At 40.2% G+C, this 288,358-nt stretch overlaps 1 protein-coding gene and 1 long non-coding RNA gene across 10 annotated transcripts in view; one reads left to right on the top strand and one right to left on the bottom strand.

Annotated features, from left to right (window-relative positions):
* LOC128087812 (uncharacterized) overlaps positions 1-5,840 on the top strand; it is an 11,268-nt gene extending 5,428 nt beyond the window's left edge. Inside the window, exons 2-3 of the long non-coding RNA XR_008210024.1 lie at positions 3,078-3,196; positions 5,085-5,840. This is a non-coding gene — a long non-coding RNA (uncharacterized LOC128087812). The remainder of the gene's footprint in view (positions 1-3,077; positions 3,197-5,084) is intronic.
* A 59,885-nt stretch (positions 5,841-65,725) lies between these two features.
* Positions 65,726-276,138, bottom strand: TNS3 (tensin 3). Of its 9 annotated transcripts, none has more exons than XM_052697646.1 (32): positions 275,784-276,138; positions 218,113-218,224; positions 199,776-199,813; positions 183,111-183,149; positions 178,020-178,061; positions 170,142-170,191; positions 165,876-166,056; positions 158,714-158,764; positions 155,609-155,731; positions 153,679-153,743; positions 151,689-151,772; positions 150,084-150,196; positions 149,154-149,214; positions 148,968-149,043; positions 144,478-144,607; positions 143,255-143,320; positions 139,441-139,545; positions 123,842-125,101; positions 114,187-114,359; positions 113,725-113,842; positions 113,542-113,625; positions 85,891-86,062; positions 83,629-84,272; positions 82,944-83,030; positions 79,700-79,831; positions 77,291-77,386; positions 74,216-74,293; positions 73,716-73,793; positions 71,082-71,250; positions 70,205-70,273; positions 70,048-70,074; positions 65,726-69,000 (listed from the first exon to the last, which is right to left on the bottom strand). In XM_052697646.1, exons 1-32 carry the CDS (start codon positions 275,877-275,879, stop codon positions 68,856-68,858), a joined length of 4,764 nt encoding a protein of 1,587 aa, XP_052553606.1. In that variant the 5' UTR covers positions 275,880-276,138; the 3' UTR covers positions 65,726-68,855. The 9 variants fall into 9 exon arrangements, with proteins under 9 accessions (XP_052553606.1, XP_052553607.1, XP_052553611.1 ...); XM_052697647.1 differs by having other exon boundaries at positions 148,968-149,040; XM_052697651.1 differs by lacking the exon at positions 275,784-276,138 and adding an exon at positions 243,509-243,640.
* Between the last annotated feature and the right edge of the window lie 12,220 nt (positions 276,139-288,358).

The raw sequence follows: 288,358 nt of genomic DNA, 5'->3' as shown, positions 1-288,358 counted from the left end.
AAGATCTTCCCTAGTTTTTATAAGTACCTGGGATGCATCAGATCCTCGAGTATAGAGATATCAGTTCTTTTCATAGGTATGAGTTCTTTGCCTCAGTCTTTGCTGGCAGTCAGGATTGTAATATTTCTCACGTCCTTGAGCCCTGCAGCCCTAAACCTCTAGGTGGGAACTGGGGGAGTAAATCCCTCCTAACTACAAGGGCAGAGCAAGTCTGAGACTGCCTCATGAGACTGAAAGTGCACAAGTCTATGGGGCCGGATGGCGTGCATCCCAGGGTTCTGAAGGAGCTGGCTGAGGTGGTTGTCAAGCCGCTCTCCATCGTATTTGAAAAGTCATGGCTGTCAGGTGAGGTCTCGGATGACTGGAGGAAGGGTCACGTCACTCCCATTTACAAGAAAGGGAGTAAGGAGGACCTCGGGAACTACAGGCCAGTGAGTCTCACCTCTGTGCCTGGGAAGATCATGGAGCAGATCCTTCTGGATGACATGCTTGACCACATGAGGAATGAGCGTGTGATCCGAGACAGCCAGCACAGCTTCACCAGTGGAAGGTCACGCTTAACCAATTTGGTGGCCTTCTATGATGGAGTGATGGCATTGGTGGGAAAGGGGAAGGTGACCAATGCCATTTACCTGGACTTGAGCAAAGCCTTTGACATGGTCCTCCACCATATGCTTGTCTACAAATTGGAAGGATGTGGATTTCATGGGTGGACCACCGAATGGATAAGGAATTGGTTAAAAGGGCTCAGACAGATGGTGGTGATTAATGGTTCTATGTCCAGGTGGAGGTGTAAATGAGCAGTGTCCCCCAGGGGTCTGTCTTAGGACCAGTGCTCTTCATCAAATCTTCATCAATGACGTTGATGATTGACATCGAATCAAGTGCACCCTCAGCAAGTTTGCTGATGACACCAAGCTCAATGGTGCAGTTGACACAGTGGAAGGAAGGGATGCCATTCAGAGGGACCTCAACAGGCTTGAAAAGTGGGCCTGGGTGAACCTAATGAGGTTCAACACGGCAAAGTGCGAGGTTTTGCACTTAGGTCAGAGGAATCCCAGGCATGTATACAGACTGGAAGGAGCAGTCCTTGAGAGCAGCCATGCAGAGAAGAACCCGAGGGTCCTGATGGATGAAAAACTTAACATGAGCCTGAAGTGTGCTCACGCAGCTCTTTCAACTCAGAAAGCAATTGAAGCAAATGGGCTCCATCAGAAGAGGTGTGGCCAGCAGGGACAAGGAGGTGATTGTCCCTCTCTACCCTGCTATTGTGAGGCCCCATCTGGAGTACTGTGTCCAAGTCTGGAGCCAAGAAAGAGAGCTGTTGGAGAGGGTCCACAGGAGAGCCACAAAGGTAGTCAGGAAGCTGGAGCATCTCCCCTGGCTGAGGGAGCTGGGCTTGTTCAGCCTGGAGGAAAAAAGGCTGCAGGCTGACCTCATTGCAGCCTTTCAGTACCTAAAGGGAGCTTACAAACAGGAGGGGAATCAACTCTTTGAAAGGATAGATAATGGCAGGACAAAGGGAAATGGTTTTAAGTTGAGGAAGAGAAGATTTAGGTTGGATGTTGGGGGAAATTCTTTACAGAAAGAGTAGTGAGGTGCTGGAACAGCTGCCCAGAGAGGCTGTGAATGCCCCATCCATCCCTGGAGGTCTTCAGGGTCAGGTTGGATGGGGCCCTGGGCAGCCTGGTCTAATATTAAATGGGGAGGTTTATGACCCAGCATGTGGCAGGCAGTTGGAGATTCATGATCCTTGAGCTCCCTTCCAACCCAGGCAGTTCTGTGATCAGAAGAGCTATCCCTTGGGGCAACAATTTGGCAGTGTGGCCTTTCAGAGTATGTTTGGGGCACACGTATCAACAAAGTGGAAACAGTTTGCAGTGGTTCAAAAATTACCTGTTACCAGAAAATTGTCCCAGCATCCACATTCTGACTTTGGACTCTTCATATGCAGTGATCTAATCACTGTCTTCATGCTTTCCACTTTGTCAGAAGGGATGAAGTGTCCTATGTTGCACTTACCTGCACAAACACCCCTTACAGGAAGGTTCTCTCCACCTACGGGAAGGGAAACACCTATTGGAAACATGGCAAATTAACTATATTGGCACTTTCCGTAAACCTGAAGTAAGCAGTACATTCTGGTAGGTGTGGAAGTAGCCTCTGGCCTGTTACAGGCTGAGCAATGGGGAAAAACACTGTTAAGGCCTTGATGAAATTTAGTGTTCTCCCAAAACCCAATTCAATACAGTCAGGCAATGGCTCCCATTTTACTGCAGTAGTACAAAAATGAGCCAAAGAGGAAGGTGTTTGGTGGGTTTTTCATCCCTCTGTTACGCTCAGGCTAATGGTATGGAACATACCAACATAATGGAACAGTCCAATGGCCTCCTGAATAAATTTTTGAAACTGGAAAATCCTGACTGGTCCGCTCACCTCTCTGATGCTGTTAAGAGTAAGAGATCACTGGGGAATCAATAGTTGTCAATGAGTTAACGCTTTCTGTCCCAAAGCCTCATCACTAAATTGTGAACTGAATGATTCCACCTGCTGTTTGAAGATTGATGACAACGGTAATGTTGTAAAACAGATCACCCCGGGTATATGTAAACAAACCCATGTTACCCAAGTTTTCCCAGACTTGGAAAGGCTTGGACTCTGATTTCTTTTCTTGACTTCCAGGTAATCTATGGCCGAGACACATTTTGTTCTAACTGTTGTGTGCTACTGCAGCATTTATACCTGTACCTTGCTTGATCCTACGCTTTGTTCAGCTCATTCAACATGTGATATTCTCTATGCATCTTGTAACTTCCTCTACCGATGGACAAGCCCAGCAAGTCAGAGCAATGGTTGTAATCAAACCTTATGTAATTGTGTAGGATAGTACATTCTGGGGGCAAGCTTTTATGGGTATTGCTTCTTTGATGTGGATAAGCCTGCTCTGGACTATTGCACCTATGTCATGAGCATGCCATTACTAAGGGCAACCCAAGAAGAACCAGGCAGTATATGAGGATGGACTCTGCAAAATCTAGGTGTGTGTCTTTTCCACTGTTGTGTTTTTCTTCTGCCAGTGATCGACTGAGGGAGAGCGAAAGAGTGAACCCGTACCTCTCCCTCCGTGACTCCCACCACGGACTGGATTCATGGAATATTGTGATGCTGCAGTAGTAACTATCTCTGCATTCCTATAGTAAGCCCTTCCTTTTATTTTCTAAATGAAAAAAAAAAAAAATGCAATTCCTGCTGTTCTGATCTTTCTTTGATTCTTTGTTTCTCTGTTTTTCTCTCTTTCTTTCTCTCTTTTTTCCTTTCCTCCTTTCCATCTCCTTTTTTCTTCATTTCTTTCCTTCTTTTTTTCTTTCCTTTCTTCTTTTTGATTTTCCTTCTTTTTTGTCTCATCTTGTCAGGTTATGAGAGGATATCATTGTGATACTAAATAATAATAATAGCACTAATAAATAATATCTACAACTCTATTCAATCCCCTCTCTTCTCCTTTTAATAATGTATTTGGTGGTCCAGAATCAACTCATTTTCTTCATCAACAATACTCTCCTCAAAGAAAGCAGTAAAGTTTAATTTCCAGAACACAGCAATTTCTATCTATACTCAACCAGAAGCTAAAATTATTATATGTTTAAATAATAACATAGCAAAAAAATGGATTTTTTTTCTCTTTAGTCTTTAATGAATCGTCTCCAGTTTGATTTAGTAGCATCCCCACTTCCTCCCATCCCAAGGGAAAAGCAACAGGGCTTGACATTTCTTTTGTTATTAAAATATTGTCTAATGTAGCTGGCCCAAAAATTTTACCTTATTCTAGCGCTAGTACTTCATGTAGTAGATTCAAGTTTTGCTAACAATTTAATTGTGCTGATAGCTTCACAATATACTGGTCCAATTAACCTTGAATAATGTGTTTTGGTATAGCTAAGCATGTCTTATTTAACCATCCTTAATCGATATTTACGAGAGATGATGGGTAAGCAATATTACTTTGGAATAGAAAAGGCAAGAAGTATTTAATGAGCTTTCCTTGGCAACATAAAAATGTAATTACTTTTTTATATTGATAAATGAGATTTATTCTCTCTGTTCAGGGTAGCACACTATTTACTATTTCACTTGCTATTTATCCATATCCTTTACCCTGTAATTTAAAGGGAGCATCATAACATCTGATTTTCAATGTCATTTTTGGAGCAAGAATCTTATTGCTCAACATTTCCTGTCATTACTAGGGAAACTAGTTCTTGGCACTAAGTACCATACAAACATAAGAGCTTTCCTGTTTTCTCTGCTGTGCTCATTGACCAGTAACATTCCCAAGATTTGCGTACAATACTCTGCATTTTAAGAGGAAGCAACAAACGTCTTATTGAAGCATGTACTCAGAGTACGTAACAATATCTGTATGCTGACAGCTCCATTTCCTTAGCAGTAAAGCTCTCCCAATATTCCCAAAGTTTAATTATATGAATTTGTTGTTGAAATATTAAAGAAGAAAACTGAGAAGAATATGCAGATGTTCAATGTCGACATGTACTACAGTTTCTGAGGTACTGGGATAGTTGTATGGAAAATTAGGACTAAGTGGTGAAGTTCGGATGCAGACAAATATCTCAAAACTCCTACTGTTACCTTCTTTGTAAACAGAGATTCAGAATACTGAAGGAGGAACATTCCTGAAGGATTATCAAGATTTAATGTAACAGCATAGTATTATTTGTTTTCAGTTATAGCTGTTCTTAAAAAAAATATCCCACAATCCCATATGAATTTTTCATGACATCTTGCTAAAAATTTACAACCTTGCCAAGTTGAAGTGGATATCTTAATACAAAAAATAATTGAGGTTGCACAGGTAACATGAACTTGGATTTTTCTAGAATTTGTAGTGTCCGCACACATCATCTAAATGCTTCAATTTTTACTTGTAAGTTTTAGGACCTTATGTATCAGTAATAGATAGTGAAACCTAAAATATTCAGCCATGAAGGACTGCTTAAATTACCCACCCAGACACATTATCTAGTGATGATGGACTTTTTCTGGTCTTTTTTTTTTTTCCCTCACAGACACTTCGCAGCTTGGATGGAGTCTCATTGGATTTTCTCCAGCTTAAAAGAAGCAGGATGAGGCACGGGGAATTTTTCTAGAGAAAAGATCAATTTGGGCTATATGTTGCATTAAAAGAAGAGGCTTTTAAGGGCTCCCATTCAGTGTGGCTAGAAGCTAACTTGGCCAGCTGCCAGGAGTTGTGCTCACTATGCAAGTATCAAAAAGGAAATCAGGATTTAAAACAAAAAAAAATTGTATTCTCACCTCTTGGCCCAACCTGGGTATCAGATCAAAAAGGAGGAGAATCAATATCAGCTTTATATCTGTTAGATACTCAGTGTCACATGGAATGAAAGGGTTCTCAAATAAGAAATAAAAACAGAGCAGACTAAATAGAAAGGCTAAATAGTTAGCAGGTCTTTGTAAATATAATATAAGAGACTGCATCCAAGAGGATCAAATTAGTGTGCTATGCACAGTTTAACATCATCGCCAACTGTTACGATACATTCTTGTGATATACGCTGTTTTTTAAACCTAATTTCTTGAACTCATCCTATTGTGTGAGAATATCAGCTTCTGTTTAAAAACAAGTGCGTTTTGTCATTGTAGCTAAAGAGTAAATGAAAAATATGACATTGAGAAGGTCTACACGGAATAAAAAGGAGGCAAATTAAAGTCAGTATTTTTTAAACGAAATCTCTGTGGTTATGAGGAAAGAAGCTGACTCACTACTTTTCTGTACCTGTTCTGCCACAATGCATTGCACATTTTCAAATACAGTACACAGGGTGAAAAGCTTGAAGGCTTTTTCTATTTCTGCAAGGATTCATCAGAAAACTTTTATTTCTTTCATTTTCACAAAAAATGAAGAAGCGGAAGTATGAGTTTGTTACTTCTCTTTAACCCATTTTCTTCTAGTCCTAGTGGGTTTTAGTTGGAAATACAGGTTTGATTTATGGTTAATATTATACCACTAGAAAGAATTTACATGTCTTTTTAAAACTCATGGCTGAAATACATGCCTGTAGAGTTGGCATACAAAAAAGCTTCTGAATCGCTTGCACAGGACCCAGTGCTGGTGGGTATCCTAAGGAAAATGTTCCAAAGGAAAGCAGTGGTAGAATCATCCTGTGTTTCATGCTATTCAAAACACTCACAGATGTATTTCTAAGTCATATTTGAAGAGGCAGTTGTCAGGAAGGCACTGATGAAAAAAAAAAACAACACAGAAAACATACTACATAGTATAAGGTGAAGTAAATGAGAGAGGCTTGCCATGGCAGAATTTCGGGTCACAGTGCTTCCTCCACTTATGCCAGTGGAAAAGCTTTCCTTGTTACAATAAGGCAATATGAAGCAGGTGGTGCATTTTTCATCTTACGATAGGAGCGGTACACAGAAGCTGTTTCAGAATCGGTATTTCCAGTAATCCATCCTCACTTTATTGAGACCACATCAGTGCTTCTGTTTTTCTTAAGTTCAGCAGTTTCTAAATATAACAATGATCATTAATAGCAACGGTGCTTATCAGAGAGATCGGCAATATTGAGAGAGTTACTGGATTTTGGTTTTGCATCAATATTAAAGGTCCAAGTCTAGAAAGAGGAGTTGGAGACAAGCTGCTGTTCTTTTTATACTAGCTCTTGTAATCCATCAGTTATCCAGTTAAGAAACTGCAATAAAATATGTACTTTATGTATTGCCATTGAACACATGCCAGTTAATGTGGGATGTCTGAGAAATAGTTGTAAGGAGCACATAGAAGAAATCAAGGGACCAAAATGTTGAACTTTAATAATACTTTGAGATCAGAACTGCCTTTGGTCTTACACCACATACTAGATATTTGTTTTGAAAATTTGTCACATTTTCAGTTTAGTGACTAAGTGAACATTAACTTTCCTTAGGGTAGCAGATAAACTTGAACATCCCAAGTGCATGGAGTTATTTCAGTTCCCAGTATATTGCAGTTATATTGCAGTTTCAAGGGTAGGTTTTGAAGGGTTGTTAGAGATAGGTGCTTGAGCACCCTACATGAGAATCCAGAATCCTGTCTGCTCTGTTGCATGTGTAGAATTTGACATCCCAGAATGTGATCTAAAAAATTACTAAGAGACTGCTATGAGCAACGAGCACTTGGAGACACTGATGTTTAGCCAATAAGAAATACTGAAGACAGAATTGGAAAGGTAGCAGATGATCCCAGCCTGTGGTAGTGAAGACACAGCATTTGAGGTTATCATGTCTCACCTGGGAAGAAAGAATCTCAAGTTGTGGTCCTAGGTATATTTTCTATCTTGTATAGGACTTCTCTGGTGGAGTGATGGAAACCTCCAAACCAAATCACTGTGGTTTGCCAAGTATTTCCTGCAGTTCTTCCTCCAGTGGCAAAGAGGACAGATGGTGGCATTGCCCCAAAGAGGCGGCCCAGCATGCAATTATTAGGGCCTGAGCCACCTCTGTCTTAGGATTATGGGCCAGATCTTTCACCCATTCCTGAATAGGCAGTGTTGTTTTCACTATTACCTCTGTTGTCTGTTATTGGTTCTACCACCTGTAATGGAGAATAGGTAACCAATAACTGCTTCTCAATCATATTGTATCTCTCTTCTGCTCCATGCCATGTCTGAGACCAAAAGCTGGTTGGGATCCAAACAGATCCCAGTGCTGCCACAATCCCCAAAGTCTTCCTGAGTCACATATATATCTAGTTTGGTCGGGAGAGTGGGATCAAATATACTAAGCACCTGTGCTTGCTTAACAGCTGTCTTTGCCTTTTGAAAAGCATCCTATTCTGTTCATCCTCAATCCCGCAAGTGGCCTTTCTAAACTAATTGTTATAGAGGTCTTAAAATCTACACAAGGTAGGGTATGAAGTTCTCTAATATCCCAGTATGCCCCGAAATTCTTGTAATTGTTCTGTGGTGGTTGGTACTAGAAATGCTTGAATTTTATCAGTGATATAGTTAGACAAGACTTTAGTCTTACCTGACCAAATAACTCCTAAGAATTTTACTGTCAGTCCAGCCCCTTGGACTTTCTGTGGATTGGTCACCCATCCTTTCTCCTGAAGGTAAGATGACAATTAGCCTACCACTTTCTCCAGTGCTTCCAAAGAGGAAGAGGTTAGCATTAAATCATCAGTATAATAATATAATCTATATCATTATGTTTATCCCATTCTGTCAAATCATGCACCATTAAATTGTGGCAGAAGGTTGGAAAACACATATCCCCTTGTAACAGAACCTGAAAGGTCTACTGCCTACCTCCCATGCAAAAGTAAATTGATCCTGCAATTCCTCAGCAATTGGGATGCTGAAGAACACATTGGCTGTCTCCAGAACACAATGGTAGGTCTCCAACTCCCTGCTCAACATGTCCGGGAGGCTGGCAGTACTGGGTCCTGTGCCAAAAATCTTGTAATAGTCCAAGGCACACAGAAGAATACAAGACGGCCCATTCTTATTACAAGATTTAATTCAGGTCTCTTATCTTCTTCCATAATAAATTCTGGTTACTCATTGTATGCAGTTCTGTTTCCCGAGCTTTCTGATCTGCAACTGAAAGGTTACCCTGTTTGCAGAGGAAGTTTGCCCTGAGACATGGTTGTCCATGGGCCACATATAAAATACATAATAAGCTTAATGTATGTAGGTAACAATTTATTTTACATATTTTTTCTTCTTATTAAAACATTAAAAAAAGCAGCAAAAGCATAAAACCAGTGGAATGTTTGATCTTGTTTTTGTGAAACTAATGCATCAGGTCAGTTGCCATTCCTAGAGAGAACCATGACAAGAGTTCTCAAGGTGATCATCAGAGATTTTTGATGCAATATTACTCTTCCTGTGCTTCATTTTTGACAATAATTTTTCACTAATGTACGTACTGCCAAAAAGTGATGACAGGAATAAGGCATGACTGTGAAGTGAGGGGTATTTTTCTCCAGTAAGGCAGGGCTTATGAGAATCTGGTAAAGAGTTGAATCTCTGATTGCAACTCTATCCATTACTGTCAAATATCCCCATGGAATGTATTTACATTGACTGAAAATGGAGTTGGAAAATCAGAAAAAAAATCTTTTTTTTTTTTTTTTTTTTAAGTCTTGAAACCTATTCTCAAATTCCTTTATAAAAACTGAAAGCATGGCTGCATGTTATTCACTGTTCACAGATTGTGTTTAGCCAATGTACCAGAATGCATGAAGTTATTTGCCGTAGCTTGAGCCTGCCATAGTTTAAGTTTCATTTCAAACAGTGTTGTCGTCTGAAATATAGTACAGATAAGGTGATTGTTCACCATGAAGATGTGTGTTGGACTCATTTAAATGAGCAGTCAAATCCACCAAAAATACTAAATCTGAGAGTCATTCTTAGTTTTCACGTTCTGGAACAAATATCCTTTTTGATTCCTTACAGGACTCGATTTCACTTTGCAGAGTCCATTTAGCATCTTACCCCAACTTAGCCACCTTCCTTTGTAAAAATAAATGATGACCCCCTCCCTCCCCCCTCCTTCCCCCCATAGTCAGCATTCTTACTTTTAAGGAACTCCTAGAAATGGCAGTGCTTCGGTCCCTTAGACTTTATGAAGTTCACAGGTTTGATGGCAGTTTGCATGGGGCACCATCACTATCTATACCAGATACAATGACAAAAGTTAAATGAAATGGCTTTAAAGTATTTTTTACTGCTTCACACAAATCAGGAGATTCAAATAAAGACTCTTTGTTGTGTCTTTCAGTGGCACCAAAGAAGTTGTTTCTTCAGCAACATTATGTTTGTTATCAGTACCTGTAATGAAAATGGCAAGTTGAGCCGTATCTATAGCATCAATACTTTCCTAGGTTGCCAAAGCTTAAAATTTGAAATTAGCAGTTATACCCTACAAATCAGTTCATGTGGCTATAGTCTGGTGGAACAAACTGACTTTAGAAAAGTCCTTTTTTTTTTTTTTTTGTAATCAGGACATGTTATGTCTGTTGTACTTTCCATACATTGCTAAACAAACTCCCCATCAGGAAATGGTTTTGATTTTTTTGCAGCCAGATTTGCTATCATGTAACTGCCTTTTATAACAGAGTCCGTTTAAGTTTTAACTTTTTAAAAACTATTTTATTGAGGTGACTGACTTCTTGCAGTTCTGCTATTTTGCCTTCATGAAGCATTCCCTGATATGCAGAAACAAGCTGTCAAATATGTTTCATATAATGTTGCAGTATCTGAGGCACCAACTCAAATGTGAACAATCTGAATCATTTATTACAGGTTCTAGCATCCTTTATATACATTCACAAGTTTTCTCTTTTAACTTTCCCACCCACCTTTACATGTCAACAAAACATTCCACAAACACTCCTTATCTGTGCATGCAGGCACTTATCCAGCCAGGGTCGTGAGTCATTCCAAACCATGTGCTCTTCCTACAGTCGAGTCATTATCAAACAGCCATGATGAAGCTAGCTTGACTTTGTTTTTCTGTTTTGGGGGAGTCCTTGGTTCTCAGCCTTGCTTTCTGATGCCACTTATCTTTCTCCACAGCTTCTGTTCTGAACAGCCTTTCTTGTATTCCCACATAATGTCTTTTCAAATTGTAATCTTTGAAAACTGACACAGTTTCCTTGCAAATTAAACATAGTGCTGTATTATATGTCAGCACTACTCTGCATTCTCTCCATGTCCTGGGGCTGGGCTGCTCAGTGGGGCAGCCACCATGATGCTATGGCAGCAGTGTTACCATAAAGCAGTCGATCAAAAACTCTGTTAGACTCAAGTTGGATGTTAGAAACCAGGCATTTTTTAGCATCAGCACTGGATGTGTGAGGGATATTCTTCTATCACATTTTGTGCCTTGCACAAAAAGATCTTCAGTTTATATACATTCAGAGGCCTTTCAGGAGGTACATACATATTCAACAGAAAGTCTCATGGAACCTTCCTTATCTACTCAAATACAAAGACACAGACCTTTCATGTTGTCTAAACAAACTTTAAGGATACCCATGAGGGGACTGTCACGGTTCTGGCCCAGTTTGGTCTGGTTCTGTGACTAATGGACTGGAGGATCCCATGGACCAGAAGAGAGAGAGGAGGGGTAAGGAAATGATAGGGAGATGGGCCTAAAAACAAAAGACCAGCAACAAGATAAGGGAGAAAAGCTAATTTACTAAATATAACATCAGAAAGCAAGATGACACAATATAATACAATATAATTGGAATTGAAGCTTATAAATCAAATAAATGAAACAGGGAGTGTCCAAAACCCAAAGGCCTTACTGTGATGCTGAAGTAATACTGAATAATAGGATCCACTGTATTATCCTTTCCATAAAAAAACATTCGTCACTTGTGTCTGGTCTCTGGCACCATCTCAGATGCCCAAAGATCCCACTGATACCCAACTCTGCTCTGGATTGCAGATGTCCTGGAACTGCAGTGATATATCCTCAGCACTTTTGGTGATGGGTTGTATGGTTGGGAATTCTCTAATGAATTCTCAGCAAACAAATAGAGCTGAAAATTGAGCTCCTGTTTCTCCAGTCACATTTTAGTGGACTCTTCAACTGCAGAACATTTCATCTTTCACTAGTGAGAATCATTTAACTACAACTGCCATCTGGATTTCTGATCCAGATAAACTTCGTAGCTATACTATGAAAAAGAATTACTGTGCTGAAACACACAAGTAACAGAGGAATAATCCTTGACATTAAAGAGAAGATTTACACCTGAGATACTTGGTGTTTTTTTTAAGCACAGCACAAGTGTGTTGTGTTATTTCAGGGTCCAGTAGGTTTGAGTAGGTACACAGTTTATTTTCCCCTCCTTTTAGTGAAGTGCAGCTGAGAAAAATGTCAATATCCAAAGATAGACAGATAGACATGCACTTGGCTTTAGCCATAGAGAAAGCATTTTGTTAAGTAAATAGAAATCCCAAGTTTAAAATGACCTTTTTTCCGCTTCCCCTCCATAACAGAAGGTGTTTTAGAAAGCTGTTAGGTTACACTTGGAGTTTACATTATCATTTTAGGTACTTGCTTTCTTGGAAGCCTGAAAAATACTATACATCAAGTTATATTGTGGTAAACTGCTGTACTCTTCAAATGACAACAGTACCTGCCTTCTGTTTTCAATCAGCTTTCCACATTGAAGTCTACTGCCAAATTTCATATGGAATAGATACACAGTATAGCAAAAAAAAAATTTTGTAAATCTGAATCTCAGTAATATGTTAGTGATTAAATTGTTTATCAGTGTATTTTTTCTTAAGGAGCTCGTAATTAATTTAAGACCAAAATGCGTGAGCAAGTCACTTAACTGTTCTGTGCTTCACCTTTTGGGGGCTGAAGTGCTTACCTACAAACAAATAGACACTGAATTTGTCAAGTGCTTAAATACCAAAAGAATGAATTACGCTTGAGTTACACTTAACTTGCCCACTTCAGGGGCAAAGTTTGGAAAATTTTTAGTTGAAATTTAAAAAATATATTACCGTGGTTTTCTGAGATAAAAATACATTTGAGATACCTGAATGTTTTGTATATGTATTTCAAGGTAAAATTTGGACAGTACAATTTCAAAGAAATTTTTGAAAAAGTGTTAAAGAAATTGTTCCCCACTTGAAAGTGCTGACAACTTCTAAATAGTAACCTTTTTATTTTTAATCAATTGAAACTTGACATTTTTGAAAATGGGAGGAATTAAATAGCATGGACTAATATAAAATTTAAGAATTTAGTCTTTTTCCATCTACAACAGGACCTCAAACTTTTTTTTGGTCAGTTACCAAATCACCTTCTTACCTCACATATCTTCACATTTCTTAAAGGGGAATCTGCCCCATTATCTTCCCAAGAACAGGGTAAGGCTCCCTGGTCTGTAGTTCCCTAGGTCTTCCTTTCTCCATTTCTATGAAATCAGAATAATGATTCCCTTCCTCCCTTCATCAGTATTTTACCTGAAAGCCACATCATTTCAGATATTATGGAGAGTGGCTTGGCAACCACATCAGTCAGTTCTTTCAGAATCCTGGGATGCAATTTTCTTTTATGCATTCAGTATCATGAGACATTCTTGGACTTCCTCTGATAGTGAGAAGGATTTTGCTCTCCCGGCCCCCACTTATAGGTTCAGGGCTGTAGTTTCAGGGATGTGAGAGACACAAGCCTGGCTTTCAGTAAAGACTGAGGCAAAGATCTCACTGATTACCCCAGCCATTTATGTTTGTAGCCAGTTTTATTTTCCCATTCTCAGGTGGTGTTTGTGTGTTGCTTTTTTTTTTTTAATTTTCAGATTAGCATTGCAAAAAATAATCTTTTCAGGATTTCAGCAAAGCAAAGCAAAGTATGAAGCAGTCCTACCCCTTCAAGCAAATGAACTGTAAGGCAGCATGGGTTTTTGTTTTTTTTTTTAGTATCTTGCACTGGGAGACAGTGAGTCCTCACAAACAAATCTAGATTAAGTTTTAAAATTAAGACTATTTTACTGCTATTTGCAATAGGAATCCTTCATATAGTTGTGTATGAAGTATTTCCAACCTTAGTGTAATCTTCCTCCTCCTCTTCCTTTTGATGTCATTTTAAAATCAAAATCCAGCCACAAGAGATTTTGGAATCAAGTTCTGCTTTACTTGGCACTAAGGGGATTTATGTAAGGTGTTATGGACAATGCTGGGCATCATGAAGGTCACTGACATTTTCCTTTGATGCATTAAGTGGTACACAGCCCATCAAGTCACAAAGTAAAGGGGTAAGATTTTTTTGCTCCATCATGTTTAGTTTCTGGACAGAAGAAGAGCACTGAGAATGGTTGGTTTACCACAGAGATTTGGCTGGATGATTACTTTAAATAAATCATACAATCAGTTCATTTACTGAGGCATACTGTTAACTCATGTTTAGAAGGGAAGTTAGGAAAAAAATTTACATTTACTGAGGCATACAGACAGTTCATTTACTGAGGCTTACTGTTAACTCATGTTTAGAAGGGAAGTTAGGAAAAAAATGCTTTGTTGTTACTTCAGGCCAGAATCTCCTAAAAATATTATTTTTGAGTGTATTACACAAAGCAAAACAAATGTTAAGAAATCCAGTAAAATTTCCTAAAATCAGCTTCAGACATTAGCCTGACAAAGAATCCAGAATGGTGATCAGAATTATATTTTAACAAAGCTTATTTCAACAAATTGCAGTACATCAGCAATAAACACATACATTAGTTGTGAAGCACTGGTCTACGTATGGTTTTTCTCTCTGGCAAGCTTTCAGATCCATGAGTTACAGTAGAACCGACTTTGGAGAGCTTACTCATTAGTAGCAGAAACAAGAAAACACATTGACTCCTTAGAAGCTATGTGAGAGATTTTCAAACAGCAGAGCCTGAAGTTAGTGCTATGTACGTTATTGAGGTCTTCTGGGTTGTAAAGGAAAAATAATCATAACCAAGCTGCAACATCATTTAGAAGCCAGTATGATTTTGAATACATTTTGTTGCTATTTCCTCTACCATATTCCCGAAAAAATAACACAGTTAATAAAAACATAATGTGTATGCAAATGAAAAAGGAATGATGGAATTTCGAAGTCCCTCACTAGCAATTAATATTTATACGGCATTTCAAAATTAGATTAAAATAAATAAATAAATAAATAAATAAGGAAAAAAAGAGAGAAACAATTTGATCTTAGTTGTTTTTTTTCCTCTGCTCTTCTGAATAAAACATATATCAGAATCATCTGACACATTAGATACCTGGCAGGACACAACTTTCACTTCTTAAAAGGCAAGGAAATTTATAGTTTCAGTTCAGAAGATGCTGCCATTCCACTCAGTGTGTGCAAATACCAGTGAGTCACAGTTCAAGTTACAGGTAAGGCTGTAATCTTCTGCTATAACTAAGATGTATAATTCAGACTAGATAGACATACCAGGACAAGCCTTCCATTAGCTAGGTTGAGAAATACCAGTAAATGTGCAACAACACTGGCATCAAGCATCAAAATTCTGCTTATAGTTAAGTAGGAAGAAAAGTTTGTGTGATATTATACACATATTATAGCTAGTGAGTTCCACACCTGCTCAAATCAACCTGTACACCTGGCAGTCATTTATACTACATACTACAGTATATGTGTTGTAAAAACATTCAAAACTGAATTCTTATTTTTTAGACATTTAAGCGTAATTTTGTGTTAAGCTGTTGTACAGGTAAGAATACTGCAAACTCTGCAATTTTCTTTTCCCAAAAGGAGAACATTTTGGAACATGAGATTTCATACATTCGAATAATACAAAGTAATAACTCATAGGAGAAGACTTGAAGCTCATGATGAAGAATCATTGTGTTTATTTATATTAAACTCATCTCAGTGTAAGCCTCAGATTTTTCCTCACAAATATCAGCATGCTATGGTATGTGATCTTGACATCCTAGCTGTCTACTTTCTACCATTACTACTACACACGTTACTCTTTCTTGACTTTTTCCAGAAATCCATTGGAGTATTATAAGAAAAGCTTCATCAAAATTTTAGCATTATTTTCCTTTCTTCTCATTAATGAAAACTCTCTTCTCTTTTGACCTTACTTTGATAATTCCATGTGTCCAGCTGTGTATTTGGGCACATGTTAGTGGGTATCTAAACTCACTGGGAAATCTTTTTTTTTTTTTAACTTTATTTTATGCATTCCAGATATTAAGAATTTGATTTTATCTTCCTAATTGTCAATTTGTTTGCACCTATTTTGCATAGATCTTTTTTCCCCTCTGCTCTTGGGAGTTTTGTTTTATTTTCATAACTAAATAAATAAATAGATAAATAATAACCAAAAATCAAAAATTAAAATAAATAAATAATAATTAAAAAAAAAACAACCAAAAAACAACCAACAGTTTATCCTCACATCAGTGATTTGGGTCAGGATTGTTAAACATGACTTGTATGTTCTGTATTGTCTTAACATATTGGTACTTAGCTTGGAACATTTACAAGGGGGATTTCATGAACAGAAGAATGTCAATTACCTTTTTCTAAACAAACTGTTCTATTTAAGAAAGCTGAGATTAGATATCCAAACTGGAGATATTCGTAAGCCCCCCTTCTCTTCTCCTGAATTATGATGATGAATTAAATAATTTTCTTTCTTTTGAAATGATACATAATAAACTATTCAGAACATAGATTCCACGAAGCATAATGTTAAGCAGATGGAGATAACATAGGAATATCTGAAAAGAATCCTAGAACAGATATAGCCAAACCAGTTCTTTGCAGTTTGAAATATATCTTCAGCATGCTTGCATTAATGGTGCCCCTGAAAAGGCATTAGAGATGCTGTTGGAAGTAAAATGTTTCTTGACACCTTGCACAGAAAGTAAGATTACAAATATAATTAAGTTTCAATAGATTCTATGTTTATTTAGGCACTATCTGTGATATGCTATGGGTGATTTGTCTTATTGGTAGTAAACAATCCTCCACATATAATACATTTCCACTTTTGTCAAAAACAATGCAAAATATTTTCTTTTTTAACTGAAGTTAATTGGGCAGTGTAACAGATCTGCCAGCGTGTATTTTGTTTTGTTCTCTCAAAACCTTTACTTACAGTGCTGTTCAGATTCAAATTCACCAAAATTCTACTGTTTTTTTCTTTAAAATACTGGAGAGAATATCCAATAGTTTCACTTGGAAACTGTATGAAAAATACTTAGAGTAGCCTTATACTAAGCAACTTAGAATTGATTAAAAATAGGTGACTGAAATTATTTCTCAGTGTAAAAAAAAAAAAGCTTTCAGTTTTTCCTTCCTCTCTGCAGGATTTCATGTTGGAAAAACAGAAATGCAAAATGATTTTTTTCAAAAGTAAGACAATAGAATTCTAAAATATACACTGATATATCTGGAATCAGAATAATAAAAAGAAATCTGTAATTCGAATTAATTATATTTTAATTAGAAAAGCAAAGTGCCGTCATCACTATTTCTGCTGTAATGTAGATCATGCTGAACAACTATGTTCTGTAAGGTAACTGGCTTATTTTGGCTATTTATTAATTATATTGGATGTATCAAAAGTAGAAAGCTCTATTCTCAGATTGTGTAAATATGCAGTATTTCACTCAAATCAGCAGTTCAGTACTAATTTACATCAGCTAGGAACTTACTCCCACAGTAACTAAGTATGCATAATTTTTGGAGCAAGCTTTCCATTTAAAAATCATTGGTATATTTTTACCATATATTCCTTTCCAATATGAATAGAGAAAAACAAAATAATCTTTAAGCATATCTCTATTACAAATAGTACAGCTGAAACTTTTATCGTGATATACTGGGGAGAAAAAAAAAAGAAAAGAAAAGAAAAAAGAGAAAAAAACCACCCACAATAACAGTTTTATGTTGGAAAATTCACCAGCTGATGAAAGATACTTAGTGTAGCCTTATAGTAAGCATGAATGTAAGAATTCAAATGCTTATTTTTGGCAAAGTAATCGCAGCAAACACAGCATGTTCAGGAATAACTCAATACAGTTAAAATTTTAACATAATAGTTAAAATAAGTATCAACAAACCAGAGTAATTTGTATGACTGTAGGATGTTTTTCCCTTCCCCACTGCTGGCTTTGAAGAACAGACTGATTGACTGCAAAGGAACTTTACAGAGAAGGACTCAGAGGTGTTGTGGTGGACATCAGTTGTAACATAAATAAGCAATATGTTGTTGCAGCAATGAAAGCTAACTATGCACATCAAGATGAGTGTAGTCACCAGGTGAAGCGAAGTGATTATTCGCCTTTATTCAGTACCAGGCTCAACTGGAATGCACTGCCCAGTTTAAAACCCTCAGATGGATGAAATTTCCTGAAAAACTGGAGCAGGTTCAACAAGATGGTCAGAGCCTGTAAAGCATGACGTATGAGAAAAGACTGAGGGATCTAGATTTGCTTTTAAGAAAAGACTGCGAAAGAGGTATCTAGTTGGTATGTTTTCAGTTACCCAGGCAGATGTTACCTCTCAGAACAATAGAGACAGAATCTACTCAGATATGCCCAGAAGAAGGACATAGACAAAGGACAAAGACAACAGATATAAATTGCAGCAAGGAATCCTGATACGACACAAGGAAACAAAAATCACTGTGACTGATTAAGCAGAAGAGAACCTACCCAGAGATGCTGTGGAATTGCCACCATTACAAGTTTCCAACGCTCATCTATAGAACACCTTAGGCAAGCTGATACAACTTTGCATAGGGTTTGCTTTGAGTAGGACACTGGACTAAGTGAGTAGTTTCCTTCCAACCTAAGTTATCCCTATCTACAGAAATGAACAAATTCCCTTCTGACTTTCATTAGTAAAAACAAAATATGAAGAGCTTGATAAGCCTCAACCAGTAAGCAAGCATATTTCATCTGTATCACAGCTTTCGTGACTAATCAACTGTTTGTTAAATTGTCACCAACTTTGCATTTCCCATTTTAGCGTGCATTTAACACCGATGAAGCAATCTTATGTCTCAAACAGAGGAAGGATCAGATCTTGAATTGATTTAACCTTAATGCTCGCAATGCCTCAAGCTGAGACTCGCAAGGCTAAGCAATCTTTTTCTTCATTTTAAAACTTACTTCAACATATTTGCATCCTTAATACGTGCAGGAAGATTGTATCATGAATCACTCCCAGATGAATCATTTTTTCTTGATAACTTTTCGATTTCTTTACCATTTACCATCAAGGTGTTTCTTTAGTGATTTGCAGTATTTAAAAGAAATTTGTAGAATTGAGAATTTGTAGTATTTAAAAGAAAGAAATCTCTAAATGATGAGCAATATCATATAATGTCTATCCACAGGCCTGTCTTGCAAAGGGCGCTTCAGAGAGGCTTCAAAGATATTGAAATATGCTGAGTACTGTTACAGAACTGGGGCATTAAACTGTCAGACCATGATTCCATTCCTGCTACTTTTAAATGGAGATGAATTTCTTTGTTGCATCCAGAATCCTGTGTGCTACTTGACAAATAATTTACTTCTTAATTTAGTTTCTTATCCTCTGCAAAGACACTGAAGTGATAAGTTCTACATACTATAATAAGCATGTACAGCTGTCACAAAATCTGTATGAGGTACTGAATTCAAACTGTCTGAATTTTTTTTTTACTATACTTGCAAATGTACCCACATTAATGTTTTCATTTGGATCAGGAGTATTTCTCTGGCTTTTTTTCTTTTTTTTTTTTTTCGCAATATAAAACAGTCTTACAGTACACAAATTTAATTTCTTTGGATGAAACTAATCTAGTAGGGACAACCCAAAAGCTTAGCCATGTGCTCCAGCTACTAAAGGATGCTGAATCCCTGGGACCAACCTGAAGCTGGTCTGAATTATGACTGTCAAAACTCTCAAAAGAGAGTAAGTATTGTGGAAGGGGAGGAAAAAAGGGGAAGGGAAGGAAGAAAAGAAAGGGATGGGAGTTGAAGAGGGAAAAGAGAAAATAGAAGAGGAATACACAATAGAAAGTAAGTGAAGGGAAGGAAAGGGGGAGAGGAGAGGAAGGGAGAGAGGATGAATGGAAGGGAGGAAGTTCACCTTCAGTGACAATAAATATGTTAGAATAAACAACATTTATAACAGAAAAATAGTTCTAACCTTGTAACTTCTTATGTGTGGCAAATTCCCAGACTACTCTTCCCTTCATTCATACCCACAGCTCTTCAGAGAAAAAAATTCCTCACCTCTTTAAGAAGACAGAATTCTTGTCTTCCTCAGAACTGTGTCAGCAGGGTAAACGAGAATATTTTGATCACAGCAGCACATTTCAAAATTTATTTTAAAAGTCCTGCAGTTTAAAATCATAGATTTCTACCTCAGTTCTGCGTTATTTCACACTGTAAAATCTGTAGTATCTGTGTCATGTGACCTCTTTTCCTCTCTTCCATGCACTACAACCACAGGTTGAGATGCATGGTTTACCATGAGGCACTAAAAAATTCAACTTTTGCTTTTGGGAAATATGATATATGATGGATTTCTTCTCTCTTCTCTGCACAAAAGGACATACAACAGCTAAACCGTGTAATTATCTATCATAGTGATCAAATAGTTTTAACAAAATACCTAAGGCAGAATCTACGGACGGGAAAACAACTCTCAGAAAAGACCCTAGATGAAGACGTTTCAGGATAGAGAATATATGTTTTCCTATTAGAAAATCATCTGAACTGAATTCTTGCCATCAAACTTAAACTAAATATATATTCAAACATTTAAACAGTGTACATTCTTTACTGTGAAATATTCAAAGATGGTCCAGTACGTTCTACACCTTCAGAACAAACTCATAAAATGATAAAAGCAAAAGAATAACAGGAAAATTTGCACATGGACTGAAAATGCAATACAAAAATGTCACAGAATCACAAAATTGTAGGGTTTGGAATTGACCACAGGATGTCATTAGACTGCTTTATTTAGTATAAGCATGTCTGACAATATACATGACCTCACAGTACTGCACAGAAATTAGCACAGAAATCTCCTAGAAGCTTCAGGGCACAAACTCTACACGCAAAAATAATTGCTACCCTGTCAAAACCTGACTCAATGACTGCACACTCCTACTATCAGATCAAGCAATAACCTGGAGACAGAACAGTGTAGTAAATACAGTGCTATCCTGAGTCAACTTCAGAAAACAGCTTAACTGACTTAGTTTAATCTTGTGATACATTAATCATTTTCTAAAATGCAAGCTCTTAAAAATTGCAGCACACCTAGACTAACCTGCTTTCAACATATTGATGGAAACAGATTAAGTGCAGCAGAAGCATCTACACGCTGTGCTGTTAATTTAAGCCAAGAGAAGAAGAGTGCTTTTAAATAGCAGTGTGAAAATCACATTGATCGTTCTTTGTGGTGTAAATCTTCATAACAAGATTTCCTGTTGAAGTACATACTGGAAACATTTGTTATGTCTTTATTACACTTGTGCAGTGTCCCAGCACTTGCATAGTGAAGACATATGTGCACAGTTAGATTCATACTATGTTAGGAGATGAAATGGCAGGTTGGTAATACTGGGGCTACTGATTAGATTTAAAATGATTAAAACTGTAGGAAAGAAAACAACAACAGAAAACATTCCTATCTTCACTTTACTAGTATTCAGCCTTGAGATTAATTGCAAAGATGCCAAGAAATCTGGATTGGTATGGCTTGATTTAAAACAACTTAGTATCAACTACTGTTTATCCTATGCTAGAATGCATAGTAGATATTAAGAAAAGATCAGAGAGTAGTAAAAATGGAAGCTAATGCACAGGTACTTATCTTCAGAAAAACATCTGAGATGGCTGAAATAGCAACCTACTTTATGATCCTTGTGAGAAACCAAAGTTCTCTGTGGTACTCAGTTTATGACAGAAGCTTTGAAAACACTGAGAAACCATTTGTGGATCTTTAATCACTGTATGGATTTACCACTTGACATAGCAGGCAGTGTCTGAGAAAAACCTTTACTGACTTGCAGTGAACTCTAGAGCAACCAAACAGGATACAGACAAGACCAGAACAGTATCTGCTGTAGTCTTCAAAAATTGGTAATCAAATATTATGCTACAATAGGCAGAGTTAAAATAGGTCATTATCATAGCCGGGGGGAAAAGAGAGATGTAATCAGTTGAATTCATGTTTGATTAAAAAGTAAACACTTCTGAGACCAAAACTTCTTACTAAAAACAGGTTTACTTCTATAGAAAAACTAAAAAAAAACATGTATTTTGAGCTAGGTGACAGTGGAAAATTTTTGTCAAGTTAAATTGATAAGTGTTTCCAAAGCCTTTTAAGAAAAAACAGTCTTGATCCCTTAAGCCTAGTAAACATGCAGGTAGTCTTTGTGTATGTGCATTGCCAATAGAACTCGACATACTATGCTGTACTTCTACCAAATGAATATTCAAGCCATTTCAAATTGCCTTGTGTAATATTCATACACTATCAAGAGGACTTTCTCATGATCAGCACATATTTCTCCTATTTTTACCTTGTTTACTGCACACTCCTTTACAGTGATTACAAGGACTACTTCTGAGACTGAAAATTTCCACTTTACAGGAAAATGGATGTGAAAGCTAAAGTAATAACAGCGATTTCTACAGCTTCTACCTCCATTTCACATTTCTGTAGGCAGCGAAATCAACAGTCATTGCCTAGGTGTTAAAGTTACACACTTAATTGAATAATTCTACCCACCTAATGGTTTACATTTGTAGTAATGAAGTCATTGACATTCCAGAATTTAAAAAGTTGTTTGCAATCCATTCTATACAATTTTTTCTTACAAAAATAGAAAAAAGTATCCATTAAATATCTATGTTGTAATTTTTTAAAATTTGAAGTAAGGGGTAATCTTAAATATTTCTTCAGCTTTGTTTAAACTACGTTTTTTACCATGAAAGTTCTTCAGAATCAGAAGCTGCTAAACTATAAATATGTCTAGTTCAAGGCAATTACAGTAATATCTTAAAATGAGGAAGGTGAAGTGTAAATATTAAAGATTTAAATAACAATTGTCATAGTTGACAATATTATTTTCAGAGATCTCAAATTACCTCCATAAAATAGGCTTTGCATTGTGATGCAAATTGGCCTTAATATTGGACAATAATACCATAAGGCAAAGGTCCAGATTCTCTACAGATCATCCAGGAAGAGCTGGGACCCAGAGAATAGCATACATAACACTGGGTACACAATGCAGAGTCACCTGAACTAACACACAACCTCCATCGAGCACTGCATATATGCAGAGTACATGCATGGAGCAGGTAGATATTTTCTGAAGGACTGTGCCTGCTGAGAGCAGCACACTGTAGAGCAGGGGAGAAGTGTGAGGGAGGAGTGGAGGAGAAGAACAGTTGTGGACTTCATCTTATTTTTATTCTGTCTTATTGAGAAGGAGGAGAGAGAGAATACCTGGGTGGGCACTAAGAAACGAGCTGTCCAGAGTCAACCCATCAAACCTGGAAATAAATCTTTGACAGAAATTTTGAGAAAAGAAAAAGAATATCCCAGAAACTGATGAGCAAAGTTTGCTTGAGTTCCTTCCTTCTTTAAGCAACTTAAGTTTTTCTAGTTCTTACATCTCTTCTGATTTATACAGCAGGCAGTGGTATTGCTTGTTCTTTTAAATCATACATGTTTCATGGAGGTTTACAAGAAACATGTTCAATAATATCATTGTGGATGATTGTTTGGGTTGAGCTGCAGTTCGGTTGCTGGTGTGACAATATGAAATATGAACTACTGACTGCATGGCAGCATGTGTTTGTATGATTATTTACGTGTTGAGGAACTGAGTTAAAAGTCTTAGAAATTAAAAGTAGACTTTTTCTGTCCTAAGAAGCACTTACTTTTCAGGAGTAAACTATTAACCATCTCCACAGTTTAAACATAACACATTCTTCAATACACTGCAACAAAATCAGTGTCACATAAAAGTCCTTCTGGAACTGCTTCTATTGACAGGTACAACTGGTAGTTCACATCTGAATAAGCATTGCACTGTCATTTACATGTCCTACTTAATGAAACATTCAGACTAATGATTTTACCTGATGTGCCTTCAACTTCTCCATTGTATCTTCTGTTCCACAGCCTAGAGAAGGCAAAGAGAAGATGATAACCTCCAAGCAATGTAGTAGAGCAATGTAACCTCCAAGATAAAGTAGTAATGCTATGTGGAGATCTGGAAACCATATTTCATTAAATTAATATAACTAAGATTATGAGAAAAAAAAATAAATTGGTATTTGCATGGGGTTTCTATTACCTAAAATGCAATGTCAAATGCAGTGTCAATGCTTACCCTTGATTATTTCCTGCGTTTGTCTAGAAATGAATTTTCTTATCTTCATATGAAACAAAAGAAGAAATAGCCTTTAAGAAAAAAAGGAATTCTAAGTGACTGTTATGTGAAAGAGTATACTAAAGTGCCAAACATACATAGAAAAACTGGGGAATAAGAGGCAGAGTTTTTTTACTCATTGCAACAACAGAAAGAGAATTTCAGAGTAGAAAAGAGATTCTTAAAGTTTTTTTAAGCAACTTGTTCATCAAATTGTAATTTTACACATGCTTACATGTATGTGTGAGAACCCAGAGTGATAATGATTGTTCAGAACCTAAAAAGCCTCATAAGGCAAACAAACAAAAAAGAAGTGGTTTTCCTTCATTGTTCTGCTTAAGTCACTTGAATAATCATGTAATGCAAAAACCTGCCACTTGCTCTAGTTATTTTTGGAAGATTCTTGTAATTCATACATTATATCATGCATCATTCATTAAAGGCTTCCCTTGAAGGAAAAGGAAAGTATGGCACTGACAAGAGAATATATTAATCGAGTCTGATGAATCACAATACTATGGGCAAAATTCCTTAGTGCTTGTTAGTTCATGTCTGACAAGGCTGTGAGTTCTGGCATTCCTAGGCCATGTTAAGACATTTTCAGCTAGTTGCAACAGTTCAGTACACACCTTGATCTAGGCTTAGTGTGGGTGAGTAAGAATATTTATGTTTTTTTTATGAACTCATTTATAAAGGTCTTTCTGAATCACTGAAGATGAGCTTTTAATCCAGGCAGGGCCTAAGGGAAGTTATCTTTAAAATCTTACTTAGTTTAGTTATGGGATTGAATCAGCAAAAGACATTGAAAGAAAAGTTTGAAGACAATGCTCATCAGCAAGCTGACATGGCAGCCAACCAAAATTCTGCAGCAAATAAGGATGAATGTTAATTTTCTAGAGAGGATAAAAAGCAATTTTTTTCCTGTTCATGTATTAGTTAATATAATAACTGGCTGTTATTTTCAATTATTCTTCATTATATTTACCTCTTGTAACCCAAGACAAACCAAAAGCCCAAGAAAGAAAGGACACACCCACACACTTCAGTGATGGATAAAATAATGGAAGCTATGTCAAAATGTCAGATACAACCTGGTAATACAGCACCAGGATATCAGTACATTGAGAAGAAAGGTTAAATTATCCTCTTATAATGATTGTCCTGATGGAGCTACATTATACTCAGGATTAATAACTTTTCATGGCACTTGGACAATGAAGAACGACCTACTCAAAAGTACTCAAGACTGAACTTGCACTAAGAGGACTGGTCTGTGGCCCACCTGTTTTCTTCCCTGTGACTTTTCCACAGTCCAAACAATTGAGCCTGGGCTATCATACTACTAGTAGATTCTTCCTCTTTAAGATGGCAGCTAAACGTCACAGGGGTTTTCCCTTTCCTGCCTTCCTTTGCTTTTTTTAAATTAATATTACTTTATTATTATTATTACTATTATTTTCTTGCTCCTGAAACTTACATAGGAATTCAGCCACTAACTAAAACAGTGGATTTACTTGCTTCCAAATCTTGCACTACCTAGAATTAATTTATCTGTTAAATGGATGTTTGCAAAATCTCTACTTACTATATAAATCCAAATCTTTTTTAGACTTTATAGAAACTCTTTTTATCTGGTCACTTGTCCCTCTGTTTCAGATGGGAAAAAAAAAAAAAAAAAAAGCTCATGATTAGTTTTATCTGGAGCTCGCTCTCAGTCAAAGAAGTCACTCACCTGCCAACCCTTTCAAGTACTGGTGAAAGTAGTAAAGAGCTAAGCAATTTCATTTGATTACATTGCTTGACAATGTGAAAGGGGAGGAAGAAATAAGGGAAACCAGTCGCTGTGTTTATTTTTCAAAGTGAAAAGAATTCTAAAGAGTTACAGACTGGAAAAAAGGATAACTGCCAGAGTCTCAATGAGCAGAAAAGTGTTTATGTTGGTCATCAGTTCACATTCTGTTTGTTTGGAGGGACTACTTATTATAGGGAATAAAAAGTATTTAAGCAATGCCTTACTGTTAAAAATGATGTGCTTGTTTACATCGCTTTATTGACCTATACTTAAAATGTCTTAAATTACCAAATACTTCTGCAAATCTCAACTATCACAAATAAACACACACTTTATTTGTGTGCGTACACGTGTGTACCAGGTTTAATAGTATTACATTTCCTAGCATATCTATGCTATTATTTGTATAAACATTGCTTTATATCTATCTTGGGGCCTTTTACCTTGTTCCAGGATATGATTTTCAAAAATACAAGAAAGATTACCATGTAATCATCTCTAGTAATTTTTAAGAATGATATACTCAAAAGTGACTGAGACAAGTTAGAAATATACGTAATTAGTATTGTTATTTTATCTGTAATACACAGGTGAAGGCAATTCAGCTGTGTGACCAGAAGGGGTGGTGGACCCTGGCTGCACCTCTTCTAGACCCCAGTAAGGGGCTGACTGCCACTAGGGAAGGACCTCCGATTGGAGATCCCTTCTTTGTGGAGTCTTTCATCACAAGCCTGAATCTTTAAATATGAGTGAGCATTCCTTCTCTGTTTGTTTCTTTCCATTTCTCCATGATTTTCTTTCCAACCATAACAACATTTGAGTCCTGCATTTGGCTGACTAATAAAGGGATTAAAGAGAACATGCTCTAAAATGGAACCTAACTAGTCACTGTTTTCTCGAGTTCAACCCATCAGCCCATTCATTGTCTTATATTCTTGTCTGCTGAACATACTGTCCAGAAGGCTACTATGTCCTATACAGTATTGAAAGCTTTGTTGAAATTCAAAAATATTATATCAACTGCTTCCTTTTAGCAAAATGGGTGGGTAGACTTGCCATAAACGGAGGCTAAGTTTTTTTAAACAGGATTTTAACCCTATGAACCCATGTTGGCTATTGCTAATGGCTACATTGTCTTTCAGGTGTTTTTCAAAAACTCTCAGAATACTCTTCTTCAGAATACTATGTAACTTTGTAAGGCACTTAGTTGCATCTGACAGGCCTGTATTTACCAGGGTCTTCTTTCTTGCCCTTCTTGAATACTGGGACACTGAACAGGCGAAGCTTGGGATACTGAAGAGACAAGGTAGACTCGTGTCAAGCTCACTACTGGACTTCAGTAGAGCAAACTTTGATCTTTTTGAGGATGTGCTCAGTAGAGCAATGCAGGGTGAAGACCTGAAGGGAAGAAGGCACCAAGAACAGCAATGCATCCTAATAAAGTTCATTTACGTCAGTCTTCTTCCCCTACAGCTTGCCTTTCAGGAACAACCTGTTCTTGTGCCTTTAAGACTTCCACTTTGAGGAGCATCCAGGCTTCCTGGACCCTTTTACCCTTAAGGAGTGACTCCCAAGGGACCTTTGCAACAAGCATCCTGAACAAGTCAAAGTCTGCCCCCTGTAAGTTCAAGATAGCAGTTTTGTTAGTCACCCTTCTGACCCCTCCAAGAACAACTCTACAATTTCATGGTTGCTCTGCCCAAGACAGTCCTCAGCCTTCACTTCTCCCACCAGTCTTTCTCTGTTAGTGAAGAGCAGGTCTAGCAGGGCAATACCCCTGGTAGGCTCTTGTACCAGCCGTGTAAGGAAGTTATCTTCTCTGCACTCTAGAAACCTCTTGGGCTGCTTTCTCTGCACTGTATTGTATTTCTAACATATATCAGGGAAGTTGAAGTCTCCCGTGAGAACTAGTGTTGGTGAATGTGCAACTTCTGCAAGCTGCTCATAGAATGCCTCGTCCATCTCTTCATCCTGATGCAGTCTATAACAGACTCCCAGCAAGATGATGCCCCTACAGGCCTTCCCCCAATCCTTACCCATAGACACTCAACTTTATCATTATCAGTGTTCCTAAAATACAAATTCATTTTTATTACAAACACTCAAAGAAGCCTGATTGAATTCTTGCTAAAATCTGAAGTTGATTTCATCAGGAAAAAAACTATTGAAGCTATTGAAAAAAAGCTATTGAAAACCTCAGTTGTAGTCACAAATTGTAGTGGAAATGCTAAGTCACAGCCTAAAACAGTGATTGACACCTGGCAGGAGCTCAGATGTGTGTAATGCACCTGAGTAACCAGAATGGGTGGAGTCAGGATCCATCCCTTCTCAGACCTCATTTAAGGGTTGGCAGTGCAGGTGAGGGTATCTCTCTGAAGGTCCTTGCATACTTGAGGCCTTTGGAAGGTAAGCAGCATCTTTTCCTTATTTCTCTGCTTCCTGCTGTTGTCTTTGAGTGAATACATGCTTGCTGAAGCCTGAGATCTTGCTACTCTGCTATCTCTGCTGTGCTTCCCAACACTAGTTAAATATAATTTTATCCTGTACCAACAAGTGCTAATGGTAGTTTGCCTATAGATAGTAGAACAGGCTCACAGAGAACAGAAGCAGGCTTTTAGTTGTTTTGTAACAAGAGGAACAGAAAAATATCTGAAGATCTATGAGCAAATAGTCTGTTATTCTGGTCTCAGTGGGGGACAATACCCTTGCTGCCAGCAATCCAGCCAAAGTCTCACATTAAAAGCCAGCCTCATACGTAAGCAGTTAGAAAAATACTTGCGTGGTTGATGCTACCACAATTTCATCCTGAAAGTCCTGTTCTCTTAATGAGCTTTATTTATTCTATAATGTGTGTAAGGAAAATGTAAGTAAATGAGTGACTCCAGACATAAGGATACAAATGCAAATCATCTAATGAGTCAAGAATTTTGATAAAGCTCAAATTTTAGCAGGCATATGACTGGAGGGGGGGGGAACCCACACATTTCTAGAATGTCTTCTCAGGAAACTTTGGAAGTGTCTACATGGCATGTATAGTGAAAGTGTGAGAGACTTTGAGCAAGTCAGTCTAGGTTCAAAAAATGAATGCTGTTACATCACTTAATATAATGCCCTGTTTTTACAGTCTTCTCTCCTGAGAAGGCAGGGTTCCAGACTAAGAGGCTTTGAAGCTTCTTTTTTTTTTTTTATGTAATGCTACCTGACTTGCATACAGATTAGATGTCTGTGCTGAGAACTGTGTCCTTTATTACAAAAGAAAAATACAACTGTTTCTAAGCAGGAAACATTACACAATATGGCTCTAGTGAGATAAATAGAAAAATGTCTCCTCAAATATTCCTGAAGGAAGAGAAATTTCCCTATTGCTTCTACCAAATATTTCATAAAGACTTTCATGTTGTTTAAGTGTGGTAAAAACTGTTTTACAGAATTAGTGCATACTTTGCTCAAAATTTTCTCTGTGTTTCTCAGATTTATGTTATACTGGCACTTGGGCATTAATTTTATCTGATTCTGAAGTATATTTTGGGGATCTGCCTCTGTCACAGATATAATGCTAGCATGAATAGCATAAGTGCAAGTTCTATCAAGAAAAATATTATAGAACAAGAAAAATGGACTTTAAGGAAGAAATACTATGTAAATATAAATGTCTAACTTGCTAGGGTAAACAGTGAAATATTGGTAGCTTCCATTATATACCATTCATATGCACTGTTCATTCAAACTATACTTCAAACTGCTAAGATTTCTCATCTATTACAATACTGTATCCAAATCAGATGAGCAATTGTGTTTAAAATAAAATATTCAAGTTGGCACTGAGATCTACGATAGAATTAGTTTCTATTGAGTATGGGTTAATGTGAATGTTGCATAGCAGCTGGAAGTACAGCAGAGAATATTGCATTTCTCACTAGTTTTGTTTTTCCTTTAAAAATACAAATTCTCAGCCTCTGCGAGGGGAAGTCTTGTGCCCTAAACACACATTCTTCAGTCTTTGCAAGTCTGAAGATTAACCACAGGATCTCTCCTGCTCATTCTTTAAACAGCTGGGATTCTATCCTGAAATTCAGCATCCCGACTTTGTTCTTCACCATGCCTACTTATCTTGAGATCATGAACGCAAACAGGACTTGGTCATTACAACCCAGCCTTGTAAATTTAAAATAGTGTTGGTTTTTTTTCCCCACTCTTAGTTACAATCAAAGAAAAGCCACAGTCCATCATAACTGTCAAAGATAAAATGTAAAATCTCTTTAAATTCCATACAAGTGAATAGAACTATACACACCGGCTGGAGACCTTGCTCAAGTACACTGCTATTCAGCTAAGAATAGCCAGCTTCTGTCCTTAGCCTCTGTTATAAGGTCATCTCAAAGGAAGGTAATAAGTTTCTTTTTATATAAATGCATGCTTAAATGGGGGGAGGGGGAGGGGAGAAGGGGAGGAAAGAAGTTTTTTTTTTTTTTTTCTTTTTTTTTTCCTGAAAAGTATTTCAGTAAGAGAACAATGAAAATGAGAGTTCAATTACAGAATAATTTTTTTTTTTTTTTTCACACTAAAAATTAGAAAGCATAAGCAAAAAAGCTACCAGTTTATCAGCAAAGATGTTTTGGCTGTGCAGAAATTCAACATTGGGTGTTGGCAGCTAAGTAAGTTTCCATTCTCACCAATTTAAAAAGTTGTTGGGAAAATAGGATCAAAGAATCCTTGGAACTGGGAGGGACCTTTGAAGGTCACCTAGTCCAAGTCCCCAAACAGGAACATACACAGCTAGATCAGATTGCCCAGAGCCTGATCATCTTGCCTTAACAGTCTCCAGGGATGGGGCATTTACAGTATCTCTGGGCAGCCTGTACTAGTACCTCACGACCCACACTCTAAAAGACTTTTTCCTTATATCTATCCTTAATCTACCCTCTTTAAGTTTGAAACCATTCCCCTTGTTACTTCACAACAGTCTGCTAATGAGTCTGACATCTTCCTTCCTGTAGCTTCCCTTTAGATATTGAAAGGCCCTACTAGGTTACCTCACAGTCTTCTTTTCTCCAGGCTGAAAAGCCCCAGTTCTTTCACTCTGTCATTATAGGAGAGGTGTTTTGTCCCTTCGATCATTTTTGTGTCCCTCCTCTGGAAGCACTCCAACAAGCAGGTCTATGTCTCTCCTGTACTGAGGACTCTACGTCTGGACACAGTACTCCAGGTGAGACCTTATCAGCACAGAGTAAAGGGGCAGGATCTCCTCCCTCAATCTGCTGGCCATGCTTCTTTTGGTGCAGCCCAGGCTTTGGATGGGTTTCAGGGCTGTGAGAGCACTGTTAGCTCATCCAGCTTCCCATCCACTTGCACCCCTAGGTCTTCTTCGGCAGGACTGTGCTCAACCCTTTCATCCCCCAGCTTGCATTGGTAAAGGGCGTTGCCTTGACCCAGGTGCAAGACTTTGCACTTGTATTTGTTGAACCTCATGAAATTCACCTGGTCTCATTACTCAAGCCAGTCTAGGTCCATCTGGATGGCATCCTGCCCCTCTGGTGCGTGAACTGCACCTCTCAGCTTGGTGTCATGTCACTGATGAAGATATTAAAGAGTGTCAGTCCCAGCACTGACCATTCATCACCAATCTCAATCTGGACATTAATCTACTGACCACCACTCTCTGGACTCAACTCTGCAGCCATTTTTTTCATCTACTGAACAGTTTACCCATCAAGTTAATGTCTTTGCAATTTGAAGAGAAGGACATTCTGGAGTACTCTGTCAAAGGCACTGTAGTCTGAAGTCCAGAAGGCCACTGAGTTGCTAAAACAGGACTTGTCCTGTTCTCCCATATCACCTCCCTGTCTTCTGCTTCCAGGAGGATCTGCTCAATTCACTTCCTCAGCACAGAAGTGAGACTGACAGGTCACACAAACTAACAGGTGTAGATAAGTTTCCATAACCGGTGAAGCTAAATAGATCAGGATACTCAGACAGGAAAAGAAATAGTGGAGAGAAGTTGTGTAGAGGTCAATAAAATAACAGATGTGTTATTTTACAATGTGAGAGTTAGAATAAATCTCTACTTCCCCAAGTAGCTTACAAAAAAACTGAATACAAAAAAAGTAGGCTTTATCTGTAGAACTTAATGTGAACTTAGTGGAAATCAAAAGTAAGAGGGAGAATCAAAAGGAAAGAATAAAATCAGATACTTGATTCAGGTCCCGAAGAATGTAGAAAAGAATAAGAAATTATGTATGTATAGTTGATGGTCAGATTTTCATGGCATCTTTTTCCTCCACTTCCAAAAAACCCCACAAGATCAATTTGAACTATATTTCTTCTACTCAGTTTATTTGTGGTAATTTCTAATATAGGAGTCCCAATACTCTATCTCAGCCGAAGCCTGGACAACAGCTGATAGTCTCTTCATTTGATTAGTTAACATTAGATCTCATGAGTTGTAGAGTGGGGGAAAAAAAAAATAAATCAAATTAGTGGATGTAAAGAGAAGCATACAGTTTTAATTTCTAAGATCAGCTGCAGTGAAATACTTTATGGAAGGAAACCTGTCAAGTACTTCAACATCCTAGTCAAAACAGACCTAATAAGATCAGGTTGCCCAGGTCCAGTCAAGATGTGAACTGGGTTTGGAGACCCTATATTCTCTCTGGATAATCTGTGCAGGATCCAACCACTCTCATGAGTTTGGTTTTTTTTCTAATATCTTGTCAAAATTTCTGATGTTCCAACACAGGTGGAAAACCATCTACAGGCCTGTCAGCCTGAACTCAGTATCAGGGAAGGCATGGAGCAGATGGTCTTGAGAGCAATCACACAGCATGTGCAGGACAACTAGGTGATCAGGCCTAGCCAGCATGGGATCATGAAAGGCAGGTCCTGCTTGACCAACTTGATCTACTTCTATGATAGAGTGACCCACCTAGTAAATGATGGAAAGACAGTAGATGCAGTTGATATAGACTTTAGTAAACCCTTTGACTCTGTCTCCTGCAGCATCCTCCTGCAGGAGCTGGCATCCCATGGCTTGGACAGGTATATCCTCTGCTTTGTAAAATCTGGCTGGATGGCCAAGATAGTAGAGTTGTAGTGAATGGACTTAAATCTAGATGGCAACCAGTGACAACTGTTACTTCCCAGGGGTCAATAATGGGGCCAGCCTTGTGTAATGTATTCTTGTCCAACGTGGTAGGTTTTGAGGGAGGTGAATCTTTTTCTTTCTCTTGAGTTGAGCCTCCCTTAGTCAGAAGGAGTCGTTACTGTGATGGAGTCATCCAAGACTCAGAGGAGTAATACACATCGATTTGAGATGTGTAAGAGCTTTCCTAAGAACAAATAATACTCTATTTAAAGGTAAAACTGGCTATTTGCTAATTACAATTAATAACCATTACAAAAAAGACAATGGTAGGCACTGGCTATTACAAAGAATAAAAGAAGGTAAAGCAATAAGATAGAAAATGGGAGGAGAAAGGTAGATATACGAGCAAAGTGGCTCACCATTCCTCAATCCAGCAATGTCTTGGTGTGAGTTGCTGATTTTCTGTAGTGGTGGGTTGGTCAGTTGACAATTCCTAATGATGACAGTACAAATTCTTACTTATAGATCAAAGTGGTCAAGCTTAAGCTTTTGGAGTGACGGCTTCTGACTTTGGAATCTCAGCAGTGACTCCTTTGTTCCTGCCTTCCAGGCCTTGTGAATTTAAGGCAGTAGGTTAGAGGAAGCAGAGAGACTCCAGCTTGTATCTTGCCTTCAAAGGCATCATCTCCCATTCTCCTGTACCAAGCTGATTTAATTTGCTCCCAGGCCAAGTCTTCAGCCAATAAACACTTCTGGGCCCTCCTATTTAAAGGCAAACAACTCTAAAGAAACACTTTAAAGTGTAAAACTGTCTACAAAGTGATGTTGATTACCTCATGTTGGTTTGAAACTCTGTGCCAGCCTCAGACAAATGTCTTTACTGATGATCTGGACAAGGGAATTGAGTGCACCATCGGTAAGTTTGTTGATGATGCCAAGTTGGGAGGAAGTGTCTGTCTTCCTGAGGGTGAGAAGGCCCTACAGAGGAATCTGGACAAACTGGATTGATGGGCAGAGGTCAACTGTATGAGGTTTCACAAGGCTAAGTCTGACATTTTGGTCACAGCAACCTAGTGCATCACTACAGGCTTGGGGCGGATTGACAGGAAAGCTGTAGGGAGGAAAAAGACCTGGAGTGTTAGTCAACAGCCATCTGAAGGTGAGCCAGCACTGCACCCAGGTGGCTAAGGAGGCCAACAGCATCCTGGTTTTATCAGAAATAGCTTAGTCAGTAGGCCTAGGGAAGTGATCATCCCTCTCTACTCAGCACTGGTGAGGTTGCGCCTGGAGTAATGCATTTGGTTTTGAGTCTCTCACTAAAAGAAAGACCTCAGGGCTTTGGAATGTGCCCAAAGGGCAGTGAAGCTGGTGAATGGTCTGAAGTGCAAGTCTAATGAGAAGCTGCTGAAGGAAGTGAGGCTGAGGCCTGAGAAACTGTGTGGGAACAGAATTAGGACAGCTGTCTTAAACTGGTCAAAGGGCTATTTTATACCATATGACATCACGCTAAAAGAGAGTTTTGAAGGGGTTGGGAGTTCATCTGTCTCTCTTCTGCATGCCTGGGGGCTAGTTGGGCATCTGCTAGGGGGTGGTGAGCAATTGCTTGTGCATCTGTGTAGTCATAACTGCTATTCTTCTCCTTTTTTTCAATCTTATTAAATAGCTTTTATCTCAAACCATGAGTTCTACTTTTTTTTCCCCCCAGTTTTCTCCACCTTTCCAATGATATGCAGGGAAGTGAGTGAATGAATATGTGGTGCTTAGCCACCTGCTGGGTTAAACTACATCAGCTCTGTTTTCGCAATTCAAATCCTGAAGGAAACAGAGAAGCTCAGCTACTGCTCAGGGCAGCATAAAATCACTTTATATAAAAGATATGAAAATCTTATTTTATTGAAAATCCCCATTTAAAAATAATGGCAGACAAAGCATAGCTGATTTAAACAGCAGCTCTTGAAGAAGCTGTATAACCTATCGTATACCTGCAAATAAACTCTAGCAAGCTAGTGAACTCTATCAGTGATAGACATTCGGATATTTGTCAAAAGTTGGCTCCAGAGATTGAAGTTAAAATGTCCATAGAAATGATGGCATCACCATTGTGACAGGCTTTAAATGGAGCAACAAAAGGAGCTATTATGTTTCCTATAGCTCAGCAGGTGTGTAGCAGTACAAATGGCATTCTCAGAGGAATTCCCTTACATGAAATTTAATCAAACTCAGAATGAGTGTTGAGTCTACTATTTCACTGCCTGAGAAATGAAAAGTGAATGAATGCTCATTCAATTTATTTTGCGAATGATCTGAAAGAAAAATAATTTTGAAAATCTACCAATTACTAATATTAGTTCATCTCAATTTCATTGTCACTTTTCTTTTTTCTCCTGCTTGATTTGTGTCTTATACGTTTATCCTTCAGCAAAGTTCTGAAGCCCAATTAATTTGAAAATATTTAAATCTAAATGCTTGTGTATTTTGTTTTATTTTACTGTAGCCAACTTTAAAAACAGAAAATTCAGAGAAGATTGCACAGATCCAAAGCCAAAATCCCAGCTATATATTTACCAGATACCTCATATCCTGACATTGTCAGAATTTGTTTGTCAGTCTTAATTTCACAACAAGTTAAAGTATAACTAACTATTGAAAACAATTAGAGTGATTGTTTAGTAAAAACAGTAGTTATGCAAGTTTCCCTTTTCTTGCTCTCTAATGGAGAGAAAGAAAAGGAAATGCATCACAAAACTTGTATGCCCTATCAGCTTACTCTTTACAAAGCTTTGATTCATGTTGGTGTTTATCAGTACAGTTCCTATCCTGGAATCTCCTGCCTTGACCGTGAGACATTTCACAGTCACATTTCACACTGCATGTGTGATGAGGATGATTCATAATTCTGTAATCCCACAGTATCTAATCCAAACAAAGTGTGTCCCTGTATCTGTTCGTGATTCTCAGCAGGTCAAGATACGCAGGATACATTTCCTGTAAGCGTCTATTGAAGTGTTCTTCCTTTCTATACAAGTGGAAGTATAAAGCATATTTTAGCTCCCACAACCTAAAACAAAGACTGGATATTAGTCATCATGCAAATAGGCTCTAGTTTCTTTCTTTCTTTTTTTTTTTTTTCCCAAGTCCTGTGTCACTAGAATAACTGAGTCCTCTCAATTCCCAGAAATGTGGTAAAAATTAGGCTGGAAGGAGGAGATAGATGAAAGAGTGAGGAAAAAGTAAAAACAGACTAAATAGCTATGACTAATAAAATAAGCAGAAAGAGGAATAACTGATATATATTTTGTTTTAGTACATAATGAAAATGTGGTGGTGTTAGAACAGCTTGTTAATTCTGCACATCTAAAGTGTGATGGCAAATTCATGAAACAGTCCTGGATTAGATTCAGTATTACTGGAAATTTTGAAAATGATGTGGTGAAATTATACTAGCAGTAGCATATCATACCAAAAATCCAAACCATCACATAATGAAAAAATGTTTCCTTGTTTGAAACACACACACAAAAAAAAAACCTCATCAAATGTACATGGAAAAATTTAAGTGCTATATGAATTGAGCATCATAGAATCTTTTAGTTTTACACTGAATAACAGTATTGTTATTACAGATAAACACAGCACACAGCCACGTATTTAAGAGAGTATGCCCAAACCAAAGAGAATTGCAAACAAGTCTCAGAGCAAATGAGCCTAACTGAGACCCTGTGTTTGTTAGTAAATCTCTGTGGTAAGTTCTGGTATCTATCTGTTTTCAGTTTTGTGCCCTCATGGCAAGAAACACATGGAGACTCTGGAACATGCCCAGAGAAGGGCAACAAAGTTGGTGAAGGGTCAGGAATACAAGTATTACGAGGAGCAGCTCAAGAAAGTGGGATTGTTTAGTGCAGAGAAGAAGAGGCCCAGGTGAGACCTTATCAGTGGCTACAACTACCTGAAGTGTTGCAGTGAGGTAGAGGTCTGCCTCTTTTTCCAGGTAGCTAGCAGTAGGATGGGAGGGAATGGCTTTAAGTTGTGCCAGGGGAGGTTCAGGTTGGATATTAGAAAAATTTCTCAGAAAGAGTGGTAAGGTACTGGAACAGGCTTCCCAGGAAAGTGGTGGCTAACCATTCCTGGATGCTGAAGAAAATGATGCGTGTGGTACTAAGGAATATGGTTTAGTGAGCATCATTGGTGGTAGGTGGACAGCTGGGCTAGATGATCTTAGATGTTTTTTTCAGTCCTAATGATTTTATTGTTCTGTGATTCTAATTAGTCATTTTTCTTCCTGTTTCACTAACTTGAATTACTCTGGAACCTGAAAATATATTACAGATGAATCTAAAAGTGTTATGTTTTTCTTGGATACATTTTTGAATGTGAACTAGAAAAGATGTTCTTATTGCTCTATTTCTCTTAGATCAGAATGTGTTTATTTTTTAGTGCCAAGGTCATCTACAAAATAATTAAACAAAACTGTTTACAAAAACCTTCCTCCAGGTTCACTATAAACTCATTCCAGACATTTCCAAGATTTGACTGTTACCTTCTTCCAGTATGGTATCTTTCTTACAATTTTATTTCCTCACATACTCAATGATGGCTTTGTATGTGGCACTTAATGCTAATAGCATTACAAAACACAAGAGTGAAGTCTAATTCTGACCTAGAGGTGTTTAAACACTTTAAATAAAAGAATTTTGCTCTCAATGAATATAGTGGTTTGTAACTGGTGAAGTTGTGCTGTAATTTTTCTTATTTTCCATGTTTCTAATTACTGTCCCATTCAAAACTCTCATAATTGTTCTGAAAATTTAGTCCTATTGAATTTAGACAAATGTTGCTGTATTTTCTGGCTCAAGATGTGAAGCTGCTGAAGCAGGTCTACAAAGATGATTGGAGGGCTAGAGTACCTCTTCCACCAAGAAAGGCTGAGGAAGCTGGGCTTGTTCAATCTGTAAAAAAGAAGGCTTTGGAGAGATCTCACTGAAGTCTTTCAGTAGTTAAAGGGATTTTGTTAAAAAGATGGAGACCAACTTTTTACATTGGCAGATAGTGATAGGACAATGGGAAAAAGTTTTAAACTGAAAGAGGGAAAATTTAGATTAGCTATAGGAAATTCTTTACTCAGAATGCAGTGAGGCATTGGAACGGGTTTACCAAAGAAATTGTGGATGCCTCACCTTCGGAGTTGTTCAAGACCAGGTTGGATGTGGTCCTGGGTGACCTGATACAGTGGGTGGCAATCCCACCCACCGCAGGAGGGTTGGAGTTAGATGATCTTTAATGTTCCTTCTAACCCAAAATATTCCATGGTTCTATCATTCTGTAATATTATTTTTCCCTCTTTCTCCATCTACACTGCAGGTAGTGGTTTTGTAACATTCTAAACAACTACATTCAAAGTAATTAGTTATAGTGCTACTACAACTGCCATGCATTCAGTCGAAATATTATTTACAATTACTATTTGGTAAAATTCCATTTTGACGTGGTTTATATCTCTTAAAGCTTAAGTCACTGAAGTACTGAAGGTATTTTACTGTGTATGAAAATGCTTCCTATTTTTAAGGTTAATTTTCCTAGAAACTAAATGCTTCTTATCAACACTTGTCCTCACTTGTGCACAACATTTCGAAGATGTAATATGCAAAAAGCAACCACCATTCCAGCTGTAAATCAGGTATTCCCTTTAAGTCACTTTCAAAAATGTAGAGCCAAAAGAAGTAGCAAATAGGGGAATTCATATAAGATGTTTTCTCATAGCTAGTGTGCTGATGGATGGCTTGTCTTACAAGTGTTAACCTGCTTAGAGAAAATTTAGAGACCTTACATTTTTTCCAATTAGTCAAATATATTAATTAGTTAATTAATCAAGACCTATATTATCCAAGTCCTCCTCTTTACTGTATGTGCACTACGTCTTACTATGATAAACACCAAATGAAGAAAGCTCCTGCTGAGGTTGAATAGGTTTCAGCATAGCAGGAAAAGAAAAAGCAATCTTTTCCTTTCCAGAAATGTTCTGTCACTATTCAGTTCTTTAGCTCTATTAAATTATTTCTGAAAACCTTTTCTTCCAATTATCACTTTAATAAAACTTCTCCAATACGTAACTGATAGCCAAAATAAAATTCTGGGTATCAGCTAGCTCCAGAACAATATAACCATGTCCAAATCACAGCCCATGCAGCAGCCTGCTCTTTGCCCTTGGCCGTCATGGCATCAGCTCTTCCACTCCAAACAGCCTGGCCTGGCCCTGGGTGCACACTCATCGCTCAGCATAGATCTAAACATCGATGTCCTATTGTTTTTTTGTTTTCTGCTACCAGTGTTCCACCTCATAACATCATGTGGAGCGCTGGGAGTTAAAAAGTTAATGCTCCAAGATCTGTGGATTGTTGTTTTGCAGGTACCTGGTTCTCAGAAGAGTAGAACTACATATCCCAGAAGACTTTCAGTGTTCCACTTCTATTCTCTGTTTGGAGGGAAAGATAAAAGTGCTCACAAATTGCAAGACTGTCTCTACTGTTACTGCTCATCACTGTGGTGTGTGCTCCCTATCTGTCTTGCCTTTAGCATTAGAGTAAGGCCTTTGGTTTCAGACAGTATCTTTCATTTCACTTGATTTATTAGCTTCAATTCCAATTATATTGTATTATATTTTGTTATCTTGCATTCCACTATCATATATAGTAGATCAGTTTTTCTCTCTTGGCTTGTTGCTGCTGTTTTGTTTTTAGACCCATTTTTTCCACCTTTTCCCCCCTCTTCCAGACCATGGTCCTGGGGGTCCCTCCACTCTATTTAGTCATGGAACTGGGCCATACCGACCCAAATCCGTGTCACCTATTAAGCAGGTTTTTTATGCATTTTGATATGCTGCCTAAACATAGTCCTATGAACAGCAAAGTTTGCAGTCACGCTTTCCATTCCGATAAAGGAAATTGAGAATAGCTTTCAAGATTGCTGAAAATAACTTTTTTTTTCTTTTTTTCTTTTTTTTTTAATATTTCCAATTCTATTTTCAATTGACATAAATAATAAATAACTTGGAAATTTTCAAATGAGATATATAGAGCTGTGGTCAAATATTCAACTCAAAGAAAAAATTGATCATGTCTTTTTACTAGACTTCAATAAGAGCTCTCTTACCAGAGAAAAATATCTCTTGCTTCACAATCATGCCTTATTCATATCACTGCTTTTTAGCAGTACATACATTTGTGAACAACTGTTTCTAAGGATGAATAAAATTTCATGAAAAATCTCTGAGAGGATCCTCGAGAACTCACTAACAACTGCAGTATTAAAATAAGTTTTGTTGCTTCTATACATTAACTATGTTATATTTTTAATGAGAGCTGCTTTAGAAGTAATGCCTCCTGTTTTATTTTGTCAGCCCTCAATGTCACAGGCAGATGGTAGTGGCATAGTGGTTGAGGCTGAACCTTTCCACCAATATTCCATTACATTTTGTTGCTGTGTGACCAATTATAGTAGAGTATCAGTTTGACAGAATGGCGTATGAAGTGTGTGTGAAGCAAAGATCAGTAACTGAACTCCTCCACATGGAAAAAAATAAAAATAAAAAATTGTACCCACTGATATTCACCAATGTTTACTGAACTTCTTTGGAGACCAAACAGTGGATGTGAGCACAGTGAGATGATGATTGATGTGTTTCTGCAGTGGCGATGGTGATGGGTGTCCTCAGCTGTGCAGATTCTGTGGGGCATAGCATCCAGTCTCTTGTTCATCACTGACGAAAATGCATAGGTAATGGTGGTGACTATGTTGAAAAATACTGTTCACACCTTAGGCAATGCTTGGTCCTGATGAAGTCAAAATTTCTAACACCTTTTTTGTGAAGTTCAAAGTAGCGAATACACCACACTTCCTATGATGTTTTAACATTTCTTCTGTAGTATCTAAAAATGTGAGGATGCAGAAAAAAACTACAACTCCTGGTGGAAAAACATGACTAGAATACATTGTTGGGTAAGTTCTATGTGAACCTATCATAAGAAAAAGTAATTTTTACACATTTCATGTAACGTAAATATTTCAGAAGTATCAACAAATTAGGTACTGAGTCCAGTTAGATTTAAAATTATATTACCAGTTGTAGGTATTTCATTTGTGACATTGGAGCTATTTTGATTAAACCCAAAGAGTATTCATGGAATGAACTAAAAAAAGGAGAAATTTATTAATAAATACACACAGTTTCAGCTTAATTCCTATGTTTTCCCCTCTATCTTCTGCCAAGACATTTCACCTTGCCTCTCACCAAATGTGGTCTTCTATTTATGTCCACTGCGTTTCTTTAATTTTGATCAATTTTTAAACCTGCCAATCACAATTTGACAAACTCTGGATTTTTTCAGGATTAACGTGGATAGCTGTACTGAATTTAATTTTCGTTTGTGAGAGATGATTATGTAAGTCACAACTAAATCTGAGTTTATGAAAGAAACATTACATTTGTTTTCTACATTGAACTGTCATTTCCAAGACACGTTGACCTCAAATATAGCAAATTATGCATTTTATACCTTCCAAGACAGCAGCTAAATATTCACAGATAAACATATGCTTTATGGCTCATGGTTTTATTCCTTGAGTACGCTGTTCTTAGCATTATTGTTTGTTCTTAGTTTTGTTGCAATTTGTGGTTCTCCTTTTGATTAGTCTAAAATCTTGAAATGGCTAGCTATAGCACGTTTGATGGAGACAGGAAGTAAGTGAAGCTCCTTAATTCTTTGCTGCCATCGTGTGGCTGAAGAGATAAATAAAATGGGGAGGAAAATAAGCTGTTGAAGCTAACAGGCTTCAACGACCTGTTTGGAAGACAGAAGGGCTTGGATAAAAAATGAAGATGAGCAATAATTTGCCAATAAGCTGAATAACTAGAGAGCAATACTGAGCTATTTTTTGGTCACTGCTCTTTCTTGATAACTCTCTAAGACACCAGTGATTAAATAGCTTCATCTCCAGGTAGCATTTATTTGCCCTTCTACTAGCAGAAGTGTGGATTTCATTCAATACCTTTCATCATAAAGCTCTAAATAAAAAGTTCTACAACTCCACTGCAGTTTGCTCTTGCAGAAGCAAAGAAAAAACAGAAATACCAGATTTTAGTGTCACAGCAGCATTTATCTTGACAAACTTGAAGCTGCTGAACAGCCAATTAAAATTTGATAATGGACAATGAACTATGGCAGCATTACAGTGTTAATACTGGCCATAGCCCTCTACAAAATAGAGCTGAAGAAAATAAAAGTCATCTAATTTTCAGTGCCTGCAACCATCATGGCCAGAATTCTCTCTGTAAGACTGATGAGTAATCTTACTTTCCTTATGAAGTTCATTTTTATGTCACTGATGCCAAATGAGTCCATAGAACTTTCAGTGAACTCACAGGGAGATGTCCAAAATCTCGAGGAAAGATTGGTTAGACAGAAGGAAAAATTGTCTGAAGGGGGTATCGAAAAAAGAATAGATTCTAAGAAAATATCTTAGCTCTTAACTGCAATTAATACATGTTATTTTCTTAAGAAAGAGTTCATTTAGTCCTCAGATGCCTTTTCAAAAATTGTTACTTGTAATCTATAACATAGTGTTGTCAGTACATATTTAATAATTCACAATGCTATGGTACAATGGACTTTTACTCTTTTGCCTTCTTTTAATTAGAAAATAAAAAATTACAAATGTCAATATGTCTATAAAGTGTTTCTGTGTAGCTTTATGATAGATATTTTGGGGAGTCGTTCTAGCAGCAGTCATTCTACCAGACTTATGGCTGATGTTGAGCTTGTTTTTTGGTGAGACTCAAGTCAGAACAAAGTAAGACTTTGTTCTTAAACAGTGTTTCAGTCCCAGCATGGAAGTATAGCTATCACTGGATTTTGTCTGGCTTAGATATTCATTTATTGTACATATTCTTACTGTACTCAGATAAGAAGTACACTGACAGATTGAGTACTCTACAAGTATTCTGTTCCACAAAAACAATGGTTTCCAAAGATTGCCAAATTATAGTATGTTTCCTATGTAACATATGATCAAAAGCCATATATCACTTTTAAAAATTTCAGTGGGTTCTCCCCAATGTACAATTTTCTTCCATATTTCTACTTTCATGTTCATGAGCTGTTTCTTTAGCCAATAAAATCCAATGTCTCCAACATTGCTGTTGTATACTATTCTGCTTTCTTTCCCATCCCATTTTCATTTTATTTTTCTTTCCCACATAGGATAAGTTAGAGTAAGATATGTCCACTTCAAAAAATCTTCTACTGCTTCTATAAAAAATCTTCTACTGCTTCATTTCATTTTGTACTTTTAGGGCATGTCAAATCACTCTTACAAATCTGACTTGTGTACCAGCAACAGTCATAACTGTACTCCCTCAGTATTGCTTTTGAAAACGACTAACACTGTATTAGAAGATTCTTCCTCGCTCAAGTCACCTTCTGCTTAGGAACATTGAGTAAAGAAACAGATGTCATTTTTTTGTCATGGTTAATATATCATGTATATGGCAGGATAGTCTCAGTAAATAGCCAAACTTTGATGCAAGCCACCATAAGGCTTGTGCTCCAGAGCCCTCACCAGATTCCTTGCCCATCTGTGAACACATTCCAGGGCCTCAATGTCTTTCTTGTAGTGAGGGGCCCTAAACTAAACATCAAGACTGAGTACAGAGGGATGGTCACTTTTCTGCTCCTGCTGGCAGTGCTATTTCAGGTACAAGCCAGCATGCCACTGGCCTTCTTGGTCTCCTGGGCACACTGCTGGCTTTCATGTTCATGAGCCTCAACTGATACCACCAGGTCCATTTTTTCTGCACAGTCTTCCAGCCACTCTGCCCCAGGCTTGTAGCGTTGCCTGCAGTTATTGCAGCCAAAGTGCAGAACCCAGCACTTGGTCTTGTTGAACTTCATCCCATTGGGCTTAGCCCAACTATCCAGCCTGTCCAGATTCCCAAGCAAATTGACACTTACTGCCATCTTGGTGTCATCTGCAAACTCACAGAGAGTGCACTCAATACCCTCATGCAGGTCATTAATAAAGATACTGAACAAGACAGGTCCCAGTACTGACCCCTGGGGATCACCACTCATGACTGGTCACCAGTAGGGTTTAACTCCATTCACAACCACTCTCTGACCCTAGTCATCCAGCCAGGTTTTTACCCAGCATAGTGGGTACCTGTCCAAGTCATGGACTGACAGTTTCTTCAGAATATTGTTGGAGACAATACTAAAGACTTTGCTGAAGTCTAGGTAGACTAAATTAATAACCTTTCCCTCATTCACCAGGCTGGTCACTCGACCATAGAAGGAGATCAGGTTAGTCTAGGACTTCCCTTTCATGAACCCATGCTTGCTAGGCTTGATCCCCCAGAACGATTTTCCTCACTATGTTGCAAGGTAGCATGTAATCTTTGCCTCAGGGCAGGGTGAGTGGTAATGAGAGCCAGTTTTGAAATTTACAATCCATTCACCACAATGCTTTCTTGCCCCCATGTCCTGTAATTGGAGCACCCATGCTGGCACACTCTCTCTTCATTTTTGTCTAGGCTGCTGTACTAAATCTTCGGTTCAGCTGCTGTATATGGACAAGCCATTACAAATACTGTGATCTGGGAGAGGCACCATTGGTGATGGGGCACCCCACCAGTCTGTCCTGCAGTTTTTGTGTCTTTTGAATTACAATCGGTCAGATCTCCTCCCAAGTGGAACCTCAAGATCTGACCTTTTAGTACCTAGTGTCTGTTTTATGTAGATTTCCTTGTACAGAGTCTCCAGTAATTTCTAGAGATGTTCCTGATCTTCCACAGGGGAACGATTGGATTAGGTTTTTTCCCCATCAATATCTCAACCTGCCTTTCAAGTTTTTCAACACTTGGTTTTTCAACACAATAGTTGATACATCAACTATCAAAATCAACAATAGTTGATTTTGATCAGATTCGAAGCCATCAAGAGTGTCCATACCACAGGAGTAGGATGGGGGATGGGCAAACCATCACATCTCCCACCAGTCCTTCTCTGTTCATGATCAGCAGGTCTAGTGGGGCATCTCCCCAGTAGGCTCTCTTATCAGCTGCATCAGGAAGTTGTCTTCTATACACTCTAGAAACCTCCTAGGCAGCTTGTTCCACACTGTATTGTATTTCTGACATATATCAGAGAAGTTGAAGTCCCCCACATGAACAAGCACTGGCAATCATGCAACTTCTGCCAGCTGTTCACAGAACGCCTGTCTGTCTCTTCATCCTGATTAGGTGTTCTATAAGAGAGTCCCACCAGGATGTCTGCCTTGTTGGCTCTCCCCCTCATCCTTGCTTATAGAGATGCAACATTCTAATTCCTAGCCCAGGGTTCAACAACATCAAAGCTCTCTCTGACACAGAGAGCCACACTACCACCCCTCCTTCCTTGCCTGCCCCTTCTGAAGAGCTTATAGCCATTCATTGCAGCACTCTGGTTGTGGGAGCAATCCCACCATGTTTCTGTAATGTCAACTAAATCATTGTTTGCCTGCTGCACAGTGCCTTTCAGCTCCTCCTGGTTGTTGCCCATGCTGTACACATTGGTGTAGATGCATATCAGCTGAGCCCCTTGCCTCACCCCCCATACCATCATCATTCATTATCATTCACCTAGGCTCAACTCTAGTGGGCTTGGTTTTATGCCCTTCATATCTAAATTAAAGCCCACTCAACAAGTCCTGCCAGCTCCCAGGCTAAGATCTGTTTCCCCTTTCGAGACAAGCGAGACCTCTGAGCAGCCATCAGGCCAGGTGGTGAGTAAGCTACCTCATGGTCAAAAGAAAACAAAATTCCTCCATTTGCACTAGCCTGTCAGCCACTTATTTATGGGATGGGTTTTCCCACTTCTCTCAGTATCCTTCCCTGCCATTGAAGGGATAGAGGAAAACGTGACCTATACTTCCACTCTATCCACTAACCTGAAATCCTTTTTGATAATCCTCAGGCTTTTCTCAGTGACTTCATCACTGCCAGCCTGAACTATCAATTAAGGATAATAATCAGAGGGGCAAATCAGATTGGAAGTTTCCTAGAAATATCCCTCAACTGGGCCAAAAGGGAGACAGCACACTTCCCTGCAGGTAGGGTTGGGCTGTCATATAGGGCCCTCTGTTCCTCTCAGAGAGGAGACACCTGTGACAGTAACCTTTCTGTCTTTCCTGGTGGAGGCATTCTTGAAGTGTGGAGTCAATCACCTCACTCTAGACAACCTCGAGGGTGGACCTCCCACCACATCTTCATTTGCTTCTCCCCCAAAATCCAGAGCCTCTTGCTCTCTAGTAGCAGGTTTTATACACACACGGCTTGATTCTATCTCTGCTCCTGTCTCCATCATCAGAACACTACTGCCACGTGGAGTACAATGGCACCCGGCAGCTGCTCACTGACATGGCTACCCCTCAACAAGCTGAGGCAATTCCCTGCTTCAGCATGGAATGTGTCCAAAAAAACCTCTGTCTAAAACCTCACCAAAAAGCTGAGTACCTTGCCAAGAAATGAGGCACTCACTTTTTTCTTTTTTCATTTTTAAAAAATGTGCATTCTTTTTCCTCTTCTCCAGGCATTGCAAGCTTCACTGCACTGTCACAACTTCTCCAATGTGATGGTTAGTGGCTAAGCAACTTCATCCACCAACTCCCTCAGGACTCAGTCAGTCTGAAGGAGCTGTGAATACTCAGGTTCTTTAGGCACCATACACCTCTGTACTTCTCTGAGTATATATATTGCACAGTACATGCTAGAGTACTTAACAGAAAACATGCAAGTTACAGGAAATTCAAGCAGACAGGAGCATAGTATTTCATGTCTCATTCTTTTTCCTGTTACCCTCAATTATCACAGGACAACAAAGACTCTGTTAACCCATCTCTCTTTCATACTCACAGATTGGTAAGCTCTTTCCTAAAAAGCTAACAGTTTATAGGAATAGGTGATACATATAGGTAAAATGTCTCCATCAATTTTCTCCCTGGGAAGGTTTAGAGTACAATCTAATCCCCTCCTTAGGCCAAACATTGTCCTTGCAGCTAAACAGCATCATTGTTCAAGGCCAAAATATGTTCCAGAAAGTGAGGTAGACTAAGATTTCAAACCTAACTTTTAATAAAAAGAAAGGAGGTCGCATCAGTTAAACAACTTAATTAAGAAACAAGTTTCCTCAACTGATAGCTTACACTGTTTGATTTTTCACTTCATAAATATCCCATTCCTTCTGTTCTTCTCTAGTCCTTGAGTTACAAATAACGTAACTCTGTACATACTTCTACGTATAAAAGTATGAGGAAATTTCTATTCTTGTTACTGTGTAGACATGCAGAGAATTTAGTATATGACTACCCAGACAAGATTGTAAGTATCATTCAAAGAGTATAGAAAACACTGCTCAGCACTGAGAAGATACATGCTCCTTCAGCAACTTTGACAGACTTTCTTCAAGCCAAGCCAACAAGGCTCTTAGTTTTGGCTCTGACCCTGCAGGAGAACTGCATGAATACCATGGATGATTCTTAAGAAGCATCCAAACTGTTATTTATAAAGTAGATTTTATTTAAGAGATCTGCTCCAGAAAATCCTTCCACCTCCATTCTGCTGAGAACATAAGCTTCTCCACTATCAAGCTCATCCTTTCACCACATGCTATAACTACTCTGCCAAGGGATAACACTGATGACATGAAAACTGGAACACATCATAGGAGGCAAATTTCATATAATTCTGGGAAAACTTGTGTGTAAATTCTCCTGCTTACCTATACTTCCTCGTAAGCTCTTCAGTTGCCCTCATTTCATTGTTTGTTTGTTAAAGACAGAAAGGAAATACATCTTTTGAAAAAATGATGTGAATGTAATATATGGTGGGCGCTAGATTCCAATTAGCTGTAAGAAACAGACCATATTTTACAGAATACTAATATTTTCTCCTTTCAATGAGAGAGAGATTTTATCTTCAGAAACCAACACGGGTATTTATGAGAAAAGGAAGAGTAGCCATGCTAACAACAATATAGGATTCTGGAAAGCACAAAAAGCTTGTCTAAGAGGAGAATGTGATTGAATATCTCTGGCTTACTAATACTTCACAATTTAGAACATAAGTTAATCTTCTTGATTCTGAGAAAAGCTCTTCTGACTATATTTCCACGAAAAGAAGATGGAAGAGGTCTCATAAATTTTGACTTTGTTTGTTCTCTTTTCAGCACAGATTTGGATATCTAAGATCTAATTTATCTATATATCTATCTAATTTTGAGTCAGTATATAAAATTTGTGACAGCTCATCCAGACTGAACTTTTGAAATTTATATTTAGCTAATTGTCTCACAAAGTGTTTGATTAATGCATGGGTGTCCAACCTTTTCTCTTGCCTGAGCCACGCTGAGTGAAGAGGAATTGTCTTGGGCTGCTTACGCATAGGTTGCACCAAAACAAAAACCTCCTATTTATTTCCATGGAAAGAACAACTGATACAAAGAGCACAATAACTCTATTTAAGAGAGCAAATTCTCAGATACAAAACATTAATTTTTGTCATAATCACCACCATTACCTATGCATTTTTGTCAGCAATGAACAAGAGCCTGCACGTCACACTCCTACTGCTGAAACACACCACCCACTGCCACACTGTGCTCACATCCTCTGTTTGGTATCCACTAATGTTCAGCAAGAATCAATAAATGTCAGTGGGTGCTATTTTTTCCATCTGAACGAATTCAGTGGCATACTTTTGCTTCTAATGCACTTTCATGTCAGATGCCATTTTGTTAGACTGCCTCTCTGCTGCCATCTGTCACATGGCAGCAAAATGTAAGGGAATGTTGGAGGGAAGGCTCAACCTCTACTGCCATACCATAAACATCTGTCTCTGATGTCTGGACAAACATAATAGATAGTAGATGCTCTTTTGTAGCAGCCCTCATTAAATATATAATATAGTTAATGTATATAAATAATAATATTTATTTAAAAAAAAAAAAAAAGAGGACCAACAAGAAACATAAAATTAATGGGATATTTGACCTTATTTTTGTGAAAATAATGTAGCAGTCTTGTTTAATGGAAGTGCCTGCAATTGTTCTCAAGGTATTTGTCCCAGATTTTTAATGAAATTTTACTCATTCTTGAAAATAGCAGTACATACTGCCAGTAAGCAATGATGTTAATAATGCATGATTGTGAAGTGAGGGATCCTTTTCTCTGGTAAGGGAGGTCTTATTGAAGTCTAGTGAAGAGACTTGATCAAATTTTTCTTTGCATTGAATATCTGACTGTAACTCAGTACATTTCATTTGAAAATTTGCTGGTAATTTATTTGCATCAACTGAAAATAGCATTGCAAATATGCAAACAAACTTGATTATTTTTTCAGCAATCTTGGAACTTGTAAAAGTAATCCTGGATGATGTGTGGGCAAATCGAATACATATTTACAATTAATGTTTCTCAGCTTTTCTGGTAACTTCATCTTATTCCTTTTTTGTACTTCAGTAACTGTAAAATCACACAGATAGAAAAGAAGGCATTTTCAAAACAGAAGAAACAATGCGTAAATGAGGCAGGGCAAGATGGTTTCACAGAGGTTGATTTTGTCCTGTGGAGACTAATCATGTTACATCTTTGGTAAGCTAAATAGCAAAGGCTCCTCCAGTAGGTGAATCAGAATTCATGTCTCACTTGAGACAGCTGGAAAGTTTTATTGCTTTACCAAGGGTCAGCTTCAACCATTAGATCACACATTTCACTGAAAACTCTAGTGTCATGGTTTTATGATTTTTGGTTACCGGTATTCCACATCATAACATCATGTAGTGCACTGGGAGTTAAAGAGTCAACACTCCAGTTCTGGGTACCTGTCCCAGAAGAGAAGAAAAACGACATTCGCTGTTCTGTTTGCATTTCTGCTCAGAGAGAAAGATAAGAGCTGTTTGTAGATCACTTGACCTTCCCTTTCAATTATCTAGTTTGTCTCTGTTGCTATCACCCCAGCTCACTTAGCATAAGGCCTTCAGTTATTTGGACATTCTCATTTTATTTGATTTATTAGCTTCAATTATATTGTAGTGTGCTATCTTGCATTCTAATATCTTATTTAGTAAATTAGTTTGTTTCTCCTCAGATCATTGATGCTGTTTTGTTTTTAGGGCCATCTCTCTACCCTTTTCCCTTTCCCAGGGCATGGATACATGAGAGATATTGCTGAAGAAGTGAACAGGTAAAAGTATGATGTCTGTAACTAGTAAGCCTCCAGAATTTTGCTGCATTCTATTCTTTTGTGTTTTGTGTTCACTTCTGAGCAACTGAATCAGAAAAAATCAAATACAGAGAAATAAATGCTAGCGAGGCTCTTTTCCTGAGTTAAATATACTATTGAAGGAAAAACAAGGAAAAAGTGTCCTTGCAAAATAAATTTTGGGAAGAACAAAAAAAAAAAAAAAAAAATAGGATAGGGGGTCTCTGCAAAACAAGGTTGAAAAGAAGAGTTTCAGTCACAAGAATCTGGTTAAACAAGCTTATTGTGCAGATACATGGCCAGAGATGCTAGCTTAGCACCTGTGTGTAAACCTTGTTTGCTGTAGGCTTTACAGATATAAAGACACTTCTGTTGGGCAAAACAACAAACTCTGAATCTGATTAGAAAGTATGTATACACAGAGGAAACAAAATGGTGTACCGGTGGGATGGCTGATAGTCCAGTCGAGATGAACCCCAAGTACCTCAACCAGTGGGGAAAAGGGAGAAGGGTTCACTAGCATCGGGGTACAGGGATAGAAGAGGGACTGTGTCCCCCAGTATTTTGAGAGACTATACAGAAGTATGTCCCAGTGGACTCTCCTTTATTCAGAAAAAGAAAGCTGAAGGCTCTCCCCGGTCTCTTTTGGGGATAAGGATGATTAAGCAAGCTTTTTGGAGCAGACATTTTCCTAACACTTTGCTATGCTAGATTGGGTAGGTCTCTCTTCCTCATTCTTTCCCTGTTTGCCCCTCTGCCACCACTGCCACTAACATAACTGGAACTTGCATCAATCTGTAAGTGTTTTACTTCTCCCCATTTTCCACAAGCCAAAGCAGGAAAAGAGAATAAGCAAATCCTCCTTGAATAGAGTTAAGCCAATGTCCTTCATATGGTTGGGGTTTTTTTGTTTGTTTGTTTGTTTGTTTGTTTGTTTGTTTTTTGTTGCTATGGGAGTGCTCAAATATTGAGAACATACAGCAAAAAATTTCACATATCTATCAGTCACATAGCAGTGGATCAAATTCCACAGTATTCAATTCATACCTTCTACAGATGCTGAGTGGAGGCAGGTTTTTATGCCAGAGAAATGTTTTCCTTGGCACTTACCCACATATTCCTAACTCAGTCCAGAGCATTTTTCATTTGGGACAGAACAATAACACACTGCACCAGGAAGCAAGCTAGTTAGCCATGAAAACTTAACACTTTCTAGAGAAGTAAAACAGTTTTATCACGTAACACTGCTCACAGATCCAGAACACGACTGGAGGCAGACGATCTTCTAGTTGCACTTTGTATTGTCTAATATTTTCTGCCTACAGAGCTGTTGCCTTTTTTTATCCTAATAATAATCAGTGATCTTTCTTTCCATCAGCACATGAACTCTGCAACATCAATTGAAATAGCAAGAAGTCAAAAGAACTATTCACTGTGGTAAGCCTGCCAAATAGTATCCAGAGACTAGAAAAGATCGAGTGGAGTTCCCACCTACTGCCACGAAATCTTGCTAATAATCTTCAAAGTGGGTTATTAACAGAAGTGGGAGAATTAATGGATTCACCAAAACAGGACTTGACCTCTTGCCAAGTCCATGCAAATTAATCTTATCTGATTTTGTAAGTGGTGTTTTCGCTAAAGCAGGTTGTTAAAAACTCAGCAAGCCTGACTACTTTTATTGCATGTCAGGGACGTTTTGCAGGAGACAGAACAGCATTGTCTAGATTGTGATGGTTTTGGACAGTTTCTGAAAAGAATACCTCAGATTTTGATGATAATTTCTCAGCGACACAATTTTAATTCATAAAAGAAATTAAAATCTAAAGGCCAAAGAACAAATTGCAATGTAGTTTACTACCTGTAATCTCCATGTGAAGTAAAAGTTTGAGATGAGGGAAATGTAAAACACCTGTGGGTCCACCAGCCCCACTAGTCATGGAACAGGGCCAAACCTGCCCATAACCTGCCGGTACCTCCCCAGCAACCTCTCAACCTTTTTTGGGCTGCAGGCCCTGTTACAGACACACGCAGATCTAGAAATAACTCCATAACAGAAATGAAGAGGAGTCTCAAAATTTAAAACAAAACCCAGCAAATTTTTTTTTTCAAATTTAAAAAATGTTAAAAATTAACTTTATGAAATACATAAGATACGTTCACAAATCCTTTTTCTTTCAGCCTGTACCACATATGCTGCATTATGCTTAATGCTAAAATCACAAACTGCACTGATTGCAGTAGTTTTTTCATCCCTACTATATTTCCTGACTCTTCCCAGCTTCTTATTAGAACAAATAAATATTTAAGTTACATTATGCGTGAAAATAATTTCCTATGATAGAAAAATAGTTAAGAAAATGTTTTAAAGATCACATAAAATAGGCTACTCTGAAAGTTATGCCTCCTATTTCATTATGTTGGCCCACAATGTCAGAGGTGAATGTTGGTAGTATGGCAGTAGAGCTTGAACCTTCCCAACAATATTCCTTTACGTGTTGTTGTCATGTGACAAAGGGCAGCAAAGGGGCAGTCTGATGAAATGGTGTCTAAGCATGGAAGGGCACACGAAACAAAGGTATGTCACTGAATTCCTCCATGTAAAAAAAAGATCACACTCACTGACATTCATTGATGCTAGTTGAATGTTTGTGGAGAGCAAATAGTGGATGTGAGCACAAAGGGGAGGTGGGTGATGCGTTTCAGCAGTGGTGACATTAATGTGAAAGACAAGCTGGATTTTGGAAGGTCATGCAGAATGCATAGCTAATGATGACAACTATTTTGAAGAATAGTTGAAAATCTGGTATGGCATCCAAGGAAATAAAGAGGACACATTATTTTCAGAATGACCTACATACATAACCACATAATACATACAAAACATTTGTCTTTTAGCTCCTTCCTGAATGGCTTATTCCTCCTATAACAAGGCACTACTGATTTCACCAAATATTTTCCTGCCATGGTCATTTGGGCAAAGAAAAAATAAATACTTGTATTATGTAGCAAGCTATAATAGTGGACATCCTGTATTCACAGTAAAGGGGACACTTCACAACTGTTTATTCTTTAATAAAAATTTAACACTTTGTTTCTTATAGAACATTAGCCAGTATACACCAGAAAGTACTGTAGTATTCAAAATTTGCACGTGTCAACAGTCACGTTGCACAAAAGCTTGCAAAGGTAATTAATCTATTTCCCAAAATATCTTATCTTGCAGTCACTTGTAGGCCTAAAAAATATAGCTCTAAACAAATGTGAATTACATTTGTGGAGTTTAAACAACATATCAATTTATTTTTGGCTTTTGCAACATAGCCACTGAGTAAAATTTAGCATCTGTAAATGGTTTCTGTGTCCTAGTGAATGGACTCAAATTAAGGAGGGGAGTATTATGGTTGGTTCCTCTCCATAGTTTGAGGCTTCAGGCTACATTCCTGGGATTTGCTGTCCATGGACCCTTTTTGGCTATAACTGGGCAGTTCTCTGTTAGAAGTGATGGCACCGAATCAATGTCCTTTTCATATTACTTGCTCTGCTTTCATAACCTCTTAGAGCTCAAAACCTGGAGAGGTTATACTTCATTCCAGCTATACATCATACTGGTAATTTCCTGCTGATTAACAAATATGCTACCAATGTTTACTAGTGGTTCTACCCTAATCCTTATGTGTACTCACCACTTCCTGCCTGGCAGAGATGGTAGTGTGATCTGCCCAGGGAGTGAAGCAGACATTCTCCTGAGTCAACTAGCTTGGCAACTGTGGAAAATTAATACAAGAAGATAAAAACAATGTAGTGTTGGGAAAACTCTAAGAAAGATGCTCTAATTAACATACCTTCTTAAGGATTTGATGAGAGAATAAAGAATAAAATGACGGAGAAGACTTTTCTTCTCTCCTTCCTTATGTCTGTCTTTGAGCAGAATTTGAGTTATTAATTACAAGGTCGCAGACACAGTGTTGGTACAAGATATACATTTCTTTGTAAGGATACTGTATGATTCCTCAAAAATAAAACATGAATATGTTTCATGGATAAATGATTGAGACATAAATCTGTATTGGTCTTAGCAATGCTGCTTGGTATTTGCATAAGAAACTGCAGATTTTCAGTTATGAAATCATCCTATTAAAAAACCCTCCATGCCTGAATTGCACAGGGGAATGAAGTCTACAATTTGTGTTCAAGAGTCTCCACTCACCCTGAGTAAGTTAGTGATATTTCTCTGGCAGTCCCAACTCCCACCATATACATCCTGCTTAGCACCTGTACACTATCACTTATAAGGAGATACAAAGATTTCTGAAGAACTGGTGTTTCATCCTGCCTAAGGAATCAAGAACTTGAAGTCACAAAGCAACCCTGAAGCCTTTAAAGCTGGCTAAAGGCAGGAATCAATGGCAGAGCACAAAAAAAAAGAAAAAGAAAAGAAAAAGAAACAAGCAGCATGACATCATTGTCCTCTACAACTTACAGGAAACTGAAAATGGAGAGGAAGTTTCTGCTCTCCTCTCCCTGTAGCGGATGACAAAACACACAGGAGTATCACAGAGCTGTGCCAGGAAAGGTTCAGACTAGATAATAAAGACTGTGTTCTGTGTTGTAAGCGTGATCAAGAAGTGGAAGAGGCTTTCTAGTGAAGTGATTGATGCCCCGTGCCTGTCAGTGTACAAGAGGCATTTGGATTATTTTTGGTTAACTCTGAAGCAGTCAGCCAGTTGGGCTCAATGAATTTTGTGGACTCCTTAAAAGTGAACTACACTAATTTTAACATTTAGGTTGTGGTTCAGGAAGTCATCCTAAAAATATGAGGAGATCTTTCTACTTCTTCCTAGTCACTCTATATCAAGACTATGGCTCAGATGATGCATGGGACAAACAATTGCATCTTAATAGAGAATTTGAAAGATCTTAGCACAGTACAACCAACTATTTAAAAAAATCTAAATGTCTGTATCTTCTAACATAAGGTCTTCAAAATTGTCCCAGATGATTCATCTGGGATGAACACCTCTCCAAAGAGGACAGGCTGAGATCTGGGGCTGTTCAGCCTGGAGAAAAGAAGGCTCTGAGGTGACCTGATAGTGGCTTTTGGTATCAAAAGGAGAGATATAGGAAAGAAGGAGGCAGACTCTTTAGCAGGGTTGTGGTGATAGAAAAACAAGAAATGGCTTCAAGCTCAATCAGAGTAGATTTAGGTTAGATTTAAGGAAAATATATTTTACAGTGAGGGTAGTGAGGCACTGGAGCAGATTACCTAGTGATGTGGTTGATGCCCTGTCCCTGGAGACTTTCAAGGCAAGACTGGATAAGGCCCTGGGCAACCTGATCTAGCTGTGGTGTCCCTGATCATTCCAGGGAAATTGGCCTAGATGACTCTCACAGGTCGCTTCTGACTCTAAGGTTTCTATGATTCTATGATAGTCAAAACTTGCACTAATGTGAAAGTGAGAAGACAGGCTCTTCATACAGAGCAAATAATAGACTTTTGATTGTGTTTGTGTGTAAAAATTTAAGAGCCAGAATAATCCAAGAGACGCTCCTTCCTTTGGCTTTTTTTTACTTTGTACCTATAGTCTGAATTTGTAAAGGCTTATGGTAACTCCACAATTCATACTCTATTGAGGAGACTTTGCAATAGTTTTTTCTCTTTCATACTCAAATTTTAAAAGAGCAGGAGCTGAAATGAGATTCTTCCAGTATGGTAACAATGTGATTCAAATACATATATCTATATCTATCTCCCTGAAGTATTCAAATATATCAAACTGAAAGTGAACAATGGGCCCAGGAGAACTTCATGACGTTCAATAAATCCAAGTGCAAGATCTTGCTCATGGGTCAAGGCAACCTCTACACCAATACAAACTGGGGGATGAAAGGATTGAGTGCAGCCCTGCTGAAGAGGACTGGGGGGTACTGGTGGATGGGAAGCTGGACATGAGCCAACAATGTGCCTTCCAAGCCCAGAATGCCAACCGTATCTTGGGCTGCATCAAAAGAAGCATGGCCAGCAGGCCAAGGGAAGTGATCCTGTCTTTCTATTCCGTGCTGATGAGGCCTCACCTGGAGTATTGCATCCAGATGTGGAGTCCTCAGTGCAGGAGAGATGTGGACCTGTTTGTTGGAATGCTTCCAGAGGAGGGACACAAAAATGATCCAAGGGACAAAACACCTCTCCTATGAGGACAAGCTGAAAGAGCTAGGGCTGTTCAGCCTGGAGAAGAGAATGCTCCAAGGTGACCTGGAGGCAGTGTCTAAAGGGAAGTTACAAGAAAGAAGGGGACAGACTCTTTATCAGAGTCTGTTGTGATAGAACAAGGGAAGATGATTTCAAATTAAAAGAGGGCAGATTTAGGTTAGATATAAAGAAAAAGTCTTTTGCAGTGAGGGTGATGAGGCACTAGAACGGGTTGCCCAGAGATGTGGTGGAAGCCCCATCCCAGGAAACATTCAAGGCCAGGCTAGACCAGGCTCTGGGCAATCTGATCTAGCTGTGGATGTCCCTGTTCATTGCAGTGGAGTTAGACTAGATGCCAGTTCCAGAGTAAAAATTGCCTTTCCAGATTGAAGATCTACTTCTTTTGAAGTTTCTTTCTTATTTCAGTAACATACAGTTTAGTAATTTGTGCATTCTTTTATATAAGAAGACATATCTGATGAGACAGGCAACTGTTTCAGAAGGCTCTCTTATCTAAGGGGTGGCATTGAAAAATCTCAGTAAGATTATTTATAAATGAGTGACACCTGCTGGATAAAATTGGCTTGAAAACATATCTCGCTAGAATTGAAGAATTTTACTACTCTAAAAAACTGGATAAGAAAGGGGAAGGAGGAGGTGTAGGGAAAAGGGTTAATTAACCTTAACTATGTCTGTAGGTTGCTCTAAAAGAATGCCTCCCTTTCTTATTTATGGAAATGGGATGAGTTTCAACAAGGCCAAATGCCGGGTCCTGCACTTTGGCCACAACAACCCCAGGCAACGCTACAGGCTTGGGGCGGTGTGGCTGGAGGACTGTGTAGAGGAAATGGACCTGGGGGTATTGACTGATGCTCGGCTCAACATGAGCCGACAGTGTGCCCAGGTGGCCAAGGAGGCCAATGGCATCCTGGCTTGCATCAGAAACAGTGTTGCAAGCAGGAGCAGAGAGGTGATTGTTCCCCTGTACTGGGCACTGGTGAGGCCGCACCTCGAGTGCTGTGTCCAGTTTTGGGCCCCTCACTGCAAGAAGATATTGAGGCCCTGGAACGTGTTCAAAGGAGGGCAACAAAGCTGGTGAGGGGTCTGGAGCACAGGCCATATGAGGAGAGGCTGAAGGAGCTGGGAATGTTCAGCCTGGAGAAGAGGAGGCTCAGGGGAGACCTCATTGCTCTCTATAACTTCCTGAAGGGAGGCTGTAGTGAGCTGGGGGTCGGCTTCTTCTCTCGTGTCATTAGTGATAGGACCAGGGGGAATGGCTTCAAGCTACGGCAGGGGAGATTCAGGCTGGACATGAGGAAGTATTACTTTTCAGAAAGGGTGGTCAGGCACTGGAATGGATGCCCAGGGAGGTGGTGGAGTCACCGACCCTGGGGGTGTTCAAGGAAAGGCTGGATGTTGTGTTGAGGGACATGGTTTAGTAGGAGCTATTGGGAATAGGTGAACGGTTGGACTGGGTGATCTTTTAGGTCTTTTCCAACCTTGGTGATTCTATGATTCTATGAAATTATAACAGATACAAAGAGCAAAATAACACCATTTGATAAAGCACAATCTCAGGTGTGAAATGCTATTTTTCAACATAGTTACTGCCTACGCATTCCACAGGCAATGCATATGAACCTGCATGCCATGCTCATAAAAACCTGCACCAGCAGATCAGACCCACTGTCACTGTTGCCACTGCACCATCCACTGCATCCTCTTTGTGCTCAAATTCATTGTTTGGACTCCATAAACATTCAGCAAGCATCAATGAATGTTAACAGATGCCATTTTGTTCACATGGAGGATTTCAGTGATATGCCTTTGCTTCATATGCCCTTCCAGACACCACTGCTCAGACACCATTTGTCAGACTGCCCCTCTGCTTCCTTTTTTTGCATGGCAATAAAATGTAAATGAATACTGGTGCAATGTTATGCCTCTTCTGCTGTACCACCAACATTCACCTCTGATATTGTGAGCCAATATAATATAATAGGAGGCATTACTTTCAGAGCAGCCCTTGTGTTCAATAAAATTTCTATTCTAGCTGCTGTCTAAAGAAAACAGTTCACATAAAACCTATTGTTAAATAATTTCCCATATGTGTTCACAGTTTATGAAGCAACCTTGTTTACCTAGGTGCAAAGTTACGTCATCCCAGTACAAATAAACTAATGTTGTATTCCAAACCTGCTTTTGCATATGTATCTTCTGTTGTTGAAAACTGCTATTTTGATGAAGTATTCTTTTCCAAAAAAGTTTGAAGTTTTTAAACACCGTTACTACTATCTCTTTGTTAAATTGCATCCTGTTGTTTCAAACAAATATTTCAAAATACTGCATGGATGCAGGTTTTTTTGGTTTGGTTTGGTTTGGTTTTTTTGAGCTAATACCTGACCTTGCTTTCTTAGACAAATGAAACTCCTGCAGTCCTACTGCTTGTGGAATTGATTTTGACCAGACAGTAGAGAGTGAACAGGAGATTCCAAAGCTTCATGGTATTTGATCTCTTGGTTAAAAGGTCATTAGTATCTAAGGACAGGAAGGTGGCAAAAAAGGTTAACTGAAGTTCTGGTGAATGTCTATGTGCCTGAAAGCTTGCATCAGTTGTCTGGACAACAGGGCTAAGGAAAGGATTGTCCCTCTGTACTTGGCATTGACCACACCTCAAGTACTTTGTTCAGTTTTGGGCCCCTCACTACAAGAAGGATGGTTTGTAAAGCTTTGTGCTTATATTTTTTAGCTAAATACTTGTGGAAATTATAAATTATACAGGAAACTTTTCAATTCTGTTAAAGATTACTTATTCTGCAAGAGTACTATCAGGACCCTGAGGGAATTAGTAATCTTCTATGGCTCTGAACAGCCCCCTCAACTATAGCCACTCACTCCCATGGACCTAGGAGTGACATATCAGCTCTGGCTATGGCAGACTTCCCCGCTCTGGTGGAAATCACAAGGTAAGCTGGATTTCAGATCGTGGATGGACTCCTCAGATCTGATGGCCTTGCCTCTGGCCATTCCATTAGCCCTGTTTGTTTTTCCTTCCTGCTGAATCCTGCATCCAGATTCAACCTTGTCTAGGCTTGCTGTTGAAATCCATTACCAGTCCCCTGCTCTGACTGCCTGGCTCAGACCCTGGGGACTTCAGCACATCAGCAAGGGTACAGCCCATACCAAATAATGCACAGTTCCTGGCTTTGCCACTTTGCAAAGTCTTGCTGCTGCTTCCTGACAAGCAAATTAAGCCAATATATAACACAAAATTATCTTTACTTTCTCTTTCCTAGATCCGTGACTTTAAGGCCTTTGACATGATCCTAAGGCCATTGACACAGGCTTCGTCTGTTTTGCTGTTTTGCTTAATCCAAAGGCTATAAGGCCCTGGGATGGTTGATGAAAGACTCTGGAGTGCAAGTTAATTTTTCTTCCTTCCTTCCATTTTCAAGTGTGGTTATGGGACAAAATAGAAGGATCCAGTCCATAAATGCTTGGCTATGAGACTTGTGCTACAGGCAGGGCTTTGGGATCTTTGAAAATGGCTGATTTCATAAGACACCAGGCCTAACAGTAACACGTGGGAAAGGTTTATCTCACAGGGGCAAAAGGTTTCTGGGACAGGAATTAGTGGGGCTCATCTGGAGAGCTTTAAACTAGCTTTGAAGGGGGATGGGGCTGTAACTATTCTTGCACTAGTGGGGCAGAGCTCTAGCACTGATGAAGACCAGGAAGCCTCCCACCACACTATGGTGAAATTGGCATGCTCAGCTCGCTCCCTAAAATGTCTGTACACCAATGCAAGCAGAATGGGGAATAAGCAGGAGGAGTTAGAAATCCGTGTTCAGCCAGGAGATTATGATCTGGTGGCAATTACAGAGACATGGTGGGACAGCTCACGTGACTGGAATGTGGTCATGGATGGCTATGTCCTTCTCAGGAAAGACAGGCCAGTAAGGCAAGGTGCTGGAATTGCTTTTTACGTGGGAGAGAAACTACAGCGTATTGATATTATCCATGGATGTGGATGAGGAGCAGTTGAGAGTTTGTGGGTGAGAATTAAGGGGCAGACTGGCATGGGTGACACTGTTGTAGGTGTCTATTAAAGGCCACCAGATCAGGACGAGGAAGTTGACGGGGCCTTCTTCAGGCAGCTGATAGCAGCCTTGCATCTGGTTATCGTGGGGGATTTTTGCTGAATATTTGCTGGAAAGCATACTCAGCCAGCCAGCCACAGTCCAGGAGGTTCCTGCAGTGCATTGATCATAACTTCTTGATATAAATGGTGGATGAGCCAACTAGGAGAGGAGTGCTGCTGGATCTTATTCTCATTAATAAGGAGGGTCTGGCAGAAGTGGAGAAGGTTGAGGGCAGCCTTGTTTGCAAACAATATGAGGTGGTGGAGTTCAGCATCTCATGTGGCCAGAATAGAATACCAAACAGAATCACAGCCCTGGATTTCAGTAGGGCCAACCTTGGCCTTTTCAAGCAATTGCGAGGGGAAATCCCATGGTACAGGGTACTTGAAGGTAAAGGGGCCCAAGATAGTTGGTTAGCATTCAAGGACTGCTTCTTCCAAGCTCAAGATCAGAGCACACCAACAGGTAGGAAGTCGAGAAAAGGAGGCCTGCATTGTTGAACAGGGAACTGCTTGGCAAGCTCAAGTGGAAGAGGAGAGTTTACAGATCATGGAAGAAGGGGCCTGGACAATTGGGTTTTGAGGTGCATTGTGAACTGGCTGAATGGAAGACACCAGAGAGTTGTAGGGCAAAGAGACCTGGGGGTCCTGGTGGACAGTAGGATAACCACAAGCCAGCACTGTGCCGTTGTGGTCAAGAAGGCCAATGGCACACTGGGATGTATTAGAAGGGGTGTGGTTAATAGGTCGAGAGAGGTTCTCCTCCCCCTCTACTCTGCCCTGGTGAGAACACATCTGGAGTATTGTGCTTGCTTTTGGGCCCCTCATTCAAGAAGGACAGGGAACTGCTTGAGAGAACCCAGCACAGAGCCACAAAGATGATTAAGGGCATGGAGCAGCTCCCTTACGAGGAGAGGCTGAGGGAGCTGGGTCTCTTTAGTTTGGAGAAGACTGAGCGGTGACCTCATTAATGTTTATAAGTATGTAAAGGGTGTCAGGAGGATGGAGCCAGGCTTTTCTCATTGACATCCAATGATAGGACAAAGGGTGCAAGCTGGAAAGCAATAGCTTCAACATAAATATGTGAAAAGACTTCTTCACAGTGAGGGAGACGGGACACTGGACCAGACTGCCCAGAGAGGTTGTGGGGTCTCCTTCTCTGGAGACATTCAAAACCTGCCTGGATGCGTTTCTGTGTGACCTAAGATATGGAGGTTGGTGGCGCTGTCTGTGGCAGGGGAGTTGGAACTTGATGATCCTGGAGGTCCCTTCCAGTCCAAGCCATTCTATGACTCTAAGAACTATTAGCTTTAAATCTGGTGCTGGGAACATACCTACTAAAGCATTAAACAGGAATGCAATTCTCATTAAATAGCAAACAGCATTAATACTGAAGATTGACTGAACTATACTCTAAAAATTCTTCTCTAATTAATTGGAAATACAGCTATAAATATTCTTCTCTATATTTTTCATGATTCTGTAGAAAAACATGCAGGAACTAAAGCAGTTATTTTCTTATAACAGTTGTTCATGAGAACAAGCCACAAAATATTCTTTCTCAGAAAAGAGCTTCTTTATGAGCCAGTACATTTTTCATCTCCTTCTTTCTCCTTCCTCTGCACATAAAAAAGTTTAGTTGATACCCAGCAATTTTGTGCACCATCTTCTGGCCACTCACAAATAAAGGCATTACTTGCCACTCCCTCATATCATCAGCCAGTAGAGAATCCAACAGTCTCTTAACAATTTTAGACCAATATAATGTAATGGTGGAGGAGTATCAGAGAGACAAAGAGTAAAATCAGGATGCTAATTTTTAGGGAAGCCAACTTCCAGATCTTCAGAGAGTTAGTTATAAATGAAACAGAAACATACTGCGGTGGGATTTTTAGTAAAAATATTAAACTTCTTTTAGGAAGTCCATCTTTTAGGAATATAGCTGATTCAAAAGGAATTACCACAGAAGTTATTCCCTCTGTGTACAGGAGTTAAAATCTGCAATGCAGGAGTTATTCATACGGAATATTGCAAATCTTCACTGGTTGTACTACCAAAAAAATCTTGAGGGCATTCATTCATAGTTCATGTTGAAAGCAGGTAAGTAACATTCTTGTATCTTGTATAAAAGATAGTAGCAGAAAAATGCTATGCTGTTTTTTTCCTGCGCCTTGCTACAGCCATCTCTCAGCTGTCAAAAAATATGCCATACTTCTAGAAAGCCCTGTGTGAAGAACTGTCAGCCACACCATGGAGCATTATTCTACTCACCTTGGACACTATGCTTTCCCTAAGTACCCATTGCTGGTCACAACCAGGAGAGTCCTGGGTAAGCCATGAAGTAAAGATAAGTGCACACATACACAAATATATGTTTATATATATGCATGTTTATTAAAGGTGTTCAGATGTCTTTCTATGTTCAAGGCACCAGCTAAGCCAACAAAATGTACTCCTGTGGCTTACAACACAAATGCTCTTTCTAGGGCTACACACTTCCTTCATGCATGGAACCTCTACTTTAAATTGGCAATAGGAGACAGCAAGCATGGCAGTAAAGATGCACGTAGTATGGCTTCAAACAGCCAATAATTAGATGAGTAGAGATAAGCAGATGTAGTTATAGCAAATAAAAGCGAACCATTTCTTCATTTATATATGTCACTTTCTTACTCTACAATTGGAACATTACTGAGATTACTACAAAACTAATATGAAATTTAAGCTCACACCTTCGCCTAGGGCAATTTAATCATCCTATATAAAAAATCTCTAAGAAAGATGAAGCAAACTTTTGCTTTACATAGTATGAACTCTTTTTTAGAGATAACCTTAATACAGGTAAATGATACACCTCTCCCAGAATGGTGTGTGTCACTAGGAAAGTTTTGCCTTCAAACAAGCATTGGAGTATTTAAGATGCAAGGTTATGTTTTGCAGCTGGCTGGCAAGCAGCACACCTCAGCTTGCTCTCAGTCAAATGTTTGCTTCATCCCTGCTGTTATAGGACACAAGTCTGGCTCCCATCACCTAGCCCAAGTCTTATGGGGTCTTTGTATGACAAAAGGGACAGTACAAACACTAGAATGCAAGCTCATAAACCAAAAACAGACAGAACCATCAACATCTTGATGAATAAAGACTGAAGTAATGCCCACAAATATCCTACAGACCAACACAGATGTTACGTTTATGCAAACTATCCAAAACTGCATTTCCTTTCCTTTGAAGATAATGTCTCTTTCGCATAAAGCACAAGGGTTTGCCTTAATTTTAGTGTTTTAATAATATTCATAGAATCACAGAATGAATGGATTGAAAGGGACCTTTGGAAGTCATCTGGTCCAACCACCCTGATCAAGCCTAGAGCAGGCTGCAGAGGACCATGTCCAGACCACATCTGAGTATCTCCAAGGATGGAGACTCTACAACCTCTCTTAGCAACCTGTGCCAGGGCTCAGACATCTACAAATTTAAAAAGAAAAAAGTTCTCTGATGTTCATATGGAGTCTCCCATGTTTCAGATTCTGAAACCTCTCTCAGCGGTACTCTGGGATAGGAGAAAAGAGCCTGGCTCTATCCTCTTTGTTCCCTTTTTTCAGATGCAAGATCCTCTGAAGCCTTCCTTCCTCTAGGCTGAATTGTCCCAGCTTTCTCAGCCCTTCCTCGTAAGAATCAAACAATCACTAAGGTTGGAAAAGACCTCTAAGATTAATCCCAACTACCAACCTATCAACTATGCCCACCAAATCATGTCCCTGAGTGCTATATCTACATATTTCTTGAGAACCTCTGGGGTGGTGACTCCTCTACTTCCCTGGGCAGCCAATGCTTGACCACTCTTTCAGATGAGAAATTTTTCCTCATATCCAACGTGAACCTCCTAGGCACAACCAGAACTCCCACCTTGCTACAACCTCCTTTCAGGTAGCTGTACAGAGGCATAAGGTCTCCCTTAAGCTTCCTCCAGAACAAACAATCTCAGTTCCCACAGCTGCTGCTTCTCATAAAGTTTGTAGATTTTAATGCCATTCACAACCAGTCTCTAAACCTGGTCATCCAGCCAATTTTTTCACCCAGCAAAGAGTACACCCCTCTAAGCAGTGAGCTGCCACTTTCTCCAAGAAAATGCTGAGGGTGATGGTGTTAAAGGCGTTACCAACATCTAGGCAGACCACATCCATAGCCTTTCCCTCATCTCTCATCCACTAGGCAGGTCACCTATGTAGAAGATCAGATTAGTCAAGCAGGATCCTGCCTTTCATGAGCTTATGCTGGCTTGGCCTGATCCCCTGGTTGTCCTGCATGCAGAGTATGACCACTCCCCAGATTATTTGCTCCACAGCCTTCCTTGATATTGAGGTCAGGCTGACAATCTTCCAGATCTTTCTTCTGACAATTTTTGTAGATAGGCATCACATTGGCAGGTCTGTAGTCTTCTGGGACCTTCCTGGTTGATGTGGACTGCTAATAAATGACAGAAAATGGCTTGGAAAGCATTTCCATCAGCTCCCTCAGTACCCTTGAGTGGATCCCATCTGGACCCTTGTAATAGTAATAGTGTAATAATGTAATAGTCCTGGCAGAAAAGTAGGTTGCTGTTTCCTCCTGAACTGTGGGGGACCTATTCTGCTCCCCATCTTCCAGTCAAGCACACAGAATGAGAAATTCCTGTCAGTCTGTGCCTCACAGAAAAGGCATTAGCACTGTATAACTAAGGCTTACTGTTGTCAGAAGTAATCCTAATAAAACATGGATATAATAAAAAAACCTTTAATCTGGGGCCGATGCACAGATTTAGTATACAGAGAGCAACTTCAACTAGGGGTTAGATTTCTAACCTCTCCACCTTTTCTTCTACCCACCTTCTCCATGCTCCTCTGCAAGTTTTTCTAATGTAGTCACAGTGATGGAGCAGTGGCTACAGTTTAGTCATTTAAATGCATACAGATATCTCAGAAGGTGGCATCATAAATTCACTCTCCTTAAACTGAAATATGGAGTGCAGGCAAAAGGCACTTTTATGCTATTTTGAAAGCAAATGCACGAGAAAAATCACATGGTTTGATTACACTTGAATTACTAAGACTCCATAGAAGTTTTTGGTGTCAGATTCTTGAAAGAAATCTTTATAAAGCAAAACTAAACCCTTGCTTCAGCACTCAATCTTTTCCTGCCCCACCAAGATTTCCTTAATTAATTGGTCTTGAATGCAGAAAAATAACTCTTTCAGAAAAGACTACCCTGTAACACTGTGCTGTGAAATTTCACATTCATAATTTTATTATAATCTGAATCAAGGCAATATTTGGAAAGCAGAGAAAATGACTATACAAAGAATTTATAGAACATTAATTTACATACTGGAGACCTTCTGTTGCCTTACGGTTTCAAGAAAAGGCAAACACTTTCACTAGTAGGTAAATAAAAGAACATTACATTTTTAATGATAATGTTGGATACATAGAAACCATTTAATTAAAAACATGATTTTCAGCATTTTTTGTGGTTTAATGCTGTAAAATTTTAATACTATAATTAGTATAATAACTATTATAAGCAGGTTAATAATTGCCTGGCTAAATATGTGTGTCAACTTGCTGGCATTAGTTATGAAACCGCATATACAGATCTACCAAAAACCTTCGAAAGAAAGTGCTGCATAAACTATTTAATCCTGTCTTTGTCACAAACATGAGTTCAGTCAATATCCTTCTACATACAATACACAATGGTACATAATGAACTGTTTTGCTTTGTGCAATGTTTAATTCATTAAAAAGCAAAAGCATGTGACAATGTACCATCCAAAGGAATGAATATAGTAGAAGAACTCCCTTAGAAATGGGGAAATTTCTTTTTCCTACCTACCAAGTAAATCTGAACAACCAGGAAACACCACCAGGAGTAGTAACATTTAATTCCTTATGTTCCTGAACTCAGAAGGCCACAAGAATGCATAAAGAATTAAAAGTGAAGCCTCAAATTGAAATGACAATACATCATTAAAAAAAAGACCGGAGGCCAAGACTTGGTGTCTAAAAAGGCACACTGAAATTCAACTATCACCTAAAAAAAGTGAAAATAATATTTTAAAAATTCCTTCTCATTTAAATGCTCACAGCACATCAGATTTATTGTGTAACATTTTCCTCCCAGAGAACCTGACAATCTAATTGAGATGTCAGCTGAAGAAATTCACTGCACTCCAGCTTTCTGACCAGATTAGGTAACTGCATTCTTGGTACATCAAAAGAATACAAAAAGGAACTTGTGTCCATGTGTTTCGAAAGAATCAAAACTCCTAAAAACAAAAAAATGTATTTCTGAATGGGACATATTCACCATTTAAGCAGTATACCTCTGCATCAGAAGAAGAAAATAATTTAGTAAAAATTAATAGCACCTGCTTTTGTTGCTTCAATGGTAGCTACGATACTTTGGATTGCTTCACCGTTCTATGACAACCAGTGTCTACTGTTACTAATTCACCACTTTCTGGTCCCCATATATTAGATTTCAAATCTAATCTGTTTCTCGCTCCCTCTCCTTCTAAGGGGTTATCTGTAAGGTTACTTACATAGAACTGTTAGTTAACCAAGCAATTTGGTAATATTTTGGGGTATGGTGACTGAATAAGGCTTCCGCGGTCCCAATACTTAAGAAAAATTGGGATCAAAGCTATTAATAAAAATCAGATCGCCAATTATACAGGATAAACACCATTCAGATTGGAGGAACTTTCTGACCACGTAGCTCTATCATACTGTTCCATTTGATTAAGTCACTATTTAGTAAAATAGGATTAAAGGATTAAATCCTCTAGGATATACGTGTTAATCCAGTGCCTCGTGCATCCATTATGCTGAATTCATATTTTATTCCACAGGTTATTAATGAAACATTCCTCATAAAAGGTAACAGAAGCAATAAAAATCTTAGCACTGTCACATTGCGGTTACTTTATTATCCTCAGTTCTAATGTGGAGGTCTAGAACTGTTCTTTTTGTACAGGAATTACACAGTAGACCTTGGATGGCTTACCTTGTGAGTACTACCACTCTAACCTACTGTATCCATTTCCTGTAATATTGCATTGCTATAAAGTTAACTGGTGTTCTGTTATGCATTTAAAATACAGTTGTGTTTAGAAAGATATACAGGGATACTTATAGATGTGACAGCCGTACAGATCATGACAGAAATATCTCAAGAAATTGTACAGAGTAACAAAATAAATTCAATTCCCTTTTGCATTTCTTGTCTCAAGGAATTATTGAAAATTATAAATCATAAAAATCCTTCCTACAGATTAAAAATTTCAAAAATAAATCCCTAGGTGTCCAATAAAAAAGAACCCAATTACATAAGAATTAGACAGAGGAACAAATATTACTGCCAAAGCAGTGTTGCAAAGAGACATGGAAAAGGGAATTAGCTTGTCACTGTAAAGCAGAAGTAAAAATGTGATACTCTGTTGTCTACAGGAAGGTATGCTTTACTTACACAAAATAGTGCTGAGTGGCAAACCTCCACATTCCTTTTTCACAAATACCCATATGAAATATCAAGATCTGAGGTTTACTATAAATAATCTGGCACAGGCGAAAATATAAGTTATAAAAATTTATTTGCTTTTCCCTCATTTTTATCCTGCAATTATTATTAGAACATCTTCCCTTAGTTCTTAGTATTAAAAAAATAATAAAATATACAATTACAGAATGTTTCCATGAAACCATTTTTAGACTGTTCTGCTGTCTCTTCTGTTTCAAATCATTCCCATTAAAACTGCCCACTCTTCTTTACGCTAAATACAGTGCAATCTCCCACAATGCTGCTCTTTTCTTATCAGAAACCAACTTACACAAGCCTTCTTGTCACATACAGCTTCCCCTTTCTCCGTTCAGTTCCCATCACTGATTCCCAGAAAGACGAAGGAAAGAGCAAATGGTCTCCTTAAAAACATGTTTGCAGGACCTATAGCTACCACTGACGCAACTATATCAAGTTTCTTTGTGGAGGTTATATGAATTCTGCATAAAAACAGCACAGTCTAGTAGTGAGGGAGTATTTCTGATCCAAAAGATGAAATAATGAAATAAATGATGAAATGTGAAAACAATATTAGAAATCCTTCAGGAGAAAAGCTTTTCATTTATGCTTCTTTCAGATATGGGCTACAGGTTTGGGTGGTACCCAGTTTCTTTAGCATTGTCCTTTGAAATGAAAAGAAACAAATAATGCTTCGCTAAATCAGAGGCATCTTCAAATAAAAGGCTGATCTCTTTCTTGGGATTAACATTCCTGCTGATTAGGCTTTCTCCATATCACAGTGCTTTTCTTAAACAAAGTCAGTGAAGAGCTCTTGAATCAAGGCTGGAAAACAGTCAGATCTTCTTCTGGGATCCAATCATGACCTTTGACACAAAATTCACAATGGCACTCGCAGGTTGCTCTGGATCGTGCTCTGCAAATAGGTGGCACACGTTGTCTGTGCCACTGCCTTGCTTCCTAGCAACAAAGCCAAATACTCTGCAAGGACAACAACCACATTATGTCAGAGAACAGACAGACAGGCCTGGTCTCATTTCTTAAAACAAAAAAGACACTGTAAAAAACACAAAGTGCCAACAACAAATGCACAAAGCAGATTACATCTGTTGTAAAGGATAAGGTCCTGTGTGACTGTTAAATATACTGCAAATTTACTAGCCAACTCAGGAACTCCCTCTGACTGTCTCAGAATGGCCAGAAAAAGGTTAGCACTTAATTCTACTTAATTACTCACTTAATTCTACTTTCTCTTTTGTGTCCTGCACTGTTTGCTGTCAGAGTACGCTTCTGTCGCTGAGGATATTTAATCTGTTTCAGTACTATTGTTCTCTTAGCTACCTTGGAGGTGGGAGTTCTGAATGTGTTGGGGTAGAGAGAGGTGTGCCAAAAAGTGCATAATGAGAAGTTTTGAGGGCCGTATATCTCAGTCGACAGGGTACTTAAAACAAGATTTGAGCCAGTTATTTCTGTTACTTTTCAGATACCACTGCCTGAGTTCTCTCTCTGTTTTCCCTTTTGTGAAAAGCAGACAGTAATGTTGGTATTCCGTGGAAAACACTAGGCAATCTACCGGTAAATATCTACTTATGCCAGACACTAGTATTACTGGGACTGTTTTCATGTAAATACTGTGCTGGGGACTTTTTTTTTGTTTTTAAAGCTACCTTGTAAGTGAGATACGTAAGCTACTGTTAGTGCTGCTGGATAAGAGGAACAATTTAATCAAGTAGCAAATGGCTCTGTGTTAATTTCTGAAACTTCATGCGAATTGCAGATCTGCAATGTAAACCAAGCCACACTAACTCTGTCTACAGACATCCTATCATCCCACTGAATTAGGCCTTACTTGAAGATGCACAGGTGAAATAAATTAAGTATAATTGCAATAAATGGACTTTTATTCCTGAATGGCTGCTTTCCCTTTAACATCTCTGATAAAGTTAGTAAGAAGACTAACAAACTAACTACTGTAATGGTAGTCCTAAAACATTCAGTTAAAAGAAACAGAGACAGGTGTGAACTTACTTGGCAGAGAGGCCATCTTTCATCCATCTTGATGTCCATAAGAAAGAATTAAGGGGGAAAAAAAAAGGAAATGAAGAAATAAAAATCACACTTTAGTTAGGTTTTTGTAGATCAATAATAAAAATAATGTACTAGTAATAGTGCTTCTCTTGCTTACTTTCTGTCCTGTGGATCCAAAGCACAGAAAATAACAGTGTTGACTGGATAATGTCGCCGAAAAAAGAGTCTGGATAGGAAGAAATGAAATATTTCAGAAAGAGTTAAGATGCTTAGAATTTTGAACAATAAGCAGAACAGACAAAACAACTCTATCAAGATTTAATAATGACAAAATATTGCTTCTGCATCACTGAGTCATATTAAAAAGTTGCATGAACTGCATGAATCACAGAACTATTAGTCAGAAAGGACTTTGAAGAACATACAACTCCAGTGCCCCTGTCATGGGCAGGGACACCTTCCACTAGGTCACATTACTCAAAGACCCATCCAACCTAGCTGTGAACAGTTCCAGGGATGAGGTATTCACAAGCTCTCAGAGCAATGTGTTCTAGAGCCTTACTCTCACAGTGAAATATTTCTCCCTAATATCTTATCTAATATCTAATATTAGATATCAAATATCTAATCCAAATCTTTCAGTTTAAAGTCATTATCCTTACCTATGTCCTATCACTATAAGGAGTCCCACTCCAACCAAATAAATTCATACTGAAGCAGTGACTTTTAAGTTTTGCACTACAAGAGAACTGACCCTAAAGCAAAGCAAAGGAACTAGAAGTGTAATTTTTTTCTAAAAGCTGCACACTTAGATACTGTGTCAGTGGGAAATGCAACTTCAACACATTTTAAAATATACATCCTCCAGTACAAACCACTGACAACCATGAAGGATAGCAGATACTGTCATTCTTTAGACAATCTTGTTATCATCTGAATCAGAGACTGTAGAACGCAACTAAGAAAAACAAGTCAACAGAAACTGACACAGTGCATAAGCACACATATTACCTTCCCACCCCTCCCTTGCTTACTTTCTTTGGTTATCTGTCAGTGTGATTCCCTGTGCAGACACCTTGAAATGGACAATGGTTGAGATGGGAGAAGGATCTTGCATCAGTGTCAGACTCAAGGCTTTCTGTACTGCCTGGTAGCCTGTGAGGGACTCCATTTCCACTGAATTCAGATACCAAACATTACACGCTGCAATGAAAGAGGGAGGTCATTATCCAACAACAAACCAACAGGAATATTCTGAACAAAACCAAACCAAACACACATCTTCCACTGTAATATAGTGAAAAAGGAAAACAACAAACCAGCAAATGTTGTATTTACCTCACCTTTTTCACACTAGTGCTTTGTAGTTTAAGATGGTAAGGAAGTGCATACGAAACAAAGGTGTGTCACTGAATTCCCCACATGGAAAAATGGCACCCACTGACGTTCACTGATGCTTGCTGAATGTTTAGTGGAGACCAAACAGTGGATGTGAACACAGGGAGGCCCTGGGGGTGTGTTTCAGCAGCGGTGACAGCATCACCTCTGCTTGTGCAGAATTTTACAAGTGTGGCATGCAGTTCATCAGTGGTTAAAAAACACATAGCTACTGGCTGAAAAATAGTGTTTTGTAGCTCAGAATTTACTTTATCAGATAGTATTATGCTTTTTGTATCCGTTATAATTTCCATGAAAATACACAGGAAGTGTTACTTTCAGGGGAACCTGTGTACTTCTACAGCAATTTCCCTAATGGGAAAGAAAGGGGATATTTTGCATAAAAACTCAATTCAAACAGCCAATGAGAAAATACTATTTTTTTTCAGTACAAATTGACACAATTGACACTTTTAAATGATGATTAAGCTACCCTCAAAAGAAACCATTTACTCGTTCTTTTCCTGCTAAACATTTTCTCTCACCAAAAAACTGAGGACTGCTGCAGAATTCTTTTGTTATTAATTCTGTAGTGCTTTGTATGTTCTGCAATTTTAAGGCAAACAAAGCAACTTCCATAACTGTATGTGTTTTAGGTTTATAAATGCATGCTGAGGTAAAGAAGCTTAGGAACCCTTATTTTCCACCTACAGACATTAGTACTCCTGATGGATCTCCATAAAGATTTGCTCATTGGTTTCTAAAGCTACCAAACAGCTAATTATTTTTAGCTGGTCTCAAAACAAATCTGCAGTGATCACTTGGACAATGAGAATTAATATTAAATAGCACTGTATGGTAGTACTATAGTACTGTATAGGACTAGGCAGTATTATATGGTATCAGCACCATATAGTATCATATGGTATTAATAATATTTTATAGTATTAGAAGAAGTATTCACTCAATTAAATACTTTCAACTTGTGTTATGAAGTCAAATTAACAAGCAGATTAATGTTTTTGATACTAAGAAGTCACCTTATTCTACAGCAGAAGAAAGCATACTTAAATACTGTTGACAAACACTGCTACCAACTGACTTTGCATTTTGGTGAAAACATTTGTCTAGGTATCCAGGAAAGGATTTCCAACTCTGGCAGCTGGACTATGCAAATTACCATGCTAATATTTGATTTGTTAGCAGTTTAGCCTGGTTTGCAAATCTTACCATGTAAACAAAGATCAAATGTAAAAGCTTATTTTTTTATATGGCTACTCTGTAATGGCAATCTATAATTTGACTAAAGCTTTTTCTTATTACTATCTATATATCTATAGCTAGATATCAGAATTTTAACAACAGCAATCATACTGTTACAAACTAAAGAAGCCTAAGTTTGATTCCAGCACGAATATCATCAGCCTAGTAAATTAAGGTTCTGGGTGCTGCCAGTGAAAGAAGGAATCCAGACATCTTACCTGCATGATTTCCAAGTCAAAGAATTCAGAAATGTGTTCTACGTGTTCTACGTTGGTGTACTATTTTCAATAAGCTTTATTTGGATCAATCACTATAGAATTCATAGCAAGATTTCGCAAATGAACTGTGAGGTTTCTCTCACTGTATTAACAGTCTATTTTGTCCATCCAAAATTGTGAATACATTCCAAATCATAAAGTTTCTTATTCTCATATCGTTACTTTGTAGGTTTTGTACAGATCTAGAGCTCTTCATGAAAGAATGCTTAGATCTTGACTATATTAGTGGAAATAGATATGAAGAACTTGCATTTATTTGGGGCATAATATTTTGCTGCCAAACAGGAAAGTTAATAAAACAAGTTCTGTTTTAGGGAAAAGCCACTTACCTGCATAGTTTCTTGTTATCACTTCCTAGGATATGTTAGTTTATCATCTAGTGACACTGCTTACAAATTACTGTACAATTAACTGTTCATAGAAACACCAAATCCTTAGAGTTGGAAGGGACCTCTGAAGGCCATCTAGTCCAACTCCAATGCAATGAACAGGGACACCACAGCTGGATCAGGCTGCCCAGGACCTTATCCAGCCTCACCTTTAAAGACTCAGGGACAGAGCACCAACCACATCACTGTGCAACCTGTTCCAGTGCTTCATCACCCTCACTGTAAAAGATTTCTTCCTTATATCTAGCCTAAATCTACCCTCTTCAAGCTTGTTCTTCAATCCAGTCTCAGCACCAGTTTTTAACAGCCTGTCAGATATAAAATTTGGAAAGAATCAAATACAAGGAAAAAGTTTACCAACCTGCACCCTGTTTGAGAAGTTCTGTTGCTGAGTTCGCAGCGGTCTGTGGAGAAGTTTCTGCCATCTCTTCCAATGGATCTGCAAATAAATAACATTATCCATGTCTTGTTTGTACTTGAACAGATAAGTCAGTGCATACCATCAAGCATGACTCTATCTTTTTGAGTTGGTAAATCTTGGCAAGAAGCATTTAGCAATCTTGCATCTGCACCTATAATCAGTCATGCCACGTCTTCCTTGTGAGGCATCAATTTTTTTCTGATAGTGCTGCGGGAGGGATATTCAACATTTATTTCCTGATCGCCATAGACATAATTATACAACATATACTGTAAAGACGGCAGTAGGATGCTGGTCTTCAAATCTTCTCCTAAAATTAGTGAAAAAATCATACATGAGTATATTATTTCAGTTATACAGAAGTGTGTAAAATCTCTGTGATGTATTTAGCATGGTGTATACTGTGTTTGAATATTTCTTCTGTACTTTAAGAAGCATACCTCTGTTTGGGATGAGGAGCTTACAGGGCAATGCCAGTGGAGTAATGGAATGCTGGTACACCAGAGCAGTCAAACTCCCTGTGGTCAGAAGAGTAGCAAGACATACACAATTAATATGGTGGACAAAAGTAATGTTTAACAGTTATATTGGTTTCCAAGTATTTTACAGACCAAGCTCCAATACATCTCACACACATTTATACACATATACCCTTGAATAATATTTTCGTGGCACCTAAACCAAGACCTTTTCCACTCAGCTTAAGTGGATTCACAATCCCCCAGCATTATTTTAGGTGGACATACTTGAACTATAGCCATTGATCACAATTATACGGTCCCTTGCTTGCTGAAATACACTGCTTAAATCTTACTCTAAAGGCCTTTGCTTCCAATTTAAAAAGTGCAAAGATGAAACAAACAATAACATATGGAGTTCCTTTCAGTACTCTTAAGAAAGCAAGAGCACAAGGAGTCGATGCTATGCTATGAAGCAGTGAAAGAAAAAGGAGTTCCACTTCTTAGCCACCTAGTTTTTCTGCCTGGTGCTTTGTCTACATGTATCTCAGGCTTTGGTGAGGCTGCATCTTGAGTATTGTGTTCAGTTTTGGGTCCCTCACTACAAGAAAGATGCTAAGGCCCCAGAGCGTGTTCAGAGAAGGGCAGCAAAGCTGGTGAGGGGTCTGGAGCACAGGCTTTATGAGGAACAGCTGAGGGAGCTGGGATTGTTCAGTCTGGAGAAGAGATGCTCAGGGATGAGCTTATCGCTCTCTACAACTACCTGAAGGGAGGTTGTGGTGAGGTGGGAGTTGGCCTCTTCTCCCACGTAACTAGTGATAGAACTAGAGGGAATGAACTCAAGTTGTGCTAGGGGAGATTGAGTTGGATATTATGAAATACTTCTGTGAGAGGATGGTCAGGCTCTGGAATGGGCTGCCCATGGAGGTGGTGGAGTCACCGACCGTGGAGGTGTTCAAGAAACATTTAGATGATGTACTGAGGGATATGGTCTAGTGGGAAATTTTGGTGATATAGAATCATAGAATCATAGAATCACAAGGTTGGAAACGACCTATAAGATCATCCAGTCCAACCATCTCCTCATCACCATTGCCACCACAGGCACTAAACCACATCACGCAGCACGTCATCCAGACACCTCTTGAACACTGCCGGGGACGGCGACTCTACCACCTCCCTGGGCAGCCATTCCAGTGCCTGACCACTCTCTGAGAAAATAAGTTCTTTCTTATGTCCAATCTAAACCTTCTCTGATACAACTTGCGGCCAAGTGGTTGGACTGGATGATGTTAAAAATCTTCTCCAACCTTGGCGATTCTATCATTCTGTGATTCTCTATTGTATGCTCATGAAAGTATAAAAGACAGCCTAGGTAAAACTTCACTCCCTCAGTGCAACACTACTGTAAATAACATTCACCATTACATTATACTTCTCTTAATCACTGCCATAAACACTGATGTTGAGAGCCTCTTTTTACCATTTGTACTTGGCTTCAATTTAAGTAACTGAATGACAGTCATCCTTGAGCATGTGAGACTATATATCATGACAAAATTTAATCCACCTTTACTTGAATTTGTCATTTTACACTTGCTTGTTTCATGGTAGAGGACCATTTCACAAGTATATTGGCTATACGTGGCAAGGTTTGGTAGCAAGCCCCTATGAGGTGAGCTGAAGCTGGTGATACCTCTGGTAAAATACATTTGAGAGCAGAAAAGCTGCACAGAGAAAAAGAATGAGCAAAAAGAGTGCCACATAGCAGGGAAAGGACCAAAGCCAGATAAAGAGAAGGTGCTCCATGTTTTTAATAACATACACCACACTGAAGCTCATGAACGTCCCCACAGCAGAGCAGGTGAACATTTCCTGAAGTGGCTCAATCAGCTTTGCTATTTTTCTGCTCATCTCTGCTGTGTGTGCACCTTAGCCCTCTCACCTACAGCATTAGAGTAAGGACTTCAGTTTTCAGACACCCTCTCTCATGTATTTATTACTTTGAATTCCAATTGTATTATACTGTGTTATCTCACATTCTGCTATCATGGTTAGTAAATCAGTTTTCTCCCTTAGCACACTGCTGCTGTTTTCCTTATCTCGGCCCATCTCCCTACCTTTTCCCTTCTTCCTTTCCCCTTCTTCTGGGGTGTGGGTCCATGGGTCCCTTCGCCTAATTAGTCATGGAACCAGGCCAAACCATGACATTTTTTGGTGCTGAAGGGACTGTAGCCTGTGGAGAACCCATGATTCAGCACATGAGAAGTGGAAGAAGGAAGAAGTCACAGAGTAATTGTTAGGTACTGACCATATTGTCCTCAACCCCTCTTGTAACACCTTGTCTGGGGTGAGAACTGAGAGGTCTGGGATGAAAAAGTGAAGTTGGGCTTAGAAAGAGCAGGAGGAAAAAAAGGTGTTATTTTAATGCCTGTCCTCGTTTCTCACTACCCAGATCTATTTTAATTGGCAGTAAATTAAATGAATTATTCCAAAGTAAATTTGATTTGCCTGAATTACTAACTAGTAAGCAATCATCCTGCATTGATCTTGACACATGAGCTTTGTCATGCTATTTTCTCCTCCTACCCCACTGAAGACAGTGATTATGGGTGGTTATTTTGTTGTTTACCACCATGCACAATTTCACTGCATAATATTATGTAGGCTGATGTGCCATAATGCATGTTTTTTTTTTAAGTGAGTGATACTCTGTTGTCATTTCAGCCATCTTCTACTTTTAATACTGATAGGAAAAAATAAGGCAAAAGTCTTAAGTATATAAGGCCTTCAAAGTTCATCTAGCTAAAACGTCTATAGCAATGCTGTCAGTGGTTAAATATGGCAGCCTGAAGCTTGGTCATTTGCATCTGTGCTAGAGAGCTCTGCACATACACCTTATGTGCACAAGGCTGCTAGGATGGGTTCCTACAGAAACTTAAGGACTTGAGCAGAGCGTTCTCTCAGCTCCACTCCACTCTGTCCAGGTCTATAAAACAGCTCTGGCAAAAGCAAATTATTTTCATTTTCTATGTCCCTGTGACACACAGTACTTACCAAAGCATGGTTCATTTGGGCATCCTTTCAAGTGAACCCCCTTCTGAGAGCACTCAATCAGAAAATGCCTTACAAGTTCATTTGACAGATCTCCAACTGTGTTAGAAAAGAACAAACACATGAAGAGACACAAGGAACAAGCAATAGTCTCACACATTAGCAGGTTTTTATGAAGTTGTTTTCCACATCAACACCGTATGTTCTGTACACAACACACAAACACATTAGAGATGCTCTGCAACAATATTATAAGACATAATGAAAAGGCAATTCTGAAAAAAAAAAAAAGCAACCCAACAACCAGGCAAATAGCTCATTGCAGATATACAGAGAATGAAGTCTTATAATCATAAGTTACTGGCATCCAAATATGCACTGTTGTCTAAGCATGGTTCTAAATACAGAAAGGAAAAGGTGCTTTGAAAATTAATGGCTAGAAATTCTGACATACCAGTGCCAATTAGAAGAAATTGTATCCAGTGTGACAAAGAACTAAAAGTATGATGCCCAGAGTTCTTGGGACGGAATTGCTCACAGAATGTCTCCAGATCAAAACAATAGAAGATTTAGCTGCACAAACGTAAGGGGAATTCTTGTCTCAGAATTTTTAAATCTTCAAATGCTTTCAGTTTTACACTAACCTTTTACTCCTGAAGCAATTAAACAAATTGAAGGCAATTACATGAAACACTCAGGTTTCTGTAGCTCACTAAATTTTTAAATACAGTTTTTATCTCCCAGGGCTACAAGACAAATTTAAAACTGTAAGTGGGATGTAATGAAGAGATTCAAAGAATAAAAATCCATTGAGATTGAGCATCCTTTTAAATATATATATTTGTATGCACATATGTAATTTAGATAATTTCATTAATTTTTGAGCAACTGATTCACAGTATTTCACGTACTTCACACCTGCCTACAAATTGGAGCTCTCTCCAAGCAATGAAAGGATTAGCTCATAACAATACAGAAAATCTGTTAAACCATTCAAACCTCAACAGAAGAGCCATGAACACAAATGTTCCTTTTGATTCTCAATGAATCAGCCACAGTCCAGAGAATACACGACATCAAAGGCTGACTTTCAGGCTAAGATAGATGAATGCATTAATCTGGAGAGCAAAAGGTTCTATTCAAGCAAATACAGCAAAGGTCACCATTTCAGACAGCCTATTGCTTGTCATTATACTGACAGAATATGAAAAATAAATTAATACAGAAGCGTGTAGGAAGGGGAAGTCTAGTACAAGAAACTTTGGAGGAGACTGAACAGATCTGTGCCTTGGATTAAATAGTGGAAGACAAAGCTAAATTTCAGAGAGAAGTAGAAGGATGTGACAGTCTTGGCCATAACTTCTTTTGCTACCACTTGCCTGTGGTACAAGTAATATAAAACTGGCTCTTAAAGGCTAGTAGTGTTTAAACTTTCATGTCTTCCTGGATTTTATTAATGTGATGAGAAGAGATTAACCAGAACACCTACAACCACTCAATTTGCCTCACTGTTGCTGTCACCAGCACACCCCAATTGTCTACCTCAAGTTAGACATTGAAGAGGTTCTGCTGATACTTCCTGACAACACAGAGGATTACGTGACAAATTTTTAGAAGAAAGTGCCTCAATGTATCAGATTAAGCATACAGAATTTAAAAGCATTATTGTATTACAGACAGATTACTTCTCTTGTCCCTAAGCATGAAACCTTAGTAAAAAATGAGAATAAAGTATTACTATAACCACAGCATTAAAATTCACTGCATTCTTGTGATCTTTGTTGCTCTTTTCACCAAGCATTAGCAATGGAAATCACCCCACACCCCATGCAATAGCACATTTGTCAAGAAACACTACAGATAGTACCCCCAATATTCCCACAGATTGATTTATGCTTTCCATATGTTCTTTTCATTTTACATTTCACAACTATCAGGCAGAACTTACGTATAAAGGCAGTGGTGACAGGAGACTGCATTTATTTCACCGTACCTTTTAAACAATTATCATCTTTCCTCAGATTTATATTTAATGTATAACTGTCTCAAAACAAAATACTGGGGTCAAAACCATAAAATCTCCCAGCCAAGTGAAAACTTCACATGGTGGCAATATGGATCAAACACAGACTTCTAATTGCTAAGGAGGGCACATTACTGAGATGGCATTGTTTTGCTATCTGGTTGATAAAATAGGGACTACCACAACGTACAAACATTCACAAACCATGGTGAAACTGTTAAGTACAACGAATATCCAGTTCTGTTCAATTAAATACTGCTGCAAGGAACCAACAGGAGCCTCTAATTCCAGCCTACTGGAAGTGGAAGATTCCTCCAGATAACACACAGTAGTACAGACTTTCTACCACGCATAGTTTGTTTAAAGGACAGAAAGAAGGCAAACAGTACCTTTCTTGTTCATCTGCAGCACAGAAGGAGGTGGTGAAGCAACTTTTATTGCTAGCCCATAGGCTCCCCGGAAAGAATGACTGTCTCGAACAACAAATGACCCAGGCTCCTTGTCCTTGAGAACAGCAATGGCTGTAAGGAATTTCAGAAATGAAAGAAAAAATCATTTCCAGAACAATACACAATACACACAATTACAGTTGTAAACCTATAATTAAGAAGAGTAAGGAAGATATTTTTATGTTCTGTAAAAGAAATTACAATCAAACACATTTGGAGGATCTGAAAGTATCTTGCCTGAATCTCATAGATACTTATTTCAAAAGAAATCTGAAGTACAGATCCCCAGTGATTTTTTTTAACTGCAAAGGGTGTGCAAATCCTACCAGGTCTTATGCAACCAGTATTTCCAGCAGAAAAAGCTGGTTAGTGGTAAACTGCTGATACATAGAGCAGGCAACAGATCTCTACTGCCCACTAGGCTGCAACTGATAATTTGTTATTTTCACACAATAGTGTAAATCTGTACCTCAGGTCAAGTGCCTGCATGCAATTAGTTGGAAACACCTGCATCTGTGAATGACAACTAGAGTAGCTGGAACCTCTGGACAAAGCCAGAGGTCGTCAAATGCTTTTTCATTTGTTGCATGCTTTTTCATTTATCATAGAATCACAGAATCTCCAAGGTTGGAAAAGACCCTCAAGATCACTCAGTCCAACCATCCACCCATCACCAATAGCTCTCACTAAACCATGTCCCTCAACACAACTTCCAAACGTTCCTTGAATACCTCCAGGGTCGGTGACTCCACAGCTCCCTGGGCAGTCCGTTCCAGTGCCTGACCACTCTTTCAGAGAAGTAGTATTTCCTAACATCCAGCCCGAATCGACCCTGGCGCAGTTTGAAACCATTTCCTCTGGTCCTATCACCAGTTATACGAGAGAAGAGGCCGACCCCCAGCTCACTACAACCTCCCTTCAGGAAGTTATAGAGAGCAGTGAGGTCCCCCCTGAGCCTCCTCTCCTCCAGGCTGAACATTCCCAGCTCCTTCAGCCTCTCCTCATAGGGCCTGTGCTCCAGACCCCTCACCAGCTTTGTTGCCCTTCTTTGAACCCGCTCCAGGGCCTTGATACTCTATCAAGAATACTGTGCAAAAAATAGGTAACTCTTGCTGCAGTCATGACCTAGGTTAGTATCTGATATTTGTGTCCATGACTGACACTGATACAAACTTCCTGGCAATGCAGAGACAGCCTCAAGCTGACAGTGCTAATGTAAGCTTCAATCAAAGTTTAGGTTTAAGTTCATGAAAGACTATCCTCCCTTGAGAGAAGTAAACCCAAATCAAATAAAATTCAAACAAATAAAAAAGACTTCCAATGCTTATAATTGGAACATGTGCCAAAAGGTGAAACTGGTAAAAACAGATAATACACGTGATCTTAGCCAAAAGGCAATGCTAATGTAGCTAATGGTAGTGACCACGATGAATAGTGTTTTGTAGCTAAGAATGTGCCCTATTATATAGCATTATAGTCCATTCTGGAATGGATGCCCAGGGAGGTGGTGGAATCACCGACCCTGGGGGTGTTCAAGGAAAGACTGGATGTTGTGTTGAGGGACATGGTTTAGTAGGAGCTATTGGGAATAGGTGAACGGTTGGACTGGGTGATCTTTTAGGTCTTTTCCAACCTTGGTGATTCTATGATTCTATGATTCTATGATTATTGTGCTCCCTGTATCAGTTGTAGTTTCCATGGAAATCAATAGGAGGAATTAGTTTCAGTGTAACCTACATATATGCAGCCCATGACAATTGCTCTTCACTCACTGTGGCTCTGGCAAGAGAAAAGGTGTTCCTTCCTCAGTGAAAGTCTCTTAGAACACTTCTAAAAAGTTATTTTAATTGGTACGGTAGAGAGAAGCATACTAAAATGTTTGGAAAACTTTTTTTTTAATTTGATCAAACAGTGAGGTTTAAACTTTCTTTATGATCTCTTCTGTTTGAATTCACATCCAATAAGGGAACATTTTCTACATGTTTTCTGGAGCAGAAGGGGAGTGAAGTGAAATAACATCATCCAGAAATTAATAAATAATCTATTTTCTATGATCTTCTCCCAGGTTCAAATTTACTCCCACAATATATGGGCCACTCGCACAGTTTGACAGACCATAAACTAGAAAGACACAGTAATTCATTTACCAGTACTGAAGGCTACCTGGTTTCACTTCAAGTTTTATGACGTGAACTTCTTTTCCCATGCAGACCTTATTTGTCATTTTCTTTTTCAACACATTTTAAGAATCTGAGCTGCCATGTGGTGCCAATGTTTAAAATGCTGCCAATGATGGCACTGCCATAACTCAATAAATACTGCAATATAGTTGAATGTTACAGTATAGACACAAAAACTGTCAGACCACCAGCATTTACAAAGTACCCAACATTCTTCATTTACATATATTTTGTCCCTGCAACAAAAAGTTTGCAGGTATACTGCCACATACAACAAAAGTTTTCTCCACCTCGCAATACATCTACATGTAGATGTATCTGTGTTGTACATCACAAAGATGTTATTTCACAGAAGCTACATCATGACTGTCTCAGCTACAGAACACCTGAGGATGCTTTTATGGTGAGCTCTAGATAATGTTACCCTCTGCTACTTAGCATCTCTCAACCTATCAACACTGGGAAACACACATGAAATTATGCCAGAGCAGCACATTTCTACTCAAATAATTTCTGCGAGCAGCAGTTGTTTGGTACTGGATCGTGCGTATGTGCTATTCCAAAACTTGGAGGCCAAAATAGCTCTGTCAGACACATTGATGAAAACCCACCATAACACAAAACTGCATAAGAGAGCACATTCAGCTTTCATTTTCCTTCAGCATACCTTAAAATGACTTCCACTGTTGTGATGAGGCAACAGAAGCCACATTCTCATGAAAGTACTTTTGCAGAGGCTACCAGAGGAAGTTGTGAGTTACTATGTGTTAAGCGAGGATAATAATTGGTATGATTAACTCAGCATTTTCTCAGATATGAATGCCCTTCGCTCTCAAATACAGATTTCAGACAAAATAAATTGAGGTTGTTTTCTGTCCTTCTATATCCTGTAATTTTTCTTACAGTTACCCTATACATCTGGTAGTCAAATAAAAAGTTAATATGCACACACCAGCTAGCCTACTAGTAAACATATACCCCAGAATATACCTCAGCTGATATACCTTGTTCTCTTGAAATATCTGGTTTATACCAAAACTTGGATGTGTCCTGGACAAATTTTACAGTCACTTGTTTCTCTGTTGTGTGTTCTGTGAAATAAAGGCGAAAAAGAAGTCAACAAACTTTCTAAATATTGAAGTATTTTTGCTTTTCTTTCCAACTCCCAATCACATTAATTATTCTAAAATCTAATGAATACAGAAAAAAATCTGAATTGTTTTAGAACCAAAATGTGTAATAACCTACATTAACATTCTGAAAGCTCTCTTAAAGTTTAATTTTGCAAAACCTGTAAGATATGGAAAACTCTCATGTTTATAAAGTTATACCAAAGTTATATTCTCAGTAAGACCCAATGAATAGACATCATTATTTTTAACTATTCTTTGCACAGGTCTAGCAAAGATGCAGAAATAAACCATCATTGAGAGGTTGGACCGGATACTGCTTGTTTGTGATTTCACAACTCCAAAGGTAGGCTGACAGATAAGGATGGAAGTAACACTTCTGCACCGTAGTCTTCAGAACAGTACATGTAAAATAGTGAACTAGTGCCTCTTACTGTAAATCAAGTCCTCCATTTTCCTTCCACTGCTTTTTATCTCCTTTTCATTTTAAATCCCTCCTCATTGAGAGAAAAACCACACAGTTCTGATATGTTATGCATTTCTCTGATGCAGAACCTACCTGGCACCAGGGAAGTGTTTAAAGTGTTCGAGAAATCTGGAAGAACACTTGGGAAGGGGATGCTGATTGTGCTTCCACTGTGGGGGCTTGAGAAGCCACTTGAAGAAGGTGAGATGGAGACGACGGAACGGTCCCCTTCAGAGGACCTCTTTTTCTCTGGAAGAGGTGGTTGAGAATGTAGGTTCCCTCCAAGGCACGGATGGACTGCACTGCTCTGACTAATATGTCCAGAGGTCATCGCAAGAAAGTTTTGAGCCAAAAAGCCATCGTCTTCTGCACTTTCTACAGATGAGCTCATGGTTTTTGGAGAGATGGTAGTGTTGGCTATGAAAGCAGCTTGTTTCTCCTCTTTGGGGGAACTAATGCCCACGCTGGCCCCATTGTAGCTTCGGTAAGCCTGAGCACTGTTACCGACAGCAGGTTCTGGCTGTTGCTCTGTTGGTGATTTCTCCAGGTTGCTCAGGGTGACAACTTGTAGCCCTGGGGTTTGGAAATGAGACAAAAGAGAACCATCTTGCACAGGGTTTGAAAATTCAGAAGGCACATGATAACTTCCTGTTGGTCTGTTGCTTTCTATTGAAAGCTGGAACAATTTGGAAGATTTAGGGCTGTTTTCAGTCCAAGAATGTTCTGTAGCAAGAGAGCTGTCAAAAAGAAAAAAAAGGAAAAGAAAAAGAGACAAAAATTGAACAAAAAAATAAAACAGGCAAATCATTTTCTAAAAATGTCATAACACAGTCTATCCTCTGGTCATTACTGAAAGCACTCACTCATTCAGGATAATAACTGATGTGTTTGATAACATGCAGGACCTGGTGATCAAGTTGGAACCAGGGACTCCAGCCCCATCCTGAATACTCACTTCTTCAGTGTAGTTCATTACTTTGTCTCATCTCAACCCTCAATCCAGCCATGGTGATGACAGAGTTTCTGAGTTTGCACTGTAAGTCAGGCCATCAAATTAATCATTGTTAAAAAAACTCTTCTTTCCTCCTGTTTGAGAGCATTACTTTTAATATGAATAAATTCTATTAGACTGCTCAAAACATTGCTTCACAGAGCTCCTGGAGATCTACAGTGATCCACAGTGCTGGCTGAAAAAAAAGCAGTAGGAGGCAAGAATTTCTTAAGCCAGACCTGTCATCAAAGACAGATTTGTGGAATAAGATTGACACTGCTACAACATTTCTTACATGCAGTGTCCCTTACATTAATTTAATAAAAGGGAGAAGGGAGCTGAGACGTGGAAAAAGGTAGGTAAGGCAGGTGGAGAAGGGAAGTGGAGAAAGGGGAGGGAACATCTGTACTTATCTGCAGATTAAATGAAGAAAATGACAAGAAAGATGTTTAGAAAGAAGGGAACAAAACTTTGAGATAAAGCTTATGGCAGGAATGCAAGCTTGATAATGACCACATTGCCTTATAAGCTCTTAACTCATATCCACTTATAAGGAAATAAGTGATTTGATATTTGATTTTTGACATATTTGACAAATATTTGACATATTTGATTCAGTCTTAATTACAAAAAGAAATTTCTTTCTCAGTTCAAGAAAATGAAACCTATTAGATATGAAGACAGACAGAAATCAACACACTCTAAGCCTTTAATGAGAGTTTGACACTCCAACATTCCAAATGCTTACTGAGAAGAAGGAGCCAATTATTCTGAATATGAATAGTTAGCCACAAAGGAATGCTGTTGTAGAATGACAAAGAAGGAAACTATTACAGACAGACAAGTACTAATTTGTAAATTTGTGTTATTAAAACTCTGATTCAGAGCCCTATACAGTCCAACATAAAATAACGAAAATTCTCACTGTGATGGAGTCAGTTGTTCACCACCAAATACAAATCCTGACATTTTACTGACTATAAACATGGGTACTGCAGTGAGCAGATTGCTGTCTCTCTCTCACATACAACTCATTCCAGTGTAAAGGTTCACAAAATGCTTTTCAGTAAAGCGTTAGAGAAATTGGTTAAAAGCACAGCAAATAAGTGTGAGCTTCTGCTAGAACATAATAAAGTAATTGAGCTATAAAACACTATTCGTTTTTGCATTCCTAATTTATCCTTAAAACTCAGACACACAAGCAACACCTTTGAAAGTGTTAATTTCCAGATGTTGGGCAACAACATCATTCCAGGTTACATATCAAAGTTGGTGGCCAAATGGTCTGCAACAAAGATGTAACACACTGGCTGGAAACTGCAGTAATGAGAACTAAACGTTCAGATCAGACAATCATTTCCTACCTCTCTCCCACTGGCACAGAACTGTTACTTGAGGCTGTACATGAGGACACTAAACAGCGCTGAAAGGAAGGATCCACCTGCGTGTTGGATCTCAGCAAAGCAGGGTTAGTGTCGATGGTTTTGTCAGACATTATTGTAGGATGGTTAAGGGCTTCTGTGTAGCTCTGAGATTCTGCAGCAAATGAAACAAAGTAAAAGATAAATTAAAAAAAACAATCCACATTCTTTATGGGCCTCATACTGGCTGAAAGAAGGGTTTATAGAACAATTTTTCTTTTAATAGGACCATTTTTCACTTGTTTAAGCAGTTTTACATTTTATTTCACAACAGTGCATTGATTGCTAAAAACATCCAGCAGCAAAACAAATAGCAGAGACAAGTTGTTCTGCATTCCACAGTCCACAGTGTTAAGACAGATATTTCTAGTCAACTTTCCTATGTAACTATACACACTGTCAATGTTCACTGACACACCAAAGTGATAGAAAGATGGAGTGTTAATTCAGCTCACTCATTCAGCCTGCTGCTGAACGGGGCAGGGCACCGGTCAAGAAATATTGGTTAGATAAGTGAACAGTGAGGTGGATTGAAATGGACCCTCCTCTAAGCCTGTCAAGATCCTTCAGGATGGTACCCCTTCTCCCCAGCACGTTGAACACAAATCTCAGCTTGGTTTTGTCAGCACACTTGCTGAGGGTGCACCACATTCCCACTCCCTAAGTCACTGACAAAGATGTTACATAGTGCCTGTCCTAATACTGACCCCAGAGGAACACCACTCATCACTGTTTTCCAACTGGATGTTGAGCCTGTGAACACAAATCTTTGAGTGAGACCATCCAGTCAGCTCCTTATCTACTGTGTGGTCCATCTACCAAATCCACGTCTCTCCATTTTAGACTCAAGGATTTTTTTTTTTTGCACAGGACGGTGTCAAATGTCTTGCACAAGTTCAGGTAGGTGATGTCAGCTGCACCTTCTTCATCCACCAATGCTGTAACACCATTCTAGAAGGTACCTCTCAAGCACAATTTGCCCCTGGTGAAGTCATGCTGGTTGCCATCCATCACCTCTGTTTTCCACCTGCTTTAGCACAGTCACGAGGAGAATGTGCTCAGCGATCTGAATGAAAGAGTACAAGTCTATGGGGCCGGATGGCGTGCATCCCAGGGTCCTGAAGGAGCTGGCTGAGGTGGTTGCCGAGCCGCTCTCCATCATATTTGAGAAGTCGTGGCTGTCAGGTGAGGTCCCGGATGACTGGAGGAAGGGTCACGTCACTCCCATATACAAGAAGGGGAGCAGGGAGGACCCGGGGAACTACAGGCCGGTGAGTCTCACCTCCGTGCCTGGGAAGATCATGGAACAGATCCTCCTGGACAACATCTTGATCACATAAAGAAGGAGCATGTGATCCGAGACAGCCAGCACGGCTTCACCAAGGGAAGGTCATGCCTAACTAATCTTGTGGCCTTCTATGATGGAGTGACGGCATTGGTGGACGAAGGGAAGGCGACCGATGTCATTTAGCTGGACCTGAGCAAGGCCTTTGACATGGTCCCCCACCACATCCTCATCTCCAAATTGGAGGGAAGTGGATGTGATGGGTGGACGACCCGATGGATAAGCAATTGGTTGAAAGGCCGCAGACAGAGGGTGGTGGTCAATGGCTCTGTGTCCAGGTGGAGGCCGGTAACAAGTGGTGTTCCCCAAGGGTCTGTCTTGGGACCGGTGCTCTTTAACATCTTTATTAATGACATCGATGAGGGAATTGAGTGCACCCTCAGCAAGTTTGCTGACGACGCCAAGCTGAGTGGTGCGGTTGATGCGGTGGAAGGAAGGGATGCCATTCAGAGGGACCTCGACAGGCTGGAAAGCTGGGCTCGGGTGAACCTAATGAGGTTCAACACGGCTAAGTGCAAGGTTTTGCATTTGGGCCGGAAGAACCCCAGGCACCCGTACAGGCTGGGAGGAGTGGGCCTTGAGAGCAGCTCGGCAGAGAAGGACCTGGGGGTCCTGATGGACGAGAGACTGAACATGAGCCAGCAGTGCGCTCTGGCAGCTCGAAAGGCAAATGGGATCCTGGGCTCCATCAGGAGAGGGGTGGTCAGCAGGGACAGGGAGGTGACTGTCCCTCTCTACTCGGCTCTTGTGAGGCCCCATCTGGAGTCCTGTGTCCAGGTGTGGAGCCCTCAGTACAAGAAAGACATAGAGGGAAAGGGTCCAGAGGAGGGCGACTGAGATGATCAGGGGGCTGGAGCACCTCCCCTATGAGGACAGGCTGAGGGAGTTGGGCTTGTTCAGCCTGGAGAAGAGAAGGCTGCGGGGTGACCTCATTGCAGCCTATCAATACCTGAAGGGAACCTACAGCCAGGAGGGGAGTAAACTCTTCAGAAGGGCTGACAACAGCAGGACTAGGGGAAATGGATCCAAGTTGAGGGAGGGAAGATTTAGGTTGGATGTTAGGGGGAAGTTCTTTACAAGGAGAGTGGTTAGGCCCTGGAACGGGCTGCCCAGGGTGGTTGTGGATGCCCCGTCCTTGAACGTGTTTAAGGCCAGGTGGGATGGGGTCCTGGGCAACCTGATCTGAATGTGGATGTTTGGTGGCCCTGCTAGGCAGGGGGGTTGGAACTACATGATCCTTGAGGTCCCTTCCAACCCGGGTGATTCTGTGATTCTGTGATCTCACTGGACATAGAGGTGAGACTAATTGGCCTACTGCTCCACTTTAACTTCTCAAAAATGGGGGCTATGTTTCCCCTTTTACCAGTCACTGGGAACTTCACCAGACTGCCACAACTTTCCAGATACAATGGATACTGGCTTAGGAACTTCATCTGCTCAGGACTATTTCCTTATAAAAGAACAATTTCTTCTTTGCTTCACGGGATGCTTTGTTATAACTAGACACAATCTAATGAGTTTGATGTTATTCTGGTATGCTCTAAAGCGATTCAAAACCAGTTCACATATGCCCTGGTCCAATGGCACTATTTTCTACCACACATCTGAATAATTACATCTAAATAGCTCTAATCACCTTAAAACTTGCAAGGATGGAGATGAGGAGATCATGATGAAATGAGGAGACCAGAGATGAAGTAGTCCCTAAGTACTATCTCTAGAATACTAGGTATACTAGGAACATTTTTAAAGACTGAGACAGGAAAAACAAGAGCAACAACAACAACAAAACAAAACAAAACAAAATAAAACAAAATAAAACAAAATAAAACACCAAGAAGAAAGATACAGAACAGCTCCACTCTTACTAAGTGTTAAGGTCATAAAGAAGTCTTACTAATAGTGCAAAAAGAAAAAAGTTTCTTCTCATTTCTGTGAACATCGCTGAAATATGTGTAAGGAAATCTTTTCAATACATTTCATGGCACAGTCTGGCTCTGTTCTTATTTGCATACATAGTATGCGAGGTACTTAAAAGAAATACCTGAGATAAGAAAACCTGCCAATCAGTCATCTGAATGAAAACAATTTGAATTCCTCACATAGCACACATACTGTACAGAGCAACCACTTAAATGGATGAGGAAAGCATTAAAAAACTACCAAAATATCTTCTAACGACACCCATTATTTTAACTAGATCCAAGCCAGCCGTTACAGTGAACTTCAAAGGAAATCCATCGGAAATGGGCATGTCGGGGAAGAACTAAGAAAATCTGTATCTGTAACAGTTCAGATATATTGTATATACTGTCTATAAACATTGGATATACTGTGTATGTGCTGTATATTTCATACTGGTGGAAACACAGTCTTAGGTCACATTCCTACTGAAATCAGTGGCCCTTCCATGTATTATATTGATGTTAAGCCATGAACAATTATTTCCATACAAGATACAGTATTACTGCTTTATTATAACTACTATCTGAGGGAAAAAAAAAAAAGTTTAGTTGAATGTGGGTTGGCCAAACTGATTTATATCTGATGACCACCTCAGCTTCTCTAGGAATACAACATTCTGTAGGCTACATGGACAGAACTGCATCTGTAAGAAAAAAACACATCTTAAGTGTAACAGACATCTCCTTTCTGCATATGAACCTCTAGACAGATGCCTCCCAATTATAATACAGGTTGAGATGACTCGGCTACAAAATAGGAGAGGCTAATGCTTCTCCTGCAGACTCGGGAACTACAGTCACAGGCTTAACTCCATTTGCTTACTTTTGTCCGTGTCTCTGTTCCTATTGCTTGGTATCCGACTACGTTGGGGAGTGAGTGGAATTCAGTACCAAAAAAATCTAGAGGGAGGAAGGGGAGAAGAGCTTCTTATGAAATAATATTTGGATCTTCTCCCATTGTTATGCAATCTTAGGTATGTGAACAAGAGCTAACTTAAAGCATTTATACATAGCAAAGCACTCCCACCACTAACAGCACTTGCTTGAAATAATTGAGTAAGACTCGAATCATCCTTGTCTCAGGCCATGGATTGTTGCTATTCTCTTTACAGCGTGGAGGCTGCAAAATGGAAGAACTAACACGGACTTTTTTTTTTTTCCGAAGCCAATTTTTTGTTTTTACACAAGCACAAGAGTGGAAAACCACAAGCAGCCTAGTATGTAATCTGCAAAACAAACAGAAACTCTGTACAACTATTTCCCAGCTAGAAATAAGGGTATCTGAAAGGCACTTCCCATGAAAGCAGCTTTGTTTATATTTCAATTAAAAACAAGCTTGTGAACATTTCAGCTATGCCCTCTTTATTGTCTGATCGAGTCCACAGTCACCAGTCAGCTGTTAACCCTTTACTATGCAATCTTACAATTTCTTTTCTGTACATATGGTATGAACTCCTCCCACACGTTTGCTGCAAATTACTGGTGCTTCTTGCTGCAGATCTTCTGAGTTTACAACAGACATGTACAACCTGCAGCTCAGCACAGCTCAAAATGAGGCCAGGCCGCCACCTCACCACCATCATGGGGACGGCCCAGCACCCTGACCTGACCCCAGCACACAGCCCTTACTCTGCAATGACAAAATAGCAGTGTGCTATTAACTCTACCTGGACTGAAAACAAGGCACAGAACACAGTGCAGTACAAATAATTTTATGGATTTTGATACATTGGCAGCCTTACTTTCTGCTTTGATACAGGAATTTGAGAACAGGTTTCAAGATTGCAAAAAAGTTTTCTACTTTCTCTGTATACCTGAGACTCCATTTTCAGTCAACATACTTACAAATTTACAAATTGAATGCATTGAGTTGCAAGCAGATATTCAAGCTAAAAATCTGACCATGTCTCTCTACTGGACTTTAATAAGCCCTATGTAACAGAGAAATATCCTTCATTTCACAATCGCATCTTATTCATGTCATCATTTTTTGGCACTACGTGCATTTATGAACAACAGTTTTCAAGGATGATGCACAGGAGATGTAAAATTTCACTAAAAATCTCTGACAAACAACACAATTTCTCTTTACCATGTGGAGCACAGTTAAGCCAAAAAAACCTGAACACCCATAGTCCACGCCATTAGTTCTCTTAGCAGACCGATGACATAACAGTACAGCTCCCTGCCTGAAGAAGGGACATAACAAAACCAAGCTCTTGTTCACATCTCTTCAAGCAGTTGGGTCAAACCTGACTTTATTAAATATACCTGCACTTCCTAAAGCTGAACATCGAAGTAATGAACCGGACCGTTTGCAATATATGTCAGTAAAAAGTGACACTCAGGAAGAACAGAACAGCATTGTGCCTGTGTGCATTTGAGAAGAAGATCCAGCTCACTATTCTATCACCTCACTTTGAAGAAAAGGAAAAAAAGCTACTAAAAGCTACAGAATTCTTCTAATTGTAAATAGAAGCTTTTGGAAGCACCTGGGAGACAGACATAAAATCAAGATGTTATAGATTAACTACTATTTGAATTCACTAGATGTCTCGTCTGAAAGTTAAAAAAAAACCACAAGAAAATTTAGAGAAAATTTAAAAAAAAAAAAAAAAGAGAAACCAAAGAAAAGAGGAAAAGAAGAAAGAAGGGGAAAAGCAGGGATAAGAGGAAAAAAGAAAACTTACAGATGTTGAAAAATTAAAAACAAAACAAAACAGAGTGGCTTAGCCCACGAAAACATTCCATATAGAAGATATGTAAAAGCATTCCATTCACTATTTCTTGTAAGCAGCTGAGCTGCACAACCACCCCAAGGCTTTTGAGACAGTGGTCCAACAGCAGCAGCAGCAAAATAAAATGAGCTGTCATTCCCATACACTTTGCATTTTAGCAGGCTCTCATTTAATCCAAAATTTGCATTCCCTTTTGAGAGAAAGCCAACCTGTTTGCATGAGTTTGAAATTTTCGGTCAAAACCCTCAGCTATTTCTTTTGGGAAAAGGAAGTTCAAAGTTACCATTCTGCTATCTGAAGTCTGAAAGGGATGATCCTTCTGAACCTCCTCATACCCAGACAAATCATCAACTGATACTCTACATTGCAACACAGACTAAGTTGATGGCTTGAACTTCCAGAGTCAAGCCAGCGAAAAAAGAGAATCTTTCTCTTGCAACACAATAATGCCAGGTTCCATACCAGTTTGAGGACCAAGGAGCACATTACTAATCTTGGCTGCACTGCTCTACCACGTCCACCAAACAGTCCTGACTTGGTGCTTTTTGACTTCCATCTGTTTGGGATGATGGAAGAGTGATGTGGGCAACATTTTTCTAGCAACTACACTATCAAGGCAGCTATGAAACAGTGGGTCACTTCTGCTGGTATGGATTTTTACAAGTGCAGCACGCGGGCTCTTGTAAATCACTGGCTAAAGTGCACAGCTAATTACACTATGTTGAAAAACAATGTTTTACAGCTGGGAATGTGCTATATGAAGTAGTATTACTGGACTTCTTACATCAGTTGTGATTTCCATGGAAACAAATAGGATGCACTACTTTCAGAGTGACCTACACATTTCATATGTGATGAGACATCTTCCCTCAGTATGACCCAGGCAAGCTAAAAGGATTCCCTGACTAATTCATCTGCAAAGGCAGAATTGAATATAGTGGAAGAACTGGTGTCTGATTTCTTCTCTACTCATTTCGTTTTTGAATGGTAGCACTCCATTAAGAGTAACAAGAACTGGCTTCCCAGGAGAGGTGCCCGTGTTCCATAAACACTATTTACCATTTGCTCAGGATTCACCTTGGATTTGTCCTACCAAACAAACATTCTCAGGTCTGTCTTCCATCTGAAATGCTTCTGAAAAATGCATGCCACATCCACCAGCATTCACAAAACACTCTGTGTCCCTCTGAAACTTGGCTCTAACTGCAATGTCACTACCAGTGCTGAAATGTTCATTCATCCATCCATCATCTAGTGAACTGCAAATTTCTATGACAAAAGTCTCTGCTGATCCAATTTTGTTTTATTCAGGAGACTAAAGGTCAAAAGATCACCACTTTCCTCTTGCAATATTATTAATTTTTATTCTTCGTTACTAAAGTTATCCTGTCATTCACTTGATTTTTATTTTTATTTTTTAGACAGAAGATTTAGACTGAAATTAGAGCAGAGGAGTTTAAACATACAAGGAAAGGTAGGGCAAGGATTCAAGAGAACTCTAGCCTATGGTATTAAGCATTAAAACAACTTGTGCAGATACACAGTGGATGGTCCATGGTTTGAAGTACATTCCGTCTTATCTATACACCGGATGAAGATCTAAAAACATTTTACCTGACGAAACCTCTCTCATTCATTTACAGCATAAAAAGTTGAAAAAGCTTCATCAAGGAAAATAACATTTAAAAAAAGGATGAAATGAAAGAAAGTTCTTATGTGTCAAAGAGAAAAAATCTGATTCTTCTCTTTGTTTCCTGCAGTTTCTCAATCTGCAGGAAGTTCTCTTAAAAATAAAAGGCATAAAGGCAAGGACATAAAAGAGAAACAATGAGTGAATGAAAAATACACCAGTAAGCAAAGTACAGAGTTAATTAACCTCAGTAGATACTTTGCTTATTTTTTCAGCAAGAAAAATGCTAAGGAAAACATTACAAGCAAAATAAAAAAAATCACAGTTCTACATGAAAAAAAAAGAAGAGTATGAAAGAAACTTTTAGCAGAACTAGATACTGATGTGCTAAATCCAGCGACAGCTAGCTGAACTGGATGAAGTGAGAAGGAGTACATAACTCTAATCATACAACCTGGGGTAGCAAAAGCCTATGATACTGTGTAAAGATGGAAATCCTGGAAATAGTCATTATACGAAGAAAGCATTTAGCTTCCCACAACAACTAAGATACTTAGGTTTTTCAAAGCTGTTCTACCTCTCATTCAGGGTTAAATTTCCATAAGCTGTTATTAGCAAATGTTACCATTATTTCTTAAATGTTTCAAACACTAAGAGCAAGTTTTGAACTACAGTGAAGTAATGGCAGGATACATGAGGGGAGAGCCCTAGGTGCTGCCTTGGCCTTAATAAAAACTATTAACAGCACTTCCTTTGGCATTCTTGCTGAGGCATTCTTCCTTTGGCATTCAGAAGCTAAGGAAACAGCCTGAACAAAAGGGCTGACAATTGGCTGAGCTGTCAGGTCCATATATTTGTAACTAAAAGCTTTATGCCCAGTTCATGAACAGTATCAGCATCAATGACTTGGATTATGAAATGCAATGGCCTGTCAACAAATTTGTTGATGGTGCTAAATTAGGAGTGTTTTGTCCAATTAATGGTTAAGAGGGTTCCTAATGAACCTGAGGACAATACGACAGATATCTTACTTAAGCTAATGTGAAAAAAAAAAGAAAAAAAAAAATAGAATCTGTAGGTGAGACAGAACAAGCCCTTGTGATAATACAGGCTTGGACCTAACTAGAAGTTAGCAGATCTGCTGAAAAGTTTGCTCTCATCACAGGCCAAGAATACTGAGCTATATTAGGAAAAACATGGCCACCAGACCAGAGAGTTATTACACCTCTGTATTTGGTACTGGTAAAGCTACTTACTGGCATATTAAACCTAGGCTTCTAGTTCAAAAACATCAGAAACTGGGAGAGATCAAGTGGTCTTAAGAACACATGTGGAGAGGAGGATGGAGATGATGTTGTTTAACCTGTAGCAGAAAAGCACTGAGGTGTGGAATGTAAAAGCAGTTTTCAACTAGAAGACATGTTCATTAGCAGCCAATAGAGCCAAATTCTTTTCAGTAGTTTAGATGATACAGAAAACAGATAAGAGACAAAAATAGAAAATTCGTATAGGAAATTTCCTCATTAGGAAATTCTCAACAGAAATTATTAAAAAGCTTTGTCACTAAGGGTAGCAAAACACTGGAAGAGGGCATGTAGCAACAAGATAAGGGGAAATGGCTTTAAAATGGAAGAGGGTAGACTTAGACCAGATATTAGTAAGAAATTCTTTTCTGTGAGGGTAGTGAGGCACTGGAACAGGTTGCCCAGTGAGGTTATGGATGCCCCTTCCCTGGAAGCATTCAAGGCCAGGCTAGATGGGACTGAGCAACCTGGCATAATGGGAGACATCCCTCCCTGTAGCAGGGGGCCAGATCCTAAGGGTCTGTTCCAACCCAAACCATTCTATGATTCTACACATACACTGCTGAAGTTTTCATACTTCTTCCTATCCCCCAATAATTGTGTTGCCATATCCCTTGGGGTGAATACACCTGTAGGGGAACTGCTATGTCATGGCTTGAACTGGTGACTGAGCACCTGGTGAATGGGTGTCTGGTCCAGGGATCACAGGCAAACTGTTTGCACCTGTACATCCCAGGTGACCAGAAGGGATGAACCCAGGGTGGAGCCTAGGCCAGGTTCCTCATGTAAGGGCCAGCCACTGAAAAGAATTTTCTGTACTGTGCTATTTCCTGAGAAGGTGTTCTGTATAGCTACAGATCTCCTTCAACAGCTGAGTGAGTTCAGCTTTTTTCCTGTATGTGACTATCATCCTACCTGAGAATACTTTACCTGCTACTCCCAAGAGCCTGTCAGAAGCAGCTTCGCTTCTTCGTGATCAGAACAGTACCAAACTTAAGACAACGGTGTTCTAACACAAGGTCAGAAGAAGACGGCACAGCGTAGAAGAATAAAGTAGGTTTTTCTTCTGTTTTATTGTTTCACCTTACATGGTTGAAACAGTGGCTGTGTTGTGGAAATGCTAAGCTGTAGCTTGAACCAGAGACTGAGCACCTGGTAGGAAGGCAGTGCCAACCCAGGAGAGCTCAGGTACATGCAGTGCACCTGAGTGCCTGTAAGAGGTGGAGCCAGGATCCATCCTTCCCAGGCCTCATTTAAAGGTTGAAAGCGGAGGCAAGGGTATCTTCTTTGGAGATCTTTGCCTATCTGAGGACCTTATAGGCTTTCTGAAGGTAAGTGGTTTCCTTTCTTTACCTTTCCCTTAGTTTTGTGCCTACTACTGTTGTGTCTGACTGGATCCTCTCTTGCTGTAGCCTTGCTGCTTTGCTGTCTTGTTGCGCTTTTCCTCGTGTTGTAAGCTATTTCTCTGTTGCCCTGTAATCAGCTGGCTTTTATGCACATCAATGAACCTTTCTTCACAGTTATCTTTATTATGAGTGAAATGCATATGCAATCATGTGGTCAGCTGCTGTTTCTTTCCTCTACTTCTCGGAAATCTATCTCTAACATCCGGTTTATAACTTCTCTAACAGTACAACAAAACCTTTTTTTCCTTTCCATCCTTGTAAAGGAACAGACAAAGTAATTATTGCTTGAAGATTCTGCTAACCTCTGTTTGAATAGGTTCCCTTTCTTTGCTAGTCACCAATTTGGTGATTTAGGTGGGTGGAACGGCAGGATAAGAGAACCCATGGCTCTAGCATCCACATACTACCTGCTGCACTAGCAAGACCAGCTTCATTTAATCTCACTGATAAGAATCTCACTGCAATGCATACGCTTTTCTCTTACAAAAAAGACAACCAAGACAATGATAACCACAGGGGAGCTGACCACCTGGGAAATAATGCAACAAATCTGGTGAGATAATAAATGATTTCAGTGGTGTTTAACAGTTAAAACCCACATTGCTAGTAACTAAGCTATGCTGCTGTACTGAAGGCTGTTAACTTTATGCTATTTATGATGTGCACTTGAAAACCGTTAATTATGTTATGGGGAACTTCCAGATGTATTATAAGACAAAAAAAATCAATTCTTGCCTTATGTATGAAGAAAACTTGTATCATCCATGTTGTCCTTGAGGAAACATCCTTGGCATAGTAACTCTCATCAAGTACTGGGCAAGTAAGGTTGTCTGTATACCACTTCCATGCATTCTGGCCTGATAGCAAGATGCATGACAGAAGTGTGTATGCAGTAGGATATGCCCATGTTCAAGTGACTCTGAGATCCTGCAGTGGCCCCAGGGACTCCTGCAAGTGACAAACCAATACAACTTCTGGAGCTATGCCAGTCATCAACACCTCTCCAGGTAACTCCAGGATCAGAGAATGAATTGCTGTTATCCTCTACCCTTGTATTCACAGAGATAAGCATTATCATAATGATGCTCTACCAGATTCCTGTTTCACAGTCCCTGCCCTGAAAATCTTGCTCTCTTGCATTTCTGAGAAAATAACTGTTCCCAGACAGATATTTACACTATTTGCAAACACTTTATATCACTGACTCAATCAGAAATACCAAAATAAAACTAAGCTGTATTTGTCAAAGAGTTTGCAATGCATCTTTAAAGCAGTGAGATGTGCATCATGGGTTCCTGAAGGAGTTTTTAGATTAATTTCACTCTTATTTCCCCAAATAGTGCTGAGGAAGAAAAAAAAAAAAAAAAAAAAAAGCCTTCTCTTGGGACTGAAGCACGTGACTTCTCATGTATTTTGAAAGATCTTGCAGATGGTCTGTTATTGACTTTAGGCATAACTTTGCTGTCTTGGGAATGCAGATCAGCTGCTGAGGTATCTCTTCAAGTCATCTGGCTCACATGCAGGCATAAAATGTGACAGTTACAATAACACTCTTTAGGAGAGAGCTACTAATGTAGTTGTCATTTCATTATGTGTAAGGAGGAGTACGACTACTCTGCCTTGAAGTTCAGCATATTATTCTGTGATGAACAAAACCAAACAATTAGGAAATAATCATTAATGTGACTATTACTCTTTACAGCAAAATAATTATCTGTCATCAAAGATAGCCAGTTCCATTTTTAGTAGCTTATCTCATCATGGAATTTCAGGTATTCCCATTGCTGAACATGACAGTTTGTCTCAAACCACTGCAGTTTTAGAAGGAAAACATAATCCCTAGGAGTAAGTACACTAACTGGTACCTTGAAAAAACAGTCCTCTTCATTTTTAAGCAGAATGTCCTAGAAGTCTAAGCACCCTTCAAGAAAACAGAGATGAAAAATGTTTGCTCTGTGCTCTGAAGTTAACTGGTTATTAAAGCTGCTTGTGATGTGGGAAATGCAGGCTTGAGTTGCCTCACTTGAACTGAAAAATGTAACTTGCACCTACTGACAGCTCTGATGAAAAAGACAGTTTGGAGGAGGAAGCAGAGTAAATATTAACTAAACAAAATAAGGACTCAGTTTCAGGTTCTAAAAGCAAGCACCAACATCAATCAGTGAAATTTTAAACTTCGTGGTATGATTCTATTTGCTCTTTCTAGGTGGAAAACAGGTTTAGAGAAATTCTGAATTATTGTTTCAACCTAGTCAACAGTCACCAGATGTCCAAGTATGCTGCTTGTGTTGTCTGAGAAATACTTACCTAACAATAGGAATAGAAGTAACAAAGCTGATGTTCAGACCCTATACTGAATGTCTCACTTTGGCCTTGCTCTCCAAAAATTCTGCCAAAATGTGAATATCTTCAGTTTGTTCACCTTTATGGAGTCACTTCCTAATTGGCTAAACAGAGCCATCTCCAGCCTCAATATGAAAAATAAGGGACTGCTTTTTAGCTTTTAAGTAGGATACCTAAATCTTTTTTTTTGTCTTAGAACAACAACAAGCTTGATTTTTTTATTTTTTTTTCTTCAAAGGATTCTTCTAATAGTTCGCAATTAAAACTGATCAGAACAAATTCTGTTCATTTAGTCTTCAGTGTTGCTCCTTATTGTGTAACAAGATTGAGAAGTAAAGCTATTATGTGTTTTCTTGTTCTGTCTGTTAAGTGCTTGGTAGTTTTTCTTATATAAGCATCAGCTAACGGCTGAATGGAAAACCTTTTCATTAAGGCTGTTAGAATCAGGCCTTTAAAGTACCTAGCACCCTGGATGTTATGACATGTTTATCGTATGGAAAACGAAGGAGGAAGAGCATGTGAAATTCCTCATTCAGGAAAGGCTTGTGCTTATGAAGTCTCTTCATTTTTACTTCTTTTGGAAGGAAATTTTAATTCACCATAGCCTTACTAGGAACTTCTCAGCGGATGAAAAGGAATCAGTCTAGATAAAGTTTTTATATGTAGTCAGCAATTACATATGTCCCAGGCAAACACCTTCTCTTCTACTTCAGAAAGGAAAGATATTAAGCTCTTTTCTAACAGAAAACCAGCTTCGCGAGGGTTGCGAGTCCTGCTTTATGCCGGATCATTCCATTAACAGTCACAGAAAAAAAGCTCATAATGGCAAAACTCTGTTTCCGTAATGCTTTGCGATTTTGTGAGCTACAAACGTTGCTACTTAATACACAAAGCCTATTTTCTTTTCCCTTTCTCTTCACTATTTGTTACCAGTATAAAACATGGAAGTCCCTCCTTGTCCTGCAATTACCAAGTGAGCTCAGGAAGCTCACGGAGCATACTGCACTGCAGACAGACCTCTCCGACTGAACCGCCAAAGGGGTTTGTCTTTTTTAACCCCTGCCTTCCCCCCACTTCACATACACAGAACAGGCTGTTTCACTCTGTACTGCGCAGTGACGAGAACTCGGCCAGGAAAATACAGAAGCCCCGGAAAGTGAGTTTTCTTATTGAGGAAAGCAAACAAGAAAGGAGGAGAGCAGGAAACCGAGAACATACCTATGGAGGCCATCATGATAGAAATTCTCTCGTGAAGCACGGCTGTGCAAAAACTTTATTCAGAACAGGAAAAAAAAGAGCTTCCTCTTGTCGAGCTGATTGCACTGCATTCTTTCAGCAGCTTAGAAGAGCACAGCAGCCGGGCGAGCTACTCCACCACAGGGAGGCTTCTGAAAAGCCATTCTTCACATTAAAATACCAATCGCTGTACCCAATGTGCTAAAACTTCATGACAAAGAGGATTCCAGTGTCTGCACTGAAAGAAAGCCAGACTCTCTCTGAACGAAGTCAGTCATTTGAAGACAGACAGAGTTCGCTCCATCCAGACAGAAAATAATATACGGACAGTTTGGGCTAGGCTGCTGCTCAGTGTTCCAGCCAGACTGCCCATTCAGTCTATTTGTGTTCTGGTAACTCCACCTCATTTGAATTAGACTTTTTTTAAACCTCTTTCCCCTCCCCCAGACTGCTCACAGTTTTCTTTAGCATACAGCACTGTTCCTGCAACACTTCCCAATTCATTTTTGTCAGCACACAATGCTCACTGCTCTTTTCTCCAGTGACTCTCTGCACACAAAGCTTGTGGGGTTTGTTTGTTTGTTCTTTTGTTATTAAGCAGAAACCCAATTCTCTGTACCACTTAATTTGACCTCTCAGATTTGTTTCTTTCAGAGAGATACACAACGTGAAGCTGTGAATCTAAACGATTTTTAATGTGGATTATATTTCAGCTGCTGTATAATGCCAAATTAGCTCAACGCTGATGAATTTAGTATCCAAGCTCTGAATAAAGTCTGACTCACTTCCCAATCCTTCTTAGACAAAATACCACATTTAACCCTACAGTACTGCATTGAACGTCACCCCCAACAGCGTTCAGAGCAGGTTTTATTTGCAAGTCAGGAAAATGAGTGGAAACACTGCAGTGCTATGATGGGCAGCACACTTCCTGTTCAGATTGTCTCAGGGCACCCGATTTTCTGAAAGGATGAGTACGGGAAATGACTTGATATGGACAAAAACAAACAGGACAATTTAAAGCTTTCCTGTAACTAATTACTCAATTGCTTTCAAATTTTGAAAAGCAAAGTACTTGCAACACACACACTGCACCATTTTGATAACTTTGAAATATACATATTGGTTTGATTACAGGGATGAATACTAGCAAATTAAATATAACTTTGCTTTCTGTCACAGACCAAAAGGTACACTTAAACTATTTGTTCTAAGAATATTCACTCCTACCAGCTATTTCTATTAAACAATTTCATAATGGTAACACCTAGGACACACAAATAGGGAGGAAGATTGTGACAGACACCAGACTAATAGTGGGAAAAAATGAGGGACAATCTGTCACACAGGCAGAAAGGAGTACTAATATAGCAACCCACAAGTGCCAATAATTACTTTGAGTAATTTATTACACAATTACACTTTGTTTTTCATGGCTCCTGGAAGAGATAAATGCAGATGAACGCACTCTTCAAACTCCTATAAACAATGACTATTAGCAAAAATTGCTTTCAATAGAAAGCATTCTCAGTGATGCATAAAGAGTACTATATTCACAAGCAACATTTGAATGTCCAATTTCCTTTCTGATTTGCAAGTCCTAGAAGCTTTTTATTGTTTGGCTATTTAGCATTTGCTGAAATGGAACAGAACATTGACAGTAACATAAGAATTGTTAGAGACAACATGTGAAGGCTCAGTTAGTGAAAAAACATTCATTTCCAAAGCTGTGTACCATTGTAATATATGCAAAAAAATAGACTTGCAATATATATACAAATATATATGTATATTTGCAATATAGATGCAATACATATGCATATATATGTAATATATGCAAAAAATATAATTGTGAATACATTTGAGGCAGTAAGGAATCAAAAAGGGCTGAGAGAAGAAAGAAGTTTAAATAATACAAGTTATTTTTCTTCCGTAGTCAGATGAGATATTTCAGGAATAAATTCTTAAAAGGCAGGAAAATATATTTCTCTTTTCTGAGAAGACCACGAATAAGTATCACCTTAACTCACGAGCATTTAATTACAGACTATAATAGAACAGTTCCCTTAAAAAGGATCAAGTCCAACTTCCTGACCACCACAGGGACAACCCAAAGTTAAAGCATACAATTAATCCATTGGACCAAATTAAACCAATTTGGACCAAAATCCAAATGCCTCTTCAACACTGACAGGGGCATCAACCACCTTGCCTCAAAGCCTGTTCCAGTATTTGACCACCCTCAAAATAAATAAGTGATTCCTAATATCTGGTCTGAACCTCTACAGCTTTGTGCCATTCCACAGGTCCTTGGTTCCCTTGGTTTTCCTTTTCAGAGAGGACAGAGAGACATCAAAGTCACCTCTTAGCCTCCTTTTCTCCAGACAACCCAAGTGTCCTCAGCCTCTTCTAACAGGACATGCCTTTCATCACTGTTACCAGCTTTACTGCCCTCTTCTGGATGCTTCAAAGGACTTACCTACTTTTTTGAATATTGTATACAGTATTCAAGGTCAGGAAGCACCAATGCTAAACACAAGAGGAGAATCATATACTTTGACTGGCTGGCTATGCTGTGTTTAATGCACACCAAGATGAAGTTTATCCCTTGGCTTCCGGGGCACTCTGCTGGCTCATGTTGAGCCTGCTGTCATCAGCACCACGAGGTCCCTTTCTCTTGAGATGCTTTCCAACCATGTTTCTGCATTTGACATTGCCTCATCCCACGTAAAGAACTTGGCATTTTACTTTGTTGAACTTCATGCCACTGATGATGATCTAATTTATCTAGATCTCCTTCTACAAGGCTTCTTGTCTCTCCGGTGAGTTAACAGTACCTCTCAGTTTAATGTCACCAGCAGGCTTGCTGATGCATTCCAGTCCTGCATCCAGATAATTGATAAAAATATTGAATGGGACTGAATCTAGAACTGAGCCCTGGGGAAAACCTCTAGTGACTGTCTGACAGCCAAATGTAGCCCCACTCATTAGAACTCCTTGAGCTTTACTGCTGAGCCAGGTGACCCAGAGTAGCATGAGCTTGTTTATCTCAGGGGTGGACAATTTCACAGAACTTAAGCTAGATGTAAAAGACTTAAATCCTGTTGGGCTTAAAGGTCATCTAGTCCAATTCCCCTGCAGTGAACAGGGATCTACAGCTAGACCAGATTGCTCAGATCCTGGTGCAGCCTGAACTTGGGTATCGTAGAATCATAGGATCATCAAGATTGGAAAAAACCTACACGATCATCAAGTCCAACCATCCACCAGTCACCAATAGTTCTCACTAATTCATGTCCCTCAACACAACGTTTAAACGTTCCTTGAACACCTCCAGGGTTGTTGACTCCACCTCCCTGAGCAGCCCATTCCAGCATCTGACCACTCTTTCAGAAAAGTAGTATTTCCTAACATCCAAAGAGGAAAGAAAGTGGGAAGAAGCACAACAAGCATAAAAGTAGGAGGACAACATCTTAAAAACAAAGCAACATGGACTGTAAACATCTAAGCAAGACTGAATATGTATTTAAATCCTTATACAACACTAGCAGCTCTGTAATTCTGAAATTGTAAAACACACTGGACTTGTAAATGCAGCAGGCCAGACCTTCACAGGTACCTAGACACTAGATCATTTAAAGATTTCAATCATTCTGAAAAGGTGTGCTCACAGCTGTAGTACTTTAGTAGCTGCCGCTCAGACTACATGGATTACTCTAGCATACCACTGTCACTGAGTGACACAACATAGGAGGTCTCACTCTGGAAAATTCAAAAAAGCTTCATGCATTGCAAGGAAATTCATTCATGCACAGCAAGGGAAGTAGTTGTTCCCAGGGATGTTTCTTAATTTAAGTTTTCCAACTAAGAAGACAAGTACGTCTCAAAAATTATGCTCCCATGTGTGCTGCTAACTATCAGAAACAGGTACATGTATGCAGTAACAACCCACATCAGCTTGCTGCCTGCTCATCTTGTATTTCTGTTAAACATATGATTACTTCCTGCCTATAGTTTACTTCATGCATCATCAGAACAAGCAAAGCCTATTTTTTTAAGGTTCTTCCTTTTTTTTTCTCCCTTACATATGTGTAAGATATTATACAAATATACTTTCAAGAACACACACATACATAGTTACTGGTCATAGTTGCTGACTATATGTATGTGGAGCGTGATTTTTTTCCCACTGAAAGGGAAAAAAAATAAACTAAGCTCTCTAAACCTACGTGTTTCAAAAGCCTTTATTTTGTCCAGTAGTCAGTGAGTTAGTCGCTGGTTATTAGAGAACAAAGAACAAAGAACACACAAAAGCAACAACTACTACAACAGCAGCCACTGAACTCACCAGTGTAACAGGCCCTATTTCAAATTAAAGGCATGAGGTGTACCTGCTTTGAGACTGAGTAGGAATTGCAGTCCTGCAGAGGCTTACATAAATGCATTTTTTTCCTGTGCACTAATCTGATTACATGAACATTTCTTTGACATTTACAACTTCAGATTTACTGCTTTTCTTACCATCTGAAAGTTAGAAGTGATGAGCTCTTAAAGATACAAGTGAAGGCAGAAAACAAACGCCTTTGTTCAGCGCCTTTGGAAATGCTGTAACCTTTTCAGCTCACAGGTGAAGAACTCAAGAATGGACAGTTTTCCTGGACAGCAAATACAAAGAAATGCCAGATAATGCTAGTGTTTTATTAAAAACAAAAACAAAAATGTTTTTGGGTCAGGCCTACAAGAAGGATGAAAGCTGAACAGTGCATGGTTAAACTTCCAGGCATTTTGTTGTTGAATGAAATTGAAAGCCCCAAGGCACAAGCCGGGATTTACCACATAACAGATGCCTAACAATAGTTTTGGAAAAATCATGTTCATTTGGTCAGTGCTGAGCACACTGTGGATGGGAGCTTTTATGCAAGTGTAGAAAGTCAGCTGGCAATTCCAGACCAAAGGAATATTTCTGAAAAAAGCTCTGCGCTTACAGAGCTTTACACACTTTATTACTTAGTCCTCTATTAGATCTCTATTCCATTCATTCAGAAGATCTCTGAATCAGGCCACAAATTTGAATTCAATTTTTCTTCCTTTAAGAAGCCTGCTCTACTGTTCCTATAAATTGTTCTAAATAGCAAATTGTGAGAATTAAGCCAGAGAGAGAAATCTGGCTCCAAAGTGTCAGTTTTCAAACTTGAACAGGAAAGCTTGGTTCAAGACCTGCTTTATAATCATGCTGAAGAGAGAGACATCTCTTGGACCCTTCACATGACATGAGTGCTCACACTGGCCATTTATTTGCATGGGAAAAGCTCCTGCTTTTCTAGATGTTACTTAGAAAAAGGCCAAGATTTAGATCCAGCAGGTGTAAAAATGCAGAATACAATCATATATGTAAATGCAGTGTTTTCAAGAGCATGACAGTGAAAAACCTCAGTGCCCACTGCAACAAAGCTATCACTGCATTCGAGTCACAGTATTTACTTTGCTCGTTGCCATTTTGTTGCCCACTGAATTTACAACCTTCAGCACTAGGCAGACTGGGCACTAAGGTGCCAGAACTGCGACATTCACAGCACTAGGACACTGATACCTGCTATTCTTTTTGCCTATCCATGGAGACCTTCTCTGAACTGCTATTTTTCTCAAATGTAGTTCAACCCGGAATTTCCAGAATACTCCAAGCTTGACCAAACAGTTCTCTGACACACAGGTATGTACAAGCCCTTGTGTGCCTACTTGGTAAGCTGCCTCTGGTGCTTAGCAATGATCCAAGAAACGCTGGTTATATGCTGTGCTCCTTGGAAGAGAACATTTTAGACTAGAATGAAATTTCTAAAACAAATATTGCACATAAAGGACATATTTTGAAAATATTCAACATTTCCTGTTCTGTTTCATAACATTTTCCTAAACTTTGCCTTCTTTTTCAAGCATTCCTCTAAGAAATTAACTGCCAAAATATTTGTGGCAGTTGGACGCAGGCAGGGTATGTTAATCACTAGGCTGCACTTCAGGCATAGAAATAAATAGGAAGAAAAATGAATAAGTCTTAGTACAGCAGGAACTTTTCACTGAAGTTATACTTTGCAGTTCCATGGACGATTTTGAACTCGAACTTGTTATCAGTTCAAGGGAAGTGAGTGCAGGAGAAGGTCCCTCTTAGTTACGCAGATCTGAGGTTTCACTAAAAAGCACAGTTCATGCATGCCCTAATGGTAGGTGGTTTTATTAACTCTGTGAGTGAATCATCTCCCATTTGGGGGTAAAGTCAGTTTACAGAAACGTTTAACTAGCGGGCACCCTTCAAAAACATAGAATGAAGGGTATTAATTGTACACTCTTATGAGCAGATATGAAAAAGAAGCAAAATAACAACACTGGGGAAAAAAAAAAAGCCACAACTGATGTATAATCTCAAACTATCTTTAAAGCATCCCCAGCATTTTTGCAGAATTCAAAATATTTTTGTCACTTTTGGATAATCTTTTGATGTAACTAAGTATGGAATAAATCCATCACCTCAGGCATCCCATCTTAGGAAACCAGAGCTACAACTATTCACTGCACTCTGCACAGACAGTTCCTGGAAAAACTTCTTAGTGCCATCATTTATTCAGCTTTATTTGTGCCACATTCAGAGTTTCTGCTTTTCTTGAGGGAGAGAAAAAGTTTACTCGGCTTATTGAAATTGCTTTTTTTAACATACCTTCACCACATTCCTCAGCATCAGCTACCCGACTTTACTCCTTCTTACCTTCCAGCAAGCTATTTCTCCTCCAACACACGTATGTAACTTGTGCATATTATCTGTATGCACTACCAAAAAGCAATGATGTGCATAAGGCGTAACTGTGAAGTCAGGCATATTTTTTTCTAGTAGGATAGGTGAAAGTCTAGTAAAGAGATGTGATGAATTTTTTCTTTGCATTGAATACCAAATTGCAACTCAATACACTCCATTTCAAAATTTACATGTAACTTAATTATGTCAATTAAAAGCAGAATTGCAAATAAACCAAAAAATGATGCCGTTTTTGGCAATCGCCAACCTAATCCTCAAATTCCTGAAACAAAACAGAAAGCAGAGCTGAATATTTTTCACTGTCAAGGACTGTGTTTAGGTGATGTATTAATGTGCATAAAATAATTTGCCATAACTAGAGATTACCATAATTTAAGTTGCATTTTGAATTCTGTAGTTGTTTGAAACATGGCACAGATAAGTTGATTTTTCTCCTTGAAGAGATGCACGTCTAAATGGCTTAAATGAACATTCAAATTCACCAAAAATGCTAAAGCCGTGAGCCATTTTTTAATCTCCAAGCTCTGTCACAAGTTTCCTTTTGATTCCATAAGGGGACTTGATTTTATTTCGCAAATCCTAAAATCATCTTTGCATTTTACACCAACTAAAGCCACCTTACTAAAGAGAAGTAAATGATGTCCCCAAAATTGACACCCTTACTTCTGAGGAACTCCTGGAACTGGCAAGGATTCAGTACCTCAGGCCATATGGAATCCACAGCTTTGTGATGATATGCACGACACCATCCATTTTTAAAGCACATTCATTTTCATGGTGTATGATGCAGTGATATTATATCAAACATAAGTTGATCATTTTCTATAAATGTCTGAGCACCTCTTTTTTTACCAGCCCTCACCAGGGCACCATCAGTAGCTGTGCAGGTATGCTGACGAAGAGAACTGCTTTCTTGTAATTTCTGCTGCTTTGTGCAAACCAAGGGATTTAGTTGTGCCTTTTAATGGCACCAAAGAAATTATTTCTTCAGTGATGTTACATTTATTATCAGTACCTCTAATAGAAATGGCAAGTTAGAATCCCAAGGTTGGAAAGGACTTACAAGATCATCTAGTCCAACTGTCCTATCACCATCACTACCCCCTAAGCTACTAAACCATATCTTGTAGCTCCTCATCCAGACACCTCTTGAACACCACTAGAGATGGTGACTCCACCACCTCCTTGGGCAGGCCATTACAGTGCCTGACCACTCTTTGAAAGAAAAATTTGGCAGTGCCTTTTGCATATAAAGTCTCTTCAGATTGTAACTGTTGAGAACTGTTGAGAACTGATTTCCTTACAAATTAAGCACAGTGCCATATTATCTGTCTCAACAGAAAAGTACTCATCTGTCCATTTTTCACTGAACACTTTTCCTTCGCCCATGATTTTTTTGTTGCTTTTTGAGTCCTGTTTTCTTTTGAGACATTAGGTGGGTTAGAAAATCAGTAATCACTGAGTTTCACTCAACAAGTGGCAGAAGCACCTATAATGTAATACACGTGGGTTTCATTGGGACTGAGTGCGTGCAGCAGGTGCGAGAGGTGGAGTCAGAAGTGCACTGTGCCCTCCCCTTGCTCTGGTTTCATCTGAGACAGTGCCAATTGCACACCAATGGTTTGGTGCTGAGTGATGGGAGTGTGCCTGCGGCCAGGCTAGGCTGCTTGGCAGAGAAGAGCTGCTGCCATGATGACACTGCAGCAGGGAGTGAGGCCACATGATGAGCAGTTCCAGACCACATGCTACCTGGACAGGCCCACATTATAGTATTCCTTGTGGTTTTTCTGAAAGATCTGATTGAATTCATGTCAGTAGCATCCAAACAGGATAATTGAGTCCTATCTTACTTGGACCTTTAAGCTAGTAAAGGACAAGTAAATGATTAGAAAATTATTATGATTAGTAAATTAGTAAACGATAAGATTTTACAGTATCTAAGAAACACTACCATTTCATTATAAAAATATTGTGGAGATGAGATAAGCAGTGTAGTTAACCATGAGGTAAACATGTCAATGTCATTTGCAGGACAATGAAAAACATTGCAGACCTTGTCTCTGTGCCTTGCAGTATGCATCATTAGCTTCTTATCTGTATTTTTAATTTTTATTGCTTGTAAATAACATTAATATTAAAAAACCGGAAAAAATAAAGGAAAAGAAGGAAAACAAACAGAAGCAAAAACCAAAATTCTCCTCTGTGTGCAGGAGGACAGATGTTGCACCAAGGCATTCACTGAAGCAGATGCACTGATGTTCCAACCAAAGAAACACACGTATGAAAAAGTTCCATGCCTGTCTCAGTGTGGACTTCATTTTGTTTTGACTGTATACCTAATCTAAACAGTGGAACAGAAGAAAGGAAGATAGAATAAATAAATATTACTTCAAAACTTTTTTATATTGTGGAGAAAGTTTTTGCACATCACAACCTGTGATTTTTCCCTCGTTCTTGTTCCTTCCTATGCCATTAGCCCTGGTAACACTCAGCAGAAGTTTTCAATTCAGAACTCTTAACTTTTCTGTCAAATAATTAAAGAGCATGTTTCATTTCCCTTGCAACTTACTGACTGGAAGAAATGATAATCATGGAATAACAGTATAAAATTACACTCAACCTAAGACTCCTACAGTAATAGGGATAGCTTAATTAGCTTGCTGTTTTACCTTCCATAAGGTTCATGAGTAAACATCACACTGGGTGGTGTAACAGAATAAGCTTACGTTAGTCAGCAGGGCGGAATTTAGAGTATCAGTGTGTCTACTAGACAAAAATGTGACCTGTGTTAGGAAAACAGTGGATACACATCAGTGCCTGGTCTTGAAAAACTCTGTGACAGAATGAGGAGAAAATAAGACCATCTGACAACTTTTAGCAAAGATGCAGTTCATGTGAGTAGTATCAGCTTCACGTATGGTATCTGAGCTAAGCTCCACGACAGGTATGAAAAGGCAGAGCCTTACACAAACTTGAAGGCTTTGAGATTCCTCATACAAGCAACAGTGCTGTCATTGCACCATATGTACTGCTTCAACAATACCAATATATTTAGGCTTTTCAGATAATATGGAAAAACATGATGTCATATCTGCTCTTTATGAGTATATGGGTAAAGAATTACAGATAATCTTCCTTTGTTCTACGGATTTATGAATTCTGCTGTAAGGTGGTGCCTCGTGTGAGTGCAAAAATTTCTGCAAAAGAATTTTCTGCAAAGCTCTGTTTAAGCTTCGGCCAAGACTAAGAAAGAGGCAGCCTCTCATATTCAGTCTGAGGGGTGGAAGGCAGAAAGACTCTGAAAATGGGAGAGATGGTTAGCCAGAGTTCAGTACTCTGTCAAGCAGCTTGCTATGGTTTTGTTTGTTGCTTCTATATACAAAGGAACTTCAATTAGCTGTATCCTGCCTGAGACAAGAGAGCCTTTATAAGCTTTAAAATGTGCTTTTGTTCCTTCACTGATGTGTAGGATTCTTCCATGAGATATACAAGGGCTGCTGTGTTACCCTAAGAGCTGTATCTGGGCATTATAAAGCAAGCCAATTTGTAGACTGTTCGAGTTTGTCTCAAGACAAAGTATCTTTCAGAAGATATCTCAGAATAAACACAAGTGCTGTATTACTTGCATGCTATGTAAAGAAAGGAAATACAAAATTGAACTACAGCAAGCAACCCACTGTAACAGCAGCACTTATAAGAAATAACTGCATTCCTGAACACAGACTGAAAAAGACTAAACTCGCTGATTTCTGAAAGAGAACACAGCTTTGAAAAGGAATTCTGCTACCTCCAGCTGACGCAGATGATGATGTCTTAAAGAAGACATGTTTGATATGCATAAGGACTGGATGTCATTTGAGTTCCTGAATATAGTATATAAACACATGTATTATTCTTTTCAATTGTATTGATATAGGTTGGTTTGCTTAGCAATAGGGATTAGTTCATTAGTTTAAGAACCAATATGTTAGTTCAGCAAGAGGAATCCATACATGATAGTTCTAAAAATTTCCATTTCAGCTTCAGTCAGTGAACAGTCTTGGTTTTCCTTAATAATTTTGCACTGGGGACATAACAGAATACTTTTATCTTCTGCCTCAATGATTTTGCCTCACAAGAAATATTTGAGTCACAACAGAATACTTTTATCTTTTATCTCAAAAGAGGATATTTTCCTCGGGTTCCACATACATTGTTTTTAAAAAGTGGTTTACTGTAGCCTAATAAACAATTGAAATCTTCCAAACTGGGAAAAGTGGATGGAAGTGGGTCAATGGCTTCAGTGATGAAGCTGATGGTGAAAAAAGGGGAAGAAGTAGGTGGGCACTCGACCACCCTAAATACCACTGAACATGAGTGCTGTTTCCTGTGAATTGCAGGAAAATGGTCCTGGTCTGTTTTGTTACAGTTAAATCAAAACTTGTCTGTAAAGGAGCGGGTTTGAGGGTTTATCCAGCCACATGTTTGACCGTAAAATTTCTGCATTCAATTCTGATTTAAGAGCCTATCTTGGTTTTAGTTGCGATTGAATTGTTTTCTTCTGAGTGTCTAGTATGATGCCATGTGTTGGTTCAAAGAGAAAATAAATGTTTTTAACACACCAATGTCTATAGCTGCCTGCTAAGCCAAGGCCATTCTCAGCAAAGAGCCCAAGGAGCTAGCAAGGAGCAAAATTAGGACAGCTGACTTAAAATGGCCAATATGATATTCCATTATCTGTGGCATGATGCAGAAGGAGTTTTGAAGGTGGCAAGAGTTCAAGAATTCATTCCCCTCTGCTGTTGGGGGCCTATAGCAGTCATTTGACAAAAGTTGTTTACACAAGGACTACGAGTTTGTCTGTTAAGTGTAATTTTGCATTTTTTTTTTTTATTTTTTTATATTTTGTGATAGTAATATGAGGGCCAAAATTCTTAGTATTACTTTGCATTTCAGGAGTTGTGAAGTTAGAAAATAATTTGGTCCTAGAATTAATGCAAGGATTTGGGAAATTAAAAATCTCACTAGCATTTCTACTGATACCAAAGTCAAGTAACGATCCCATCCAATGAGGAATTTTAACTCCAAAAAGCTTCAGTGCATTAATACATCAGCACAGAGGCTGGACAAAATCCACCCTACACATCGTGGATTGGATGTTAAGAGATAAATGGATCATACAAGAAAGTCCTACGGTATTCTGAATGGAAAGAAAAACCTCAGGACTTGAATAATATCGATCCTTATTAAAAGGAAACTTAGATAAACAAAGCGACAGCAGCTGATAAGTGGAATTGTAAGATAAAATATAATTGTACCAGTTTAGGACAGGAATGGGTTAGAAACCTGACTGGTATATGGCAGGCAATGGCTGTGGGTTGCAGCTGTAGGAAGCTTGATTATATGGGAGGAAATCTTGGAGGGCAATCAAGTGTATATCTTTCACTCTCCCATTACCTGGATTCATCTGGATACACAGTATGTAAATTCACCAAACCACCAGGTTAATACTGGAGCTTTAACTCTTTGCCCACTTTGGAACAAAAGCCCACTGTCCATGACATTTTGGTGGAAAAGAGGATTCAAAAAAATGGCAAGGACTGTCCACTAAAGAATGAGGATTTCAAGCTTTCTTTGCACCAGGAATTCAGGCTTCTCAGAATAGAACACTAGTGTCCAATCTCACTTGGCAAACTGAAAGCCTTGCAAATGCCACTGAGCAAGGTCTTCTGACAATTAACAAACAGGTCCAGGATAACAGTGAAAGGCAAGCTAAATTAGCCTTGGATTTCTTGCTGCTTAAAGAAAAATGATTGTGTGTTATCTTAAATTAGATAAAGAACATTGTTGTGTGCATATTCCCAGTGTAACAGAGAAACTCAATGAACAAGTACTCTGGATCACTAAGACAGCAGGAGGAAAATGATAATAGAGGGAAACTGCTGAGAACTCATGGATAAATAACATTTTACAAAACCTTGGGGGTTGGTCCCTGACAGGATAGCTTGCAAGCCTTGCCAAGTGACTGTTGTGACTGTTTTCCTGATGATGATAATAGTTGCAATTATGACTATTGGGTGTGTAAAAACTTCCCTAATGCAGACAATATACACCCAGGTTCAATTCCAGTGAATCATGATTAATAAGAAATTATATTATAGCTACAGGTTTACAAGAACAATTAAATAACAAAAATGGAAAAAAGTGGGAATTCAAGGAAAAACAAGGAGAAGGTGTCCTTGCAAAATAAAATTCAGGAAGAACAAAGGATGGATAGGGGCTCCCTGCAAAACAAGATAAAGGAGCTGCAGAGAAACTTTTCAGTCTCAAGGATCTGGTTAGATAATCTTATATTGAAGGTATATGCAGGAGATGCTAGCTTAGCACCTGAATCTTGTTTTCTGGGCAGAACAAAGAGAGATAGACTTTACAGGATAAAAACACAGTTGTGCAAAACAACAAACTCTGAATCCAGATTACAATGTATGAACAGATGAAACGAAGAAGGGATGAGCTAATAGGTGAATCAAGAAGAATGTGAATTCTGAGTACCCCTGCAAATGTGGAATGGCAGAAAGGCTCATTAGCATTGGGGTGCAGGAATAAAAGAGGGGCTTTTATGTCCCCCTGTACTTTGAGAGACCCCACAGGGGTATGCTCCAGTAGACTCTCCCTTTATTTGAATAATGAAAGCTGAAGACTTTCCTCTGTTTCTTTCTGGGAGAAAGATGATTGAACAAGCCTATTGGAGCAGAAATTTTCCTAACATAAAGGAATAATCAGTATCATGTTAGTTGCCTTCATACACAGTTCTGTTTAAAATTATTACGTAGTATGAGACCCTTACCAGGACTGGTTTTGTACAGCCCAGGGGGGCTGATGACCTTCTGGCTGGAGGAAATCTGCTGATGGTACAGTGGAGGTGTTCTCACTAAGACAGAAGGAAAAATATAATTTCTTTTCAGTAATAGGTAAAATGTTAATTGTATTATTAAAATAAAGAAAGAAATAGAAGAAAGCACTTCCTTACCATATGGTGTCTCTGGTGGCAGTGGAAAAGCTGGTGTGGATGGGGCATCTTCATTTCCATTTCTGGCTAGGGAGAGGATTCCTCCGTATATTTCATCTTGATAACATGCCACAGACATCTATAAAGGGCAGAAAAAAATGCAAAAAAAAACCAGTGTTAAATTTTTAGCTTAGTCCTATAACATAATGGGACATTTTTCATCAGACTACAGAAGGTTTCATATAATCTCATCTATTGCTCCAGCAAAGAACTCTTGAAATGTTCAAACCACGCAAACAAATAACAGAAGACAAGAGATGGTCAACTTAAACACTGAACTGCATTTCATGATAACTCTTCTTACTGCCACAGTGCAACTGGCAAATTGCTTCACAGTGATTTTAGACACCAAACATGAACAGAGGACTCCCTGCTGGCCATTCATTTCAATGAACATTTCTTGCAGAATTCGACATTGTTTACCTCTTTGGTCTCCCCCACGGGGATCAGTAATCCTGGATTTACAGCCTGGTCAGGAACAGGAGACTTCATCCATCCACCCCCGCTATAAAGTGACTGCCCAGGGAAATCATTGTCATACTGTCCAACACTTAACTTTCTGTTTCTTCCCACCACTGCTTCATTATCTTTTGATCCTGTTGTTGAAAAACAAATACGTAAACCGATTAATAATGTGTTTTTTCAGTTGTAATTGTTAACATAAATGCCTCTCATTATGCCTTCAGCAATTCTGTTCCAAACACTCATGAAATAACTGGTTGCATAGCTGCTTTAGAAAGCCACGTAGGTGTGAAAAACAAAAACAAAACAAAAAGCCATTGACATTTAGTTTTGCTCTCAGAAGTCGGAATGTATCTACAGTACACTCAGTTCCAGTGGAGTGGAGCTGCATGCTTTGCTGACGCTCATTTTTGAAAGTTACTCCTAATGACAATGGCAGAGCCTGTCAGTGGAGGTTGCCCTGGGCAGTCAAACAGAAAACCTTTATTTCCAACCTCTAACACACAATAGGTTTCAGCAGTAAGAATACTGTTTTCCCGGATTGCATTTTCCCAGAATGATCAGCTTTTTAGCTAACACAGACCCTGGCCCTTACAAGCCCAGCTCACTATACACTTTTTATGACATAGAAAACAACCACGAGTAAGGAAATTACATATTAGGTTTTATAATTTCATGTAATTACACACATAAGCTGCAGCCTTTTGGAGTCTGAAGAATGGAGTACAAAAGAGAGTGAGCAGCAGAACAATCCAAGTTATTCAGGGGGCATAAAGCAGTATTCATGTTGAAAGTCAATTCAGAATTAAGAAATGTCACCAGCTACAGCGTTATCATTAGCAACATTTTTTACTTAGTCATCCATGCCTACAAACAGACGCTTTGAGAAAATTTCCACAGAAATGTCACACTTCGTTTTCTCTGAAGAACAAGTCAACAGTAACTGTTCCCCTTCATTTCTAGTCCCTACCAAGCTGCAGCAAGATGAATTCTATCTGTTTAAGTTACACTAGGCTGAGAATTCTATGTTTTAAAAAAATCTACCTGAAAATCCCACAAAAATATAGTTTTTAGACATTCTGCTCCATATTGTAATTCAATCATAACATGTCTCCGTACAAAATTCATTCACTTGGTTATCAAATAGCATTTTGCTGCATTAACACAGTATACACAAAGTAGTCAAAGATTTGAGCTGTAAAATCAAAACATTTGCATATGTTATATGCATAATTTGCACATGCTGGTCAAAAAACATTAGCTGTAGTTACATACCTTGAATGACCTCACATTTTAGAACTGCTAGCACAGGTTTAAAAGAGTTCCATATTCTATATTGCTTAAGAATGACTAAACATAACCTCATACAGTCAGGTAAACTGTAAGGCCTCCAGAATGTACCAAACTACCTTAACTGATCTTACTGCACAAATAGAAGAAATTCTTGCCTATAACGAACAAAAGGATCCAGAACTTATCTAGCAGTCCAGATTACTGTATGGATATAACATATACTCCATATTTCAAAGGTCCCATTGGCTATGACTATCTAAATTCTTATTCACTGAATAGTCTACCACTCAAATCTGTATCTCTCCAATTTGGAGATGACATCAGTTGTTCTTCCTTGGTTCATCAATGCCATCACTCCATCATAGAAGGCCATCACTGATGAGGCACGATCTGCCATGTTGGCTATCTCAGATCACCTCCTCATCTTGCATGAGCCTAAGCATCTCTTCCAGAGGATTTGTTCCATGATCTTTCCAGGCACAGAGGTGAGGCTCACCAGTCTGTAGTTTCCCAGGTCTTCTTTTCTCTCTTTCTCAAAAATGGGACTGATGTTTTCCTTCCTCCAGCTGCTGGGGACTTCACCTGACAGCTGCAACTTTTCAAAAACAATGGAGAGCAGCTTGGCAAGCACATCAGCCAACTCCTTTGGAAACCTGAGAGGCACACAGTCCTGCCCAATAGCCTTGCACACATTCAGCTTTGTGAAGTGATCTTGGACTCACTCTGCTCTTACACTGGACCTCAACCTCCACGTGGAAGTTTATGGACACAAGACACTTGGGAAGACTGACAGGCAGGGAAGACTGAGGCAAAGAATGCATTAAGTAGCTCAGCATTTTCCACATCTGAGAAGGCCAGTTTACCCTTATCATTTACCAGAGGGAGAATTCTCCTTAGCTGGTCTCTTGTGACCAATGTACCTAAAGAAACTTTTTTACATCCTTTGTCAAGCGTAATTCCATTCAGGCCTTGGCTTTCTTGATTCCATCTCTGCCTATTCTGTATTCCTCCCAGGCCACCCATCCCCGCTTCCACTGCTTCCACTTTTCCTTCTTTTTCTTCAGCTTTACTAGCAGGTCCTTGCTCACCCATGCTGGTTTCTTGCCTCCTCTGCCCAGCTTCTTATTCTGGGGGACGAAAAGCTTTTGTGCTCTCAGAAACACTTTCTTAAAGTGCTACCATCTCTGTTCTGATCTTTTGTCCCTAAAGACAGTTTCCCAGGAGAACTCTTCCAATAGTTCCTTAAAGTCTGAAGCAGCCTGAAGTTCATTCTCCCAAAGTTCAGTGACTCCACTCTTCGCCAGGCTCACATTCCTTGAGATCATGAACTCAACCAGAACATGGTTGCTGCAGCCCAGGCTGCCCCAAACTTAACCTCTTTAACCATCTCCTCTACAGTGTTGAGCACAAGGTCCAGAAATACTTCACTTCTTGTTGGTATGTCCAATACCTGAACCATAAGGTTACCGTCAAGGTTACCAGAGTCTCCTGGATTGCTTGTAGCTCACCATATCTTTTTCCCTGCAGATACTAATACATACATCTTGCCTTGTAATAACCCACTGCTAGAAAAAGCTAGATATTTTTATCTTATCCATGATTCTCTGAGACACACCATTTTTTTTACATAGTACTGGGATGGAGGAGTTCTATGAAGCAATACAGGCTGGTAAATGTGCATCTAATATGTAATTTCTAATACGTAATTACAGGATTGTAAATGTGCAGAAAAAGAACCTAAGCACTGCCACAGTTGCGATTGTGGCAAAAGGCCACAGTTGAATACTAAATACTGCATATTGAAATGTAGTGGAGTCCTGGTTTCAGCTGTGACAGAGTTGATTTTCATCACTTAGTGTGTTTAGGCTTGAGAAGAAAAACAGTGTAGATAACACAGCAATTTTTTAGTTGCTGCTGAGCAGTGTTCCACAGAGGCAACGATGTCTCAGCTTCTTGTACCATCCTGTCAGCAAGGCGACTAGAGGTGCACAAGAAGCTGGGAGGGGTCACAACCAGGACAAATGACCTAAGGTGGCCAAAGGGATATTCCGTACCATATGACATCACATAAAAACATAAAACTGGGGGAGAGTTGGCTGGAGGGGCTTCCGCTTCTCAGTGACTAGCTGGGTGTAAAATATGTACGTATATATTCATTGCCATCACTTCTTCATTTTCTGTGTTAGTAAATAGTTTCTATCTCAACCTACAAGTTCTACTTTCCTTACCTCCCCCCCACTTCTCTCCTCCCTCCCACTGAAAAGAAGGAATGAATGAATAGCTGTGTGGCTCTTGGCTACCTTCCAGGTTAAGTACAAGTACCAAGACATAGTTATGAGGTCAAAAGAAGTGATTACATCCCTCAGTACTTGGGAAGCCACATCTGGAGCATTGCATCTTGTTTGGGGCAACAACGTACATGTAAAGATACTGAAAAATTGGAGTTAACCTGTCACTGATGGACAGCACAAAATGGCTAGAGGCTGGAGTACAGAATATGAGAAGAGAGACCCAGATGGCTCAGTCTAAGTAACGGAAGGTAAAATGCACCTCATTGCCATCTTCACCTGCCCACAAGGAGGGATTGTAGAGTCAGACTCTTCTCAGAAATGTACAGCAATAGGACAAGAGGAAGCAATATACATTCTAACCAGATAACAGTATAAATAGCAACATGGGGAGACAGATCATCTCCTGGAATAGGTATCTGGAAGCACTGTGAATCTGCAGTATTGGAGGACTTAAAAACCTGACTGGACACAGCCCTGGGCAACTTTATTTAATTGAATCTGTTTTTAGAAGGAGGTTGGATCCAATGACCTCCCAAGGTCCTTTTCAATCTGAATCACACTCTGATTCCGTAACACAGACCACATTATGAAGCAGTTATATTTGATGATACTGCCTCCAATCAGCCGGAGAGCAGATCAGACAATGCCAGATGATATCAAATCAGCAAGAATGTACTTCAGACTGGAACCATCACTGTAAGACTTTCACATTCAAGAGTAAGACCAAACATGCTTTTGTTTAGACTATCTTTTGGAAATCAGCAGATATTGCAGATATCAGTAGATATTGAAAATCTGTCAAGATTCTTACAACAACGTTAAGGAAAATTTAAATGTGATCTGCACTTCAGGCCAAAATACTGCTGTATTAGCTATTCATTAGCTGATACTGCTTTATTAACAATCGTTAATTTATAATTTTGCAACTAAAAATCAGAACCAGAAGCAAAAGCAGGGCTTACTAGGATATTTACTCCATAAATCAATCACCTGATGTGACTTATCAGATTTAAACAATGATACCCATAACGAATAACATTCTGCTGATAAATGACTTGAAAATCATTCCTGTATGCAATCATGTCTCACAAAGAGCACTGAAAAGACAAAGCAGATACATTTCAAGTGAGCTTCTCATTATAACTTCAATGTATGTGAGAGGTTAGCACAGTATAAAGGAGGTGCTATCAGTTCAACTCAGATCAATAAAACTATGCCTTTTTCTCTAGAAAGGTGCTGTGAAAACTCCCACTAAGTTTTTTTTCAGTGCCCCTTTCACAGACCTTAGCATAGACATAAAAGTCATGACTTTGAGGAAAACTATGTCAAACTGCACAAATTCTAGATGCTGCTGCCTTTAAGGATATTTAGGAAGATTTGCATAACTGTGTCCCATTACTAGGAAATGTGGTGATTCAATAAAAAAGGAGGATTAACAGTTCAACAGGAAAAAAAATGAAGTCCTTAAGTTAAATTTTAATAGGGCAGAGTTTAAAGATTACTCCATGTATGAAAAAGATGTTATCAGAACACTACCCAAATCAATATTACTTTCCTTCTTGGGTACCATTTATCTTCTATGAAGTGTAAGATAGAAGGCACTTACTGATCTAGTTTTCAAGACAGCTCTAGGCTTAAACCATTAAAACAAATCCATTTTAATAATTTAGAATCAGCTTTACAATCACTATTAAAAATTTAAAAATAACTACTTCAAAGGCAGTAAGACAAAACTTGAAAATGTTGTGAAGAAAGGGTAACCAAATGCATATTCGCCTGAAACAAAATGATTTATTTTTGATAGAAGTTTTTGATTAATCAGCAATAGGGTTGGATGGGACCTTAAAGATTATCTCGTTCCAACTCTCATGCCTTGGGCAGGGCTGCCAACCCCTCTCAAGGATATTTGAAAAGTTGTGTCAGTCAGGTGAACTCTCTGGTGACTGGAAAAAAGGCAACGTCACATTATTTTTAAGAAGAGCAGAAAGGACATCTCAGGGAACTGTCAACTTGTCAACCTCATTTCTGTGTTGGGGAAGATCATGGAACATGTCCCCTGGCAGCTATGCTAAAGCACATGGAAGAGAGGGAGGGGATACGAGACAACCAGCATGGCTTCACCAAGGAAAATCCTGCCTGACCATCCTAGTGTCCTTCTATGATGGTCTAACTGCACCAAAGAACAGGGGAAGAGACACTGATGTCATTTATCCAGACTTTACTATGGCCTTTGACACGGTCTCCCTTAATATCCTTCTCTCCAAATTGGAAAGGTATGGATTTGAAGGGTGGACAGCTCAGTGGATGAGCTGTTAAGCTGGTTAAGAAATCATACTCAGAGCATGATGTTCAATGGCTGAATGTCCTCATAGAGATCAGTGATGAGTGTCCCTTAGGAGTCAGGACTGGGAAAATGCTCTTTAATATCTTCATCACCAACATTGACAGTGGGATGGAGTGCACCCTTAGCAAGTCTTTGGATGACACCAAGCAGTGCTGTGTGATCAACATGCCTGAGGGATGGGATGTCATTCAGAGAGACCTAGATAGGCTTAAGCAGTGGGTCTAGAAGAACCTCATGAGGTTCAACAAAGCCAACCACAAGGTTTTGCATGTGGATCATGGCAGCCTCCACTAACAGTACAAGCCAAAAAGGACTTGAGAGTATTGGTGGATGACAAGCTGGAGCCAGCAATGTGCCCTTGCAGCCCAGAAAGCTAACTGTATCCTAGGCTGCATTAAAAGAAATGTGTCCAGAAGGTCAAGGGAGGTGACTCTGCTCCTCTTCCCTGCACTGTTAAGACCTCAAGTGGAGTAATGCATCCAAATGTGGAGTCCTCAGTAATGGAGAGGCATGAACTTGTTGGAGCACATCCAGAGGAGGATTACAAAAATTATCCAAGGGATAGAATGCCTCCTCTATGAGGGCAGGCAGTGAGAGCTGGGGCTGTTCAGTCTGAAGAAGAAAGGGCTCTGGGGAGACCTGAACGTGGCCTTTCAGTATATAAAGGGAGGCTACAGGAAAGGGGCCACATTTTAGCAGAGTCTATTGTGACAGGACAAGAGAGAATGGTTTCAAATAAAAAAAAGGAGATTCAGATTGGATGTAAGAAAAATTTCTTTTACAACAAAGGTTGTGAAGCACCGGAACAGTTTGCCCAGAGAGGTTATGGATGAACCATCCCTGGAGACATTCAAGGTCAGGCTGAAGTAGATTCTAAGAAATCTGGTCTAGCTGCAGATGAACATGTTGATCATTGCAGTGGAGTTGAAATAGATGACCTTTAAAGGTCCCTTCTAACTCAAACAATTCTATGACTGTATGAAAGCAGGCACTATGTCAGGTTGCCAAGGGCCCCATCCAACCTGGCCTCGAGCACCTCCAGGGTTGAGGCAACCACGACTTTTCTAGGCAAGCTGTTCCAGCACCTCACCACACTCTGAGTGAAAAATTTTCCTCTCTTTTAGTTTAAAACTATTCCCTTTTGTCCTATCACTATTTGCCAGACAGTGCTAACACAGTACTTTGTTGCGTGAAATAGGCAATATTAGGTCCCTTGAGCTGATGGCTGAACATGAAAACAGTCCTCTTTATATTTCATCAAGTTTATTAGCATATAAGGGATAAACTTCTCACCGCTACCTGTTATTTTGCCAGATCCCTACTTTGATTCCTTTCAGAGCTCTACAACCAGGAATTTGTCCTTTTTGGATCCACAAGATCTATGCTGCTTGTCTCCTGATTCCAAGCAAAAAAGGTGCTGGTGTCTTCATCTCCTTCTACAAGTGCTCCCGCTGCAAACTGATTCCTGCACTCCATTTATTCTAGCAAACAAACTGCTTGTTCATAAATACAAATAGAATCTATTTCAAAATGTTTAAGCTAAGCTGCACCTCCTCCTCTATACAGGGAGTTGCAGCAATCTGCCATTTATCAGAGAGCTGTTTTACATCTGAAAACAAACCTACATGACTTACAAGATTAAGACAAACAACCATTCCAACTCTTATATATTAAATACTGATTATGTTCCAATTTTCAGATTCCTAGGTCAATAGGAACACTGCTTCAAAGACCTGAAGTAGGAAAAAAAACCTGGCTGAGTTTCGTCTGCAGTATCTTTAAATTCTCAATCTTTCTTAAATGTATTTGGAAGAAAGTACCTCAGCAAGAAAAATATCTTTGATTTTGAAAAAAAATACCTAATGTTTGACAATGATGTACAAGCAAAGTATTGTTTTTGCCTTACTCAGAATGGGTAGCAGCTGGTTAATTAATTATCTTGACATAATCCTTAGGTCAACCACTGAGTCACAGGGAATAGAGCTCATTCCCTACTACATGACAGTATAAGACTGATTACTACTATCTGGTGAAAAACTGCTGTTCTACTTATCCTTCATCCTCATGGCAGCCAGCATTTATTTGTACTAATAACTGTACCTCCTCTTCCTGCACTAGTGTGAACAGATAATTAACTGCTTTAGTGGCTCTCTTGCCTTACCTTAGTTCTGTTAGTCTACTCCAAAGTAAGGTAAATCACATCCATTAACCCTGGGCTATTTTACCACAGACTGGTAGCAAACAACAAGGTATTATTATTTTACAGGATTATTTGGCTTAAACTACATGATTCTTTTCTTTAAATATAGCATAATTATAGTCTTTCATAGGAAGCATGCTGAGTACTTCAGCTTTTCTTCATACATGTTTAGGCACAGGGGATAAAAATTGGCTAAACCTATATTTCATCTTTGCACCGTGGAGGGAAAGCAGTTAACATTTCTGGAGAGGAAGTATCCATGACATTGTCAATTAGCTTGCTCTCATGTGACAGAGATTGGTTTGTTTAGTAATAGGGATTAGTTCATTAGTTTAAGAACCAATATATTAGTTTAGCAAAACTAATATCACCCGTAAGTGATAGTTCTAAAACTTTCCATTTCAGTTTTAGTGGGTAATAGTCTTATTTTCCTAACATAATAGAATACTTTTATCTTTTGCCTCAAAAGGTGCAAGGACACTTACTCCTTGCACAGGGTAATGGGATTGGGGCTGTATTCTGTCTGTAATGCTCCGTCTCTAGCTACAAGGAAAGGTGCCCTCCTAAACCTAATGCTTGTGAACAGAGGTCTTGTGGGCAAAGTAGCACTCAGTGGCCATCTTGTCCATAGTGACCATGAAGTAGCTGAATTTAAAACCAAAACCTCAACCGTGGATATGGAGAGAAAAGATTACAGACTGCTCAGGGAACTAGTTAGTAAGGTCCATTGGTAAATTGATTTTGAATGCATTGGGGTCCATCACTGCCAGTCACTTTTTAAGTACCACCTCCTGAGAGCACATGAACAGGCAATTCCAAAATGTCAGAAGTCAAGCAGGTGGGGCAGAAGGCCAGTGTGGCTGTGAACAGGGATATTCCAGGCCTCTGGAAGCACAATCAGGCAACATGGGAAGACTGCAGGGATGCTGTTTGCCTTTCTTGGGAGAAAACTTGTGTGGCTGGAGCTCAGTTTGTGAATTTTTGGGTGCCACAGTACAAAAAGGACATAAGATTATTAGGGAGTGTCCAAAAGAGGGTTACAAAGATGGTGAAGGGTCTACAGGAGGAGACTTCTTGAGGAGTAGCTTGGTTTGTTCAGCCTAGGGAAGGGGAAACTGAGGGGAGACCTCATGACAGCCTATAGCAATGTGCAATGAAAGAAAGAACAAAGGGATATCCTTTAGTGATCAGTATCAGGATCTGGTTTGTTATAGGTGATCACTCATAGGTGATTTGAAAAAGAGTAATTACGAAGCAGTGGATTTTCCCAGCAGTAGTATGCTGTCTCAGAAACAGAAATTTAAAATTGCCAGCAAAGCACTGAAGCCAGTAAGTGACTGGCTGGAAAAATAGCAGGCAAAATTCAGTGTCACTAGTGCAAAGTAATACAATAAAGAAATATGCTAAATATGCATGCCTAATGAGGGTTTAAATGAACTGTTTTAAAACCACTTTAGAAAGTATTCAAGCAGTACTACAACAGCTTACCATTTTGGAAGGCATTCCTGTTTGTGACCTCTAATTTCTCATGGGTGCCAGGGCTCATGACAAGCTCTTCCACATCTGTGTTATGGCCAGTGAAGCCATTTGCTTGATTTGTGTCCCTGGTGACAGTGTTAATGCGTGTTGGGATAGGTTCAAATGTAGGGTCTAATTCCAAGATCAGTCTGTTCAGTTGTTCAATGGACTGATCAATATCCAAAGTTGGAGAAGCTGGCAAGTCCCCTGCATTTGGTCCAAGATCCTGGCTATTTGTGTCCCTCTGAGACACTAGCTCTGTCTTAAAACTCTCACCGTCTGCAGGTTCTGCACCTTCAGCAATGCCTGGTATGCTTCTTAGTCCTCTCTGAACAGCATCTTTACTGCTGGAGCCATGTGTCAGCATGTCTGGGAGCTGGGATTGACTCTGGACGATGCCTAAATTCTCCACAGTCTTATGAATGCCAACCTTCATTTCATTCTGTGACACAAAACCATACTGGTGAGCAGTGACCATCTGCTGCTGGCAAACCCAGGTGTGAGTAGAGTAGTTACCTGGGTCATAGGCTTGAGACTGGGGTGAGACACAAGGATTCCTTTGCAATTGCTGAGATGACTTCGGCTCAGTGTTACCAAATGATCTTTCATAGAGGGGATCCACACCAATTCCCAGGTCTGGGGCAATGGCATTGTGATGGTCTTCCCCAGTGTTACTTCCAAAGCCATCTGAGAGAAGCGAGTTCTGACTGCTCTTGGGGCAACTCAAGTTACCTAGATGGGTGGAGTGCTGCCCTTCTGAAGAAGACAAAGTCCCAATGCTGTCTACACTGTGAAGATCATGGTTAGGCATTTCATCATCCAGAATATCAGTTTCCCTGTCCTTCAGTTTGGTGTCCCCATTCACATGAACCTGAGCCGGTACTATGTGGTGAGTCCCGCTGTACTTGCTTCCAGCATCAGTCATACTTCTGGTAGTGATGATAGAGTCCTCCAAACCAAAGCCACTAAGTAATTTGTCCAGTTCTGCCTTCTCCTGTGGGCTCAGAACCCGTTTGACTCCTGTCATAAGTCGCTCTTCAGTTTTGTCTGTCCTGACGGAAGCTGTTGAATGCCCTGAATCACTGCTGACAGACAGAGTATGATCTCTGTGATCAGGACTGCTGGTCACAGGAATACCTTGAGCAACACCAGGGATACTGCCGTCTGAAGAGCTCTTCTTTCTTACTTTTGCATATAGACTGCCATCAATAGGACCTTGGGTATGCAGCACTGTGGAGAGATAAAGGAAGGAAAGAGAAGGAAAGGGACAAGGCATTACGTAAAAGCTTGGAAGGTATGATATTACATCATACCACACTGCAGTACTGCTAATATTTATGGCATTGTTTATGCAGAACTAAATTCTCTGCAAATTCAACATAATAGAAACAAAGAATATCCTGAGTTGGAAGGGACCCACAAGGACTATTGAGTTCAACTGCTAGCTCCCCAGAGAACCACCCAAATTCTAACCCCACGTCTAAGAGCTTCTTGAACTCTGTCATCTCCTTAAACTCCTTGATGCTGTGACCTGGAGAGGTTTGTTCCAGTGTCTGACCAAGCTCTGATGAAGAACCTTTTCCTAACACCAACTTGATCCTCCCTTGGTGGAGCTCCATGCCATTCCCTCGGGTCCACTTGCTGTCACCAAAGAGCGGAGATCAGTGCCTGTACTTCTGCTCCCCTCATGAGAAAGCTGTAGGCCTCCCCTCAGTCTCCTCTTCCCTAGCTACCCTAGATTTGCACAGCCATCAGTCAGACTATGTTCAGGCGAACCTTCACAGACACTTAGGTCAAATTCAGCTCTTCTGTGGAGTTAGACTTTATTGGTAAGTGAAATACCAACAAAACACATGTTGTTAACTGCTGGTATCTGAAGGATACTTCTCTTCATAATTCCTTCTGAAGCATATATTATGCAGTGGAAAACGAGCAACTGCCTTCAGAAGAAAGAAGGCTTTGTTTTTGCACAGCATGTGAATTTCAAGTGAAAATTGAACATTTCAAGTGAAGTTGACAGCAGAACTGCGAACTTCTGTGACCAGTTTTTACAAATCTCCCACCAGTACACAGCCTTACTATCATCCTGGCTACGTTTCAAGTTTTGCTATGGTACTAACAAGGCAAGGCTTATTGATTAAAATCAAGTAGGGACAGAAGGCCACAACGGTTCAGAGAAACAAAATCATGTTTCTCTGAAATTAGTTTCTGATTTCCATAACAATTTTTTTTTAAACTGAAGTTTCACTTGCCATTTCTCCTTCCTGTTAACATTTTGTACTTAGAAAATCTCCAGGGAACCAGGCAGAGTTTTCTGAATAGCTGGGTATCAGCTATCACTGTTCATCTCCTCACTTGGCTATAAGTTCATGAGGAAATCAGGCACAGAAGGATCTGGTTTCAATGGAGGTCCCATGACACGAGCCGCAGTCTGTATTTTAGTAGTTGGTAAAACCAATAGCACAGTCTTCTTTCATATTTCTATTTACATCACAATTTACAACAAAGTTCTTGATGATTACATAACATGCCACTCACACATCAAGAAGAAATAAAGTTCCCTCTTTTGCTGTTTTCATTAAATGTTTATGTTTTCACAAATTTTTGCACTAATTTGGAGAACTGTTAGGACATTCAGAGTAATCTACCATGCACTCCATTCAGAGCAAGAATGGTAGGAACCTACCAGCCATGCTAGCTCTGAAGGTGTATCAGGTAATTACTAGCTCATTCATTTCTACTTGATAGTCTAAATGCACAATAAAGAATCATTTACTTCTGTTGGTGGTACAAGGAAACACTAGGCTTTCAATCAGGAAGGCTTCACTGAAGTGAGTGTGGTTTTTTTTTGAAGTAACATCCTTCCATACTCCTCCTCACTGCCCACTATCTAGAACCACCTATCATGTATTCTTGGATCTTTCACACTGCAGCCACCATTCCTCATTACAGTGAAATACATCTTTAATTAATTACTCTCAATAAACAAAAAAAATTGAACACAAAATACAGAGCAGACAGTCAGAGCATCACAAATTACAAACCAAACATTCCGCCACAGGATTGTCTCCTCTGCTCAAACAGTTTGGATTGTCTGCATGCTTTATCACACATGTAATATTTTAAATATACTTCAATACTAAAAGGAATAACAAACATACACTCAACAACAATATATATGAAACATTCAAAATGAAGAATTAAAATTTGTTTCCCAGAAAAAACACGTTTCACCAATGTTTACATTTAATTAACATACAAAAAAGCATTCTGAAGACATTTTCAATTTGAAAGCACTACCACAAAAACAACTGCAGACCTGTAATCCTCTCCTCTGTATCAGAGAAGGTCACGGAACAGATCATCTTGGAAGCTATGCTAAGGTACATGAAAGACAGGGAGGCCTTTCTACCTCCAGCTACAGGAGGCATTGTGATCACAAGTGCTCATCCTGCTGGAGGACTTGAACCATCCATACATCTGCTGGAAAAGAGGCATGGCAAGCTGTAGGCAATCCAGGAGGCTCCTGGCATGCATTGAGGATAACTCCCTGAGTCAAGTAATAGATGGCCCCATCAGGGGGAATGCAATACTGGACCTGTTGCTCACCAGTGCAAATGAACTGATTGGTGACATCAGGATTGGAGGCTGCCTGGGCTATAAGTGACTATTCTATAGTTAAGCTCATGCTCCTGAGGGATATGATGTAGGCAAAGAGTAAAATTAGGACACTAAATTTTAGGAATGCTAACTTCCAGCTCTTCAAGCTGTTAGTCAACAAAATATTTTTGAAAACTGTCCTCATGGGCAAGGGTGCAGAGAAGAACTAGTAGATCATAAGGAAGCTTTTCCTCAGGGTGCAAAAGCACTCCATCTCCAGGTGTAGCAAATCAGGAATACAAAGCAAGAGGCAAGCATTGCTGAAACAGATCTGCTAAAGAGCAAGAAGAAAATGCACAGGGAGTAGAAACAGGGACAGGTACTGTGGGAAGAGCATAAGGAATCTGCTAGGCTGTAAGACTGGGGTCAGGAATGCCAAGGCCTGGCTTGAGCTACACTCGGCAAGGGATGCCAACAAGAACAAGAAAGGCTTCTTACAGGCATCTCTGCCCAAAAAGGACAGTCCAGGAGGGCATACCACCTCTTCTCCATCTCCCCCTCTGCCACTGAGTGACACAGGCAAGCCAGTAACAACAGAGAAGGAGAAGGCTGACGTACTTAATAACTCTTCTTTTTTGCCTTGGTCTTCTGCGATAACTGCTTGTCACACAGCCCTCAGACGTGTGGCTTGGTAGAGGGGACTGGGGTGCCAACTTCCCTCCTGCTGTAAGCAAAAACCACTTTTGTGACCACCTGAGGAGCCTGAAGACCCACAAGTCCATGGGTCCCTATGAGATGCATCCCGGAGTCCTGAGGGAATTCGCTGATGTAGTCATCAAGCCCCTCTCAATGATACTTGAAAAGTCATGGCAATTAGGTGAAGTCCCTGGTGACTGGAAGAAAGGCAACATCACACCATTTCTAAGAAGGGCAGAAAAGATGACCCTGGGAACTACCGACCTCTCAGTCTCACTTCTGTACCAGGAAAGATCATGGAACTTCCTGCAAGCTATGCTAAGCACATGGAAGACTGGGAAGAGATATGGCAGAATGAGCATGGCTTTACCAAAGGCAAACCCTGCTTGACCAACCTGATGGCCTTCTCTGATGGCATACCTGCATCAGTGAATGAGGGAAGAGCCACTGATGTCACCTGTCCGGTGAGGTAGTAAGGCCTATTAGTAAGGCCTATGCCCCAGTTCCTCACAACATCCTCCTCTCCAAACTGGAGCGATACAACCTGATGGGCAGGCTGCTCAGTGAATGAGGAACTGGATGCAGGGTTGAGCCCAGAGAGTGGCGGTCAATGGCCCAATGTCTGGGTGGAGATTAGTGATGAGTGGTGTCCCCAGGAAGCAGTGCTGAGACATACACTCATTAATATCATTAATATCTTCATCAGTGACGCTGACAGCAGGGTTGAGTGCACCCTCAGCAAGTTTGCGGATGATACCAAGTTGTGGGGTGCAGTCAACACACCAGAGGGACAAGATGCCATCCAGAGAGACCTAGATAGGCTTGAGCAGTGGATCCAGGAGAGCCTCATCAGGCTCAACAAATTCAAATGCAAGGTCTTGCACCTGGGTCAAAGTAACATCCACTACCAATATGAAGTGGAGTATGGCCAGCAGATTGAGGGAGGTGATCCTGACCCTCTACTATGTGGTGATCAGGCCTCACCTGGTGTACTGCATCCATATGTGCAGATGTACTGCATCCAGATGTGGAATCCTCCTGTATCGAGGATGTTTGTGGATGTGGTCCATGGGATGGAACACCTCTCCTGTGCAGGTTCAAAGAAGGGCAACAAAGCTGGTGAGAGGTCTGGAGCACAGGCCTTATGAGGAGAGGCTGAAGGAACTGGGAATGTTCTGTCTGGAGAAGAGAAGGCTCATTGCTCTCTATAACTACCTGAAGGAAGGTTGTAGTAGAGCTGGGGGTCGGCCTCTTCTCTCGTGTAACTGGTGATAGGACTGGAGGGAATGGCTTCAAGCTGCGCCACGGGAGATTCAGGCTGGACATTAGGAAATACTACTTCTCTGAAAGAGTGGTCAGGCACTGGAATGGGCTGCCCAGGGTGGCCTTTCAATATCTGAAGGAGAACTACAAGAAAGAAGGGGACAGACAAGAGTCTCTAGCAAGACGAAATGGGTTAGTTTAATAAGTTTAAAGAGGGTAAATTTAGCTTAAACATATTGAAAAAGACTTTTACAGTGAGAGTGGTGAGGCATTGGGACAGGTTGCCCAGTGATGTGATGGATGTCCAATCCTTGGAAACGTTCAAGGCAAAGCTGGATAAGGAACTGGGCAAACTGATCTATCTGCGTACGTCTCTGTTCATTGCAGCAGAGTTGGATCAGACGGCCTTCAGAGGTGCCTTCCAGCTCTGAGGATTCTATGATTCTATACCAGACAACTAGCATGGATTCATCAAGACAAGTCCTGAAATGGAGGGCAGAAAAACTGAAGTAATCTATGTGTTTTCAGTAAGGCCTTTGACATGGTCCTCCATGACCTAAGAGGTGGGATGCCATCCAAAGAGAACTAGACAGGCTCAAACAGTGGGTCCAGAAGAACCTCATGAAGTTCAACACATCCATGTTCAAGATCTTGCACCTGGGCCATGGCAGCCCCGCAATCAGTACAAGCTGGGGGATGAAAAGATCAAGCACAGGCCTGCAAAAAGAAGCTGGGGGTACTGCTGGATGGTAAGCTGGACATGAGTCAGCAACATGCCCTTGAAGCACAGAAAGCCAAATGTATCCTTCAAAGCAAGCATGGTCAGCAGGATGAGGGAGGTGATTCTGCTCCTATTCTCCCTGCTGTTGAGACCTCAAGTGGCATAATGCATCCAAATGTGCACTCCTCAGTAGAGAGGCACAAACTTGTTAAAGCAAATCCAGAGGATTACAGAAATGATCAAGGGATGGAACACCTGCCCCATGAGCGCAGGCTGTGAGAGCTGGGGCTGCTCAGCCTGTAAAAGAAAAGGCTCTCATGGAAAAAAGGGAGACTGAGTGTGGCCTTTCAATATATACAGAGGGACTACAGAAAAGAAGGAAGCAGATTCCTTAGAAGGTGTGCTATGATAGGACAAGGGAGAATGTTTCAAACTAAAAGGGAGCTTTACATTGGATATAAGAAATATGTTTTTTATGATAAGGGTTGTGAAGATCTGGAACAGTTTGCCCAGACAAGTGGTGGATGCCCTGCTCCTGGAGACATTCAGTGTCAGGCTGGGCCAGGCTCTGAGCAACCTATCCAGAGTAGGTGTCCCTGTTCACTACAAGGGGGCTAGACTAGATGATCTTTAAAGGTCCCTTCCAACTCAAATGATTCTATGATTTTATGATGGAAATTAATATAATTCTGTTTCTTACAAAAATATTTAAGGTTAAATATTTCTACTATGCCCCAAGCACAGTACAGTAAGAATAAAATGAGTGGTTCTACTTACAAAGGATTTTTAATGCTTATTTATAAGAACACTTATATTTTGCAGAAATCTATTAAGAACTTACCTACCCGTTAATTGTTTGATAAAGAGAAAAACAGACCATTACAATTTAAGAACAGACATGATTTTGTCAAATGTAACCAAGAGCTTCATCTACATCTGTGGCAACCCCGGAATCAGAAAATCCACAGAGAACCTAACACATTTCAACAACAATACACTTGAAATGACACTAAAGTCAAAAAGCACATTTTATCTAAAAGTGAGAGAGAGGAAGACTTTTCTGTAGGCAGTGACATTTTAAAAAAAGCACTATTTAGAAATTGTACCCACAGTGGTAATTAACTGATCGGTTTGTAACAAGAAAAGTGGACCAGTTAGAAAAGCCTTTGGCACATGACACACTTCCAAGTTTCCATCTCTGAAAATACCTATACACTAGAAGTTAAGTGGTAAGTTTAATACATTTTTGTTAATACTTAAAGAACAATTTTTTTTATTTTTAATGATTAGATACTATGACTTGTCTTTTGTTGATATTGAAATCAGTACATGCAAAGGACCAAAAATACTCCTTTAACCAACAAATTATTAGGATAAGAAAAATAAAACAAGCAATTCCCCATGCAATAGGATTTCTCTACAGATGAATGAAGATGTTTGCTGAAGTTTATGACGTATATAATGTGTAAATTCCAACTGCTGCACATGAGGTCAAACACCTGTGTACAGAAATTTTGAAAGAATATTTATGAAAAAAATGCCATACCTAAGGAAAAGACAGTCGATTGAGAGTTTCTCAACCCCTTTCATGCTTGATTTTTCATAAGCTCTCACTGCTGTTAGGAAAATGAAGCACACTTGGAGTTTCAATGTGAAAGGACAGAAAAACTTTCATATGGAATTATAAACAAGCACACAAGCCAACATATAAAATTAACTACTAGGTAACATTTTCTTCTCTGTTATTCTTGAATTTAAAATCCAGAAAAGAAAACAATATGTGACACTGCTTTCATGTGAGTAGATGGGTATCCTAACACAAAACAGAGTTTTGAGGTTAGCGGATCTGCACTGGACCATGGTAACGTAAAAGCAACACCAGTACTTTCAAGAAATCTTCCTGTCTGACTTTTCAGTTGACCAAAGCTAAGCACAGTGCTGTAAATCCTGCAGACATGCTAGTCAGCCATGTTTCCTCACATTAGATGAAAAACTCTACCATGTGAATTTAGTTCCCTATACTGAAATGCTATATAGAAAATCTTTCACCTTCTCAAGGACAATCAGACAACAAAGAGAAGCAATGAAAAACTCTTCTATATTTGCCTTCATTAGCCCTCCTGCTATCATTACACAGTGCCATAGCTTAGATGCTTGCAATGCACCTGAGTAACTGGAAGGGGTGGAGCCAGGATCCACCCCCTCCCAGATCTTATTTAAGGGTTGGCAATAGAAGCAGTGATATTTTGCTGGAGATTCCTGCCTTCTTGAGACCTTCTGAAGGTAAGCAGCTTTTTTGCCCTTTGTTTCTGTATCTACAGCAGCTGCACTTGGCTTTATCCTCACTTGCTGCAGTCTGAGACTCTGTAACCCCACTTACTGCTGTGTTTTCCATCACATTAATAGCGTTACACTGATTATGTACCATTTTGATTCCATTCTGAAGAAGAATGGGTGAAGAAAGACAGCTGAAATTCAACTTTCCAGTAGCTGAATCATGCCATTTCAGTTAGAGAAGGAAACATCAACAATAGAAACCCTGGTTTTGCTGTGGTATGGCTCCTGCTGAAAAGCTCATTATAACCTGAAACTTCTCTGAGGGAAAGAGCCGCTTTGTACAAGCAGTCCATGACTGCAAGCTGTTTGGTCTTCTCTACACAGGAGCCAATTACTATGTGTGCTTATTACATGTGCCCAGGCCCAGTAGTACTAAATGCCATGACAGAAAAATACTATCTGAAACTGGCATCTTTAACATATTTCATGACCTGAAAACTGGCAGCTAGGTTTTGTGGTATTTAGTGTTTCACTGTTACCCTAAAACTGCCAGCAGGTTAAAAAACCTGAACAACAGTACCTTATTTGACATCAGCCTAACTACACTAATAAGCAACACAATAAACCTAGTAGATATTAAGAACTTATGAAAGAAGCAAACAGTTTGAAATATTCTACACACCCTATATTTTTTTTATACATTTAGATTATCTAAATTGGAAGAGCAAGTGTCTATATGTGAGAGGAGAACAAAGAATTCAACTTGAATAATAAGCGAACTTTAGCAGCATTTGGACTCTATGTTAACCATTTAAGTGAGCAGTGAGCTATATAAAATAGGCATTTAAAGTGCACAAAGAAAATGCAATCAGATCTAGAAAATGCATGATCTAGAAGTCCTACCTTTCATGGACAGTAAAGTAGTTTAGAATTTGACTCCTATACTATAGTATAGTAGAGGCTGAACCTTCCTGCAAATATTCTATCACATTTTGTTGCTGTGTGACTAAGGACAGCAGAGAGCAGTCTGACAAAATGTTGCCTGATATGGAAGCACATACAAAGCAGAAGTATCTCACCAAATTCTTCCATGCAGAAAAAACTGCATTCACTGATATTTGCTAAATGTTTATGGAGACCAAACAGTGAGCACACTGAGGCAGTGGTGGCACCTGGTCACTTCTGCTGGTGCATATTTTTACAAGTATAGTATGCAGGCTCTGGTTCGTTGCTGGAGAAAGTGCATAGCTAATTGTGGTGGCTGTGTTGAAAAACAGTATTTTGTAGCTGAGAATATGCTTTATGAATGTTACTGTGCTCATTGTATCTATTGTAGTTATGGAAATACATAGGAGGCATTACCTTCATTACATATATGTGGCCCAAGACAACTTCTCGTCTTTCAATGCAGCCCAGCCAAGCCAGAAGGTTAGACACTCACTACTGGTTTACACCAATAGCTCCTTTAGAAGACTGACAAACTAGAAGTGCAACTCCCTGCCTAAAGAAGGGACATAACAAAACCAAGCTCTTGTTCACTTCTCACATGGTAAACATGAAGTTCTGTATCTTTCAACAGCATGCTGACTATATATTTTTCTGCTTTCAAGGTGAAATCTGTCTATCCAACGAATCTTAGCAGATAAATAGAACTGCAGAATATCCTGAGTTGAAACAGACCTGCAAGTCTCATTGAATCCATTCCTGTCTCCTCACAGGACCACACAAAAATCAGACTATGTTTCTGAGAGCATTCTCCAAACAGTCCTTGAACTCTGACACTTGGTGTCCTGACCACTGCCCTGGTAAGCTTGTTCCTGTGTCCAGTCACTCCCTGGTGACAAACCATTTCTTAGCAACCAAACTGACCCTCCCTCTCCCCCTCCGTGCAGCTCCATGCCATTCCCTTAGGTTCTGTCGTTGTCAGCAGAGAGCAGAGATCACACTACTCTCTTCTCCCCTCGTGAGGAGCTGTAGGCCACCACAAGGTAAACCCTCAGTATCCTCTTCTCCAGGCTGAGCAAATCAAGGGACCTCTGTCCCACATTTAACATCAATGCTTTACTTGCTGAGGGCTATGTTTATACAAAGAAGGAGGGAAGAAAGGAAGTACACCATACAGAAACATTCTGAGTAGAAAAAGACATACCTGCTTCAGTCAGTATTGTTTGTCTGATACTATGCCCTATGGGAAGACAATCTTATCCAACTACAAAACCTCTGGTGACTCCCTGTGGTGTGCTCCACCTGCCTCACATAACAACTGTCCTCTTCTCACTCTTGATCTTCCCTAGTTTTTGCAGATTGGAATTACTCAGTGAAAAAAAAAAAAAAAAAAAAAGTTAAGCTCATATTATGCTGCTTCCCACTAAAATCCTCACTGCTATAGTCATCAGATGAGCAAAGTCATATTTGGAAGATTATAAAAATCAACAAAAGCTGGGTCTACAACAGCTATTACATATTGGTTGACCACAGTCAGAGGGCTGTGGACAACAGCACTATGCTCAGATGGAGGCTGGTGACAAGTGGTGTTTGCCAGGGGTCCATCATGAGGCCAGTGCTCTCTAATACCCTTACCAATAACACAGACAGTGGGATTGAGTGCATCCTCAGCAAGTTTGATGATGATTTCAAACTGAGTGGTGCAGCTGACATGACAGTAGGAAGAAATGTCATCCAAAGTTATCAAGACAGGCTTGAGAAGTGGGCCCACGTGAGACTATGGAGGTTCAACAAGGCCAAGCACAAGGTAGTACACCTGTGTTGGGGCAATTCCAGATATATAATTATAAACACAGAGAAAAACTCAGTGAAAGCAGCCTTGCATAGAAGGAGTTGGGGGTTTCTAGGGGATGAAAAGCTTGACAGGAACCATCAGCAGCTCAGAAAGCCAAACGTATCCTAAGCATTGTCAAAATAGGCCAGAGAGAGAGGGAGATGATTGACCCTCTCTACTGTGCCCTCATGAGATTCTACCTGGAGTACAGCACCCAGGCCTGGGACCTTCACCACAGGAAAGACACAGAGCTGTTGGAGGGCCACAAAGATTAACAGTGCTGGAATACCCCTTCTGTGAAGAAAGGCTGAGGGAGCTGAACTTGTTCAGCCTGGAGAAGACTCTGGGAAGACCTAATTGCACCTTTCCAGTGCCTACAGGGACCTCATAAACAGGAGGGAGACTGAGTTTTTGCACAACCTGCTAGTGATAGGACAAGTGGAAATGGTTTTAAATTAAAATAGAGAAGATTTAGAGTAAAATGCTAAGAAGAAATTCTTTACTCTGAGGGTTGTGAGGCACTGGAACTGGCTGCCCAGGGAAGCTATAGAGGCCTTATCCCTGCAGATGTTCAAGGCCAAGTTGGAAGAGGCCCTGAGCAGTCTGATGGAGTGGATGGCAACCCAGCCCACAGCAGTGGGGGTGGATCTAAATGATCTTTAAGGTCTCTTCCATCCCAAGCTGTTCTATGATTATGTATCTTAATTCCAGTTATCTTGTATTTCTGAACAAAAGAACTGTAAAAACAAGAATCCATTGGATCCATGCCATCCATTCAATACCTTCCCTCCCATTTCTACTTGCAACAACGTTGGAGTTGCACATACAGATCCAGGTGTGACACTGGGCCACACATAAGCCAGCACTGGGCTTATGTGGGAATGCTTTGGTAGAGGTGGTGTGGCATCACTGGGAAGTGTCCAGAAGCTGCCCCAAGTCAAATCAGAACCAGCTCCTAAAGGGTCCTGCTGCTGGCTAGAGCTGAGCTATGGCTCAGAGGCTGGTAGTGCCTCTGGGAAAGCAGATTTAAGAAAGGGAAATACAGCTGTGCAACATCAGTTTTTAAATTAGTCTTTAAACTAGGTAAGGAAGGGGTAGGGGACAAAATGAGGGCCACTGGGGTTGAGTGAGTACTTTGAGGCTCAAAACAGAGCTTGATGGGTGATGAGGGTGGAGTTCAAAGGGATGGAGAGTGGCAGGGGGGTGCTGCTTCCCTAAAGTGTCTGTACACTAAGGCGCGCAGTATGGGAAATAAACAGGAAGAGCTGGAGATCTGCGTGCGGTCACAAGGCCACGATCTCACTGCGATATGGAGACGTGGTGGGACAGCTCGCATGGCTGGAATGGTGTCACGGAGGGCTGTGTGCTTTTTAGGAAAGATCGGCTGGTGAGGTGGGGTGGTGGAGTTGCTCTTTATGAGAGAGAGCAGCTAGAATTGAACTCCACTTGGGGGAGAGTGGTGTAGCAGTGGAGAGCTTGTGGGTAAGAATCAAGGGGCGGGCTGGTATGGCTGACACCGTTGTGGGTGTGTGCTACAGGCCCCCTGATCAGGAGGAGGAGGTTGATGAGGCCTTCCACAAGCAACTGGAAGTAGCGTCACGATCCCTGCTGGTGCTTAAGGGGGACTTCAATTATCCAGATATTTGCTGGATAAGCAACATGGCCAGGCATCTGCGGTCCAGATGGTTCCTGCAATGTGTTGAAGACAACTTTCTGACGCAGGTGGTGGAGCAACTAATGAGGGGAGGGGTATTGCTTGACCTTATTCTCACTAATAAGGGCGGGCTTGTCAAGGAAGTAAAGTTCGGGGGCAGCTTGGTTGTAGTGACCACAAGTTGGTGGAGTTCAAGATCTTGAGTGGAAGAAGCAAAGCAAAAAGTAGGATTGCTATGCTGGACTTTAGGAGAGCCAACTTTGGTCTCTTCCAGGACCTACTTGGAGGTATGCCATGGGCTAGGGTGTAAGAAGGTAAGGGGGTCTGTGAGAGCTGGTCAGCATTTAAGCAGCTCTTCTTCCAAACTCAGGATCAGTGCGTCCCTGTGAGCAAGAAATCAGGGAGGGGTGGCAGGAGACCTGTGAGGATGAGCAAGGAGCTTGTGCACAAACTCAAAGGAAAGAAGAAGGGTCTGACCACTTGGGAAGAATATAGAAATGTTGTCAGGGCCTGCAAAGTTGAGACAAGGAAGGCTAAAGCCTGCTTGGAATTGAATCTGGCAAAGGTTATAAAGGATAAAGAATAAAAAGGCTTTTTAAAGTATGTTAACAGTGAAAGGAAGACAAGGGAGTATGTGGCTCCCCTGCTAAGTGAAGGGGGTGCTCTGGTAATGGGCGATGCTGAGAAGGCAGAGATACTGAATGCCTTCTTTGCTTCTTATTCTTATTTGCTTCAGTGAAAAAGCTCTCCCTTGGGAATCCCAGACCATGGAGGATAGTGAGAGGGTCTAGGGAATGGCAGACTTCCCTTTAGTCAGGGAAGAGGCGATCTGAGAGCGCCCAGGCAACACCGATTTTCATAAATCCATGGGACCCGATGGGATTCATCCACGGGTGCTGAGGGAGCTGGCAGAGATGACTGCTGAACCGCTCTCTGTCATCTTTGAGAGGTCTTGGAGGACGGGGGAGGTGCCTGAAGACTGGAGTCAATGTCACTGCGGTCTTCCAAAAGGGCAAGAAGGAAGATCCAGGAGATTACAGGCCAGTCAGCCTCACCTCTGTCCCTGAAAAGGTGATGGAACAGCTGGTGCTGGATGCCATCTCCAGACAGCTGGAAGAAGAGGAGGTTATCAGGAGTAGTCAGCATGGGTTCACCAGGGTGAGGTCATGCTTGACCAAGCTGGTAGCCTTCTATGATGATGTCACTGGGTGGGTGGATGGGGGGAGAGCAGTGGATATGGTCTACCTTGATTTCAGCAAGGCATTTGATACTGTCTCCCACGACATCCTTATAGCAAAGCTGAGGAAGTGTGGGATAGATGAGTGGACAGTAAGGTGGGTTGAGAACTGGCTGACAGGCAGAGCGCAGAGGGTCGTTGTTGGCAGTGCAGAGTCTAGTTGGAGACCTGTAACTGGTGGTGTTCCTCAGGGGTCTGGTCTTGTTCAACATCTTCATCAGTGACCTTGATGATGGGATGGTGGCCACGCTCAGCAAGTTTGCTGATGATACGAAGTTGGGAGGATTGGCTGACAGCCTGAAGGCCGTGCTGCCATTCAGCAAGACCTGGATAGGCTGGAGAGCTGGGCAGAAAAAAACTGGATGAGGTTTAACAAAAACAAGTGTAGAGTCTTGCATCTGGGGAGGAATAATTGCATGCACTGGTACAGGTTGGGGGATGACCTGCTGGAGAGGAGCTCTGCGGAGAGGGACCTGGGTGTCCTGGTGGACAACAGGTCGGCCATGAGCCAGCAGTGTGCCCTTCTGGCCAAGAGGGCCAATGGCATCCTGGGATGCATCAAAAAGAACGTGGGCAGCAGGTCGAGGGAGGTGATCCTCCCCCTCTACTCTGCCCTGATGAGGCCTCATCTGGAGCACTGCGTCCAGTTCTGGGCTCCCCAGTACAAAAAAAGACAGGGATCTCTTGGAAAGAGTCCAGCGGAGGGCCACAAAGATGGTGAAGGGCCTGGAGCATCTCTCCTATGAGGAAAGGCTGAGTGATCTGGGTCTGTTCAGCCTTGAGAAAAGGAGACTGAGAGGGGACCTGATCCAGGTCTATAAGTATCTAAGGTATGGGGGGCAGAGAGGCAAGGCGACTGTTTTCAGCAGTGTGTGGAGACAGGACAAGGGGAAACAGCCAGAAACTGCAGCATAGGAAGTACTGCACAAATGTGCACAAGAACTTCTTTAGGTGAGGTGACGGAGCGCTGGAACAGGCTGCCCAGGGGTTGTGGAGTCTCCTTCTCTGGAGATGTTCAAGACCCCCCTGGACACCGACCTGTGCGACCTGGTGTAGGGAACCTGCTTTGGCAGGGGGTTGGACTCAATGATCTCTAGAGGTCCCTTCCAGCCCCTACGATTCTGTGATCAGCTGGGAGACAGGAGTGAGAAAAAGTGGGAGAAATAGTCCTGCAGATACCGTCTCTTTCTGTAAGAGCCCCCAGAGGGTAATAGTGGCAGCTACCTCCTCACATCAGCACAGCACCATTAGCTTCAAACAAATTAGCTCACTTTCGTCCCCTTTAAACACTCTTGCACAGTTGCCAAAGGATTTTAGTTGCTGTCAAGACAAAATTACTCACCTTCCCCATCAGAGCTCATATTTTCGTAAGAGTCCCAGCGTATCAGCGGGTCTGAGGTATTGTGATCAACTACCACTCCATGATCATTCTGAAGGAGTTCACATCCTAAAAAATTAACATCTTTTTGAGACAAAAATCATCTTTAAATTATACATACAACACTGTTAAAACTTTGTTCCCACAATACCATATACTTAAATCAGCAACAGAGGAAGAAAGATTATACAAACCAACTAAAAAGACCTTTATTTGCATTTATAGAAGAAGGAACAAGTGCAGAATTTTGTCTCAAACTTGTTTACAATGGAACTCTGAGAACTCGTATCAGTTCCTGAACACAACGCAGATGGTCCACCCAGCTCTACACAGACAGACATGACTGAACAAACAGTTTGTAGGAATGAATCATAGAATGTCTTGAGTTAGAAGGAACTTCAAGATTATTAAGTTCCAACTCTCTTACACAGGCAGGGTTGCCAACTACTAGATCAAGCACTCAAGTTGCTCATGGCCCCAACCAGCCTGTCCTTGAACTCCTCCAGGGACAGGACAGTCACAACCTCTCTGGGCAGTCTGTTCCAGCACCTCAACATGCTCTCAGTGAAAAACTTTTCCTTGACATCTAATCTAAGTCTTTCGTACTTCATTTCAAAACCATCTCCACTTGTTCTATCACTATTTACCCATTTAAAAAGTTGACTTCCTTCCTGTTTATAATCTCCTTTTTAACATTGAATGAAATGAGGTCTTGCAGCCTTCTCTTCTCCAGATTGAGCAAGCCAAGCTCCCTCAGCCTGTCTTCATACATGAGGTGTTCCAGCCTTCTGATTACTTCTGAGGCCCTTCTCTGAGCCTGCACCAAAAGTTCCATATTTTTCCTGTGTTGGGGGCCACAGACCTGGACACAGTACTCCATATGGAGCCTCACGAGGGCAGAGAAAGAGTAAAAATCACTTCCCTTGCTTTTCTGGCTATATGACTCAAGTGCAACATCTTGCACTTGGCTTTGTTGAACCTCATCAGGTTTACATGGTCCCTTTCAAGTTTGTCCAGATCCCTTTGGCTGGCATTCCGTCCTTCTTTTATATCAACTGCACCACGCAGCTAGCTGTCATCTGCAAATTTGCTTAGGGTGCACTGAATCCCATCATCTGTGTCACTGATAAAGACATTTAAGAGTTTGAAGATAGAACCCTGAGGGAGAACCCTGAGGGACACCACTCATGACAGTCACTGACCACAGCCATCTGGCTGCAACCTTCCAACCACTTCCTTATCCACCAAATAGTCTACCCTTCAAACCCACACCTCTCTAACTCAGAGATAAGGATGTGGTGCAGGACAATGTCAAAAGCCTTGCAGAAGTCCAAGCTGATGACCTCAGTTACCCTCCCCTTGTCCACCGATGTCATCACTCATCACTCCATCACAGAAGGTCACCAGATTGCCCTAGGTGAAGACATGTTGGCATGGTCCAGGAATCACCTGCTTAACCGTCGTGTGCTTTAACATCTCTTCCAGGAGCATCTGCTCCATGATCTTCACAGGTACAGATGTCACTCACGTAAGGATAACAGGCCTGTAGTTCCCCAGGTCTTCCTTTCTCTCCTTCTTAAAAATGAGAGTGATGTTTTCCTTTTTCCAGTTACCAGGGACTTCACCTGGTAGCCATGACTTTTCAAATATGATGGAGTGCAGCTTGGTAACCACATCATCCAGCTCCCTCAGGATCCTGGAAAGCATGCTGTCTGGCCTCATAGACTTCCACACATTCAGTCTCATGAGGTAGTCTTAGACTTACTCTGCTCTTATAGTTTGCTCCCCCATTTCCCATCTGGAGGTTGAGGGATGTGAGAGATGCAACTCCTGGCTGCTACTGAAGACTGAGGCAAAGAACTCACGAGTACCTCAGCCTTCCCCATGTCTGTTGTAGGCAGTTCTTCTTACTCATTTATCAGGGGGGGGTATGTCCTCTATGGCCCATCTCTTCTGACCAATGTACCTAAAGAATTCCTTCTTGTTGTTTTTTGCATCCCTCACCAAGTGCAGTTCCATCTGCACACTGGCTTTCCTGATCCCATCTCTGCATGTCCAGACAGCATCCCAGGTTGAAACCACAATATCTATAAAGAAATGGCAATAAAGGAATGATAAACTTTTATTATAAACCATCATTCTGATACCAGAAAAGTGTAACATTAAAGGTGCACAGAGAAAGTTCAATACTGCCAGCCTGCTTCTTTGCCAGTTCATCCAGGGTGTCTCTGTTGCCTCCTCCATTCTCCAGCAACCCTGCAGAGCCTGAGACTGCAAATTTATTCAGATGTCTAGCTTCATGTAAGCATGCTCTTCCAAACATACTTAGAATGTACATCAGCAATCCTCATTTTTATTCCCTTAGACAAACATAACATTCACCTTTTAAATGTATGCCATACGGAATTAAGGTGTGGTCCAGGGATTCAAAAGCAAAGCATGAGCATCAAGACCTCAGTATTAGCTTTGACACTGATTGATACAGACAGAGATTAAACCAGCTTTCTGCACTTGTTTCTCTATCTGGACTGGGGATAAAGGAATCCTTAGATACCAACTCTACAGCTGTGTCTTGAGAAATATGTCCTAAATTGTTCAAAATAAGCAGTAAGACTTTCAAAACAAGGATAGTTAAAATCACAAGGAAAAGAATATTATAGTCCTGAGCTTCTACGTGCAGGTAGAAGGAAAAAAAAAAAAAAGCTACGTTTGTCATACACAGATTTAGAATTACCTAGCAACTGCATCCTTTCTATAAGCTGGTATCACTGATGGTTATTTTCTATTGGTTTGGAATTGGTATAACAAAAACATGAATAAAATATTGCGAGTTCAAGGGAGAGTTACCAAGGTAGTCAGGACTGCCTTGTGAGGAAAGGTAGAAGAACCAGGGCTTCTTCAGCCTGGAGATGAGGTGATTTTGGGGTGACCTGACAACAGCCACTAAGGAAACAGAGCCAGGTGGATGCAAGGTGGGAGGATACGAAGGAACAGACATAAATTGAATCCAGAGAAGTTTAGAGTTTCTTTATAATGAAAAAATTATTGCACTCTGAGGGCAGACAGACATTGGAACAGTCTGCACAGAGAGGCTGTGAACTTTCTATCCTTGGAGGCTTTCAAGACTTGGTCAGACAAATCCCGTGGCAATCTCTCCTGACTTCACAGATGACCATGGATTGAATAGAGATGGACCTGAGATATCTTGCATTTAGACTATAATATTTTCAAATGTGAAACAGTCATTTGCAGAAATTGTAAACAAATATTTAAAGGTGAACTCTTAATCCTAGACACTTAACCCCAGAGACAGCAGTTAAAAACAGATTTCCAATTATTTTACATCAACTTGGAGGCTGATCTCCAACACAACTATAACTACCTTTCCTTGTGCTAAACCAGGAGAGTCAAAACTTCACTACAACAAATATAATCAGTTATAACATCCAAAAAGGTTATGGGAAGGACCACTGCTGTCACTTACATTGGACTAACCTAAACATACCAGTCATAATTTACACAGACATAAAAAATGTTTTCTACTGGTCATTAACAACACTTTTGGTATACTCTTAAAATTACGTATGTTGACTCCTATGCAGTGTCTCCACTCAATTATTCACATTTAAAACAATCAGTATATTATATATTTTAATATTAAAGTTGAATTTCAGACAAGACAAACAGAACAAGAGAGAAAAAAAGTTGTTTTTTGGGTTTTATAAATACACTTTTCAATGTGTTTTATTGCCAAGATTTTTTCCTCCTGTGAACTCACCTTGAATTTTCTCTGGAGTTCCTGAAAACACTAATTCCACTCTGCCATTATCAGGGAAACGGTCATCTGAAAATAAGGGTTAATACATCAACAAGCTATTCCAAATTTCCAGATCAGAATTCTCTGTAGCTATTAATACACGTACCCTTGTCACACTTTCCTTATCACTTGGGTTGTGATTTGCTTCTAAAAAAGCCACACATTCTTTTCCCTACCTTCTCCAGGAAAGACTAAGCATCATCTGTAGCTTTGTTTACTTCTAAGAACAGTCACAAACAGAAAATATGAACTGTTCCCAAACTTCCCCCTAAAAACTGAACACTGAGTTTTAGGGTTTTTTTAGAAAACTGGAATAGTTCTGTATATTTACAAAATCACTACACTTGACCATAAAGCTTTCTTATAAGCACATGTGGCAGGAAAACATATTTGGTTTTAGTTTGTTAGAAACATAGGGTAGCAGAATTGCAATCCTTCCTATAAAAAGAAAACAAAACTGCAGTAATCCCTTGCGAAATACAAAGAGTAACTTGAAACATTTTCAAATATTTCAAAAAAATTTTGCCTCCATTTTTGGATACTCATTCAGAAACATGAAATAAGAGCACCATATTCAAATACGCTAGGTCACAAAACCAGCATCAGAGCTTCTGACTGTTATCTTCACAAAAAACACAATTGCTTATTAATTCCTACAATGGTGTCTAATGGACTCACTGTTTTAAACATGTCTGTTGTTAGGAGAAAATTTTTCATTATGAAACTGGTGAGGCACCTTCACAGGCCACCCAGAGAAGCTGGGGGTGTCCCATCCCTGGAGGTGTTCCACACCAGGTTGGATGGGGCCTTGGGCAGCCTGGTGTGGTGGGTAGCAGCCCTGTCTACAGCAAGGGGGTTGGAACTAGGTGATCTTCACAGTCCTTTCCAACCCAAGGAATTCTATGATTCTATTAAAAACATGAGAAGGTCAGTTAAGGACAATGAAGTAATAATGAAATCATTTTGACAGCTTAACCCAAATGAAAAACTTCCATTTTCATTGGGGTTCTGCCTGTGTTACAGTGCTACGAGTTAAACTAAAACAAAGTAATGTCCCTCCCCCTAAATAAAAAGATAGAAAAAAAGAATCCCAAAAACAGATCTTGAAGATTACCATCAAATGCACAGACACGCACATGCACTTCTTCCACATACTTATCCAAGCAATCACAGAAGGCAAGTACCTTTATTGGCACTGTCTAAGTCCTCTTTACCAAACACCAACCCATATCCTTGAATAGCTCCAGTATGAAACTGAAGGCGAAAAATCACATCACGAGTAGCTGATCGGTACTTTTTATGGTAACACTTCAGCTAGAAGGAGAAACAAACACGTTATTACAGAATTTTAAAGAAAAGATAGTTCTGGATGCATCACAAAAAAATACTATCTTTATCAGTATCAATCACCAATCAGTAAACTATCATTCAGAATCACATTTGCCACTACTATGTGGGAATGCTGACTCGTATCCATACGTCTTCACGGCATCCACCAAATTAGCATAAACTACAGCACAACCATTTCAAAATAAGTAAAGAATGCACAGATTTTATAGAAGCCTTCTCAGAAGTCATACAAGCTGATTACATCTACACTAGGACATTTTTTTAAACCCACTCTAGTGATAATAGGATCTTTTTTAATGTTACTATTGGCAGCTTATAGTAGTCTTGATACCCAGACTAGAAAAAGACAGAAAAATCCATCTAATAGGAATTAGAGTGGCTAAAAGTGAACAAAACAACACTATTCTTTAACACAACCCTCCTTTAGATCAGGCCTATCAATATTTTACTTACCACTTCCTAGTCAGCTGCAATTCATGATCACTAAGCATTTTTAAAGGAATACAAGAGTCAACATTTTGTTTACATCAGTCACCAGATTGAAAGGGATTTCAAGGTTTTATCATTAAGGATGCTACTGAAAAGTACTGAAAACAAAAAATAATAAAGTAACACAAAAGTAATCTTTTTCTAATCCAGAATGAAAAAAAAAAGTGTATTCTGGAAAGAAGATAATGAATAACCAAGGAACTAACAGTTATTCAAACTGAAGGGAACTGGAGTAGTATAAGAATGATGCAGGGGTTTGGGATGAAACACAGCTAATAAATTCTTCACACTACTGGATTTTAAATTCTAACGTAAGCTTTTGCTTTCTGCCTTCAATACACTAACTCTCTGATGCCTTAAATTCCAGCAGTTCATCAGAACTGACGTGGTGCATACAAAAACATGGTGCATTTTAGACCATATACCAGGAGTATCTGTCAGCAAAGGCATGGAAAACAGCAGTCAAAATATATCTGTAAAAATCATACATGGGTTTGGCTATAAGCTGCATTGAGGGTACTACCAGCCCCCAACTGGTAAGTCTGAAGCAGCACACTTTTCAAGAGAAGGAAAATAAAGGTAAGTTTCTGTTAAAGATCTATTTGACTCTACAGCACACTCTTTGAATATTATTCATGTTGAGATAGCTATTTGTCTCTTCAGCAGCAGCCCTAGGGATTATCCTGCAAAACAGCTTAAACTTTACTCCTTCCTCCACCTTTCAGTTAAGAAAGTCATTCACCTGAAAAATAACTTCTCATTCTAACCAAACTTCTGAAAGAAACAGGAGGAGCAATGCATAAAGACCTGATAGGCAGAAACATTTTCAAGTGTGAATGTCATCTTAACATTTTAAGTCTGTCTCAAAACAGTTGGTCTATATAGAAATTCACTTCAGTCTACACAGAAACAGAAGTAAGCTGCCAGTGATTCTAATCTAATCAGGCATCGTTATGGTGATTATAAGAAACAATCAAGGTACAGCTTTCTGCTTTGAGAAAGCTTTCCAGTACAACTGCTTTATTTCAAAAAGCATTTGAAGTTTGGTTAGACTGTTTTGTTTAGAAATTTAGGTTAAACTGGTGGCCATAAGGAAGACAGAACTGTTCTGCTGTTGCCTTCAGACAGCTAAGAGTTGAAGTCTTGCTTGGAATTTTGACTCCATTATCATCTGATGCCCTACTGAAAAATAATACAAGCTAGTGAAATATGCTGGGAAATAACTATATGCATTATCAGATGTCAATGCAGCTTTTCAACAGATATGGCATTGCTGTATCATCACAGTGTTAATGAATCCTCTAAACCTAAAACAAGTCTTTCAAACCAATTATTTCGAAGCAATGCTGTTCGATTAGATAAATCTTTTGGAATTGGAGGCAGGGCATCCTTTTTTTTTTTCCTGAAACCCTTAATGGTTTTGCTTAATCACTGCCAATAAACATGTGTAATTGAATGGAAGACTTTGTTTGGGAAATAATACCATGCTGAATAAGATGTTGGCTTGTTCAGAACTCAGAATTTCAGAAACATTCAGCATAGCTTAGGATTAATGAAATTGATCTGTTTCAAAAAGCGTTAGTGAAAAAACTGCTTGCTCGTTTTTCCTTTTAAACACTCTACATATACTGTTTGTGTAGACTTCTCTGACAAGCACTCAAATCTTGAATTTGGAAATGTCCCAGACCTCCAGAATATAAATTTATAACAGGATATTTAAAAATTTGTTTTGCAAGAAATATAGAAAGATGTTCTAAATTGAATGGAGAAGAGAAAAAAAGTAAAGGAAAGAAGGAGGAAGAAAATCAAAACGATTATTCCAAAATTTAGGGGGAAAAAAAGGAAAAAGGAAAGGGAATAGGAAAACAGGAAACATTCAAGTCTAACATTTCTCGGTTAAAAAAAAATACACCATATAAAAAGTCGTTCTGGAACCTACTAGCAATATATATCAGGCATACTCATTCTTCACAACACAGTCTCACCCCATCCTTATTCATTCTACTTGATCCCCTGCCCTCTTAGTTTAATTGAAAGGCACAGCAACTGTATTTTTTTACTTACCTCATGTGTAACTGCAAATCACAAGCAAGAAAGAAAGCAAAGAGATACAAAATGACAGTGCTGAAGTTCAGTATAGTTATGCTCTGCACACAGGAAACAGCATCTAGTTTTATGATTGCAGATCTTGCCTGCCAAGATGCAGGACAAGGATAATCTAACACTGAGTCACAAATATTCCCCAAGACAACTTTAATATAGATACTACAAACATTTCTGTACTTGATGCTATAAAATGGAAATGCTGAGAAAAATTCTTGTCATTCCTTAAAACATACCAGCCTGAGCTTTATAGGAATTTTCAATCATGTAAAAATCAAGGATGCTAACTAAATTCTCAACCTGTTTTTTAGTACTTCACCTACTTTGTACTGTATCAGTCATCGAGATCAGCTGCTTTGGATCCAGCTTGGCCAGTACCAGAGCAACCAATCTCAAGATACAAGGAAGTTTCAGGGATTTCCTTTGCCAGGGAAACACCAAGAAAGCAGAGCAACCCTATAGCTATGGGCAGTTCTCACAAACGAGGCTGACACACCATAGGCATTGCAAAGACTGCACCCACACCCCTAAAAGAAGCCTCAGAGAGGAGAGCACCGTATCTCTGCCTACCAAGCACAGGGCAGGCAAACAATGTGGGTGTCACCCACAGCATGCTGCAGCAGCCGGGGTAGTAGATCACACATCAGGGAACTGAGGTTCAGCCAGCTGCAGAAGCAAGTAGCACTCATTCCAGCTCACCCTTGAGGCAGAATGGTGAGCACTCAATGCCAAGCTAAAAATGCAGCTCTAAAAGGGGCGTATGCATCACCTACCCTGGACATTACCAGTGCCTCTGCCCAGACAGAGCAGTAAAGGAAGAAGAAGTTGTGCAGGCCCTGGTCAGCCCTGGTGCCTGGACCTTGCTCCTGGAGTAGAGGTGAGTGGCAAACTCACCTAAGTTGTGCCACTGAGGTGAAGGACCTCCTGCGACAGTGACTGAGCTGCAGGAGACAGTCAAAAGGCTGTGTACTAGCAGGAAGGCAGAAACAGAGATAGACAGATGGACTCGTGCAACCTGCACTGAATCCACTATCTGGGACCAAACAGCCCCAAACTCCCTCACCATTATATAGATTGGTTTGTTTAGCAATAGGAATTTGTTCATTAGTTTAAGAACCAATCTATTAGTTTAGCAAAAGGAAACCATGAGTGATAGTTTTAAAACCTCCCATTTCAACTTAAGTGGATGAATAGTCTTGCTGGAGCACCTCCCCTGTAGGGACAGGATGAGAGAGTTGGGGCTCTTCAGCTTGGAGAAAAGATGGCTCTGGGGGGATCTTATAGTGGCCTCCAAGTATCTGAAGGAAAGCATGAGAGGGACTTTTTACAAGGGCATGTAGAGATAGCATGAGGGGAAATGGCTGCAAACTGGAAGAGAGTAGATTTAGACTACATATCAGGTAGAAATTCCTTACTGTGAGATTGGTGAGATATTGGAACAGGTTGCCCAGAGAGGTTGTGGATTCCCCACTTTGGAGGCATTCCAGGCCACTCTGGATGGGGCTTAGAGCAGCCTATTCTAATGGGAGGTATCAGGTATCCCTGTCTACAACAAGAGGGTTGAAACTAAGATGATTAAGAGTTTCTTCCAACCCAACCCATCCTATGATTCCATGACTCTGTTTTTGCAAGATCATTTTATGTATTTATTTATTACAAACTTCCAGAACAGAAAGGAGACAATAATCTCACTGGCAAAATACTACACTTTCATTCAATACGATTAACTTACCATAATATCTCCTTTCAAAAGCTGGGCTGGCTCTATAGCAATGCAGATTCGGTTTTGATTTTCTGACTCTACACTACTTGAAGGAGATAAAAAAAAAAAAGGCACAGAAAAACACAGAATTATGGAATTCCGTAATTGTAAGAATTGAAACATATTTAAAAACAAAGGAAAATAACTGAGACTTACTATATTCCAGATGTATACACGGGTTGGGTAGCTTGGTATAACTTCAGAAAAGGCCGACAAGCTGTGAAGAAGTAAGCAAGGCAATTTTTGTAACTGTTTTTTTTTTGTGTCTAAATATTAGACCTTGGAAATTTCATGTATATCCAGACTGAATAAAGTGGCATGCAAAGTGATAAAATGTGAACTGTGAATACATTCAAAGCATAACTGGCTTTTTCTTTAAAAAGTGTAAGTTATAATTTAAGAAAAAGTTGCTTCTTCCTGGTCTTGAGACTAACTCCGAATTGGGAAGAAAGATTTTTTTTAAGGGTTCTAGTAAGAAGAAAGAAAATTATAATTACATTTCTGTCCTAAAGAAGAAGGAGACTTGACTATAAAACATAAAACAAGGTTCTCAGCTCTTCTACAAGAACTGGTAGCACAACTGTTCAGAAAACAGGCATCATTTCTTTATTTAATAGAGGACAAAAAATTATTTCCTTATACAGTATTTCTCTTCTGGTTCATTCAATGGGAATTATTAGACTGATATCAAGGAGTATCAACTCACCAACTTTTTACGTGGCCTGATAGAGACAGGACAAGGGGGAATTTTTTTAAACAAAAAGAGACTTGGATTAGATATTAGGAGGAAACTTTTCTACTCAGAGAGTGGGAGGCATTGGAACAGGTTGCCCAAAGATGTTGTGGATGCTCCCACCCTGGATGTGTTCACAGCCAGGTTGGATGGGGCCCTGGGCAGCCTGATCTAGCGGTAGGCAACCTGCCCAGTGCAGGGGGGTTGGAACTAGATGACCTTCAACATCCCCTCCAACCCAAGCCATTCTATGATTTCCTGTTACTCTGAGTTTCATGCATGATTTTTGAAAGTTTCAGAATGAATAGAAGGCTTTAAACCTACACAGGGATATGAAAATATACATAATTTACCTCCCCCAGCATCAAAGCTTGGGATGCCATGAAGGATAACATAGTGCAGGAAAAGTGAAGCTGTATTCATTTTCACAGATCCAGATAGAAGGCCACTTAGAAACTGCACATATCTAAAAATGCAAAGTTTATCTTCATTAGCTAGTAGCAGAAATACAACCGTATCAGGGAAGTACATTCTTTACGCTAGTATTTCTAGTCCATGGGTACTGAAAGCATTGTGACATTACTTATGGCTCTAGAAGAGTGATCTTTGCAAAACAGCATGAAAATACATTTTAATTTACAAAATTACTGAATACATAGCTGTTTAACTGGTAATGCCAAAAGTCTTCATTTTAGTTATTTACATCACTACTTTAAACACGGAAGTAACTAGAAGCAATAGCGAAATCAATCATTTTGGTATGCATTTTTATTCACAACTAGAAGTCTGAATTGGCTCTTGCAACAGCATGAAATGGACCCCACTCCATTTACACTGAAGCACACTTCCTCATTAAAGCAGAAGTTTTAAGGTCCCCGTCAAAAGTATTAACAGAAAGACTAAAGTGGGCAAATAACACCTTTATTCTAGGAAGTCATCTCAGTCAGTACCAGAAGAAAATTATTATAGTAATGTGAAAATCATTGCATTGCTGCTGTTTTCATTTGGAAACGTGCATAGTGCAGGACTGCTCATAAACTGCACAGCATTGCACACTGCAGCATAGCTATTATTTTTCAAGTGAAAAAGGACTCTTTAAAATACCAAGTAAGTTTATGACGCAATGGAAAAGCTTTTCTTACTTAGAGATGCAGAAAATTGAGTGTCGCATGTTTGCTGTTTTTTTTTTCTAGTTTAATTACTAGCAAAGCCTTATCCTTTACACGACTTCTAAAAACTACTGTCTGCATGCTGACTAAGACCAAACCTAAGCAGTAATTATTCAATCAAATCCAGGGGAATTTTTACGTTTGTAGAAGAAGATCATGCCATATCAGAGTTACTTGTCTAATGGATATCAGTCTCTTTTGGTATGAAGCCTCGGTTACTGTATACCAAAAGCAGGCACAGAGCCAACCTCAGAACTATTCACTTCCCGAACTGCTTCATTTGAATCCTAACACATTCTTATTTGTGCAGATGGACTGAACAGGTAAGACATCCAGATAGACAGAATATATAGTGAATGTTTTGACAAGAACTTAATAGCATGGACATGGAACAGTTGGACAATCTACAGATCCTACAAGCAAGTGGTAATAAAAAATCTTTATTGCACGTTAGTTAGCAAGTACTCCGTAGGCATCATTAATACTACATAAAAAAGAGTTTTATCTTGCAGCAAATAAGAAATAAACAGTGGTACCCTCTTTTTGCTAACAAACAATACGCTGAAAAACCATGCTGTGTGGTACAGAAGATCTAATCTACCTCAATCTACATGCTGGAATTGAGGGTACAATTTCATCAGTGAAGATCAGTACAAGATAAAATACTAAGAGTTCAGAAGTTGCTAGAGAATCTTTTGGAAACAGCCTTCATACAGCAAAGAAGGGATTAAAGTACGGGGGCAGAATATAACATTTCTTATTGGTATGAATTAAAAATAAGCCAAATACCTTTTCTGGGATGGTTGCATTAAAGCTGAAACTTTGTCATCAAAGAATTTCTTCATAGCAAATCTGTCTAGAGCCTGATCAGCACTGTCAAAACAGAGGCACAGACACCATGTTATTCCATTTTGGTGTTATCTTGGAAATTCATCAGGTTACTGCTTGAAATATAGCAAAGTAGTTGGAAGGGAAAAAAGAAAATGAAGGAAGAAGAAAATAAAAAACTATCTAGCCAAAAACCCTAGCATTTACAGGTCACATATTTTTTGTTTCTTACTGACACCTTCATATTCCAACCTTTAAGGCAGGTTTCTTCTGGAGTCCAAGGATCTTCTCCCTTACTCAATTATTTGAACATTTCCATCATGAAACAATGCAATAAAATGTATCAAAAGTAAGGAAAAGGATACTTGCCATCACTTCTGCAATGTTCTGTAGGTGAGTTATGTGAGAAATAGACACTCTGTTTTTAAAAAGCAGCAGCAGCGCTATGGAGATGAAAAGCACTACCTAGCTCTTACTGCAATACAGCCCATCAGGTGCAAGATATGCCAGGCTGGAGGATCATTCAAGCAGTCAAACAATTTAATCCAACTTTTGTTTCTTCTGCCCTGAGCCACCAAAGCCATGGATGTTTTAAATAAAAGTACATATCTTCGAAGAATAAATGCTCTCCAACAGATAACTACAAATTCTTCAAATGTACACCTAAGAAACAAACATAGTCAGAAGAACACACACTTTCTTTCATTCTCTGCCCAGAACAGAAATGGCTCCACTGGGGGTCTTCAGGATCAATGTAGATGAATACAAGGGCTACAGAAAAAAAAATCAAAACACCACAAACAGAGGAGCCAAAAATCAGTAAGAATGCTGTTAATCACACCTCTCCTGTAACATGCTATGCTCATTCTGTTATACTGAAACCATGTGCCTCATAACAGATAGAGCTGACAGTGTTAATTAGCATCAGGATGTTTTTAAAAAAATTGCTTCAAAATGATTGGACTCTAGCATCTAAAATTTGAAATTCCATGTCTCATTCAAATGAAATGAGTTCCAAGGGAAAAAAAGAAAGCAGGTTCTTGTTTATTGCTTGTGAAAATGTGTAACCAATGGTGGCAGTTGTGTTAAAAATAGTGCTCTGCAGCTGAGAAAGTGCTCTATCAGACAGTGTCGTGTTCTCTGTATTTGTTGTAGTTCCCACGGAAATAAATAGGAGGCATTAATTTCAGAGTAACTGGCATTCTTATTTCTTCAGTATATACTGGCAAATACATAATGCACTTCTTAACCTACTTTTACCTGTCAATCAGGTTTACTAAAATATACACCAATTATTTTGTGACATACTGCTCATACAGTGTGTGAAAGTTTTTACACACTGTGCTCATGGGCTTTTACCCATGAGAAATTTGCTAATAGCCTATAGTGATCCAGAACGTCATCCATTGCAGTGCTGAAATTCATTACTGACAGGTTGGTGTGAAGTCAGAATAAAGTCTTAATTTCCACTTAAGAGTGGAAATTTTATATGTTTGTGTTTCTGTGTAAGTGTATACATATGTATATAATCACATACATGCATGTGTTTGTTTAAGTATATAAACATACAACATTGACATATATATAAAGCAAAAACAACATTAAGGAAAAATAATTTGATTAAAAAGCAAAAACAAAAAAACAAAATACTTCATCCAATTGACAGCATGTATAATCTTTATTGACATAAACTGCCATCTGTCAGTTCATAATTCAATCACTCTAAAGGAAAAAAAAAAGGAAACCAAGCAATCAAACACTTGTTAAAGCCAGCTGAAGACCTGGTCCTTCAAGATGTTTTAAGACACAACCCAAGATTGCTGAGAAGCCATGGTAACAAACCTTGAGCAGGGAACTGCTACAACAACTCCACAACACCTTTTTCTTACGTTTTCCTTTTTGTTAAAAAAGCACAATATGTATTTTTTTCTTTCCATTATTCATAACTGACCTTGTAGAAACACTGGTGAAATGCATATACGATGAAATGACTACGCCAATCCTTCCTCTTCCTCCCTGCATCAGGAAAGATATTATTTATTTAATCCATACTGCAGATCATTATTTTACTTGACACATATTGAACAGAACTTTACAGCAGGAGATTCACAAACTCTCTTTGCTCATGCATTTCATGTCTTGTTTAAAGGTGTTAATGACGGACAGAAGAGCTTCCCTCTCTATTGCAAACTGGTTGACATTTACATGAAAAATGTTAAACAGGGTTTCTACAATGTGTGTCAAGTCCTACTGAATTAGCAGAAAGCTTGAACAAACGGATAACAAAACACAGAGTAAAGCCTAGCTCTCCAGCAGTAATGATTTTCTTCAATCACATTACCTAGGTCGGGAGATGGTGAGCAATTGCTTGTGCATCACTTGTTATATACATTTTTACATATGTATTTGTCATTTCTATATATAATCATTATCTTTTTCCTTTTCTTTGCCTTAGTAAGTAGTTTTATCTCAACCCAAGAGTTCTATTTTGCTTTTTCCAATTCTCACTGCCATCCTCCTGGGAAGGGGAAAGTGAGCAAACAACCTTGTGGTGCTCAGCTACCTGCTGGATTATACCACAACAGAAAAGCATATGATTTCTGACAGGTTTTGTTACTTTTACCTGCTTAACCAGAGCACCTATAGCAGACTACCAACTGTTGCTTATTTTTCTATGAGGAAAAAAAAAAAAAAGTTTCAAGATTTTATCGAATACTTTATATGATCAGTGCAATTTACCAGGTGGCAGATCTTGCTAATTTCAAAAGATTTTCAGACTGTCAGCTGACACAGGATAGTTGCATCTATTTTTGTGTTCGAAAACTTTTAAGTCATCACCAAGAGGCATGAATCAACTACGCCAATTTGCAAATAAAATACTTCATAATACCTTGCCCCTTTTCTTTTGTCCTGTATATGGGCCATCCTCTTGGCTGTGGTCCTTCAGCTAGTAAGAACTCTCTAATGCCTCGATTCTACCTGCAGGTGACACACGACTAGAGACTATACAACTCAATGTAAACTGCAAAGTTTCGGTCCCGTATCACCCTCATTTTGTTTAATGTCACATCTGCCAACAATACAGAGATTTACCTACGTCAGCAGCACAGTTGCTAACTCAGTTCTGAACTCGTTGCTCAGAACTAATTTGTTTCTAATCAAGGCTTTTCTTCATTTTTCTTATGTGAGCAAGGAGAAGCAGCAGCACTGCACAATAGCAAGCTTCACTGTATGACAGTGCAATTACAGTTAGAACCTCTCAGTCCAGGAGGTACGAGGTACTCAATGCACTGATTTCCTCCAGACATACCAGATAGTGATGATCTATGAGATACAGAGCTCTGCTATATATTCAACTCTGTGAGCCACATTTACAGACAAAAAACATAGCCCAGGAAAAGGTACCCTGAACACCCACTTTAGCATACTAAAAGCAGTTTGGATACTTAACCTATGATGATCTGCAGTGTGGATGCAACTGACTAAGGTTCAGCCCATGATACATCACCTATGCTTGCCCAGCAACAAAATGTCAAAAATGTCATAGAATATAAAATGCTTCTGAAGAATTTTCCTCTGAGCTAGAAAAACTCAAGACTTACAGAAGAAGTGATGTCCTTTGAAGAAGCAAACTAACATAATTGCATGCTATACTCTAGTAGAATAGAGGCAAGAACAGTACTAAAAAAAAAGCAGAGATAAAAAGTATGCAAGTGCAGTGGATTTAAGCCTACTGAAATCAACTGAAGATTTGGCAAACAGTTTCCAACACTAAAAACAGAGCAATCTTCATTTTTATTTTTCAATGAGTAAGGATAAAGGACAATCTTTTCAAAAATAAATTCAAACTGATAGTCAGCAAGGACACAAAACTCACTTACTTTGCAATGGATCACCACCACACGCTGAGGATCACTGTTCAGCCATGATTCCATAGCCTTGCAGATGGTGCACACCTTATCAAGAGGTGGTGCATGGAGATCAGGCCACCCCACATCCATAATCTGCAGAGAATTACTTCACATGTTACACTTGAATGATATGATATAATGAAGTATGTTAACAGTTCTTTTAAGGAGAAGAATGGGCTAGTGTTTTGTTGTTGCTGTTGTTTTTCACTTTGTTTAAAAAAATGGTACATTTGTAAAAAGAAACACTCTTCCCAAAGCCATCTACCACTGATACATCAAAACATTTCTGAAGATCTTTATTTCTTAAAGAATTTTCGATTAGAAATCAAGCTAATTTTAAATAGCAAAATACTTGTAAGGTCAACATTACAACACAGAACGTTCACTGATCTGGTCAAATATTTTAAAATCATTTTTATTTTGTTTAAAATTTCTTTTCTTTGTATGCAAAAGGTTTGATTCATTCATTTTTCCTATTCAAATTCAATCACCATATAATACTGCTTCTTCAACATATTATCACAGAATATTCTGAGGTGGAAGGGACTCACAAGGAGCATGGAGCCCAACTCCTGGCTCCACACAGGATCACACAAAATTCAAACCACACTTCTGAGAGCATTATCCAAAGCTTCTTGAACTCTGTCAGGATTGGTGCCTTGACCTCTGCACTCGAGAGCCTGTTCCAGGCCTGGACACCGGATATTTTCCTAATATCTAACCTGGACTTAGACTGATGCAACTTTATGCCATTCCCTCAGGTCCTGTTACTGGTCATCAGAGAGAAGTGATCAGTGCCTGCTCCTCCATTCCCCTTGTGAGAAAGCTGTAGGCAGCCATGAGGTTACCACTCAGCCTACTCTTCCCTAAGCTGAAGAAACCATACGACTTCATCTGCTCCTCATATGCCTTGGCCTCTAGATACCTCACCATCTTCAAAGTCTCTCCTTCAGATGCTCTATGTATTTTCTTATGCTGTGCTCAAAACTGACACACCAGTCACAGGAGTCTTCCCACCAGGTTTCACTTACGACTGAGCCAAGACTTCTAGCTTCTCCTGCTTGCTCCTCATCTGCATGCACTGATGTAGAAACATTCTGGAAGTGTTTCAATGTACCTAACAACTCATGGAGCAGACTGAAGGATCTCACCCTCAAATTTTGGTGTGCCATACCATAGCTTATAACTGGTGAGCCTGGTTTTATCCCTCTCTCCCTTCAAATCTGTTTCAAAGCTCTATCAAAAAGCCCTGCTAACTCCCATACAGTCCTTGCTCTGAGAAAGGTGCATCCCATCAGGTGCCAGGAGACCTGGTGCTGCACAGACTATTCTACGACCCGAAGACCTGAAGTTCTGCCAATGTCCAGTCCGGAAGCCATGAACTGATCAGAGATCTGCCTGCTCCTTTCATTACTATTTCCTTCTACTGAGAGGATAGAGGAAAGTAATTACGCTAAGGCCCTGAAGTCTCTTTGATAGCTCTAGAACTTTTTGCTATTTCATCATTGCCAACAATAAAAAACGATAATGGAAAATAATCTTAGGGCTACTGAGTTTTCTACTAATGTCTTTTATTCAGGCCCAAGCCCCAGTGAGGCAGTAGACTTCTCTACGGCATCGGTCCAGTTGGTGTATCAGGCTCCCTGCTCCCTTCAGAAGAGGGTCACCTAGGACAACCACCTTTCTTTTTCTTGGGATAAGTGGACATGATATAGGGCAAAGTTCTAGGTGACTTGTCCAATCTTGATGATCCTTCATTCACGTCACTGTTTGCCTCTCCACCAAATTTCACAGCCTCATACCTACTGCAAAGGGGCATCTCTGGATGAGGTGGATGAAATAGGCAGGGAGAGGATTCAGCTGGTGCTCAGCAGAAACCTGCTTCCATTCCCCTCTGTCTCTTCAGCCATTGCCAGATGGCAGGAGTGTATTGCATGCATATTTTTAAGTGACAATATTGGACACTAATAAAAACACTAACCATGAACAATTTAAATCTTTCATGATGAATTAAGTACTCAAAAGTTCAATAATAAGAGCCTTTTAAATAATTTTCTCCAAATTAAATCTATTGCAATGAGGATGCATCTGTCTGACTCATGCATTATAATAGCTGCTGAAGAGCAACCTGAATTTGTTTTTTACAACAAATACAAGGGCTGCTCCAAAAGTACTGCCTTCTATTTTATTATGCTGGTCTAACACATCAGAGATGTGGTAGCAGAGATTGAACCTTCCCAACAATATTCCATTACAGTTTATTGTTGTAGCAGTGGGGTAGTTTGACAAACTAGTAAGCAATTGAATTCCTCAGTGCAGAAAAAATGGCACCTATTGACAGTCACTGATGCTTGCAGAACATTTGTGGAGACCAAACAGTGGATGTTAGCAGAGTGAGACAGTGGGTGATGTGCTTCAGCAGAGACATGAAAGACAAGCCACATTCCAAATGGTCATGCAGACTTTCAAAGTCCAGCATGCAGGCTCTTGTCCACCACTGGTAAAAATACATACTTTATGGTGGTGGCCGTGTTGAAAAGTAGCGTTCTGTAACTGAGAATCTGCTCTGTCAAATAGTGTTATTGTGCTATTGTGCTACAAATAGGACACACCACCTTCAGAGTGACCTACACAGAACACTTAGAAGGAAAAAGCGTGAGGAAAAACAGAAGACTGACATCAACAGGTCTTTCCCCTGTGTCTCTATTGTACAAAGAAGCAGCAATGAAAAGACAATATGAAAGTAAAGTTTGCATTTGAATTGAGTTCACTAGCTTCAGCCATTAGACAGTATACTAGAGCACATTAGCTTCTGATATCCTGTGAGTACACAAGAAAAGCACAGTTGGAGTAAATTTTATTTCACTCAATAAATTTTTTCAGTAGCCACAACAGGTTTCAGTGTGTGAAGTCTAAGAAAAAAAAAATCTTTGAAAGGCACAGGCCAAACAGGTATAACACTTGAAAGTTATCTTACTCCGCAGCAAGTCTTGAAAAGCTTTAAGACTTATTAGGCCATTTAAATTACATTTGACAATACAGAAAAAGAGGTGTGATATGGAAAAGAATCAGTACCTTTGGGTTAAGCTTGGTAAGGTCGTATCTCTTTTCAGAAAGGTTTAGTACCTGTTGACAAGGAAAAGAGAAAATACCAACAATTAACACTTCAGAATTTATGTAGTAAATCACTACTTGAAACAGATGATTACTATTGAAATGGCAGTTGTAGGACTTCAGGCTTGCTTACTATTTTACTGAACTAAATTAACATTTATACTCAGTTAATGTAAGTAAATGTATTTTAGGTACTGTCCATAATAAACTGAGTTTTGTCATGGTTTCATGGTTTCCTTTGGTATTCTACAGTATAACATCCCCAGGGATGGATATACAGCCCAACCACTTGTCCAAACTGCACTGGAACAGAGTGATGCTCCAAAGCAACTGCAGTACATTGATGGCATTATCGTGTGGACAACACAGCAGAGGAAGTTTTCAAAAAAGGAGAGAGAATAAATCCTTCTATGAGCTGGTTCCAGTATTAAGCAAAACAAAGTGAAAGGACCCGCATAGGAAATTCACTTCCTAGGGATAAAGTGACAAGATGGACGTCGTCACATCCAAACGGATGTGATCAACAAAATCACTGCCGTGTCTCCGCTCACTAATAAAAAAGAGCCACGATCTTTTCTGGGTGTAGTAGGCTTTTGGAGAATGCATGTTCCAAACTATAGCCTCGCTGTAAGCCTCCTTTATCAGATGACATGGAAGAATAAATTTACTTGGGGCCCTGAACAGCCGTAGGCTTTTGAGCAAATTAAGCAGGAGACAGCCTGTGCCTTGGACCTGGGGCCTGTATGGATGGAACATGATGTAAAGAACATCCTCTACATGCTGCTGGAGAGAAAGGTCCCACTTGGGGACCATTTGGTAAAGAGCCTCAAGACAAAGTCTGATCCCTTGGATTCTGGAGTCAAAAGTACAGGGGGTGTGAAGAGTGCTACACTCCAACTAAAAAGGACATCTTGGCCGTGTATGAGGGTCTTCAGGTTGCTTCCAAAGTACAGTACTGAAACACAGCTCGTTCTGGCACCTCGACTGCCAGTGCTGAACTGGATGTTTAAAGGAGAGGTTTCCCCCACACATCTTGCTACTGATGCCACTTGGAGTAAGTGGGTTGCACTGATTACACAATGAGTGTGGATGGGGAACCTGAGCTGTCCAGGGATCCTAGAGGTCATCAAGACTTCATTTTTTCCATTTCCGTTTTCCATCTGCAGGGAAAGATAAAGACTTCCCCTTCTTTGCTCCCTATCTGCTTCACCTACAACATTAGAGATGTTGGTTTCAGAAACTCTCCCATTTTATTTATTAGCTTCACTTCCAATCATATTGTATTATATTGCATTCTCTCACATTCTGCTACTGTACTTAGAAAGTGTTTCCCCTTAGCTCGCTGCCGTCACTTCCCTTCATCAAGGCCCATCTCCCTCCCTTTTCCTTCCCCACAACATCCCAGGGCATGGATTCATGGGCCCCTCTGCCCCCTTGACACAGTCCATACATGATATTATATGATGAAGCTAAATGTACACTTCAAAAAAGACAGTAAAGTTTTCTTCATTTTATTTATTTCACGTGGATTTATTTCAGTTAAGGGTATACTGAGAGAGACCTGGACACCAAGCAAAAAAAATGTGGTTATGTCTTATATATTTGAATCTGAGCGCATGGTCCACAAAATATTGGTCAATGAAAACTCCACCTAGTGCTTAACAAGATACAGCTAAGGATACAGACTGCTTATATACAGAGCAGCATACAGAAGTATGTCTGAATGTATCATCAGAAAATACCTTGAATCAGTATCAATCAAAAACAAATAACTAGAAATACTAGTACTGAATAAGTGAAACATTGCTAATGAGCAAGATTCTCATTCAAAATGTGGCTAATTTACATCACAGAGATCTAAGTACAGATGATGACATTCATAAGCATTTAAGAAGTCTCATTATACTGCCAGAACGGGATAAAAAGACCATAAACATGACTGAGAATCAAATGAGACACAAGTCTACTATGAACTTAGCTACCACCACCAGACAACTTAAGAACCCTTTTCAAAAGTGTACTACCCCACCTGAATTAACCAGCACTCTCATCAGCAGTCTCAGCAAAGAAGCTAAGAACTGAAGAGGAAAAACTAAATCACTTTGCCTCTAAAAGCTGCTGCCTGATGCTCAAGGACACAGTGAAAAAGGGAAGATGTTACACCACCTTTAGAGAAAATTACAGTTTGTGAACATGAATTTCCCTCAGAGAAAGAAAAGCACACACAAATTAACAACAAAAAAAAAAAATTAACAGATATTCAAGAAAACAGCTTGCATTTTAAGCTGTATAATGTTACAGAATCATGCAGTGTTAATCATAAAAGGTATACATCACTTTAACTGACCTCAAACCCTGAAAAAAAAGAAATCTTACAACATCCTTATTCAACAGGGAACAGAGTCTTTATTCCTGTATTCTGTGTGCATTTTAAACAGATTACTGCTGAAACAAGTAAAGAGTAAACCAAATTTGTGTATGCATAGCCATGCTATTTTGGTTCAGGAAGATGTATCAACATTTGAAATTAAGGCTGTAGTTATTCTTCCAGAAATACCCAGTGTAATTTAGCAGGAATTAAACCAAAAATGCTTTCCAAACGACTGTATAAGAGAGTCTTATTTATAAAATACAAGGACTCTTAAAATGTGCATTTAAATGGTGTAAGAAATCAATTACCTACAATTTTCAGAAAAGAAAATGGTGTGATTCGGTGAGAACTTTTCTATATCCATGTATCTTGGTATGTTTAAGATCAGTTTACAAATCACAATTGGTATTGGTCATCACTGTATCAGATGCCAAATTGAAATATGGGGACATAGCCAAGTTCCTGCGAAGCACAGAGCAGAGACCAAACTCAGATACTATAGTGGCACGTCCGAAGAAGGCACAGGACCAGTGTTTCATATAAAGAAACAACAAAAAAAATGGCTATGGAATGTTTTCAAGAAAAGCATATGCAATAAATAGATGCAAGTGGAAGATGAATTGCATTCTTTTTAGCCTCTTTTTGTTTATTCAATATACAGTTACTAATATTTTAGGAAGGAATTTTAAACACTAATCTTTAATTCTATGAAAAGTCCTAAAATTTAGGTCAAAATCATCTAATAAATAAAAAATGAAGTAATTAAAAGAAATGAGCAGAGCAAAATCAACTGCTCCATCTTATACACAGTGGAGAAGAAACATCCCCCAGTCTTGCACGTAATATGAAAGGTGTACTATGGTCGTTACAACTCTAAGTACCAGCAAGGCAAAAATTCACCAGTCTGGACCCATTTCATTAAGGATAATGGACAGACAGAGCAAGCAAGCAAAACTATTTTATCAGTCAGGAACAAATTGACGCACTGAAATCAGCAGAAGGCTGATGAGGGGTACAATGCAGGCAAAGACACATATGGGCAAAACATGACATGAACTAAAATTAACATGAACAGCTCTAACTAGAAAAACTGCAGCACAGGTGAAAAGGTGGAGATCCTTCTACATTTTTACTTCAGTGTTTACTGGCCCTCAGAAATCCCAGACTCCAGAGGAAGGATGAATTCCTCTTGGTTGAGGAGGAGCTGGTCAAAGGTAAGTTAGGCAAAATCAATGTCCACAAATCACAGAATCCTTAAAGTTGAAAGAGACCTTAAAAGGTCATCTAGTCCAACTCTCCTGCAACAAAGAGGGACATCCACAGCTAGATCAGGTTGCCCAGAGCCTGATCCAGCCTTACCTTCAGAGTCTCCCATACTGAATCTCTGGACCACCTGTTTCAGTGCCTCACCACCCTCACTGTAAAAGACTTTTTCCTTATATCTAAACTAAATCTATCCTCCTTGATACAATTTCCCTTTGTTCTATCATAACAGACCTTGCCAGAGACACTTGGCTGTCCCCTTCTTTCCTGTAGCTCACTATTAGATACTCTCAGGCTGCTATCAGGACACTATGGAGGTGGAGATCCTTCTACATTTTTACTTCAGTGTTTACTGGCCCTCAGAAATCCCAGACTCCAGAGGAAGGATGAATTCCTCTTGGTTTACACCTTCCAGGTGTAAAGCATAGTTTCTCTTCTGATTGTCTCCACAGGTTTAGGAGGACGTGGTTGGGTTGTTTATCAATCTTATTAAGTTGTACCTTAAGCCCATATGAGATCATTCCACATTTGCCTGCAAGGAACTCTCACAGGCCCTGACTGCAGAATCCTCAGATGGAGGGAGGTTTGTCTTCAGACTTGTACTTCCTGAGGATGGATTCCTTTTTCCATATTGCTCTAGTATTGTGCTTTGATCTTAGGCACTTGGTTTCTCTGACGTTGACCACTAATTGAGCGGCCTGTTGAATTGTGGCCTCAGAAACCACCAAAGGATTTAAGATCAGTAAGTGTCCCACAGTGATAGGGAGAAGCTTGCCATGGAATTAAGTCTCTCATCTCAATGGTCAGTACTGGGACTGGTCTTGTTCAATATCTTCAATCAGTGACCTGGATGAAGGGACAGAGTCCACCCTCAGCAAGTTTGCTGATTATGCAAAGCTGGGAGAAGAGGCTGATACACCAGATGGCTGTACTCCCATTCAGCGAGACCTGGACAGGCTGAAGAGTTGGGTGGGGAGAAACCTTGTGATGTTCAACAAGGACAAATACAGGGTCCTACCATCTGGAGAGGAATAAGTGCATGCATCAGTATAGGTTAGGGGCCGACCTGTTGGAAAGGAGCTCTGCTCTCAGGAAAAAGACCTAAAAGTCCTAGTGGGTAACAGGTTGACCATGAGCCAGCAGGGTGCCCTAGTGGCCAAGAACTCCAACTGTATCCCAGGTGTATTAAAAAAAGAGTGTGGCCAGCAAATCAACAAAGGTGATCTACCCCCCTGCTCTGACCTGATGAGAACACAACTGGAACACTGTGTCCTGTTCTGGGCTACGTGCACTGAAACAAGAGAGGGATCTTCTAGAAAGAGTCCAACAGATGGCCACAGAGATGATTAGGGGCCTCGAGCATCTCTCCTGTATGAAGAAAGGCTGAGAGATCTCATACTCCTGAGTCTGGAGAAGGATAGGAGAGGATGTCATTAATGTTTACAGATATCTCAAGTGTGGAAGTCAAATTGATGGAGGCAGATCTTCTTTATGGCATGCAGCAATAGAACAAGAGGCAAGGGGCAAGAGTTGGACCACAGAAAGTTCCATGCAAACACGAGGAAGAACTTCTTTACTGCAAGAGTGACAGAACACTGAACAGGTTGCCCGGAGAGGTAGAAGTCTCATTTTTTGCAGATTTCAAGACCTGTCAGAACAACTTCCTACTGTGAAACCTACTGCAGAGAATCTATTTCAGCAGAGGGGCTGGACTTGATGCATCTCCAAAGGTCCCTTCCAACCCCTCCTATTCTGTGATTCTGTAAAAACTGCAGTGTAGCCAATGTATTTTTTCTTCTTACAAATAGTAGAAGTGGGTTTGGAGCTCATTTTCCTTTTACAGAATAACTGATTATTAATTTAGTCTGCAGTATTTACCATCTGGTTCTTAATAACTTGGACATAAATAGGTCACTGCTCACAAACTTCTCAGTATGCTCCTACATACATATGACTAACTAGCTTCCTCTTCCTCTTTCCTCTTTCTGTCTGTGAGCCACAGCAGCAACAATTAACAGATAAATAAATCTGGCGGAGTACAGCAAAACAAGAAATTACAAATACTGATATATGTTATGTTTTCTGCTAGCTGAAGCCCTGATCAAGTGAAAGCTATTCTAATCGGCTTTAGTAGAACTTCTCAATTGCAGGGTTTCTGTTGTTGTTTGTGGTTGCTTTGTGTGGTTTTGGTTTGGGTTTTTTTTCCCCTGCTACTACACACATGCCTCTCAAACAAACTGAAGGCATCTTTGAAACATGAGAAACAACAGATACAGTATAAAAATTAGCTCTCCAGCTCTACAACTTGGCTATAATTTGCTTGGCTATTCTGAGAATTTGTAAAAACCTAGTTAACAATTAAACTTTCTTTCGACCAATCTAGCAGAATGCCAAAGTACTGCCTATAATATACAAATATTTTTAATAAATTGTAATATAAATATAAAATACAAAAAAATAAGCAGATTGTAGTCCCACTGAGAGAAAGGGCATCTTCTCATCCTAAAAAAAGACTTACAATACAAACATCAAGATTTTATAATACTAACAGGTATAACTACTCCAGGTGTATCTTCAGGAAAATAGCTGGCTCACAATGCATCTATGTCACCCAGTTTCTGAGCAAAAGACTGCATATCTAAATAAGTAGGTAGAATTACACTACAAACTTAACTTTTACAATAAGTTTATGCTACTGAAGCTGTGAATTTGATTCTAGTAACTTACATGCCATGATTAAAATACAATTAATAGGAGAAGAAAAATGACTAAAATCCTGGCCTTGTTTAAAATACATGTTCTCAAAACAAGCAAGTATAATACATGTATTTTAGGTTATAAATGTATTAGGCAGAAAACAGTGTATGAAAGTAAGTTCAGATCATCATCCAAAATAATACTCTGCATGCAGAGCTCCTCTGAGATTTGCTCACAGCCTAATTTTGTACAGAAAAAGAAATAGCAGGAAGAAAATCAAGTTAATGAGAAAAAGCTAGACAGAACATTGTATACTTGACAAATACAGTAACCCTAATTTTCTTTGTTACAGTTTGACAACACACACAAGCAGAGACAGCCCAAGCACCATCACCAGAGACCATGAGATGCCTAAGCCAAGTACCCAGATTTACCTGATTGCTTAAAAAAAAAAAAAGCATTCCACACACTGCAGCATATGGATCTTTTAAAAGTATGCTTTGGACAAGTCAGTGCAATTGTTCTACAGCATTTGATTACCTACTATACAAACAGTGACTGCAAGGGATTACAGTGACACTGTTTTTAATATCTGTCTTACCTAATAGCTTAAAACATTACCAAAAATCCAGTTCTGGCTTACAAAACTCTAAAGGTTTCTATGATTCTATGACAGGTGGACCAACAACATTTTAGGTAAGTGATTTATAGTTTATAGCAGTACTCATGACCCTACAAGTGGTCTTCCTGCAAGACAGAAGAAGATGCAGCACAAAAAACTGATACACATACCAGGTAATTATTCCCATGTTTGGATTTGAGCATTCGTGTTACATCTTGTAGGTTGTGCAGGTAAGTTTCCTCAGAACTGTCAGCAGGGAAGGATACAGCAATGATCCGTTCTGTGATGTAAGTGAGGTCAAGTTCATAGCCTTCCTCCATAATGTGATCAAAGTCTGCACTTTGGCACTTTCTGTGAAGAAATTAAATGAGTCAGTTCAGAACAAAGCAGCAGAGGACAGATAGTATATTAATGAGAAGAATCGCAACTTGGACTCATACCATCAGCATCTGATGTTTTTCAGAATTTACACTGAAAATAAAAGATTACTGAATACTATAAAGCTCAAATTCTTCAGTATGTAAATGAAGTAGCCAAATACCAGAGTTCTTCACATTAAAAATATAATGGAAAAAAACCTCTGCAATCAATAACATAGAAAAGCAATACAGTTAACGCAAGCAATTTTTATAAACTCCAGCACAAAAAAAAGTAGGAGTTGAAAAACAAACAAAAACAAAAAGCCCACAGTATACAAACATGATTGCATATATCTCTCCTTCTATAGAATTCTACAAATGCTTTCTGAACTGGTAGATTTACTGGTTGTCTATAAAACACTGCAGACAGACTCCATCTGTCCTCGGTACTAGGGAAAGTTATGGAGCAAATCATCTTGGATGAGACTGCACAGCATGTGCGTGGTGTCCAGGGGATCTGGCCCAGCCAGCACAGGTTCGTGAAAGGCAGGTTGTGCTTGACCAACCTCATCTCCTTCTATGACTGGGTGACCAGTCTGGTAGATGAGGGAAGGGCTGTTGATGCAGTCTTCCTAGACTTCAGCAGAGCCTTTGACACGGTCCCACACAGTATTCTCCTGGGGAAACTGGCTGCCAGTGGCCTGAACAGGTACACTCAGCGGGTCGTGGTGAACAGAGTTAAGTCCAGCTGGCGACCTGTTTCAAGTGGTGTCCCCCAGGGCTCAGTGCTGGGGCCATCTTGTTTAATATCTTTACTGATGAGCTAGATGAGGGGATTGAGTGCACGGTCAGTAAGTTTGCAGATGACACCAAGCTGGGACGTGGTGTGGATCTGCCTGAGGGCAGGGTGGCCCTGCAGAGGGATTTAGATAAGTTGGATTGCTGGGCTGAGGTGAATGGGATGAGGTTCAACAAGGTGAAGTGTCGGGTCCTGCACTTTGGGCACAACAACCCCATGCCGCGTTATAGGCTTAGGGATGAGTGGCTGGATGAGTGTGAAGAAAGAAGGTTGGTTGATGCTCGACTGAACATGAGCCGACAGTGTGCCCAGGTGGCCAAGAGGGCCAACGGCATCCTGGCCTGCATTAGAAATGGTGTGGCCAGCAGGAGCAGGGGGGTGAGCATCCCCTGTACTCAGCTCTGGTGAGGCTGAAAGATGTTGAGGTCCTGGAGCGTGTGCAGAGAAGGGCAACGAAACTGGTGAGAGGTCTGGAGCACAAGTCTTACGAGGAGCAGCTGAGGGAGCTGAGATTGTTCAGTCTGGAGAATAGGAGGCTCAGGGGAGACCTCACTGCAATCTGCAACTTCCTGAAGGGAGGTTGTGGTGAAGAGGGATTTGGCCTCTTCTCCCAGGCAACGAGCAGGACACGGGGTAATGGCCCCAAGTTTTATCAGAGGAGGTTTAGATTAGACATAAGGAAGAACTTCTTCTCTCAGAGAGTGGTCAGGCACTGGAATGGCTGCCCAGGGAGGTGGTAGAGTCGCCGTCCCCGGCAGTGTTCAAGAGGCGTCTGGATGACGTGCTGCGTGATGTGGTTTAGTGCCTGCGGTGGCAATAGTGATGAGGAGATAGTTGGACTGGATGATCTTATAGGTCGTTTCCAACCTTGTGATCCTATGATTCTATGATCTTGAAATCTGCTCTGAGTAACAATTGGTGGTGGATCTAAAACTAGCCCCCAAACTGTAACACACTCTAATCTAATGCAATTAATCTCACAGCGTTAGTCAGTCTGCTACTTTTCCAGGTTGAGTGTGAAAACAGGCACCTTACCTGATCCTTCTTAATGGAATAATCAGAAAATGACAGTCATAAATTAGGTTTGAATGGGGAAGGGAATAAAAATGGACCTGCTATGATGAGCTTAGGAGCAGCACTCCAGAGTCAGGGGTGAGACCAATAGCCCAGATGAAGTGCATCTACACTAACGCACACATGGGCAATGAACAAGAGGAGTTCAAAGTCATGGTGCAACAGGAGAACTATGACTCAACTGCCATCACTGAAACATGGTGGAATCATTCTCAGGATTGGGGTGCTGCAATGGAGGGCTATAAGCTCTTTAGAAGAGATAGGCAAGGAAAGAGGGGCAGTGGTGTGGCTCTCCATGTCAGAGAGCGTGTCAACTGAATAGAGCTCAATACTGGAAACTATAACATAGAGTCATTATGGGTAAGGGTAAAGGAAAGGCCAACAAAGCTGAAACTCACAATGACTCGACTGACATCCTAGTAGGAGTTTGTTATAGACCACTCAACCAGGACAAAGAGACAACACGTTCTTTCTATAGGCAGCTTGCAGAAGTCACGTCAGTAGTGCTGGTTCTTGTGAGGGAGTTCAACTCACTCAGCATCTGCTGGAAATACAGCACAGAGAAAGCAGTCTAGGAAGTTCTTGGTGTGCACAGAAGAGGACTTCCTGATACAGATGGTAAGAGAGCCTACTAGAGAAACACTCTGTTAGATCTGCTGTCTACAGAGAAGGAATGGTCGGAGATGCTGTGGCTGGAAGCTGTCTTGGGCATAGCGACTATAAAATTAGGGTCAGAAAAAATGGTACCCTGGAATTCTGGAGACTACACTTCTGTTTAGAACAGGTAAGAGAATCCCTTGGGAGTCAGTCCTGAAAGGCAAAGAGGTAGAGGATGGCTGAACACTGTTCAAGAAGAAATCTTAAAGGCACGGGAACAGGCTATCCCCATGTGCCATAAGATGAGTGGTGGGGAAGACAACTGGCCTGGCAGAACAGGGAGCTTTTGCTGAGACTTAGGAAAAAAAAAAAAAAAAAAGAGTATATGATTTTTGGAAGAAGAGTCAGGCAACCTGGGAGGAGTATAAGGATGCCATTAGGATATGCTGAGGGAGAATTATAAAGCAGAAGGCTAGCAAGAACTTCATCTGGCCACCACTGTTAAAGACAAGAAAAAAACGTTTTTACAAATATATTAACAGCAAGAGGGGAGCCAAGGAGAATCTCCTGTGTTTATTGGATGCAGCAAGGAAAACTGTCACTGGGGACAAAGAAAAGTCTGTGGTTCTCAATACCTCCTTTATTTCCATCTTTAACAGTTACGCCACTTATTCCCAGGGTGCTCAGCCCCTTGAGCTGGAACACTAGGACAGGGAGCAGAATATCCACAACTTAGGAGGAATCAGCTAGCTGATACTCCAACTGGGCTGTCACATGTCCATGGGGATGGACAGAATCCACCCAAAGGTACTGAGGGAGCTGGCAGAGGTGACTGCTAAACCACTTTCCATCATTTATCAGCAATTTAAGTCAACTGGGGACAAAAATGGACCTGGGGGTCCTAGCTGACAGCCAACTGAACATGAGCCCGCAACATGCCCAGGTGACCACGAAGGTCAATGCTGTCCTGGCTTGTATCAGAAACAGTGTAGTCAGAAGGACTTGAAACTAGTAAGGCCACTCCATAAGTATTGCGTTCAGTTTTGGGTCCCTGACTACAAGAAAGACACTGAGGCTCTAGAGCATGACCAGAGAAGGGTAACAAACCTGGTTAAGGGTCTGGAACACAAGTCTTATGAAGAGAGGCTGAGGGAACTGGGATTGTTTAGTCTGGAGAAGAGGAGGCTTAGAAGATCTTATCTCTCTCTATAAGTGCCTGAAAAGATGCTGTAGCGAAGCGGGGATCAGCCTCTTTTTCCAAGTAACTAGAGTAGAACAAGAGGGAATGGCCTCACACTGCACCAGGGGTGTTTGGATATTAGGAGAAAAAATTCTCAGAAAGAGTGCTGAGATACTGGAAAGGGCTGCCCAAGGAGGTGGTGGAGGTGGTTTAATGTCTTTCCAATCTTAATGATCCTATGAAAAGGCAAAAGTAAGCTCTTCATGTATGCCCAGTTCTTTTCTCAGAGGACTGTAAAAATGTTCTTTGCATAGCAGAATATGTCTTGCAGAAGACTGTTCTTAAAAATCTACACCACAAATAACAAAAGCTAAAACATGACAGCAATATGTGACATTATCACACCAAATATTAAAGAAATACCTACTGTGATCCTTTGTCACAACTGAAAGAGTTCTTCAAAACACTGCAGGAATTCTGGAACAAATAAAATAGATCAATACAGTCACTTTCTTGTTGTGTTTTTACGTCCATGTTAACCCAACTTTATTATGATCTTACTGTGGAAAATTATAACAATAATAGAAAGCAACATTTTCTTAAGTTTTAACCACAATTGTAAACAGTGTGAGCTTATGACCAGTTTATGTCCAGCTCTTCATGCAGAACATATCTGGAGTCACTACTGTCAGAACATACTGGTTGTGTAACACAGTTAAAGTCTTGTGTGCTTTCCATGGTAACTCTGCACTACGATGAGAACAGACGTTCAGTGGATTTCTGAGAAACTGGAGCTTGTATTTCAGTATAAACCCATTAAGCTGCTATTGTGAAAATACTAGAAAACATACTCAATTTATTCCACTATTGGTACTGCAAGTCTGAGCGGAAGAAACAGAATAAATGATTTTGCTTTGTGAGAATTTACTGTGCCATTTCTGTAATCTCTTTTCTTCAGTAACAGCAAACATGTATTAGAGTGCCATAATTTTCTCCCACATGAACCTTATTAATAGCATTTCTCTAATTAAATTTTGGCTGTCTCAGAATTAAGTATTAATGTGATAGTCACCTAAGCTCCCTTTGCACATGATGGAGAGAAATGAAGACACCCAGAGGGACAGGATTGCTTATATAGTATAATTTTTAGGGAAAAAAAAAAGATAGCTGTTGCTGCACTAGCATTAAATAAAAGCAGAGAAGATATTTAACATGTAGACATCTTTTTATACAGAAAATCAGAAATTCATTTTAATATCAAACATCAGTAACTTCATTAGGAGAAAGACTTCATTATCTTCCTGCCCTGAATTTATATTTAGTACACAGAAGAATGCACAGACAAGATTACACACAGGAAGTGTAAAAGCTGGAACACTAATAAACTACCTATTTTGGCTACACGTACTATGTATTTCCAAACCAAGTGACTTCTGCCAGGCTTTAAAACTTTCTACTCAATGGTATAAAGCAAGGACACAGCCAAGCACATGACTAGCATGTCCCCTCCCAGAATTTCTGGGTGTCAGCTGTTTCTTTCGGTTCTAAACAAGTGCATCTGATGGCATAAGGTTCACCTCACTGAAGTGCTTGGTTCCAGTTCCACAAGTTCCTCATAAGTAGAACTGCAAAAAACAGGAAAATTTTGTGGTATTTTCAGCTGCTTTTTACTCAATCCTTTCTTAGGATCTCGAAGACTGCAGGTAATACTCCATGGGTGCTACAGTAAGTAAATAACTATAATAAGTTTTTACAGCATTCCTCACAAAAGGAAACTCTGTAATCTGTACAGAACAGAAAGGCACAGAGAAGACCATGCATAAAGGGAAAATCATCCCCATCCATGGGCAGCCATTTAAGACAGCAACTGCAGGCTGGTACTCCCCAGAAATGGATGATTTTGAAGAAAATCTTGTGAAACTAGACCTGATTTTCATTTAGTGCTGAGATATAACAGGGAACAAAAAATAATGGCTCACAATGGGCTGTTTAATTACACTGTGATAACAAAATTGCAGTAGTAATTAGAATACATCCAGTGGAAACTGTACTTTTCTAGTTGCCAATAGGATAGAATACCCAGATACTGTTCTTCCTTTGAGTTTCTCACACAGCTCTTTTCTCCTGTTTCAAGGAAATTGCCTGGCAATGCAAACAGTATATCAGACACCTGAGAGGCAGATTTCTGAATGCAGATAACTTTAATTTACCTACAAACTCACTGTTAAGGATTTTTAGGTATTTAGACACCCAGATAAAATCCAATTATATAAAAAATATCCCTAAGTAACAAAAGAGAGTTATTTGGCCATATTAATTTAGCTACAGTCTTTCCACAAAAGCCAGGGGTGAAGCAATTGCTTTTCAAGTGACAACTGTCTTCTCTCTAGATACAGAATCATATCACTGAGCAACAGTTTCAGTGGGTCCTGTCTCATTGCCCTTTCCCTGTGAAAACTCAAGTCACGCAGTTCTTTCTTTTCACAGCCTTCTTACTGATCCTTTTATCCTTTTGGCTCCAATTCGTTGTTCTACCCACTTCCGAGCACTGCAGAAAAAACAGGACAATGAACTACACCAATCATTCAGGTGTTTCATGATGATGACTCCTACTGAAACAGCTAAAAAAAAAAAAAAAGCTGCAGTAAAACGTAAGCTTCTATTTCTTGGATGAGAACCAAAATTTGCATAATCTTTTGGTGCCTGTTTTTAGATTGATTTCTAATGTGATAAGGAAAAAATGTGCACTGTGAATATAAATGTCTTTGTGTTACTGTATATCTATTTTTACAGAAAATATTAAAATATATAAATAAAACTGCTTTGGAGTTGACTCTCCAGAACTTTTATCATCACTTCTACTACAAGTTGCTATTTGTTTAGTAGCACTCTCTGTTTTCGTTCTGTACACTGAACCTGTAAAAATAGCTCTCTGCTCCCTGGTGTATAATAACAGTAAAAGCAAAGAAAGACGTGCCCCCTGCAAGGATGGAGAAAGGACAATCCAAGCAACTACTGACCCACCACCTTTCCTCACCTCTGTGCTAGGGAAGATCATGGATCATGTCCTCCTGGAAGCTATGCACATGAAAAATGGGAGGCAGACCAAGTTCTGCCTGACCAACAACAGCGGCCTACTATGATGGTGTAACTGTGTCACCGGACAAGGGAAGAGCCACTGCTATCACTTATCTGGACTTCAGTAAGGCCTCTGACACAGTCCCCCCACAATATCCTTCTCTCCAAATTGAAAAGACATTGATTCAACAGGTGGACTAGTTCAGTGGATGAGGAACAGGCTGAGAGATTGTGCCCAAAGAATGGTGGGAAAAGGCTCTACGTTCTGACAGTTCAGTGGTGATGTCTCTCAGGGGTCAGCACTGGGATACTCTTCAATATTTTCATCACTGACATAACAGTGGAATTAAATACACCCTCACCTCTGGGATGCCACACAGAGAGATTTAGACAGGTTTGACCAAAGGGCCCAGAAGAACCTCACGAGGTTCAACAAATCCAAGAGCAAGGTCTTGTACTTCGGTTGCGGCAACCCCCATTATTAAGCTGGGGATGAAAGGGCGGAGCATAGCTCTGCCAATTAGAAACTAGGGGTACTGGTGGATGGGAAGCTGAACATGAGCCAGCAATGTTTCCTTGCAGCTCAAAAATACAGCCACAACCTGCGCTGCCTCAACAGCAGCATGGCCAGCAGGTCAAGAGAGGCGATCCTGCTCCTCTACTCTAAATTAGTGAGACCCCACCTGGAGTACTGCATCCATGTGTTGAGTCCTCAGTAAAGGAGAGCAATGAACCTGCTGCAGCCTGTCCTGACAAGGGCTATAAAAATGATCGAAGGGATGGAACATCTCTCCTGCGAGGCTGTTCAGACTGGAGATAAGAAGGTTCCAGAGAGACCTGATAGCAGCCTGTCAAGATCTAAAGTGCAGCTGTAAGAAAGAAGGGACAGATTCTGATTCTTTGATACAGTTAAGGGGGAATAGTTTTAAACTGTAAGAGGGAAGATTCAAACTGGATATAAGAAAAACATTTTTTACAATAAAGTTAGTGAAGCACTGGAGCAGTTTGTCCAGAGGTGACGGATGCCCTGTCCTGGGAACATTCAAGTTCACACTGCACCAGGCTCTGAGCAACTTGATCTAGCTGTAGTTGTCCCAGTTCATTGCAAGAGAGTTGTACTAAAAGACTTGTAAAGCTCCTTTCCAACTCAATTCTATAATTTGATGAAGTAACAGTGACTACAGAAATTACAAATCCCAGCTTGATGTCGTCCTGGTAAGACCAGCCTGACCTCCAGTTGCTAGCAAAGCTGCTTCCATGATTCTTCCCTAAAAAATATCACCAAGACAGGCCAGGCTGTCCTGTACAAGTGAACTGTAGGGCTCTGTCGTTTAGTTCTGGGGCACTTACATTAGGGGATTCATCTGCCAATCTGATTGGGACAGCAAAAAATCAAGCAAGGCAGAAAGATCATTTTCCAACTCACTTAGACTCAGAAGAGCACCTATGCCCAAACCTTAAAAGCTTCTTAGACATCTGGGTGTTCAACCCACTTCCTCTTTGCCTCTTTAAATAACTGAAGTTTGTAATTAAGAAAAGGCCCGTAACAGTTTTATTCTACTAAGGGTCCTTAAACAAGAATACTGAATGTGCTCAAAGTCCATACTTAAGAATGGAATATAGTTAATGCTTAGTTAAGCAAAGAAATTCACCAACACTTCAACACTGTCATTAAGGGAAGCAGATAAGCAGATCAGAAGAAAGCTAGCAATCACATGGTGTTTACTCCATCTCCGAGGCAGTGTGACACTGGAAGTACAGAAAAAGCCATTCTTGTTCCACTGAAAATGCATTCAGGGATTATTATTTTTTTAAATAAAGACAGACCATGTTGCTATTTCAATCATCTCTCCTCAGATTAATATAAAGCTGCAGCAAAGATGACTTTTATACAATTTGTAAGAAATCTTTTCACTTGCATACAAATGGTGGAAGAGATAGCAGAAAGGACAGTAAAGCTACTGTGAAAGCCTTATCCAGCTAGATTCTTTCTAAACAGAACAAAGTCCCCAGGAAAGTAAAAGCCCAAGTAGCATGATGAGCTTTGCATATTGCTACCATCCCTTTTCCGTATGTAAACTTCTACCTAAGGCACAGCTCTTACCTTACAGCTGCTTCACACAGCTCCCTAGAAGAGCAGAGTTGCACTGGAAAACTTACTGTGTCTGTATTGAAGTGTTATCATATTAAGGATTATGTAAGGAATTTAAACTAAAACAACATACATGCACTACCTGTGGTTGCAGTACAGTTTCATAACCACTTCAAAGATCTGAATGAGTTTTCTGATGAATACTACCCACAGGCAATTAAACTAAGCACAGAAGATGCAGTAAGACACAAAAACATCCACATTAATTCACACCAAATGCATTAAGGAAGAGCTCTGTACAAGTCCTGTACAGCATTACTTTGTAACACCTAACCAGAAATTCCGGTGTGTATAAACTTGATTTCCTCACTCTGTAAAAAAAACAGTGATGTCCACAGTGGAAAGAAAATAATGTGGTGGCAAAAAGGAAGACTTCAGAAGAAGATCCCTTTAGTTTCTGTCTGACTTAGTTGAAGATGCAAACTGAAACAAACTTTCATCCCAGATTTAGCCCCTTACTAAGAGGTACTACATGTACTGATGCACTTCATTCTTGGAAAGAAAGAAACAAAACCAAAACTTAAAATAAGAAGCCTCATTTATTTGGTTCTAATATGTTCACATTAAAATGCAATAAAATGTCGGTTCTGACACTGTATAGAACTCAAGCAAATTCTCTATGTGGATGATTGCACAGTTTTCATGCAAACCAACAGCGGTTGATGTGAGAAACATTCTTTTTTAGCCACATCGGTGGGTGAAAGTAATAGTTTTTCCTCTCCTGGACCAAACATTATAGAACAAGATGGAAAGGAGATGGAAGAAGAGAGAAGAAATCCCAGAGCAAAAAATATATATATATTCAGCCACGTTAAATCAATCTCTTCCAATTTTGTTAAGAAAACAAAAGGAGAACAAGAGTATATGATGGTTTCACACTAAGCTCCACCACACTTCTCTTTCGATCCCCCTCCTCAAAACATCACAAGGAGAACATATGATGAATAAAGGCTCAAAGGTTGAGGTAAGGACAGGGAGATCACTCACCAATTACCATCACAGACAAGAAAGACTTTGCATGGGGAGATTAATGCAATTTATTGCCAAATAATAACAGACTAGACTATAGACTGGAACAGTGAGGACTCAAAACAATTTGAAACACCTTCCTTCATCATCCATCTATTCTACCTCCTTCAAGCGGTGCAAGGGAACAGGGAATGGAAACTGCTGTCAGTCCGTAACACTTCAGCTCTGCTATTCCTTCATCTTTACTCTCATCCACTGCTCCATCGTGGGATCCATCCCACGGGATGCTGTCCCTCCCAAACAGATCCAATGGGGGCTTCCCACAGTTCTTCAAGAACTGCTGCAATGTGGGTTTGTATCACAGGCCCATCCTTCAGGAGCAGACTGACAGGTCTGAGACTTCCTGCTCCACCACATGCTCCTCTCTATTGGCTGCAGCTCTAGGGCCTGATCCTGGCTCATCCAGGCAGTAGCTACATCTAGCCCTACTGTCTGTAGACACCACTTTCTTATGAATCCCACAGTCTTCCAGCTTTATACATCCCCTGTTTTCCCAAACAAGGATAGTCATTCCTAGAGCATTAGTTGGTAACTGTCTTCTCTTCTCCTACAACCTGCTCACATGCATCCACGTTCTGAGTACCAGTCTGTGGGAAGTAGCTAGTAAGTATTTCAGGCACTGTATCAATAGAGCAATATTAACCAGTGCAAAATACACTAGATGAGAATGAGAATGCACAGCTGAAAAAAATGCCAACAGCCTACCAGTAAGACTGTCTTCTAAGTTGCTGGCTGTGCATGAGCTATAGAAAAAAGAAAAAAATCCCTGAAAGAAGATGCATCTCGGTTTGTCTAATAAGTTATCAGTATAAAGAGAAAAGTCTCCAGCTCTTTCAGATGTAACAGAAGAAAACTAAAAGTTCTCAATTAACAGAAAATTGTCTGTAATTATCTTCCTCGCAGTAAGTTCACTAGAAATCTGTGGGCACTATTATAGATGCAACTAAAGAGATGGCCTGAGTTGTAGAAAAAACATCACTGCTACCCAAGAAAACAAAACTGTACCCCTAATAAAGAAACCTCTGTGAAAGCCTCCTGCCTATATACATATGCAGCCAAGGATCAGAACTCTTAACATTCTGCAACTGACACCAGAAGCTGCAATGCTGAACTACAGACAACAGTGGAAAACAAAAGCAACGTACACAAGACACATCATGAAACAGATGTTCATTTACTGCAATAGAGCTGTTCTGAATGGAATAATGAATTGGTGAAGACCATGCTTTCAAGTCTTTCCTTCTGCTTCTTTTAAATGTCAATTTCATCTTTACAGAGGTGAATCTCAAATACCTGCACCACAGAGTTAACTATACATATCTCCCACAACTTATTTCAGCATCAAAGAAACTTGACATCTCTAATGAAATGACAAAGGATCCCAAACATTCTTTTGTTCTTTCCTTGCTTTACTTATTTCAGAGACTGTGATAAAAGCATATTTATAAGTGCTATCAGTATGGAAACATGCAATACTTCCCATTTGCAGAAATTTCTACATCACTTAGCAGATCAAAATCTACTGCACTAAATGCATTTACTACTACTTGTACCATTAACGCTACAGCAGCAATGATAACAAAGAGCTGGGAAGGGATACTTCATTTGTTTTGTGAGTAACTCGGCACACTTGGACAAATTAAGGCAAAAGGATGGCATACTGACCACAACACAAAAACTTACACTTTTCTTGCTAAAAAAAAAACCTGTCTGGTATATCTTTGTCCTTTGAATGCAATCAGTCTACAAAGATTTTAATATTTCTCTTTAATTCTCCACTACTTGACTTCAAAATAAGGAACAGAGTCCATTTCACTGTATCTGGACAAAAGGGAGGGGAATGGGAAGGAGGGCACGACACTGAGCAGCTAGGAATCCTAATCAAATACAATTTCACACAGTGCAGAAACCAAAGTTTGAGCACTGAAAAAGGCTATCAAAGACTTTGTGAGGATGTAATAAAAATGAACAACCACAGAAAAGACTATAAGTAAATAAATCAGGCCAAGTAAAGGAAAAATAAATAAATAAAATGCAATTACTTACGGTTCTGGTTACATGATTTTCAAAGGCTTCCAAGTTATTTGCCTGCAAATGAGAAAAACAAACTTCATTTTTCCAGCTAATGTAAACACATGCTAAGAAAGTCCATCCAGTGTATTCAAACAACAAATGAAACGATGTGTTCAGAAGTACACATATGTTCTACAGTATTAATAATCCAACTAACTCTCAAACACATACAGAACACAAATTGGTTTTACATTGTCACTCCCTGAATTCACAGCTTTTCAGCCAACATTCAGCACTGAGGGTACTTTACAAGTTACAACATACACAGAAAGCAAGGTATGAATTTGTGTATTCCCTTGTACTTCAGCCTTCCGCTCTTTGCCTTTCTGTGGAACAGAACACGTGTGGGTGTTGATAAAAGTGAACCACAGAGGCACATTCTAAGTACTCTGTAAAATCTATGTTCACAGATTTAAAACACATTAAGTTCTATCTGTTGGAGTTTAAAATAAACATTTCTTAAAATTCAGAATCTACTACTATGAAAATATGACAGGAAAAAAAATCACCAAAGGTAAAACCATCCATCAGTACATTATTTTAAATTACAACAATCCTTTTGCTAAAAGGAACTTATTTTCTCTCAAACACTGTTACAGTATTTAGTATTCAAACTTCTGTTGCCCTTCTTTATTCCCCTTGGTTTTTTCTTTATATCATGATGTATTTTCACTAAAATTCACCTTCTGAAAAAATGTTTGCACATTTCCCTCATAAATGAAATTATGAGTCTTTAAACAAGTAAAAATGAGATATGTAATTAGTCTGAAAGCATTTAGCTACCTTTTTGACTCCACTACTCACTTCTTCAGCAATTTCTCATGGTATGGTCTCCTCCTCCAACAAAAGAAAACAAAGCACTTTTCTTGGACAATTACCTTTACTCCATTTCCCTCCTCTTTTGGGATAGGCCAGACAACAGCCTGACTCAATGTTCAAAAGCAGGCGTTGTGTTTCTTAGGAGGGACTTTAAGGTGAAAACCTCTGACTTTTCTTCACAAGCAGACAAGAGGTTTGCATACTTTAGGAAAATAGGGTTAAGCAAAACAAAACAAACAAACAAAACAAAACAAAAACAACAGAAATACACCTCCTAATTTCTCCCTCCACCCTCAATTTGTATCAAAATGACTTAAGTTGCCACTTTGGTACGATAAGTGAACAAAGTTTACAAAACACAGACAGGTGGGCAAGTGTCCTCTCAGCCTTTCTGTATTACCACAGTTGGTTATAAAATGCAATGTTTAAATGGCTGTTTTACAGCTATACAGATTTTTTTGCTAAAAGGTTGGGAAAAAAAAAAAAATAAAACAACTAAAAAGGAGAAGAAAGGTTGATCACAAAACAGAGGTTAGAAGAGCAATTTCTCTGGTAAAGATCTCAACTGTGCCTTAAAATTGACAAGCCCCGTAGCAGAAAGGCCTATTCAATCAGTAGTCAATTCATGATAAGAAACCGTACAGGCTAAGAGGCTCAGGCTTCACATCACATTTCCTTAATGCAAGACGTACAACAGGGCACGTAATGGGTCCTGAGGAATTAAGATTTAATTTTCTTTATCCTTTTTTAAAGAACACTGCCATGATGGATGAAGAAAACATAAGCAGAAGAGACAAACCTACCACTTTCACAGTACATCTGAGATTGTCATAGAAGAATTCCAGATTTTAAAAACTACCTCAAAATAACACCCTTTCTTTGGCTTTCCCCTTACTCTTACATTTTTTAAGTGTTGCATGAAATCAAAAGCATTTGGAGCTGAGTTAAGGATCTAAGCTTCCTCTCTTTTCTTGCTGTATTGCGTAAGACAATTTTTTAAAAGTGCATTTGTTACCAATTACTTAAAAACGTTGAATTTAGAAGATTAAAAACTTCTTACTCTTTCAAAACAAGTTTCAGAAAAGACTGTTAAACTTTGATATTTATAACATTTTAGGAGAACAGTTACACAGACCAATAAAGCTCTCACATACAAAGACAACGACCATGCATCATGGCATCTTTGCCAGTTTTTCTCTTTAAAATCCTTGGGTCATGCAGTACATATTTCCAATGAAAGACAATAGCCACAAACAAACCAATGCTTCTCCATGAAATAAAATGAAGTCCATCAGAAAAACACTTATTTTGCTAAACATCTGCCTTGAAATAGAAGAGTACAACTAAAATCATCCACCTTTCTCTAGTCAAATATGTGTGTGACAACTAAAGCAAGTAGTATTTGAACACTAAGCAGCTGCTTTATATTGGAGCAATTGCTGCTCTGGGTTAATGTGTGACAGCTCTGATGTTTCTACAAAACTTCAAGAGAAATGGTAAGGAAGGGCCTCTTTGGAAACAGAAAATAAAGCTGAAAATCACAGAATAACAGAAATACAGAAAGGTTTGGGTTGGAAGGGACCTTAAGAGGTCTAGCCCCCCTGCTACAGGCAGGGACACCTCCCATTAGACCAGGCTGCTCAAAGCCCCATCCAGCCTGGCCTTGAATGCTTCCAGGGTGGGGGCATCCACATCATCTCTGGGCAGCCTGTTCCAGCCTCACCACCTCCACAGTGAAGAGTTTCTTCCTAATATCTAGAGTATATCTACCCTCTTCAGCCTAAAACCATTTCCCCTCTTCCAGTCACTACATGTCCTTCTAAAATGTCCCTCTCTAGCTTTCCTGCTGGGAGGAAAGGAAGTACCCTTCAGGTACTGGAAGGCTACTATGAGGTCCGCCCAGAGCCTTCCCTTCTGAAGGCTGAAGAGCCCCAGCTTTCTCAGCCTGTTCTTGTAGAGAAGGTTCTCCAGCCCTCTGGTCATCTTTGTGGCTCTGCTCTGAACCAGCTCCAAGAGCTGTCAGATAGCTACAGTCCTTCTTGTGTTGGGGGTCCCAGAACTGGACACAGTTCTCCAGCTGGAGTCTCACAAGAGCAGAGCAGAGGGGCAAAATCACCTCCCTCAGCCTGCTGGTCACACTTCTCTTGATGCAACCCAGGGTACAGCTGGGTTGCAAGAACACATTGCCAGGGTCTTTCAACAACTGACATTCCCAAATTCAAATCTGACCTCAACCCATTCTCCACCCTATGTTTGCTGGATTGTCACAATCCAGATGCAGGACCTTACACTTCGCCTTGTTGAACTTCAGGGGGCTCACCTCTCAAACCTGTCCAAGTCCCTCTGGTTGGCATCCTTTCCCTCTGTTGTGTCAACTGCAGCACTCAGCTTGCCGTCATCTGCAAACTTGTTAAGGATGCCCTTGATTCGACTGCCCCTGTTGCCTACAAAGATGTTAAATGGCACTGTGCTAGCACCAATCCCTGAGGAGCACCACTCATCACTGGCCTCCTCTTGGATCTCAAGCTGTTGACTGCAACTATCTCAGTCTGTGACCATCCAGCCAATTCCTTATCCAGTGAGTGATCCATCCATCAAATCCATTTTTCTCCACATTGATGACTAGGATGCCTGACACTGTCTTGCACGATGCTTTGCACAAGTCCAGGGAAGTGATGTCAGTTGCTCCTGATATCCTGATTCAGCCTTCTCCAGGCTAATCAGTCCCAGTTCTCTCAGACCTTTTTCATAAGGGCCCCTAATAATCATTTTTTGGCCTTCCACTGGACTCTCTCCAGCAGTTGCCCTTCTTTGTGACCAGAGGAGCAGTATTCTAGATGGGGCCTCACCAAAGCAGAATAACCTCATAAACCCAATTCTTTAGCCTGGAGAGTCACAGAAGATTGTACTTCAGAAACAGAATCCCTCACCAGATACATTTTATCTGTGTACAAGACAGGCTCCTAATTCACAAATATTACTACATGGAAGAATATTAAACAGAATTTCAACCTTCTTCATGACTAGAAGTAGTAAATAATTCGTGGACCAAGTAAATCTCTGGTTTCATCTCTGCCAGTAAACTAAAATAGGTCTAGCCACTTTTACCATCCACACTGTTTTAATCTTGAGGTCACAAAGTAACCTGGGCCCAGGTTACCTATGAACCACTGTTCACATGAACTGCAATTAGTAACAGTAATGAGTGGTATCATATTCCACAAGTTGCTGTATGTTTAAAATTGTTGCTGAATCACAGGGACAATTTTTTCATGTTAGAATCAACATTCAGGCTCTATATAAAACAAAAAAAGGAAAAAGCAACCACAGTTGTCAATACACATCTGCAACTGTGAGCTGCAAACTTAAGAGCTGCTTATAATATCAGTAATAACGTCATACAGAATTCTCAGACTGTAACATGGATTAATTCATAGAAATACCGTGTCAAAATGAGGAAAGACCTTTCATACATTCATACTCACATTTCTCACATACTCACTCACAGACTCACGTTTGGATTTTGTTTTCCAGCCTTTCTTTTAGTGAACAATAATTAAGAAAAGCATGGACCAGTGCTTCCATGGCACCTTTCTGCTTCCACAACTCATGGTAACACATCACTGCCTGCATTTTGCAAGCTGGGAAATCAAGACAAAAATGTGCAGTGAGTTGCCCAATTTATACAGCAAAGCAGAAATGAGATGTATGATTCACAGCCACCAGTGGCTGCATCACATACTTAAAAACACATAGTTCCAGTTGAAACTTAGGAATCAGCTGTTGAGTGCCTTGTCCTGGTAATGACGCTAGCAAGCAGCAGCACTAGTTCAACAAATAACAGTTACATGCCATCTTTGGGCAGTATTCATGTTATCAATACAGCTAAAATAACCAAATTCAGCCTGAAAAAGCTCACCTGCTTTTTTAAAAAGACAATGTAGGAAGACAACTACACGTGAACGCTGCTGCACCATGGACAAATCACCTTAGGAACAATCCTCAACAGCAGAAAATACTTGATCCAGAAAATCCACAGCTTTGCAAAACACTCAATGAAACAATAAGATTGCTGCATGGGATAGAGCACACTAATAAGCTTCAGGATTACACCCTGTACTTACTGTGCCTTCACAGGAGAAAGCGGATTGCATAGTACTGAGGAGACCATAGGTGGTTATGGGAATAACTTGATCTATAACCTAATAAAACTTGATGGCTATCACAAGAGCTGACAATACTTACCAGTTTGTAGTTGCTCTGAAGAAAGCAAGGTGTCACCACCTACAAAAAATAATAATAATAATAAAATAAGGGGAAAAAAAATCTTCCTCTGTAATTTGACTTAATTCTATAGACTGAGCTCCCTCAATACTGTCCAATCTAGTTATTGTCAACGGGATACTAAGAGGACCAGGTGCAGAACTGTAGTGTCCACAACTGAGCACAGATACATTACTTGCCCTCAGCTTCCTGAACAGTCAGAAAACACTGTGTGTGCCATGCTGACATTTCCATAAGCAGCAAAACAGTTTCAAGAGTAACCCATTTCTTCAGGTATACACGTAGGAAAGCATCAATAGCTCTCTCCACCACAACTATCCAGCTTTTTTAGCATTCTTCTATGATCACTCAGTTTTAAATTAGTAAACAGCTCCTCCACTTTTTCAGGAGACCAGAACATCAGCAATTCACTTAACCTTATCTTTCTTCTCAATTTTGTTATGGCGTATGGGCTGAGCAGAGCAAGTAGCTTACTCTGTGGACCCACTTAATTTCACAGGTTTTACTCCAAAGATCCAGAGACACAAAACTGCAAGTAACCACATCTGTGAGGAGGCAAGTAAATATACATCACATTCTTTATCATTTGAAAACACCTTTACACAACATGTAGACTAATAAGTCACTTTCACCTGAATAAATATTTTAAGTTCACTAAAGTTAAAACACTTGCTAAGAACAGTTTGTTCTATGTACACGACAACAAGAATTTTGAACACTTATCAAGAAAGAAAGAAAGCCAGCTGAGGTATGACCAACTAGGATTACCTGATGACCTAGAGAAACTGATCATTAACTTATTTCTACAGACCCACACACGTGGGTCTGTAGACCCACTAGACCTCACACACGTATTCAAATGACTGTAGCTAATCAATTTACTCTTTTCAGCTGAGCCTCAGTAATAGTCATCAAGCGTACTAAATTATTTTGTGATTAATCCTGACAAATGCCATTTCAGTTAACACATCCAACTTCACAGCTGTGACTCTCCTGGACAGGCTCACCTCTCACCCCAGCAGAGGAGATCCTGAAACTCTGTGACAACACTTGAAATAAAAACAGGCTCATTAAGGAATTGTTGATGAGCTTTAAGTCGTACTATATGGAGTGGTTCACTAAACAGAAGGGCTCCAATGTGGAATTTATAACCCTTAGATTAATAAAATAGAAGATATAGTTTATAGAATACAGCAAGCTACAAGGATGAAAAGAAACATCCAGTCCTGGTATGCATAACAAACAAAAAGAAGTAGACCTGACTACATCATAACAATATGTTCAGGACCAGAACCATCTTTAAGCCACCAGTATAGAACGTATGACTTCCAAGCAAGGAACATTTTTGTCTCATAAAACGAGTCTTATTAAAGTTCAGTAAAGAAACATGATCAAATTCTTCTTCAAGTTCAGTATCTGACTGCAGCTCTAAGCATTTCACAAGAAAATGTACAAGTAAAGTATTAATATCAACTGAAACAGAGTCACAATTATACCAAAAAATCAATGACTTATTCTGGGGGAAGCCTGAAATCTATTTGCAAATTTCCGAATCAGAATGAAAACCAACATTGCCTATTTTTTGCTCTGCAGACTGCTCTGTTTAGCCAGCATAGCAAAATGCAGAAAACAGTTAAACATAACGTGAGCTTGCGTTGACCTAAATTTCATTTTGAACATTGTTGTGTTCTGAATTTATGTATAGCACAGATAAGTTGATTTTCATACTGCAGCACATGTTTAATTAATTGAAATGATAATCAAATCTACCAAAACTACTAAACCTGTGAGCTGTGTTCTGATCTGCACTGGGGAACAAAAAGTGTGGCCAGCAAATTGATGAAGGGGATCCTCTGCTCTGCCCTGGTGAGAACACATCTGGAATACTGTGTCCACTTCTGGGCTATGTGCACTGAAACAAGAGAGGGATCTTCTAGAAAGAGTCCAACAGATGGCCACAGAGATGATTAGGGGCCTCGAGCATCTCTCCTGTATGAAGAAAGGCTGAGAGATCTCATACTCCTGAGTCTGGAGAAGGATAGGAGAGGATGTCATTAATGTTCACGGATATCTCAAGTGTGGAAGTCAAATTGATGGAGGCAGATCTTCTTTATGGCATGCAGCAATAGAACAAGAGGCAAGAGGCAGAAGTTGGAACACAGAAAGTTCCATTCAAACACAAGAAGAACCTATTTACTGCGAAAGTGATGGAGCAGTGGGCAGGTTGCTGAAGGAACACTCTTCCTTCATCCCCAATTCTTCAATTTTTGGTTTCTGTTTTCTTTTGAGTTGGCATTAGGTAGGTATATTAATATAACTACCTAACAATGTCATCATTGACAATACGTCTCTTACTAATCTACATGCAGGTTTCAATACAACTGAGTGTGTGCCAGGTGTGAGAGGTGGAGTAAGTACTGCACTGTGCCCTACCCACATCTTGGTGTCAGCTCAGACAGTGCCAATCACACACTGACGGTTTGGTTGTTGTTGAGTAAGGGCTGCATACCTGGGGCAAGGCCAGGTCACTTGGCAGGAAAGAGCTGCTGCCATGAAGGCATAACATCAGGGGGTGGCCCACATTACTACTAACTGTCTCGGCTGTATGTGGGCCAGAGGTTGGGCATGCCTGGTTTAGAAGGAAGTATACATCTAGAAAGCAAAACTGCAGAACTTCACTTTAATATCAGAGCAAAGACAGAAAGGGGAAAAAAAAACCAAAAATGTAAATCCCTCATTCATTGGCTGTAAAGAATTACATATACTTCTAGTAACTACACAAAACAACAAACTTCAAATTTTCTGATCCTCACTGAAGCTGGAGCTAACCCAAAGAAAGATACAATCAAGAGGTTTGTCAGCTTTCAACATATAGGCTAGGAATATATTCAGTAAAACAAAATACTTAGAGGCCCTGCACTTTCACATACTCACTCATAAAAGAAAAAATAGAACTAAGGAAATTCCCAAGTCTGGCTTTTAAAAACAGGTAGAAACTCAGTGCCACTCCATCTCCACGTGACATACAGACACGTAAGCCCGTCCATAAACAACAAGGTAAATAACTGAAGGTCAAATAACCTGTTCTTGCATATATAATTCAGCATATGCAGAAAACACATTCCTAGTTGATACCTCCAGAATCAAGTCTTACATTGAAGAAGTCCTGTCTTGATGGAAAAACGATTTAAAGCAATTTCCATAACAATTCTGATTCCAATGAACTGGCAAGTAATTTTCCTTCATACAACTGTAACACCAGTCACATGAGTTAATGAGTAACTAACCAATACAAGATAAATAGTAAGTCAAACAAGAAAAAATGTCAACAAATGGCATGATAAGTGGTGCTAAGGAAATAAAACGTATCCCCACTTGCTCTATCAGAACCACAATCAGTACTCCCTCACAGCTGCACAACAGGCCATTTGCTTGGATAACCTCTACTTACATTTCAGTATATTTTTCACTTCTCCGTGTGTCTTTCACATTGCACTTCTCCTTTTTTCTCTTCTTTTTATGAAAAGTAGGTGGCCTTTCAGAGGAAGAACCATCTTCAAAGAATGAGCCAGCTATTATCAAGCCTGCATCTCAAAGTCCAAATCTCAAATACTATCATATCTCTACTTCAAAATTCATACAACTTAACCATTTAGTTATAATGACTCACATAGTCATTTCAGTATAGATTACCAGGCTGATCAAGCATGACTTCCTCTTGCTGAATCCATGCTGGCTATTCCTGATTTTCTTGCCCTTCACGTGCCTGGAAATGGTTTATATGATTAGTTTCAGCAGCTCCCAGAAATCAGCAAGGCTGACCAATGCACTAGTGTGTCTTACTTCTTGCCCTTCTTGAAGGGCATTTACCCTCCTCCAGACCTCAAGCACTTCTTGCAAGCACCATAACTGACCAAGCTTATCAAGAGTGGCCTCACAATGACATCAGCCAGCTAGATCGGTGATCATGGATGCACTCTATGTTTGCGTGCTCAGTTTGCTTGACTATTCCCTGATCTGATCCATTTCCAACAAGGATACATCTTCCAAGCTGCACCTCTTCTTCCTGGTCTCAGGGATTCCTGACGTTTGTCTTTCTAGTGAAGTCCAAGTCAAAGAAAGCATTAATTACCTAAGTCTTTTCTTTCTTTAATTCTTTCTAACTAGGTCTCACATTTCATTCAGCACTATTGCTGTGGTTTAACCTAGCAGGTAGCTCAGCACCACACAGTCACTCATTCGCTCCTCGCACTGGGATGGGGGAGAGAATCATAAGGAAAAAACAATGTAGAACTCATGGATTGAGATAAAACTGTGTACTGAGGCAGAAAAAAAGAAAATTATAATAGTTGTGACTATATTATACAAGTATATATGAATGCATGTAACAAGTGATGCAAGAACAATTGCTCACTACCTGCCAACCAAAGCCCAGCTAGCCCAAAAACAGTAGAACAGGGAGAGATGAACTCCCACCCCTCTCAAAACTTTCCTCCCACATGATGGCATACGGTATGGAATATCCCTCTGGCCAGCTTAAGTCAGCTGTCCTGATTCTGTCTTCTCCCAGCATCTTGAGTGCTCTTTTTCTCCTAGACCCTTGTGCCTCCCCCCACTTCGTTGATAGCACGGTAGGGGAAAGTAAGAAAACCGAAGTGTACAGCACTGCTCAGCAACAGCTGGAAACATCAGTGTGTTATTGTTTTTCTCCTAACAAACAAACAAACAAAATACGATGAATGAAATTCTGTTTCACCTGAAATTAAAACAACTATCTATACTTAATCTTCATCTGGTCACTTACATTTTCAGAAGCCCTTCTCGGTTCTAATGAAAAAAAAAAACAAAAAACAAAAAACATCGAGTGTAGTATTTAAAAGAAAAAAATATTTTTTAAAAAGTAATTGTACTCTTGAAGTTTGTAATATGCCTTAGGAGACAATTCTAAAGGGCAAAGGAACCCAGGATGCCCGGACATCACTCAAGAAAGAATTCATGAAGGCATAAGAGATGACTACGCCCACATGCCAAATGACAAACAAGCAGGGAAGAACTTTCACATAACTCTAGTCATTTTAACAAATTTCTTTCCTTTCAAAATGCACAGTAAGAGTATCTCACAAGTGCATTCTAAATGTATCTTCAGTTTTGTAGCTGTTCAAAAGAGACAACAAAATGGCACAGAATGTTCCCCTATAATTTTTTATCATCAAAACTTTTATTTTATTTTTTTTTTGGCACGCTACTTGGCTCCGGAAGCAGGAAAGTGCTGCAGCCGGTTGAGGGGCTGTCCGGGAGGAGCTGCCGGGTGCCACTGACCGCGTAGCAGGTCTGACGTCGCGGGGCCACAGCCAGGAGCAGCGGCAGGATCAGTCCCTGAATAGATAAAACCTTCCACTAGGGAGCGGAGCAACCCAGGAGCAGCGTGAACAGGATGGACAAACCGGGCACAGCACGGCAGATCCCACTAGCAGGGAGGGCGAGGACAGAATGTGCGTGCTCAGGAAACCGGCTCACCTAACGGCTGCCTCCCGCACAGCTAATCTAACCATGGTCTCCACTAGGCAGAAAGCTCTGGCAGTTCAGATGGATGCCCACCTAAAAATGAGGCAGTTCAAGTCTGTGGCTGCAGCGAATGCCCGAGCCTGCCGCTGCCGGTGAAGGGCAGCAGGCATTCCACCCGCATGAGGTGTGCACAGATGGATGGTCTGCTCGGCACGGTGGCAAAGCTCAAGGAGGAGATGGAGAGATTAAGGAGTTGGAGTGAAAGCAGTAGATTGGTGGAGAAACTCCCTGCTGCATGCGTGAGAAAGACACCAGGGTGAATACCCCCAGAACAGTGGTAGGCCCCCACCCCAGACACTGTTGAGCAGAGACAACAGAATAAAAGGAGAAGAAACAGGTCCCATCCCAACCCACCTCAGTTCCCAGGTGCCCCAACATAACGGGTTTGAGGCTCTAGAACTTGAGAGAGGAGTAAGAGAGGATGTGGTGGGAGGACCACATTCAAGGTTCTCTGGGGCAAGGTGGTCAACTGCACACCTCAGGACAGTCTCTGTCAGGAAAGACAGAAAGGTTACTTCACAGGTGTCTCCTTTCAGAGAGGAACAGAGGGCCTATATGTCAGCCCAGCCCAATTGCAGGGAAGCGTGCTGCCTCCCTGGGGCCCGGGCGAGGGAGATTTCTAGTAATCTTCCCGGTCTGATTATTATTATCCTGAATTGATAGCTCAGGCTGGCAGTGATGAAGTCACTGAGAAAAGCCTGAGGATTATCAAAAAAGACCTCAGGGGAATGGGCCAGTTAGTGGATAGCCTGGAAGTATAGGTCACATTTTCCTCTATCCCTTCAAGGGCAGGGAACGAGAGGAGCAGGAAAACCCATCTCATAAATATGTGGCTGCCAGGCTGGTGCAAACGCAAGAACTTTGGTTTTTTTGACCATGTAGTGGTTTACTTGGCACTTGGCCCAGTGGCAGCTGATGGATGTCACCTGTCTCAAAGAGGGAAATGGATCCTAGCCGAGGAGCTGGCAAAGCTTGTGGAGAGGGCTTAAAGCTAGACATGGAAGGGGAAGGGATAAAACCAGGCCCAATAGAGCTGAGCCTAGGGGAACAAAGACTGGGTTGGTTCTGAGGTATGGAGCTCAGCTGAAGTGCATCTACAGCAATGGGTGCATGGACAACAAATGGGAGAAGCTGGAAGCACAGTGCAGCAGGCCAACTATGATTTAATTTAGCTGCCCTAATGGAAATGTTGTGGGATTGCTTCCATGACTGGATGGCTATAAGCTCTTCAGAAGGGACAGGTAAGAAAGTAAGGATGGTGGCATAGCCCTCTAAGTTAGAGAGTGTTTTGATATTGAGCTAGGAGGTTGGGAATTGTAAGATTGACTCTATGGGAAAGGATCAGAGGGACGGCCAACAAGGCAGGCATCATGACTGGGGTCTGTTACATATCACCTAACCAAGAGACAGATGATGTGTTCTATGAAAAGCTCGCAGAAGGTTCATGACAGCCAGTCCTTGGTCTCATGGGGGACTTGAGCTTCCCTTACGTTTCCTGGAAAGACAAGACAGCACAGAAGAAGCAGTCCAGAAGGTTTCTAGAGTGTATGGAAGATAAGCTGACAAGAGAGCCTACCAGGGCAGGTGCCTTGCTAGACCTGCTGTTCACAGAGAAGAACTAGAGGAAGATGCAGAGGTTGGGGGCTATCTTGGACAGAGTGACCATGAAACGGTAGATTTCTTGCTGAAGTCAGGAGGGTGGGGTGGCAGCAAAACTGCTACCAAAGGGCTTCCAAAGGGCAGATTTTGAACTCTTCAGAACACTGGTAGAAAGTGTCCCTTGGGATTCAGTCCTGAAAGGTAAAGGGGTCCAGGAAGCCTGGTCATTCCTCAAGAAGGAAGTCTTAAAGGTACAGCAGCAGGCTGTCCCTGTCTGCCATAAGATGAGCCATCACAAAAGACAAGTGTGGATGAACAGGGAACTTTTCATGAAGCTCTGGGAGAAAAAGAAAATCTTTCTCCTGTAGAAGAAAGGACAGGAAACTCAGGAAGAGTACAAAGTTGTTAGGATGCGCATTGAGAAAATTAGAGAGGCCGAAGTCCGACTTGAACTCAATTTGGCTGCTGGTACAAAAGAGAACAAAAGAATTCTTTACAAATACATTAACAGAAAGAGGAGGGCTAAGCAGAATCTCCTTCCTTTACTGGATGCGGCAGGGAACACGACCACCGAGTTTAAGGAAAAGGCTGAGGTTCTCAATGCATTCTTTATAGCTGTCTTTGAAAGTCATACCCATTGTTGTTGGAGCACTCTACCCCCTGACCTGGAAGTCTGGGATGGTGAGCAGAATAAACCCCCACAATTCTTGTGAAAACTGTCAGAAACTTACTACTCCACCTGGACTGCCACAAGTCCATGGGGCCAGATGGGATCCACCTGAGGATGTTGAGGAAGCCAGCAGAGGTGATAACCAAGCTCCTTTCTATCATCTTTCAGCATTCCCGGTCACCTGGAGAGGTCCCAGAGGATTGTGGAGGCTTGCCAGTGTGACTCCCATCTGTAAGAAGGGTCCTAAGGAGGATTTGGGGAACTATAGGCCTATCAGCCTGACCTCAGTGCCAGGTAAGGTTATGGAGAAGATCATCCTTAGGGAGACCATAGGGCACGAGCAGGACAACCAGGCAATCAGGCCTAGCAAGCATGGGTTCATGAAAGGCAGGTTCAGTTTGACCAACCTGATCTCCTTCTATGACCAGGTAACCCACCTGGCAGATGAGGGAAAGGCTGCTGATGTAGTCTTCAGCAAATCCTTCAGTACTGTCTTCCACAGTATTCTCCTGGAGAAGGTGGCAGCCCTTAGCTTGGACAGATACGCTCATCACAGGGTAAAAAACTGGCTGGATGGCTCAGCCCAGAGAGTGATGGTGAATGGAGTTAAATCCAGCTGGCTACTGGTTACAAGCTGGTGAGGGGCCTGGAGCACAGGCCTTATGAGGAGCAGCTGAGGAAGTTGGGATTGTTCAGTCTGGAGAAGAGGAGGCTAAGTGTGACCTTACTTCTCTCTACACCTATCTGAAGGAACACTGTGGGGAGGTGGGTTGGCCTCTTCCCCCATGTATCTAGCAATAGGACTAGAGAGAATGGCCTCAAGTTGCACTGGGGAGATTCAGGTTGGACGTTAGGAAATACTTCTCTGAGACACTAGTGAGGCATTAGAACAGGCTGCCCAGGGAGGCAGTGGAGTCACTGACCTTGGGGGTGTTCAAGAAACATTTAGATGATGCACAGCTTAGTGGGAAATACTGGTGATAAGTGGATGGTTGGTCTGGATGATTTTAAGAGGTCTTTTCCAGCCTTGGTGATTCTATGATTCTGTACTCCTGTCAAACAGGTTTGTTTGTTTGCTTATTTGTTACCAGGACTACACTTGCTTTACAAGGCTTTAACTGTCTGAGGTATTTTAAGGACTTTCTTCAACAAGGCATCAGAAGACACATGAAGTGCCCTTCTGTAAATAATTTCTAGTGAAGCACTGTTATAACACAGGTAGTAAAAGCAAATTCTAATGAAGCCTAGACATTTCAGCTTGCCGATATAAAACACGCAAGAGCTTCTACTGGACAAGACATATTACTCACTTCCTCATTATGTGTTTCCAAAACATTTTTGTTATTCATGCGGTCTGTAGTGAAGTTTCCATTCTTTCATTAAGTCAGTAAGGCAACTGCTCATAATCAAATGCAGGGGTTGCTCCAATCTTAGAGAATCAGTATTGCAAGAGGGAATTCATGTACTTCCAGGCCATAGCAATCAAGTGCACTACAACAAACAGACATATCATGGGGACACTGTGATTGCTACCAAAATACTGCTTTAAGAAAGCAGTGGTATATTTTGGTAAGCTACCTGATTTCCTGTCCACCAGAGACATAGTTTAACAAACTGTGTAACATAAAAATGAGAGCATTCCAAGCAACAATAATGTAAACCACATCATTTCTGAGATCTCTGATCCCACGTTAGAGGGCTAAAAAATCGTTACGTCTCTTCAAAAAAATTCAAAATTAAAATTTACAAATCAAGATACAAGGATCAGATCCAGACAGAAAACAACTGGACAAAAGTGATCCATTTTCAGGGCACAGGAATGAAAACCAAACAAAAAAAACCTCCTAAAACATCTTGATGCTTTCCAGTAGAAAATTTACATCTGCTGTGAAAATATAGCCCACTCATGTTTTCATGGTGAACAAAGGAAAAACTGAAGTAGTTTTGTTTCCTTTGCTCAGTACCATCTTATTTTCCTCTTGCCAACTACTAGAATTTGTAAAGAAACAGGGTTTGAATTTGTTCACGTACCACATAGGTCTTGCTAACATAGCCAACTACCTGAAAACGAGACTGAATTAGCGTTCCTGTCTAAATACACTAGCGTATTTTTCAAGTACTTTTCCAGTTTTGGAAAGCCCCAGCAAATTAACTGCTAAACACACAAGCCTGCAGCACAGCATTTCTGCTACTTAAAGAATGCAATGTTTGTGCCCCTAGAAAGCACCTTCAAGTCTTATGCCACTGAATAGCTTACAGTTCTGATTGAATCAGAAGGCTTATTCATTGAACAGCTCGCTACAGTACACCTAACTAAACCAGTAAAGTATTTTGCAGGCAGGAGGATCTGCAAAATACTGCTATTGAGGACTATCAGGAAAACTAATGACTGCTCTGAGTTGCAACTATCAGTTACAAAATTCACACAGTAATCTCAACTTCAACTGCGAACATTTTTATTCCAGTCCAATGCTAAGCAGCATTAAAAGTGTTGCATGCATGCTAATATAACATGCTAATTACTTCCCATGAGGGGAAAAAAAAATTCATTAGAATCTTAAGCCTTACTGAATGTGTCCCTATGTACAGATTCCTACAAAAATGCATCAACTACAGAGGTTCACATAGTTGTCCCCTGCAACCAACATGGCACAAGTTTTCATTTAATTCCTTGATTCCTTCTACCCAAAATCGGAGATAGTTAAGTAGAAAGTATACTCCTCCAATCATGCACACTGATTCTTATATATATACACTTTTTTTTAATTATTATTATTATTAAAGGAAAAAGCAAAGCAAAAAAACTCACATGAACCTTTTGAGAAGCAAAGTCACCATATTTAGTCCACAGCTGCTCGTGGCAGTGCTGACCTACGCTTTCAACTGTCGTATTAACTAAGCCATAGAAGCTGACAGTGGTTTGCTGTACTCAAAACAATTTTCTTCAAGGTTGCTCGATTATTTTTAAAACAGAGTTTTATTGTGAAGTCACTTACAAATTAACACACACCGAGTATTCAGTGAAAGGGTTTTACCAAAAAAGCCTACTTTCTGGGGAAGTTTGAAACATTAAGCTGTATTCCTTGTGCAAATGCACATAAACATGAAAATTAGAGCATCAAGAGAGAAATACATAAAGATTTTAAACTGCCTCTACACAAGTAGCAGCCCTTTTTAAAAAGTGATACACATTTTTAACATCTTAAAAGTTGGATTTCTGTATTAACTTTGTATTATTTTAAACACTCAAAGAGAAATTCTTTCCACTCTTCTGAACAGATATTGAATTTCCTCAACAGCAAACCTTGGGAGCATCAAATTAAATAGAAAAGAAATAATTATCACTCTCAAAGAGAAAGAACATTGGCAGCTGTTTGAGAAATGACAACACCGAAAATACAGTCGCTTCCCTCTCAAAACTGATCAAGTATCAGCATGATGATACCAACCCAAGCCGTCCAACACTTTATGAGCACTCATCAAAAATACGGCAGAGATGAGATGTCAGAAACACGGTAATCCTGGAAATCTCAGTGATTTTTTTCACGTGAAGAGGAAGTGCTCCTAGGCTGCTACTCTTTACTCGCTTCAGCCATCAACCTCTTCCCTGGTCTCATCTTCCTAATGGAACTAGTAATCTAGAACGATCCAATTCATTTAACTTTTTAAGCATTGGACTACTTGTCAAAATGCACTTTCTTAAAGCATTAAGTGTAAAGCGGTGCCCCCTTACACACTTTCTGCTTCTGCACTGAACACAGAAGCAGCACACTGCAATCAGGGCATACAGAACACTGCACACAGCTTGCGAAGCCACCAGCTTTCTGCTCACGTAACAATACAGAACTAGAAGCAGCATCTCTGTAATGCTATACTGTACACTATCAGCAGGCAGGGAAGAACTTTCAAACACAGTCTACTTTCAGACCTCCTTCTGAAAACCAAACAAAACCAAGCACACACACCAGAAATTAGGATTTAAGCTAGGTATCTGATACAGGAGGAATAAAAGACAAAGTGAAGGAAATGTGTAAAACACATTAGATTCACTATTCTGAAGAAAAAGGAAGGTAAAGGCAAGGTATTTTTTTCTTTTAATTTGGATATCACTTACAAGAGCAGAAAGAAAACAAACTAATCCACAACCAAAATTAAATACAGTTTGACTCATAACTGACAACAGCGCATTGTCCACAACTCAATTCCGAATAGTTACCACACTGTTTAAAAGATGGATGAGCTGAACTAAGCAGATATATTTCTCTATAAAAGGAGAAGGATCTTTCCTTCTGCTCCAGAAACACCAAGAAAATTGTTGTATCACAGTGTACAATACATTCCCCTCCTAAGCATTTTTCTCCCTGGACCATGAAGAGCTGCTGATTCTCCTTGTGGGAATGAAAGGTACCTGCCTTCATGGTCACCCACTCAAAGGGCCAGAGACCAGCCCTACCACCTCAGTGAGGCTGCCCCAAGTAAACACAAAGTTTATTCATAAAACAGACCGGGTGACAGAAGTTTACCGAGCCTTTTAAAATGCCAATACGCTTTGAGCTCTACATCTCGTAACTGAAAATAGATGACCAATACATCTATTTTTTATTTCTTTTTTTTACTTCCTCCTTCCCTCTCTTATTTTCACAGTACACAATGAACATGTATCCAAGGACTAAAACCAGCTGTCGCTCCCGGCTTAGTTTTATTGCCATGATTACTGTCAATTTCCCCATTGCAGCACAGCTCATAACATTTTTACAGTAACTTAAACTGTTGTTTTTGTTTTTTACATTTCTGTGCATTTCTTTTTATAATCATGTTCATTTTTCCTTTACTATGAGAGTCTACGAAAGAAATGAACAATGCAGCGAGGGATGTAGGACAGCCTCACTCCTATTCTCTAAACTTTTTAAGCTATTGCTGATCAAAGAAAATGGGAAAACAGGGTCGAGGGGAGAATTATAATATCTCAAATACAAATGCCACGAAAATGAGAATCTGACAAAAAAATGTGGCCTTTGAGCAAAGCAGCAAGACAAAATGTCATGTCTGAGTTTATACCTTTTATGATTGCAATTTTGGCAGCTTCATAAGTGACAAAACACTAAAAATAACACATCTTACTTCTCTATTAAAAAATAAACTACAGAATCTGAAGGTAATGAATTGCTTGACCTAGCTTTAACAGCATTCAACTGGCACGCTACAGCTCAGAACATGAGTCTATCTGAACAAGGATTTTAGATCACTAAGACAAAATCTTGAAGCTTTGATTAAGTCTGCACTCCGCTGAGATGTCTAAATAGCTCCTTAACAGGCAAAGAAGGAAGAGTGTTAAATCAAACTCATGGAAATCAATTAATCCTGTTGGAGAAGAAAAACAGAGCCATGTGGATTAGTGTATTGGACACCAGGTCAGACTGGCAAAGTATCGCACTGCATTATGTACAAAATAATGGCTCAAGCAAGGCAAAATTACCTTCCAGGTTGAGTTGAGGAGATATGTAACACTCAGTACAAAAACTGAAGTAAGGCACTGCTGAATGACACCACTGATCCAGCAAAAGACTTCAACAAATAGTCAAGCTTACCGATATTAAGATAATTTAAGCATTTGCTTACAAGCTTGATAAAATCAGTCAGCTCAAGAGGGACTTCTCATCACATTAAAAATGTGTCAAAAAAATCATGTGTCTTACTAATGTATCAAGTTTTTGAGGCTCAGAGCAACAGTGCTGTCATTGCTCAGCACTCACAATGCACACCAAACTGAGGAACTGAGGCCCATTGAGCGCTGTATGCAAAATAAACTGATTGAGAAGCTGCACCTGAGTTCAAGCACACGCCAAGATCTCTCACGTTGCACTGGCAGAGACACAGCAAACAACTTCACAGACAGGTTATGAGAGTTCAGTGACTTGTTCAGAGAAGAGTGATCTACTAAACCCTTTATGGCAGAGCCCATCCATAGTTCCATTGCTCCAGGACATGATTAGATTACTTCAGTGCTCAGAAACCTGTCTGCTTTTCACTTAAACAAACATATCTGGAAAACTTGTTCACATACTTGTAAATAATCACTTTTTCAAGTAGAAAACAACTTCTGTTTTGAATTTTTGGATCCTAAATTTCATTAATTTATCCCCCAGCCACATCTCCACATTTCCCTTCTTGACTAAATTGCAGATAATAATTCGACAGAGGTGGATCTCTCTCCAGGTTTTATATTCAGATGCCCATTCTGTATGCATTTGTTTTTCTCCACAGACAATACCAATACAGTGTGTGTGTGTGTGTGTGTGTGTGTGTGTGTGTGTGTGTGTGTGTGTGTAGTTGTTTTAAATTAACCTCAAAGACTGACACAGCTGGGGCTGTTCAGCTTGGAGAAGAAAAGGCTCTGAGAAGAGCTGATAGCAGCTTTTCAGTATCTAAAGGGGGCTGTAAGAAATAAGGGGACAGACTCTTTAGCAGGGTCTGCTGTGACAGGACAAGGGGAAATGGTTTCAGACTAAAAGAGGGGAGATTTAGAATAAGGAATGTAGTATAAGGAGCATTGTTCCCTACAGTAAGGGTGGTGAGGCAATGGAGCAATTTACCCACAGATGTGGCACATGTCTCATCTCTGGAAACATTCAAAGTCAGGCAGCACCGAGCAACCTGACCTAGCAGTTTATCTCCCTGATCACTGCAGGGAAGTTGGACTAGATGACCTTTAAGATTCCCCAAATTGCCAGATCAATCTCCAAGTTTTTCACTGGGCAGAGTTCTTCACTTGAATTTACTCATACGTTTTGGAAACACTAAAACAAAGAAATTTTTCCACAAAGCTAAACATCAAGTCAACAATACAGGCGACTGAAATAGATCCGTGTTCTCCAAAAGTCAAGTAGTCTAATTATAAAAATAAGTGTAACCTTCATTCAAAGCAAATACCAGTCTTGTTAAAAGCAGGGAACATTATCCCAAGAGAATAAAACAAAGTAACCCCCTCCAACAACACAAAATTTACACATTAGCACTCCTTGGACATCTCTGATTTACACAGATCTAGAGATGAGGAAATTTTAAGTCATCTGAGACCATGGAGGTACTTATGCTGTTGGTAGCTGACATTACGTGACGAGGAACTTTACGCCTACAGCTTGTCTGATACTTGTACAACACCAAATGAACTCCATTTTGGTCTTTCTGGCAATTTTTCAGATCTCTACAAAAACATAGAAACATTTCACTTGATACCAGTATGTAAAATGATTTTTACTCTACAAAATTAATCAGGGAAAAAAATGCAAAGACAGTACGAAAAGAAGCCTTAAATGAAAAATCAATCCTTTAGAAAAAAGGATTTGACTCTTCCAGTTTGATTTTCTTTCATATTTATTTGTTTTAACAAAACAAATTAATGTAAATGTAAATCTTGAGTGTTACTTTTTTTTCCCCCACTGTTAAAAGTGATATGTTGAAACAATTGTAGAAACAACCCTTCCTCTCACTTTTTATTCATACTTACACAGTTCTTGTTCTATACTGTACGACGTGGAAACCATTCCCATTATTTAACTACTTGTGTAATGTATCAGAAGAACTCATCCACTAGCAAATACACATATTAAAATAAAAAATATTTTTAACTTTAAAAAACTAATATTTTTAAAAATAATATTTTAATTCCACATTTACAACTGTATACATACAAGGAATAGACAACTAATCCTTGACTAGCATGATGTTTATTTTCCCTTCAGATACTCATGTCTTAGCTCGGTTAATTTTCCCATAGCAACATTTTTCAGAACCCACAAAAATTATTCATACATAACATAAGTGCAAGTCAAAAAAAAAAAAACAAAAAAAACCAAGGAGCTTTATTTTTTAAATGTTGATGAGTGTTTTTGTTATGAAAACCACAGAAGAAACTGAACTCTGGATGTGTTCAATATTTATTTGATCTTTCCCATTCAGATGTCTTTAAATTATAAAAAAAGATGGAATGCTAAGTGCAAGGGTTGTTGCTCCTACCTCTTCCTTTCAAGACTGCTCCTGCATGTAATGGAAAACATTCTGACTTTCAGCAGCCATAAAATATCTCTTTTCCTTTTATATAGATTTGTGCTGTCCTGATACTCAATATCTACCTTTCAATATTCAACATCTACTTTCAAGTCAGAAACAATTACAACTCACCAAGCTTTGAAAACGTGCCCTGAGTAATTATAGTTGATTTAACCTAATGGCCAACAAAATCCAAGACAATATAAAACAGTGAGAAGAAAAAAAGGAAGCCAGCTTTCTTTTTTGTAGAGTACAAGATAAACTAGGAGGCTGAGCTGGGTATTTCCTGATGAAAAAGGCACTCATTTTTTAAAAATATCAAAAATTCAGTTATGAAACTGAACTTGCTGGATTCAATTTACAGTACACGCTGAACTTAAATGTTCTCGTATTTTTCTTAAACCACCACTAAAAGTTTCCATTAAATCCTGTTGCTGTAAACTTTAGAAACACACCCCAAACTCATATTTTTCTTTTCCTGGTAGAAGAGCGTAGTTTGTATTTGGCCCAACTTTCTGTTTTCAACTTGAAACTTGTCCTCTTGTGGGAGGAATGAGTAGCTTTATTGCAGAAGTTACACTATACTTGTTTTACCTTAATGACAAAATAACAGCAAAAAGTTGCTTTTTTTTCCTGTCAACTTGGCATCTGATTTAATAATCATCATCATGACACAACTTCTACAGTCCAAACTTCAGATACACGTGGATTGTCAACAAAGAGAGAGAAATAAATAGGCTTACCTTCTCTTCACATTTCCTGTGGCAGGCATACTTGCAAACTAAAATGAAAGCAAAGATAATATATGAGTAAAAGAGCAGGTGGATTCTCTCTTTTTTTTTCTTTAGATCAATCTTTTACTGGAAACACAGCCAATCATAAATCTTCAGATAAAACAGTATTTACATAATAATAATAATAAAAAAAGAGAAGTATAATAGAATGTAGGTTTTATCCTTTCCTGAAAGTGCAACTACAGTAATGTTATCATAGAACCATTACAGTTGGAAAAGATCTCCAAGATCACACAGTCCGACCACCCAGCTATCACCAGCACTACCCACTATGCCTACCTGCCACACCTACCTTTTCCTTGGAAACAAAGAGGGATGGGGATTTCATCACCTCCCTGGACAGCACATTCCAACCTCTCACCATACTGTGAAGAAATTTTTCCTAATGTCCAGCCTCAATCTCTCCTGGCACCACTTGAGGCCACTCCTTCTTGTACTGTCACTAGTTATGTGGACGAAGAGGCCTACCTCCACCTCACCACAACATCCTTTCAGGTATTCACAGAGAGCAATAGGTCTCCCTTAGCATCCTCCCCAACTTCAGACTAACAATCCCAGCTCCCTCAGCCCCTCTTCATAAGACTTGTGCTCCAGATCCCTCAACCAGCTCCACTGCCCTTCTTGGATATGCTCCAGGGCCTCGATGTATTTCTTACAGTGAGGGGCCCAAAAAGAACACAGTGCTCTAAGTGCAGCCTCACCAGCGCTGTGTACAGGGGGCAATCACAGGTCCTGCTAGCAACAGTACTCCTGATGTAAGCCAGAATGCCCTGGGCCTTCTTGGCCACCTGAGCATACCACTGGCTCACGTTCAGACGGCTGCTGACAAACATCACCAGATTTCATTCCTCCAACACAGCTTTCCAGCCACTCTTTGCCAAGCCTGTAGCACTGCATAAGGTTGCTGTGACCAAAGTGCAGGACTAGACACTTGGTCCTGTAAAGCTTTACAAAACTGACCTCAGCCCACTCATCCAGCCTAACCAGATGTACAGCCTCTGTACAGCCTTCCTATCCTCAGACAGGCAAATCAACACCTTCTTCCAGCTTGGTGCGATCTGCAAACTTACTGATGGTGCGCCCAACCCCCTCGTCCACATCATTAATGAATATATTACACACAGCTGGTCCCAATATTGACTCCAGGGGAAAATGGCTCATGAACCAGTTGCCAGACAGATTAAACTCCATTTGCTACCATTATCTGATCCTGGCCATCCAGACAGCTTTTTGCCCAGCAAAGAGCATACCTCTTCAAGTCACGAGTTGCCAGTTTCCCCAGGAAAATACTGGGGGAGACAGAGTCAAAGGCTTTGCTAAAGTCCAGATTGACTACATTCACAGCCTTTCCCTCATCCACTGGGTGAGTCAGTCATAGAAGGAGGTCAGGTTGGTCAAGAAGGACCTACTTCCCATGAACCTATGGTCCCCTGGTTGTGTGATCACGTTTAAGCTGATCTGTGATGTCTAGGTCTGGTTCCTCTGGTGAGGGTGATGACCCATAGACGAGCTGATTCATTGAGCCTGGAGGGAGACTATGCCTTCCCTGTCTGCCTCAACTGTGAAAACTGCTGTGCCACATCATCCTGCCGTGCCACACCTAGTTTACTTGTCCCGGTCACTATGCTCACAGGGTTCCCTCTGCATGCTCAAGGCACTACAGTCACTATGCTCACAGGGTTCCCTCTGCATGCTCAAGGCACTACGGTCACTATGCTCACAGGGTTCCCTCTGCATGCTCAAGGCACTACGGTCACTATGCTCACAGGGTTCCCTCTGCATGCTCAAGGCACTACGGTCACTATGCTCACAGGGTTCCCTCTGCATGCCCAAGGCACTACGGTCACTATGCTCACAGGCTTCCCTCTGCATGCCCAAGGCACTACGGTCACTATGCTCACAGGGTTCCCTCTGCATGACTATGCTCACAGGGTTCCCTTTGCATGCTCAAGGCACTACAGTCACTATGCTCACAGGGTTCCCTCTGCATGCTCAAGGCACTACGGTCACTATGCTCACAGGGTTCCCTCTGCATGCACAAGGCACTATGGTCACTATGCTCACAGGGTTCCCTTTGCATGCTCAAGGCACTACAGTCACTATGCTCACAGGGTTCCCTCTGCATGCTCAAGGCACTACAGTCACTATGCTCACAGGGTTCCCTCTGCATGCCCAAGGCACTACGGTCACTATGCTCACAGGGTTCCCTCTGCATGCTCAAGGCACTACGGTCACTATGCTCACAGGGTTCCCTCTGCATGCCCAAGGCACTACGGTCACTATGCTCACAGGGTTCCCTCTGCATGCTCAAGGCACTACAGTCACTATGCTCACAGGGTTCCCTCTGCATGCTCAAGGCACTACGGTCACTATGCTCACAGGGTTCCCTCTGCATGCACAAGGCACTATGGTCACTATGCTCACAGGGTTCCCTTTGCATGCTCAAGGCACTACAGTCACTATGCTCACAGGGTTCCCTCTGCATGCTCAAGGCACTACAGTCACTATGCTCACAGGGTTCCCTCTGCATGCCCAAGGCACTACGGTCACTATGCTCACAGGGTTCCCTCTGCATGCTCAAGGCACTACGGTCACTATGCTCACAGGGTTCCCTCTGCATGCCCAAGGCACTACGGTCACTATGCTCACAGGGTTCCCTCTGCATGCTCAAGGCACTACGGTCACTATGCTCACAGGGTTCCCTCTGCATGCTCAAGGCACTACGGTCACTATGCTCACAGGGTTCCCTCTGCATGCTCAAGGCACTACGGTCACTATGCTCACAGGGTTCCCTCTGCATGCTCAAGGCACTACGGTCACTATGCTCACAGGGTTCCCTTTGCATGCTCAAGGCACTACAGTCACTATGCTCACAGGGTTCCCTTTGCATGCTCAAGGCACTACGGTCACTATGCTCACAGGGTTCCCCTCTGCATGCTCAAGGCACTACGCCGCTGCACCTACCCCCAGCCACACCTCATCAGCCCACCTCTGCCCAACAGCTGTGGGGTTCTGACCGCTCTCCACACCCTCACATCTCCTTCATTTTAGGACCCCCTCACACACAGTGATCCTCCACCCTGCAGCAGAGCACACCCACACTGGAGCTGTTTGCCTCGGAAAATTTGTGCATTCTGTTTCCCTACAATAACACACGTTTGGTTAAACCTCACGGGCTGATGATCTTGTCATCTATCTTTACAGCTGCACATACACCTGAAGCATTATCAGCTAAATAACACAGATATTAAGTCCAAATTGCTCAGAATGAGCCCAATGAGTCTCAGTGATATCTGCAATACCAGAGACCTGAGAACAATAGGGTGACTTAGAACTCGCAAGCAACTATGTCTCCTCAGAGTTCAACTTCTTATTGTGAAAAAAGTTCACACATTGCTGCTAAATTATCTCAAATTGTTTAATACTTTCCTTTCATTTCCTGCTGATAAAATAGCAGGAAAGTCTGAATCACTGAATTTAGAAAACAGCACTCAACTTAAGTAGCTAGATAATGAATGACATCATGCATAATATCTAGAATCTGACAAACAGGTTTCAAGAGTATATGCACTTTTTTCCTTCTTCTGAAAAGCTGTTGGATTTTTTTTCCATGCACTGTTTCTCCTTTGGGTAATACTGTAAATTTAAATGCATTCTAAATTCAGGTAAAATTTACTTATTCAATCCCCCATGAAACCCCCCAGAGGCTTACCAGGAAGATCAGCTGTATCTAACCTTAGACCACTAAAGCTGAAATACCCTCTCAATGCTCTACCAAGAGTTATATTCCGCAGCTCAACTCACCAGAAAAGATGCAGCTATCAAGACCTGAGCTCAGCAAATCCATGCCCAATTTCAGAACAAACAGCAATAACTGCTAATGAAAATCCTTCATGTTCCAGTGACTTCTCAGGTTAATAAGCCCTGGAGATTGACCTGCTTTTTAAGCAGTCTTGTTCACACTATGTTGGTTTAGTTTTTCAGCATGTAAGTAGTGAGTGAAGAGCTCTTTCCTAGCATATAACAGGATGAACATTCTTCTCCATTAAAATTTTTGGTGTTTGTACAAATACACCACTCTAATAACACTAAGTGATTGATGACCATACATTTCTTACAAATGCTATCACCCTTAAAGCATGTGGTGGATAACTTAAATTAATGAGGAAAAACATTTTCTCACATGGCTGTACGGAGCACGCCTAAATTCGTAAGTGTTTTCATGCACAGAAACAGCATGTTAGGAGAATATGTATTCCTCAGCAGTATGACTTATTGTGAGACTGTAAAAGGCTAACACTGCTGTCCAAAAGATAGATTTGTTTACGCTGGGTGGTCTTCCAAAAAGCTAGAATACTCTATGATTTTTGTCATGTCTTTTAAATCTATTTTCTAACCACCTTGACCACTTCCCTGACACAGCCTCTGGCCCACAACTGGTCAGTTCAAGATAAGGCTAACCTCCCTACCCGCAGGCTAGCTAGACGTGCTAATTAACTACACTTTTTCAGGATACTCCTACCTTCAAAGAAATTTAGTCATCACATATAGCAATTAATAGTTCCTCTACTAGTCACTTCAGCAACTTCAAGGACGATCCTTACATAAAAGTAAGTATTTGCTATACCCAAAGAAACACAAAGATTTGAACAAAGGTTAGTTCTCATTGACAACAAGAGATGCCCTAAAAAAACATGCATATGTACTATTTGTTTCTCCCATAGCCTACTTATAGACCTTCTGTACAGCACGGAAACAAACAAACAATAACAAGAAGAAGAGACAAGTAACACAGAGCTTTTAAAATCTGCAGATTCTAAAAGACAATCATAAAAGTAACGAATAAAGTACCACATCCGTCCAGAAGTCCAGACATTACAGAAAAGGTTTGTGCATCTTCTTCATTGATGCTTATGCCTAGATTTCTGGGGTGGGACAATCAAATACAGAGCAAAAATAATTACAAAATGTCAAAATGAAATACAAAAAAAAAAAAAAAAGACAGCTCAGAAGATCCCGCTACTGGCTCATGCAAAAACAAATTATGAATGTTGTAAGCAGTACACCAAGTTCTTACTAAAAATGTAGATAACAATAAATGCAGCTTATCCTGTTTCCATGTGCATCAAAAAGCCAAGGTTTGCCTGCTCTTATATAATATACCATTACTGTATTTGGTGTGAAGAAACCAGAGAGGTCAGATGTCAGTTTACTCGAAATCACAACAGCAAGACTCATTAACAACAAGGAAATACACCACAGAAACTCCATGCATTAGTAATGGAACTAAAAAAAAAACCCAAAACACTGCTTATCTTTATGAGAATCAAAGAAAACAAGAAGAGGTAATGAGTTAAATACAAATCAGATTGAGCTCCCTGACTGAAATAATTCCATAATTGCTTCTTCTCCTCAAGTACTTAAATTGGTAACATTCTGAGGGTAGAAATTTGATACATTCAAAGAGACAGCTTTGCTCTTCTTCAACATCCAGAAATATCCCACTCATACTTCAATCCCGAATTCCATGGATTGTACTGACTTAAGCTACTACCTTTTCTTCTTCACTGCCTGATAATGCTAATGATCATCATAAAACGGGGTAAAACAGACACTCCAAAATGAGATCACCGATTGTCCAAACACTGGGAGCTAACAAAGTATTCCTTTGTGCTCAGCAGCAAAACAAAAAAGATGCTCTCCCTTCTCTTCTATGTGAATGTCAAAGCATTAATTCCATACGACGCTCCTAACAGGCATCTGGCTACATCCTAAGAACAGGAATTGATCCACAGACAAGTGAAACAAGCACCAATTCCCTTCTCCTGACAGGTCTGGATTTTGCTAGTAAATCCATGCCCAGGGCAAGAAAACATAGCGCTACTGAGCTCATTTTGACAGAGTGTTCTGTGCATCTGCCAGAAGCTCAAGACTCACGGATGCAGGTCACTCCAAAAGTAACACACAGAATCGCAGAACGCCAGAGATCAGAAGGGGCCTTGAAAGATCATCTAGTCCAATCCCTCTGCTGGAGCAGGAACACCTACTTATTTCCATGGAAACTACAGAAGTTACAAAGAGCACAATCACACTACTTGATAGAGCACATTCTCAGCTACAAAACTCTATTTCTGAACACAGTCACACCATTAGCTATGTGTTTTTCACCAGAGATGTAAAAGACTGCGCTACTAAACATGTGAATGACCATCCAGAACACGGCTTTCCTTCCACACTGCTGCTGCCACTGCTGAAACACACCACCCACTGCATGTATTAACATCCACCATTCCTGAAAGCATCAATGTCAACAGCTGCCATTTTGTACGCATGGAGGAACTCCACAACACACCTTTAGTTCATATGCACCATTTTGTCACACTGTCACTACTGACATCTGTCCCACAACAACAAAATGCAATGGAATATTGGCAGGAAGGTTCAACCTCTACTGTCATACCACCAACATCCACCTCTGATGTCATGGGCCAACAATAATAAAACAGGAGGCAGAGAAGACCTCATACACATCTCACTGAGGCACAGCAAGCTTTACCTCTGCTACACAGAAGGGACAACTAAATCAAACCTACAGAATGTTTCACTGAAGTGAATAAATAACAAACACTAGAATACAGTCTCTTCACTAGCACTTACCACTGGGCCACATCACAAAAGTGTGTCTTCCTAAAATGTTGAGAAACTGCTTGTTAAACACTGCTAGCTTTCACTTGTCAGTAAGGCGCTCTACTGATACAGACACTTATGTACATACATACATAAAGTGATTATACACACACTGAAGTCTCTGTGTGTCTATATGTGCATATACACACACCTATAGATTTGAATTGTACGTAAATATATGTACACAAACACATACCAAAAGCAGAAGTTACATTCTTAATAAACACACAACTGCTTGCTTAAAATCAAGAAAAATTTAGAAGGCTGTTATCATATAACATTGCTTGAGAATTAACCTCCAATGGGAAGAAAGCATACCTTGGATCACTAACCAGCAGCTAATTATCAACCTCTAGATGATAACTCCTACGAACATCTCTATTGCTAGTGTTGTAGAATCATGAGAACAATCCTTAAGTATGTTTTTTCAACTACAGATAGAAGTTACAAGTACTTTTAAACTATATTTTCTTTCTGTTTTCTGATGCCTGTCCTATTTCCTACGCTCTCTCTGCTTTCTCTGGAATATATAAATATGAAAGCAAAATATTGTAACTAGAAGAACTTTAAAGAAAGTGAGGAATTAAGAAAATGCTGTGAACCAGGTGAAGAGGAAGAATGCATGCGTATAGAGAAAAGTCAATGACTGAGGGCTACGCTTTGAGAATCAAAACTCTCCAAGGACCTAAGCACAGAAAACAGCACAATGAACCACTGCTGTCATCTTTTTACAATAAAGTTCAGATGGTTTTATACTCTGTAGCAGTTAACATCATGAACAGTGAAAGAAGCCTTCAACACAAACTAATTAAAGACTTGCCCACAGAGAAGAATCAATGTTCTTACTATTTCTTAGAATTCATCTTAGAGCAGCTAATGCAGAACTATATTCTGCATGCATGGCAGTACTCCCTCAAGCCCACAGTGACTCAACCTACATATTTATGTTACTTCCAGAAAAATGAATTACCTCAAAGATAAGACTTCCACAGAGGCTGAATTACTTTTCAGCACATCAGCTGCTATCTTTAGTTGGAGAGAGAAGGATTTCAAAGCAGTATTATTTACTCAGTGGATCAAGAATTGGTTGGATGGTCACAGCCCGAGGGTTGTGGTCAACTTTTCTATATCCAGATAGAGACCAATCATAGAATCATTAAGGTTGGAAAGATCACCAAGATCATCTAGATCAACTATCAACACACACCTATGACCATGCTGTTCAGTGTGACATCTGCTCTATTCTTGAAAATCACCAGGGATGGTGGCTCTACTACCTCCCTGGGCAGCCTGTTCCAATACCTGACCACTCCTTCTGAAAATAAACTTTTCCTGATATCCAGCCTGCACAACCCACGGTGCATATGGAAAAAGAGCAAAAAACCCCATCTTGCAACAACTTCCATTGAAGTGAAAATAAGGTCTTCCCTGCGTCTTCCCTTCTCTGAAGAAACAATCCCAGTTCCCTCAGTCTCTCCTTGTAAGACTCATGTTCCAGACCCTTTTCCAGCTTTGCTGCCCTTCTCTGAACGTGCTCCAGGGCCTCAATGCCTCTCTTGTAGTAAGAGGCCCAAAACTGAACACAGAACTCAAGGTACGGCCTCACAAGCATCACATGGAGAATGATCACCTCCCCAGTCCTACTGACTACACTATTTCTGTGTACAAGACAGGATGCCACTAGCCTTCTTTGCCATCTGGCACACCGCTGGCTCACGTTCAGCCAACTATCAACTACTATCCCCAGATCCTTTTCTTCCACACAGTTTGCCAGTCACTCTGCCTGAAGCCTGTAGCAGTGCACAGAATTTCTGTAACTGAAATGCAGGACTCAGCAACTCAGTCTTCTTAAAGCTCATACAACTGGATTCAGCACATTGATCTAGCCTATCCAGACTCCTCTGTAAAGCCTTCCTACCCTCAGGCAGATTGACTCTTCCTCATGAATCATGTCCACAGAGGTCTGCCTTGGGAAGCGTGCCCCTCAGCATCACTAGCAGTGACAGATGCAGTGGGATCAAAACTACCCTCAGCAGGTTTGCTGATGACACCGAGCTGAGTGGTGCACTTGACAAAATAGAAGGAAGTCATCCAGAGGGATCTGGACAAGCTTGAAAACCGGGACTATACACAAGCCAAACAAGATTTAACAAGGCCAAATGCAAACTGTTGCACTTGGATCACAGCAACCCCAGACATCTAGTGGCTGGTAACCATGCCTGCAGCAGGGGCTTGCAACTTAAGGATTTTAAAATTCCCTTCCAATCCTAGCCACTGTATGATTCTGTAACACAAAGCAAGCAGTTAAGAGACAATTCTGTTTGACATCTTACTGAACACTGAGAATGAGCATTTGCCTTCAAAGCAGATACTACACAGCTCTTGACATTCATGGATTTTTTTTACCTTCCAAGAGACAAGTAATATATTAGGATACTAGACCACAGGCCCAAGTACTTGAAGGAAACTTTCTTTCCCTTCACTTTTGCAATTCAACTTTTCCAATATAGTAACGTGCTATTACAGCTACTTTCGACAGCAGTGAGTCCTTGATTTTTCACAACTATATAGAAGCTAACAAAAGCACACAAAAAGGTATAACGCTGTCATTAGCCTGGCTGAAATGCCTTTACACCAATGCACACAGCCTGTGAAACGAGCAGAAGAGTCACAAGTGATAGTAGGATTAGAAAACTGTGACATAGCAATGCTATCACAGAAATATGGTGGAACGATTCACGTGAGTACAACTGTGGGCTACAAGCTTTTTAGAAGGAATAAAGAAGGTAGGAAGAGTGAGGGAGGGAGCTGCCTTCTATGCTAAGATACAACTGCAAAGAGCTGCTCCCGAAAAAGTCAAAAACAGGTTGAGAGCTTGTGAGTTAAAATCGAGAACAAGATCCAGTGAAGGATGTCTGGTGGTCAGGGTCTCCTACAGACTGCCTGATCAAGGGGAGCCTGTTAACAAAGGCATCTTGCTTCAGCTTCAAGAGACATCACACTTGGAAGCTCTCATCCTCACGAGACTATCCCAGGTGCTAGGAAAAGGACACAGAAAGCCGCAAGCAAGTCATAACTATTAGGCAAAGTCCTTGGTGACTGGAAAAGAAAGATCTGGGGAACTACAGGCCAGTGAGCTTCACACCTGTGCCTGTGAATATGATAAAACAGATGCTCCTGGAAGAGATGTTAAGGCACATGCAAAAGTAGAAAGTAACCCAAGACAGCCAGCACAGCCTGACCAATCTGGCAGCCTTCTACAATGGAGTAATGGCACTGGTGGACAAAGGAAGGGCAACTGATGTCATTAGCATGGATTTCTGCAAGGTTTTTTACATGGTCCCACACCACATCCTTATCTCTGCATCGGAGAGATGTGGTTTTGAAGACTAGAGTATTCAGTGGATAAGCAAATGGTGGCAAGGCTGCAGCCAGAGGGTTGGTGGACCCATGCCCAAGCAGAGGCCACTCAAGAGTGGTCTCCCACAGGGCAATATGCCAAGTAAGAAACCAAATCAGGATGTTCTGACAAATGCATAGCATAGTGAAGCCACCAGAAGCCACCATGATCAGCTCTTCTTCAGACAGAGCCTAGCACAGAAAGGCATCTGGTTGCAGATAAGATGTTTCACAAAACAGAGAGCTGTGCAACACATGAAAACATGTGTCTAATAAGATTTTAACAACACTAACCAAATTATTAGAGAGAACCTCAGTAAACATACTGTTCTGCTGACCTATTTGCACTAGCTCCGCAGCAATTTGAAAACAGAGTGAAAAATTAACATGAAGAAGGTTGCACATTGAAGGGCAAAAGGGTCCTATAGCTGGAAATAATGGGCTTTAGTTGCAAAATGAAACACTTCTGTTTTTATGAGTCACATGCTAAAGATGTCGCTAGACTAATAAGCCACACAGTACAGTAGCAAGAAATGCTCCTCTACTTCTTATGCCCTAAATTATCTTGTAGTGACTCAGGTCTCTGTGGGTCTTCTGCTGTCGTTTTTTTGTTTTAAATATTCAGGCAACAACCGTCCCTTCATCTGAAAGTCCTAACACTTCATGATAGACTGTAAGCATGGAATTTTTAAGATACAGCTTTTTTTTACTTGACACAACTCCACAGTAAACAGGGTTGTAAATGAACTCTCTTGCAGATGAAACATTCCACTCACAGACAAAAGCAGTGGAAAATCTTTATTAAGAGAAAAGTAGTTTGGCACAGTTACTGCAATAGTTTAACTGCTCTCCTTTACTCCCACATTCTTCCTAGTTTCCAGGAACACTTCAACCATTTTGTTTACACAGTAAAATCAGTAGGAATTTATGTCTGTCATTTTAACTGCCTCCTGCCAACTCCAGGGTGTTGTGGGATTTATTTCTTTATTTCTGGAGAGTTCTGTTTCGTTTCCATTTATGCTGTTACAATGGCAGAATGTTAGCACTGTGAAGATGTTTACTTTTTTAATTAAATACTCACACAGCAACTGTTTAGTCATATTTAAGCTATATTGGCAAATCGGGTACAAAAATGATTAAAACTTAATCCAGTCTGGAACTGAAGGCTGGTTTTAGACCTCCTTCATCAGACTTAAAAAGATCCAACGTCGCAATACTTCATCCAGAAATGCATTTCAATAAGACTAGGGCTCCTTGTTGCCAGTAGCCCACATGAAACAAATGGGGAAGAAAAAAAAAAAAAAAAAAAAAAAAGGAAAAAGCAAGACTGCCTAGTTTGTTTTTTTTTTGCAGCTGAGGACAGTTCAAGCAGTACTGTGAGGTCTAGGAAGTCTGCATGTTCATCATGAATTAAGGACTTACACTCAGAGAAAGGATCAGAGTAACGCTGGTTTAAAATGGATGACTTGGAGATTAAGAAAAACAACCTTCTTGAAAAACTGTTCATTATACAGATAAGACCTAAGGCGTGTTCATGCTTTGATTCACAGCAATTCTTAATCTCTTACATAGTAAGAGAGTCTCAAAGATCTTCAAGGAAAGAAACCATCACGAGCTACAAAGATCATCAGCACGATACTTAAGTTGCTGGCATTTACTTCAAGTGTTTGCATTATTTTTAATTTTAAAAATGACAAAAAGAAACAGGGAGTGCACAAGAATCAGCTACCAACTCCCCTTCCAGCTATCTGCAGGGCTCATATTCTGAATGCATCGAAATGCAGGTATGTCTCCAGCCCAGCTTGCTTTATGGAAGCTTTCTTCAGTTACGTAACTCACGCTGTCACTACATGCTATATTCCCAAATGTGGTCTAATATTCATGATGCAGCTTGGTCACTACAATCATTAAACATTACACTATGTTTCCCCTTAATTTTTTTCCCCCTATTTAATTTCCTAGGAGAGTAGGATCTCACCTTAAGTTAACATATTTAAAGTACTGTCAAAATGCCACACACTTCCCAGTGTCACAGCAACAGCATGCCAATTTTAAAGTGTTGTGATTTAAGCCAGCAGATGGATAAACATGACAGTTTTTTACTCATTCCTCCTCTCTTCCCAGTGGGATGGTGGAGAGAATTAGGGGAAAAAAAGAAAACATAAGTACAGCTTGTGGATTGACAAGATAGAGAAAAGGATTATAATTATCTTTATATATATATGTATATATTAACAAGGGATGCACGAGCAATTGCTTACTACCCCACAACTAATATCTAGCTAGTCCCCAGCAGTAGCAGAGAGAGAGATGAACTCTCATCGTCTTCAAAACTCCCCCTGCTTGATATCATACGGTACGGAATATCCCTTTGGACACATTAAGTCAGATGTCCTAATTACATTCCCTCCCAGCTCCTCGGGCCTTCGCTGTGATTGGCTTTGTCTCCATACACAGAGGGTGGTGAGGCACTGGAACAGGTTGCCCAAGGAGGCTGTGGATGCCCCATCCCTGGAGGCGTTCAGGGCCAGGCTGGATGTGGCTCTGGACTGGTGGTTGACAATCCTGCACACAGCAGGGCAGCTGAAACTAGATGATCATCGTGGTCCTTTTCAACCCAGGCCATTCTAGGATTCTAAGATTCTATACAACACTTCTTAGCTGCAACTAGAAAAGTCAGTGCGTTATCAACATTATTTTTTTCAAAAACCAAAACAGGCCATCATACCAGAGACTCACACAAAAACAATTATATTCCATCTGAAACTAAGACATACAGACTCTCTCAGCTCCCCAGAGTGCTGTGTCACTTGTTTAAGAACTGAAATTCTACAATCGTTTCTACCAGGACCACCTCAAAATATATGCCCTGAACCAGTGTGTTTATGGCTAGGTTACACTAATAAAGAGATACCCAAGTTCATCTAAAGTAATATTACTTTTAGTTCAAAGTCTGGATCAAGGAACGCTTGTTTTGCATGTCAGGTGTCAATGCCAGCATTTAAACGTTAATTTAATCATTACCTGGACAGGAAGGGTGAATCATCAAACAGAAGTGTGACAAGTGCTTCAATTCAGCTTTATTTCACTTATCGGTGGCTTAAGGTATAAAATACTACTGCATTACTGACAACCCCTCCTATTTACCAAACCTGTAACTAACTTCATAATTCCCCAGAAAGGGCTGGGAAGATTCAAAGTATCCAAAAACCTCTCAAATCTTGCTCTACACTAACACTGGGTTACAACATAACAGAGCTGGGACAAGATATAATTCAAAAAAAGCAGAGGAAAATTAAATAGAAATAAAACACATTTCTGCACTGATCAAATATAACAGTAATACAATAAAGATAAAAATGATATTCACATGGAAAATACATAAGTTACATAGTCACCACAGCTTGCTTGTAAATGAAGTAAAATATGAAATATCTGTAATCCAGGTTAAGTGGTTTAAAAAGAATCAAGAAACTTTTCTAATATTGCAGACTTTGGGGCAATTATGCAAATATACATGAGCAGGTTGTTCATCTGCTCAGCCCTGCACTAAGTCAAACTGTAATGCAGAGAAATTATCAACTCCAGCTCCAAAACCTTCACGTTCAAGGTACTACTGAGGAGATACAGGTAATCATATGGTCTTCAGTGTAATGAAGCACATGCGGGTACCATAGATTTCAACCACTAAATAATACTTCCCCACAATTAATAGCTGCATCAAACAGTTCAGTCATAACTATGATTACCAGGCAGGGAGGAAATGAGCAGCTCACTCCTTCTCAAATCTTCCATTTTTACTGCTGTTTTCGTAGAGTTCATTACATATGAAGTTACTGTTACCAAGTATGCTTTTCTGAGGTGGGATAAAGTATCTAACAACGTGGTGACACATTCATTCAAGCTTACCTGACAGTTAGCTATTCATTTCTCACGAAGTTTTTAGAACTGGACACTAGCAGAGGACACATTTTTTGTAAGTGAGCTCAACACCTCCCACAACAGCTGCTACACATTAATAAAGCTCATTTAGCTGTTACAATGTTGAATTACAGCCACCTTCTTGCAACAAGCAGATAACTCATCACTACACAAACAAAATGCTACCAACTGACCAACCTATAACCTTCCCTCATTTCTCTCCACATAACTTCATTTTAGCCCATAAAATACTACAAGCTCTGTCAGGAACTTGCATTCAATGCAAACAGCTATCGTTTTCTCAGGACAAATTACTAAAAAGCAAGGCTTTCTCATTAATACACAAAGGAACTTCAGTTGTTCTTAACTACAGGTTTTTCTTCTTCCTCTCTTCTTCTCTATGTCAACTTGCTCACTTATGCACAACACCAGGGAGAATTTACCAGAAGCAGAAGAATCAGGATTTGGCTCTGTAACAGTTAGTTTATTTTTTTTCATATTTAAATTGAGATTAACTGCACACGGTTTCATTTCAAGCACTTCAGAGCTGGCAAAGGAACAGACAACTTATAGTTCTATCTTTTCCAAAACTCTGCTTTACAAAGTCCACATTGTAAGTTAAAATGGATTCCTACTAAACTGAAACTACTAGTAGTCACAGCTCCACTCTGTGCAGCTCCTTTTCTTTTTCATCTCTCACAATTAAGAACCAGGTAACTAAAACCTACCAACACTGAATAAGGATGGTAAGTCTGCTGCATGTTTGCAACAGGAAAAAAAAAGAGAAAAACAGAAACAGAGGGGAAAAAAAAAAGAAAAAAAAAAGAAAAAAAAAGGCCTAGCCTAGTGGTTGGCAACCCTGCCCACAGCAAGAGGGTTGAATCTAGATGACCTTTGAGGTCCTTTTCAACCCAAGCCCTTCTACGAATGATTCTGTGAGAAGGATAGGAAGGGTGAAACACTACATACTATCAAGGGTTCCTTCTGTATATTGCACCTATAAAACCTGTAAAAAGTTATCCCATGAAGACCTTAATATGGAATTGTCACAATCATCAATCCACCCATTCGGGGAATGTTTTCAAAGGCTCTCAACAGAAATGCTTGTAGAACCTTAGGTTCTGCTTGTTTTTAAATCTCAAGCAGGGCCACAGAGCACAGGACCACATCAAATAACTCCAGTGAGACAGACTCCACAATCACTCCTGACAATCTGTGCCAGTGCTACATCACCTCTACAAGAAGAGTAACAAAAGTGCTTCCTGATGTCGGTGTGAATGAGGTCCAGCAGAGCAGAACTGCACGTAGATCACTAACATAGTGCCATGGCTTTATGGTTTTTGTTATCAGTATTCCACATCATGACATCACGTAGTGCACTGGGAGAGTTGATGCTCCAGTTCCGTGAACTGACGATAGTTCAAGATGTACACATCTCAGAAGAGAAGAACTGCATACCCCAGAGGGCTGTTCCCTGCTCTCTTTCCATTTTCCATTCAGAATAAAAAATAAAGCTGTTTGCAGATCACAAGGCACCTCTTTTCCCTTTCTGCTCATCTTTGCAGGATGTGTGCACCCTAGCCATCGTGCCTTCAACATTAGAGTAAGTGCCCAAAAACTGAAGGCCTCTCTCTCATTTTTTTTTTTATTAGCCTTAATTGTAACTATTGTAATACATTGTGTTATCTTGTATTCCTATCTCTTTTTTTTATTAAATTAGCTTTCCTCCTCAGATCATTCCCGCTGTTTTGTCTTTAGGCACATCTCCCTACCTTCTTCCATTTTTCCCCTTCCCCCTTTCTCAGGGTGTGGGTCAGTGGGTCCCCCTGCCCCATTAGCATAGAATGGCCCGGGTTGGAAGGGACCTCAGGAATCATGAATCTCCAACCCCCTGCCACAGGCAGGGCCACCAATCTCACCATTTAATACCAGACCAGGCTGCCCAGGGCCCCATCCAACCTGGCCTTGAACACCTCCAGCGATGGACAGGGCATCCACAGCCTCTCTGGGCAGCTGTTCCAGCACCTCACCACTCTCTCTGTGAAGAATTCTCCCTTGACATTCAACCTAAATCTTCCCTCCCTCAACTTCAAACCATTTCCCCTTGTCCTGCAGTTATCAATCCTTTCTAAGAGTTGACTCCCCTCCTGTTTGTAGGCTCCCTTTAGGTACTGAAAGGTTGCAATGAGGTCACCCCAGAGTCTTCTTTTTCTCCAGGCTGAACAAGCCCAGCTCCCTCAGCCTGTCTTCATAGGGGACATGCTCCAGCCCTCTAATCATCTTTGTGGTCCTCCTCTAGTAACAACACTGGGCCAAACCAGCCCATAAACCACTGAAACATAGTTTCTTAATTACAGTCTTCCAGCTCTGGGTTATAAGGACTCAAATCCAAGCAACCTGGAAAAAAACTTTCTATTCCCACGTCCAGAGGTCTTTTTTTCAGGAATACCAGTACACTGTTTCTAACAATAAATCTCACCAAGAGGATCTTGACAGAATTCTCCTACTAAGCAGGCATCACGGCTTTATGATTTTATTGTTGGTATCCCACACCATAACATCATGAAGTACACTAGGAGTTGCAGAGTTAATGCTGCAGTCCCACGGATTGTCAGTAGCTATGGGTACTTGTCCCAGAAGAGAAGAACTACAGCTTCCAGAAGACTTCATTGCTCTGTTTTTCATTTAAGGGAAAGACAGAACTGGTTAGAATCACAAGACTGCCCTTTTTCTTCTGCTCTTTGCAGTGTGTGCTCCCTAGCTGTGTCACCTTCACCATTAGAGTAATGCCTTTGGTTTTCAGACAAACTCTCTCCCATTTTATCTGTTTTATTAGCTTCAACTGCAATTGTAGTGGATTATATTGTGTTATCTCATATTCCTCTATTATATTAAGTAAAATAGTTTTCTCCCTTGGCTCGTAGCCGCTGGTTGTTTTTCTTTTTTTTGTGGGTTTTTTTTTTTTTTTTTTTAGGCCCATCTCTCTACTTTTTCCCTAAATCCTCTCCCAAGGGTGTGGGTTCCTCTGCCCTATTAGTCAAGGAACTAAGCCAGAACCGTGACAGCAGGCTTCTTTCTCATAATATCAGCAATTTCTACTAAGTTAAATACAATTAAATCCTTAGAACTTTGGGACTAACCTCTAGAAAGACAGAATAAATGTTTTAAAGGCATGCATACGTATAACTGCGTATGAGAACTGTAACACTGAACAAGCAAGGTTCATCCACACTGTCCACCCACAAATTCAGCAACACCTGTAGAAGATAAATAGCACATTCCTTCCACATTCAATTATCTTACCACCCCTCTCTATCCCTCAGAGGGATCATAAGGTGTTGGAAGAGTGTGGGAGGGAAGGCATGTGGCAAAAGACCCATCTCAAATTTGCAGACGGTCCTAATATCACTAAGGAAAAAGATACTAATTTTCCCTCGTGCATCAGATGAAAAGACCAAACGTTCTCTTACTAGGAGGTAAGCCACGCATGCAGAACATAGACAGACTACTTTACTAACATGCAGTTACAAGAGTTGAACATTAACCAGACTAAATCAGTACACTGGATCAAAGCCTCTTTATTTCAACAGCTTGCAGAAATCACTTAGAGTTTTCTCCAAATTTAACTTCTGCCTAAAGTCTTTCCCACAAGGATCCTATGGAGAACAGGTAAGTCTGTTTAGTCCTACATAGAAAGGTGGAAGAATGAAGAAGCACAGCAGTAGCAAGCAGAGACCAACGCCAGAAGCAGCTAAGTCTCCAGTCCATGCATCCAGAATGAGTATCTCTTCGTCATTTCAGTGAGTGATCAGGCATGAAGACTAAGCATTAGACTGAGACTATAAAGCAGATAGAAAAATGAAACAAATGACCATTCTTGAGAATTTTAGCAAAGTAATGCACAGAATAGCCTTCATGGCTCAGTGAATCAGTGTCACTTCGTCAGTCTGAGGCTGAATTCCGTCTGTCAAACACTGAGCACACATCACTCGCACAAGCCTAAGAGGCCCTGGCTTAGTCTGGAACCCATCCTAATAGCACAGTAATAAAAACACACAGTCCAACTGCCTATAGCAGCTCCTCCCCCACACTAAAACAAAACAAAGAACATAAACAAAAACAAGCCACAGTACTGCATAAAGAAGGAAATAAAGTAACATTTATATTCAGTCCACAAGGAAGTCCAGAGTCACTGATTCCTCAAGATTTTGATATTAATATGAATTTTATTTCCTTCTAATTGCAAGAAATTAAACAGAGCACATCACACATTACTCACCTCTGCATGAAATGCCTTGGCTATCAATTGCTTGTTTGCAGAATCCACAAATTCTGGGTTTCTTAAAGGACTTGTTTTTGAAAGTATGAGACTTCGATGCTGTTTCTCGAGGCTGGAAGAAAGGGGAATAATGTTAGATCTTCTCTCAGCTTTTCAGTCATGCTTTTAAACGTAACAGCATGTCTCTGGTACTCCCTGTCTCATATGGGTTTTCCGCTCTTAAACAAGGGAAGTAACAAGTCATAAGAAACTTCTCATGCAAGACGTTATATCTTAACGCCAGATTTTCCTGTGACTATTCTCTGTTTCTTTGTAGAAGATTATCTCCACAGTATGAACAGCATTCTGACCTAAGGTCTCACCCATATGAAAAGCTGCACTGGTTCAGCTTATACTGGTTAAAAATTAGCTAAGTAACGCACTCAGTTATCATGGTAACCAATATAACTTGCCTTGCTGCAGCAGAGTTTAGTTTCCTTACTAACTGAAAAGCACCAAGAGCAAACAGGCAAGTTTGGTTTCAACAATTTACTAAGTTTAAAATCAATTTTGCTTTTTTTCTCCTTGCATAAGAAAATACATTGAAGTTACTTCCCCCTTCCCCCTCCCAGTATGTCACAGTAACTGAAATATTATATTAAAAAATAACAGTGAAATCTCTAAAGAGGACAGAAAAAGCAAAAAATGCCATATAAGCTAAGGCTTCTATATGGCTAATTATTATTATGGCTTCAAGTAACAGAAGGTTACTGAAAGTCTGAAACAGAGCTCATATGTCCTCTGGAAGGACATAACAACCTTCAGTTTCATTGGCAGACTTCTGGAAAATACCATTAATTGTGCAATTGAAAGTTAATTAACTTTTCTAGTTCCTTCCTTTCATTAAGTATTCAGTAAATCAAACAAATAAATTACATAAAATAAGGCCATTATTCATGAAACAGGTTAGGAAAGAGGGAAAGATTCACTGCATCATGCAATGAGGTTACCTACGATTTCTTTGTGGCCGTGAGCAACACGGCCCTAGACAGAACGTTTAGTCATCTCTAAAAATATCCACACTGAAGCTGCTGTGAAGGCACAAGAAGTGTCTTAAAAATGATGTGTCACAGACCTCAGCTACTTCCACATGTGTTTCAACAAGGGCCTACCTCGAGCTTCAGAGGAGCCCTTAAGAGCTTAAGTGGCAGCAACCAACTCCGAGCAAGCCATTTAAGTGTATCAGTTTGCAGAACTTAACAAGGGAAACAGCAGAAGATCCCTTGTCAGTAGAAGTACTGGACAAGGAAGTCTGAATTGCACTTAGTGTCACATTAGACATTTCAATCACTAACCACAGAAGTCAAATTCCCTTACACCTCCCCATTTCTAAACTTGTTCAGATTTACATCATGCTACATCACATTAAATTGAAGGCTGTTGTCATAATTAACATCAAATTGGCATTCCCATGGAAAAAAAAAAATCTTCAGATCTGCCAGATCTTTTTTTCATAGACTCACAGAAGCCTTAGAGTTGGAAGGGACCTCTGAAGGCCATCTAGCCCAACGCAATGAACAGGACACCACAGCTAGACCAGGTTGCCCAGGGAATGCCCCAACACAACGCTCGGTAACGTGCTCCAGTGCCTCACCACCCTCCCTGTAAGAAATTTCTTCTTTACATCCAACATAAATCTACCGTCCCTGAGCTCGAAGCCAGTTTTCCTTGTTCTATTGCCACAAATCTGCTAAAGAATCTGTACCCTTCTTTCCTGTAGCTCCCCTTCAGAGACCAAAAGGCCACCTCAGAGCCTTCTCTTCTCCAAGTTGAGCAGTCCCAGCTCTCTCAGCCTGTCCTCATAGGAGAGGCGCTCCATTCTGTGGACCATTTTTGTGGCCCTTCAGTGGACGTGCTCCAACAGATCCACATCTCTCCTGCACTGAGGACTCTGCATCTGGATGCAGTACTCCAGGCAAGGCCTCACCAGCACAGAGCAGAGGTGCAAGATCATTTCCCTCTACCTGCTTGTCACGCATCTCCTTATGCAGCCTAGGATATGGCTGGCTTTCTGGGCTGTGAGGGCACATTGCTGGCTCATGTCCAGCTTGCCATCCACCAGCATCCACAGGTCTTCTTTGGCAGGACTGCACTCAATCCTTTCGTCCCCCAGTTTACATTAGTAATGGGGGTTGCATCAATCCAGGTGCAAGATCTTGCATTTGGATTTGCTGAACCTCACGAGGTACTCCTGGGTCCACTGCCCAAGCCTGTCTAGGTCCCTCTGGATAGCATCCCATCCTCCTGGTGTGTCAACCATACCCCACAACTTGGTGTCAACAGCAAACTTGCTGAGAGTGCACTCAACCCCACTGTCAGGGTTCCTAATGCAGGTCTATCAGCCCCAACTCCAACCCCTGGGGGACATCACTCACCACCAATCTCTATCAGACACTGAGCCACTGATCATCACTGTCTGAAGAACTGGCCGCAGGATTAAGCTCATTGAAAAGTCCACCTATCAAATCCATATCTTTCCAATTTGGAGAGAAGGATGTTGTGGGATACCAAAGGCATTTCTGAAGTCCAGACGGATTACATCAGTGGCTCTTCCCCTGTCCATCAGTGCCGTAACATGGTTCTGGGCTTTTTTCCATTTGAAAATACAGACGATGTTTCTGAAAAGACTAAAACGACCAGGCAGAAAACTGTCATTATATCCATGTAATGCAACTTAGAAAGTTCAAGCACTGTGCCCAGAGATCTGAGGGGCTCTCATCTTTACAGCCTCTTTTTACCTTAAGAATTAGCAATACCATCATCTCCGCTGGTATTCAAAGAGTTGCTGTAGCTTCTCTGCTTTGTAGATAAGAATATACATTATGAATCATAGAATGACCTGGGTTGGAAGGGATCTCAAGGATCACGAATCTCCAACACCTCTGCCTCATGCAGAACCGCAAATCTCCCCATTTAATACCAGACCAGGCTGCCCAGGGCCCCACCCAACCTGGCCTTGAACACCTCCAGCGATGGACAGGGCATCCACAGCCTCTCTGGGCAGCTGTTCCAGCACCTCACCATTCTCATAGTAAAGAATTTCTCCCTGACATCCAACCTAAATCTTCCCTCTCTCAACTTCAAACCATTTCCCCTTGTCCTGCAGTTATCAATCCTTTCTAAGATTTGATTCCCCTCCTGTCTGTAGGCTCCCTTTAGGTACTGAAAGGCTGCAATGAGGTCACCCCATAGCCTTCTTTTCTCCAGGCTGAACAAGCCCAGCTCCCTCAGCCTGCCTTCACAGAGGAGGTGCTCCAGTCCCCTGATCATCTTCATGGCTCTCCTCTGAACCCCCTCAACAGCTCTCTGTCTTTCTCGTACTGGGGCTCCAGACCTGGACACCGTGCTGCAGATGGGACCTCACAAGAGCAGAGTAGAGGGGGACAATCACCTCCCTGTCCCTGCTGGACACCCCTCTTCTGATGGAGCCCAAGATGCCATTTGCTTTCTGAGCTGCAAGGACACACTGCTGGCTCATGTTAAGCTTTTCATCTATCAAAACCCCCAGGTCCCTCTCCACAGGGCTGCTCTCAAGGACTGCTCCTTCCAGTCTGTATAGATGCCTGGGACTCCTCTGACCCAAGTGCAAAACCTCAAACCTTGCCCTGTTGAACCTCATCAGGTTCACCCAGGCCCACCTTTCAAGCCTGATGAGGTCCCTCTGAATGGCATCCCTTCCTTCCACTATGTCAACCATTCAGCTTGGTGTCATCAGCAAACATGCTGAGGGAGGGTGCACTCGATTCCATCAGCAATGTCACTGATAAAGATATTACAGAGCACTGGTCCCAAGACTGAGCCCTGGGGGATGCCGCTCATTACTGGCCTCCACCTGGACGCAGAGCCATTGATGACCACCCTCTGCCTGCAGCCGTTTAACCAACTCCTCACCCATCGAGTGGTCCACCCATCAAATCCGCATGCCTCCAATTTGGAGATAAGGATGTGGTGGAGAACCATGTCAAAGGCCTTGCTCAAGTCCAGGTAAATGACACTGGTCGCCTTTCGATACACATACATGTATCTGTGTCTTTCCAATTTTATCTACTCTTTTCCCCTCCAGTGTTCTACTTCTGGCTAAAATTTAAAAGACACGTCTCCAGCTCTCTCCAAAAAGGACAGTTTTACACTATTTAAATTTTTGAAGAGATTCACAGATGAACTTCCCAGAACCTTCATTCTACATCTAGACAGACCCACCGCTCCTCACCTCCAACCCTCCTATTTCCTACCTTCCAAACACTTGTTCTGGAATTGCACAAAGCACCTGTCACAAGAACTCACTGTTCAGGTACTGACGATTAGTGTCGACATTATTTGATGTTTGTCTCATATGAAACAGACAATTACTTAGCTGATCAATTAAATTAATTTTACTTTTAGACGTTTGGAAAATATTCTGCAACACAATCTGTGCAACTCAATTAAAATATATATATATATATATATATATATATATATATATATATATATATATATATGGACTTTTGTTTCTTACTATTATACTATCAGTTCTCCAAGCAATTCAGTTAAGTAGTTCACCTAGGAGATTCAGTACTACAACTGTTTACATATGAACTCTGTGTAACGTACTGTGAGAACTACAGGACTCACAGTTCCTTTGTTATCATCTGGTACAGTTTCTTCAACTCTTTGCTCGGATGCCAACAAAAGGAGAAAGGAAGAAAAAAAAAAACCAACAAGAAAACCACCATAGGAGAGAACAAGCAATTACTCTTTTTTTTTTCCACAAAGCTCAAGGCTGGAATCTAAATTGCTTGGAATCGCTAGAGGCAAAAACTGAAAGAAAACAGAGAAGAACCACAAATCACAAACTGAGATTTTGCCCACAGAGTAACTGTAGTTGCAGCAGGTCACAACTGCTACCATTATGAGACCTCTTTTTCAAAACAGATACTCACTTTGCTTACCACACAAGGAAATAGAGCATTTTGGGCCATTCTTTGCTCTCTATGGCACACAAAGTACAACAAAGACAAAAGTTTACTCCATACTTACATCATCGTAACAGAGCAAACCGTTTCAAGATGTTTACAGTCATTCTCAGCTATGATGAATTTCAAACATCTCTTATCAGTGAGCATTTTCATTATGATCACCGAAAAATTTCACAGCAGATCTTTCGAAGCTGTATGTAACACTTGTGAGATGCTTTACATTTTAAGAAAAGAGAAAGAATTTAAACAACAGACCCTCTCCAGATTTCAATTAAGCCAATAGTGACTAGAACACTTAAGGTACAGAATTTGCTTTTTTTCTTTTTTTTTTTTCAAAACAGGTACAGCGAGTCCTCCTTGACAGAATCTTAACATTGGGTTATTAATTATTACACCCCTGGAAGAGGCATTCACTATCTAATTTCCAAGCACCACACTACTTATCAGTCACAATACACAAACTATCAATGAAGAAGAGAACAGACCAACATTTCTACAACTTCCAGCACATTTCCATCTCAAGACTCTAACAGTGATAATGATGGTTAATATTTTGTTTCTTAAACGTAATACCACAAAATCAAACATCTCAATCTCCAAGAGGAGTACATACCTTTACTCTATCCCAGGAAAATACAAGACTTTGAACTGGCTATTCACAACCTCTACAAAACTAGTTTCCTCCAAAGCCATCCAGGCAGCAAATGACGCTCACGTGGAAATTTCCAATACAAAAAGATTTTATAATGAAGCTACAAATTCCAGATACTACTTCATAAGGAGGAAAAAAAGGCAAGATCTGTTTGCATATTATTTCTCTACCTCCAAAACCTCTAATAATCTATGTAATTACTCAAGATGGGAGAAAAAAATAAGTCCCCATAAGCTTCCCTTATGATCCTACTGTCAGATTTTACACGGCCTATAAAGCCCTCTTTGCTCAGCAAGCAATTATGTAAAGCCAAGATTTTCTTGTTATTCACTTCCTGCTGATGGTCAAACACTATCCTCTTTTCTGTCTCCACTAACTAACTTACTAACCAATTTTATAATTACCAGTTATTCTCTTCATGTACTCTTCTACTCCCAATAGCAGCTTTAATCACAGGCCAGTATAAAGATTGTTACCATTACTGGAAATACATGGGGAGTTGGTAGCAATGTATTGGCAGAACGGGCATTTCAAGTTATTTCCCCTGCATAACTGTATAACTGGCATTAAATGCACCTAGTATCATACACATCTAAGTACACACAAGTAGTAACACCAGTGAATACATAAATTCTGCAGTATCTATAGCACACTGCAACAATATGGAAAAGCTGAGGGGAAAAACAGAAAAACCCAAAGGATTTTTACACAGATTGAAATAAGGCATTTCTGTCTCACCCACATTTTGAAATTTATTTCTGTAGTGGTGGACATAGCAAGAACAAAAACAGAAGACAGAAAACAGCTACTTATACTACTATCACTACCATTTACTACTATTAGTTAGCTTAAGAGAGACAGCAAAGATTACAGTATTTTTTCAGCACTGTGTTTATACTACATTTCTTCAGGGTATTTCATTACAAAAGAGAGACAAGCAGTCCAAGCTAGGAAAGACTCATTTGACTTCAGATTACTTTGACAAAGGGAGACAACATACAGTGTAAGCCAGCCCAACCCACTCTCCTCCTGCACCCTTGCTGTACCATGGACATTAGAATCTCTGCCCATTTATTCATTCAGTCCATGAACAGACTTTGCTGAGCACATTGAGTGTAGAGCAGTGTGGGGTGCTGTGACAGCAGACTGAGAATGAGCCAGTGACACACCATGGCAGCCAAGAGGGCAATCTGCATTGTGGAGTATGCTGAACACAGCACTGCCAGGTGGTTAAAGGCGAGGGCTCTCATGCTGTGTTTAGCCTTGCTGCAGCCTAACCTTGAGCACTGTGTGTGCAGTTCTGAGCTCCACGACACAAAGAGGATATTAAGGTGTCTGAAAGGTCACCAGAGAAGAACAGCAAAGCTGTGAAAAGAGGTTTAAGTTAGATATTGGGAGGAAATGCTTTACTCTGAGGGTGGTGAGACTCTGGAACAGGCTGATCAGGGAAACTGCAGATGGCTCATGGCTGCAGCCATTTAAGGCCAGGTTGGATGGGGCCACAAGCAACCTTGCCCATGGCAGGGAGTTGGAAATGGATGCTCTTTGAGGTCCCTTCCAACCCAAGCCATTCTATGATTTCAATTCACTACTTTTGTCAAACTTGGAACATGTTGGTTCTTTCTGTCCCCACACTTTTGTGGCAATTCTCAGCTGTTTTAAGTATTTTCATTAAAGCAAATTCTCGCTACTTCTAACAAGGGACACTTTCTTGTGCTTTAGGATTGTTCATTCTGCTTTAAACTTGCCTACCGTATTTATGCTTTTGTAAAACCTTGTTCTTTATAAAGTTCCTGTTTCTCCAATTGAAGAGTCCCAATCCTCCTGACCAAAATAAGCTGTAATACCCCCTCAAACATTTTAGTCACCACTTTCCATTCATCCCCTCCTCTTCTACCATTCATTTGAGGAAGTAGGGATCAGATATATAACATTACAAAGTTTCAAATCTGCAATTAAAGGAAAAAAAAAAGGGGGAGGGGGGGAAGGGGGCATAGGATTGCTCCACAGTTCGTTCAACTCTTGTATAGCATGTGTATCTAGACCTTGATTCCCATGCTCCTAATTGTAGCTGTCAGAAAAAAACATTGGTCATGTACAGACCCCTACACAAAGCTTCGCACATCAGCTCTTCACTTAAAACTCCAAACACACACAAATCAGCACAAGTTATGATAAAGCAGTAGCATAAAACTAGTTTGCCAAGGGATTCTGGAATAAGGGATGGCAGCCTTAACAGCTCTATCAAGGGATGCATAGTGATCTGTCACTAAACACAGCAGCAACCTCACTGCTCTAACAAGAGACAAAACCTACACCCCAGAGAACTAACTGTAATTCTTCCAAAAAGCATATATTTATATTTGTCATTTGTAGGCATTCCAAATATACACACTATACTAGCACCAAAACGAGGATCCTATCTAAGACAGCTCTTCATTCTTATTACCCTTTCTTACCTCACCACCACCCACCTCAAAGAGGAACATTCATCTCCATCGCTTACAAGCACTCCACTCCAAATTTTAAATTCTCAAGATAAAATTCACTTCAGATACTTCAGTTTCCTTTGAAAGATGCTTTCCATTAAAAAACAGAAGTAGCACAAGAGAGTAAAATCCTTAGACAAGACTACCAAGTAACCCTCACTTCTTACTAGCTACTTCCAACTTGAAACACAACATACAGAAGTGTTTTCACGTTTGCCTTCTTCCCAGATGGTTTCAAATTGTTTCCCTTGTGATCTCTATGAGATGGCAGTCCAGCAGACAATAGGGTCTATAGCAGAAGGGAGCAGGTCCCTTCATTCTCTCTTCACATATATATAAGAACAGTTGCTCTCACATTTTTCCATTTCAACACTTCTTCATATCTTAGTTTCAGCACTTTTCTCTCTCCAGCACATACAAATCTGTATTTGTGGAAAAGCAATTAGAAGAAAGATGGAAAATCCATTAAGACCATAATTACTCCAGAAATCTTATTATTTTCATCCTTGTCTCCCTGGCAAACCAACACTTTGTTCTGCGTGGGTGTACATAAAAAGGAAACTCCTAAAGCAACAAAGGACTGCGTATCATGAAAGCTCCACTGCTTGCTTTTTTTTGTGACAACTGTGATGCTACAGTAATGAATATGTAAGGGTTTCAACCTTTCACATAAAGAAAGCAGAGAAAGGTATTTGAAGACTAACTTCTTGAAATATCAGGGGGAAAAATACACTATTTTTGGATGTACCTGGCTGGCCTTCAAGTTCACATAAAAGTAGCATGAAGAACACGAACAGGAGTAGAAATTCAAACAAGAAAACATCTACTCTTCTTTTACATTATCCTTACCTAGAAGACCTAATCAAATCTCTTCCCACTGCAGATATATAGCTGCAAGTACACGAAAACAAGCAAAGAAATACATGCTTCTACATACGTTCACCCCATCTCAATAGTCCTTCATCTGTTAACAAACACACAAAGGTCTCCCACGCTACTGGTGACTGGTGAGTTTTCACAAGAGCAAGAGGCAAGGTGAAAAACAAACACCTCTTGCTAACACTATTCGTATGCTTCCTGGTGTTCCTGTGTTATCTTGTCAACTTGGTCTATAGGATCGAGCTGATGAATAGCACTCTACCCATAGATGTAGATTTTATCTTTATTTTCTTCTGATATTACAAGATCCATCACCCTTAAAACATACCTCTTAGCATTTATCAGGTGGTAACAGCATACTAAATTAGAAAATCTCCACCATATGACTCTACTGGTATTAGTCACAGACAATGCTGTACAGAGTCCATACTCACCTAAGCCCTTACAAGCAAGTCAAAAGGAATTTCAAGGAAGCAAAGGCATGTACTAGGTAGGTTTGTATTTTTACTGAATAACATCAGCTCTAATCACCACATCCACAGAGTCAAACAATCAACAGTACAACAAAATTATCTGGTTCAAACTGTCATCCATGTACAAGACTTCTACAGTGCAAAGCTACTTCAAAAAAGATTAATGGAGAAGCTGAGGTAGGACTGACAGCAACAGATACATCACTTAATATAAGAAACACCAAAATAAGGCCCCTACTCTGATCCTTACACTGTTTCCATCTCTTACTGATAAGATTGAGCATCCTTCCCACTCTGGTACAGGTAACAGTATTACAGTAATCTGGTTGTTCAAACTTTGGCAGGGAAACAACAGTAGACTGTTTTTTGATTGTTGTTTGATTTGATTGTTGTTGTTAGTAGCACACAGAAAAAAGCAACACTTAGCCAGTGCTTTCTCTTTCTGTATGGATATATCAGATTCAAGATTAGCCTTCATTTGAAAGAGGATCTCACAGCAAGTGTGATAAATTACATATTCAAACATAAATGCTGCAGTACTTGGCTTCCAGATCCGAGAACAGTAAAGAAATTATCCAGCAAAATATACCATTTTACTGTAAAAGAATGTGTCTACAGCAAGCCGTTCATCACAGTTATATCTACCTCTGGTTATACAAGTCTGAAGTACAGCAAAAATGTCTGATTACGTTAGCCTTATCTCCATCTTACTACCCAAGTCATTTTCAAGGCACTGCAGTAACAGCCTGATAACAATCCTGTCTATCCCAACGGCCTCCACCTTTCCAATCAGCTGTTCCTATTCAAACATTAATCCACGGTTGGAATACAAGAAAGTAATAGTCTTGACAACTGTCATCCTTTCTGGACACCAATTAGCACAGAGTGCTACTAACCTGCAGTTCTGCATTATTCCTTCCAGACAGGAAAAGATTTGACGCTACTGATCTGAGTAGCTTCATCTCACCCACCACGTGAATGAACAAGGATAACGTACAATCACTTGAGAGAATCACAGTGAGCTACAAGATCTCAAACTCTTAAGGAAACAGAAATCAAACACAATAAACGTTTATAAAACTACTAGATAGCACTTGCTCTGTAGCTTACTAATTGCTCACTCACCGAGGACAAATAGTTAAACTCTTATGTTGAGAAGAACTACTGTATCAAACAGTTGTTACTATCTCAGATCTATTCCCTTCTTTTAGCTCAAAATAACTGCTTACTCCAAATTTCCAAATAACCGTCACAGTCATCTCCCTGGTACTGAGATTACAAAGAAAATATGAACTGATAGCACAGAATCACAAAACGGCCCAGGCTGGAAGGGACCCGAAACATCACCACATCAGACATTCTGTGTGGGAATGGAGCCTAGATGAGATTATCCAACACCCTCACCACTCACATCCTGAAAACACCCAGTGATGGGCGTGGGGCAACCTGTTAAGTTTTCGGTCTAATGTATGCCTCTCGCTCTCCTTTACACAGAATGTACAATTCCCAAGTTTTCTGCAAACATAATGACCATAAAACAGTCAGAATATGCACTGATCTCCAGAGCAAGAGCATACACCCGAACAGGGAACACAAGAACCATCTCACATTACATTTTCAGCAAAAAAGTTATAATCCCTTACTTTTGCCATTTAGAATATCCTGATGTCTCCAAACATAAGAGAAGCCTACTGCCTGTACGCCCGTTTCTTTTATTTTCATTACACACAAATCTTCAAGGACATAAGCCTGTTTACAGGCTGCAACTCTCAGCACCAGAAAAACCACAAGGAATTCACAGATGTGATTAACTTTTTCCAATTAAAAACATTATCTCACAAATATCAGCATATAAATTACAGGCTGAAGCGCTCAGAAATGAACATACCTTGGTTTGTCCACCTGACAACTCTGTTGTCAGCCTGGTTTAAACAAAGGGTTGCTTTAATTAGTGAAATATTACTAACTGACAGGGCAAATTCCAAAAATACTTGACTACAATTAGATATCTCCCCCGTAACGTGACGGAAAGCACAACAACAGCAGAGCTGCAAGATACTGGGCTGCAGTGAGTGAGAATCTGCTCAAACGTAACAGCAGTGGACACAGAAATAAGGGAAAGAAGCTGCTTACCTCTGGAAGGCCTTGGGTAGACAGGGATCTCCAGCAAGAAATGCCCTCACCTGCACTGCCAACCTTATATGAGGTCTGGGAGGAGGTGGATCCTGGCTCCACCCCTTCCAGTCACTCAGACACATCACACACCTGAGCCCCCTTGGGTTGGCCCTGTCTTCCTGCCAGGTGCCCAACCACTGTTTCAGCTTGGACATAGCATTTCCCTATACCCCCTCTCCCCAGCATTATAACAGCTTTTAAATAGCAATTAACCTCTACACGGCCATGCTCTAAGCATACCCATTTACCTTTCGTTCACCAAGCAACAGTTAAATAAACCATAATTCCCAAATCTGAGAAAGCTTCCCAGTGAAAAGCTGCCCTTATAATATATCTCAATCCTACTGTTTCAGACCCCACTCTGACGGAAGTTCCTCTGGTCTACCTCTGCATCCAGTTTAGCATGGCGAGGCCATGGCAGAGGTGGGGGGAGGAGACAGGCAAATGAAAGCAAACAGAACAACTCCAATCAGTTTTTTTATTTCAGGCAAAGTTCAACTCACAGATTATTACTACACTGCACTGTGCAGTTTCTACCTTCCTCTAGCTCTGATTTTTCATTTTTTCCACCTTCTAGAAACTTTTCAGTCCAAAGTGATCAAAGAAACTGAACAACAGGAGGTCTGACAGCAAATTAGCAGGCCAGAGCCACTGTGTGCCAGGCTCTCACCTGTGCCTTCACAGACCTTTATTCATTACCCATATGGTGTACAGCCACCATGTTGTATTTATGCACGATAGATACTTTTTTTGTGAATTGTGGCGATCAAGATCACTTCTCTCTAATCCACTGCTAGCAGAACAGGTAATGAAACAGCAATGCTAGAGCAGATACTTTTAAACAAGGCAATGTTGTCATTGTGCAAACAAAACAAAACAAACAAAAGGACAGACTTGTGGTTTTTCTTGGAGAAAAAGACTGAAAACCTTAAAGGCTACACCAAACAAACCAAACTTTGTGGTTTAGTAATCTGAACTACTGTACACCAGACACTGAAGTATAACAAATGAATCTCTTCCATGGAGAGCACATCCATATACACAAAATAAAAACTGTATGAAACCTGTAGAACAAATAGATGCCCTTCTGTTGTTACTATTCGCATGTGCTGAACATATATGACAATCAAATCCTAATCTCAGTTCACATGGAGGTTTATATTTAGGGAATCTCCTACATAAACTAAGAACTCCCATATCCTTATTCAATAACGAACAGTTAAATACAGGTAAGTGCTGATAAAGAGCCAGAGCCAAGTCTTAAATCTCATGCAAAATGTCAAGAAATCTCATATAGTCTGAAGGCATCTTAATGTAAATACAGATGAATAAGTGTCTATTTTTAAACAATCATAGATAAAGCAAGAGTTTTACAGCCATGCTTGCCACTTACATTTTTCTTACATTCTTGCCATCTTGTCTGGAACTCCAGCTCAGCAGACAGAAATGTCTTCCTGGAGGCAAGAATGAACAAACTCTCCCCAATTAGAGCCACATGTGGGCTATGAGCAATTTTCCAAATGTAAAAGGAAAGGAGAGGATTTGCCACATATATGAACAAGCTAAAACAAGTCAATCTGCAGATGGAATGGATCAAAGTGTCTATTTGAGTCACCTCAAAATTAATCCCCTGCAAGAATGTCCTCCCTCCCCCACAACAGCAGTCTTCCTTTAGTCCCTCTTAGAGGGAAAAGTCAAGCTCAAAGAACAAGCATCTAGGTCTTTCAGATGAATACCATGTTCCACCGAATATATCCATCCTCTTTTCTCCTAAAAAGATTATATTCTTCCCCTCTCCCCTCCATTCTCAGACATGCCATGCAGATAGCCACAATACAATTTTATTCCCATGGTCCAGCACACACAATATTGTGTTTTATCGAAGAAGTTCACAGAAAGAGGCTTCACTGCAGGTTCAAGCTTAGGAATGGCATCTGTATTACATAGATATAAGCGTTGTCTTAAAAGTGACGCATCAAATCTGATGCTTTGCAGTGAGATTGCTTGGAAGCTGGAAAAAGTGAATGTGAGAAGTTAAAAAATACTAGGAGAAGAAAATAAAATCAGTATGACAGGTAGTTTCCAGGATATCATCAGCATTTGCGTTGCAACCAACTGACTGTATTTTAAACAATACTTTAGGTGTCAAAATCACATCACTGATACCAAAATCTTCTATACCTTTCTCTTAAGCAAGCTGAAAACTCAAACTATCCTCATTTGGGGGATACCTGAAAAATAGATCCTTGCTCTGCTGAACTGTGGATGAGAAAGTCACATTCTTCTATAAAAGAATCTAATTGATGATCTCTAGATGTCCCTTCCAACCCCTACAATTCTGCAATTCTGTGAAAGACTTAAGAAGATCAACGCTAATGTAAGTTGCCCAATTCCTTTCTTGTAGAAGCATTAGAATTCTCTCTTTAAAAAAAAAAACAAAAACAAAACTACCTTTACAGTGTAGGCAATAGGGCGCTGAGACAGCCTGCTCAGAGAAGTTCTGGAGTCTCCACGCTTGGATACAATCAAAAGCTGTCTGGACATGGCCCTAGGCAACTTGCCCTGTGTGGTTCTGCTTGAGCAGGAGATCAGACCTGGCAACCTCCAGAGGTCCCTTCTCACCTCAGTCTTTCTGTGATTCTGCGAAACAGAAAACCCACTAGCCGATGAGATTGAATAGAATTATAACAGAGAGCAGCCCTGAGGGTAAGGATTAGGAAGTGTTGATCGATGACAGGTTCAACATAGGCAGCAACGTATGCTTGCAGCCCAGAAAGCCAACCATATCCTGATTTGCATCAAGAAAAGTGTGACCAGCAAGCTGAGGGAGGTGATTCTGCCCCTCTGCTCTGCTCTTGTGAGACTCCACCTGGAGTATTGTGTCCAGTTCTGCGGCCCCCAACACAAGAAGGACATGGAGCTGCTGGAGCAGGTCCACAGGAGGGCCATGGAGATAATCAGAGGGCTGGAGCACCTTCCCTACGAGGAAAGACCAAGAGAGCTGGGACTTTTCAGCCTGGAGAAGACAACGCTCTAAGGAGACCTCATAGCAGCCCTCCGGCACATGAAGGGGGCCTACAAGAAAGCTGGGGAGGAACTTTTTACAGGGGCATGTAGCTACAGGATGAGAGGAAATGGTTTTAAATTGGAAGAGGGTAGATTCACACTAGATATTAGTAAGAAATTATTTACTGTGAAGGTGGTGAGACACTGGAACAGGTTGCCCAGTGAGGTTGTGGATGTTCCCTTCCTGGAAGCATTCAAAGCCAGGCTGGATGGGGCTTTGAGCGACGTGGTCCAGAAGAACGTATCCCTGCCTGTAGCAGGGGGTTGGAAATAAACAGTCTTAAAGGTCCCTTCCAGCCCAAACCATGCCGTGATTCTGTGATTCTAATACCACCAATTCTTACACTGGAGTGCTGGCTAGATGAAGGAAGCAATGCTACTGGAAGCTTGTAAGCAAAACCTACCCAGCCGTGCTTAACTGAAGAGCTTATAATTTGGCAGATCTAGCAAATGATGTGGCTTCCCCCATAAGCATAATCAGCTGCTCCAACAACTCAAGAAACAACACAAGTTGTGCCAGGCAACACTAACAGTGACTGGGAACAGGCACTTAAATCACAAATTCCACCTGTCAGATCCATCCATGAGCTTTGAATTTCTCTCGTTTCATTACCATTCATAAATTTGGTACTTACTCCTTTGCAGAGAGACCAAACAAAAATTTAAATGAAAGGGAAATAAACAATTTTAGCAACTATTCCTCTATTTTAAAGAAGCGCCCTGGTCAGTAACTCTAAAGAATCCTTTTCATTCAGGCCAGAAATAAAGAAAAAGCATAAAGAATACAATTCTCCTTATACTGTGAAACCAAACAAAAGGAGAAAACTCCATAGAAAGTTCTGACTCCATTCAAGCCCATCTCAATCACTCCCTTTGGTAAACTGTCTAGGCATAAATGAGATACGCATTTGCTTTATCTAGGTCACTGACAAGCAATCAAAAAACAAACTGATTTACACACTCTCTCAGAATGTCAATTACGAATAACTTCTAAACAATGACAAACATCAGAGTTAACCATATTCTACTAAATAGAATGAGCGGAGAAACTTCCAACTGTCGTCAAGAGCCGTATTTCATTTATTTGCACTGAGACGACGAGTTTCTCAGAGGTAGCAGATGGACTTCAACATACAAGCAACACACTCATTACAGTTAGGGAAGGCAGAAAAAAAAAACAACTATGTTGCAATCGGAATTATATAATGCAGGACCATAGGATGTGTGAATACAAAATGATTTATGGAACTGGTACAGAAAAAGAAAAGCTTCCCCAATAAAGAAGCAAGCAGAAGTACTGAGTTAACTGAAGCAATAACACAGAATTTCTGGATGTCGGAAACATGAAGAGTTCCTCACTACAGATTTCTGGCTTAACACAAACAAATGGCTCACTTTTTTTTTTCCCCCCCACAGCTGCACAGCAAGTCTAAAACCCACAGCTGCGCAGCAAGTCTAAAATGCAGGTACTTTTTTTTTTTTTTTTTTTTTTTGCAAGTTGGGGACAAAACAAAGCTCAGTAACTTTCAGAGGTAACACAGACTGTCCAGATACCAAAGAAATATATAACGTAACAAAAACAAGTTTCACAGAGTAGTGCATTAAAACGCTTGAAACAGCAGCCATCACTCAATTTCCCTGCATTCATAAAAGAAAGTTAGCAATAACTGAAGATGTAGTCAGGACTTGTTTGTGAAGTCACACCGTTATTATTGTTTTTTGTTTTGTGTGGGTTTTTTTGTTTGTTTTTTTTTAAAAACACTGCCATGTATATAAAAAAAAAAAGTTAAGGCTTAGGATTTTTGGTTTTGCCCCCCATTCCAGGGAGCTGCCATACTTCTCTTTCCCCACTAGAAAGTTTCAGTTATTTTGCTGGAAACAAATTCATATACATTTTTCATTAATGAATATCTCATTGCCACGGCATGAATAACCAGTAGAATATGTAAATTCTTTAGGTTTATCCAGTTGCAAATAACGGAGTACAAAAAGCATCGTGAAATACCTCACCATCTGATAAATATCAGACAACCAATTAACACATTATACTTAACAGCATCTTTCTGACGTCAGACTCCATGTCTGTATGCATGAAGTTCCTCTGTCACTACCACACATATCAAGTTTATTCAGTGACACTGTCCCCAGTCATAGATTTCTTTGTTCCATCATTGATCCAGTTATGCCAGAAGGTCACATATCAGCTACATCACACTGAAGTTACAGCACATCGTCATGAAAGATTACTGTTTCTCTCAGCAAATGCACAGGAATCCAAGCAATTCTGAAAACAGTAATTCAGAAAGACTTGCACTCGAACTTAAACTCCCTAATCTACCAATGCACACAGTAAATTCCATGGCCATGGTAAATGAACAAAACCAACGCCAAATTTTATGTCATTAAGAAATCAAATAGAGCCAGCTCACTGTTTTTCCTGAGAGCTGTCAGGATTGTTAATGACTCCTCTGAAAACCTTGTTTTGCTTTGCACATATGCTTCATTTCTTTCACCACTTCAAGTGGAACCTAGGGGAAAAAACTCTGCCTGCTTGAACAGTCCTACTATTTTTAAAAGTTTCTCCCTCCTCTTCTTTACAAGTCTTCTGAGCACTTATTCACTAGGGAACAAATTCAAGCAAGTGTACCAGTACTCGCAAGGATAAGCCAAAGCAAATAGAGAGAACAACTCGAAAACGTTAGTACAGGTAATGTTTTCTCTAGGCGAACAGCAAGAGAAGCATCCATCACCTTGAAAGACCTGATGAAAGAAGTTTTTCCAGACTCTCCAGGAAAGGAACGAAATTCACAATAGTCAGAATGGAAGCTGAATGCACAGAAACATGACTCAAAGCTCAGAAGTACTAACAGGCTTCAGAGTTTGTAAACAGAAGTCTCTATTTCTTACTGGCAAGGATCTGTCTCAAGAGACAAGGCTCAGTTCTCAGCTCTTCCAAAATTCTAGGCTTAAAATGTGCTGCAATTTCTGCCACTTCAGGTCTCGCCCTGTTAACAGAACCGCCCAGCCTCCTTAAGCAGAACAGAGGAACAGTGTACTTCACTGGGCTTGTCCAGGCAGTCTTTTCCCTTCTTTCAGAGGAGAAAGGCCTACCATCCTGCTCTAAGCACAAAGTGCACAATTCCATATGGTTCTGTAACAACAGGAATCTCCATGCAAGTTACACCTGAAACCCTGAAGTTGCTCTGCAAAAGGCAGGAACAATTACTGCCTCCAAAAAGACAAAGCGAATCCCAGAACTAAATACCAAGCTCTGCCACTGCATATTAATTTAAATTGTAAGCTTACCGATGACAATACCTGAGTAAGTGAATGACACACGCCACAACAGCAGTCTGCTCTGCTCGAATTGCAAACCTCTGTGCCCCAAACATTACTCGCCACATTCTTTAAAAGCAAAACAAAGCTCAATCAAGATACACTAAATTGAAGAAACGCCATTACTTTTATTTCATACCAGCTCAGCTTTACCATGATCTCTGATAAACAGAATACTTAAAACCCACATAAAATCTTATTCCTCCAGGGAACAGTTTCAATATAACCACTCGCTCTAAGTTCTTTACAGAGAGTGGTGAGGTGTTGGAACAGCTGCCCAGAGAGGCTGTGGATGCCCCATCCATCCCTGGAGGTGTTCAAGGACAGGTTGGACGGGGCCCTGGGCAGCCTGGGCTGCTATGAAATGTGAAGATTGGTGGCCCTGCATGTGGCAAGGGTTGGAGATTCATGATCCTTGAGGTCCCTTCCAACCCTGGCCATTCTGTGACTCTGTGATTTAAGCACATGTATAAGGTACTAACCAGCTCCATCGGTTGATCACAAGGCACTAATTTATGGAACTAGGAATGGCAAGACGCTTTCCGCTTACCAAATGAGCAAAATCCATTGAAAAGCAACTCTCAAAAAGGCTTCTGATTATTTACCAGTTAATTCTGGCAAGGCAGCTCCTTTATCACACAACTGTTGCCTGTTTTCAAACTATTATCTTAATCTAGGCTATGAATCAATGTTTCACTCCTCATTTTCCCCAGAACTGCTGCTCTGTACTTGCAGATTCCATATGTCATAGCTGTCACACTTTCCCAACTAGTTTCCAAATTTTCTTTCTCTGTGAAAAGCATTCTATGTGCTGCAGGCCACAGAGCTGGGGTACCTCACAAACTACCCTTTACCTGTCAGGAAGGGTGAGCTTACTGACACTAAATATTTCCCTAATACACAAAAAGAATGTCAATTATCTCCCCAGGAAAGAATGAACATCTGCATTTCAAAATAAAGCAGTAAGCATAACCACAGGAAACAGCTGAAGTGTTACAACTGCATAGAAATAAAAGGTCAAAATGGTATTTCTCTTCAAAGCACCTTTGCACAGCAAAGAAAGGTATTTGCAAAAAGAACATACTACTGAAGACAAAAAGATTTTGGCACGCTACTCTTGCACCCCATGCGGGATGCAGTTCTGCTCGGTTTCTGGCACAGATCCCTCTAGAGACTGATTTTTCTAAAGAGAACTACAAGTCTCATGATTTATTTCATCAGCTCTAAAATAAAACCATTTTGCTACAGGAAAGCCACTGTTTGGAGAAAGCTCTGTGCTGAAAAAGAAAATCACCACAAATGAAGCATATCCCATGCAGCATCAAAACAGTAAGAGTAATGCATTCATTTTTTCAACAAGATTTTTAAACCTCAAAGGAAAGAACTCCATAGAAAAAAATTAAAACTCCAACTAGAACTAAATATATTTCTTCCCCTCTGCCATTATAAAGCATCTTGGAAAGCACATGCAACTCAGTATGGATAGACAAACCTTCACGTAAGTTTCAAGTCTACACACGTAAGTATGCTTTTCTATAGCTCAGGCAAAGGAGTGGCGGGACGGTTCCAAAATACTTCAAGTTACCACAGAATGTAAGAAAGAAAGAACACAGTACAGGAATGCTGGTATCCATTAAGATATTACAGAACATGAACACTCCCCAAATAATGCAGAACAGCTGGATTAAAGCTACAGCAAGGGCACTTCCAAGCATCTGCTGAAACAAAACATCTGCAAGATGACAAAAAGCACAGAATTTCTTTGAAAACCACTATAGAACTTTATTGCCAGTTCTTTCCAGAGATATCTAAAGAAAGCATGTGTGACACTATTTACACATAAAGTTTACTTATGGGTGGAAGAGGCATTTCTAAAATGAATAGATGTATCACTCACATTTGAAAAACACAATTTGCCTTTCAAAAGCCACAACCAAAGAGCAAGAGCAGCTACAATAAACCATGAATTTTAGATGCTTATAATCTCAGTTAAAAAAGCAACCAAAACCAGTATTTCCAGAGAGGAATATTAACAAACAGAATAATACCGATAGATTTCACAACACAGCACAGATGAATCTAAAAACTTCTTAGCTAGAATACAGACTCCTACTTAAAAGCTACATCCTCCTCTGGGAACTTAGTCTCATATATCCAAATCTGTTGAAACTGTAAGTGGAAATGCTAGATTTCCCAGAAGCTGCAGGAATAGGTCATGAGTTTTTCCTTTTTTTTTTTTAATATCCTAAATCAAATCCATACTAATGAAAAAGCTCTTAATAATTAAAATTGATAATAGCAACAGGCTGCGTTTCTAAATCAAAATCAGATACCTCCTTCATTAAACTCCTGAAAGAAGACTTTGCAATCAAAAATCAAGGCACCTAAAATTCAAAAAAATAAAAATAATCAACTAATGTGGTGAAAATACAGTATTATCAATCTGGAAAATAATCAAATTGTCTTCATTTCAGTTGGGACAGAACTAGTTTTCTCAGTGTGCCTAGTATGACGCTGTGTTTTGGTTCTAGGAAAAAAACAATCTTGATAGCACACCAACATTTATAGCTGCTGCCAAGCAATACTTTATAGACCTGAGACTGTTCACAGCAAAGGAGGGAACAGGACAGCTGACTTAAAGTGGCCAAAGGGACATTCCATATCACACCACATCAAGCAGAAGTTCTGAAGGGGGGGTGGGAGGGCACCTGGCTCTTCTGCTGCTAGAGGGCCAGCTGGGCATCAGTCAGTGGCATGGTGAGCAACCAACAAGTTCTACTGTTTTTTCCCCCCATTCTATCCCCCATCCCACTGGGAAGAGAAAGTGAGCAAACAGCCCTGTGGTGCTGAGCCTCCTGCCAGATTAAACATGACACAAATACATTCGGATTGCTAACACTGTAGCAGTCTGGAAAGGCTAAGATATTCAAGGTAAACAAACCCCGAACCAAATACTCAAGAAATCGTTCTCCCAGGTGCACTAGCACAGAGTACCCACAAGGATACTCTTTGCTCTAACAGAAACTATTTTCAGGACGCTGACTGCTAGGGATAGCAGCCCGTTATAGGATGCTTCACCTACTAACCATTAAGGTTGGTGCAAATGGAAGTTCATTTCAACTGAAAATAAAAACATATGTTTATATGTTGAATCATTACTGCTTGCTTTTTCACTGTATCCAAAAGCACAGAACTTTCAGTGAAATGAGACGACAACCTAGATGCCCTCAGCTCTACTCTACTTGTTTGTTTCTAGGAAGATAGACTGCTTGGAGATGTCATCACCACCTCCGCCTTTCAGAGAATCAATGCAGAACGATAGATTTAACCACTTATAAAAGCTAAGTTCTAGAAGAAACTCCTGAAATGTAAACTTAATAATAAATAATAATAATGTTCAGAGAGCAAACTTTCCCATTATCCAAAAATAAATTAAAAAAAAAAAAAAACATAGATACATTCCCAAACATATTCAACAACCTCTTGCTGCTGCCCCCAAAGTTCAAAGTGTGTCACTTTAGCTTACAACTTTGTAGTTCCTTAACAGCACCTTTTCTGACTCCAAGGCCACTTAACTTCCTCACTGCTCATTAGTACACAGCAAATCAACTTATCACCTTATGCTTCCAGCAGTTCATTATCTCAGCTCTGGCAACCACACAGGTCTGTACCCTCAGGGTAATTAAATAGTAAGATATGCAGGGACAGTAGGGAAGGAAGAAAAGGTGAACATCTAGTCCCTGTGAAGCTACACTAAGTTAATATTGTATTAGTGGCACTACAATGGGAGCTGTAGGCTATGGAAATTCTGCCTTAATATACCAAGCACGTAACTATAACCCTGCACTGAACTTACAAAGTTCTGAATGTGCAACACCAACTCTATTTTTAAACTACACACAATATTATCAACTTTAAAAGCACAGTTGCATAGTAAAAAACATTAACAGAGCAGATTACCAAATCAAGTAGGTAAAAACTGTGTAGGGAGGGGGTGAGGGTCTTACATGTATAAAGTGCTTTACCATTACCACCACAGACTCTCCCACACTGGCATAAAGACAGTTTAATTTATGATCCTAAGCCAATCTCCCTGCTTTCTCATTTAGCAAACACAGCTAAAATGAATACAATGAAGTATACTCCTGCCAGTGTGCTATGGATGTTGCATGAAGCAGGGTAACATACTGCTCTATTTCCTGGTAGAAAATATCATCTACCAGGTTGCTTTTCTGAAAGTCAGTTTTCATTCACATGGCAGGCCTAACTTTAGGAACACTAGCCTGCTAAAACTGACAATTCCAGGATACCTGCTTCCCCCGCCTCACACTCCTCTCCTTGGTAAAATAATTTGCTGCCAAACACCTGCAAACATATGCATGAAAATCCCTACCCTCATGCAGGCCTGTGGCATAAGAAACAATTAACCAATTTCCAAGATCTGAACTGACTTTCAGGAGAGGATACAGTCACCTGTACACCTCCTCCTTCCAGCCACAAAGGTACTGACGTCAGGAGAAGCAAACAAACAGGAAAAACAAAGAAAAAAAAAAGCTGCTCATTGTTCCCAGCCTCTTCTGTCACACACATTTTCCTTCAGTCAGAGTCTGCCTCAAGAGATTTTCCAAGAGAAGGTTCTTTAGGGACAGCTCAGGTGCAGCTGATATACAAAGAGTGTCATTCAGATTTGGTAGCTTCCACATGCTTCAGCCCTGTAACTGAGTCCCTTGAACAGGAGACCCACATGTAAGAGCAGATGACTTCAAGAGGTTCTTCCTTCCCTAGCATTTCCTCCACTGATGTTAGTCAGGCTTGGCCAGTCAACCCACCTTAGTGGGAAACAACACGCTTTGTTCCACAGTGCTATTTCACTCAAGCAATTCATTTCAATTCTTACACTATCAGTGTGAGGTAAATGAGTACTTAACATCTGAACAAACACTCCATTGCAAACTTCCCAACTCTACTTAATGACTCAAAATAAGCAATCATTAGCCATGCAGTACTTCAGATTATGCTTTATGGATAAAAATGCATCCAAAAGCTGTACTGGTAGCAAACACAGCTGCAGAACATACATGGCCTTTCTCACAACAGAAAAATACGATGACAAACAACAAGGTGCAAACCATCTCAATCACTTTTTTCGGTTGCCCCTAACCCCCCTCCAAGAAAGAATTAATGCTTTAAGTCTTTGAGAAGTTTTGCAAAAGCACATTCAGCATTCATTGCTATGACAAGAATTGCTCACTCTCAGGAGATAGTCAGTGGTGATCAGGGTCAGCATACAAATGAGTAACAACTTCTTCATTTAAGTGACAGCCAGAAAAACTTTACTGGAAATTCTGAAATTCTCATTAGGAATAAAGCAGGACAGGGGGCCCTACATTTCAACGTCTAGCCAACCTTTTATTTCCTGCAGTACATTCAGTGACTTCTACGTTGACTTTTCCTGCATTGCAAATGTTTCACTGTGTTTATTTTTCCTTCATTATATCTTTTCTTCAGTTTTAACACTGCTTGCTATTTTGGTTTCCATCTGCGGTTTGGAGACACACAAGTAATTACACTAATAATGTTTTACTCAAATAACTCTCACAGATGCAAAACAAAGTACTTCTTCATTCTCTACCAGTTTGGCAATTTCAAGAAATGTTGGACACAGAAGCGATGAAGAAAATCTTTATCTGCTTGTCAGACCCAGAAATAATTACTACATTCTTTCAGTCTACTGCACTATTCAGAATCTCTGATACTGCATTTTCTTCTAGCCATAGAACCTATGGTCAAAGAGAAATCATCTCCTAATACATTTAAGGATGCGCTCATAGCCCACCCTACAAGCCGCACTACCACAGTTGCACTATTTTTGTGCTCAGATATAAATATTTTCTGCATGATGAGGAAACGAGCAAGACAGAGAAGCTAATGCCCACAGTAATTATACCCCTGAAATATCAAAGTTGTTTAGTAAAACAGAGATGCAGACAAATATTTTGGATTAAGTCAGAAATTGGAAGGAAAAAAAGAAAAAACCTGATTAAACCATTTGTAGCTGCTGCCTGCTCTAAAGAAATTGTCTCCTGTGGCATATGCGTATATATTAAAAAACTGAATGTTTCAATTTAATGCATGGAAGGCACTCCGCCACGCAGTTCTAAGTCACTAGCACCTGTACCACCTCCCAATTAAATGACTGATTAAGTCCTCCAACAAACATTAATTATTAGAAGTGATCGATTTAATTAGAATAAATCATAAGGAGTCTTCTGGCTATTAAGATGAAAAGCCCACTATCTGCAGCACTTCAGAGGCTCTATTTTACAACTTCAAAGTCATCAAGAATCTCATTTGTTTCAGAAAAAGCCCCATTTGGTCATCCATACAATAAATTTAACCAACTCACTGCAGCAGTTCCTTTTAAAAATCAGCCCACTTGAGACATCTGTATTCAGTCACTGTGTTCAGCAATACCCAGAAGTTTCCTATCAACCCAACAGACGAAACAAAGTCTCCTTCATACAGGTATAGCCTGTATTAGTTTCCTACCTAACAGAAGGTAAACACTGTATTTGCAGATAATAACACACGGTTTACCCTATTTCTTTAAATCAGATCATACAAAATGCTACGACTAGCTGATCATTATAAGTTTGAGAACATAAAAATTTGTCGTGGCACAACTCTTTACCACTCAGAATAAGGCTGTTCTGATTTTGAAGATTACAAACCACCCCGAGAGACTCCAAAAGCTGCTTACAACACGAGTAGCTGGCAGCAGGCACAAGGGTTCTGAACCTTGAAAAAATTCCTCTTCATAGTTACAGAATTTGTACTTTCCCTTCAATAAAGGGGGAGTTTTAGGCAGCGATAGAAGAAAACAGCGAACAGAGAGAAGTTCGCCATCAGGAGACGTTTGAGGCGGTGCCCGCTCACCAAGCGTCCTGCTACGACAGAACTACGGCTGTTAGCACACGGATTCACAGCTGCCTACAGCCCGTCAAACGCCGCCCGAGCAGCGAGCCACGAAAGGCTGCCGCTCAGATGTCCGCGGTCACAATTACCCCCTTCCCCAGACTCACGTAACCTTACAGGTGAGCGACACACGCCTCGCCGCTCAGCTCCCCGCCGCCGAGGCCCATCGCAGGATCGCCCCGCGCAGCTCGGCGGTACCCGGCTGCGGCACGGCCCGCCTCCGGGCCCGCTTCCGCCATCCCGCCCTGCCCGCGGCGCCTCAGCTCCAGCTGCGCCTCACCGCTACCTTTACCCTCTCCGCAAGGCGCACCCTCGGACGCTCTCCTAGAAGGGCCGAGATCCCTAAGCGCTCACCTGCCCTAGCACGGCAATCCCCTCCCCTCGAGTCCGGCCTCCCGCCCGGCCCGCACTACCACAGGCGAGCAGGCCCCAGGACGGGCCCCGGCGAATCCGCGCCGCGTCCCCGCGGGCAAAGACCGCCCAGCCCGGCACGGGAAGCGCTTCGCCCCCGAGCCCGGCGATGGCGCGGCGCGGCGCCGCTGAGCGCCCGGCCGAAAGATGCCCCGCGCCGCCCGCACGGCGTTCTCAACAACAGCCCAAGTTTTTACCTCGCTTCCCCGGCTCTGCAGCGGGCCCCGAGCCGGCGCAGCCCTAGGCAGAGCTAATCCTCCTCCTCCCCCTGCGCCGCACACGCTTGTTTTTTATTTCCTACAGTCCCGCCCGCCGCGAAGAAGCCTTCACCGCCTCGCTTAGGGCTGAGGAGGCGTGGAGGAGGCGCGTCGCGCTGCTCTCGGCTTGGGGGCGGGGGGTGGGGGCCGCAGGGCGCGAGGCGCGAGGCAGCCGGGCTCACCTGATAGCGCTCCACGTACGACGAGAAATCCAGTTCCTTCCGCCTTGCTACTCAGCGAGACCCCCCTCTGGGGCCCGGCACTGTGATGGGAGGCGGAGGGTCTTTGGGCCCTGCAGGGCTCTGCTGACAGAGCCCGTGCTCTGAGCTGAAGCCAAAGGCCTAGAGTTGCGGTCCTTAGGACCTGAACATCCACCTTCATGATACTGTTCAGTCCGCCGTGGCTGCTAAAGGAAAGGCGTGAGCTTGGAGCTGTGGGCAGCCACGTGCAGTGATAAAGCAAAACACACACACAGGCTCTCGAGGGGTCTTAACCATCCTCAGAACTTCGCTTCAGTATCTCAGGTCCCAGGATGACCCTTAGCTTAGCTGCTGTCTAATCCCACAGGTTCCTTATGTGCATGTTTGTACAAGTACAGTTCATAAAACATTGACATGTATGCTGTTCAAACATTAAAAAAAAAAAAACCTCCCTCTTTCTTGAGGAAGTTCAAGAAAGATGAACTCCAGTTTTTAGAGGATCCACCAATTCAATTGGCACCATTCTTGCTGGATCACGGCTGCTTCTGCTTGCACAATCTTAGATACCATACAAAACAACTAAAGAGCAGAGTAGTTTGGAAATTCAAGTTCTTTGCATTTAAAATAAATACATAAATATTCATGGAAGCAATGTGGAATTTGATTAGTAGGACTGAGATGCCTAGCAAAGATCACACTATCAGCTGATAAAAGTAGCCTCTCCTGAGGAGCGTGTGCACATCATCAGACAGAAAAGATCTGAACATCTTTCCTTTGGCTAGGACCCTGTGTAAACAAACGGTGGCCATCTTGACATCTTTCTAGCTTATTTTCTGCAGCTAAATATCCAAAAACAAATTCGTGGATATGAACCCTAAGCAGGAACACATACACATTGACATTGCAGTGGTTTACAGCCTATCCTAGCAATACTTCTCTCTGGCTGCTTAGGCAATAATGTGGTGGTTAACATTTGGAAATCTCTTGCTTTAGGCTAAGAAGCTCTCCTGGAGATGCCAGAACTGGGCTTCAAAGCACAAATCTTAGTCTGTGTCGGCAGAGCATTACATTGTGGCAACAGGCAAACAGGTTATAATATTTTGAAGGCAATGGTATTCAAATACAGATACCTTATTTACTGAGGGACAGCAACATAACAAACACTAACCAAGCAAAAGACAAAGTAGGTCCCAGACATGCGTACCGTCTAATTTGGATAAACCTTTGTGGTATTGAATTGAAAGCTTCAGAAATATTCAGTCAGACATAATCAAAAGTCTTTGTTTATAATCACAGCTTAAACTTCTTCTCTTTGTTTATAATCACAGCTTAAACTTTTTCTGACAGAGGATGGGAACACATACTACAAATCTCTTAGATCATCTCACACGGTTTCTCCTAACTCTCACCATGTGCATCATCCTACACTACAGGTCACATGTAAAAATACAACACACATATCCTTAAATAAAGCCAAGAAATTCTGAGAATGGGATCAGTTTCTTAACAGTGTGTAAGTGCACAGAATCAGCACCTTTAAAGCCTCACAGGGTTTTTTAAAAAGCACCTTTAAAGCCTCTGAGTTTTTCTGTAAGTCCCACTTCATGGATTACCCCATCAAGTGGCTATCTGAAAATTTCAATGGTCATTAAAAAACAAACAAAAATTATTACCATCAGCTGCAAACTTTTAAGCAAAATTTTTAAAGCCTGGACTCCAAGGAATTCAAGAGCAGAAAGCAGAAATTCTTAAATTTAAAAAAAAAAAAATTCTACTATCATGTGATTTAGCACTCTGACAAATGACTATTAAATACTCAAACTTTGGAAACACTTGATATATATGAGCACATCTGCTTCCAGATGAACATGTTATTACAAATAAATGGCAATAGCCAAAGAAAAAAAAAAACTGCTTTTGCATGCCACTTGGAACACTATGTGAAAATTCAGGAAGTTAAATATATGGGTTTGCTGCTATAGCATTAGTTTACCATAAATGCATGTCCTTTACACTTTATAACTCACAGACATTTGACAAATAGTATATTCTTGCATGTTTAAGTCTCCAGTTACCATCTCTATATTCTGAATTCCTCTCTTCCACCCTTTGACAGTAGTGGAGGGGAATACAAAAGATGAGGGGAAATCTGTGTCTACATTTTAGGAGTTTTATATATATAAACCTGCACAAAGGTGTAGTCAGTGTCTAAGTTAAACATTCATCTCAGATGCACACTGTTCAATCAAGGAATCTACTGTGTGAAAGCAATTCCTAAACTGCTAATCAAAATAGGTTACTGTTGCACTTTAATAACAGCAAAAACACTTTCAAAAATTCCAAAGAATGGAGTGACAGAAGTCTCTGTGTGACTCATACCTTTTTACGTTCTGAGAGTCCTTTTACATTGTGAAGGTCATTTGCTCCTGATCTTAAATGGTGTTTTATTCTTTATGGTATCTACAAAAGCAGACAAATTTGGGTAATGTTTCTGCTACCCAAATAAAGCTTTTAAATCAGAAGACAGAGAGACTGCTTATTTGATCATCAGTGAGCTGAAACTAATCATACAGCGCTTGTCAGCAAACAAGAACCTGGAGACCAAATGATGTACAAATCTACCTGTTGCTCCTACATTTAACTGTTACAGCTCCAAATCAAAATAGTAGTTTCTCATGGGTGTAAAATTTATACATGAATGATATGTGCTATAATTTTTATGATTACTTATAAGGCATACAGATGCACATCAAGTTAGTGTCAGCATTACTGGATAGGTAGGAAGTTTCCACTCAGTTCCTAAACCTCACTACACTCTTCTAAAGCAGGTCACTTAATACAAATCTGTAATCCAACTTCAGTGTTGGAGATCATAAAATAATAGATTATTTGGAGATTCTGTAATAGTAGCGTAAGAATTGACATTGCTTCGTAAATGTCACCCCGGCAGCTCTGCATTCTGCTATGAACTACGACCTCTAAACCCCAATTTGTGTTACTTGCTCACTACTCTGTGCAAAACTTGCTTTGCTGCAGTACAATTTTACTCTTCTTCAGTAAGATCTCTTTCTGTGGTAACAAATGCAGTAAACTTTTGCCTTTCAGCTAGAGTATTTTAGAATGGAAATGGAAAATGGGAGAAAAGTACTTTATAGAAATAATAATATAAATATCCCTCCAGATAGAGATATTCAATGACTTTCTTAAATGCAACATAAAGCAAAACAGGCAGTTCCCTCCCTCAGGAGAACAGAAAATTCGTGGCTTGTGGATTGTTCTGCAAATACAAAACTATGTAAAAGATAATACCTCAGCGTACTGCCAGAATTTGCATTAGTTTCTTACATAAGCAGTTTACCAAGTTTTCTTCCAAGGGATACTTTTGTATGCGTCTGCAAGTCAGGCAATTCCTGGAATTCTGTTCTGAAGAATATTGCTAGGAAGCTATCTGGCTTGGATGCTAGCTTAATCTTAAAAAAAAAAAAAAAAAAAAAAAAGATAGAAGCAATTTCAAATTTACTCAGGAATTCAAGTCACAAAGTTATTTCCATGAGCAAACAGTTTAAAAAAAAAAAAAAAAAATACCCACAAATTAAACAGTCCTGATGTTTTCAACTGCAACATGAAAAAAAAAAAGAGGTCTGCGATCAACTGGCTTTACTGTTTTCTTTCATATTTAATAAAACAAATCTTTACAGCTACACTGCTGTACAAGTAATATTCATCTCATTTGCTTCGTGCTTACAGAACTACCCCTGCACATGTCAACTGTGGGCCCTAATCTTCACTTTCATAATTCTGCAAGCCACCAAACAGACTGACCATATCTAACACCATATTAAACATTCTAGGAATCAACCCACAGGACCTGTTTTCCATCACCAACATCCTGGTATGGAACACAATGTTTGTGGTAGCCAAAAAGATAATGTCAAACGTACTGACTGATCAGACACACTGGTGGTGTATTACAGATGCAGCAACAGGAAATAACAACCTACATTAACCTTCTGAAACATTCAACTGATACGGTATCAAAAGAGAAATACAAAGTTTCCTTAAACAATATGATTAATCCGCTCCATACCGAAAGTGTGCTAAGGAAAATTTGTCATTTATCCAATGATCGTTTGGTTCTCTGGTTCCTTACGAAGCACAGAACAAGCAGCTTGCACCACATGTACAACATATTCTCCTTTTACTGATGTTCCACATTTTCCTAAAAAACAACTGTATTTTTGCAGCCTATCCGCTTGCAAGGCAGAAATAAGGGCACATCTGCTTTCCTCACTTAATATAGGCATGCCAGGAGCACGTGACTTTAAGGCTGGTTCATTTTACATGCTACAATGAGTAGCATGTATGCAGTTATTCTTGTCATCCAGTACTTAATGACCTGTGATATGGTAAATATTTCCTGGTGCTTAACCAGTTTATCTCATAAACTTTATGATATTCTTGAGTTTCCTAGAACTGCTCCTCTTTTTCATTTTTCTTGTAAGCAACAAAAAGGCGTTAATATGAAACTACAATAAGAAATACTCCATTTAACAAGTTTAAAAGTGAAATCATGAAGGCACTAATGCACTGCATGGCAGATATTGTGTGTAACCTATGCAAGCACTACTACATTCCAGAAAAAAGTTCCAGATCAAGAAGATGCTTTCAACTCAAGCCTGGTGGCAGTGAATGAGGTAAGCCAAGCTGTACTTGATACAACTGGAAGGAAAGAGAACTAAATGAAAAATAATACAGCTGCTGTTCCTAGAACTCAGGCAGTTCCTCTCATGGGACCTAGTCAGAAGTTCTGCACACAGGGATCAGTTGCACAATCCTTCAAAGCTTGTGATGGAAGGCAGTGAAGCGCCAAATGCCATGTATCATATCCTCGGTGGGATATGGAATGGAATGGAAATTTAGTGTAGAACATACAAAACTTGTTGCAAGTGGCTCCGACAGGTTCAAGAAGACAGAGCCAAGATGCCTTCACAGGCCTTATCAGCTTCAGTGCATCACTCCTTGTGTACTTTTAGCACTGTGACTGCCTTTTCTATGGCAGCTTCAAAGTGATGTATTCCTCTTCCACAGTCTCTTCCCTCCAGACAGCAAAATAGGACCCAGACCAGAAAAATGTACAGGGGACTTTTTATTGGGAATCACCCACATAGTCTGTGGCTGTACACCCTGACTGTTCACTTAGTCCAGCAATTACACTCCTCGCTGTGCACATGTACAAGTGCTACTCTGAAAGTAATACCTCCTATTTTATTACATTTATTACATTAGCCCATGGCATCCGTAGTGGAAATGCTAGGTCACGGCTTAAAACAGTGATTGAGCACCTGGTAGGAAGGCAGGGCTAACCCAAGGCAGTTCATGTGCATATAATGCACCTGAGTGTCTGGAAGGGGTAGACCTAGGCTCCATCCCTTGCCAGAACTTATTTAAGGGTTGGCAGTGAAAGTAAGGATATCTCTCTAGAGATCCTTGTGTGGGTGAGGCTTTCTGAAGGTACGCAGTTTCTTTCCTGGTTTTTTGTGCCTGCTGCTGTGTTTGAGCAAATCCTCACTCACTGCAGCCTGGGATCTTGCTGATCTGCTGTTATTGTTGTGCTTTTTATTACGTTAGAGCACCAGAGGTGGATATTGGTGGTATGGCAGTAGAGGTTGAGCCTTGTCAACAATATTCTGTTAAATTTGGTTGCCATGTGACAATGACAACAGAAGGGCAGTCTGACAAAATGGCATCTGACATGGAAATACATAGTGAAACAAAGGTGTGTCACTGAATTCCTTCCATGTGGAAAAAATTGCATCCATTAATATTAATCAACATCAGCTGAATGCTTATGGAGATCAAACAGTAGACATTAACACAGGGAAGCAGGTAGGTGGTGGGTTTCAAGAATGACTCCATAATAGCAGCTGTGCAGCAGCTACACTGGTGCAGACTTATACAAGTATAGCATGAACGTTCTTGTTTATTGCCAGTCAAAATTCATACCTAACATTGGTGACTCTGTTGAAAAGTAATGTTTTGTAGCAGAGAATTTGTTCTGTCAAAGTGTTGCTGTGTTCCTTGTATATCTTGTATTCACCAAAATAAATAGGAGACATTACTTTCAGAGCAACCTACCTGTTCTCAGCTCCCTGTATCCAAGCAACTGACCTCCTCAGAATTTCCCAACTAACCTCTTGAAGACCTTTTCAGTGCTTCACAGCACTTCTCACTAGTACTGTGTAGTCATACAGCCTTTTGTACTCTTACTTCTGCCTGGTATGGCCAGTGATTCTGTGCCTTGTCCATGACAAACAATTTTACTGGGTGTTTGGGTTTTGTTTTGTTTTGTTTTGTTTTTTTTAGCTAATAGCACTGAGTCAGAATCCACTTAACATGTTATGTGCCTGTATACACATTACTATATACATACAGTACAGCAATGCTTGGACAAGATCAAGCAGCACGTCAGTGTCCTGGGGGCACAAGTGAAGTGAATGGGGACCCAGGTAGTCTTCTCTGCCTTGTCAGATAGAGACAGGTGTGTGAGCAGAAGTTGACATGTCATGCAGATTAACACCTGAATAAACACCTGATTATGTGGCTTGTGTCATTGACAGGTTTTGGCTTCCAAAATCATGGAAGATACTTCAGTGAATACGAATTATTGGGGTGAGATGGGGTCCACTTATGTAGAAAGGAAGGAGGATCTTCACTAGCAGATTGGGTGATTTAGATATTGTGCTTTAAACTAATGAACATGGAAGGTGAGGCCCTGAACCATGACACACGCACTCACAAGCTACAGGGTGGAAGAGACCAGTGACCAAACCTTACTAAAATGTTCTGTCAAAGATGAGGCAGTCAAAGGGCAAAATGAAGCACCTCTATAGAAACGTATGGAGTGTGAGTAACAACAAACACGAGGAACTGGTAGTCACTACCTGAAGAACCATGATTTGTTTGCTATTGTGGAAATGTACTGGGATAGATAACGTGACTGAACTGCTACAATTCAATGGCTATAAACTGTTCAGAGGTGACAGGTATGGAAAGAAAGGTGAGGGAGTTCCCCTGATACAAGTTGTAGCTTATGAAGTCCCTTAATGGACAGCTTTCCAGTTTGTTTAGATAATGGGAAGAGTCTGTGTCTTTGTATTGAATAGAGAGCGATTCTGCCAGACTTTGTACTTGAATAGGTAAGAAAGTTTCCACCAGTCTTTGTAAGGAATGTGTACATATCCATGGGAAGACCTCTGAATGCAAATAAGCTGAAGATGTTTTTGTGCAAGGTACGTGTGATGGGAGGGGAGGAGTATCCCCCAGGCATTCAGGGCTGATATTAAGGAATGTCTACTTTCTATCACTCCAATTTGAGTCTTAGAGAGTTTCTTGATCTACTGCTTTATGGTAACAATTTGTCAACCCAGATGGGATGGAGCTCTTGAGCCTCAAATGGTTCATAGGATCACAGAAGCTTAGCTGGCACTGAGGTATTCTTGGCAGGACCCTTATTCCCAGACTGAAGAGCCCAGGAGCAAAGACCTCTGACTAGTGAGTATCAAGGCATTCCTTTTTTATTTATTGTTTTGGTTGCCCAGAGGAGTTAGAGGTCCCCCTGTATTTTGGTTGTCTGCCTGTCTGATGTCATAGAAGTCACACAGGGTAGGCCTGAGGATCCAGGTGAGGGGATTAAAAAGTACCCCAGGGTAGTTAGAGGCCCCATGTATTTTGGTTGCCTATCTGTCAGGTGTAACTAAAGTTGTTCTGAGTAGGGTTAAAAGGCCTGGGTAATGAGTTAAATCCCCAAAATTGGAATAAAACTGGGATAATTGTCATCAAGTATACTTGATTGCTGGTTTGTGCTGTTATTACATGCTGATTGTTTTTGTTATAGTACAAAGGATTCACCCACATGCATTGATAAGATGGACACTGGATGTGGTGGGTGAGGGAATTTTGAAGATGTCATCTTTGGGATGAGTTCTGAGTTACTGGAAAAAAATAAATGGATCTTCTTGTGGGGTTGCACGGATTTAAGATGATTTAAGATGATTTAATTAAGTACTGCAAATCAGTGGTGGCCACTGTATAAATTAGAAGATAGAGAAAATTGGCCAGTGAATGGTACTTTGAATTATAATACTTTGTTATGATGTTTTCGTGGAGAGAAGATAAATGGGATGAGGTGGTGTTACATACTGATATGTTCTTTGTAGCGAAGCAACATTGAGAGGCAAAAGTGTGGGATTAATTTGACCCCAAATGATACTCTGATTTTGGCACTAGAAAAGGATAAAAGAGGAAGAAAGGAAAGGTGTTTAAAAGGTGGTGTTCTACTTGTAGTACTGGACAGAGATGCTTGAAACTAAATGAGCAGGAGGAGGGTTTAGAGATGTCAGTAGCCCCAAGTGGGAGCCAGAGGCTCCAAGAAACATGGGCCTGGGCTCTCTGGCACACAGAGGGGTTGGCTAATGAGCCTAAATGAGGGATTTAGGGACTATAGGAACAAAGCTGGTGGCAGAGAGGACCTGCAGCTGGTGTAAGCTTGTGCTACAAGCCCCACTGAGGCAGGCAGTTGGAAATAATGGTATGGTTGTAGTTAAGGTACCCATTTCAATTATGGATTTAATCAACTGGAAAAAACTTCCTGGCATCTATGTTGATGATCCTGAACAGATAGCTAAGGCTTTTGAAATGATGATTAAAACTCAAGATCCAGATTGGAAAGATACAGAAGTTATTGTGCAGATACTGTTTGGTAGTACAGAAAAATAAATGATCCACAAGGACCCAAGTAGAGTGCTCAGGTAGCAGTGATGCATTGCAGAAGTTTTTCTTTCTTTTTTGCTTGGGATATAATGCTGGCAAGGACTAGAGGGGCCTAAATCCCAGAGTGGATTTAGTCTTGAGGAAGAATATTCATCTGCTTTACACCAATTCTGAGTTGGCTGCAAGGTGCTGGCTGAAGCAAGAGCTACATGGGACCCCCCCCCAACCCAGATCCTCCCTGAACTGGCCCCCCTCTTCTTGTGCTGCTCGTGTAGAGGTGCTCAGGGTAAGCATGGAGCTGAAATCCCAGCTAGAGGAAAAAACAGTATGCTAATTGTAGAGAGGAAGGGCACTGGAAGTGATAATGTTCCTATCTGCAGAGATCTAAGAAACTTCATGTTCTCTGATAATCATGGAAGCTAGCGATAAGGGGACTGGAAGTATTTTCCCCAGAAAGAACCTCTGGTTAAAATTAAGCTGAGGGAAGATGAAACTGAAATAGAATGTTTTGTTGACACAGGAGCTACTTAGTCAGTATTAAATGCAAAGAAATATCTGATGACAAAAGTATAACACTGTAAGAGCTGTTGGTGTAACAGGCAAGTCAGAAGCCAAACTGTTCTTTAAGCCTTAGACATTTTAAAATTGAAGAATAATGGGTGACACATCAGTTCTTGTATTTACCAGGAGCATCTTTAATTGGTTGAGATTTGGTGGAAAAATTGGAGGTGGAAATAAAATTTAAAGTCAGAGAGGTAAAAGTATTGATAGCAGAACCTAAATTTGTCCAAACAGCAGTGTTATTGTCAAAGGAAGCCGAGCCAGCAAAGAAAGGAATTTCACCTGAAGGTGAAGCTGCAGCAGTGCCTTTGGGACAGGCAGGGGAGGTGCCTGGAAATCTAAGAGAACTGAGTAAGGATAGACAAGCCAGGATCGGTTACCACACATCCATTCCAACCAAGAGATGGGTGTACATCAAATCCTGGACATCCAAACCACTGCAAGAGAAGTGGAAAAGACCCTTCCAAGTTCTTCTGACCACGTACACTGCAGCGAAAACGGAAGTAAAAGGAGTCTGGATTCATTATTCTCAATTAAGAAGGCACCTCTTATGTGGAGAACTGAACAGGCTACCTTGCTGTTGAAAGTTACGATAAATAAGCAAGCATAATATAGAAAGTAACTTTGCTGGTAGGAATTTGCTTTGTAGGCTGTGAAGGATGGAAAAGTAACGTATACTTACAAATAGTAGGGAGCTAATGTAACCAATTCCTCTGCTGGATATGTACTCAGTTGCCAAGGAGCATGCAGGTACAGTATCCACTGTACTGTTAATATTGTTAAACTGGACAGGAAAAAAAATACAATTGGCAACAACCAATGGCTGTTCCCAAGGAGCCTACATCTTTGTCCAGTGACTTCTATTGCCTGGCTCCTTTTTAGCAATCCAGCATGCATCTCAACTTAAGGAATTTGCCTCATTATGTACATCATTACGTCAGCTGTACAAAAGCATTCAGGATTTGACCAGTTCAACTCCCACTCTTAGTTTATAGAGCTAGTAGTTACTCTCCTAATGGAATATGATCTCTACTTTCTAATTCACAACGGCATGATTCAAAGAACTCCCAAAGAGTGGAACCTAACCTATAAACGGACATTATGAGAGGGAGATAGAATGATAGAACTATTAAGGTTGGGAAAGGCCTCTAAGATCATTATGTCCAACTATCACCACTGTGCCCACTAAACCAAGTCCTAAGTGCCACATCTACCCCTTTCCTGAAAGCCTTCAGTGACAGTGACTCTACCTCGTCCCAGCCTATTCCAATATTTGACCACTCTTTCAGAGAATTATTTTTTTTATAACATATGGCCTGGACCTCTCCTGCCATAAATTTAATGGGAATTCTTCTTGTCATATTACTAATTACCAGAGAGAAGAGACCTATCCCCACCACATTACAGCCTTCTTTCAGGTGGCTGTATAGAGCAATAAGGTCTCTTCTGACTCTTCTCTTTTCCAGACTCAAACCCCAATCCCATCTGCTCCTCATAAATCTTGTGTTCCAGATCCCTCATCAGCTGTGTTGCCCTTCAGAAATGCACTAGAGCTTCAGCTTCTCTCTTGTAGAGGGGGGTCCAAAACTAACACAGTACTTGAGGTATGGCCTCACCAATGCCAACTACAGAGGGGTGATCACTCCTCTAGTCCTGCTGATTACACTATTTCTGACACAAGCCAGGATATCATTGGCCTTCTTGGCCATCTAGGCAGCCTGCTGGATCTTGTTCAGCCACCTGCCAACTAATACCTCCAGATCCTTTTCTTCTGTGCAGCCTCCCAGTCACACAAACCTGTACTGACGCATGACAAACCAAAACTACTACACTTGAAATAGAAGGAAGACAAAACTTTTAACATGGCAGCAACTATAAAATACGAGGGATCATAATGCCTATCTGTGCAATACCAAATCTCAGTGTAGTACATGCCAAGACAGCTGTAGAAGACAAAAAAAATTACCACAGATATATTTACTGCAGGGATGGAGAGTGTTTTCAAAATTTAAGCACATTTTTGGTGCTCCTATTGTCATGTGCAGGGCAAAAAAAAAAAAAAAGAAACTTTACAATTCAGTATTCACAGTTCAGAGGTCTGAAAAGTTGCTTTCTCCAGAGGCAACAATACTACAAAGTGGCCTGAAGTGCAGGCATGAGCTCTTTCTAGATCCATCCAAGAACCTAGGAAAGACCATTCATTTGTGCTACTCAATCCTTCTGATTATTGCACTAAAATAGCTACCTAGCACTGATTTGTTTTATGTTGGCCTGAGGAGGCTTTTCTGACAGAACAGCCATTTAAACAATAGCATCTTAGAAATGGGGACATTTCTTAAAAGGATTCCCAATTGACACAGCCGTGCCACTCCAATCTTACAACATTACAGTTGCAGCAAGACAGACTTCTGGTATTAACTCCTCCTTCCATCTGTCAGAACTGTCTCTTCAATTCCTTTCCCTTACCACCTGTTTTATGTCTGAAGAGTTCACTCAAAATTTTATTAAGAACCAGAAACCTTCTCTGTAATAAAACTGAGATTAATGTTTCATCTACTTAGCTTTACAAAAATACTGAATTGTTCTAACACTCCTGATAAACTGAACAGTATAGTTAAGTATGGCAACTTTTTCAAACTATAACAAGATGTTCTTGTTATACTGCAGAACTGCAGAAAGTACCTGTGTGCAAGGGATACTTGCTTGTTTGCCTATGTTGGCAAAATTCTTACAGAATAGCTCACATATGTAAAATTTAGTCTCACTTCTTGCTCTCTCATTATTCCAAAAGCAGCAACACTGAAATAAACTAGGGAAAGTGTTTTTACTCTTCACTATGGAGAAGGGAATTAAGCCTAAAATAAGGTAAGTTATCACATACTCAAATTTCTAATGCACTAATAGACTTTCTCTTTCGAGTTCTATCAAGCTTATGTCTATTTTGGGTCATTCATATGCCTGCTGCAGTAGCAGGCTGAAGTACAGTGCTAGTGTAACTACAAGACTTAGGCTTTGATAACTATTCTTTCCAAGTCTTTTCCCCTTCTAATATTACTGTAGCAATTCTAACATCTTCAGTGGAGAAGAGAGCTCTTAGAAAAAGAGACTTAGATGAGCTTTTAAGCTTCTATTTAAGGCAATCCACATAAAAAGTTACAAAACAAACAACTTGAAACACACCGAAGACTGTGTTTTGAAAACAGATTGTTGGGTTCATAGCTTCACAGAGTATCTGAAGTTATCAGGTTTAATGTTGATTATGTGTGCCAGAAGAGAACTAGAGAGTGCAAATGTCAAAAGATACATATGTTACAGTTAGCATCTTACCAAGCTCCAGGACAGGTTTTTAATCACATTAGGATAACATATCTGAGTTACTACATCCAAGAAGGCCAACCAGTCCAGCCTATTAGAAGAGAATCCCTACTATTGGTTCTGCAAGAAGGCAAATGTTAACCTCAACAATACATTCATATTTTTGTCTGGGGAAATATTTTGTGTATACACGCACTGACATGCACACACCTGCATATGTACACACGTGCACACACACACTTCTGCCATTTAACCAGATTAACAACAGTTGTTCCCCAAAGGAAACACGATAAAAACAAATTTTATTGCTGGTAAATGCGAATGCAGAACCCTCAAGCGTGCACACCACACAACTTTAACTCCTGTGCTCTGAGGAATTCTACAAGTTATTGTTCTGTAATTTGCAGCTATAGAAATGGAGAAAAGATTGTGTAATGGTATATCTGAAAATAAAATAAAGAAAGGGAATGCCAGTGTCCACATGAAGTTTATATTCTTTTCCTTAGATAAGATCCCAGGATGAGGTTTAATGAGCAGTACAAGTATCTTAGCACTATTCTGCTCAGGTAATTCCAGCAGCAGAGGTTACGGAACAGAGGCTGATTCTGCCATCACAGACTCAGCCCATTCAACCTTGATTACCATTTTTATGAATTTTCAGCATCTTGATGAAATTTCTGAAAGGTCAAAAATGCAAAACAGACACTACTTACATTACTTTCTGGTTTTTTTTGCACTTTCACATCTCTCCTTCTACTTAGCACAAACCTTTATATTTCCACTAGTGACCGTGTCTGCATTTTACATCATCCTCCTTTGCTCAATTTGTAATTTTTTTCTCTTCTTTTTTTTTCAGATTATCAGATTTCATTCTTCATTTATATTCATTTAAATTCATACATAATTTCATTAACCTTCTATTTTAGCAGTAAGGCTAACTGTTGCTTAGTCGGGGTTACTTTTTCTGTAGAAAAATAATGCCTTACAAAACCTATCTGCTACTGTTCAGAGGAATGAAACTAGAAAAGTAGCTAATAGATTCAGAACTACTCTGAATACTAATATCCTTTTTCAGGGCAAGTCTTTTATCACTGGCCTAAATTATTTGCCCACATTTTGAAGACAGTTTGATCATGAAGGATTTGTGCCCCTTCTCTTTGGACTTCAGTATCCATAGTGCTGCAGGAAAGAGCTCTACAACACTGCCCGTGGTGCCCAGTAACACCATTCAAATCATCCTATTTTCTGAAGCTGCACTGAGCATTTTGATGTAAGAGTTTTCAACTCCTGTCTCAACCTTACCAGTGATCAGCTTTCTTCCTGATGGATGGATGTGACAAATGCCACCTGCCTCAAAAAACGAAACATTCATTATTTCTAAATAATCAACACGAACAGCTAAAGTCAGTAAAATTATTGAAGTTTTATGGTGAGATAAAGATTCCCACAGCATTTTTGTCCGTTACTTACATAACTATTATGAAATGTGTGACAATACCAGAAAGCTAATTATCAGAGAAGAGGGTATAAATGGTATGTGCTCATTTTAAGAAGTACCTCTCAATGGCATTGGAACTGACTGAGGTTTCTAAAACATGCCTGTTATGGAACAATCTCATGCAAGTTTCTCAGACTTTCCTGACTCTGCGTTTGCTGTTCATTCATTCCCGAAGCCATCCAGGTTACTGTAAAACTGTCATGGTTTTATGATTTTTGATATTGGCATTCCACGTCATAACATTATAATATCATGTAGTACACTGGGAGTTGAAGAGTTCATGCGCCTGTTCCATGGAATGTTGATATTTTTGTGTATCTGGTTCTCAGAACTACTACACATCCCAGAAGACTTTCACTGTTCCGTTTCCATTTTCTGTTTAGAGGGAAAGATAAAACTGTTCACAAGTCACAACTCTGCCCCTTCTTTTACTCCTCGTCTCTGCGCATGCGCTCTTTAGCCACCTCGCCTTCAGCATCACAGTAAGGCCTTTGGTTTTGGACACTCTCTCTTCCATTTATTTGGTTTATTAGCTTCAATTCCAATTATACTGCATTATGTTGTGTCATCTCACACTGCGCTATCATATTTAGCAAATTAGTTTTCTCCCTTAGCTCGCTGCTGTTTTCTTTTTAGGCCCATCTCCCCTCCTTTTCTCTACTTCCCTCTCCTGAGACATGGGTTTGTGGGCCCTCCTCCCCAGGTAACCACAGAACTGGGCTGAACTGGCACATAAACCACTGACAAAAACCTGTGCTTATTTAATGCTTGAGAGAAGCTGAAATTTCACAGCGCGCTCTAGTGTGATGGGCAGCACATCCTAAACACATAATTGCAAGAAACCAGGCCATGGTAGTCCTGCAAAATATATTTGTCTTTCTTATTTTATATTTAGTTTAGTTTCCTAATAATTTGCTTGTGAGTACAAAAAAATCTGCTTTACATCTCTGAGTTTATTTTCTTCCTTAACAGCATTTTAACACAGTAACTTCAATCCTGGCAAAAGGTTAAAAAGGAACGTCCTCAAGATAGTTACTTCAAGTTTCCTGCAAGCAGCAGCTAGCTGGAGGATGGAAACTATATATGACTCCAGCAAAAGAACACCATCTTGACGGCACATCCTTATTTATCAGAGGCCATTTGGGAGATGGACCTCAAGATGAAAACACAGGAAAACATATAATTGATTTTTCTGCATACAGATAGATTTATTTCAAATGCATTACTTCTCTTTCCTTCCCTCTCAAACTAATGGGAATTCATTTAACTGCTTCCCCACAGTGCAAACTACAATAAAGAAACACAGCTTTCAGCATCAAGAGCACAGAAGAGAAAAAAAGTTATTGAAGGATTCAAACTTAACATTGTACTTAGGTGGTAAGAAGGACACATAACAACAGCACAATTCTTCCTTTCACAGACCAGCTAAAAATCTGGCCTCTGCTTCTCTCCTTCCTCCTACCAGCCCTGGAATGTACCTTGGCAAGGCTCAATTAATCATTCCTTTCCTGGTCAACACGGGTTCATTTCCAATTCCTGACTTACTACCTCTCTTCCAGGATAAAGGAGGTGTAACTGTTAAAATCCCAAATAATGTTTAATATAGCTGAAGTCTTCTGATTGATCTCCGTGTTATTGAAAATTATACTATTTTCTTCATGTTCTATTCATAAATAAGCATTAAATAGCATCTCCTAGGTAATTTGGACAGAAGCTAGAAAATAAAACAATGCTTACCTCTTTGAACTCTGTTTTCCTTTCAGAAAAGCGTGACTTTAAGAGAATGTATGCAAGGTGCACTGAGGCAGGAAAACTGAGGGGAGAAAAGCCAGACCTCTTCATTGCTGACACTGATCATTCAGATCCCAATGCTAGTGGTTCATGAATGTATAACGAGTGATGTAAAGAACTGCTGCTGCACCCATTTTCGTAAGATTATCAAAAGCAAGATCTTGCCTTTTGCACTTTTTGGAACTGACAACACCATATCAGTGTCTCAATGAGCCTTACTCATTTGCTAATGAGAAACACTGCAGCTAAATCTAGTTAGCCTCTGTTTTCTAGTTAGTCTGCTGTTTTCGCAGAGTAGAAATGTGTTCCTGTGAATCTATTCCTGTGTGCACTTTGCCTCTTATATTTTAACCTCTGATTTCCAATATGAGATCTATCTTTCTGATGCTATAATTGTCCACTTTTGCCTCATCTTGCACTTCAATCTGTGGTCTCAGATGTCATCCATTTGGCTTAGAAGCCCCTCTCTAAAACAAAGGTTCTTGTTTTCCCACACTATATAGCATCTGAGTGTGAGAACCAGGCTAGCAAGGATTCCATAGCTCACACAACGTTATATCTAGGTAAATATTTCCATTTAAACAAACAAACAAACAAAAGAGAATAAATAAAACAAGTTATCATACCGTATATATTTGTACCTTGTTCTAAACTAATTTACTCCTCTTGTATGGATGTTTGCATTGCATCTTTCTGGTAAGTAAAAATAGAGAAGGCAACAGGAGACAGAATAAGCGTGCTAAATGAGGATGTAGTTCAGCAGCCTGTGAGACCATAAGGTAGCAATTACTTTGTGGTGCTTTTTCAATCACTGTAATATCACGCAGAGTTACACCAGGTACAGTGTTTTTCCTCAATTCCTCAATCTCTGTGACCCTTTGAGGAATATACAGTGTAATCTCAGCTGAAGGAAGAAGCTCCTTCTTGACTGAAAGGCTCCAGTAAGAATCTGTAACTCAAGTAAGGAAGGATTGTATGCCAAAGTAATTCCACCAGTGATTTAGATACTTGTGATACAGTCGCTGGTGTATGGTGCAAAACTGGGCATGCTGCAAAAACTGTGAAGGAAGCACACCATGAGTCCAGCTCTTATCAGCTGCAAGGAAGTCTCTTATCAGGACTTTTGGGGAACATGGTTTTGGATGTTGTCATCCCATATCCTGAAATTAAATAACCTGAGGTTGGGACTTCAGTTGAGAAATCTCTCTGGAAGGGTAGGCAATAATCCAGCTGTAGAGAACAGATGAAGTGTATCTGACACTACAAATGATGTTTTAGTCTGCAGATCACACCCACAAAAAACATTTTGTTTAACGTGGTAGGACCGGAAAGAGGACAGATGTTTTCAGAATAATAATAATAAAAGAGCCATAATAATAACAACTCTCCATGTAGAAAGTATGTGGATTTCAAATTAATTGAGTCCCTGACATTGGTATCAATACATTCTGAAAGAGTCAAAATGGGCTCCTCCTGTAGGATTGACACAACATGAAAAAATGGAACAATATGAGGTTAAATCAGGTCCCATAATGACCCTATTATTATATGGTTGTTCTTCTCTACTGAATCTTTGACCCACCAGTTTTAATTTATTTAGAAAAGTAAAAACACGACCCAAAAAAAAGCCAATAACACATATTACACATAAGGCCATAACACTGCACTGCCCCTCCTTTCCTAAGTGATTTCATTTCTATATCCATTAAAAACTTGTCTTCAACAGAAGTATGATGAATTAATTAGTCGCTAGTATCTTGCAGAGCACCCTGAACAGTTCTGCAGCTCCTACATTTGGTTAGGTCAATATTTAATCTACAAGAACTTACAAATGAAAAATAGTATACAAAGAGCAGGCAAAAGTCATGTGGAAGGTGAAAATGAAGAGCCTTGAAATGGAATTGAAATTCTTAATACATTAAAAACTTCCTAGTAAGGAGCCCTTGTGTTTCCTTTCTAAAATGTAGCTTAAAGGAAAAAAAAAAAACCCAACTCTTCAAATAAGAGAATTGTATTAACATTTAGATCACATCCAATTTAACCATGAATTTCTGTGCATTCCAGTATCCAAATATCCAACTATCCTCTCTGTTTAAAGCGCAATCTAAGAAGGTGGGAGGGAAATATGATGTAACATGATTTCTAAATTTTACCTTATGTACTGAGGGGAGTCAGATTTCTCAGCATCTAGGAGAATATATGCCACAGCTTAATATCCAGATTGAAAGGTTTTCTAAGTGTGCAAGTATTTTCAGAAGAATGCTTTCAATGTACTCTGATTTTCAGAGAGTTTAAAGTCGCAATATGCAAGTAATTAGAAGTGTAAGTTGTGTAAGTTTTCCAGTGAGACCAGGAAAAGAATGCTTTGTGGCAGGGCTGTTTCTAACTTATTACAAGAAGGGCAAAATGTGCTTCTCCACCCAGCCTTGGCCAGAGAAAAAAAAAAAAGAAAAAAAACCCAGGAAGTTCAAAGAGTTTTCAGGAATCCAGTAGCTAACAGTCCATTCATCTTTGGCAAACTCATGTAACGTTCAAGTCAGTCCCAGCTTCGTATTAAAAACTCACCAAATCTAATCCTTCTTCTCAGTAAATACAGACTGAGAAAACACACTTTTGGGAAGAAGCTCTGGTTATCATCTCTGCCCTGCCAGTGCTTGACAGGTTAGGCCAGATTTTAGTTTGCCATCACATTTGAGATACAAAGGTGCTGACAGAATTAAATTAAGCAGCTCTTCAGCTCTGAAAAGTTCTGATCATAACTGATCAAAATGCTGAAATAATGCATTGAAATGCAACTATAGAGCAAGAATAATATAGCCACTTATTTATTTATTGCTTTTATCTTTTTTCTAATTAGGTACTATGAATAAATTCCTTAATGAAAATGTCTTCTGCATAAAGATGCAACAGAAAGCATATGAACATTATGCAGAAATTACTACATCCTCAATGTATTTAGGGCAATGAAGCTCACGAAGGGTCTGGAGCACAAGCCTTATGAGGAGCAGCACTGGGAGTTGGGACTGTTTAGCCTGGAGAAGAGGAGGCTCAGGGGTGACCTTATCGCTCTCTACAGCTTCCTGAAGGGAGGCTGCAGTGAGGTGGGGGTCAGTCTCTTCTCCCAGGTAATTAGAGATAAGATGAGAGGTAATAGCCTTAAGCTGCACCTTGACAGGTTTGGGTTGGATACTAGGAAAAATCTCTTGTCTGAAAGAATGGTCAAGCATTGGAACAGGACGCCCAAGGAAGTGGTGGAGTCTCTGTCCCTGGAGGCGTTCCAGAAACATGTAGATGTGACATGTAAGGGACATGTTTAGTGGACGTGGTGGTGATGGGGTGATGGTTGGACATGATGAACTTAGAAGTCTTTTTCCATCTTAAGGATTCTTCTGTTTTTTAACAACTACCCTTTTATTTTCTGCAGAATCATATAGCAAGGTTAATGGTTCTTATTTTGTTTTTTTTTTCATTCTTGTCATTGTTCAGAAAAAGAGTCACATTTTTCAATCTTGTGAACCAGTTCTTTACAATTGACTTTATCTGAGTTGGAATTAAAAGGAGTTTAAAACAATTTAAAATAAGAATACTGTTCTCTGGTGTGTTCTATGTAATTCTTTGCCTATGCAAAGCCTTCCAACAATCCTGCAACCAGTTCAAGCTTGGTTTGGGTTTACTAAGCTTTGGAACGATGTGCAAACACTGTTATCCTGACAATCTCAATAGAGTTGCAAGCGACAAGAAGAGAGGAACAGTGGAATCTCATTCAGAGCTTTTCATGGCTCAGTCTCTGCCCTTTAACAAGATCCTCTGCCCCTCAAGATGGGAGCCATCTACAACAAAATCAAGCATTTATTTATAATAATAAATAATAGCAATTCTACATTTTATGAATACTCAGAGTGAATGGACTTTTGCAAGTGAAAAATAACATAAACAAGCAAAGCATATTTTTGCTTTCAAAACAGTATTCCTCCACATCTCTCATTTTATGAATGCTCAGTGCATTCACTGATTGATTCTAGGTGATACTTCAAATTTACATTCTTTTTTTCTGTTGGGAAAACTGCAAAGAGTTCAGTTCCAAAAGGGCTATCCAATCACTCCTGTGAGAGGGTTTATCTTATCAGTGTTGTCTTTGTCTAGACCCTCACATCTTGAAAGTCTTCATGTTAAATGTGTAAATGCATTCCTAAATACAAACCCTTTCCAAGTAAGAGATGATAAAAGAAAAGCCATCCCCATCCTGTTCTGACATGGTTCCACAAATTCTGCTTTTACATCACTGGTTTAAAACAACTCAACTCTAAAATCCTGCAAGTTTGGTTTGGTTTGTGCCAATAGATTATTTTCTGTTCTAAAACATAGACACAGTTGGTGAAACTAAAATTGACCAGAAGTCAGTGGGAAATTACTCAGGACTGAGTCTAGGGAAGGTTATGGATAAAGTGTCTCATGAACAGTTTACAAAGGACATTATTTTGTATCACAATAACTGCAAACCTCAGCTTCCTCCTACTTAGATGTTTTAAAACTACAGGTCCTTATGGTAACAGATCAACCACCAAATTAGCTCTGCATAGCCTCAGCCCTCCTCTATTTAGCACCGTCACTGGTGCCATGGCACTGGAAGAGCCAACTGAAGTTCTGGACAGTATGTATTTCTGATAGCGTATAGTTTTTCTTATATCGCTTACGAGCAATGTAATACTTGGGAACCTCCAAGTACAAAGACTCAAATGGTTCTAATTTCCCTCAATGTGATAGCCATAGTTAATACCAGATTTGGCAGGAAGCAGGCATTCCATGCCCGCTGGGCTTATACAGACATGAAAAAGAGTTTATGCTTGACATTTCCTTTAAAAACATAACAAAAACCATTTGCCCTTTCAGTTCCCAAGCATACATTACTTTCTGAGAGTCTATTACTTTAAAAATGCATTTGTTGGCTCTGGTTGCTTGGATAACTGTCAAAAAAAGAACTAATGTTAGGCTTTTTATTGATGTTTTGTGGTCTGATGACAGAGAACAGTGGAAAACAAAGGCAAGATACTGGACTGCACATTCACTCTCTGGCCCTACAAAAATCACTTTTGATAAATAAAAGGTGATTTATAACATCAAGCTCTGATTTCTCACTTCTCCATCAACTAGGAGAAAGAATATGGAGTATTTCCCAATTCTGTTCGGTGTTTTCTTCCCTGCATTGTTAGATACAGCCATACAGATGGTGCCTGAGCCAAACAGACAATTAAGATCCAAAAACAGCTTCCTCAGGTGCAGCAGTCCATTTTCCATCAGCTGTGACCTCTGTTCATACCATGGTTACCACAGAGAGCTAACACCTCCCCAGCGTTAGATGCATTTGGGATAGATCAGCGCTGGAAACGTTTGTGAACGCCAGTTTTCTCCATGTAGGAGGTACAAAAAGGCTAGACTGGCAAGTTGAAATCAGGATTCTCTTTTAAGTTACACAGTGAAAAAATAACCAACCTAGCTGCCCCACTATGAAATCCATATGGAGACAAAGAAGATTACATCTTGCTCTGTGAGTGTCAAAGCTCCTCAAAAATGGCATGGCCTCAATCCATGTGTAAGAAAGCGTGCATAAAAGCATAAAGCAACTCTTAAAAGTCACAGGAAACGAGCAGCTTTGAGATGTGCTCAAAATCTGACACAAACAATCATGATTTACTACTTTTATTATGCTATTCAAAATTAAAACAAACAAACATACAAACAAAAAACTACTTTGGCCTTGCAGTCAAACGCATTCTGGGGTTTTGGGGCTTCAAGTTAACTTGAAATATGAAGAACAACCAGTGTGGATTTGTGGGTACATTCACACATGTGCTCACATGTACACATAGAGATATGTGCTGGTTTTTGTAGTGCATATATATGTATAATAAAACTAAACCCTTGCCACAAGAAATGCCAGTATTCATATCCAGGGAGAAAAGGTGCAATTAGAATCACCATTATAACTTAAGCTTCTAGGAAGTGACAAAGAAGTTCTAACTTTCGTGACTTCAAATGGGATCTGGGACCTAATTAATTTTTCTTAAAGCACATTGAGTCCAAAAGGCTTTTAGAGAACAGCACTGCCTCGAGGAAATGCTCTCCTCGTATTATCAGCTGGCTCACATTGGAAGCCAGAAAACATTACAATGGAGTAGGGGTTCACCTTTCTTCAGAGAACCAGCAACTTCCACGACCATGCAGCAGCTGGATTAGTGGGAAGACCTGGAAGGAGTGCTCCAAGCAGAGCCTTATGGACAGAGTAGAGAGAGACAATCCTGTCCTTCGCCCCCTTTTTTTAATGTCAGTAAAAGAAACTGTAATGGATGGTTCATAATAAGAGAAAACTCAAAGCCTTTGAGATAAAAACATAACAGGGCAGGAGGGAATGAAAGCATCTATTTACTTCAGGTATCTCAGACTTCATTCAGTTTTTTGTTTCCACATCTGGAACAGCTCTGATAAACAGTAGTGGTAATTGACTCTCTAAAATATGACAGCTATAACAGCTATTCATGCCCTTAGCCCAGAATGGAAGATCTTTAATAAAGTTGTATTTGCCTCTAATTGCAGAGAATGTACAATAATAGAACAGCCAGGAACACATTATCTTGGAATGCAGTGCTGATATAGTGCTAAAGAACATACTACAAAGTAAAAAGATCTGTTCCAGGCTGTGCTACAAAGTTGTGGGTTTCATTTCTTTCCTTTAGTGTTTTGTCACTATTCCATTTATGTCAAAAAAGCCAAAATGAAAAAGTACCCAAAAAGCGTGTTGTGACAGAGAGAGTGGATAATCTGCAAAATTGGAATTAAAATGATGATTTGAAAATGACCATACTTCTCACAAGCTCACTTCTGAGATCTTGATATGCTTCACTTGAAAATAAATCTTTAGATATGAATTTTATTTTGAATATGCTATCAACTGTGAAGGGAAAGGTATACTCAACTATTATCACAGAATCACAGAACAATTGAGCTTGGAAGGCACCTCTGAAGTTCATTTGGTCCAACCCTCCTGCTAGAGACACCTGGAACAAGTTAAATGGGACCATGTCCAGGTGGCTTTTAAAGACCTCCAAGGAAGGAGATTCCATAGCATCTCTGGGCAACTTCTTTAAGTGCTCAGTCACTACTACACGAACGAAGTTTCCTGATGTTCAGAGGAACATTCTGTCTTTCTCTGTGCTTCCTGCCTCTTGTTCTGATGTGAGGCACTACTAAAGATCCTGCATTCATTGTCTTTGCAATCATTCTTCAGGAACATTGATGAGATCCCCTCAACCTTCTGCTTCTCCAGGCTGAACAGCTCCAGCTCTCTCAGCCTCTTCTCATAGCAGAGGTGCACCAGTACCATCTTCTTTGCAGCCCACCACTGGACTTTTCCCAGAATGCTCAGGCTTCTCTCTCTGGTCACAGAAGGAGGTGGAAAGGGACAGAAATTGGTACAGTACCCCAGGAGTGCCCTCAGCATGTCTGGGTAGAGAAGGGTCACCTGGTGATACTGGCATTGTGAAAAGAAGACAACAGAATTGCTAGCTTTCTTAGCAACAAGGGTATGCTGCTGACTCATATTTGACTTGGGATCCATGAGAACCCCCATATCCTTTTCTGCCAAGCTGCTTTCCACATGAGTGGCTCCCAGGACACACTGGTGCACAGGGACAACAGATGCAGGAGTCTGCTCTTCCCCTAGTTGAATTGCATGAGGTTCCTGTCACCCCAAGTCTCTAGTCTGTCAAGGTCCCTCTGAAAGGTAGCAGAGCCATCTGGTGCACCAGTTGCTCTCCACCTTTTTGTCATCTGTGTATTTATCAAGTGTGCACTCCACTGCATCATCCAGATCACTAATGAGTATGTTAAACAGGACTGGACCCAGGACTAAACCCTCGGGTACACCGCTTGTTGCTGGCCTCCAACTAGACTTTGTGTCACTGACCACTACCCTCTGGGTCCAGACATTTAGCCCATTTTCAACTCACCTCAAGTTACTGACCTGACCCTCTTCCACCAGAGGCACACTTTCCTGGCTCCAGCTTTTCCCCCTGGACACTGGGGCCTGCGATTTGCAAAGATCAATCTTGCTAACAAAAGTCTGTGGCAAAGCAGATATTCAGTACATCAGCCTCTTCTATATCCAGTGTAACCTGGTACCCTGTTCTGTTCAACAATGGGCCCACATTTTCTAGCCTTTTTTTTTATTTTTGGTCATATATGTACTTACAGAAGTCCTTCTTGATGTCTTTGACATTTTGACATCCCTGGCCTGATTCAATGTTGTTTGGGTTTTAGCTTTCCTAACTTTATGCCCAGATGCTGGGACAACATCTGTATTCCTCCTAGGTTACCCATCCGTGCCCCCAACCTCTTTACACTTTTTTTCTGTGAGGTTGGCCAGGAGCACTTTGTCCATCCACACTAGCCTCCTGGCATTTCTGCCTGGCCTACTGCTTGCTGAAATGGATCATTCTTCACCTTGGAGAAGTTGTTCCTTGAGTATTAATCAGCTTTCTTAGGCTTCTTCTTCCTTTCAGGGCCTTATCCCACAGGAGTCTCACTGGACTCTTCCAAGAAGACCCCCAAGATGAAGTCTTCTCTCCTTAAGTACAGGATTGTGAGCTTGCTTTTCATCTTCCTTCCTTCCCCCTGGTTCCCTAACTCCACTATTTCAGGATCACTGCTGTCAAGGCTGTCTTTGACCTCCCCATTCTCAACAAGTCCCTCCTTGCTGGTGGGTATGAGGTTTATTAAAGCACTTCCACTTGGAAAAGAAGTTATGATCAACACACTCCAGGACTGGAGTGAAACTCCTGATGGGAGGCTTCTGCTATGTTGTCCCTCCAGTAGATATCAAGGTGCAGGAATTCTCCAAGAAGAGAAGGGCCTGCAAACACAAGGCTGTTCTTACACATCCACAAAGAGTTCATCTTGTTCTTCCCGGTCAGGTGGCCTGTAGCATATTCCCACTATAATGTCACCGAACTTGGTTCTCCCTTTAATTCCTATCCTCTCAACTAACTCTCAACTACCTCCTCATTCATCCCCAGACAGGGGTCCATGTACTCCAGCTAGTCATTCACAAAAAGAGCACCACATCTACTGCACCTCCCTAGCCTGTCCTTCCCAAAATGTCTGCATCCTTCTATTGCAAACCGTCAGTCACAGGATCACATCTCTGTGATATAAATAAGACAAATAGCTCTGCAACCTTACACACCTGTCTGACTCCACCTGTCTTTACTCCCCATACTATGTGCACTGGTGCACAGACACTTAAGAGCAGCATCCCAGCTCTTTATGTTCCTAAAAAGTCTTTGAAGGATTTCTGTATAATGGTGACTTGTAGGCTTATTTGCTAATCTGCAAGTCCTACAGGTGACTCTGCTTAATCCCTATTCTGCTGATCAAGTGACCAAACAGAACATTTAATTAAAGTAATTGTTTCAGACACAGACCATTAAGGTGTCTACTTACATTTCTGTTACTTCTCATTCTTTCTGTCCTTCTATGGTGAGAAAATTTGCAACGTGCCTTCTATGCTACACTTTCTTTCCCAGTTGATCTTATAGCTAACAAATCATTTAAAAAGAATGCAGGGGTCTCATAAACACATAATCTGTTGTGGTTTAACCTGGCAGGTGACTGTGAACCACACAGTCATTCACTCACTCCCCTTCTCCCCAGTGGGATGGCAGAAAGAAAAAAAGAAAAAAAAGAACTTGTGGGTTGATATAAAGCTATTTAGAGAAAAAGGATAATAATTATGACAAGTATATATATCTATAGGTATATGGCAAGTGATGCACCAGGTAAATGTCCAGCAGAAGAGAGCCAGATGAACTCCCAACCTCTTCAAAATTCCTTCTGCTTGATGTGATATGATATGGATATGACACACCCCTCTGTCCTCTATCCTAATTCTGTTTCATCCCAGCTACATGGATCCTTTGCTGTGAATGGCCTTGAGTCTATACAATAGTGCTTAGCAGGCAACTATAAACATCAGTGTGTTATCAACACCGTTTTCACCTAGAACCAAAACATAGCATTATACCAGACACACTGAATAAACAATTTCATCACAGCTGAAACTAAAACAACCAGCAAAAAATAAATAAGTAAATTTACAAGGATTCTCATTTTATTTTGACTTTTGTGTTGCATAACAATACAATGAAACTGTATTGGTATAGACATATGAGATTGTGGGCTATTTGCTTAACATTCAATCCAAAGCCATTAAAAGTATTTATTCCCTGGAAAAACTAGTCTTCTTCCTTTTATTTTCATCTGTGCAAATAAAGAAATCTTCAGTAGGAGTAGCAAGATGGACCACTGATCTGTGTAATACTGGTGACTGCTCTCTGAGCTGAGTGGCATTCTCATACTTGCGTTAAGAGATGTTAAGATGCAGTATGGAAGTCTGCCGTACAGCCAAGATATATAGAGATTGTTTCAGACTGTCCTTTTCTCCTTTTGCAAAACTTTGTCCTATTTTTGGCTGAGATAGTGTTTTCCTCACAAAGGCTGTATATGTATATTTATTTATTTTCAATTTTAATTTAAATGGTACCGATAATGCACTGATGTTTCAGTCCTTTCTGGGCAGTGCCAGCACAGAATCAAAGAATTCTCAGCTTTTCACAATGCTCCGCCAGCAACAAAGCTGGGGGTGCACAAGAAGCTGAGGGGGACACAGCCACAACAGCTGACACAAACTGGCCAAAGGAATGTCCCATAGAACACTGCATCAGATTCAGCAGCAAAAGCTGGGGGAAAGAAGGAGAGGGAATACAACTGAAGCAACGCTGTTTGTATTCCCAAGAGTACATCATCAAATATGATGAGCCCTGCTTTCCTGGAAATTGCTTACCCTGCCTGTCAATGGAAAGTACTGAATTAATTTCTTGTTTTGCTATGCTTGCATATGCAGTTTTTGCTTTACCTAATAAATTATCATTACCTCAAACCACAGATTCTCACACTTTTACTTGCCTGATTCTCTCCTTAATCTTGGAAGATTGGAAGAATGAGCAAGCAGCTGTGTAGTACTTAGCTGCTTAAACCACAGTGAAGTGACGACTCGTTATTTAAAATTTAGTACACTTCAGTGGAAAACACTAGGCTGAGAACCATGAAATTTGAAGTCCTATATATTTACTTATGTCACTTAGCAATTCAATTTTCACTACTGCTTTTTTGCTTGCCAATACAAGACAAGCCTGTTGCTACTGGGCCTGATCTTGTTCAGCATCTTCATCAAAGACTTGGATGAAGGGAAAAAGAGTTTGCTGATATACAGTGCTGGGAGGAGTGGTTGAGACACTGGAAGGTGGTGCTGCCATTCAGTGAGACCTGGACAGGTTGGAGAGCTGAGCACAGAGGAATCTGATGAGCTTCAGCAAGGACTACTATAGAGTCCTATACCTGGGGGGAAGAATAACCACATGTGTCAGTACAGGTTCGGGGCTGACCTGCTGGACAGGAGCTTAACAGGGAAGGATCTGACTGTCCTGACAGACAACAGGCTGGCCGTGAGTGAGCAGTGTGCCTCTGTGGTGAAGGACACCAATGGTATCTCGGGATGCATTAAAAAGAGCATGGCCAGCAGTCCAGGGGAGGACATCCTTCCCCCTCTACTCTGCACTGGTTGAGTCACATCTGGAATACAGTCACATAATCACAGAACGGCCCGGGTTGGGAGGGACCTCAAGGATCATGAATCTCCAACCCCCTGCCTCGGCAGGACCCCAACCTCCACATTTAATACCAGCCCAGGCTGCCCAGGGCCCCATCCAACCTGGCCTTGAACACCTCCAGGGACGGACAGGGCATCCACAGCCTCTCTGGGCAGCTGTTCCAGCACTTCACTACTCTCATAGTAAAGAACTTCCCCCTGATATCCAACCTAAATTTCCCCTCCCTCAACATTTCCCCTTGTCCTGCAGTTACCAACCCTTTCAAAGAGTTGATTCCCCTCTTGTCTGTAGGCTTCTTTTAGGTATTGAAAGGCTGCAGTGAGATCACCCTGCAGCCTTCTTTACTCCAGGCTGAACAAGCCCAGCTCCCTCAGCCCGTCTTCGTACAGCATTCAGTTCTGGGGTCCACAGATAAAATCTAGATAGAGCCCTATAGAGAGCCACAAAGATGATAAAGGGCTTGGAGCATGTCCCTTATAAGAAAAGGCTGAGATACCTTGGTCTGTTCAGCCTGGAGCCTGGAAATTTCAACCATGATTTCAACCATGTTTATAAATATCTAAAGGGGGGGGGGGGAGTCAAATGAATGGAGCTAGGCTCTTTTCAATGGTGCAGTGACAGGACAAAGGGCAGTGGGCAAAAACTTGAACAACAGAACATCTTTACTGTGAGGGTGACAGAGCACTGAAACAGGCTGCCCAGGGAGGCTCAATGATCTCCAGATGTTCTTTCCAACCCTTGTGATTCTATGATTTTATAGCAGGCCTGCTATACTTTAAAAATGAAAGCTAACTAATAAACAAAAACAAACATGAGAAAGACAGCAATGCTAAACATGCTCCCTTCCAGGAGTCAAATTTACACTATTTTCCCCTCAAATTTGCATTAACATCTTTTGGCATATTCTGGGATAGAATGTTTGACATCGAAATTACTTCAAATACCCAGTGGTAGGAATTCAGATGGCCTGATATAGTATCAGTGGTAGAATATCAGTTGGCCTCATGTAATTACGAGGGCTGCTCCAAAAGTGCTGCTTCTTATTTTACTATGTCAAATATTTCAGAGGTGGATGTTGGTGGCACAGCAGTAGAGGCTGAACCTTCCCAACAGTATTACACCACATTCTGTCACTGTGCAACAGGTGGCAGCAGAGGGAAAGTCTGACAAAATGGCATCTGACATGGAAGTGTGTATGAACCAAAGCTGTGTAACTGAGTTCTTTCATGCAGAAAAAAATGGCACCCATTGATATTCATTCATGCTTGCTGGATGTTTATGGAAACCAAACAGTGGATGCAAGCACAGCGAGGCGGTGGGTGGTGCAGTGTAGCAGTGATGACAGTGATATGAAAGACAAGCCATATTTCAGACATCTATGCAGATTTCTACAAGCGCTGCATGCAGGCCCTTTTCATCACTGGTAAAAATGCACAGCTAATGGTAATAACTGTGTTGAAAAAACAGTGTTTTGAAGCTGTCAGTGTGCTCTGTCAAATATGTCTTTCTATCTGTTGTAATTTTCCTGAAAATAAACAGGAGGCAATACTTTCAAAGCAACTTACATATATATCTTTCTTTTGGAAGAAAAGACCTACAGAAATTCAGCAATACAGAAAGCTCGTATTTCAAGCTTTTATTTATTTCCTCCTTTGTACATTCCAGATATGAAATAAAACCACTAACATCAATACACTCTGCCCGTGTTATGTTCCATAATAACAGCATAAATTGGAGACTAAGCCAATTTTTTTTATCGTTGCTGTTGTTGTTTTTGAGAATTATTGGCTCAGATTGCCCTTTAATTTATAATAAACTACTTAAATGTAATTGGTTTCAGAGAGGAAACACTTGATTTATAAACTAATATTTGACAGAAAACAGACCATCCATTTCATGAAACTCAGTATTTTATCTAAATCTCTCTCACTCTCCCCCACCCCCTATAAATGGGCATCCTGACAGACTGGTGCTAATAAAAGTATCATATTTCTTCATCCTTGTTCTTGGCATTTCCCTCTTCCCATCTTGTAGGTATTTCAGCTCATTCTTTTGCTCCTGGGTTCATTGCTCGAAGGGTTCCCTTGACCATTCAGGATGTCTTAGCATGGAAAGGAAGAATCAGTTGTAAACTTGGAGGTATGAATCTATATTAAAAGAAGTTATCCCCAAGCACTATTATTAATTATCTGGAGAGTTCTCAGAGCAGCAGATTCTGAATTATCATCCCCAGACAGACAGAAAGAAGGACACGGAACCTGACTAACCAGAGTATAGCAGGATTGATGAGCAGGTATCCCAGCACTGGGAGAGTTTCTGTGCAAACTGGATGACTTGTACCCATGCCTTTGTAATGTAAGTTCTGGCACAAAACAGAACAGGGCATGTGTTTTGCCCCCAAAGATCGCATACTGCACAGTATTTTCTTGATGTGTTTTAAGCAAAAGTAGAATTACAGAATAATTTGGAGTGGAAGGGACCTGAAAGGTCATCTGTCTTCCAACCCTCCGCAACGGGCCGAGACACTTCCCACCATATTAGTCCTACCCACCTGACCTCAAACACTTCTAGGGATGTGGCATCCACAGCTCCTCTGGGCAACCTGTTCCAGTGACTCATGGTGACAAATTTCTTCCTAGTGTCTAATCTAAATCTACCCTCTTTTGCTTTAAAAACCATTACCTGTCATCATATCACTACACTCCTTGACACAGAGTTCCTCGTCCTTCCTATAAGCCTCCCTTACGGGTGCTATAAGGTCTCACCAGAAGTTTGTTGCAACAATTTTTCTTTTCATCATAATATTAGAATTTTCAGATTTAATATCAGGACTAAGGTCACAGGCTAATGTTTCCTTGAAAAGAGATCACTGGAGATCACTGGATATGCTTTCAAATGGAATAAAGCTCCTTTTTCTGAGTGAAGGCAAAAATTTCAACCCTTTAAATGAGTCACTTGTCTAGGATTGAATAGTGGCCATCTTACACCTCACAGGCAAGCAGTTCTGGCAGGAAAATGTACGCTCAGATATTTCCTTGGCAGCTCTTTATAATAAAATGGTTATTTGAAACTGCTTGTTTTGAAACATTACACAAAGACTAAAGGAGATGGTTTCATAGAGTGTACATGAAATGATCAAAGGGAGCCTGAAACCAGTAAAGATTGTTTAATGCACGAATCCACAGCTTACCCTTGTGTGGCATATTATTCATGAACTTCTGGAAAACTAATCCTAAAAGGTTTCAATAGAAGTGATATGTTTTCAGAAGGGATTTGAAATGAGAGGATGCTTACTTAAGCATGTGAGAGGGAGACCTATGGTGGCACACAGAGCTGGAGTCAACAAAAACACTTCAACATATGTTTAACTTAGAACTGTTGCTGAACTGAGGTTTTAGAGGTAATCCAGGAGGAAATGCACGAAACTTCAAAGGTCCAGAGGTTTGCTTAGTAACACAGAAATACAGATGCATGAATGAGCCTCTGGAATGAGTTGTGTCGTACTGAGACCATCAGCTGGGACTCTTAGAGATATTTCTGTTACTTTCCACTTGTGCCTGAAAAGCTGCTCTGCCGGCAGCTTTTCCTAGTTCTGTTCTGAGTCAAAGTCAAAGGCATCACGTGAGCCCAAACGGATTTAAAACCAAAATAATTTAAAATCGATCAAACTTTCACATACATGGAACGTTTCTTCACTATCATCCTCACGTTCTGACGTTTCTTTTCCACGACCGTCTCAAAATACGATTTATATTCAGAGTAACGTGAGTATTTAAATCAGTGGGAAGGCAAACGCTTTCTCGCGGCAGCGCCATCCGCGGCAGGGATCACAGCAGCCGCGCCGAGCTCTGTACGCTCAATTCTCATCGCCAAGCCACGCAAGCGAGACGGCGCGGACAGCCACCTCCAGCCGCGAGCCGCCGGGTCTCAGTACGAGCTCCTGCGGCACGGACAAACTGCCGGCGGTCGGCGCAGAGCCGCAACAAGCGGGCAGGGACCCCGCCTCTCTCGCTTCTCGGGCGGCCACACGCACAGCCGCACGACGCCCGCCGCACCCCGCGGCGCCGAGCCCCTCCCCGACGTCGCCCTCCGAGCGAATCCCCGTACCTTAACCATCACCTCGACCTCTTCTCGCGCCGAACGGCGCCTAGGCGGGGGGCGCGGTTCCCTCCCGTGGGGCATCGAACTCATCCGGCCGCCCATGGGCCGCCCCCGGTGCCGCTCCTCGCTATCGGCGCGGCCCTCCGGCTCCGCACTTCGATCTTCTCAGCCGTCGCCGGGAGCCATGAGGCGCCCGCACCTGCTCGGTCGTCGTCTGGGCTCTCCGCGCGTTCAGCCCTCGTTGTCAACTGCTCTGGAGCTCCTTCGCCGCCCGCTTCCCCTTTTGTTATCGGATCCGGGCCGAACGCACCGTGCGGGACGACAAATCAGAGCCTGTGCCTAAAGCTGCGTCTCCGGCTAAGGAAACCTCGCAGCCCGCCCTGTGCTGGTGGGAGGGCTTTGGGATGGTATGGATTCAATAACAACGAAACTGAAAACTCGCGAAGCGAGCCGTTTCGAGAGTGTGTGCTGCTTTTGTGAAGAAAAGCAAACTTTCCAGCCATCTATCACTGAGGCAAGCCAAATGGGACTCAAATACCAAAGTAACTTGAGAATGAAAAATAGGTGTTTAAAGTCAACACCGAGAATGACTTTGAAAACAGAATTTCAGAAGGGGAGAACCTGCAGGAATTTCCTGCCTCTTTGTGTAATCTGCCTGCCTGTATACATTAATTCCCATTAGTTTTAACAGAACTTATTTGTCCTTACTTTCCTGGCTGCAAAAAGGGTGCTTACTGCTAATGGTAACTACGTGATGGAAACAGCACTGTAAGCTTAAGGTCTCTGCTTCCCTCTTTGCCTAAGATATGTGGTGCCATGTGTAATTCGGGTTTGCCGAGGTGTGCTGTAATTCTGAATCCTTTACTTGTTAGCTCTCCAGCTTCACAGTGCTGCATTGCCCACAAAGCTCAGAAGCTGTAGTTCACTCTCAGGGGTCCTGAGAAGTTCAAGTCACGTTTATCCAACTCTCATGCTGTGAAAAGATACCTGTAATGGAGCAACAGTTGGAGCTTATTCTCTACTTCCTAACACTTGCATTTCAGTGTTCTAGCAGCAGTATATTAAAAAAGATTTGTAGTAAGTAGGTCATCCGGTCATTTGTTTGTTTGTTTTCTCAAGGAATAGAAGAAATAAGAAGTCTTTTCTAAACATTTAAGTAGTAATAAAATCTGGCATGTTTTGATAAGTAAAAACAATCCATCTTTTATCGTAACATAAGATGAATGTTAACACTAACATTAATTTGTACATCCTGGATATTCTAATTGAGTATTTGGCATCCATTATGCCAAGCACTCTACTCATAGAGACTGAAGTTTTTTACTGCATAAAAACGTTTTCTGTTCTTGTGCCTGGAGGAATTCAGGTATACACTGAGTACTCTGCATGAGGTCAATTCTAGGCTGTCAGCTTATTTTCACCGCATTAATCTTGTCTGCCCTCCTCCCTGTTGCTTAAACTCTGTGTTCAAAGAGTCTGAATGCACAAATGAATTATTTCTGCAGGACAAGGAATAGATTAAGGGAGAAAAGGTCACTGTACAGGAAAAGCTATTCTTAGGTGACCTGAAGGTCTGTTGTTGTCTTATAAGGTTTTCACTGGGAAGTCACAAATCATGAATAATGAGCTGTATTTGAAACATCATAAACTGATTAGAGTCCTAATATGGGAAGTGTAAGTGACCTTTACAAGCCAGTCGAAAGCAAACTCTCTAACTAGCAGTTGTACTGGCTTCTCTACTCCAAGGGAGCTCATCTGAGATTCATTGACTGATCCACAAATAAAATGTCGGAGGAGGGAACTTAATTCAGTCAAATTATTAGTTTGACAGTACAGAAGTGAGTATTTACAGGTTTTAAATGCCTCTGCAGAAACAAAATGTGGAAATGCCAACCTCTTCTGACAGAACTTCCACTGCTTTATCTTAGTAGAATATCCACTTCCATTGTTTTAGTGTTTTGACTTACTTTTAATTACTGACACATTGCAAAACTTAACAAACTGAGCCAGTGGCTCATGTGGTTCTATTGTTTCTTTGTTCTGTTTGAAAATTAATAAATAAATACCAACAACAGGATTTTTTATTTTTGTGCCCAAAACCAAAGCAGAATCAAGTAGCCAGCTTGTCCAAACGTTACAAGGGGTCAGAGTCATGCTTACTGGTGGATATCATTGAGGCTATGCTGCCTTGACCAGCGCCGCCATTACCTTTTTCACGAAGATTCTTGAATGGTAGGTAGGCAACTTGTCACCTAATCCTGTGAAAGAAACATGGTTTTATTACAACTTTTCCTAACAAAAGTTCTAAAGAGCACTGTGGGACTCAAATGCCAAGTTCCCTTCAGGATTAACCTTTACCTCCAGCAACAGTATGCAAAAATAAAATAAAATTAAAAGTTTAATGACTAGAAGAGATCTAATTGGAATTCAATGAACTTGTTATCACAGATGAGATCCAGTGCAGTACCTCAATGGAACAAGTGCATTTTTAAAGAATATAGTGAATAAGATTTTATTTAAATGAGAGCTAGACAAGTATTAATGACTCCTCATCATGAATGAAAGAAGAATTTTCCTTAAGTATTCATTCCCAATACCCCCTTCATCCACCACTGTTAGCAGTTAGAAAAGATGGCTTTCAGACTTGTCACAAGCAAAATTAGAGAGAGACTGGGGTAGACCCAGGAGTGTGGAGAAAGAAATAACAAAAAATACACAGATACCTGGTGTATTCAAATTTACAAAGTAACTGTGGCTAAGACATACGTCACGTTTTAGAGAAAAATGACCACGGCCTGCAGCAAAGCTAGGCTTATAATCATCAAATCTGCCATTAACTCTGCAGGAAATGCATTAATCTGGAGCCATCAAAGAAATTATAGCCAGTTATTTGCTGAGAGAGGGATTAGTAAGGCCAGATGAGCGTTTTTCTTGAGGTGCTATTATTTTTACTGAGTAACACAAAAATTATATTCATTTCATGACTCTGCTTCTGTGTTGGAACATAAAGAGAGAAAAACTGATTGCACAACAGTTATTTGAAATTCCTTGAAAAAAACCAGGGAATTTTTAGCATTGCTGAACTACAAACAGGAACAGCCCCTATGTTTTGCACACATTGCAAGGGTGGTGCAAACCTCAGCCTTCTGTTCTTCAAACACTTTGCTTCCCTCTGCACTGAACAGTTTTGTTGTTAAAGTATGTAACTGTCAAAAGACTTCCACTAGCTTTAGCAGTATGTATTAAGAGACTGTATCTTATTATTCAGATTACCTAGACATAACAAAAATTACATTTCATAGAATTATAAAATGGGTTGGAAGGGACCTCAAGGATCATCATGTTCCAACCCCCTTACCTCTTACAGAGCTGCCAACTGCTAGATCAAGTTTTAGTCCAGGCTGCCCAGGGCCCCGTCCAACCTGTCCTTGAACACCCCCAGGGATGGATGGGGCACCCACAGCCTCTCTGGGCAGCTGTTCCAGCACCTCACCACTCTCTCAGTAAAAGACTTCCTCCTGACATTTAATCTAAATCTTCCCTCCTTTAGTTTAAAACCATTCCCCTTTTCCCTATCATTATCATTATGCAGCCTTCCAGGCCACACGTGCTCACTTCTGGTTCATGTAAAGTTTTTTGTCAACCATGACCCCCAAGTCCTTCTCAGTGGAGCTGCTCACAAGTTCTTCTCCCAGACTGTATGCATATCTGGCACTAGCGCCTGCCTGACTCGTGGGGGGGAAGAATGGCAACCATGTCATTCTACTTGCTATGTCCAAAAAGAAGTATTAAATAGGATATATCAAGCTATTAAAATTTTGAGCAGAGCTCAATCAACAATATTTTGTGCATTTAATGCATAATGCCTTAAATGACAGTCTAAGAGCCAAGTAAAATAAGACAGAATGAACTCTCTTCTGTAAAACTTCACATTTTCCAAAGTCTGCACAAGCAGTGTGGCTTTTCAGCAGGCAGTTTGGAGGAAGTATCCAGTTCTAAAGACTGAAGAAACTAAGTACTCTCTTCTGTAGGAGGCAAAATGGCACCCTGGATATTCTGAGCAGTATCTTGACCCTCTGAAGCCAGTAAGTCCTGAATGACAGAGATGCACAGATGTTATTTACAAGCTGTGATAACCATATGAGCAGCAGCAGTGCTCATAATTTTCCAAAAACCTTTTTTTTTTTTTTTTTTTAAATCATTGAGAAGTGTGTAGCTGGGGGAAAATTAGGTTTATCAGGCTTAGGATTTCCAGAGTAAATTCTGAACTGAGTACAATAATCATTCAATACTACCTTATCACAGAAGCATAGAGTGGTTGAGATGGGGTCCTCTGGAGGCCATCTTGTCCGAACTCTCCCCCTTGCTCAACCAAGGCCACCTTGACCCACTTGCAAGTGGGCCTATTCAGAATAGTTCCAAGAAGAGAGACTTGCCAACTTCTCCAGGCAATTTGTGCCAGTGCTCATTCCCCATCACAGTAAATAAAATTTCCCAGTGTTCAGAGGGAACCTCCTGTCTTTCAGTTCATAACCATTGTCTCTTCTCATTTCACTAGGCCCTACTGAAATGAGACTAGCTCTATCTTTGCACAAATCCTTCAGATATTTATATACATTGACAAGATCTCCCTTTAGGCTTTCTGTTTTTGAGGCTAAATAGTTCCAGCTCTCTCAGCCCTTCATCTTCTGTGAAATGCTTCACTCCTTTCATCATCTTCCACCTTTGCTATATTCTCTCAAATATGTCTGTGTCTCTCTTATGCTGTAGAGTTAAGAACTTCACACAGTGTTCCAAGAGTTGTAACCTTAAATAGAGCAGGAAAAAAAAAAAAAACAAAAAAACCTCTGCCTGCCTGCTGGCCATACTTTACCTAATGAAGCCCAGGATACCTTTAGGCTTCTTTTTTTTGGAAGAGCATACTGCTGGCTCATATACAGTTTGATGCCCATCAGGACTCCTAGGTAAAATTAGGTCCTATCAAGTACTGGTGCCTGGAGTTGTTCCTCTCCAGGTGTAGGATTTGGTATTTCCTCTTCTTGAATTTCATGAGGTTCTGGTCTGTGTTTCAGCCTAACAAGTTCCCTTTCTTTGGAGGCATGGCCCTCTCTGGTGTACCAGCCACTCCTGGCAGTTTTGTGTCATCTGCATTCTCGCAGGGGCTGCTCTCGTCGCTGCTCGCATGTCACTGCTCACCGTCTTGAGGTCTGTCTTTTCCTGCAGCTTTCCAGGTATCTCCTCGTCTGCCTATCCAGCCCAGCAAGCTGCTTCAACAGATTGTCTATGAGGATCTCACAGGAGACAGTGTCAAAACCCTTACTGAAGTCCAGGTAGGTAACAGCCACTGCTTTCCTCTCATCTACCTGGTGAGTCATTTCATTGTAGAACATTATAATGTTGGTCAAGTATACTTTCCCATTGATGAATCCATGCTAGATCTTGATGGTTTCCTTGTCTCTCATGTGCTTGGAAATGGTTTCCAGGATCAATCACCTTCTTAGGGATCGAGGTAAAGCTATTACCTGTAATCCCTTGAGTTCTCCTGTTTTTGAATGTAGGAGTGATCAGAGATTTGCCTTTCTCTGATCTTCAGGCAGGTCTCTCAGCCAAAAGGTTATCAAGAATGGCCTCACAGTGTCATCGTCTATCTCCCACAGCACCGAGAGATGCATCCCATCAGGGCTCATAAACAACAAATGTAGTTATTTGTTGAACTGGCTGGCTGTGATACCAGCAACTTCTATGCCATTGGCAGTAAAGAGCTCTGCTATTGTGATGCTGGTATCCTGGCTATCCCAGAAAGGTTCCAGATCTGAGTATGGTTTGGAGGTGAGAAAGATTGGATGTAAAATAAGCCTACATTTCTCTTGACAAACATAGAATTAGAGCCAGAACCTGGAAAATTCCTTAGGACAAACATAGCCTCTTTACACTGTCAAATTCCTTTAAGTTCTCTATTCATTTAATAACTCACATTATTACTGATATACTTTTTAATGTTTGAGCTTTTTAAAGAAAAAGCTGTGTGAAAGTAATTTTGATCCCTGTATCTCTACGACCCACTTACCCAAGACTTGTAATTACTCCAGCCTACAACTTGACACCAGCATACACAAATAAGATAATGCTTGTGGGTTTTTTTTGGTGAAAGAACTCAACAAACTTCATACGTCAGAAAGAACCATTTCCTAGCCATTTTCTTATCTCTGTCTCCACTGACCTCTCCTTTTTATACTCTTATTAAAAAAAAATAAAATAAAATCTAACCAAAATAATTTTCCCCAAATGGCCCAATGTTAAAAGGCTTTACAAAAGATGTAAATCATTCTGCTCTGCTATTCATCTGCAGAAAAACCTTTTTCCTGCCCCGCCATCCCATTATGGTGCAAACACTGCTCTTTTACCCCAAGCCAAAAATGTGGGAGGTCGAAAAAGGAGAGACAGATGTGGCAGATTTAACAACCTCGCTATGTCTGGGAAAAAAAAAAAAAAAAAAAAAAGTGTTTTATATTCCCAATATATGTGCCTGGAAAGATTAGAAAGAAAAAGAGTCTAGCTAAATGATTTCAATTGTTCCTTGTATAGTTTCATCCTTATTACTGCTTTGCACTCAATAAATTTCCCATCCCACGGTAAGCCTCACCCTGAAAATGATCTGAGTTTATCAGCTTCTGTCAGAAGCCACTTTAGAGTGGGAGACATGCATCAGAAAGAGAAAGCAAAAGCGTCTGCATAAATCCAAATCTGAATGACAATTGTTTTGCTATTGTTTTTCCAAATCAGCTTAACTCTTCATTAAAAGTAAGATCACATACTTAAAACTTACTTTGTCATAATGATGAAAATATTAGTCAAAAGCTGTGGTGGTACCTTGAAACAAAAGAAAAGTTTAAAAAGCCCAAACATCTTGCATAACCGTAATGGATTTCCAACAAAAACATGCAGTCATGCAACAGTCAGCTAATGTCTGTAAAATTCCAGATGTTTTTAATATGCCCTGTAGGGCAAATTTAATATTTTCCAGACCCTTTCCCTTCTTGCTAAAGAACAGCAATGAAATAGCAGGAAATGGTCTTCAGCTGCTGTAATGTTTTCATTTGCCCAGCGACAGAGTTTTTTAACTGAGCCCTAGCCCTTTTCTCCCAGCCTTCTGGTGCTTTTGGCATTTCAGGAGCAGGCCGTTGACTAAGGTTTAATCTCTGCCAGGTCTTTATTACTCACAGCCGAGGCTGACTCTGCAAGCTGCCTTCAGAAGAATGCATGCAAAGAGCTACTCTGCAAAACCAGGGACAGTTTATACGAGCTCCTCCTTCAAAGAATCCAATAAACTTTCCTCAAGACAAACCCCTTGCAAGCCCCTCTCCTTACTCCTAAACATATGATTCATGTGATAAAAAAATCCAAACCGAAACAAAACAAATACACAAAAAAATTCTTTTCAAAAAACATTTTCTTGTTGACATTAAAGTAAAAAGAAGAGCTGTGTTTGATATGTATATCCTCAATTTTTAAAGTAAAATATTTGGCCTTACACTTATGTGTCTAGCATTTACGGTTGGGATGTTGATGAAAAGGTGGTGATGAATATGCAGGCCCAAAGCAATGAAACAAATTGTCTTACGAATGTACAAGAATAAATATACAAGGAGAGGAAGATGAGAGAACTGAGAATTTAAAGTGAAACAGAAGTAACTTACAGTGGACAAAGTGTACTGTAGGCCTCAAACTGCAAGCACTCGTGTTTGTGTGTAATGCTGCTCTTGAAGTAGTGCTACCAGATGTCAGGCAGTCTTCTTGATGTGGAAAGATCCACGACTCTTACTAACCATGAAGGCTGCAAATTTACCCTTTGAAAGTCACAATCTCTCTCCTTTCAGTCACCACACAGTGTAGCATTTCGTCAGTGTTCCTCTTTCTTGGACCAATTTCCTCTCAACAGTGACAGCTAAGGAGACCAGGAATGGCCATGCCCCACTCCAATCTTTGCCTTCTTCTTCAAAGAGATTTCTGATCTATTCTGATGCCAAGTCATCTCCTCTGTGTGATGTAGCACCTTGGGATGTGGTGGTAGGCTTAGTACTGCTAGGTGTTGGTTAGATTTAATCTTAAAAGTATTTCCAACCTAAATGGTTATGTGATTCTGAGTCTTTGATTCTGTCTTTCACTTCCCAGAGAGATGGAGGAAGAACCTTTCCACACCTGACCAAAAGCCACACACTCATTACTTCAGTCAGCAGTTTCGTGGGCCCCAAGCCAAGAACCCAACATGATGACAAGAGCATATCTATGAAAGCTAATTGTTTCTGTGTGAATGGGTTCAAGGGATAAAACTTCTGCTCCCTCCAATTTTAACCTTTGTCTCTGTGCATCCTTCCTTGCATCTGTGTAGCACTGCACCTAAGTCCCTTTGACTCGCTGCGCTTTTATTCTCTGTTCCTATAATCCATGTATTACTGAATTCTCCCACATCTCTTGCTTGGCAAGTGCAAGATCAAAAATCTTTCATTGCAGAGAAAAATGTTCAAAATCAGGTGACGCAAGGACATCAAGAGACTACCGCAGGCTAGTTTAAAGGTGGATACACGGAGGTGGAAGCATTTCATTTCCTTTAGCTTTTACAGCTTTCATACGATCCTAATGCAGTTAATATGTTAGTGAACAAGTTTTACACAAAAATGAGAAAACAGAGATATGCTTTGAAGTCATGTAAACAAGTTTCCCACACCCTCATAATCCTAATACTGCAAAAATCACACTGATTTTTTGCAGTACTGATCTGACTGCATAACTGCTGCTTGGGGTATTGACTTGATGCTATCAGAGGACCAAAGCCAACAATTCTTTGGTTGCTTTATTTCCAACAACTTCATCACAGTTTCTAGGATGTATTCAAATTTACATTGGATGTAAGTAACTCACTATTCCCCCTTCTGCCTGTTAGCAGAACTTTGAGGCTTTTTCATCTATTGGGTGCATGTGACTAATTCAGCAGGCTCAGCAAAGAATGAACTTTCTGTGTATCCCATGTAGACTAATCCAAATAAAAACAAAATCTACCATGCTCATAAATCTTCATGAACCAACCAAACAAACAGAAAATAATGTATACATCCTGGGGAATAGGTCCCCTAAAATATGTGCTCTTTCAACAGAAACAAACACTGTATTTTGATTTTTGATTTCTTAATCCCAAATAGTAAAGTCAGTGTGAGAAGTCTCTTCACAACTAAGAAGTTGCAACGCTGAACTAAGAAAAAATCTGAAGTTAGAACTGTAGTTATGAAATCAAAATTTCAGAGAAAGTGAACTACTTTTGTTAAGCATTTAATGTAAAATGTAACTACGTGTCCTCAAAAAGCAGGATTTTGTTTAGCACTTGGATATTCTCTCACTGGAAAAGTAATCTCACTGATGTTTTCTTTATCTCAGTACCTGTCCTATAAGATCCCTTTAACATTTACTGAGCTAATCTGTTTTGGCAGCTTTGGAATCAGAGAAGAGATTTTAGGCACACTGATGCTGAATTAGAATTGAACAGCACTTCAGTCACTTCAGACTGTGCACAGAATATTGTGGCAGCCTGGAGGGAAAAAGATAAACTCAACCAAAGGGCACAGGGAGAGAACCCAAAGGAAGAAAATATAACTCTGTAAATTTCCTTTCCTTCCCATCCCTTTCTTGTTCTTAAATATTTAATATGTTTATATATGTGTTATTAAATATGTATGTGTGCCAGAGAAGTGAGGGGGGACATCTGCCCATCTGTAGAAAGCTAGCACAGTATCTGTGCTGCAGTAATTTTTTTCTTGCAGCCCAAGTAACAGCAATTCTGTCTGTCGTCTGTCTTCTATACAGATACAGTACTAAGCTCTCTGCTTCTATGTTGTCAGCTCAGATGAAATTCTTTCCAATGTGAAATATAAAAAGAGACAATAGAAGCTTCAAGAACTCATCTTCCAGCATTCAGGATACATCTAACTGGGACATAAGACCTTTTGGTTTATAAAAATGTCATTGATACTTCTACTGAAACACCATTTCCAGAAGGTCACAGAGGTCATCGCTTCATGCAGGTACACAGTCATGCTAAATTTATGTTGCAGTTCCATTATCAACAACATTTACTCACAAAGTTTTTGTTGCTCACAGAGAGCTAAAATGAACGGCAGCGTGTTCCAGGCCACACAGGGTGCCGTTGAAGTTATTACACTCCTTGCTCCTAGACTGAGTAGGATAAACAAAAGTTATGGAAGATTCATGAAATGAAACATTGTGGTAATTTCAAAGAGGAAAATATATGGGATTGTAACAGTTCACAGAAGAATTATTTCCTTGGCAGGAAAACGTTGGAGTCCAATGAAAGGATGAGTAGTATTTTGTTGGATTCTTCAGTCAAAACTACAGCTGCCACCTTTGCTTTTTAGCTCACAACAACACAGACATCCCAAAGTTTGGGATAGCCATAGCAAGTTTTAGTAATATGTGTCAAACTCATGTTCCTACACAAAAATAGCAAGGGCATCTCTCAAAGGAAGCAAGAGTATACATTGTATAAGAGCAGTAGCAATCAAACCAGGGAGAATTCATTCTTCCCTTTCTAACATCCTATTGGTTTTCTTTATATAAGACTATGATGTCACCTTGAGCATGTAAGCAGCCAGTGTTAATTTGCAAGAAACTGTAAGAAGTTTTTAATCTCTTAAACAAAATAAAAAGTGGTTAGGGTCTGAGTACTCAAAGCAATGTCTGCTTTTGCCTTTCTGTTCACTTTTTTTTTTTTTTCTAAGTGAAACCACCAACCTTTTCCATCCTAAATGAAAACTCCACGGCACTCTCTGGCAAGGAGAATGCAGCCACTAAGCTGTGTCACAATGTGTCCTGACCATGCTTCAGAGGAGACCTGTCACGTTTCATAAGATGTTTTGAACAGCTCAGAGTATAGGATGAGGCACTGAGCTTTGTTTTGCTTTATTAAGCACATTTTTATGGTGAGTACCTTTTGTCCTTCTTATCATGAGACGCACAGAAAAGGCCAAAGGGTTAATCTGAACTTGACTCTAAGACTTTAGGCAATCCTGTTACTGACTGATCTGATAGGAACGTCTGTAGTTAAACTAGACAGACAATACATTAACAGTGAAAAGGATGCTTCTCACCAGTCCAAGCAAGATGAGGAAGCTTGGGAAAATATTTCTTCTTGTAATTTGTTTTGGAGCAAATTTGCTCAATTCTATGCGTCTATATATCATGTCAAAGGCTTTCCCTGAACGTAGCCTTGTAACCTGGGTCTGTTGAATGATTAAAATAATGGGAAAGCTGCTTAAGCCACTTAAAAGATGTTAGCACTATTCCTAATTTACTGTCTTCTGTGTTTTTAAAGACATTCCTCCTTTCTTGATAGCACTATGTATATGTTCACTAAATGCACAGTAATTCAACTTAGAACTTCAGCTAGAGAAACAGGGAACTGATGGCACTGAGGATTATTCCAAATCACCTCTCCACTTTCACCCACAGAAAATTCTACCTTTTTGCTGTGAGTCGTGCACTTAGACCCTTTGCCTAGAAAGTAGAAAAGAAAAAGATGTCATAAAGACACTTAAAATTCTGTTTATCATCTGGTGGGTTGTGACTGAACTGCAGAAGTTGAAAGTCTGACATAAATAAGCCAGAATGATTCTATAAAGTTATGCAGTATGGTGAGGGAAAAGGCAGACCACATAGCATTTGATATCCTAATTGCCTCACCACCTTTCCATGCCTGGTTTATAAAATCCCCCCAAAGACTTTTCAAACACTTGAAAGAGGTAGCCAATGAAAAATGAATAAATAAATAAACACAACAGCAACAAAACTAATAAAAATAACTAACTAAAACCAAACCACCAAACTTGCTATCCTGTCTGTTCGCTATCCTGGGCTCCTGATTAACCTGTTAATAAAATAAAAGTTAAAAGATCTTTCAATTTCCTTACAGATATAGAGGTGGATTATTGCAACCTTGCTTATATGTCAAAGCCGAGGCAGTGTGTGTAGGAAAGGTGGTTGTACTTAAAAATAACTGAGAAATATGACTGCAATAGATCTCGGCACCCTGGAAGTTTCCTCTGATGGGAAGATGCTGCTCACATGCCATGCTCCGTCTCCAGAGATGTCCAGAGAAGGGCGATGAAGCTGGTGAGGGATCAGGAGCACAAGTCTTCTGAGGAGTGGCAGAGGGAACTGGGATTGTTTGGTCTGGAGAAGAGAAGGCTCAGGAGTTTTTCTCTGCAATTACCTGAAGGGAGGTGAGGTGGGGACCAGCTTTTTCTTCCAAGCAACTAGCAATAGTACTAGAGGAAACAGACTCAAGTTGTGAAGGGAAATTCAAGTTGGATGTCTGCTTCTCAGAGAGTGGCTAGTGGCTGGATTGGGCTGCCCAGGGAAGTGCTTGAGTCACCGTCCTTGAAGAAGTTGAAGAAACACTTAGATGTTGTACTAAGGGACATGGCTTAGTGAGGGAATACTGGTGGTAGTCGGAGGGTTGGACTGAATGATCTTGGAGGTCTTTTTCAACCTTGGTGATTCTATGATTCTACTAT

This window comes from Tympanuchus pallidicinctus, unplaced genomic scaffold (assembly GCF_026119805.1).
Source record: "Tympanuchus pallidicinctus isolate F22 unplaced genomic scaffold, pur_lepc_1.0 scaffold31, whole genome shotgun sequence".
Classification (NCBI taxonomy): Eukaryota; Metazoa; Chordata; class Aves; order Galliformes; family Phasianidae; genus Tympanuchus; species Tympanuchus pallidicinctus.
This window is presented reverse-complemented; position numbering and strand designations above follow the sequence as displayed.

Excerpts from the sequence above, each read along its gene's own strand:
- TNS3 (XM_052697646.1), bottom strand. The coding sequence starts at position 275,879 with ATGGGCGGCCGGATGAGTTCGATGCCCCACGGGAGGGAACCGCGCCCC. Across the intron at positions 70,274-71,081 it reads CTGACAGATAACCAAAGAAA|ACTCTTTTTTCGGCGACATT; the intron begins GTAAGCAAGGGA and ends CTTCCTATCCAG. Across the intron at positions 70,075-70,204 it reads TTGGATCCACAGGACAGAAA|ATGGATGAAAGATGGCCTCT; the intron begins GTAAGCAAGAGA and ends ATGGACATCAAG.